The following is a 206,762-nucleotide window of genomic DNA, read 5'->3' as shown; positions in this document are numbered from 1 at the left end:
GAACTCCACACTAGTAGTTGCTCGTAACCATGATCTGCATGCCTTAAATCCGAAATGTCTGAGCTTGCTGCTGTGAGGAAGCACTGACACCACCCATTCAAATTCAGACGTAACAGTACTACAGTTGCGTTAAGGTCAATAGGGATTCACCGAGCGGTTTATTTTCAGCTCTTTGTGCAGTCGGCTATCAGGTGAAGTGATGGTGTTTGATCCCCTGAGGCTGGTCCTCAGTGTGTTTGCAGCCACCGGCGTCTCTGCATTGTCAGGTTGTTGGTTAATCTGGGACTGAAGGTTAAGGCGTGAATAGAGCTTAAAGGCTTACAGGAAACCCGAGTGCAGCCTCCTCATCCTGCCATCTCTATCTCTGTCTCTCTCTCTCTCTCTCTCTCTCTCTCTCTGCATCTTTCTTATTATTTACCTGCGCTCATGTTTATTCATTCATATATTATCTGAATGTTTTCTGGGTGCTGCTTGTAATGTTGGTTTCGGAGGAACTTAAAGGACCACAACAGTGATTTTGAATGTTTGGCCCGTTTACTACAAGATAACCCATTTTACATTGCGACAAGTCATCACACAGTCATCAATATTCATAACCCACAAAAATAATACTTGAAATTTGCTGTGTAAAGCCAGTGTCTCCCCGGTAACTATTTTCTTGCAGTCAAGTCATCAAAACACAACAGTGCTGCTGCTTTTATGAAAACTAATGTGGAGGGCTTTATTACAGTGATGGGAAAATGGTGTTAAGAAAGTTTGAAGTCTCTGAAAATTCATTTTCATATTGTAGTGGAATGAATGGAGACCAGTGGCTGGATGAAAGGTAGGGGAAATGATATTGGAGTTGTAAAATAGGACTTAAAAAATATGAATGGTGAAACCTTCAGAGTCACTGGTCTGGGCCTTTAAGCTTATTATTAGAGTTTGCTGTTTGTGACTCTCTGCATATTCTTAATTTATTTTGAGAATTCGATTGTGTGTGTATGCATTGTGTAAAGTGCTTTTATGTGGCATTGTTCAATATATGTGTGTGCATGTGTGTGTGTGTGTGTGTATGAATGTGAATGCAGCTGTCAATCACTAGTCTCTCCAGATGATTTACTTTATTAATACTGTAGCATCCTGATCACATGCAATCTCCATTATGAGAGAGAGAGTGCCTGTTTCTGTGTGCATATGTGTGTGTGTGTGTGTGTGTGTGTTTGCGTGCCTGCCTGCCCCAAGTCATTTAATGAGGTTGTTGGCTGTGCTCTGGCCAGGTGATCTCCTTTATTAGGGTTGTGTCGCTGAGTGCGTTTGCTGAAAGCAGGTTGTCAATGATTGGCACGCAGATGAAGAGACTCTCCCCTTCATCTCTCACCCTCTATCCATCATCTCTCCAGATCTCTCCCTCCATCATCCCTCCTCTCACTCCATCTCCAGTTTCTGACTGTAATCATCTCTCTCTCTCCGCTCTTTTCTTGCTCTGTCTCCTCCTCCTTCTCCTTACTCTTTTCCTCTTTGTCACATGCTTTCATCAATGACACTTCTCCTTTAATGCCTCTCTCTCTCTTTCCATTGCCCTCCTCCTTTTCCTCCGACTCCCTCTCCTGTTTCTTCAGCTCCTCCACCTCTCTAATCTGTGGTTCATTCATCAGCAGCTCTCTGCTTCTCGCTCCTTTTGTTCCTGTCTGTCTCTCTCTTGCTCTCCCTTGGTCTTTCCCTCTGTCTTTTTTGCTTGTCTGTGTCTCTTTCCTTCCTTACCTCTCCTCTTTCTCCTGCTCCTCCATCACTGTCATGCGTTCTCTATTCATTAGTAGTTCATTCAATCAGCAGACCACAGCCAGACAGCAGATGCATATCAGAGATATCAAATACATCTTTCTCTCTCTCTCTCTCTCTCTCTCTCTCTGTGTGTGTGTGTGTGTGTGTGTGTGTGTGTGTGTGTGTGTGTGTGTGTGTGTGGCTACTATTCATTATGTGTATATCTGATGAACAGTAAGAAACTTTTGAACTCCCCTCAGCTCGCCTCCTCTCCTTCTGCTCTTATCTCTGTCTGTAGTCAGATGATACCCACAACTTGTTTTTATTGGTGTGCAGTCTGCAGACACTTTACTGTTTTGTCATGGTTGGCGCCCCTTAGGATACGTGATACAGATTTCTGTTTAGACCACATCTGAAGTCATCACTGTGTCTTTCCAAAGCCAGTCTGTGGAAAGGAAACTTGTCAGTGAAACTGTTAGCTGTAATTGATAGAAGTGAAACAGCTCTTTCTTCTATATAGGCCAGTAAATTAAAGTAGTAATCCACAATTTTAATACATGTTCATCAAGCATTTTTTTACTCGAAGTAGTTTAAGTAGTTCTAAACTCTCAGTGTCTGGAGGCTCTTTCCTGAGAAAAATCCTCTTTATCCTCTGATGTGCTTTACGTTACTTTTTTGTATAAATAGAGGAATAACTGGGTAGCTAGCATGATCAGCGATAACCACCATGACAGCACAGACCAAAAAAAAAAAAAAAAAAAAAAAAAAAGAGCGCCCCTGACAGAAACTCTTAATTCATAATAATAATAATAATAAAATCAGAGTTTGGCAAATCTAGTTGAAGCAAGACTGCCACTGCTGCTTGAATCACTGGAACTGAACAATTTTTACTTGGTATTTCACATTGAGCATGGGGCACAGGCCACACTGCCTGATCACTTGCGCCACTAAACAACTTTTCTGCAGTTCGATCACCTCCCTGCAGGAAAGTAGAGCCCATTAGCAGTGCAGTTCATTTCCAAGCAAAGACAAAATAGCAGCAGTAACACTGTTCTTATCCAGTGTTTGTTTGGCTTTGCTCTGCTTTCATCACCCCCAGTTGGCTAACTAGTGAGCTTAACTACAAAACACAATAGCTAATGCGGTAATGTAGTTGTGGTAAATACTGCTAAATAGGCTGCAAATTCTGTCATCCACAACTGAACACAACTACAACTTAACTGTTGTGTGTCCAGTTGCCTCAAGCTCTACCTGGATTTTTACACATGCATGTTTCAACAATGGAGGGTCGGAAGGACTCAGGGATGTATATATATATATATATATATATATATATATATAAGATTAATACACAGCAAAAATGATCATTTTTTATTTTATTTGACAGTCACAGTCGAGAAAGAGACAGGCAAGGCAGGGGAGAGAGAGGGGATGACATGCAGCAAATGGCCTGAGGTTGGATTTGAACCCAGGAGGACGTTGCTGTCAGGAATCCACCTTAACAAGTGGTATGCACTTTACCAGGTGAGCTACCGGGGGATGACTGAGGGATATTCTTGAACACCCCTCATTGGCATCACAGCACCAGACACACTATTTGATTAACAACTGATCTCTGGGAAGTACACTGCACAAACACCACAGGCATGACTGCTCAACACCAAATATGTTGTCAAAATAAAAACTGAGGATTTCAGGGGCTTCCCAGTGGCTTAAAGCATATGCCATTAAGGCTAAGTCCTTCCTGTGGCCACCAGGGTTTGATGCTGGACCGGGGCCCCTTGCTGTATGTCACCTGTCTGTCTGGTCTCTTGCCATTGAGCCTGTCAAATAAAGCAGAAATATCAAAGAACCAATCTTTAAGAAATAAGGAAGGTTTATCTTTGCACTTTAAAGTTTAATATATGCACAACATGAAGTATAGTATAGGATAGTATTGACCCTGTAAGGGGAAAATGTTCATCCAGTGTAGCATATAAACAATATACAGAAAACAGAATCACATGAGACATCACATAAAACAAGAGGAACAAGTATTCAGTAACATAAAAGTAACATAAAACAACATCCAACAATATTGATTGAATCATTTTGTTGACATTAAAGGAAGGGCTCTAAAATAAACACTTGAATAGACTTCAAGTATTGCAAATAGTCCATATAGGGTGCCACAAATGGAGGATCCACCCATGCAAGAAATACATGCACTGATGATACCGTAAATTACTCATAAAATGACATTTTATTAGTATCATATGCTTTACCTTCAAATACACCGATTCCCACTTATTTCCAGTTATAAAGTGATAATACATATATGCCTATTTCACACACCTATTTACTTACAAGTCCAACACTGTGTGTATTTTAATGTTTTTATAAATAAATAGTACCTGTACATATTGAAATGTAAGTGGAGGCAAGGGAATTGAATAATAAATATGGGGTAAAAGAGAGACATTTTTGAATTGAGCTCTTAAACCTAAATAATGTTAAAAAATACACGAGCAAAAATAAACACATTTCATTCCTATTTCCCAGTGATTTTGACTGCATCTAGTGTCTATCATTTAGCAGAAGATGACACGTGTCATATTTCTTAGTGCTGTTTACCTGTTTTCCTTTATCTATGAATAGTGTCTGGCAGTTAACCCCTAACGCTAACCTATATGTATAATATATCAGGTAGGGAGCAGGCCAGGGCGGGGTTAACCCTGTGTGATATATTTAGAGCCGTCTGCGATGAATGTTTTATCCATGCTGTGTAGGCTGAACACAGGGCAGCCATTAAACATTCATATCTGCCACTGAGATGACCTCCTGGAATATCAGCCCATCATCAATGAATTAACATCAGCCCGGCATCAATGAATTAAAATCACCCATTCCTGTAATGTTGTTTTCATTTGATTATCATACAGAAGCTTAATTCTGCCAAAAAATTTAATCATATTTATCAATGATACAGATGTGACATATGCCATACAATGATCATTTTATTTATGGATTTGAATAACTAGTGCTTAGGGATGTCCAGAATCTGCTTTTTAGGAATTGTCACATTGCACTTACTAATTTAAACAGTATTTTAACAATGGGTTACATGGCCACTAGGATCAGGAAGCAATCTCATCTCAAGGTTAAGTGGAAACTTTCAAGCAAAAGAGTAAAAAAGGTCAGTTTTGAGTCATTAGATTTTGATGTGACAGTAGCAAGAAAGAGGATAATCGTGGGAAAGTTCAGTGTTTTCCTCTTCTGAGCGTTAAATCAGGTTTGGCTGTACTGACAGAGCACTGCGGGCCAGGTGATATAAGACTCTCAAAATGGAGTCATTTTTTAATGTCTACGTTTCCCATGTGTGTTGACTTGTGTGCATATTAATGCAACAAGTCAAGTTTGTATAAGGTGGTATATCTGCATGTTTATGAAAAACTGTCTATTTATGCATGACTGTAGATGTAGGAATGTGTGTATGTTGTCAAATGCATGTATGTGCAATCAAATAGAGTTGAAGTACATGCATATGTGCATCAATATGGGATAGACAGCCTCTTTACTGGCTGCGGGGATGGCTCTCAGCTCTGGCCTGTGCTGCTGCTGCTGCATTTTGGCTCTGCATGCCTTCGCCTCTCAGACACAGTTTAGCAACAGCTCAGCCAGCCTACATTATTCATACCGGAGTGAGCCTGCAGATAGGGTTACCCCAAGTCAGTATGGCTGATACATTAAGGTGCCCTTTGCAACTATAACTGGGGACACACACGCGCACACATGCGCACACACATACACTGAGGATATGACGAGGCCTCAGGTTGGGGTGAACAGAGGACGGATGAAGTCGCAGTAACCAGAGAGAGATGCAGAGGGTTGCAGCAGGACACAAAGGCAAGCTGACGTTGATGTGGGAGGATACAGCCAGAGACGCAATACACACACAAACACACAAACACTCACACACAGACATAGAGGAGAACATCCCTGAGGGCCAAGACTCACACTGGCACACACACACACACAAGCTCTCCTTGTGGGGGGAACGTCCTGCCAAAGTTTGTGTGGCAGCCAAGACGAGGATTCACTGCCGGACTCACAGGACGCAGCAACAATGGGAGACATACAAAGGACTACACAGATACCGTCACCGGGATAGTAGGGTCTTTTATTCACTCTGACCCTGGGAAGTTAGTTACAAACTTTTAAAGAGGAATAATATCGGGATTTTACTTGTATTTTTGCTATGCTGGATTATATATTTTTAAGGACTTCACTGCTGAACAAGTGAGTGAGCCAGATGCAACAAGTGGGTAACCCTGAAAGACAATACGACCAATGACAGTCAAAGTTTTTATATGCAACCTTTAAATTAATTAACCTAATTTTTTAAATGATTAACAGTAGACATTGCTCCAGCTTTTTTGCCACACAGCTATTTTGCTGAGACTTGAATAAGTACTGTAATGCGAGCAAGCACTGATGGCTGAGATTCCGACTCCATTACTAGATCGTGTTGTGGTGGACTGTGGTTTGGGTTTGTGTCAGTGTGCATTATACAACAACTGACTTGGGACAGAGTGTGTTTCAGTTTGTGTTTCTGGGGTGTCACAAGGACGGATCAGATGGAGAAAACAGGCATGAGAAAGGACAAACAAAAATAGAGGATAAGAGGATGTCGCTACTGTCTGGACTCTTGTTGAATGAGTTGATATCAACACCAACATTGATATTGACCCACTTTAGTCCACTTTGGGCACTGGTCCTTACTCATCTTGCTTTAGAATGGTTTCAGCTCTGAGACACCATGCCACCTAAGAAGGGTGATCCAAAACCAGCGGCCAAGAAAGGCAAGACAGAGGAGCCAAAGAAGGGAGGCAAAGATGACAAGAAAGGGGGGAAGAAAGAGGAGCCACCAGCTAAAGGGAAAGGCAAGGATGATGGGAAAAAGGGAAAGGCAAAGAAACCTGTCAGTGAGTCGGAAGAGGAAGAGGAAACGATGACTGAGGACTATGACGATGACACCATGGACACCGAGGAAGAGGTATTACCCAAGGGAAAAGGGAAAGCTGCCCTGAAAGGAGCTTCCAAAGCCATGGCTATTAAAGGTTTAGGTAAGGCTCCTCCTAAACGCTCCGAAGATGCAAAACCCCAGGCAGCGAAAGGAATGAATGCAGTAAACCTTAAAAAGATGAGTGACCTTAAAGGAGCTTCCAAAGCCCTCACAGGCCTCACAGGAAAGTCCTCTCCTTTTGGCACAGCCCCCGCTAAAAAACCACCAGAGAAAGCAAAACCCAAAAGAAATCTTAAAAGCACCTCCCGGCTATTCCTCCGTCTCTCCAAGAAAAAGAAACCAGCTGCAGGCACCAGTAAGTTGTTTGCTGGGTTTGGGGCTAAACCCAAATCTGATGACAAAAAGCCAGGCCTGTTTGGCCTGAGCCCACCAAAATTGAACAAGACACTAGACCTTTCCAGCATAGGAGGGAAGGGGAAAATGGCAACAGAGGCAAAAGGACTGGGAGGGAAGTTCAAAGGTATGTTAGGGAATAAGAAAGCAGGATTTAAGGGTAAAGGCAAGGTGTTAGGGAAGATAGCTGGGGCAGCCAACTGGCTCACAGGGAAATTCCTAACCTCTAGGGGTCAAGGTCGGCTGGGGGCAAGGGCTGGAAGACAGGGGCGAAAACAGCTGTCCTTTGCTAACAGGAACCCCAGGGGTGGACGTGGAGGGTATTACAATGATGCCTATGAGTACGATGATGAGGGGTATGAGTATGAGGAAGATCACTATAACCAGCGGAGGCCTAGGGGCTTCCATAGACGACCCACGGCCTATGACCCATACGACCCTTATGGAGAGGAAATGGATTACTATGACGAGGACGAATGGGAAGATGAATATGGTTACTATGATGATGAGGGTAACTTTTATTATGATGATGAGTTTTACTACGACGACAATGAAGCACATTACTACCCTCACAGTTACACTTATGATTATTATAGTGACGAGTATGATGATTTCTATGGCGATGAGGAGATGGAGTATTACTATGGCGATGACGGAATGTTGTACCCAATGGAAACAGAAGCATATGGTTACTATGGTAACAACATGGACTGGTTCTACGATCCGAATGAGACCGAGCTGTATGGAGATTACATCGACCACCAGATGGGTTTTAACTATGGGATGCCTGACCCATATGGCATGGTGTATGCTGGTTATAATGCTGAGTCAGGCCTGTATAATGACCCAGTGCTGGGATATACAGACTCTGCTGCGCTGTATAACCCCTATCAGCAGCTAGGGCTATATAATGACCCAATTCTGGGATATACAGACTCTGCTGCTATGTATAACCCCTATCAGCAGCCAGGTCTGTATAATGACCCTATGCTTGGATATACAGATCCTGATGCTATGTATAACCACTATCAGCAACCTCTCCCTATGGATGCTGGTCTTTATCCAGCTGAGACAGGACAGCTATATGGACAGGAGCAGCTGTCTTACCCTGTTGTTGACCCTTTTTTGGCAGACCAGTTCAAAGTTCCCAGGCCCCAGGTTAGGCTGTTTGGAAAAGAAAAATTAGAGGTAGAAACTCTCCCCCCTCCTCCATCTCCTTATTCTCGTCCTTCCTCACCTCTGCCCCCACCCCCTTCACCTACTCTTGCCCTCAATGATATTGACATGATGTCAGAAATACAATATGAACAGCCCCTCCCCTATTATTCTCCTGCACAACCGCAGTACCCCTATATCATGAATGAACAACAAACCCCCATTCTTCCTAGACCAGGCCCTTCTCCCACAGCAATGATCATTCAACAAGAGCATTTGCCTCAGCCTACTTACCATCCTATCTCTGTCTCCCCCAGCCAGTTCTCTCAGTCTCCTCTACTGCCACAGCCTTCCTTCCCAGCATACCAACAAGACCCTCAAATGTTTCAGATGGGTTATATGTCACCAGCAATCCCACCAATACAGCCACAGATGCCTCCACTGATGCCCTCACCGATGCATTCACCAATGGCATCACCAAGGCCAGTGAGACGAATGAGCCCTCACACTTCCCCACAGCTATCGCTGAGGCCAGGGTCCTCAGCAAGAGCAATGGCTCCCTTTCCCCCACCATACCACATGGACCTCCAGCCAGACCCCCACTTTTCTCCTCGCTTACCAAGGAGACGGTTTACATCCCGGTCGTCAGTGGCTGGCCAAAGGCCGCTCTCCCCACTTGGTAGGCGAAAACCACCTAGTCCTCTTGCTTCTCCACAGCTCTCCAGGAGAAGCATGTCAATCAGAGCCCCTTCTCTTCCCAGAGGGAGGAGAGGAATTGGAGTAGGTAGAGCCCCGTCAACTGTTCGCCCATGCTCCCCGCCATCTAGTCCTCCACCTTCTCCTCATGGGTCACTGAGGAAGAGAGTAAGTCCTCCTCTCTCCCCAAGACTTTCTTTCAGGCAGCAGCCCCCTCCAGGTGCAGTGCCAATGCCATCTACCAGACCTCGTTTATTTGGAGGTAGAAGACGAGCATCCAAAATGATGCAGTCAACCTCCCCTCTCCTGCCCTCCACACCAAGACGAAGCCCCTCTCTAGTTGACAGACCCCGGTCTCCCCATCAAACCTTTCGCCCTACCTCTCCCCACCGTCCTCCCTCTCCCCCCCCCTTCACGTAACCCTAGTCGTCCCCTTCTCTCCCGTTCTTCTACTCGTAGGTTCAGAGGTGGTGCTGGAGGTCGGAGTCATGTGCCCATGGGGGCTGTCAAACCCTCCCCAGCAAACCCTTACTTACAGAGACGCAGCAGACATGGACCCCCTATCACTCAAAATGTTGCTCCATTCAGGTCCTCTATTCACAGTGGCCCAGGGTCCCCTGCAGGTCAGATAGGAGGTATAGCTGGACCACCAGTGTTGGCCAGGACAGGGTCCCGGGCTGGGGGATTCAGAGAGCCTAAGCGATTTGGTAGCCCCCAGGGTGGTTTTCACAGACCTGTAGGTAGGGGGCAGCCACTGGTCCGTATGCCCAGGAGCCAGCCATCTCTTCCAAGTAGGCAGTCATTTAGAGCAACCCCCATGATGCCCCCTGTCTCTCCACAGCCATCTTTGAAACATAGTGGTCCCCTTTCTCCCCAACCATCAGTGCGCAGGTTCCAGAGTAGACCTCCATCTCCTCTACCATTGCAGCGTACATCACCTTTGCCCTCCCGTGTACCCTCTCCCATGCACCATCCCTCCCACCCACCTTCCCCCTTGCCCCTCAGGGCGATGAGTTTCCAGAGCCTGGGGCCAATGTCTGTTCAACCCCCAATGCCTCACTCTAATCTCCCTCCTGGTACTCTCACACCATCTCAGGGTATCAGTCAGTATGACTATGCAATGATGGAGCCAGGGCCATCCCCACTGCTGACAAATGCCTTACAAAACCCTCAGGTTAGAGGTGCTCCTTTTCCTCCTTCTCCCTTTCCTCCTTCCTCTCCCTATCCCCCTGCTGCTTTCCCCTCTCCCTTACAGAGGCCCCACTCCCCACAACATATAATTCACCCTCAAAACCTTCCTCCTCCTGCCCCATCATCACCTTACATGGGGAGTGCATTGCAGTTGAGTAGCAGTCCACTGCTTCAAAGAAGCCCCTCCCCCATAACTGGTGGGGTTGTGGTAATGCCAGCTGAAGGACAGATGGGCCAGCAGCTGGGCCCAGGTTCTAGTCCAGTTTTATCAAATGCTCTGATGCAGAACCCAAACTTGCGCAGCGCCTCTTACTCATCTCCACTACAGCGCAATGCTAACCTAAACACTCCTGTCCTCTCACCTGCTCAGGTAGCACCCCCTCCCGCCCCTTCTGTCCCTTCCTCCCCACAACTCTCCACCTCTATGCTCACCTCCCAACTACGTAATGCGTCCTTTGCCTCACCACTTCAGCGGCCTCGCTCTCCTGCCCCACCTATCTCTCCCACTCCTCCACCTACTAACCCTCAACAACAAGCAGGCACTCGAGGAACCTCCCCTCTCCTCTCTGGGGCACTGACATCCCAGATCCAGGGGGCAAGGTTCAGGCTTCCACAAGGTAATTTCATGATGTCTCAGAGTCCTGTTGAGCCTCCAGTTGCCACTGATGGTGGAGGTGGTGATGTTGGTGGGAGGCTTTCACCCTCCATGCTATCAAATGCCCTGCTGAACCCCAGTCTACGTCAGGCCACCTACCGACTACCTGATGGCTCACTGATCACCAGAACTGAACCTGCTGAGGCTTCACCAACTCCATCTCCCCTCTCCTCTTCACCTATGTTGTCCTCTGCCCTGCTCAATCCTAGCTTGAGACAGTCCACATATCGTTTGCCTGATGGCACACTGGTGACCAGGACGGAACCCACAACAGCACCCTCCCCCTCCTCGCCTATGCTTTCCTCTGCATTGCTAAACCCTAACGTACGTAAAGCTACATACAGGCTGCCAGATGGAACATTGGTTACAAGAAATGAGCCAGTATCTGAGCCTGTCACTTCTCCTATGCTTTTCTCTGCACTACATAATCCAAACATTCGAACAGCTTCTTATCGACTACCCGATGGTTCGATTGTAGTCCAGCAAGGAGCAGAAGAGCAGAGTGCTGAGGGCACAGAATCGTCACCTATGCTCTCTAGTGCCCTGCTGAGTGCTGACCTGCGTAGGACAAAATTCCAGCTCCCTGGCGCCTCCTCGTTAATGTCACGGAACCAAGCCCAAGCATCCTCCTCTGCATCCTCGTCTGGGCCTATGCTGTCAGGTGCTCTGCTAAACACCTCTGTACGTGGTGCCTCCTACAGACTCCCAAATACATCACTACTGAGGCAGCCTGGTTCTGCTGAGGCCTCTGAGCCACGCTCCCTTGACCTCTCCAATGCTCTTCGGAACCAGAGTCTCCGGTCCGCCACCTATCGCCTACCCGATGGAACTCTGGTGACCCGTCCTCAGCCTGCTGAAGAACCCCGCACCTTTGACCTCTCCAATGCCTTGTCAAAGAACCCAAATCTCCGTGGGGCCAAGTACCGCCTCCCAGATGGCAACATCATGACACGGCTTGGTGCCCCTAGCACCCCTGAACCCCGCTCGCTTGACCTTTCCAATGCTCTCAGGAACAAAAGTCTCAGATCCGCCACCTATCGCCTACCAGATGGAACTCTGGTGACCCGTGCTCAGCCTGCTGAAGAATCCCGCACCTTTGATCTCTCCAACGCCTTGTCAAAGAACCCAAATCTCCGTGGGGCCAAGTACCGTCTTCCTGATGGCAACATCATGACACGACTTGGTGCCCCTAGAACCCCTGAACCTCGTTCACTTGACCTCTCCAATGCCCTGAGGAACCCTAACCTCCGTGGGGCCTCTTTCCACCTACCCTCCTCATATGCTGTAGTGATGCCCCAGGTCCAGGGATCTGGACCAGGGCAGCACTGGGCACAGGGTGCTGGGGGAGAGGCCTTGGGAATGGCACAAGACATGGATGTATGGGGGGCGGAGCGGGTTCTACCTCACGGGACAGTGCAGAACCTCAGCAAGTGGTCCATGTATCGAGATGAGGACCTGCTGGACCCACAAGGCCTCATGGGACTGGAACAGCACGGGCAGGGGCAAGGGACGTGGATTCTCAGCAGAGAGGGGGAACCGCAGGGGCACTGGTATGATAAGGTAAAAGTCCTTAGCAGGTAATGCAGTAAGTGGCCACTATAACTATGTAGTACTGTGAAATGACATAATCTTGCATGTATATTCTAAGGAGGATGGAAACCTGGTAATCGAGGGGATGCTGGCTTGTAATAGTAGTCTGATAAGGTTTAGAAGTTTTTTAGAAGGACCAGAAAATACAACAACAACACACAGTTACTAGAATAAGGTAAATCGTGTTTCTTTGAGAGGAGGTAGAACTGAGTTCTGTTAAATGTGTATTCAAGATTAAGAAAATTCAAGAGAGAGAGAGAGAGAGTGTAAGTGTAAGTGTGTGAGTATGTGTTTCTGTCTGTCTGTCTGCCTTCAGTGGTGGACAGTGGTTGTTAATATCAATTTCAAAACCTTGTTGTTAAGGTCAGCTGAGATTGTTCCTAGGTCAAAATGCATTTAAAATGCATATTTGTGTGTGTGTGTGTGTGTGTGTGTGTGTGTGTGTGTTTACAGTATGTGTGCACACATTTTTAAACCACCACCTATTGGAGTATGATGTGTATTTCACAATATACTGTATGCATCATTTCCTCAGCCCAGAGTATGTGTGTATATTTTAGATGTACTCTATCCGAAGCCTGCCCACCATGGCTTACCGGGAGAAACGAGAAGAAGATGGAGTGGAAGATATGACACAGCTAGAGTAAGTGGCTGAAACACACACTTGCACAGTTTACATTTTAACTAACTATGCCAGACTATGTCAGAATGACTTTTAATGAGTGCAACAGTAAAATGACAGTAAGAGAGATTCAAAGTCAGGGCACTCCAAGAGCGAATCTCAGTTGTATATTAACAACAAGGTTTTGAAAGTGATATGAGCAACCACCGCCCATCACTGGAAGCAGGGACGAAAGGTTGTGAAATGAGAAACTTTGGGGATCTTAAAGACAAGGCCGCGTATTGTGAGAGTTGTAGGGCCACAGAAATGTACATTTTACGCTTTGCCTTGGCAGGGGGGAGTTTCATTAGTTGGTATGGTAAATGGCACAGACATGCAGATGATCATGGTGGTCAGCTAGCCTCACATGACAGTTGATTGTCAAGGATGAAACTGAGATCCATAGCATTTGTGGATGTGGCATGGTCAGTGGTGATAAGGGGTCTTGCATAGTTCTCTAACATCCTCACATACCTCTGTGTTCAGGGAGATGCATGAGGGGGCTGTCCTGCTGAACCTGAGGAAACGATTTGAGAGGGAGCTGATCTACGTAAGCATCTGAATAATGCTCACATCACATATGACCACTTTAGGATCATAATTATACCACTGACATTTTGTTGACTCTACCAATCTGTTCAATTACTCATTTGTTCAAATCCACAAATCAGGTCAATTAGTCAAATTTAAGTCTGTGTGTGTATCTATATGTTACAATCCTGACAGTCTCTTTCTCTCTCTGCCTCTCTCTTTCCCTTTCTGCCTTTCTTTCAGACATACATAGGTAGTATTTTGGTGTCTGTCAACCCTTATAAGATGTACAACATTTATGGGACAGACATGGTGCTGCAGTACAAGGGTCGAGCTCTGGGAGAGAACCCTCCGTAAGACATTTTCACTTGTGATCCAAAATGTCATCCACAAATCACTTGTCCTGAAAGACAGGGGCTTTTACATCAGACTAGATGATCAGAACAGGACAAATGCATTAACACGATTGATCTGTCTGTGTATGTCGATGCGTAATTCAGTATCATGTCTTATATTGACTTCCAGATTCCTATGGTGAAAGACAAATGATAAATAGGGTGGAAAACAAAAACAAAGAAAGAAATGCATGAATACTCAAGGAAAAGAAAGAAGAAGAATAGAAATTAATAGAGGGACTGAGCAAAGAATGGTTGTGGAAAGGAAGGAAGGAAGGATGGAAGGAGAGAGGGAATATTTAAAGTTTAAGGCCATTGCTTTTGCTCCATCTGATAGCCTGATGCAACTATTTTGTCCCCTGCAGGCATTTGTTTGCCATAGCAAACGCTGCCCACTCCAAAATGATGGATGCCAAACAAAACCAGGTCATAATAATCAGGTAAGAGTCAGACTCTCTTGTAATCCACTGGTCACAGTCATGAGGAGTCTCATTCACCATGACTGTCTCCACTCCATCGGTGGAGAAGAAGAAAATTTAAGTATCAGTGAAATGTGCTTTCAGCTTATGGCTGTTCAAGGAAGATGGAGGGCTGGAACTGGGTTTTGTCATTTCATACTTGAAAATGAAAGATGAAAACTGAAAAATGAAAATAACTCATCTTTATGTAAAATTACACTACTTGCTGTGTATCTAGCATTGAAAAAAGTCTGTGTAGGCGTCACATAGGAATCTAAACTTCACATCAAGTCTACACAATTGATCTCCTCTGGAGAATTAGAGGATGCACTTGTTCTTGTGCAATTTAGACTGACAAAATGCATGGATTTTTACCTTAAAAAGTTGCCTGGTGCAGGTTCAAGGTGTTCATTTCTGGCTAAAATTACATTTTATGTTAAGGATAATTCACAGTGAGACTGCTGCAGAGGCGAAGATAAACAAGCACCTAACTTTGGATTATCCCTTTTATTACATTGCTTTACCTTACAAAAATAAAATCCCTCCACGTGGGATTTACGTTTCAAAGCGTGACACTTCTAAGCATGACTGGCAAACAGCTAAGAGAGGTGCTCACAAGGTCTGCTGCCATTATCACCTGGATTGGAGGAAAGTATCTAGGAAAGTATCTATCTCCAGTTTTCCCTGTCTGCCATTGTTGTAGCCCAGGAGATTAATTAACGACAACTGTCATAATGACTTTTCGACACTGGCTGTCTCCAGTCAGCTATTGAACTGTTTTCTCTATATTTAGCTAGATTGCTAACATTAGTTTACAGCACACAGCTCCGTGAAGCACATTTAATTGGGAACAAGTTTGGTATTGAATCTGCTTGACAGCCAGAAATAACCAACCGCAGAATACCTTAATTGACCAATGAGAAACGAGAATTGGATGAATCCGTGAAATAATGTATATTATTCCCCTCAAAGGTTTTGTCACGAATCAGCGTTCATGTAGCATCTTGGAGCAAGTCGGTCCGTTTTCCGTCTCCAGGTGGAATAGTGTTTGTAAATTCATGAGTGTCTGTCTGTGGTTGGCCAACCAATCAGTTTCACCCGGACCATCCCTCACTCCTCTCCTGCTCCATCCGTCTGTCACAGGCACCTCGCTCCATGTCAAAACCGATCTCCTGGAGGAGTGCGCTCACACACACATACACACGCACGCACACACACACACACGCGCGCACACATGCACACACAAACACAAACACACAAACACCGCCAAGTATATGATCAAACATGCTCACTCATATTTACCCATGTACTTTCAACACCCATACACAGACATGCATTTTTAGAAACTCTGATATAAAACATGCACACACACGCGCACACACACACACACACACACACACACACATACACACACACACACACACACACACACACAAACACCTGCAACACTCTAGCCGTATTCGGAAGGAGACACCTGTAAGGAAAGCCCAGCCAGGTCTGGGCCAGCAGCAGATCATGTCTCAGTGTTGTGTGTGTCCGACCATATGTCAGTGTGTCTGTGCGTGCACCGTTGTGTATCATTTGTTTAACTGTGTTTGTGTGTGCGTGTTTATCTCAGTGTCTGTAAAAGTCTGTGTGTGTCTGTCTTTGTGTGTGGGCATGTGCATACGGGCATGCGCGTGCACATGCACGTGTACGTGTGTGTGTGTGTGTGTGTGTGTGTTTTGAAGGGTAACTGAGGGCTGGTGTACGGTGACTGATAATGGTCCGGTTTTTGGCTAACCAGACCATGAGTTGAAACCTTATGCTGGAATGTGGTCAAGGTGCCAGTATCCCTAAACACACACACACACACAAATGCACAACTGAACACCCACACCTCTGCCCCCCTTTGGCCAGCTTACATAATGGTGGTATTTAGAGTTAAGCTGTTGGCAGTGCTGAGGGGATCGCACAGTGCGTGTGTGTGTGTCTGCACTGTGTGTGTTAGTGTTTCACATGGTTTAGCAGAAAAGTGGAGTTGAGGCCTTGCCTAATGCAAGATTAGCCTGGTCTCACATGGTCACTTAGTCAATTAAGTCAATGACTCCACAAGCACCAAGCTAGGAGGGGAGAGGGATCAAATAATGGAAGCCCTAAGTGATTAATAAAACCGCTCTGTTGTGGAGCGCAAAGTGCTGATTCTTTTTACGCCTTGGCCTCTGACCAGTTTGACATCACAATAAGTTTGATCACTTACTACATGGATTTTAATACTTTCTGAATATGGCTTCCAAATTTCATAAAACAATCCCGCACTCAAACAATGCAATCATTAAAGCAAAATTGAACTTTGTTGGAGTGTTGGGTTGTATAGTTCCCTGGGTGTGATATGAGTCCACATGATGGTGAAATATCCTCTTTAGTTGATCTCTGCTCCCCTGGGCTACTAATCCACTATACTGTATGCCCATCTCTCCATTATTTATTTATATCTATCTATCTATCTATCTATCTATCTATCTATATCTATCTATATATATAGATATATATATACATTGAGACTGTCACAATGGACAGACCAGATTAATTTCCATTGAGCCACAAAACAGCTCCCAAAATAAAACTTTCAGCACATAACTAACTATGAACAAAGCAGATTTTGCCTCAAAAAAAAAAAAAAAAAAAAGAAGAAGAAGACCTGGTACCCCTTTTTTCATGTAAATACAATTATTTGTACTATTAGGTCTATGTGGAAGTTTCCACAGAGAAGCTAACGCCAAGATCTACTTCCCACTCCAATAAAAAAAAAAAAATGGTTTCATTTCCTCAAAAATGGGTATTGGGAATTATTGTTTGAGCAGAGAGCAACTAATGAGGATGTTTCACCACCATGTGGACTCAGATATCACCTGGGGAACTATACAACCGAGCACTCTACCAGAGTTCACTTTGGCTTTGGGGAAAAAAAGCAGCAGCGTAACAGTTAAAGGTATCTACTGTTTCAGAAACACTCCAGTAATTTCCCTCTGGTATCAACAAAGTACATCTCATCTCTCTCATCTCTAGTTAGTAAGAAGAGACTGTAGTCACTTTCCTTGTGGCATTAATACAGTGTAGTCACCTCACCACAACTCCATCTGTTTTGTCCTCGCCTCACCTGGTCGCGCCTCACCTCGCATCGTCTCATCTTGTCTTGTCTCGTCTCGTCTACAAGCTATAAGTGTCAGACCCAATTATTCACTTTCCTCCTGGGTTTAATAAAGTGTAACTCATCTCACCTCATGTCGCCTCATGTCACCTCACCTCACTTCACCTCACCTGGTCCGAGTAAGCTACAGTAGAAAGGTCATGTGAGATTGTCTGTGTGTGCCTTCTGTCCATAGAAGTAGCACTTCTTACCAAAAATAAATGAACAGAAAAGCACAGACTGCAGGCTACTGATTCTCACCATTTTCTTGCATGTTAAAGCATGCAAATGGAATGGCAGATTTTGTAACCCATCCCTTTAAATGAAGCGCAGTGCTGTGTTTAATATAAATATAAACCGTGTCATATTGGTGGGTTTAACTCAGTCCTGTGAGGGTGTGTTACTGTGTTTCAGTGGCGAGAGTGGATCTGGAAAAACAGAGGCCACCAAACTGGTCCTTCGCTACCTAGCAGCTTTACACCACAAACACAACGTTTCGCAACAGGTACACCCCCCCACACACACATACAGTACAGGCCAAAAGTTTGGACACACCTTCTCATTCAATGCGTTTTCTTTATTTTCATGACTATTTACATTGTAGATTCTAACTGAAGTAATCAAAACTATGAATGAACACATGTGGAGTTATGTACTTAACAAAAAAAGGTGAAATAACTGAAAACATGTTTTATATTCTAGTTTCTTCAAAATAGCCACCCTTTGCTCTGATTACTGCTTTGCACACTCTTGGCATTCTCTGGATGAGCTTCAAGAGGTAGTCATCTGAAATGGTTTTCACTTCACAGGTGTGCCTTATCAAGGTTAATTAGTGGAATTTCTTGCTTTATCAATGGGGTTGGGACCATCAGTTGTGTTGTGCAGAAGTCAGGTTACTACACAGCCGACAGCCCTATTGGACAACTGTTAAAATTCATATTATGGCAAGAACCAATCAGCTAACTAAAGAAAAACGAGTGGCCATCATTACTTTAAGAAATGAAGGTCAGTCAGTCTGGAAAATTGCAAAAACTTTAAATGTGTCCCCAAGTGGAGTCGCAAAAACCATCAAGCGCTACAACGAAACTGGCACACATGAGGACCGACCCAGGAAAGGAAGACCAAGAGTCACCTCTGCTTCTGAGGACAAGTTCATCCGAGTCACCAGCCTCAGAAATCGCAAGTTAACAGCAGCTCAGATCAGAGACCAGATAAATGCCACACAGAGTTCTAGCAGCAGACCCATCTCTAGAACAGCTGTTAAGAGGAGACTAATATGAATTTTAACAGTTGTCCAATAGGGCTGTCGGCTGTGTAGTAACCTGACTTCTGCACAACACAACTGATGGTCCCAACCCCATTGATAAAGCAAGAAATTCCACTAATTAACCCTGATAAGGCACACCTGTGAAGTGAAAACCATTTCAGGTGACTACCTCTTGAAGCTCATCGAGAGAATGCCAAGAGTGTGCAAAGCAGTAATCAGAGCAAAGGGTGGCTATTTTGAAGAAACTAGAATATAAAACATGTTTTCAGTTATTTCACCTTTTTTTGTTAAGTACATAACTCCACATGTGTTCATTCATAGTTTTGATTCCTTCAGTGAGAATCTACAATGTAAATAGTCATGAAAATAAAGAAAACGCATTGAATGAGAAGGTGTGTCCAAACTTTTGGCCTGTACTGTACACACACATGCACACACACATACACACACACACAGAAATTGTTATGGTCTGTTGTAGATCTTTTGACTTATGTGCTTGTGTCTCTGCGTCTCCGACGGCTCTCCCTGGGTGCAGATCGAGGTAGTGGGGCTTCATGCATGACTTGTGCTTCACGCTTTGCAGCTCATCTTCACTTATTGCCATGAGAATAGCTTGTTGCTGTGTCTTGCTGTGGTGTGTGACAGTATTAGAAATGATTTTTTTTGTCTTTTGTTGCCTTGTTAATAAACTCAGTTTGTCTGAATGGTCGTTAATTAGTCCAGACTCACTCCTTATGGACGGGTTTGGTATTTTTCAACACAGGCCATACTGAAATGTTGATCCCCATTATTTATAATTGCACATAGCACAACCTCACTTCTAGCTTCAGTAACAAGAAACTTTCTCGATGACTCAACATAATCCAACAAGGCACTTGTTTTCAGCCTCAGCAACCATTATAAATGTCCCCTATGAAAACAGGAAACCCATAGCACAGTCAAATACGTCTTGAAATGGTCTATCCAACAGAAAAGTTGCTTCCAAGCCATGGCATTGCCACCATTATGCTTTTAACTCTGCAAATGCTGTATTCCACTGAATTGAGACCACGTAATTTCCGTCTTGTAAATTACTTAACTACGACAACATGCCGTTCATGGTGTCAGGTCACGATCAGGATAAACAAATTCTGAAATGGAACTCCAAATATTCCTCCACAGGGAATATCCAAGGAAATCCATCCATTTTTCCTGAGTTGAGACCATGAACACAATGATGTTGCAGGTCTTAAATTTACAAGACAGAAATTCGAAGGTCCGAGTTCAAGTGCATACAACATTAGCTGAGTTAGCAGCAGGGGGACTGCCCATCGGACAGAAGGCCTATTTTTCTGAAACCCTAATGGTCCAAAAAATGTCTCGTTGGACTGAAAGCCCATTAGGCTGATGGCATGCTATCCTGAAAACAAAGGCTCATTATTCTGAAACTGCAATAGTCTGAAATATGGCCACTATGTAACTTGGTTAAATTTAGGCAGGGGTCTCCTCAGGTTAGGGTTCAGGTAAACAGGGGTGGATGAATTTCTTGACAGGGATGCAAAACTTGGCATAACGCCAGGAGCCACTGACCTCCATCATCTCCAGAGTGTGTATTTTAGGAGCAATGGGACTTCAGAGCAATGGGAATTTTGTTTTTGGGATAACGGGCCATCAGATTAATGGACTTTCAATTCAATGACACATTTTTTGTACTGTTGAGGTTTCGAAATAATTGGCCATTGGACCAATAGCATGGCACCTGGTATAAATGTATACAAGGCAATAGGTTATCATAAATGCTAAACAAAAGATCTATTAAAAGATGTATTTGATCATGCTATGAGTTTACCATTTTCAGAAAGGACATTTGTAATATTTTTTGAGACCAAACATTGGTTCCCTGTTTGACTGTGTTGACAGCTAGCAAGAAGATTTTTTTTCCCCAGTGTTTCCTCACATTATGTCCTGCCTCAACATCCTCTTTCAACAGGAAATACATCAAAGTATAGAAGCATAACACTGTCTAAAATGATGTTTCATTGTTACTTTATCACTGGCCCAGTGTTTTTCCATTGTGGTTTGATACTAACAGATAACAGGCGTTAAAATCATTTCTTGAATAATTAACAGTGTCACGCATTGTCATGGCTTTTGTTTGTGAGTCTGTGTGTGAGTTGTTTTGCTTTCTGCCAAATGTGTCATTGAGCTGATAGCAACTGAATGTTGTTTAACTCTCTGTCCGAACCCTCGGTAGATTCTCGAGGCAGCTCCTCTCCTGGAATCTTTTGGAAATGCCAAAACTGTACGGAATGATAATTCCAGCCGGTTCGGGAAATACATAGAGGTCTTTCTGGAGGAGTGAGTGTGAAATAAAAATACAGAAACACCCATTTTGGTTTCTGTTCTGATCTCACTCCATCTCCTCTTTAATCTTACTCTCTTCCTTTCTGTTCTCTCTGCCCGTCTGTCTCTCTATCTAGTGGTGAGATCAGTGGTGCCATAACCTCCCAGTATCTACTGGAGAAGTCCCGTATCGTCTTCCAGGTAATACGTAATGGTAACACGTGCAGACAACACTACCACGTTTTATGCACTACACTGTGGGCTAATTCTCCTTTTATGGATATTGTGTATGTGTGCATTTCTCTGGATGAAAGGGAATTCCCATTACACTTTATAAGTTCCTTGCAGCGCTAATTAGTGTAATCGCTTTAGAAAATGAATGAATGAACTTTTCTAAATTTTGCTTTGATACATATGTGTGGGTAGATTGGTACATATTTTCTATTTCTGCCTCTAGGCCAAAGATGAAAGGAACTACCATATCTTCTATGAGATGCTGGCAGGTCTTCCCTCTCCACAGAAACAGGCCTTCTATCTGCAAGAGGCTGAAACCTACTATTACCTCAACCAGGTAACATGAAGATCTGCGTGACACAAGATTAGAGATAGTGGGAGCTCAGTGTAGACGTCACCTGCAGCATCAGCTCCACCACCTCCTCCACTGCATCTGTCTTTAGGAGTGTGTGTGTGTGTCTGTGTCTCAGATGCAACTGGGGCAAACGACACACAGTGGTTGATAATTATGCAGCAAGTGCATCAGCTATGCCTTTGTTTTAAAGGAACAGTTCACCAAAATACAAAAAATATCCACTTGACCCTAGCACAATCTATCCAATCAAATCTAACCAAATAGTTTCTTTGTGGCTTTTGTGAACGCTCTGTCTGGCTATTTATTTGTGGGGGGCAAAGCATCAAAAGTTTACATGTAAAAAAAAAAAAGTCAACAGCCACAGTTTCTTCCATAAACAATGTTTTTTTTTTTTTTTTTTTTTTTTTTTTTATTGTTTTTTGGGGCCTGATTTCCTGCTGAAGAACACTATTAACCTATCTATCCACATCAAATTTGCTCACCTTAATTGGGGAGCTGATAGATACAGTTTGCTGCGGCTCTTCAGCAGGAATATTCTGGATGAAGGCTGTGCAGGCACGGTGGAATATGGTGGGTATCTGGGAATTTCACATGTACATTTTTGATGCTTAGAGGCCCATTGCATTGGGGTGAGGGGGAGACGGGGGGTCTCAGCAGACTGGATTCCTCACCAAATTACATAGAAGCTATCTAGAGGGATAGACTGCACTCGAGGTAAGTAGGAAAATATCATCTGCTCCTTTCAAATTTACCCAAACTGTGGGAAAGCAGAAGCCCAAGGCGAAAGTCTGATTAAAAATGAAGCTCGAACAGTAAGTTGTGGGACTGACTTTTCAGGCCTCTCGTGCTCAGACTGTATAACTCCTGTTAAAATGTAATTACACTTCACCTTTCTTGAGCTCTTGCTCTCTTTCCATGCAGGGAGGAGATTGTGGGATAACAGGAAAGAATGACTCGGAGGACTTCCTGCGTCTGCTGTCTGCCATGGAAATCCTCCACTTCACCTCTGACGACCAGCTGGCCATCTTTAGAGTTCTCTCTTCCATACTGCACCTGGGCAACGTCTACTTCCAGAGATATGAGGTAACGTTACCTTTGGCATCATTCTTTCTCATTTTATCTCGGAGTCACTGCCCTGAACTTTTAATCTTCTCCGTTTTTATAAATTTCTTGCCTTATGCTATTACATTATTATTATTACTACCAGCTCCTTAACTCACCCTCTCTGTCTTGTTGGGGGTCGGTGCTGCACAACAGGCCGATGGCCAGGAGGTGGCGTCAGTCGTGAGCGCTCAGGAGATCAGAGTGGTGGCTGAGCTGCTGCAGATCTCACCAGAGGGTCTACAGAAATCCGTCACTTACAAAGTCACAGTGAGTATCAAACTGTGTGTGTGTGTGTGTGTGTGTGTGTGTGTGTGTTTTTTTTTTTTTTTTTCCCGTGCAGGCATCCCTGCTTTATCTGTCTCATAATAATAAAGAAAGTAATTGAATTCCAATAGAAATAAAAGGTATTGATTGGCATGATTATCGGCAAGTTATTGCTCTTAATTGACCTGACAGGTGGAGGTTTTAGAGTGTTTTTAGAAGTCATATCATTACTTGAGTCGGTGATTATTAACTTATTTTCTCTCCAGCTAAATGTCTGTGCTGCTTCATCATTCACGCTCTGCACATTTAGCGCTGTGTGTGACCTCAAGTCACCTGAAAGGTATCAGACAGGTAATAGGGTCCAGAGCCAGGTCTCTCTCTTTTTCACTCTCTCTCTCTCTCTCTCTCTCTCTCTCTCTCTGTCTCTGTGTCACACACACACACACACACACACACACACACACGCACAAACGGTGATATTACCAGCCATTGTGTCACCCTCAGTGTCGTTTGCCCTAGCACAAAAGAGACACAGCAGTTGATCCCCACAGGGACTGAGTGAGAGACAGACGGGGAGAGGGAGGCCGAGATGCTCTCAGACAGGACGGCTGGTGCAGCTGTCTTTCTGTCTGCCTCTGGCTCTCTCTAGTGGACATTACAGGACTTTCACTAGCCATGCTGCCTGTTTCCCTGTGCCTCCGTTACACTCACTGTGGCTTTAGGTACAGTAATGCAGTTTGTGACAAACAGACAAATGATCCATTAAGTGAAGAGGATATGGACACCAAAATAATTCTTGTGTCTCTGGTAGATTATTTTACTGTGGTTCTCCATGCCAACTAGATAGCATACACAATGTGGAGTGCTTGAAGGTCCCTTGCATTTTAACAAAACTATAAACATGAGAACATGGAACAGCTCAAAAGCTAAATAGTTAGTGATATTAAATGATATGCAGATAAGTCTGCCATTTTAGGAGACTGAGCAACTGTACACAAACTGATACAAAATACTATAACTTAGTGATACAAATAAATAACTTCCAGGATCTTTTGTCTAACTTACAGAATCTTCTGTCTAAAATCTTGTCTCCATGGACAAAAGTGGTAGGCAATGGGAGACAGTTAGGAACTCCTTGCAGAGGATGAATATGTCGCTGCTCGTCTGAAATAGTTCCAAAAATAAACCCTACCTATATGTACATGTTCATATTATTGGTTCTGAATCAACAGGTCATATAATGAAAACTCTAACAAACTTGCTGATTTGTGATTTTAATGTCCCTGGAAGAAGAGATAATGTATCCCAATGGGACCTTCCTGGCTAAATAAAGAGTAAATAAATTGACTTCACTGATGACAACTGGATCACTCTCCTTAAAGCTTGGTGTATTTCTCTAACTCTGAGTTTTACAGTAGTCAAGTGACAGCAGGAGGAAATAGTCCCATGCATTAATATGATATTTTGCTAAAAGGTGAATTAGGAAATCTATGAAACCATGAAAACACAGCATTATGCCTCCTCTGGTTTAGTCTTCATGCCGTGAGTGTGTTTCAGATTTCAGATACTTGCTCCTGTATGTGTTCAGTGTGTCACTGTGCGCTAAACTATGTCTTATTGCTACCTCCTCATTCATTTATTATGATTTGAAAGACAAATCTCACATCTGGCCTCGCGTACAGTAAACCTACTGTGTGACATTTGATGAATCCACGCCCTGATTCTGTTTCTCTGCAGTAAACAATCCCAGGTTACATTATAATGTATCACGTTAACTGATCAAAGTGTAACTACATATGAGACACATCTAAGTCAGCTTTGCTAGTTGCTATCAATTAGTTGGGAGTATCATTTTCAGTACACCCTGTACCACATACACACACACATACGTACACAGAAACAGACACAAATGCAGACATGCTTACCCTCATACATAGCACTTACACATTTTCTAGTGAAATGTGTTATTGTGTGTAATTGTGCTTCTGGCATGGAGAGCGTCCTTTTACTTACATTCTGCTATAATGGATGGAGCAGCCTCTTATGAATGGGAACTGCTAGCACACTAGCCTCAGGAATGTGACCTTGTAGTGGGTGTTTTTCTTTAGGATTTCATTTTTTGGAATACTTCCAGCAGCTATGCATCGCCAAATGAGAGTCCTGTTTTTGTTGACCTCAGGGAAATAATTCATTAGACCAGTGTTCTCAGGATTTATGGGTTTAAGATTTTTGCTTGATGCAAGAGTGGTAATAGAAATTCATGTTGTTTGATTTTTTTTTTTTTTTTTTTTTTGGTCCCAATCCTTGTAGCCACCAGTTTCCTTTTGTCATGCAAACATCTATGTTTGCTTCCACCCTACAGTCACAGTGACAGCTATAGTCTTATCAGTGGCACTCTGTGAATTGTTAAGCTCTTAAAAAATCAGTGCTTAATAGTTCCCCAGCAGCATTGTCAATCACTAGTTATCTCCTTTATTCAACCAATAGATGTGGCACGCTCATCTCCAAAGACAGTGAACCAGCTGTTGCATTGTACTCCTTGGTTTCAGTTTTTCTCGGTGTTGTTTGACATTGCAGACTGCAACCTCCCTTGGATCAGCCATAGGACTTTATGCTCATTATGAACAGCATGCATCAGCCCTTGTCTTTTGCAAGTAGAGAGACCATCTCTCAAGCTCCAGGGAGCATCCACCCTGTCGAAGAGTCCTTGAGCAATACACAGGATCCCAACCAACTCCAGGGGCCTTTGCTCTCCAGCTGTGCTTGACCTTTGACCCCCTTGTGGATTTGGACAATATAGTAACGATTCCCAGGGTTCATTAGAGCATCACAACAACAACAAAAAAAACATGGCTGTGTCAGTCCTTTCAGTGGCAGGACATCCTGGTGGCCCAGAAATGGAAGGTATAGAGGACACATTGACATTGCTGCAGGTTCTAATCCAGCTTTCTTGCAATTTGTCATCCTCTTGTATATCCGAATTTCCATTATCACTCTTATCCACTGCACACCGGCTAGTAAAGCAAAGGCGCCCTAAAAATACTTTCCATGCAGTTACCTCTCCTCTTCTCATTCCATATCCATCTACTTTTTGTCCATGTATCCAGCTCTCTGATTATGTAATATCCTGTGTTGCATTCCGGTTGTAAGAAGAATATAAGGAGCAGATTCCAGTTGCCCTTAGGGTGATGCTTCTGTCAAGGAATGAGGGTGATGACAGAGACAGGGAGAGAGAGGGTGAGGAAGAGGGAGAGGGAGAGGGAGAGGGAGAGGGAGAGAGAGTGTGTGTGTGTGTGTGTGTGTGTGTGTGTGTTGGGGGGGGGATTAATTTAAAGTACATCTTACATTCTGTCACATACACACACACTCATATATACACTAAGTAAGGTCTCTCAGTATAATTGAATTTCTAATGAGAGGGGTGGCTCCTATGGTTCCTATGTAACAAGAGAGGAGTCAGCAGTCTCCAGTCATTTCCTCTTGCTGGATGAGGTGTGTGTGTGTGTGTGTGTGTGAGAGAGAGAGAGAGAGAGAGAGATGATCTAGTCTCAAGTCTCAAGTCTCAAAGCATCCTTTATCTGATCGGACCCCAAAACCCAGACGCTCCCATCAATGAATATAAAGGTAGAAGAAAGAGATGGAGGAGACAACTGGTTGATGTAATTGAGGGGAGAAAAGTGGGTGCTGGGTGAACTGCTAGTATTTGGTTTGCCATGTACAGTTTGGCTGAATCTTTTATGTCACGGTTCTATGTTTTTCACAAATTTTACAGCATTGGTGTTGATGCTCTTCTTATTGAGCTATACTGAGCTGCTTTAATTCCCTTAAAGGTTTAATTGGACGGTAACAGAATATGCGCTAATGGGCTTTGCCAATTCAAGTATCACACATACTGTACCTGAGCCGTAGTGTTGGCTTGCAATTTAAAAGGTCACACTGTCTCAAGGATACACAGGATGATACTGTAGCGGACATTAAAAAAAAAAAAATAAATAAATAACACATCGGTTTTTTGTGAGTGTGTGAAGCAATCTTTGTATAGCACTTTGAATGGTCGGCAGTGGTGGAAAAACTGCTGCAAATTGCTTCTAAAGTAGAAATACTGTTACTTTGTTGATATTTAGGGAGAAGTAGAAGTACTGCTTTTACTACTGTAAAAATCTACTGAAGTAAAAGTAGAAAGTGGCTCATTTCAAATGTACTTGGAGTAAAAGTTTCTGAGTTACTTTTTCAAAACAGTAACTGTGTCAGGTGTGATCTTTTCCATGCAGATATAAAGGGAGGAGAGAACAAGGTTCAAACTATATTTAAAGGTGGATTCTGCAAAATTGCCAGGGGTTGATTGAAAAGGCACATAATGTGATGGTTGAATCTACATGGCTCTCATCGTCAGGTTACCTCACTGATTTCATTCCCTTTTTTCCACACTTATCCCACATAAGTTTGCATCTTATACTGGAAATTTGGAAATGACAAAAAGTAGAATCAACAAAGTAGAAGCAGATTCGCCTTCTCGTCTTTGCTGATTGAGAGTTCATTTTGAAACGTTCCACAATCTGTCACTGATCATTTGTTCTCTGTATTGAATATGATTAAAAATGTAGTGGAGTAACAATACTCAAGCAAAAATGTACACAAAAAAGTTACAGGAGATGTGCTCCAGAAGTGCTATGTAAACATCACACAAAAAGTAAGGAAATTTGTGTTTGGTAGATTTTTTCTTTGTTGTAACAATGCTTCTTGGCAATAAATCTTACCGTTGGAAAGCCTGTTTATTTCCCTTTTAAATGGTGCCACATTTGTAAGGAACATGCAGCAGAGCTGAGTTTGTGGGTTGTGCCCATGAAAAATTTGCCAAATCTTCTCTGCCAATGCCAAACAGCTTATTCTGCCATTGACTCGTGTTTGGTGGATTGGATGATTGAAGTTTGAAACAAGACATATTGGCAATTTAACAATTTATTCATTTAACAAACAGGAGCCTCAGTAGCGTGTGGAAGAACCATACACAGCCACAGCAGCCTGGTTCATCCTCCTCATGCTGGTCACCAGCCTGCTCACACACTGCTGTGGGATGGCATCCCATTCTTCAACCAGCATTTGTCTCAAGTCAGCCAACGTGGTTGTGTTGGTCACTCTGGCACGAACAGCATGCCCAAGCTTCAATGGAGTTGAGGTCAGGACTGCTGGCAGGCCATTCCATCCTCTCCACTCCCAAATTCTGGAGGTCGTCTCTGATAAACCCCGCTCTGTAGGGCCGAGCGTTGTCATCTTGGAGGATAGAGTTCGGTCCCAGACTGTGGAGATATGGGATTGCCACTGGTTACAGAATCTCATCTTGATATCTCTCTGCATTGAGATTGCCCCCAATGATGACAAGCCTCGTTTTTCCAGAGAGGGAGATGCCGCCCCACAATCAGTGCTGCCAATCAGGCACCTGATTGGCAGCACCTGGGGGTACCAGAAGCTCAAAACAAGAGTCAATAGCAACAGCAAAATAAGCTGTTTGGCATTGGCAGAGAAGATTTGGCAAATTTTTCATGGGCGCAGCACACATACTCAGCTCTGCTGCTCATCCCACAAATGCATGTTCCTTACACATGTGCCACCATTTAAAAAGGAAACAAACAGGCTTTCCAACGGTGTAAGATTTATTGCCAAGAAGCATTGTTACAACAAAGAAATAATCTACCAAACACAAATTTCCTTACTTTTTGTGTGATGTTTAAATGCAGCTTGATTACCATTTAGCATTTTGAGGGGGAATTTGAACGATGAAGCTAGTTTAGTTAGTTCTACAGTTTGTTTCTAAGGCAGAATGTTGGAATGGAAGTTTTTGCTCAGTAGAAAAAGTCTTGTGTAAATGGCATAGTGAAAAGTGAAAAAAAAAAAAAAAAAATGCACATTAGTGTTGACTCCCATATCTTTTATTGTTGCCACAGGAGTCAAAAGCTATGGGAGCTAACTCTAGTGTGCACACTGTTCTTTTCACATTTTATGGACTATTATCCATCTTGCACACAGATTTAAGTTTTTGGGATGTGCAGCCTTTGCTTTTGTTATAAATGACATTGTGATCAATGCAAATGTTGCTTAGATGTTTAACGCCTCTCCTCCTCACAGGAAACGATGAGAGAGAAGATTTACACCCCTCTGACTGTGGAAAGTGCTGTTGATGCCAGGTGAGAGACAACTACAGTACCCAACATGCATTGCATATGAATTTTTTTTGTTTGTTTTCCCTCCAATTGCAATTAATTAATACCACTCTGAAAGGGATATGCCACAGAATCTGAACTATGTTATTCCTATTAGAATTTTTTTATGCATACATCAACATTCACCAGTAAACTACAACTAACTACGTAAATAATTTAAACCAGTCTGTGCTTGTTTTTGCCTGCTCTTGGACCATATTTCTAATCATATTATATCTATCTCATATGTAATTTCTCTCCAATTCTCTATTGTCCTTCCTATCCCACTCTCTCTTACTCCATTAATACACATAAAACTGCTACCCAGAGATGCTGTTGCCAAGATCCTGTACTCCCTGCTCTTCCACTGGTTAACAGAGAGGATCAACACCCGGGTTTACCCTCGCCAACACACCCTCTCCATCTCCATACTGGACATTTACGGATTTGAGGTAACGGGGTTAAGCAAATGTCATAACCTTTTGGAGCAGTGACTACAATTAGTTTTGACATGTTTATACTGTCTCTTCCACTCCTGTTACACACATTTATAACATAAGTTGTATGGAAATAGGAAATAGGAAATAGGAGATACTGTTACATGTGATCTTTTCCAGGCAATTCTAAAAGAGGAAGTTTCTCACTTTGGGTGGATCCCATAGTGAGACACTGAAATAATGCTATGAGTGAGAATTTGAGGTTTTTTTTTTGTTTTTTTTTAATATTGTAAATTACAAAAAAATAAATAAATAAATAAAATGCATAAACACAGTAAGGTGAGATTACTGTTTTCTTTCATTATTTCACTGTTATGTTGGTCGTGTTTCTGGTGCTTGTGGAGAGCCTACAACATTTGTGTTCTGTAATGGATGCCATATAACATGTAGCGAAGTACTATACTTAAATAAAAGCATACTTAAGTAAGAGTAAAATTACTGACCTTAAATAATTCATCAAGGATACAAAAAATTCTCAGCTACTATAACTATAACCATAACAGTAACTACTTCTTTTGTCTACTGCATAATGAAGAGGCACTAGAATAGATACCATTCAGTGATAAAATAAAAAATAAAGAATTGCCAATTTTTTTGTGTGTGTGTGTCTGTGTGTCTGTGTGTCTCTGTGTGTGTGTGTGTGTGTGTTCACGCGTGGGAAAAACAGGATCTGACCTTCAACAGCTTTGAGCAGCTTTGCATCAATTATGCAAACGAGTACCTGCAGTTCTTCTTCAACAGGATCATTTTCAAGGAAGAGCAGGTGAGTCGACGTCATGCCTGCGCACACACGCACATGCACACGCACGTGCAGGCACATGCACCTAGCACTGAGGCATTTCTAAACGTGCCACGCCACACCACACTAACGCAATATCACGTAGGCACATGTGAGTGCAACAGAAAACATGCACACACAGATGCACATGATGCTACACAAATATGTCATTATCTACACCAAACACAGAACAGAACTAAAATATAAAGCTACAGCAGCAGTGAGTGTGTTCTAATCTTCTGTAGTCTGTGTGTTACATTACACTGTGTTGTGTTTGATTCCCATACAGGAGGAGTACAGCAGGGAACAGATCCCCTGGCAGGACATCCCATTCAGTGACAACCAGCCCTGCATCGACCTCATCGCTGCTAAGCCTCATGGGATACTGAGGATCCTGGATGATCAGAGCTGCTTCCCTCAGGTGGGGAGTGGAGAGGGGAGACCTGTAAATGCACACACACACACACACACACACACACACACACACACACACATTACACACATATTACATTTCATAGTTGCAATGTGGACTGTGGTCTTTAAATTGTCCTTTTCACTTGTTGCTTTGTCGCCAGGCAACAGACCACACTTTCCTCCAGAAGTGTCACTATCACCATGGCAACAACCCACTGTATGAAAAGCCAAAGATGCCCCTCCCAGAATTCACCATCAAGCACTTTGCTGGCCGGGTCAACTACCAGGTACGGAGCTCCTGATTGGCTCGTCTCTACTCACAGAGCTTCTTAGCTATAATTTGGTGGAAAGTTCTTACCCATCATGGCATTGTCCAGATTTGATTTGCATAATGGATATCTTTGGCAGTGAACGACATCAAAGCTATGAAGCTGTGAATATACTAACTTAATGTTCTTGATCAGGCAACGACAATAATAGTAATAATGACAAAAAACAAATAAAAGACATTAAGTGAAATTTGCACCAATGTGCTACTTTCCACAGGCAGCTGGCTTTTGTCACAAAGGACGCAAAATCAAACTCATTACTTGAGGAAAAGGAATTTCTTGCTGCTTGATGGAAGGGTTTTCACTGACATGTGATGTTGCTGATGTTTTGAAATCTTCAGGTCCACAAGTTCCTGGATAAGAACTACGACCAGGTCCGACAGGATGTCCTGGATTTGTTCATTCAGAGCAAGAACAAGGTGAGAGGAGAGGATAACCCTTTACTAGAGCCTGGCCGATATTGGTTCATTGGGGGGAATACTGTCTCCCTTGTGAGCAAAGTGAAAAATAAAATAAATGAAATATGAAAAATGACAGCCTAGTTAGTGTTACTGATTTTTTTTTTTAAATTCCCAAATATCAGTATTGGTATTGTCCCCATAAATCCAGTATCAGCCAGGCTCTACACATTACCCTTGATGATAATTAAGCTCATTATAACCTAGCTCCATCTTGAACCTGCGTGTGTGTTTGTGTGAATCCAGATGGTGTCAAACCTCTTCCTGGTTCACACAGAGGTCATGGGTCAGCAGAGAGGAGGGCACATGAGGAAGAGCAGCACAGTCACCCGAAAATACCAAGCTCCCACCGTCAGCACCAAGTTTCAGCAGTCCTTACTAGAACTAGTGGAGAAGATGGGGAGGTGAGGAGAGACAGATGAGAGCCAAATTTTAAAAAAAAATACAATGTTTTTTTTTTCCATACTGACATATTCATCATCTGAGAATCACAACACAAAAACACCCATATAACTTAAAGTGATGGTTCAGGTTCTTGCTCATAGTGGTATTTACTGTTTCATATGAGTGTAATGCATCCACCAAGTTTGGTCCGTTAAAACCTTCCCTGTTGTGAGAACGGGAAATTCACTGGAAGTGTACTGCTTTAAAATGAATGAAGCTGATAGAAACTGGTAAACAGCATGATTTTGAGCAATGGCCTGCACAACAACCCACATTGTTTTGGTTTCACTTTCAGTGCTCATTCCTGCCTCCTGGCTTCCAAAATGGCAGAACTATTTTCTGCCATAGCACTGCCTACTGCCATAGCACTGCCTACTGTATCATCCTGTACGTTGAATATGACACTGCAGTGCCACGGCAGTCAGTGTTATGTCAGAATATAGTTTTGGAAACCAGAGGACTGAAAACAGTAATTAAAGTGAAACCAAAATAATCATCATAATGTTGTTGTACATCCCTCAAAAAAAATTTCAACTTTGTGTCACTGCTGAAAATCATGTTGTTTTCCGGTCTCTATCTGCTTGATTCATTTTGGTGAAGCGCTCATTCTTGCAATAGGGCAAGAGTTAATGGACCAGACTTGGTGGAGGTATTACACTGACATGGACCAGCAAGTACTACTATATGGGTAAGAATCCCAATTATGACTATAAGTGCTGGGCTGAAAAAATTGCAAGCAAATTCTTCTAAACTTTTGAGATGATGGATGATAGCGTTTTGAGAATAAACTCTTCAATTAGAGCTGTGAATTTATGAAATTTAAGAAAAGGAGGCAACAAATAAAAGGCAGAGGGTAGATGCCGACATTTTCACTCATTAATTTCTCTTCTTCTTTCAGGTGCAATCCCTTTTTTGTGCGTTGCATTAAGCCAAACAATAACAAGGTAACATCCTCTTTTTTCTAGATGACACTGATTCTATGTGTGCACTGTGTGTTCTCATTTTCATTTCTAGGTATTATTGACCATCAATGCTATTTGACTGTTCATGTGTGTGTAGGAACCAGGCGTGTTTGAAAATGACTTAGTTGGCAACCAGCTGTGTCACTCTGGTGTCTTGGAGACCATTAGGATCCGCAGAGAGGGATATCCTGTCAGACTGCCATTCTACGTCTTCCTATTCAGGTAACACACACACACACACACACACACACACACACACACACACACACACACACACGTCCACATGCATGTGTAGTGTAAGTGATCACCGGCCATTGGCAGACACTCGTCGTTCAACAGTTTCCTTTGGCCTGGCTCAAACTAGTCAAAGTCACCCGCATCACGTAACCACGAAGAAACACACCTCTTATCCAATCTGCCAAATGGAAAGTTTACTCAGACGGAGCTAAATCAGCCATGAAATTAAAGGTAACCTTTTTATACAAGTAAATGTTCCTGTTTGCTACACTTTTTTTGCAATTTGCCATAGCACAGTAGTGACTCAGCCGTTATGTAGCCCATGAAATCATTTAATTCTACCTTTCTAATCAATTTGGAAGATGTTTCCTGGGAGAAAAATCCTTTGTCGCACAGGAAGAGATGCATTTTACGTTTCTGGTTTGTTTGGAATAAGAAGAGGAAGTGAGTAGTTTGCATGAGCAGCGATATCAACCTTGGCTGAACAGAAAAAAAAAAAGCTCCACCAACAGAAACTCAAACTCCATCAGGACAAAATCCAAGGAGAAAGACATCACAGTCCTGCTCGCACTGTTTGATTGACAGGCGATCTCTGGGAAGTGCAGTGCAGAAACAGCACGGCGCTTAGCACCAAAGATGGCACTGAAAGAGATCTTTTGGCTCTTTAAGATATTCAAATTTTGATGTCAATAATCTTATCTAATTGCTCTTATTTTTAAATGTACATGTTTATGTGTGTGTGTGCCACCTCTGGGTGTGTTTTTTTTTTTTTTTTTTGCAGGTACAAGTCCCTGGTGGGGCTACAGCAGCTTCCACCTGCAAATGGAGAGAACTGTGTGTTGCTGCTCAGTAAACTGTGTCCTCTCAGACCAGGTGCCTGTCACGTCGGAGTCACCAAGGTGAGACTGTCCTCAGATTTCATCACACCCATCCTTTCCCAAATTAGTACACCAACAATACAGGCTGTAAATTGTCATGTCATTTTGGGCTGTGACAGTATGGATTGTCCTACTGTGGTGAAAAAGCAACATGTCCCTGTGGTTTGGTGGTTTACTGTCTTATGTAAAAAAAAAAAAAAAAAATACAGTCTTTTTATTATTGGACTTGGGCGTGTACAAACAACATAGGCTGAAGTGTGAACAAAGTTGTTTATTGCTGTAAAAATTAAAGGTCTTGCAACTTGTAAATGAACATGGACAAGTAATAAAGCAGTCTCAAATAAATTGTTCTTATTCTTCAAACAGCAAATGATATGCCTTCAGTAAAATTACACCTACAATCATAATAATTAGGTTTTAGCCTGATTTGGCTTTTCCAAAGTGTAACAAAAAAGTGAACAAAGGCAGGCTATTTTTTCTCCTACTGGAAAAGGGAAAAATATGAAGACACTAGCTGCATATTTCCCCTTCTCCAGTGCTTTAACAAATACACTTTGATGACAGTAATGAGCTCAGGCATCACATGACTGCAGTATTGTATATTGTGATATTGTGATATTGTGGTTATTGCCACAGCCCGAGTCTTGTGGTGATGAGTGAGGAAGACATGCTCGGTTGTACTTCCAGCCTTTGGAGGAGGTTTTTTATGTACCTTAAACTAGGCTGCATGTAACACAGATATTACAACATGTATTTAGTGCTTTTAATTGAAACCATTTACTCAAATGGACATGTATTTTACTGCTGAATTTGCTCATATACCATATTTTATCACACTTTCTCCCATGTGCATGTGCACTCACCTCCTGTATGTATATTTGTGTATGCGTGTGTGCGTGTGTGTGTGTGTGTGAACGGCAGCTGTTTCTGAAGGAGGACATCTACCAGTTGCTGGAGAGCAAACGGGAGCGATCCCGTGAACTCGCTGCCCTCACCCTGCAGCGCTACGCCCGCATGTTCTTCGTCAGGAAACGCTTCGTTGCTTTCCGCAACAAGATCATCGGGCTGCAGGCGCAGTGCCGAGGCTTCCTCACCAGGTAGCAGCCCCTTTCAGCACCTCGCTACAGCCAGGTCCTCTCCTTATAACCCTTTTTGTAACTGAAGAGTTTAGCTCCACACTGAGGACTCCAGCAGGTGAGAACTGTGACATCGGTTCTTACAGGATGTTTGATTGTCAAACATTAAAACAAATTATGGTATTTAAAAAAAAGGAAATGAAGAAGGAGCAAGGGCAGTCCTCCTTTAGTGATTTCAGTCTTTATTTAGAAAATGGGAAAGAAGCAGTGATATAGTGTACATGGAGGAGAGGGGGGGCATTTTCCCCTTCACTTCTGCAGCCTGTCCACTTTGTCCCCACACTTTATTCCACCTACAAATTGTTAATGTTCATCCAGTTACTAAATAGTCCACCCACTGTGAAGTTACAGAAATTTACAGAAATTTTGTAAAAAAAAATAACAAAAATAAGAAATAAGAAATCTCACAGGCACCTAGATGGCCTTAATGTATCATAGTTGACAACCCCATGTTCTGTCCTGTAGGAAGCGCTATGTGAAGATGAGAGAGAGCCTGGTCCGGTTCCGCTCTCTCGTCCACATGTACGTCAACCGCAAGAGATACATCAAGGTACATCAAAACTGTTCTAAGAGGGAGGACATTTCATAACCGATTCTATTTTAGATCAGAAAATGTGATATTTCTCACTCCAGGTGCTTTTGCTATTTCTGTGGATCGGGACTCATCTCAAGTTGAAAATGTTCGGTATGTGATTGCTGTGATCTGTTTGCAGTTCAGACTCGAAGGCCGGAGGAAAATTGAGGAGGAGAGAAGAAGGAGAGAGATGGTGAGACAAAAATGTTTGGATTTACAAGATTTCTCTTTTCATTCAGAGCTGGTAGACTCAAAGTAATGATGCGGTCCCGATGAGTGTTTTCTTCAGCTCTCAAAACACTCAAAAGACGAGGATTAATTCATTCAGGGTGAAGCAGGGACAGAGATGTTTTGGCAGAGGAGATGAGCATGTTGGCACTTAGTCATCATCATCTATGTCACAGTTTTCTTTCTTTTCATTTCTTTTTCTCCATTAAGTGCCCTAAGTAACCACAAAGCAGCTCCAGTGAGGCAGACAGGCATCAAGTCCCTTGCTTAAGGGCACTTTGGCAGTAGCTATTGACAGAGGGACAAGTGTTACTTATTCACTTTCTCTACCCGCATGTTTCCAGCATTCAAGCTGGTGACACAACAACTCCTTTTCTCTAACCCCTATGCGGCCACTGTTGTGCTTTGAGAGGAAACTATTAGAGAATGTCACTGACTTGCCTTTGTAGAAAAAAAAAAAAAGTAATGGCTTCCCACGGCCTTCTCTCCCATAGGAGCTGACCAAGAGGGAGGTGGTTAATGTCACACACCTGGTGATCCCTGCAGAGCTGGGGGCCTTGCTGCAGACAGCAGGAAGTGAGTGAAGAGACACAGAGAGAGAGAGTGTGTGTGTGTGTGTGTGTGTGTGTTTGTGTGTGAATGCCTGTCTCTCTGGCTACCTGTGAGTATTTACCATGTGCTGTGTTTGAACATACATATATCTTTACAGAACCAAATGGCTGAGAGTGGATCTAGGATTTTCATGGCTGTGCACAAGAGCATTACAAAACACCAATATACTAACTATCATTAAGTTTTTCATGTTTAGCATCAATTGAAGGAATCTATGCTGCTTTGCGGGTTGAGAAAATTATACAGTCTTTGGTGTTATGGAACCTTTTCAGGCCATCTTTGGATAAACATAGCTGATAACGAGGCAGTTTTTTCTAACTTTATTGGAGGTTGGTATTTTGGACATACAAGGTTTTTACCTGAGGGACAATACAATATAATGTTCATACTGGTTGACTCTTGTTGCCGCTGTTCTTCTCTCTGTCCAGTCGGCAGGGAGCTGCACTCAGACTGCTTGGCTCTGCTCCAGGCTCCTCATATCCGGGAGGAGGCTCAGCTCACGCTGCCTCTGGACATCAACAACTATCCTTTCTACCGCTACGTGCAGGTCTACTTCAGGGTAAGACATGCAGGAATTTATGTATTCCATACGCTACCATGTAAACCATAAAACCATAAAATGACCCCTGCGGCAGTCATGTGTGAGTCCTGCAGAGCATTATCCTCATAAAACTGCCAGTAAAATTCTTACATAAAGTAGGCCCATTTTTCCTACAACTTGCCCCTGTGCTACTTTAAGATTTATTCCTTAATGACCCTTTAAATCACTTATTTCCACCTAAAACTCTCTTCAAACATTACTTAACTCCTTAAACTGCTTTGTGCACTGCTGTTGGCATGACCTTAGCTCTCTTAAAGTATTGGTCCTAATATTGCTTTGCATTACTTTATATTCTCAGATACAGCCATGGTGGAGGATCCCCTCTGCTGCTGCTGTTAATTCCCCCTGAAGTGAATTTGTGTTGAAGGCCCTGTCGTATTTATGTGTCGATTTCTTTTGCATCAACAGGAACCAAAGTTTGGGCTGCTGATGGCCCCTCTGGAATCACCACTGACCCGCATAGATGAGGACCTGAAAGGGGAAGCTCTGGAGCTCTTCATCATGGTAGGACGTTGCTCAGTGTTTGGACTTCTTTTGTGGCCTCTCAGTTATTAGCCTGAAGATGCTTCTTCTCAGCGCTGTGCTTGAGTCTAAATTAACTTTTTGGCTTATCTGCCAATGGCGAGTAACCTGAGAAAATTTACTAACCAAAAATACTTATTACCAGCCTTAAAACTACATCATGCATTATTTACAAACTGTGATTTTGAGCTTCACATTTTTCTCAGGATCTCGGGGTCCTGTGCTTTTCAGACGACACCTCTCACAAGAATGACGACTTTTTTTTTCATGTTTATGTTTTCTTTTTAGTGACTTAACACCAGAAATGAGCTGCCACATGTCTAATAAAATGTAACACAGATGTGTCTTATACTGGAAATATAGACAGACACGGTGTAGAAAGCACCAAATAGTAGGAAGCAACTTAGATTAGATTGGCTGACATCATGGTAAGTAACAGACAATGAGGGTCCCATTAGTCTCAGGCACTGCACATAAAAAACCCAGCAATGTAAACCTGGCTCTACACTGTCTCTCCAAATTATTTACTGGCCACCTGGCTGGTAACCTTAGTTTATTTACTCGCCAAAGCTAAAATTTACCTGCTATATGCCTGCTGTGGACGAATTTTGTCACTTCATTGTGTTCATTCTTGTGTGCACATCATAAATCACACATTCTCTAATACATTTTGAAACAATTTGACACTATATATAATGACATTGCATACTGAGATGCAGTGCATATCATACTGTTGCACTTCTGTGCTGCTTTTCAGTAACTACCAAAAAATTCCATGTGAGAAAAGGGATATGTAATTTAATTCAGTACAATGCAATGCACAAAATTAAATTGCAACACATAGCCTGTTTAGCAGACTGCAAAATTTCTTATTTTAATACCTCTCCTTACTAGAGTCACAGGGGCACTATGGCTCTAAATCATACACACTTTATTGCTTGTAAAGTTGGTGATCTTGGTGTCGAACTGAGGTGTCATACTCACAGTTAGTTGCTCTGTACAAAAGCTTCAGCTAAATGTCTAAAATTTAAAAGTGGAATCATGCTATATGGTGGGGGTATTCAATTAAAATTTTTGGTGGTCCACTTACAAAGTTCTTCACCAGAAAAAGTCCAAGCCATCATATCTAACCCATGTGGCTTTAGTATTGAAGGTCTATCAGTGTATACAGTAAGTATGTGTATATAGGCTAACTATAGGATCAAATTTAAAATTACAAATTGATCGTAATTACATTTTTGACATTTTTCTTTTTCTTTTTCCTCCCCCATTTGCTTCTCTTTCTCACTGAATACAACCACAATCAGCAGGAAGTTTTCTAATTGGTGACGCCTGCTATATGGCTTCATATAACATAATTTGTTTTAACTTTCCCCCTCTCTTTCACATTTTGCTTTAGGTTTTGAAGTTCATGGGTGACCCTCACCTGAACGGGGCGCAGGAGAACCTGTTTGGGAACTACATCATCCAGAGGGGCCTGTTGTCCCCAGGGTTACGTGATGAGATCCTCGCCCAGGTTGTCAACCAGGTGTGGAGGAACGTAAACCCCACCAATGCTGAGCGAGGCTGGCTGCTGCTGCTGGGCTGTGTCTGCACCTTCGCCCCGTCCCACAAGATGGAGAAACACCTACTGAAGTGAGAAATGACTACACACACTTTGGTACACAAGCCACCATAGTAGAGATACACAATGCACAAACCTCCACACACATGGGTTGGGCATGGTTCAGAATGTGTGTAATGCCATTACGAGAATAAATAAAAAAAATAAAAAAAAAATCTCTTTTCTGAATTTTACATTAAAAAATGAAAGTATCATGATTACCACACACACATACACACAAATACTAAGGCACAATTGCTTTATTTCTGCAGCAGATGAGGCTTACTTTATTACACATTAAAATGAGGCCAATGTTACACGTAAAACCTTTTCATGCAACTTGTTTTTTTGGAGTTCCATCTAATGAAAATTGTAGACTGCATTTGTATCATCATTTGGAGTGTTCCATATGTGTTTGGTGACACAGCAAAATAAGAAATTTTGTTTACAACATTCAGCTAATTGCATGGAAGTTGCACTGTGTAATGTTGGCCAGAGTGAAAGGATGAATTAATTGTTTGATTAACTATTTATTGGTTAACTAATGAATACATGATTTGCCATCCTAATTTACATACATGTAATAATATAAAATCTGTCATTTGGGGCGTGCTTTTGTCCAGAGTGCCTTGCAGAAACCTTTTTAGCATAATTGGTCGCAGAGGGAATGGCTCACCCCTGTGGTGTTAGGGCCACCCATTGAGCTACTGAACCACCATGACATTTACCTGCTTTTTCCCCCCAAACTTGTCTTGCTCGCAGGGCTTGTTCAAACTTTTCCGCTTTTCTTCAAACTTTTTACATTAGTAAAAAGTCAAGTCACTGGGGAGCGGCTGTAAGGTGGACGCAAGGTCTTTTTTAGTGGAGCACTTTCAGATGTTGAGAACAGTTTGACTTTTCTGAGGATTCCTAATAGCATGGACTGCTTTTTTATGAGCCAACTTATCACAACAGAGAGGAAGTGGGTAGAAAGCAGGTACAGTATAAGGTAGCAAACAGTTTAAAAGAATAATGAGCAAATGGAGAAGCAGCAGTAGAAAAGTTGGTGATTGTTAGGCTGATTAGAAAAATCAGTAAGCATCATATTTGGGAGTTTATTATGGACACAATATGTTGTTAAGGGAGCACTGTTATCACAAACAAGCAGAACAAAGTGAATATGCCCTATTATCTTTCTCATCTACAGGTTTGTGTCTGACCACGCTCCTGCTGGCTGCCAGGCTCTGCTGCAACACAGACTCATCCAGGCCAATCAGAAGTCTCAGCTAGGTTCAGGCTCCTCCCCCGAGACTGCACGGACCTATCCGCTGTCTCTGCTGGAGTGGACAGCCAATAGGAAAAAGGCTAACATGGTTCTGCAGGTGCATTGTTTTGACGGTGAGCTGCTCTTGCCTATTTTGTAGGTGATGAAGTGAAGGAGAGGCCACTCATGTCACAGTAGTCAAGGTTTATGACCCAATATAAAAAAAAGAAATCTTTTCCAAGGTTGGTTTCATTTAAATTGCCATATTAATTATAATGGAGGAGTTTGTTTGTCATTTTAAAGTTTTAAGATTTGTGTGTGTGTGTGTGTGTGTGTGTGTGTGTGTGTGTGTGTGTTGGCTCGTTCACCTGTATATCTGTATATTCACCTGAATATCAGGTTACTAGTCTTTCTCACCTTCAAGTTAAATGTGTACACACCTCAGTGACACACAGTGGGAAGTGCATTGCATGACCGCTGGCATCACATTTATTCAGTGGGATTGATTACAGCCCGTGGTCATTGATTATTTATTGCCAGTCAGTATCGAGTCATGGAACATCAAGGCTCTGGGTCTCTCAGTAGAACGATTTATTATGGTATAGCTTTCAAAGATCTGCCGGAAACACAGGGAAACAGTTTGAGAATTTACTTGTCTCTCGTTTTTTCTGTTATTGTCTGTAGGAGCGTCATTCCTGTGTCCTGTCCATTCCTGGACCAGTGGAGAGGATTTAGCAGGAGACATCCTACGCCACAGGTACAAATATCATACAGTTGATGACATAATTTTTTCAGTGATATGAAACTGTAGTTCAGTGGTTAATCACCAGTTGTTTTTTTTTTGTTTTTTTGTTTTTTTTTACATTTTTAGACTTATCTGTTATGTCATATTAGGTTGCATCAGCAGATTTTTTTTTGCTGTAGACCAGCAAGAATCTTAAAAGTATTCATCAGATGGTGAAAATGCTTTTGTATACAGCATTAATGGGTTTTTGAACTGTGCGGTCCTGCAGGGGAGTGGCCGACTGGTGGAGGGGGAGTTCAGTTCTCATGAAGGAGCAGGCCCAGTGGGTGGAGTTAGCCGGGCACGACTATGTGATGGACCTGATCGCAGACCTTGAGCTGCCACTTGACTTCCCAAAGCAGAAGAGCTACTTCATCATCAGTGCTGCGGCTGAGGGTCCTGCAAGGGTTAGGGCTAATGCCAGCCTGTGAGTACAGAAAACACACATAAATACACACTCTCAGAACAAACACTGTGAGAGAATAAACTCTTCTCTTCTCTTCTCTTCTCTTCTCTCCTCTCGTCTCCTCTTCTCTCGTCTCCTCTCTCAGGACTTTGTTTGGCAGTGGTTTCGACTCAGATGAGGAGATTCCTCCATCCCGTCCTGTCAGCGGCAGGCCAGCCTACAGTCTGCCTGACTCTGATGGATACTACAGCCATGGTACACACTCAAACACACAATCACACATGAACACACAAGCCCTTGCACACACGTCAAGAAATGCATGCACACACATTCACATAAGAGTCAGGAAGAGTGTGTCACAAGTTCAAAGAGGGTCAAAATACCAACTTAGGAAGTGGGAATGTTTTCTTAAACTATGCAATACTACCATATTTACAATATCAGGATTGTAGCAAGTATATATGGTAGTACAGTAAACTAAAAATACCATATAGAGTGGTATATTCCAATTACTCCACTGCATTGTCATGTACAGCTGTACATTTTTCTTGGTCCAGTTAAATAATCACGTGGAAAAAAAAAAATGCACACAAACAGAAACACATGTGTTCATTCTATTCTTGTGGTGCTGGGAATTACATCTCCCCCACAAAAAAATTGTGATTACTGCTCACACAATTACTTTTGCATAATAAAATTAATGTATTAATTTTATTTTATTTAGGCATTTAAACTTCCTCATTTTACTGAGGACCCCCTTTAAGACCCTCAAGGATCCCTGGGGGTCCCCGGACCCACTTTGAAAACCACTGGGTTTTGTTGTTTTTTCTTTTTTTCTCCTCCAGTCACTAGGTGCTCTATCTATGTTACTGTCCTTTAATGTTTTATATGATTTTTGTTAGTGCAATAAACTGAACCTGAACCTACTCTATACTGTACGTCAGCAAGGTCAAGTAAGAGTTCAGATGTAAAACCAGTTGAGAACCATGACTGTACACAAAATCAAATATTTTTTTCAATTAATGAATCAAAGTTTGTAGTTGCATGTTAAGCGGCAGTTTAAAGCCAGTCTGCTGTCTGTGTCCAGTGGAGTCGGACGCTTTCAGTGACGGTCAGACTCAGAGAGGAATGGATCGCTACCTGGACAGCCTGTTTGACCCTGTACTGTCAGACAGCAGCGTGGTGAGTAGCACACACACACACACGCACACACACACACACACACAAATACACAGCTCCACTTCCTCTATCTTCTTCTCCCAGTTTCAGTAGTTCTGTTCACTTCATATTTAGCTTCAAAGCCTCTGTTTGAAATTATCCAGATACCTCTCCTCTCTCTAAATGCCCGCTCCACCTGATCTGCCGCCTCGATTGTGAATGGAAGCGAGCGTTGACGGATGGATGGAACATGTGATCCGGTGGGACTGGCCTTATATGAATGGAGCAGATGTGATCACCTGGTGGAGGGGTGATTAGGTTACTGAGCGACCTACCGTATTTGACTGTAGCAGCAGGCAGCTCTCTCTCTCTCTACGCCCTCTGCTTCACAATTTAACAAGCAAAAGAAAAGGCTCTCATGGAGGAGATCTAAAAGATACATCACCAGGGGAAAAAAATGAATATACTGATATCTGAGATTGGCATTTTAAAAACACTCTTCCCATTGCAGATTATTTGACCACTCAGGGTCACAGTTGTACTCCTTTTGATCCTTGTTGTTGTCAGCTGTGGTGTTTCTGCACTTCCCAGAGATCACCTGTCAGTCAAACAGGGTGGGCGGGCCTGTGAATTTTGTGCTGATGAAGTTTGAGTTTATGTATGTGGCGCTGTTTTCTTTGTTTCCCTGGTCATGCTCACTCCTCAGTCCTTCTCCTTCATGTGCAACAAATAATTTTTTGCCAGTGTTTTTTTTAACAGCCAATGTGAAAGCTTTCCTTTGATGTGGGTGAATCACTACTGTCGTATCAACTGCCAGCATAGAGTAGCAAAATATTTTTTGTATGCAAATTATTACTTTACTTTAAAGCCTTGACCAAGTGTGTATGAGTTTGTTAGGTCACACAGTGTATACTGGTAAGCATATGTATGTGTGTGTGTGCATGTGAGGTCAAAGGGTGTGTTTGTGTGGGTGTTTGAGCGTCTCTTCCAGTGTGTACGGTACACCCCAGGGAGTATTCAATTCCCACGGCACTACCGGCTCACCGAGGAGGTCTGAATCAGCCAATAGCATAACCTCCATCAGCCTCGTTCTTGTTATCCCTCTCTCTTTCTCTCTCCTGCTCCAGGTGTCTTTAACCCTGGTCGTCCCTCATCCTCTTCCACTCCACAAAAACACTCATACTCTCTCTCTCTCTCTCTCTCTCCCTCTCTGTCTGTTTTCCTCTCTCCCTCCTGCTGTCTGTTTACCAGGACATGGAGAAGGCAGGGACCTTGTCAGCGAGGATAAAGGGAGGAGGAGGTGTAGGCATTGCAGCAGGAGGCAAAGGAGAGGGGGACCAGAGTCACGCGGCCCCCACCCGGCCCTATCCACCAGGAATACACCCCGGAGGTGAAACACTTGTTGTCTGTTATGTCTCGATTGTGTCTGACATCTGTGTCTGGGGTTTGAGTGAGTGCAGGCGCGTGCATGTGCTCAGTTTGTGTTCGCTAATGTCTGCATTTGTGCAAAGATGGTCTCTAGGCGTTGGCCTGGGTCCGTAGCAGTTTCTTACCAGTTCTGTGTCTTTCTGGTGTGTTCAGCTGATGCTTTCCAACCATCCATCTGGCCCTCCCTTTCAGTTTTTTGCTCCATTTATCAATGCCAATCATTCTTTTGTCCTTCCATCCATCCATTCCTCTCTCCCGCTCCACCGGCATCAATAATTCAGCTTGTTCTAAGTGGGTCTTAAATACTCAGCATCAGACTCTGGCTGATGAATAGTTCTGCCCTCTTTCCCCCTCTAGAGCTGCCGTCAAATCCTGGAAACAAACACTTTGGGCCACAATTCTTCTAACTCAGATTCCTATATGACAACTTAACATTTTCTTAATCTCCAAGTACAGAAATAAAGGTGTAAACATTTCCAGTCTCTCTGTGAGTTGAAGAATAGGTCCACTTTTTTCAACACAGACATTATTGAAATCCCATCCTATATGAGGTATATGAAAAATGTGGTATAATAACTTATAGTTAACCTAAGTATATCATGTTTTCACTCTGTGAGATGTACACCACAGTTGGCAGCTAAAAACGGGGGGATTAAAATGTTTCTTAGCTCTGTGTTGTGTATTGCAATGTAATTACATGTGGTTACTATAATTACACGCTTAATTGTCTCCACATTGTTAACTGGCAAATTAAGGTGAGGAGTAAACTGGCTTAGTCACACCTGACAGGACAGAAGTGTGAAAGGTTCAGGTGTACAGTTCTCCAACCTCAATCTCTCGCTTAGAGCCTCTAATGAGCAGTCTGCCCTCATGGATAATGCATCGGCCATTCACAGAAACCCCGGATGACTCATTTACTCTGTACAAGTGTCTACGCTTATACTCTTTCTCTCTTTCTTTGTCTCTTTTTTTTCTGTTTACTGTTGTCTTTCAGTTTCTCCTTCCCTGTGTGTCTTTCTTTCGTTTATTCTCTTGTATCTCTCTCTGGCTGTTGCCAAGGTTTCACAATCACTTTTCACTGTCCGGACATTATGGAATTCAATATTTATCACCTCTCCATCACTCTTTTTTACCTTAATGTCTCTAATTACTCCTCTTTCTCTTTCTCTTTCTCTTTCTCTTTCTTGGTTTCCCTTCACTCTGTCTGGGAAATATGCAGGGAATGTTAGCAATCCTCTGAATGTCCAGGTGTCAAGTTTTATGTTTCTAAAATACCAATAATGTTAAACCCCGAACTGAATTCCACAAAAAGGAAAATATTATGAAATATTACCGTGTATCTAAGGCATTTGAGGGAGGGTATCATTGGCAAGGGTTGCGAAGAAGACGGTATGAGCCTTAATCCGCTGAGCCTCCAGGAAGACAATCAAATGTTATTTTGACACTGATTTTGCCATTTTTCTTTCTGGAGACCATGGATTCAAAGTTTATTTCTAAAGGGAGGTGCACATTAAAGCTATGCACCCTAACTAGGCCTTGCGTGGATGTTAAATATTTCTTAATCTGATCATTTTCATGCCGAGAACAAATTTGAAAACATAAGAAATATTCAGGTGGTAAGTCTTCTGAAACAGCATTCAGACCATCATCACTGGAAGCCAGATTAAATGAAATTCCTTTAGGTAGGTTAGCAGTTCCTTAAGATGGCAGTATACTTTGTAAGATGAAACGATGGTGCGCAGTACAATCCACGAGACCTGTAGCTCTTTTCATCCCACTGTGTGCCAGGAGCGGGGCGTTGCATTGTCACAAGTCACCTGTTGAAACACGACACCACAACAGAGAACAACAAACACCAGTGTACCGGCAGTATTTGACCTATCACCATGTTACGTTTAATATTAGATGAAAATGTGGAAAACAGGTTTCCCCAAAAAAAAGGCAAAAACTTGCAGCTGCGTGTATTTTTAATTTTAAATTTAGTTTAGTTCATTTTTTATAAGTGTCATGTATCACCAATGATGCCCAGCCTACATGAGCTTGAAAAACACGAATAAGTATAATCACAGCAAATATGAGGCCAAACTGTCCGATAAATAGTTGTTGCATAGTACAGAATGTAAACCCAAAGAGGACATAAGTAAAGGACATAGGAAAATAAACAAAATAAATTAAATATCAAGCAAAGGCATTTAAGCAAAGAGCTTGCCTTGTTTCCAGGCTTAACATATGTAAATAGCAGTCTTGAGAAGCTCATGTTGAGAAAGCAAATAACCTTGGATTTCTATATTGCACAGCTTCAAGCAAGGCAGCCCTCAGATCTTCATACAGTGGACAGTAGAACATAAAGTGGGATTTGTTCTCAACATCACTGAGATCATAAACCAAACATACTCTGTCTTCTTGCTTATGTTGTTAAACCTACCTGCTTCACTGGCCAGGGCTAAACCACATCAGAGCTGGGTTTGGTACCATATCTTAATATTCCTGTACATACCAAATTCAGCTGTATCCGCTACTTGTTGCTGCAATTTATCCAGCAGGTTTTGAGTAATTCATTTAATATTACACTTTTTATTATTCATATTTATGTACTGTAGATATGCCTCTATAAAAATTGCCCAAATATTTTTGCACCAGAAGGAATGGTATGTTGAAGCCTGTGCGTTTGCCATGTGCGTTTTTTGTGCAAGCCCATAAATTCTGTGAAAGCTTTGTAGTCCAAGGCTACAATAAAAACATTTTTTTTTTTGTACATTACAGTGGCTGCCCTCCCACTCAAGACAAAAGAAAAATTCACCTGTGGGGGGGTGGGGTTTGCTAAAGAAGACCAACAGAACCCAAACTGCTGTGTCTTGCACCTTGCAAGACTTCTTTCTGCCCTTAATTAATAAGTCTACACTCGAATGCAGAGCTCCAAGCCTTTACCAATCCTTACCACATTTGGTCAATCGTCTTATTCAGTGAAAGGGATACATTTGTGGAATGCCCTACCAACTGAAATAAAAAAAGAAACTGATATAAAAATATTTAATGATAAGGTTAAACTCTGGTTGAAATCCAACCAAATGTGCGAACACTAATTGGCATATTTTAAATTGGTGATGACACAGCTTTTATCACTGTAATTTGGTGTAATTGATCATTTTTAATCATATATTGTAGATATTGTATAGAAAGGCCCAACCAGGGACTCGGGTCGCAAACTAGCCTTGGCTATAAACCCCATATACAATGCAACGGTTTCATGTTTTATAACTTGATACATTGTTTTTTTGTATTGTCCCTGTCAAATAAAAATAAATAAATAAATAAAATAAACTGACCCGGTCCTGTTTACATATCTGTAAAAACCTTCACCCATAACCATCTGCACTTCACCCTGAACTTTTACCGTTTCAGTCCCTAACCCTGTTTCCTACCTGCTACTCCCCAAGCTGTGCCAGTGCTCCCCGTAGCAGGAGGAATGATGCCACCCATCCCCGCCATGCCAATCCCCTCCCACCACCATCACCACCAACAATACCAAGAACAGCAGCAGCAGCAGCAAGAACAGCAACAATACCACCAATACAATCGACCCCAGCAGCCCTATCATCAGCAGACCACAGCAGACCCTCCTGCCACACGTGTAGCACCAACCCCGACACCCACTCAGCGTCCACCCAGCTCTGCCCCCGCCGCTGACAGTGATGCGGATGTAGCTTCCCCTGTCAATGGGGTCCCCAGTCTGTCCCCTGCGGTGCCAGGGATGTCCTCTGTCCCTGGCGTGTCCGTGGTGCCAGGCCTCTCGGTGATGCCAGGTACAATGAATGCCGACGGGTTTGTCAGCATGTGTGGCCCTCAGTGTGCGGGCATGCTTGGGTCATACACTATATTGCCAAAAGTATTCGCTCGGCTGCCTTCGCACACATATGAACATGAGTGACATCCCATTCTTAAACCATAGGATTTAATATGATGTGGGCCCATCCTTTGCAGCTATAACAGCTTCAACTCTTCTAGGAAGGCTTTCCACAAGGTTTAGGAGTGTGTTTATGGGAATTTTTGACCATTCTTCCAGAAGTGCATTTGTGAGGTCAAACACTGATGTTGGACAAGAAGGCCTGGCTCGCAGTCTCCGCTCTAATTCATCCCAAAGGTGTTCTCTCGGGTTGAGGTCAGGACTCTGTGCAGGCCAGTCAAGTTCTTCCACACCAAACTCGCTTATCCATGTCTTTATGGACCTTGCTTTGTGCACTGGTGCGCAGTCATGTTGGAACAGGAAGGGGCCATCTCCAAACTGTTCCCACAAAGTTGGGAGCATGAAATTGTCCAAAATGTCTTTGTATGCTGAAGCATTAAGAGTTCCTTTCACTGGAACTAAGGGGCCGAGCCCAACGTCCGAAAAACAACCCCACACCATAATCCCCCCTCCACCAAACTTTACACTTGGCACAATGCAGTCAGACAAGTACCGTTCTCTTGGCAACCACCAAACCCAGACTCATCCATCAGATTGCCAGACGGAGAAGCGTGACTCGTCACTGCAGAGAACACGTGTCCACTGCTCTAGAGTCCAGTGGCGGTGTGCTTTACACCGCTGCATCCGATGCTTTGCATTGTGCTTGGTGATGTAAGGCTTGGATGCAGCTGCTCGGCCATGGAAACCCATTCCATGAAGCTCTCTACGCACTGCTCTTGAGCTAATCTGAAGATCACATGAAGTTTAAAGGTCTCAAGCTATTGACTCTGCAGAAAGTTGGCGTCCTCTGCGCACTATGCGTCTCAGCATCCGCTGACCCCGCTCTGTGATTTTATGTGGCCTACCACTCCGTGGCTGAGTTGCTGTCGTTCCCAATCGCTTCTACTTTGTTATAGTACCACTAACAGTTGATTGTGGAATATTTAGTAGCGAGGAAGTTTCACAACTGGACTTACTGCACAGGTGACATCCTATTACATTACTATTACAGCACCATGCTGGAATTCACTGAGCTCCTGAGAGCGACCCATTCTTTCACAAATGTTTGTAGAAGTAGTCTGCATGCCTAGGTGCTTGATTTTATACACCTGTGGTCATGGAAGTGATTGGAACACCTGAATTCAATGATTTGGATAGATGAGCGAATACTTTTGGCAATATAGTGTATGTAGGTCATGATAAGCCATGCTGAATCGATCGTCTTAACCCCTGACACTTTTATAAGCTGCAGTTCCGTGTGCTGTGAAGGTTTGCCACTCTGCGGTTTTGTGTTGCAGAGGAATCTGCGGGGCCTTTGCAGTGTTGGTGCTTTTGCCGTGTTTCTCCACTGCGAATGTGTCTATTAAATGACATCTGTGTTTACATGTGCTTGTGTGTCTCTAGGATCAGAGCAGGCAGTCCTGACTCAGCAGCAACAGGCCATCATCAACCAGCAAGCCATCATTCTGGTCTGTCCTCACAAGATGTACTATCAAATATTCTGTGAAACTTTCTACAAGTCATCATTGAGTTTTTATTTTGTTTACATTTTTTTTAGGCATTTCTGTTTTATTTCAAAGTGACAGTAGAGAGACGGGAAAGGGTGACATGCAGCATAGGCATTTGGCCGGAATCGTACCCAGTAGCAAGAGAGAGCTTTCTGATTGGCTGCTCAGCTTTAGCAAATCAGAGCGTGAGAAGAGAAATGTTAATGAGCAAAGTAAGCAAATGACACTGCCAAGAAGGCACACAGATTGTGCGCTGCTTGTTCTCAGCATCACTTCATCTGCCGATTCCAGCATTTTGTATAATTAAAAGCTACCCCGGGTGTCTATGATCGTGTGGCTTCTGCTTTGCATTTTTTAAAGACCACTGCTGCTCCTGGTATGGAGAATTATTTTCTCTCACACATGTACAGAATCTGTACTCATGTCAGCTGTCAGCTGTAGTTTATGCGGTGTGTTTCTGGATAGTTTTTAGCAGACAGCGTGTCTGCGGTCTGGTTGATGCTTGGTGTGAGACGTTGGCTTGGTGTGTCCCTAACCTCCCTCTGAAAAGCTCAGATACTACTGCTGCTTTTGTCTGAGAGCAGAGTTTGTCTGAACACACATCATGCAAATAAGTGAATAATATGAGGAATATACATCCAGGTATACTGTTTTAAGAATGTTGTTTTTGTGTGTGTGTGTGTGTGTGTGTGTGTGTGTGTGTGTGTCCCAGGCGCAGCAGATGACCATGCAGGCAATGGCTATTCAGCAGCAGATGCTGTCCTCTTTTCCTCCTGCCGCCCCGGCCCCTGTGTCCCCGCCCACACAGCACCACACACACTCCAGAGCGCCCAGCCCTGTGAGTACATACACACACACACACATGCCAGCATGCGCAAAAACAGCAATTGCAGCTGAATTCATACCAATGTATATCACTACTTCTCTCTGTTTTTTCAGATCAATGAGATCAGCCCTCCTCCTGTTCACCGAAAACAATCACAGCAAAAAACGAGTATGTTGCAAACTCTGACACACAAAAGCCAGTGCTTTCTTTCACCCATTTTGCCTTTATTTATTTATTTGTTTGTTTGTTTGTTTGTTTGTTTTACGCATGTATTTTCTCAGCAGATTAGGTAATGTATAATGAAAACATGCCATGAAACTGAGAACATGAGCGAGCCAGATTCAAACATGTGATTGTGCAGGTGCAGTACATGTTTTTGCAGTAACAGGAGGATGTAATTTAATATGATTGTACGTATAATTATTGTGGAGTTGGTGTCAACTCCAGCTGGATTTGACAGCATCAGTGACATCAGTAATCACAGTATACATATATAAAGATACAAATAAAAACAGGAGAAACCAGGATATGTTTCTAACTAGCTCCCATCCTCAAGATCACAACACCTGGCAAGGCAGACAGCTACACTGGCTTTACATGTTTTATGGGAATGTAAATGGAAATTTTTCAGTATCTTTAAGTGACAGTTTCAGTGTCAATTTCATTGGCAGTTGCTTGGAGTGGGAGCTTGTATGGACTTAAAAACACTGATCATGCAAGCCTTGACTGAATCTTTGACTGAAACTCAGGCACCAGCAAGTCACTCTAGTTCTTAACTAAGAAAAGCCACTAAATTATATTGAACTTCTTAAAATAAATGTGCTTGAAGTTAGATTCAATAAACTGGTACGTTCCAGGTCCAACACGAGCCCCCCCTCCTGAGGATGTGGTACGGTCCAGTGTGAACAACACAGAGCGCATGGAGCCCAGCCACGACATCAAAGACATCATCAAACAGCACCAGCCTCCACCAGCTCCCGCACCTCCTGCCACTCAGAGGTAACACACACAAACACACACATACACAAGAAGCTGTCGTTCACAGGCATTTACTGGCAACTTGAATCTGTCGCTTGACAGAGACTCAGTTGTATTCAAGATTCACTCATTGGTGAGTTGATTGAAGAACAATTTTCCTTTTTTTTAATGGTTTGATTTGAGTTTTGGAGGCACGATTCAAGTCAACAATTCAATTCTGTACTTTACACTAAAGGTTTATACCCATTTTCCTTCTGAAATATGAAAAAAAGTAAAAAGATATTATTGACAAAGTTGTAATCAACAGTTTTCTGGTAGATCACCACAACTTTTTAGGTCTTTTTTTCAAGAATTATGATTTGGTTCAAAGCATTTTATGTTACTTTAGGCCGAAGTCAGAGATATCCAGTCAATTTATTTCTTTTAGTAAACCGATACAGTTCAGTCAGCAGAATTTATTATCTATAATTGATGTATCTGTACATTGAATGAATCATTAAACTCCTTGTGTTCAGTCTTTCTCTGTTTGCTTTTGTGTACATGTGTGTGTGTTTGTGTGTGCGTGTCTGTGCAGGAAAGGAGAGGGAAGGGTATTTACAAAGAAGCCAGATCCTCATGATGAAGCTATGGAGATCCTTAAAGACCAGATGGCCAACCCGCCTTCACCGGTACACACACACACACACACACACACACACACACACACACACAAACACACCATGGACTAGTGTTAAAAGAAAGTGTGTTTTAGTAGTTTATGACACCTCTGCCTTTTGTCTGTGTTTTAGTAATAAATTAAATTAAATTAACTTGTTAACATGTCTGCCCTTCAAATCTGATTTCAATCACTGTTTTGATTTCGGACTCTCTTTTGCTTTCTCAGACTCAAAGGAAGCCTCCGTCCTCTCAGCTCAGAGAAGAAGGAGGAGTTAAGGTTGCCACGAGAAGAAAGATAACCTCCCAGATAAGCACCCCCCCTCCACCAGGTGAGTATTTTACATACCTGTCCCCAGGAAGGACTTCAATTTGTCTGTTTTTGTAGTTTCCTGCCTACTTATATCTGTGTGTTTACTAATTAATGTACATAAGGATGACATATTGAACTGTGTGAAAAGAGCAAAAAAAGAGCATTTTTTCAAAAATGTGTCAGAAACACAAAAAGGCATAAGTGACAAGACACTGTAACAGACATTTTTTATATTTAAGATGTTATTGATCTACCTTCGTTGAATGAACTGTGACCAGATAAAATGTATTTATCAATCAAAGAAGAGTTTGCGAGAGAGAGCAGATTACATATTGAATGTGAGGGTGTGTGTGTGTGTGTGTGTGTGTGTGTGTGTGTGTGTCCAGTCTCTAGAGAGTTGCCAATGGAGGAGGAGATCATTCAGACTCAGCTCCACAGCAGGACCAGTGAAGAACACTACACCTACACCAACGTGCCCTGGAAACTTTATCTGAGGAAAGAGGTGCCCCACGCACACACACACACACACACACACACTCGTCAATCATACTATAGTACTGATGTGTCTTTTTCTTTGTTTATATGGGAGCAAAAGTTTTGTCAAATTACATTATGAAAATTGCAGGCATTTTTTTCCCCCTAGCTCCTCTTCCACCAAATGACAGCACTGGAACTGTTTTAATGAAATAATTTAATATATACCAAAAGTCAAAATCATCTCAGAAAAAAAAAAAAAAATAGAGTCATATTCTACCAAGTATTCATTTGCTGGTGAGCATGTAAACACCTTACTGCATATATTTTTTGATGAATACTTACACTGTCCCTGCTCCTGTGTTTCCAGGTGTTCTACCCCCGAGAAACCTTTAACAGTCCACTGATTCTGGACCTGCTCTTCAAACAGGTTGCTGCACTTTTACACTATTTGCATGGGACAGTGCCCTCTCTCTGCTGTTTAATAAAATGTTAATAGTCATTTACAGCAGCACTGAATGATAATTCTTGATCAGCACTGTAGGGAGTGCATGTGTGTGAATGTGTATGTTTTCTTGCAGATTGTCCATGATACCTTCTCTGAGGCCTGTATCCGGATCACGCAGGAGGAGAGGCAGAAGATGAAAACTTTCTTCGGTATTAAAAACACTAACTAGAACACTACTTCTTCTACATCTTTAAAACACCACTGATTGGTTTGACCCTGTCAGGTTTAGCTCTGTGATCTGCTCTCTCTCTCTCTCCCTCTCTCCCTCTGACAGCGGAGAACAACGTGGAACAGTTTTCAGGAACACAGGATGAGAATGTGAAGAAGAAAGCGGTGGGCATGGCCAGAGACTCTTGGGAGATTTACTTCTCCCGCCTCTTTCCTGCCTCTGTGAGTCCGTGTCTGTTTCTTGACTTGCAGTATGAGTGGCGGGCGGGATATCCAGCAAAGTGCAGCACTTCCTGCACTGACATCATGACATGAGCGGAAGCTTGCAGTCAGGATTTTTCTTTCGTCCACTCGGAGCTTTGAGCTCGTTCTGCTATGAAGTGCATGTGCATCGTTCAGTTGGCTGAGTCTTGACAATGGTGTGTGTGACTATACTTATTTTCATGTGTCTATGGCTGTGTATGCATGTTTGTGTGTGTGTGTGTGTGTGTTCCAGGGCAGTGTGGGGACAGGGGTGCAGGTGCTGTCTGTTTCTCACAGAGGCATCAAGCTGCTGAAGATGGTGAGGAGCGGCACTACTGCTCCAGACTACTTCAGAGTGCTGAGGCCTTACAGGTACACACACACACACTTACACTTCTGTACCCTATAGACACATACAAATGCATCCACACTGCATGAGCCTGAAATAAAGCCCAAACTCAGCCCCTGTCACAAAGGTCCTGAGCTTATTCTGACAGTTGTTCATTTTTATCCTGACCTGAACCTAAAGTGGTGGACAAAGTACACAACCCCATTACATGACTCACAGCATAGATACTCCTGGGCAAATATTACTCCATTACAAGGGAAAAGTTGCTCAGATAAATATTTACTTGAGTTAAAGTAACACTTAAATATTTAAAAGTACATTTTCTATTTAAAATCAACACATTGCTGTATTGTTTTCGTGATGCATTTAAAGAACATCGTAACTCTGTGAAACCACCTACTGATGCACTGACTTGCTTGTAGAACCACTTTGCACCACAAAAGTGCTCACCGCCGCCATTTGCACTGTACCAGCAAAATGGAGCTGATGCATTTTACTTTGAAAGTGGATGTCTTGCTTACACTTTTTTCACAAAGCTTAATGACTTATTTCTGCTTTTACATCAAAGTATTGAGACTTGAGATACCAAGGCGATTACCAAAACAGCATTTTTTCCATCTTAGGATAATGCCAAATTCTGTCCTCCTCTTTCATCTTGTGATGCTGAAACTGTAATTCATGTATTTGTATCTTCCAGACTTGATCATTGCAGTGTCCTTTTCTCTGGTCTTCCTAGTTGTGCGACTAGAAGTCTTCCAGTTCCACCATATGGCAAATGGAGTGCATTTCTATAGCGCTTTTCTAGTCTGCCGACCACTCAAAGCACTTTACAGTGTTTGCCTCACATTCACACACACATTCACACACTGATGGCAGAGGCTGTCCTCCAAGGCACCAAGCTGCCTATTAGGAGCAATTAGTGGTTCAATGTTTTGCTCAAGGACACTTTGACACACTCTCCGGAGGAACTGGGGATCAAACCAGGAACCCTCCGGTTACCAGACGACCTCTCTACCTCCTGAGCCGTGCCGCCAATCACATTTTAGAAAAAAAAAAAAAAAAAAAAAAAAAAAAAAAAATTCAACAGCTGACTTCAAAGCTATGTTTAGTAAGTAACAAGTAATGTTCACCCATCATAGAAATGGAATGGAGTCAAAAGTATAATATTTGTCTTTGAAATGTAGTGGAGTAAAAGTCTTTTCCTAATACAGATACTCGAAAAATGTACTGAAGTACTCAACTAAATGTACTTGGTCACTGTCAATCACTGTGAATGTGTGTGTACACATATGTCGTGTCACAAGTAAATTACATAACAGAAACCAAAAATTGAATCAGTCAATTTAATCACCAAGCCCGCCATCTTTATCAGAGGTCAGGTCACATCACAGACCTCTGCTCCAAGCAAGATCATGTAACCACACACTCTCACACTCATCACAGTAGTGATGTCATTTTATTCAATCCATTTTTTTTTTTTTTTTTTGCTACATAGAGCAAGTGCCTTCCTCTTACTTTTCATTACTGCAGCTGTCTGTTCCAAATTCAAACATTTCTGCTCAACTGACTACGTGACAGTTTGATTGTAGAAGCACAAACTCTTGTCATGTAAATGAGAGGCCTAACAGGACACGCTGTCACTCTTTTTACCAAACAGCTTCACTGGGGTTGTGCTGTGTTTTCACACTTGGTTCGTTTCAGCCGCTCAAGTGAAAACTGCAATGTATTGGATAAAGAGAGCATGGACAGAGAGTGAGGGGTTGAGAGGAGAGGCTGATTACAAAGAGTTTCACTAAAGCGCTGTACAACACTGGTATAATAACTTTATAGATTTTTAGCCCCAGAAAAAGAAGGGAAAAAAATGACAGTTCAATGTACACGTGTGTGGACGTAACTCCGGCTGTTATCCTTTTCTATCTCTAACAACAGCTAGATATCAATATCAAAAATTTTTTTTTAAATGTTCCCGATTGCTTTAACTAGTGGTAAGTCAGCATTGCAGCCGAGCACTTTAGTTCATTCAAGAATAACATTTTTCAGCCACATTCACCTGCCATTTCAGATTGCTACTCTACAGCTGTTGAAATGCTGATTCTGCTCTCTCCTTCAAATCTTGCAGTTCAAAGGAAATGACAGCCAAGTGACCTTTTTTCAAGCATTCAGGCTAAATGGCCACTTGGAGCAATGTCAAGTGCCCAAGTGATTGGTTTGACATTAGACCTCTCCCTCTCTCTGTGCGTTCTTATGTCGACTTCCTGGTTTTGTTTGTCGCCTCCTGTGCAGCTACTCGGACATCCTGTTTGTGTCGATCCCGTCTAAGAACATGCTGGAGTTCAACCTGACCAACGAGAAGCTGATTCTGTTCTCGGCCAAGGCGCCGCAGGTCAAACACATGATCGACCACTTCCTCACAGAGCTCAAGAAGGTCAGAGGGCTATGTGCACGTGTGCATGTTATAGGTTTGCTTGAGGATGATTTTTTAAGAATGCATATTAAGGTTTTTATTGTTTTTTTGCATTTGATATGCACTCATGATTACAACAGTGGAGTATCCATGGCTCTTAAAAAGTCATATTCGCCACTAAGTATATAAAATCTACACAGCAGCAAAGAAAATGTACATTTTTAATCCTTGGTTTTCCTCAGCATTTCATCATCATAAAAAAAACAAAACAAAAAAAAAAACATATTAATTTAACTTAACAACCCCTTCAGACCCGCATTTTTTCTGCTGGGCAATTTTTTTTTTTTTAACTGATTCTGACTCCTCACCAACATAAAAACAAAGTGGGAAAAAAACACATTTTTGCTAACTCATGTTTTTAATAGCATTTTTTCATGTCCATTGCAATGGACATCAGACTTTGAAAAAATCCTGTAAATTAACCATATGATGTATGTTCAAAATTATTTAAAATATTATCACTTGTAACAGTTAAAATTATGCTGACAGAAAATTTGTTGGGCCATGATGAACATAAATTTATACTTTTGATTTAAAATGGGCACTTAGTCCTCCCTCTCTGCAGTCGCTCAGCCATGCTTGTCTTGTCCGAAGTCTGTCACTCTCTCATAGTGTGCTCAAAGACATAACATGATTATGATTGGATAATCAGGATCCAACCAGTAACCAGCATTACTGACATCATGCAATTACCCAGTATTTATTGGTTTAGAGACAGAAATATGTCATGTCCATTCCAATGGACGCAGGGTCTGAAGGGGTTAAAAAGTCAAATAAATTAACTTAACTTAATTTAACTAATTAAAATAAAATTAATTAAATTTTATTAATTTAAAAGATGTAAAATTTAGGGACTTGTAATGCATTGAATTGTTTGAAATATTATTATGTCCTTTAAAAAGGTTATCTCTTTCTCTCCTTCTCTCAAAACACAACACCAATACATCTCAGCCTATGTTAAACAAATGAAGGACCTATCAAAGACATGCATGCAAATGTCTGCTGGGTGTCTGGTAGTGTTTGCAGCCGGCAGGGTAAACATGTCTGCTCTCTGTCAGGACTCAGAGTACGTGGTGGCGGTGAGGAACTACATCACAGAGGACAGGACTCTGCTCAGCTTCCACAAGGGAGACATCATCAGACTGCAGCACATGGATGGGCTGGGGACCGGTGAGACACACACACACACACACACACACACTAGCATAGTAATATCCTAGTACTGTGACTCACTGTTGTTCTGTCAAAACTGTCTGTTTGTGTGTGGGAGCCATGTGCTGCATCGTTTACTTCTCTGTGTTTCTATGTGTGTGTGTGTGTGTGTGTGTGTGTGTGTGTGTGTGTGTGTGTGTGTTCAGGCAAATATTATGGCTGCATAGTGAGGAAGAAAGTCGTGCTTCTGGAAGAGATAAAGAGAGACACGCCTGAATTTGGTGGGTTTGGGGGCCCTGTCAGCCCCGTGTGGGTGTGAGTGTTGTTGTTTGGCGTTTTTTTTTTTTTTTTTTACCACTGCTTGGTTTGGTTTTGATTGGGTTTGCTGTGATAATACCCTTCTGTGTCACTCCGTCACTTGGTATAATTATGGCATAAAACTGGTATAATGATCCTCATAACCGAGAAAACTAAGACAATCTTAGCATCTTAGTGATCATAATGAAGCTGTAATCGGCAAATGTTGGCATTTTTACTCGATAAATGAGTAAAACAAATGATTATGAAAACATTTAATTGATACATTTACTCAATCAATTAAGCAACTAATTCAGCACCTCTGTCTGTCTTATTAAGAACACATTTGATTAACCTGAGCTGCCCACCCATTTTTCTTTCATATTTTTTCTTTTCTCCCTTTTTGTTAAAAAAAAAAAAAAAAAAAGTTAATCAAAAGTTAAACAGTTAATCATAGAACTGCCTATTGAATTGTGTGGTGTGTTAATGTGGTGTGTCAACATCACGTGCATCACCAGACTTGAAAACATCACATTTCAATGGAAAATACCAACATTGTTTCCTGGTGACTGGGCTGAATGTAGTGCATATCCTATATCATTGTGCCTACGTGGGTCATAAATTAGCAGGTGACTTGTTTACACCTTTGCTTAATGGAGCCAAAGCCTGAAGTGACCCAGGAGTTTTGCAGGTTTCAGAACACGGGTCTGAAATTTGGGTTAAACTGTTTACACTGAGCTCAAGTCCTGCATGGCAGTGGGATTTTAGCTCAGTGTAAAACAGATATGAGCTTCATTTTGTTTGCATGTCATGGATTTAGAAGGATTTCTGTTGCAGTGTGTCTTACGTTCTTATATTTGTGTGTAATACTTCATGTGTTTGTGTTTGTAATTGTATTGGTGTGTGTGTGTGTGTGCAGGCTGGAGGTTTGGGGCTGTGTATGGGAAGTCGGGAGTGTTTCCCAGTGATTACGTCCGTCCAGTGGCTGCTCCCGACTTCCTGCTCCTCCCTGCTGAGAGGGTGGAGCCTCGTGACAGACAAGGACGGGTTGCAGCCTCAGCTGCTGTTGCCGTAGCGATGGGCTCGACGGTGGCGGCCCACGAGCTTGACCGCTCCACAGAGGTACACAACAGGACGCTGCTAATTCATACTATTCCTGCATTCCTCGGGCCAAAAATGGATCGTGGGGCCTTAATTTCAGCTTCTGCACTATAACAGTAGCAAAACACCTTAATGATGCTGTATTCCAGGCTCAAAGCGAGGATAAATTTACACACTCTATGGTGAATGATACCCCGACATTATGGTATCAGCCACTGTTTATATGTGTTGGAAGGTTTTAGTTTACAGAAATAGAAATATTTTGTAGGTAGTTACATCTTTGGTATTTTTGTAAGTGGCAGGGGCTGGTGAGCTTTTTTTAATCTGTGTATTTTGTGTATGTGTGCATGTGTGTGTGTGTGTGTGTGTGTGTGTCAGGTGGTAAGTGAGATGTATGGGGACCAAGGGAGTGTGGAGCTGGAGGATGTGCCTCTGTACAGCAACCAGTACAGCATGGCTGAGTTTGCCAAGAAGTACTTCAGAGAGGCACAGAGGAACAGGAGGTCAAGTGCACACACACACACACACACACATACACACATACACACGCTACACATTGTGCTGCGCAGAGTACTCAAATAGATTTTCTAAAAAAAATAAAGGGTATGTTTTGCTAAGCTTCAACACTAACAACAAGCACATGATATTGTAATTATCTGGACATTACTTACATTGCATTACTTACTTCTATCACGCTGAGGTCACACAAAATCTCCTAGTTAAAGAATCTCCATGATATCTCCATGATAGGCCATCTTTCTTAGATGACAGTGTTTTGGGCCACTCAGGTCTTCCTCAGGTCAAAAATTGCACACACATCAGTGTTAATACCTATTAGTTATTACTACCGGGTGCTAGGGCTGAACTATTGATTGAAATATTAGCAAAAATGCAATATGGCCAAGTGCAGTATACCAATTGGAGGACCTGCAATTTTTTAATAAAGGTAAAATGCAATAAAACATTATTGTAAATAAAGTTGTATGGTGCTACCAAGATGCCCTGGCCTGCAAATTATATTTTCTAAATGTAAGATTTGTTTCACACAAATCACACCATCCTCATTCTAACAGCTTTTTCAGAGAAAATGAAAATTATGATGCAAAGATTATCATTCCTGGTAAAATTGGGAATTACATCGCTATCAAAATATCTGTAAAAGTAATCACAGATTATTATTATTTTTTTTAACCATATTGTTCAGGTACTAGGTGCTAGGTAACAGGTACTAAATCATATTTATTACACGCAAAACTATTACAGGATAATCATAATCACTGTTGTCCTAAATCATTGTAACTCCTCATTTTTATAACTTTAGTGTTTGAGAAGTGACAGCTGGCTTCATGTTGCTCCTTTCCTTTCTTTTTGCAGTGATCAGAAAGCTAAGAAGGGGAAGGAGGTGAGGGAGCCTCATGACATGGTCAAATTCTCCAAGGTAAAACAGCTCAAAATAGAGTAATATCAATATCTATGTCTGTGTATATATATGTCTGTATATGTAGCTATCATTTTCAGCTTTGCAAGTGTTTAGTTTTCCCTGACTCTGACTTTTTTTTCACATTTTAAGGACTAGAAATGTCGAAGAAACATTTCAGGTATTGATTCCCTGTTATGTGGCTATGTGTTTTTTTTTTTTCCCACCAGTCTCCAATCCAGGAGTCTCTGATTGATTTCTCCGACACTGGGTTGAACAGAGTGGCTACTGACATCTTCTTAGGTGAGATAAGAGCAGGGGAGGAGAGCAGGGATAGAGGGAGGGAGACAGGAGGAGAGAAATGAAGGCTGGCAGGCTGCAGGCCTTTCCATATCTGATCTTTATTTGGCTGTTGTAGCACAAAGTACAGGTCTGCTATTGGGATTTGTTGAGACAAATGTCACCCTCTATATTCATATTTAGCTGTCATACACTCTGTGGTCTTATGTCAAAAGGTCAACAAAAGGAAAAAAAATACAAGTTTTGTTGAAGTAAATCACAGTGTAAACAAGGCCACTAATGGGGTGACAGTGACAGCAGGGGTGCTTTGGGTTTGGATGAAGCCTTTAAATGAGCGAAGGATTGCAGGAAAAGAGTAAGGTAGAAAATAGAAAGACTTTTCGGAGAGTTAATTGTATCTGTGGTTTGTTGTCCAGCCATCATGAGGTTTATGGGAGACTTCCCACTGAAAGGTCTCACTGAACTGGACCTGGTCACCTCAATACTGAAGGTATTTACACACACACACACACACACACACAGCACACACAGCACACACACTCTCTTTGTCATGATAGGCAGGTATGGAAAGATGGTTACACAAACAAACAAATCATATGTAATACATTTTCATAAGGTGTAGAGTCCTACTTTCCAGCTGAATTTTCTACTAGACCATGCAGACTAGAGGAGTAATTTGATGGTTGAATCTCTGTGGTTCTCACGACTGGATGCAATGATGATGACTCCGATGAAGACTCAACTGACAAAAAACTTGGAAAAAGCTCTAAAATTTGATAGTTGAGTTTACATGGTCCTCATGGTCATCTGACTCACTGATAATTTACGTACTTAAGTTTTGTAAGTTTATAAAACCCTTACTTCAATCTACCCTCAGTTTCACATAGTGCACTTTTAACATAAAAGTTAAAATATTCTTAACCAGGTGTTGCTTTTCAGGCGGTTTTCACCTAAGCTTTATTTGAATTTTGTACACGTGTGTGTTTGTGTGCATGCATGAGTTTACCTCTGTGTATGTGCTTATAAATCTTCTAGTTGAGCGGTGATCATGGCCTGATGAAGGATGAAGCATATTGCCAGGTGATGAAGCAGGTCACTGCCAACACCAGCGCCAAACCGTAAGAATATTGTGCAATACACACTGTATGTTGAGAGTTTTGCATTCACCTGTTTTACAGTGTAATTTAGAAATAATTGCAGATTGGCATCAAAGTGTAACTACATATATACATAGCCTAGATAATATGTTAGGGAATTTTGAGTAAAGTGTTCCATAGCAGTCCATCGAGCTGTTTAAATTGTTGTTGTTGTTTGTGTGTGTGTGTGCTTGTGTGTGTTGTGTTGTATAGTGACAGTTGTCAGCGCGGCTGGAGGCTGCTGTACATTCTGACAGCTTTCCATCGCTGCTCTGAGGTTATGAAGCCCTTCCTGTTCAAGTTTCTACAGGATGCCTCTGCCAGCCCCGGACTGCAGTACCAAGGTATGCAAACATCTGTGTGGCCTTCCATCCGACCATGCATCCATATATACATCTATCTATGTATCCATCCAACATGCATGCATCCACCCATCAATCCATGTATCTATCCATCCATCTATCCATCCATGCCTCCATCCATCCATATATGCATCCATGCATCCATCCATCCATCCATGCATCTATCCATCCATCCATCCATGCATCTATCCATCCATGTATCTATCATCCATTTATCCATCATCCATCCATCCATCCATCCACCCATCCATCCATGCATCTGTCCGTCCATGCATCCATCCATCCATCATCCATCCATCCATCCATCCATTCATCCACCCATCCATCCATGTATCTATCATCCATCTATCCACCATGCAGTCATCCCATGTATCCATCCCTCATGCATAAATGCTTCCATCCATCCATCCATGCATAAATGCATCCATCTATACATCCATCCATCCACCAGTTGATTAGGTAGTTAGTGATCTAAGTGTTGACTGTCTGCTGGTATTTATCAACAGGAATTGCCAAGGCATGTGAGCAGAACCTGAGGAGGACGTTCCAGTATGGCGGACGTGTAGAGTACCCCAACAACATGGAACTCAAAGCAATGCTGGTCAGTTTCTCATTCAGCTAGACGGTGCTCCTCTCAGTTTTTCACTTGACCAGCCAGTGTTTTTCCAGTGTGTCCTTCATATAATCAATGTTTTTTCAGCCTCTTTTTCAGCCAGTCAGTGCTCTTGTAAGGTTCTCTTTCAGAGAATTCGTGTTCTTTGCTTCTGGTCTCTGTGGGCGCCGTGCATTTAAGGGCTGCCATTTGGGCGGGGGTGTAGATGTGTTCATTTAAATTGGGCCTCCTGCTCTGAATCAGTGGTGAAAACCAGCCAATAACACAAACAAAAAGCCACATGGCAGAGGACCATAACAACCAACAACATAATAACTGCTGGGTGATGAAATGACTTGTTAAAATGTAATTAAATTGTTTCTTTAAATGTGTTGTAAATGTAATGAAACATTTTAATGTAATCATTTTCAAGAAAATGTAATAGCATTGCATTATTTAATTGAATGGCGATTGTTACTTGAAAGATATTTTTAATTGATGATGTAATAAGAATGCTGACTAATAATGTAACAACTCAAATTACTAAATTCTTCTTATCCATAAAACTAATACATCAGCAGTTAAAACTATTATACACCATGGCCCTTATTAACTAATAATGACTGGATAGTGTTATGAAATAATATGATGTTATTACAGCTATTATATTATTATTATCACATTATTGCCACATTGTATCTGTCAGAAACTATGCTGCTCTCTACATGGAGAGACAATTTGCCAAGTAAATACTCTAAAATTAATGTAAGTGATCAAATGTATCAAAATACATTTTCAAAATCCGCTTTTCATTATCTCTTGAGTTGTTAAGGTACTTTTCTTTCCTAAAAAACCCACAATACTATGAGGATAGTTACATTTTATGTTATTTTTTATAGGGTTATTGAGGTGCAAAACCTGTAAAATAGAATGAATTCTCAGACTGAGTTAACAGTGCTCCTGTTCTTACTCCATCTGTCATGTTAAGATATGATTTTTTTTTCTTTTTTTGCTGCTGCTGCTGGCTGTTTATGTACTTGATTATAGCGCTACACTCCCTTGCTGATGTTAGTCCTCCATGTACCTTGGAGGCTACCAGGTGCCCCGTTTTCCATCTGTCTTCTGATGTCTGGCTGTAGGTCTCTCACTCTGACTGGCTGTTTGTGTGCAGGCTGGGCGGAGCTCCAAGAGACAGCTGTTCCTGCTGCCAGGTGGGATAGAGAGGCACCTGAAAATCAAGACCTGCTCTGTGAGTGGCACGTACTCACACACACACACACACACACACACTTACACACACATCCAGCGAACCTATATTATCCTAGGGGAAGATAGCATACATGCTCAGGAACAAGATGAGTAAATGTAGCGGCCAAATCCAACACACTGATTATTCACCAGAGTGCAGAAGATCTGGAACCAACCCAGCTGAAGAGATCTAGTGAATGCTGGAGGTAATCACTGAATGCCTCCAGTGAGACAGAAACACAGGAACAGTAGAATTTATGCAACAATAGTAGAAATAGTGAACATAATACCTTCACGCTGCTCTTTAGGAATGAAAAACAGAAGCTGTATGTGCAACTCAACATGATGATGGTAATGCCTGTTTGGTAACAGATATGTTTGTGTCTCAGGTGGCTCTGGATGCCATTGAAGAGCTTTGCTATGAGATGGGCTTGCACAGGCCGGAGGCCCTCGATGAATATGCCATCTTTGTGGTCACACACAGAGGTGAGAAGCAGCTGCCTTGTCACAGAGAAGATCTAAAACACTCTTGGAAATTTAAATGCTTCACAATTGTTTATAGCAAGTAGGATTATGAATGACTGGTAAACTTTCTGTGTCTTTGTATAGGTCAGAACGTGCGTCCTCTGAACAAGCGTGAGTACATCCTGGACATTGCTACAGAGGCGGAGCCTGTGGATGCCAACTACAGCCTGTGGTTCAGGAGAGTCATCTGGAGTATGGCTCTCAAGCTTGACAATGAACTCTACGTCACCATGCACTATAACCAGGTACCTCACACTGAGGCGTTTTCTGCAACCATCAGGCTTTCTCTCTCTGTCTCTGTCTTTCTCTCTCTTTCTCTCTCTCTCTCTGTCTCTCTCTCTGTGTCTCTCTCTCTCTGTCTCTCTGTCTCACTGTGTCTCTCTGCCACAGGTGTTGCCAGACTACCTGAAGGCCTTGCTGAGTGTGGTTCCTCAGGGTAAGCCCAGTGAACAGCATCTGCAGCAGGTCGCCAGGCTGGCCGCCCTACAGCACCGTGCCAAGGACACCTACCTGCCCACGCTGTAAACACGCACACCACACACACACACACACACACCATGCATATGCACATTTTTTGCACAAACTCTAGTAGTGTTACTGTTGAACTGAAAATGAATCACACTTAAACACACAAAAAACACATGTACGAGCTCTGTCTTAAAAAAAAAATTATGCCATCATAACACTAAACTACATTCTCAATTACACTGCGAGGGGGAACATATGGATTATGTTTGTTTGTAATGTGTTTGTTCCAAAACCTAAAGCCCAAAACCCTTTCTCTAATCCTAACCAAGTGCTTTAGGTAGCTACTGTGAGGAAAATGGCTAAAATGCCGTCCAACATGATATACAAGATGTGTTGGTCAGAAACTATTTGTGCTAAACAAAATGTAAATGTACTTTTACCCCTAAATGTAAATTAAGAATGCAATTTAGTTGTATGAGAATGTAATTTTTAGGAAGTAGGGTTACATGCATACAATGCAAGCTTACACATGCTCACACACACTGACTCATGTAGGAAGGTATTTGCACACACATGTTCAAACCCTCCAGCACATGCTTAGACAGTATATCAATGTTGCCTCTGAGTGTATATCTGCTGTTTTATGTGCGTGTCTGTGTGTGTTAACAGCCGCGAGGTACAGGAGTGTGTCCCCCCTCAGTTCTACAGCAAACAGGGTTCGCAGCATTGGCTGAACATGACAACTCAGCACATCCAGCAGGTCCAGCCCCTCAACCCACACCAGGCCCGCGCACAGTTCCTGGGTAAGTCCTCAGCTGCACTGTTTGTGTATGACAGCTACTGTTGTACATGTGTGTTATCAGAGGAGGCCCGCTTTATGCATCAGCCTCAGAGATGACAGATTCCCTTGTTTATTTCTTCACAAATGTAGGATAGTGAGTATATGGTAATGTGTCTCTCCAGCAACTGGTCGTATGACAGAGAGCATACGATTCCATATAACTTTCCAGAATTTTTTTGGATTCAAATTGACATATTTGAATTAAAGGTTATGGGATTTTGAAAAGGGTGTTTTCATAAATTGTTTGGACAAGTTATGGAATGTCATGGAATTGTGTCAGTTTCAAGGTAAAAAAATTAATAAGTAATATTCGCCAATTATATTTATCCTACAGTGTGTTCAGGTTATATTCACTTCCCCTGCAGAATAAAATAGAATAATAACTGTGACAAGAGCACAAGGAAAAATTGTCATCTTATGTTCATGTATGTTATAGAAATTCTATGTTTTAGTCATGGAAAGTCATGAAAAAATCAAGGATTTGGCATTTGATGTAGAATTGGAAACCTGCAACAATGCAGTGCTGTAAGATTTGAACTGGTCAGAAGGTTTTGCTGGAAAGATGTGTGCCAAGATACTCTGACTCGGTTGTCTAGAAAATTACAGATTATTTTTCTGAAACTGCTTGGAGATTACGACTGACCCTTCACATGTTTTTGCTCAGGTTTGGTCAGTGCCTTCCCCATGTTCGGCTCTTCATTCTTCTACATCCAGAGTTCCAGCTCCGCCTCCGTCCACGCCCCCTGCATCCTGGCTGTCAATCAGAACGGGCTTCACTTCCTCAACAAGGATACTCATGTATGTTGTTGAGTTGCTCTCTCTCTCTCTCACACACACACACACACACATCCACACTGTGACTGTAAGGGTTATGGTTCACTGGCTTAGAAAACTTTGGCAGGGGAAGTACATGAACAACACTGACTGCTTTAACAACTACTGTTGATGTGCCCTTGAGCAAGGCAATTAACACTCAAATGGTCCACTTAAGCTACATACAGTGGCCAACAATGGAAGACTGTGGTTTAACTCTGTCACTCCCAGTATGAATATGTTTAAGGTTACAAACAAACAAACAAACAAAATAGAGACAAACAAACAAACAATAAATACTGTAACTTCTTACGTTCTTTTCAACTAAAGCCTTTTGTCTCCATCTGCTGGTTACACTGTCCACCGTTCCTGTCTCACCATATTGTTTCAGGTTATAATTTTTTTTTTTTTTATAGCTCCTCATCACAAGCAAGTCTCAAAGGCTTGAGTGAGCCTGCCTAGATATAACTAGCAATGAATCATAGAACAGAGTGATGAAGCAAACACAGGGAGGCAAAACAAAGCACAACCCAAACAACAGCATGCTCTGGCAAGATTTAGCAAGCCTATCATAGCCCAGTTTACCCAATACCACCAACCTTAGCCCTTCAGTGCATGCAAGTAAAAAGCCCCTAGAAAACATTATAGAACAAGTGATATCAAGGCCAATTCAAATGGGGATTTACCATCACCATCCTTGGAAAAAACCTGATCACTGTTCCGAACCGGCTGGTTAAGTGGAGTGATCAGTTTGCACACATTTGTGGTATAAAACAGATTTTTTTCAAAGGTTTTGAATCACTGCAACCATGAGAGGTGTGTGTGCAAAAGATATTAGATATTAAGTTGATAGGCCCAGTAGTATGCGAGATTAGCTGCAGACAGGCACACACACGGACAGATACACATGACTGAACACATGATCTCCTCCAGGCCGCCACCTGGTGGAGATAACGAACGTTGCCAGGGCCAGTTCAAACGGGGATCTGCCGCTGGGACAGCTGAGTGGGCTATAGGTGCCATGACAAACAGTTAAATGGACAGAAACATGGATAATGAGCACAACATATGAAACAGATGAGGCAAGGCCAACATGATGCAGCAGCGAAATGAGGCAAAGGTCCACAGAAACAAGGGGAGCACCAGTGTCCGCTGCCAGGCAGAAACACTTCACCGGTGTCTGAGAAACAGGGAAGGAAGACAAATAACCACACACTGCTTGGATTTGACAGTTTCTAGAGAATTAGCCTTCCTAAACTCAACAGGGAGTGGGTTCCAGACAAGAGGAACTTGGCAGGGAAACGCTCTGCTGCCTGCTGATGTGTTTTTTGCTTAAAGTGACAGGGAGATAGTGTCCTCTGATTAGATGGTGTGATGGCAACAAAAAGGATGATGAGGTTGAATAAATATGATGATGCAAACCCATGTAGTAGTTGTGTATTTGTATGAATCTTTATGTGTTTTCCTTGTGTTTATATGTGTGTGTGTGTGTGTGTGTGTGTGTCTGAGATTAGGAGGCCATGGCACGTTTCCCTCTGAAGGAAGTCCAGTCGACTCGAACCCAGAGACCAACGTCAGGCTCCAGCTACCCCTATGTGGACATCATGATAGGAGACCTGCTCAACCAGCGCATCATACAGCTACAGCTGGAGCAGGTTTGTGTGTGTGTGTGTGTGTGTGTGTGTGTGTGTGTGTGTGTGTGTGTGTTTGCATGTGCGTATCAGGGAGAGACAGAAACAGAAATAACAAAAGGTATTGAGCTATTTGAGAGGGACAGAGAGAGAGATGCTTTAAGAATATATGTATGTAATTTGTCAGCGTGGATTTTGCTATTATGCTTTATCTTAGTTGCATCGTGTGTGTGTGTGTGTGTGTGTGTGTGTGTGTGTGTGTGTGTGTGTGTGTGTGTGTGTGTGTGTGTGTGTGTGTGCGTGTGTGTGTGTGCGTGTGTGCGTGTGTGCTTTCAGGGTCTGGAGCTGTGCCGAGTCATTGCCATGCACATGGAAAACCTGCTGTCAGTGAGAGAGAAGAGACTCACTTTGCCACCGAGTGAAATCACCCTGCTATAACACACAGACATACAGACACACACACACACACACACACACACACACACACACACTCAGCAAAATCCCTCTTTATGCCTCATAAATGTATTTGCATTGTATCTACCTCTACTTCAAAAACAGATTATTTTTGATACTGTATATATTTAAATGTAATGTTTCTATATAGGTGATGCACACATGGCATTGCTGATTTTGCTGTTGTGTAAATGGAAACAGTTTAAAATAGGCCTATGTACAGTTATAGACAGCAGACAGTTTGGGATTAAAATAGGACAGTATATGGTAGAGTTTACCTGCCTATCAGTCTAAATACCACAGGACACAACATGCACAGGGCTGCAGTTCTCAGAGTCACAGAATGAACTCATACATGTTTTTAGTCAGAGGCTTCCAGCCAGTAAATGCTTGTATGCCATGGTTGTTGACTTGTACTGCTTATTCACTTGCCAGTTTTTCTTAAACCATGAGTTCAGACCTATAATGAGTCAGGGTTCTCTTTATGATACCCCCCCAATACACACACACATACACACACACACACACACAAACACACTTCAGAGGAGCAGTATGATTTAATCAGCCACTGTCCCAGGGCAATAATGAATTTGAATACTTTTGGTCCTGCAGTAGATTGCTGCCAAATCATGTATCCCTAAAAAATATGTTTCCCTGGTGGCGCGCTCTAATTTCGACCTTGTGGTGTTGTTTTGTCACTGCACAAAGAAACTGTTCGTGGGGGAATGTGCTCACAAACTGACAAGCAAACTGATGTATAGCCTGACTTCCTGGTAGAATCAATAGATGCTTATGGCTTGAGATCATATGCACTCCCTTGTTAGGAGGCAGGTTACTCAGCACAGGCCTCTTTCATCCTTTGTCATCTCGTGAAAATGTTTTTAAACTTGTTCTAGTTTGAAAAGCCAACAACAGAGAAAACAGTAATTTAGATGATTTTCTTATTTTCCACCCCTGCCGTGAAATCAAGGGGAAGGCATGCCAAGGGAAAACACATTTGCGTGGGAAACAGTTTGGCACAGCATGGACTACTAGGCCACATCACTGAGTACTTTGCACTGACTTAAATGATGTTCAGACTGTAAAAAAAATGTATGTTGCTTGTAAATATTGTATTTGAATAACACTGTACAGTAAAAATATTATAAATACAAATAATAAACGTTTATATTAAAAATCCATTCACTTTTGTGAACTGATGACTGAACAAGTTCACTGGGTTGCCTCATTATAAATGCCGGTCTCTGTCATTGGCTGTCAAGCTTGTCATTTTTCCTGATAGCACCGGGACTCTGACTATGTTTAATGTGCATTCACGGTCATCCGAATAAACAAATACGCTGTAAGACATTTAACTGTCGCGGGGAAACTCCGCCCCTCTGGCGCGTTTTGCGGTGCAAATCGAGCATAGCATTCCACAGCGCTGGGATGTGTGGGCGTTTCTGAATAAATTGCTCGCAGATTTCTTCGACCTTATTGGACAGTGCAAGCGGGGTTCGTGTGAACGGGGAGGGGAGGGGGAGTTGTGGTCAAACCCACGACCCTAAACAGCACCCGGAGAGAGAGAGAGAGGGAGAGATAGAGGGAGAAATAGAGGGAGAGAGAGAAGAGCTGCAGCAGAAGCGTCGCAGCCTGCCAGCCCCGCTCTCCGCCTGCATGGGCTAGTCGGTTAGCTAGCTTTAGCATCGTCCGAGCCGCCGCGCCGCTTCCCCCCTTCTCCTGCCGCTGAGGAATTCACGGTCCCCCGGCTCTGCTGCGTTGTTTGCTCCGTGCCTGCCCTCCCCTGTTTCCCCCCTCTGCCCGGCTTCAAGATGATGAAGTTCAGGTTCCGTCGGCAGGGCACCGACCCGCAGAGAGAGAAGATAAAACAGGAGCTGTTCGCCTTCAACAAGGTAAAGTAACGGGACGGTTGCTGCTGTTGGGCGCGGGGGTTCCTCCTCTCTTCTCCTCCTCTGCTTCTCCGCTGCTCCCCAGAACTAAACCCAGCCACTTTAGAAAACATATATTAACCTCTCTGTCCTGGTTGCCACCTACAAACCTAGAATAATAAATCTTGAAGCTGAAGGGTTGCTTTGAATGACTGTGCAGGACGAGCGGATGCCGTCTGGCGGCTAATTGTTTTAATTGTTTTCACGGCGTGTTGATTGGTTTCCATCCAGAACGCCGGGCCTGTGCGTTCAAACTAAACAATAGCAAGAGCCGGCAAAACTTAACTCCAGCCTCAGCACTGATGTAATGTAGCATCAGCAACTGATTATAGGAGTGACAGGGATTACCAGGCTAGAGATTACCAAGATTACTTCATGTGTTGTTGCAGCGGTTCATGTGAACACTGTGACCTATATTGCATGTATTGATCAGAAAGGCACTCATGTCGTGATTCAGCTGCAGAAGTACAGTTTCCACTTTTATTTCTCCCCCATGGGTTTAGACTTGGTGCATACAGCGTTGTTTGCCTGTGCACATACTTATTACTGACTCGCAGAGGTCTCGAGGTGCTGAGAGCTCCTCTCTTGGTTTCTGCGATTGAGGGTCTGTGGTATGAAAGCATTACTATTGAGTGTCAGGTTTCATGCCTCTCAACTTTGGCTCCACATCAACATGGAAACAAACCAAAACATGTAAATTGTATAGCTTTCCATGCACAGCTCCCCAAGTTAGCATTCGCAGGCACTCTCTCTCTCCCGCTGGCCCGTGCTTGGATCTATTTAGGAGTTCCTGGCATGAACAAATTTGAGATCCACTTTCAGTAAGCTGCATGTTGTCACCTTGACCACACTGTTGCTAAACTGGTGGGCGAACTAAAAGTAGGTTGCAGCACCCATTTGTCAGGAATAAGAAGGAATGTATTGATGGTTGTGCGTATCAAATATCAGGTGATCTGCAGCTGAGATGATATGGTGGTATAAGTTCAGGTACACTGCAAAGCAAACCCAGTCAAGAACCTCTGACCTTGAACTCTTATCACGAGGCTGCAGTTTGCTTATACTGTCACCCAAACAAGCAGAGGGTCTTTGAGAGCTGGACACCAACTTTTTTTGGAGGGATGCACCATGTTTTTGCAGCCAGTTCAATATCTGATGTCTTCCCACTCGCAACAGCTGATATCTGTATGCATTATTGTAAGAATTGCATTACAGAGGTTTTCAGACAGGCTTGCTTGAAAGATTTTTTAAAGAACCACCCTAGTTTTTTTTTTTTTTTTTTTACTCTGCCACTAACTTTACAGTTGTATGAACAGATCACACAAGTGCCACTTTCACAATTAGGCACATTTTGAAAGCAAAAAATAATATTAGACCAATACCGATATTGCCTTTAAGCGGATATCAGCTGGTATGACAACCTGCTGAACTGATACTTGGGCCAAACGTGAAACCAAAAAAAGTCCAATTTCAACAAAAGTGGGTGGCATGACACAATATAATCCCAGTTGACATGATTATTGGAAATGAAATGCATAAAACATATCATAGGCCTCATATATGATAAAGGTTTATACAGTATATTCATTTATTTTGAAGTTGGCCTTTGGACTTCAGCCTGCCCTGCTGTACAGAGAGGGGACACAACAACTGGGGGTGTGTGTAGGTGGTCACACACAGACATCACTGTGTGTTCAGGCGGGCCAAATGTAGCATGTCCAAAGTCCGTAAAGTGTCCATTGCACTGTGACAGGGGCAAACACACACACACACACACATGCACACAGCCGCGTGGCCATTTCAACTTTGGCACCAGCTGCCACAACTGTCAAAGAGGTGGTCCTCCAACAGGAGTGTGTGTGTTTCTTTTGATGTTACTTTCTTTGTCTTTATGTGTGTGTGAGCAAGAGAGAGAAACCAGACAAATGCTTTAGGGCCAAAAAAAAATGTTAAGGTTATGTTTTACATCTTACCAAGGTCCCAGTGTGAGGCTAAATGTCTCATTCCTAGATTTTTTTTTTTTTTTTTGGTCACAGGCCTCAGTTGGGGGTTCCTGGCCACAAAAGTTTAAGACCCCCCTGACCTCTTTAAAGTAGGTTTGGGTATCTCTCTGCTCTCATTTCTCGTCTTTTCCCCCTGTAGGTTTAAATGCTTTCCCAGCTGTCTCTCCCTTTCTCCTAACATGGGCAGGATGAAAGCTGTGAATTTATGTTTATCCCATTTAACAAGGCCGGCACAGTGCTGCAATAAAGCAATGCTGCTTCCCTCACTGCTTTTTAAGAACTTTCCTCTTACTTTATTAAGGGTGTCCTCCCTTTTAGACGCCTCACTGACTATACAGTCTGATATGCAGGCATGTAGACACACACACACAGAAAGGAGGATGCATTTAAAGGGAAGGTAGATAGGGAAATATATCTTAATCTCTTTTTTTATATCGCTAATGTTCCTTTCTCTCTCGTCTATTTCTGTCTTTTTCAGACTGTGGAGCATGGATTCCCCCATCAGCCCAGTGCCTTGGCCTTTGACCCCAAGCTGCAGCTCATGGCCATCGGCACAAAGTCAGGAGCCATCAAAATGTATCCTTATCGTATATTATCATTACCTCTCTCTCTGGCTATCTTTTTCTATTTGACGAGCTTCACTTTGCTTGGTTCTGTGAAGCCCGAGTGCAGCTTCTGACTCTAGCCGCAGGGCAGGAAAACATTTTTTTTTTTTTGTCCGTTGGTTGCAAAGCTTTAGAAAAGCCTCTGAACAGTAGCTGGTGGATTAGACAAACTCTGTGTTTGTCTTCCTGTGTTGTCTGTTTGCATCTTTGAAGTGCAGCTCTTTATCTCAGCATCAGCTCTGCAGTGCAGTTATAGCGCTGTCTTCCTCTTTAGGTCTGTACTAAACAGAAGTCAGTGCTTTCTTCTGTAATTGTTTTCTACCTGTGATGCTTACTTTGATTGTATGTCCATGTTGTGATCCTAGTTGTACAGCATGCTGTAGCACAAGGATTACAGTCTTTTATTGTGATTTGAAAAGCACCATTTCCACATATTTCCAGTGGGCCCATTATTAACATTTTCAATTTGAGCTGAGTTCTAATTTGTAATGCTCTCTAAATGTGACATTATCTTGAGCAGCAAGAAAATGTCAGTTTTAGTTTTAGTGTTGTAATGCCTCCCCAGTGCTTTACCCATGATGAGGAAATACTGATCAGATCTATCTGCAGCAGAGCTGTTTATATAACGTCGGTTCAGTAGGACAGTGCAGTGCAGTGCTGTGTGTGTGTGTGTGTGTGTGTGTGTGTGTGTGTGTGTGTGTGTGTGTGTGTGTGTGTGTGCTGTCGTGCTCCACTCTACTGTCTGCCTCTCTGGGAAGTTGCGCTGTCTGCACCACAAAACTTTAAGAACCCCTCCAGTCAGAGGACAGAGCTGGCATTCCTGTTCAGATTGACCTCCTTGAATGGCACTTACAGATGACATTTGATATTGGCTGGATTCTTTTGTCCTTAGTGCCCCACACTACCATGATAAGTTTGTGCATTTTTAGCTTGCTCACAGCAGGAACCTAACCTCCAACCATGCCAGTAGTGCCACAGTTTATCCATTGAGCAACACAGGATGAGCTGGAATGTCTAGTAGAGCTGTAATGGAAATGAGTTTTGGTTTGGCGCATGAGTTGCATTACTATGGCAAAGCCATAATTTGGCTCAGTGCTTTAGTGGCAGTTGTGTCAAAAATTCCACCTTTTTTGAATCTTGTTTACTGTCTACTGGCACAGCTCTTATTTCCCTGGATATGATATTTTAATGATCTCTGTGGGGAAATTCGTTTTCTCGCCAACCTCTCCACGGTTCGACATTAACTTTTTGAGGCACCTGTCCTTTGGACAAGTAAATTTACCTGTATCTTGTACAGGCACAGAAGTCACTTGTTCCTGCTCTGCAGGTGTGTGTGTGTGTGTCTTGGTGTCTGGTCAATCAAAATATTCTGAGCTGAACGTTGGTTGATAGGACTGTGACGATAACTGGTTGAGCTCGTTACCATCATCACCACATTTTTTATGGGCCATAAGTCAGTTTGAGATGTGCGAACATTTTTCAAGGGTCAAAATTTGTATCTCCGGAATGGAAGGTAGCGTCACGGGGTGAAGACCAGCATGTTCAGAGACCCCCAAAACCCCCAGACAGACCTTGGTTCCACATCGCTAGGAGGTTTGATTCTGGAGATATGGGCCAGTTGAGCCCCCATTCACAGTGGGTCGGCGCATAATGTGAAAACACAGTATTTAAAAAAAAAAAAAAAAATTTGTTAATGACTTTTAACTTGTCCAACTTGGGGCAACTAAATTTGTCCTTCAAATCTCCACTCAACAAGCCCTAATGTCAAGCCATGCTCTCCACAGAGAGGTCAGAGGTCAGCTACAGTCTGCATCACTCGAGCTGAAAGAGATGGAGTGTTTTGCCCAAGGACATTTTGGCAGGGTGGAAAAGTTTGGATTTGGATCAGCCTCACAAATTGAAAGGTTTTGTTTGATGTGCTTATTGGACACATTAAGTGGTATTAACAGAGTTTGTCTGTACTTTAATTTGTGAATGTGCAGTGGTGTGCATGCAAGAGGATTTATACACATCGATACTTGGCAAATTTGGTTGTGTCAGTGTTTGAGTGTGTCTCTGTGTTGTTATTTGGTCTGCATATGTATTCTATTTGTGTGCGTGAAGAAGGGCTGACTGTGTGTAATGTCGATGCAACTGGAGAATCAGCTCTTTGAGTTGCAGCTTTCAGAGTGAGAGAGAGGCTGGTAGTACCAGGCACTTGCTCCACAGAGGGAGGGAGGGAGAGAGAGAGATGCATGGAGGGAGAATTGGAGGGGGGGGCAGAGATTTACACAGGCGCTGAAGACCAGGGAGCCTGAAAAAGATGGAGGAGGATGGAAAGAACTGGATAGCAAACATTTGGAGAAGAGTGACAGCTAAACTCACAGTGTGACTGATGGTAGAAAACTAAAATCATGGTACTTTTAAACAGGGTTCTGTACTGGCCTTTAAATGTCTGGAATATCACAGAATTTACGAGGTGTAGTCCAGATAGGGGAAGCCAGGGATTTTGGCAAAATAACTGTGGAACCCAGGGAAGATCAGGGAATTTAGCAAATGGGTCATTTGACAGAAAAACACCAGAAAGTATTTAAAAGAAATGCTTGACACATTTATTGCATTAGATGGTGGTTTTCAGCTGTTTTTCTCCACAGCGGGACGGAGTGTAGTAGAAACCAGACAATTTACCCTTTTTAGAAAAACAAAACAAAACGGTATCAACCCAGGAAGGAAGAACATTTTAGGTCACTGAATCTCTGTGGAAAGTCACAGAATGGTCACGGCATTTTACGCGGTGGGAACCCTGTTAGACATCTGGACAGTAACACAATACTTGTGTTGACACCTTTGCCAGCTAGATCCCTATTTTTTTCCCTCAAAATGGATGTAATGGGTATGCACAGAGTGTTGAACTCATCCATTACACAACATGAATTACATGAATTTAGTGTCCATGATCCCTAATAATCCTGGATGCAGACTCAGTTTTGACCTCGAGGTGCCTGCCTACAGTGCATACCTGCTCATCACAAACACACACACACACACACACACACACACACACACACACACACACATATATATATATTTCCAGCCTGTGGTGCCAGATGTGTGGTTCTTCCACCAGAAATGAGACCACTCACATAGACTGAAGCCTGGCCAGGGTGCTGGTGGTGTGTTTAGGGGCAGCAGCAGTTCAGGAGTTGAGAGAGAGAGCGTGTTGACGAGAAAGTTTGGTAGAGTGCTGTAGAGTGGAGTTTATCGACCCCCATTACAAAGAGAGTGGAAAAATAGCAAAATCCATCGTACTTTTGTGTAAACTTCTGTTCTCTCTTGGCATGATTTCTTCTCCGCTGGCTGACATGCTTTTTCTTTTGCCTCTTGCCCGAGCTTCTCGCTTGTTCACTCCTTTTTCTCTCTCTCTCTCTCTCTCTCTTTTTCTTTCTCCCTCTCTCTCTCTGTTTATGAAGACAGAGTCATATTACGCCCAGAGTTTCTGCTTCAACCACAGACTGGGGCTCAGCAAGGGGAAGGGGACAATGTGGTGTGGAGTTTTGTGTGTGTGTGTATGTTGAGGGAGGGAGCATGGGTGGGGGCGGCGGGGTGATCCGGGGGAGTCAGTCTCCTGTCGTGGAATGCATGTTGCGCTGCCCTGGGTTAACCCTCCGTGTGTGTGTGTGCGTGCGTGTGCGTGCGTGCGTGTGTGCATTTTGGGTGAGTAAGAGCTTTGTTGCTGAGTCTAGTCTTAATAAAGGCAGCTTTTGAATTGGTTTCCAAGGCAACCAGCGCAGTGGCTTGGGATGAGAGCTGCTTGCAGACTGGAGGGGTTTAAAAGTCTGCAGCACGGCATGTCTGCCATTGGCTTTTTGAAACTAAAACTAAAGTTGTATTGAAGTCTGCGTGAAAAGTTCAGAAAGTGACGCTACATACCTGCTGACACACACACTGTCTGAGATCAGCATGACACACACACATAAATTGCATATAGCCCTTGTTTGTTGAACCTTTTTAAGACGTTTTGGGATGCAACTTTGGGATACCGAAACTTTGCAGTGGTAAAGCTATGGTATCGTCCATTCAGCAGGCAGGGGACGAGCTAATATTGACACACACACACGGTGGTGCTTTGATGTGTGTGTGTGTTTGTTCTCCAGCTGTCAGCTCCCAGCTCTCCCTCTGTCTGTCTGACATCCTGTTGGTCACACACCACAATATGTGGTCACCCTGCCCTGTGTTGTGTCATCAGATCCTATCTCTCAATATGTTACAAATACAGAAGCCCATTGGAGCGACAACTGTAAATTGCCGTCATTTCATGCAGACTGCTACGTGAACAATAACACCATTCACCGGCCAAATGCCAGAAAATGTTGACTGTGTCTATCAGTTGTTGCTCAAGGCTTCTATTCTGGTCCTGAGAGGTTGGCCAATTTTGGACTTACTGTGGCCAGTAAAGAAAAGACTGCTTAGGTAATCCAGTTGACTCATTGTCATAGGACTCAGTTTTCCAGTTTTGGTTAAAATTCATTTTTTTTGGAAATGTCTACTTACACAGAATTGCAAGAATTGGCTGTAAGACGCAAGTAAGAGAAAGATTGCATCATGATTGACTCATGACAATATGGACATGTGAATTGTGAATGAATAGTCAGTGACTGAGGGTGTTATTTGGATTTATTGTTACTGATGGCAGTTATGCAATCAGTAACAGTCTTTTATGAGGCCCTGTGATTAAGAGTCATTTAATAAATGAGTTGAACTTGAGCGTATGTTGTACTGCTAATACTGAGCGACAATAATGATATTGTTAGGTTATTGTGTGTGTGTGTGCTTGGGTGAGTGAGGGGAGTGTGGCACCCTGGCATGTAACCATCAATCAGTTGGAAATCCTTTTTCTATTCTGAACATCCAGTTGGTTGATAAAACAGTGAAGTTGACAGGTGAATTTGAGATATGCTTGTGGCATGAAATCTGAGTTTTATGAAAGATCGAAAGAAAAAACATGCCAAGCAACAGAGAATATGACTAACTTAGAAGATACAGAAGAAGAAACACTGATTTATAATTTTTTTTTTTTTTTTTTTTTTTTGCAGAGTTGGAAAAGCACCAGATAGTCGACTTATTGAACCAATTATGCAGTGTTGCTAACCACGCCAACTCTTAAATCACAGCACAGTTGCCAAGAAAAATGTGGATGGTGGTTTGTGACCTGATTTTTTTTTTTTTTTTTTTTTTTTCCAAAATACTGTAGGTCTTTTATTTTGTATATTTTTGTATTTTTGTTTTTTAGTATTCTCTGCTACAGGAATGCACTTCAGTTTTGCCTGACAAAAAACAAAAACTCACATTGCGGTCATGTCCTTAGTTCTTTATAAGGTCACATAGTGACTTCAAAAGTTGACTTGGACAGCTGTGTTTACTTAATGTGTTGAAGAAATCAAATGAATCTTGCACTGTTGTTCCACCCATAAAGTTGACATTTTTTTTCTGTGGTTTGTGGTGAGGGCAATTGATAGGTATTTTATTATGAATGTCTCTAGCACTGAATTTTTTTTTTTTTTTTTTTAATCCCTGTTGGTTCTTTATTTCCCTCCCTTGTTGCCACCGTTTTCAGCTACTGGGTCATCCTGGTGCCATGACTGAGTTTAGATGCTCAGTGTCAGAGTTTGTATTGCAGTTTCTCAGTCAGTCTGATGAAAGCCAGCTGAGGATACAGACTCTGATTCACCCTCTAACACTCCTCTCCTCACCCTTGTTCTACCCTTCGTAGCTCTCTGTCCCTCCTCTCTCTCTCCTCTCCCCCACATACTTCCTCCTCACTGCTCTCACTCTTATTCTCTCGCTTACACACACTCTCTCTCTGTCCCTCCTTACAAGGGATGTAACGACACCAGAGTTTAGCCAGTTGATACCGATGAAATTCCAGGATTCTTGACACCTGCCTCAATATCATGGCAAAAACAGAAACCCAACTCAGCACACACTTGTGCAAACACTTTAGGAACATTTACAAGTGAACAAACTTTCTGTTTCTAAAATTTTAACATTAAGGCTATGTTAGAGTAACAATAATTAGCCCGTTGCCTTCAAGTAGAAAACAAAGCAGCCCACTAAAATGCATTGGATCATTTTGATTTAAATGTTTTCAAGAAGGAATGTGTAGTCATTTGATTAACTGTCACTGAGAGTTTGATGGATTAATGTTAATGACTGATTTAATTAATGCTTGATTTCTAATATAGATGTAGATGATTCCCTTAATTTCACTTATTTATTTCATGTATTTTTCAGCAACATGTGTTGTTGCATGAATTCATTATAGGCTTACAGTAAGCATCACAGTTTTGCACTTTGTCTGCCTCTCATTCTCAAAATGTTTTAGGACTAGAGACTTCGTTATCAATAAATTGTTTTGCATATGTGTTTGTCTTACTGGTCCATACGCCATACTTCAAATGCTAAAAAAAAATATATATATATAGTTTGATCAAGGAAAAAACTACATTTGGTATTAATGTTCATGAGCAAAATTAAATGCATTTAAAAAAAAAAAAAAAAGATTACTTGATTAACTGATGGTTAATGTTACCAAATGACTGATTAATGAAGCTTCCAAACTGTGCAATGATACTTAAATGTATTAAAACTTGGACTCTACATTAGCCGTGTCAAGTTGTGTTGACAGTGACAATAAAAAAATCTAGCACTGATATTGTTTACAAAATGTTGGTATTGACTCGGTATCTGTCAATTCTTGTAACAGCCCTACTCCTTACCTACATTTTGTCTTTTATTCTCTTAGCCATTGGCTCTTTCTCCCTCTTTCTCTGCCTCTCTGTCTCCTCACTATCAGTTATTCCTCATTAATATTCCAGGGGAAGCTCAGGACCTTTAAATTCCCCTCACTCTTCCTCTCTCTCTCTCTCTCTCCTCACTCACCCCTCTTCAGCCTCTTGTCTCGCTCAGCACTTGGTCTGTGCCAGCTTCCTCCTCAGGCACCTCACCCCCCCAGCCCATGGATCAACACACACACACACACACACACACACACACACACACACACTAGCCCACTCGTCAACAAGTTGTAGGGATCTGTCTGTCACAGTGAAGAGTGTGTGGTCTTAATGAGCTGGGCAGAGAGGATGAGGAACAAAACAGAAGTAGGCGAGTGGTGGCAGAGCAGATTTTTAGGATTGAAAGAGTACAAAAAAATGCAATTAAATGTTTACTCCTCAAGGCAAATCAAAGTAGTTCCCAAAAGAAAATACAAAAAAAAAAAAATCCCATACTTGAACGCTGACTGAGTAGCGGTGAGGTAACAAAAATTTGGGAAGTAGGTCGTGAGAAACAGAGGCGTGAACAAGGGAGAGATGAAGAGGAATCAAGTGAAAACTGTTTTTGTGCTAGCTGTGCATGCTTGATGGCAACTTGATGTAATAAAATCAAATCTTCAGGATGAGCTCGGGACTGTAACTACCAGTGTTGCTGCTGGGAGCCAGGCCTGCTACAGTAACACTGCATTCTCAGCAAATTCCACTTAGAAAGAAGAGGTCCAACAAGTGACAATCAAAACCTTCACCAAAGTCTAATGTAAAATTACAATCAATCAGTACACTTCACTTAAATCGATCCTTTCAAGCTGCTGTACATAGATAGAAATGAGAAATGAGGAGTAAGTGACAGAAATGAATAAGAAATAGAAAGTAAAATTGAATAAATTATGGTTATAAAAGTGGCACCTATGTAAATAAGCCATGCTAATAAGGGACTTCTTGTAGTTTATTTCAAAAATGCCCACAAAAGTAGATAAACTATCTTTCCAGAAAACAGCATGAGACACGTTTTTTACTAGGAAGCCCAACACAAGCAAGCGTAGAGGATGAGTGTTACCTTAGATATAGGCTATTAAAACCACAGGAAATTCAGTCATGGGAAATTCAGCAAGGACCTAATGAAAATCCTGCAGCCCCTTGAGCAATGCCCAAACTTAAGGATGCTTAGAGCAGAGTTGGAGGAAGAATGAAGACAGCAAGACAGGACCAAAAAAAACAATGTCTGCTTTGATTGAATACCAGCTTTTGCAGTGTTTTGTTGTTGGTTTGAGAGTCAAGTACGCCTGCTTCTCCAAGTCTGGCTCCATCACGGTGCAGACCGACCGAGTAGGGACGAGAGGGGGAGTGTGGGAGGGATTGCGGGACTGGCTGAGGGGGTGGATGCAAATGGGAGCGGATTGTTTCTCTAGTGGGTGGGTGGAGTTGTTTGGCTTGTCTTGTCATTGACTGCCATTTGCCAGACTTCTGAAATGTTTGTGTGTGTTTGTTTGTATACGTGTGTGTGTGTGTGTGTGTGTGTATGTGTCGGGGGAGGAAAACTAGCTAGAGAAAGTGCCCGGAGATGATGACTCAAAAAGTTCAAAGTACTTCAGCTTGTGTTCCCTGATGCTTGATAGTCAAACTTTTACTCTTCTTCTTTTGTTATTGTTTTTTTTTTTTTTTTTTTAACTTCCCATTTTCTTTGGCCTAGATTGTCTCACTCTCTTTGTGGTTGCGATTGTCGCTTTCATCCGAACTTCAGTCTAGCTATCCGTCCTTCCTGTCCATCCCTATCTTCTGTCATTTGTGTATGTGTGTTGGTGGGTGTGCTGACTGTTTAGTGTGTGTGTGTGTGTGTGTGTGTGTGTGTCTTGGTCGGCGTGCTGACTGGTGTGTGTGTGGAGGACAATGCCGTCTGTTTGTCTGTATTCAGACCGTGAAATCGCTTTATCCTCGCTAACGCTCACTCTCCGCATCGCCGGGCAATCACACTGGTGTGTGTGTGTGGGTGTGAGTGTGTGTGTGTGTGTGTGTGTGAGGAAGAGACAGTGATTCAGTGGTTATGAGTTACTGTAGGCCCCCATTGTGTGCGTTTTAGGGTCCTCTGGTGAGCAAAGCAGCAAATCTTTGCACGTTAAATACAGTGCAGTTTGATGAACGGTTTCCTTGGACAGATCCGCGTTGTGTCATTCAACAGGTTGTTCAAGGATTTAAGTCTCGTGGGGGGGCGTTGGGGTGTCGGGCTAATCCATGTCTCCTGTCTCCGGTTCCTCTGGCCAAGTAGCCCCTTGTTTATGGACCTTTCATGATTTAGGGATAACCTGGAATATTTATTTCCAAACTGTATCAAATACACTGCAGAAGATTTCCATCTTAAATGATTTAGTGTCATTCGCTCCTAAAAATAGTGTTTTTCCAGTGTTTTTCCAATACAGCTTCAGCAGTTTTTCTGGTAACACATAAATATGTTGGAGCAAGGCAGATCTGCACAAGAAAATTCTGGTAACAAGTTGATTAGCATTTGAAACGGCTGGGATTATCTCATCTCACTTGCAGATTTTTTTTTCACTTGATTTAAGAAAATGAAGACTGAATTTGAGACTAAATTACTCGTGGGGGTGGAGATTTTTTTTTTTTTTTTGCAGTGTCCACCCTTTTCATCCACAGCCTTGTTTCCGTCCCCGTGGGTTTGCTGAGTTTGATTGACTGCCTCTCTCGCTGATGTTATGAGATAGCCTATTGAGTTTCTGTGGTTCGTTTTCTCATTGATGTTTAAATCTATATTTCCAAACTGTACTGAGGAAGCTTGTTTATTTACTGCTTTGAGTCATTGTTTCTGTGGCTTTGCAGAGTATTGACTGGCGGCCCTCAGTCTCTGTTTTGATGGTTTTATGTCCTTGAGCCTCTCTGTGGCTGTAGTGAGTGTTTTAGTGTTTAAGCTGTGGAAGAGGGAAGTCTCTGATGTTCTTGCTGAGGCATCCTGGGAATTTGTGGCTGTTCACTTTAATCTCTGACATATCTTTCTTTTTATCTCTCTTTTATATAGGCTATGATATAAGGCGTGTGATTTATGGCATGTTTGCATACGTGTGTTATAAATGGGCATAATTAATCAGTCCCTCAGCTTGTTAGAGATGTGATTACGACACAAAAGTAGGGAAATGGAAAACTCCCAGTAGAAATGAAGAGTAGTGTTATATCTAAAAAAAAAACCAACAACAACAAAAAAATGGAAAAACACAGCCTGGGGTAATGAGCGCAGACATTCAACAAACATTCATCTCCTTGACTTTTTTGATTATTGCCCTGTGCTGGAGTTGAGGTAGTTTTTGTTGCTCATGTCAGCCTTTCCATTACTGTTACATGAGTGTGTCAAAATGATTTGGGTACATGCAGGTAAGTGGATTGATGTTTCGGTCAGAGAAACCTGGAGTGATCCCTTAATGGTTGGAAACTAGAACAGAACTTTCAAAAATGAAAATAATTTGTAAACGGCAATAGTAAGCCAAGCAGGTCCACCTGTGGTTTGACGCATTACCTCGGGAGCTAAGATTTTCTTTGGGAACTATTTCCTGCCAAAGATCACAAGCAATCTGTCCAAATTTATCCCCAGAGAGTATGAATTTGAAGCAGATAGATGACAGTTTGAGTGCTACAAACAAATCCATTCAGCTCCCTTGTACTGGGTTGGCTGGAGACGGGGTCGATCTTGGCAAACTGGAAACCAAATCACTCAGAAACTATCTGGATGGATAGATCGCACAGCTAAAAAATATCTTGTTTAGTTCTTTGGGTGAGCGCTTCCTTTAAGATTGCATTGTTAACTGATGCTTCAGTGAAGGTCTATGCAGACTAGAGGCAAATTGACAAGGCTGTGTGTGTGTGTGTGTGTAAGTCTGGGTGGGTTTTTTTTTTGGTTTGTTTTAAACACATTAACCAGGGATGTTAATGTGTGTTCTTATTTAAAGTAACAGTCTCCAGGAATAGTCACAGGGTGAGCGGGGGTGACACACATTTACACATTTGTGTCAGCCCATTATCACTGAAGCTTTGTACTGTTGCCCGCTGAACAGCTCCCCACGGGTTTAGTGCTTAACTCAAGAGGATACACACACACACACAGTCACAGTCACACACTCACACACACATGCATATTGAGACTATAGCAAGAGGGACTCCATGTACAGCTGTCCCCCGTGAGGAAGTGATGATATCACCACCAGGGAATTCCTCCACCAGCTGTCATTCTTGACATCACCATGATCCGAAAGTGTGTGTGTAGGTGATTGGTGGGCCAGCTACTGTATGGTTACATTTTGTTTTCTCTCAGCATCTATTTAAATGAGGGAACTCCTTACTCCATCTTTCCTGTGTTTTTTCTGTTGCTCCGATCACAGCCTGGCTTGAAAAATTAGATCTTGACAGCCTGCCAAATCTATTCATTTGGGGTTGTGTGGAACTGAAGGCTGAGATGGCAGTGGCCTGTTCCCTGTCAGATGCAACATACTTTGTTGACGCCTGCCAATTGTAAGGGTTGTTAGGTTTTGGGGTTAGTGGATCGAAATGGTTACAGGGTGTCCACGTGTCCTTGTAAAAAAAAAAAAAGCTTGAACTAGCTATTGGAGATCCTTTTTTTTTCACCATGAACAGTACTAGTAGGACAGTATGTACTGTAGTAGTACATCTTCTTCCTTCTACGAATCCATTTCACAAAAGAACCACTGGACTTAATGTCCCTTTTCAATAAATTTGCTGCTGCTCTGTCTCTTACACTGCCTGTTTTTACTTACACAGATCTTTCATTAGCTGTGCTCAGTTGCTGATGGGCTGTTTTTGTCTTCTGTCTTTGGTTTTCAAATTGGTCTTGAATTCAATTACAGATAGCAGTAGAAAGGTCTTCAGATTTCACAGATTTGTGTTTTTGAATCCTGGGGACACTGTGTACTGCACCCAGCACCCAATAGCGCCCATGTACTCCTTTATTCTCACTGTGGTTTGAATTAGAAAATCTGGGCTCTTGATTACAACATGTTTCCTCTCAGGTTGAGAGAGATGGAGATAAAAGTCTTAAACAGTTTTAATAGTTTAACAGTTTAAACAGTCTAATAGTGCTGCATCTCTTCTTGTTAGCCCGCTTAAGTGAGACAGGGAATAGAGACAGACGGAGAAATAGACAACAGAGGCTGTATATATTTATGAAGATGTTAGTTAAGACAGAAGGAGAAAGCAGACGCATAGGGTGGGAGGAAGGAGAAGAAACCATATCTGTCTTTTGTGATGAATAAGTTGTGGGGTAAGGAAAAGGCCGAAACACACACAGACCACTGCTGTCCATCTGTTCCTCTGTCCCTCTTGCATTTCTGTAACGCAGCTGTAGAGCTCTGATTTTTTTTTCCCCCTTCTATGCATCACACTTACTTTCTCTCCTTCTCAGTTTCCTTACTCTTCTTTCTAGCACAGCTGTAGACCTTTTTCCCCCTGCTATTTCTCAGTTTCTCTCCATTCTTCTGTTTCCCTCTGCTCTTTCCAACAGCTGTGGAGCTGTTCCTCCTCACACTTTGTCTCCCTTACTCTCTTGCATACTTGCAGTTCTCAAATCCTTCCAACACAACTACGCAACACCTTTTCCTTGTGATTTTGCGCTCTCACATTACTACGTGGTTTACATCTTAAGTTACAAGGAAGGAGGAGAACCCTCCAAAATCAAAGGTGTTTTTTGTGTTTTCCTCTCGCTGTCTGATTCTCGTTTGTTCACTCCTGTTTGGCTCTCTTTGTCTCCACTCCTCCCCTCATTTATCTTGAGGTGCTTTGGCAGTTCATGACCCATGACTAAATGTGCCTCTCTAATACACTCATTTAAAAACACACACCTCCACCTCCTCCTGTCTAAGGAATGTGTTACTGCAGTGAATAAAACCTGGGGACAGGAAGTGACAACACTTAGGAATTCCAGTATAATGCACTGCTGGGCCTCTGGGGAATTGATGTGGGGAGGGATTTAAGGAGGGAGAAGGAAACAGGGAAGGGATGAAGGAGGGAGAGGGAGGAGAAGCCTGGATGGAGGTAGAGAGGAAGGAGATCAGGAGGGAGTGCTGGTATATTTCTCTGCTGAGCCTCCTGGGAGTCAGAGCAGGGCCAGGAGGAGGCACTGGGAAAGGGTAAAGACAGAAAGTAGAGAGGGAGATGATGGGAGTTCAAGAGCTGAGAAAGGAGAGGATGGAGGAATATCTGTATGACAGCTTCCCTGAACCTCCTGTGGGGTACGAAGGATGGGTTGAAGCAGGATGAGAAAGAGAAGAGCGGAGTAGGAAAGATGGGAGGGAGGGACAGAGAAGTGGCAAAAATAAGTGGAAACAGTTTCCTGGGTATTGACAAGGGGATTGAGAGGAGAAAGTATAAAGAAAGGAGAAAGGCAAATTTAGGAATTTAGGGAAGGGGATGTAAGTAAGGGTTGGAAAGATTGGGAATAACACCTCCCATTGGGCATGATGGGGAAGTGGATGTAAAGAGAGAGGAAGAGAGAGAGGGAATATAAAAATTCTTTAGACTTACGGCTGGGCGATAATTTTACTGTCTGTCAGTAGAATCATATTGTGATGATGCGGTGACTCTGGGATATTGTAATAGTAGCTGTGTAAAAAACAAAACAAACAAAAAACCCTACTAAAGTTGAGTATTGCAGTAATTTTTTGCAATACTGTAATATTGTTTCCGCATTTTCTGACATCTACATTTTAGTCCAGTGTGTTAAGTGCACAAGAATTGGATTTTTTAAATTCAATTGTGTTAAGCCAGTCTGTCATTGAATTTATCATATTGTATATGTGCAATTTATTAGTCTAAAGTAGTGATAACATTGGTAAACTTTATTGAAAAACTGATTTAGAAAAATCATGCATCATCATTTTAAGGAATAACGAGTTTTGTGTGACATTGCACCTAATGTTGTCATTCATTTCAGTGGCATGAATATTAATTTGTCTACTTTGCATGCTTTTCTATCCATAGGTATGTTGATATTGGGGAAAAAAATCCTTGGCCGAAAAAAAAAAAAGAGAGATTAATTTGAGTGGATGTAGGAATACAGAAATGAGTATGGATGAGGAGAATTAGCTCTGTACACACCGTCACGAACAAACATGAGAACTCCCCAGATTTCCTCTTATCATTATACATTTTTAATCCACATGCCTACAGGCTTATGTAAGCTGCGCGCTAAAGTGTGGCAGCAGAGCTCACAAATGTGTGTGTGTGTGTGTGTGTGTGTGTGTGTGTGTGTGTGTGTGTGCACTGATTCTCACTTTAGCCTAATTTAGCCTAGTTGTTATGTACATGGCGTCACAGTTCTTGAGTGAAGCCTGTATTTTTTTTTTTTTTTTAACAGCTCTGCTTCATTTACAGGGCTAATAAAAGGAGGATTCTGTAAAGATTACTGCTGATTATATGTACATGCACAGACACACACAGTGGGTTTTGCGTTAGTGCGTCATCTGGTGTTTGTAATTGCTGTGAGCTTGCCTTTAGTGTACTAATTTCTCCTCTACTATTACACTAAACTAAAACCAGGAGACACAATCTCCTGTTTTTATGACTCTGAGAATAGGCAGTTTGACCGCCCTTGTAGTCTCTCCCCCCGACTCCCTCACACAGTCTAATTCCCCATGTTTTCTCTTGGAAGACTAAGTTCTGAAGGATAAAAAGAAATGTCTTAAAATATTCCTTTCAGCCTGCCAGGGTGTTTTTGTTGCTTTCTGCTTTCTGGTTGATGCTGATGATGTTGATGCTGTGGGCAAGCTGAGGCTCACAGCATCATCATTGTTGTCTCTGAGGCCCAGTTGCTGTACTACATGCGTGCAGTGTTCTTTATGGGTCTGTGCTATCTACAGAATGTGTGGAGATGCCCGTTCAAGCTGCCTGTAATTCAAATGTGTGTGTGTGTGCATTTGTATTGTCTTTGATTGCCCCCCTTTGAGCCACTGACCTCGCATATATGCAGTCCGTCATTTCCTAGGCATTTATCCAAAGCATCTCACAGTGGCATGAATGTGTACATTTTTAGCATGGGTAACCCCAGTATCAATTGAACCCCCCTAATTTTGGCATTATTGGTTTGGCAACTAGGAAAGATCCCTGGAGAGAACAAGAGAGTGATTTTTTTTTTTAGGAGAAATGTGTAAATTATCCTAATAGGTTGTGTGTGTGTGTGTGTGTGTGTGTGTGCGTGCGTGCATTCTTGATAGCGAGAGTACTTCTTTCCATAGAGCCAGGGCATGACTCAGCAAGATGGCAAGAAGAGTGAGGAGTACGTGTTTGAAATGCAGCAGAAAACCAGAGAACAACCTCCTGCAGTCAGCAAAGAGAGCATGACAGATCTGTGTGCTTGCTAAAAATGGTGAATTGCACCCCAGATTATTGACCATGGCTACATGCGTTACTCACAGGTTTTCAGCACATTTGTCATTGCAATCTGTTTGAATATGCCGAAGAGCTCCACATGAAACTCTATCTGTTCAAAATCTCACGGCTAGTGACACAGCTGCAAGTATTTTCTTCCTGTATAGAGGAAGCGAGGCCCACTTTCTCCATTTTAAGATTGCATTGCAGACTGGAATCGAGACCCTGCTGTGTTTGTTTGTGTCTGCCCTGCGGCTGCCTGACACACGTACCGCTCTGGTAGATTAAATTTTTCAGGGGATTTGGCGTATTTGCCGGCTGTGATGATTTTTAAAAGGCCTGAAGGATTGTGCCGGCACAGAACACCAGAATGCGAATGGCGCAGACCCAAACATTGCACTGTATGTTAGTGTTTTGTGTTGCGTTTTCCTCAACCAGCTCTTTCCAGCTATGGCGCCCCCGGTGTGGAGTTCACAGGACTGCACAAAGACACCACTGCTGTCACACAGATGCACTTCCTGCCTGGACAGGTAAGGGCCACGCAAGTAATCACTGTCTTGGATATTCTTGGATATTCTATACACTCAATACTTTGAGTTGAGGTTAGATGACGCTGTTGATGTGTGATGTCGTGTCCACCTCGCTCTGTGATAGGGCCGTCTACTGTCGCTGCTGGATGACAACACGATTCACCTGTGGGAGCTGGTGGCCGGGCCCCCCAGAGAAGTGGGAGGGGTTAAGAGAGAGGGCATGGTGTGCCTGCAGGAAGTCTGCAGCTACAGCCTCCCAGGGAGACCGGGCATTGAGAGTTGCAGGTACATTAAGGGCCTGTTTGCTCTTCTTTCACTCCATCTGTTTATTCCTGTGTTTTTCTATCAGTTTGTATGTTTTTCTCAATCTGCAGGTTAGCTGCACTCACTTTCTCTCTGTTTATCCTTGTTATCTGTATGGGACATCATGCTTAAACTATCTCCTGGAGAATGTCAATGAGAGCTGCACTCTTATTTTCTCTGTTGCAGTGTGCCTCTGTATTAAGCATCCATTGGAGCTTCAAACACTGCAGTTTTGCTGCTGATTATTGCAAACATGTGGTTGCAGCTTTTCCAGTTTAATTGCTCTTAAAGAATAACATGCTGATGCATTTTTTTATCTGTCTGTCTGTCTATCTATCTATCTATATAATGCATGACGTACTATACATAATCACATAATCACAATCTATTTTTTCCCCACAAAGTACAACTTGATCTGTGCCAGGGACACATTGCAGCACCAGACGTCGTTGTTTAAAAAGCTGCTCTCAAACGCCGCTTCCGTTATGAGGAATTAAAATGTGTAGCCCCTTGGCATTGCTGTAGTAAATACTATGATCTTGTTTTTTTTTTTTTTTTTTTTTTTTTTTTTTAAGTTAATTTGCATTACCTATTAGTAGGGCTGGATGATATGGACAAAATCAAATATCACAATAATTCGGACTGAATACCTTTATTGATATTCAGACTATAATTAAGGGATGACGTTCAGTGTTTTCACAAAATATCTGCACAGTGAGATTTCTTTTTGACGAAAAAATCATCCGTGATGTGGGTATGATATCATCCCTGTCCTCCTCTCTTCCCCAGTGCCACTCGGGTGACAGTCCTCCTCCTGCTGAGGTCATGTGAGCTGCTCTGCGTCGGGACTGAGGGAGGGGGCGTATACTTCCTGGATTTGCCACGCCTTTCCCTGAAGGACGGCCAGACGCTGCTCCAGGACCAGGTCACGCAGAGGTGAGGGAGCGGTGAACGGGGAGTGGGACCTGAGCTGGTGTATCTGTTTGTGTGTATGGCAAAACCATGAGTTGATTAATTGATTAGTTGATTAGGAGAAAATTAATAATGTATAATTTTGATAATCAGTTGTTTCTGTCAGACTAGGAAGCACATGTAATCACTTACGCCTCTGCTAATGTGCTATGAATGTTTATCATTATTTTTTACACTTATAGACTAAGGGGTTAATTGATTACAGCCCGAATGGTTATAGCCTGAATGTGATTAGATCAAATATCATTAGGTTCTATTGATAGAATCAGGCCAGTGGATCATTGTAGAGATCTGCTGTGTACATAATGAAATATTCAGCACTTGAGCTTAGTGAGCAAACCTGCTTGGGAGTGTATTTTGATTCACTCTCTAAGCCGCTTGTTTGCGATTCGTTCAGGTCCAAGCCTGTGCGCTGTGAGATTGGCGAAGCTACGGCATGAAAGAGTCCTCCTCTCTTCTTCCAGCTCAACATCTCACTTGCTGACTTCTCTCTTACTCTTTCTCTCTCTTCTCCATCTCCCAGTCACAGTATGGGTCCTTTTGAACATTAAACACTCCTGTTTCCTCCACTCATACCTCCAGCTGGGCATGTCGGTAACTCTCACACACGCAGAGACAAATATCCCCCCTGACCCTAGCAGCAGTAGTCTGGTCAGGCTTGTGTAGCTCAGGGACCATGAGAACGCTCAGATCTTCCAGACTCTGTTTTGCGAAGTGAGGAAAGAGTGAGAGAGATCCTATAAAACCAGAGGAAAATATTCACTGTTCCAAGTCAAATCAGACTGAGTAATACATGTTTTTTGAGTTGTTGGGGGTGAGGACCTCAGTTATATATGCAGTTACATGTGTCTTTTGTTTGAAATGTGTTTGTCCAAAACTACAGTTTGCAGAAAAAAAATAATTTGTCTGGATGACCTCGGTGCATTAGACATAATGGACATTCAACAACATATAGTGCCATGAACACATGCTGCTACACAAGGTCCTGGGACAATGAAACCTTATATTTTAATGCCAGCAGGACAACCAAGGACAGTAGACAATGAACTATACATATTTTTTAGAAAGGCATCCTACCACTATGTACATTCATGCAGTGTGGTGTGCAGTAATCCGCTGCTTTGTGTGAGTGTAGCAACATACCATGGGATCTACTTTTCATGGAAATGCATGAAATAATTTGTGAGCATCATGGAGCGTGGACACAATGTTTTGTTATTGTATAGACCAGAAAACCACACAAATCACTAAAATTTTCTCTCATGAAAGTGCATGCTTGAGTTGAATCTAAACCAAAAGATCAACTGCATTTACGTGTTGATCCATCGTAAACAAAATCTGTAGTGTGGTTTCCAGTGCAACTACAGCAAAACTAGTAACTTTTGATTAGTAACTAATTAATAATAACTTATAACTAACTGCTAATTGCCCACTTGACATCCGTTGCACTCCTGGTTGGCCTTGAAGGGGCTTCCCTCTCTCTGTGATCATTCCCAAGATTTTTTTTTTTTTCCATTTTCCCCTTTTTTTTAGTTTCTTGGATTTTCTGGGGAGGTTTTTCTTGCTTGCTGTAAGGGTTCAAGTCAGGGGTTGTTGTTTTGATTTCTATAAACTGTGGGCCTGCGAGACTGTGATCAACAGCTCTAAATTAACTTAATCTGGAGTTTCCACCTTTCTGAGGAATTATATTTAATTGTTAGATGATTGAACGTACGTAATTGCCCACGTCTGTATTTTTGTCCACGGTACTGCCTTTCTTGCTGAAATCTACTGTTAAGCACACTGGTAAACACTGGAAGCTGTGTTCCCGTTGTGTTTCCTCTCTCTTCTGCTGTGTGAGTGTCTGACTGGTCAAACCCCTCATTAACTGGGCTTGTTTAGGGAAGTGGGTGGAATTGAGGCCTAACAAGGGCCCTGATAAGGCTCTGTGTGTTTGTGTTTGTGTGTGTGTGTGTGTGTGTGTGTATGTGTGTAAAGAAGTGGAGATTTTGGACAGTGAGGCTTTGTGCCGGCTGCCAAAACGCGGTGTTCCGGTCGGGGAAGCGTTTTAGCCGAATCTCCAATACACACACACACACACACACACACACACACACACACACATTACCGGGGCTCTGCAGCAGGATGCCGGATTCCCTAAAAATACCCGTGGACAGAGAGACAGAGACAATGGAATACTTTGTTGGGAATGTTTCTGCCTCTGTGCATCCGGAGAGGATCTTCCTCAGTGAACCCTACCAAAGCAGTTAGGCTAGATGTGTGTGTGTGTGTGTGTGTGTGTGTGTGTGTGTGTGTGTGTTTGAGCCAAGCAGACGATCTCTTTTGGGTTGGTTCTGCTTCATCTGCAGCCAAGTGCCCAGAGAGCTGCCACTGCTCTCCAGTCCCTTGTCCTCCTGTCTCTCTTCTTCTCCTTTCAGTCCATCTGTCCTCCTCCACCTTTGTGCTCCTGCGCTGCCTCCTTTCTTCTCCTTCTTTCCCTTGGTTTCCCTGTCTCTCTCTCCTGCTGTAGGGAATCCTCTGACATCTCGAGGGTGTGTCCTGCTCCACATTCCACCGCTGCCTCGGAGGAATGTCTATTTCCGACGGTCCACTAGCGCAGCTCCTGCTTGTTGTTGTTGTTGTTAGAGGAGCAGCCAGTGCCAAACACAAAAACTCAAATAGTTTTCGACTTCGTACAGATTGTTTGCGCTCTGTTGAATCATTAGGCCTGTGTGGTTGAACTTTGTAATTTGAGCTTTGTAATTCACCTGCACTCTCGACCTCCTGTTTTTCACTTGCCAGCTGTATTCTCAGTATCCATAGATCTGTCCTTCGTTCTTGGCATCACCTCAGTCTTTCATGATGTGTAAAGCCATATCTGGAGGTCAATTCTTTCATGTCCAACCAAAACAGAAAAAAAAAACCAAAGTAATAGTAAATATATCATCCCCCATGAATAATGCAGCCCCACCTCACTGCTGCTCAGTAACAAATTCAGAATATCACCTTGTTTTGACTGTAATTGTCTGCCCTCCTTTGGGTCAAATGGGGTAATTTTGTGAATGCTGGAAAGCAGGAGTGAGATGCTTCATTTCAACATGTTTCATCAAAATGCGATCAGCGGTGTTGGAGAAATTGTGCGACGGATGAATGCACAAAGGAGGGAGTGAATGACTGGCCCAGTGACCCAGTGAGATTAGATTTGATCATCTAGTTTTTCAATCCTCTGAAGACTACAGGTGCGGGATCATGGATAATGTTGTTTTTTTGTTTCAGCCTGCCAGAGGATTACAGATGTGGAAAATCTCTGGGGCCGGTGGAATCTCTTCAGGAACACCCCCAGCAGCCAGGGAAGATTCTGATTGGCTACAGCCGAGGACTGGTGGTCCTATGGGATTTGAGCACGCGACATGCCAACCACCTCTTCCTGGGCAAACAGGTACCTGATTTACCACCAGAGTTTATTGTTGATGGATTAACCTTTTTCCTGGCAAGTCTTGATTGTGAAACCCTCATGCTCTAAAAATGACCTCATAACTTTGTTAGATGGATTGTTTTGCTGCCTTAGACTCCACAGGATTTTTGGAAAAATAGCCAGACAGGAAATGGAGAAATTATATGGAAGGTTTTGTGCTTTATACTTATAATATCTTATTCTTTTAATCTTCTTCCTACAATGTTGAAATAATAAGGCACAGAGTACAATGACAAGCATGTACATACCAATGCAAGGCATCAAACAGTGTTGGCCACCCTCCTCCAAGCAGCTGGCTGCTCAGACAGGCCTTGCACTCTAATTTGGTGCATCAGCCGTACTGATTTATCTCCAAATGCTTTCGGGAGGAAATGCATTCAAACATATAGTGGAGGACGGCACACAGACCTGTCTTTTACTTCTTTTTCTTCCATTTGCAAACAGATGCCCAGCGTTTTGGGCTCATGGCTTCATCAGGGGCAAGACAGAAGATATCTCCAAAACAATTTATATATCTCTGTGGAAGACATTTCTGGATCATTACAATAATTACATTTTCACATCACTTATGTAGTACAGAATTTAAATTGTTTGGGGTTGAGGTGCGGCTTTTAGTTGGAGGTAATACATTAACATTGTTCCCTGTACTCCAAAAATGTAATTGTACTTTAGAGCCACTTCTGAGAAATCAAGCTCCCATGGGTTATGACGACTCATGTACTGAAAAGTAAACCTCAGATTCTGCAGTCATGTGATTTGGTCTAGTCTTTGTGTTTGTCTGTGTGTGTGTTTATGTTTTTGTGTATATCTGTGCACATCTATGAAGTAGATGAAGCAGCTACAATGCTATTTTATCCTTAAATGTCTTCATACTGTGTTGAATCTCTGCAATGTTATTGTGTGTTTTGACCCCCTGCAGCAGCTGGAGAGTCTGGTGTGGGAACGTTCTGGAAACTCGTTTGTTAGTTCCCATAGTGATGGGGGCTACTCTGTGTGGGCTGTTGCCAGCGGCAACCCCTACACTCACCAACCAGTGTCTTCCAGTATCCCATATGGTGAGATACACACACACACACAGTGATGTTACTCAGCTAATGTGTGTCTGGTGGTTGTGTGTTCTAAGGCGTTAAAAGGCAGATCTTCATGGAGGTCTGATACTCACTCATGCCTCTGGGCTGGTGGTGTCAGGGCTGAGAGTCGGCAGACTGATTTCACTCCTCAGTAAAATCACACATTAAAATTTAACTGATAAGTTCCTCCCATGGTTCAAAGGTGTCCTTATCATTGAAATAATCTGATTTAGTGTTTGGCTGGAATGAAAACCTGCATGCTCTTGGCCCTCCATGGCACATATGGTTTGACATTGTTGTAAAACAGTGGATCAAAAAAGTGCTTCTTTAGGAATTGACTCTCACAAGGAGGCATTTTCAACTAATTTAGGAGGAGAAATACCTCTGTTCCTCTCAGTGGTCTCAGTATTTATCTCCTCTCTGCTTCTCTCTGCTCCCCTCTGCCTGTTTCATGTCTTGCCTCTGTCTCCTTCATAGATTGGTCTCATGTGTTCCTGATGCTTCATCTGTTTAGACCTCAGGGCCTTTTTGGAAGTCTAAAACGTTCAGAGTCTGATCAATCATCTGTTATTGTTTTGTGACTGAGCACTTCCTGGTTGTCTGTCACAGGTCCATTCCCCTGTAAGGCCATCAACAAGATCCTGTGGAGGACAGCACAGTCAGGGTGAGGGGTTAGCTGCTATTTTGTTTTGTACACTATTTTTCCAGTTTGAGTGCATCCAGTCCCTGCTCCCCACTGGGTGACTTTGACCACAGTGCCAGTAAATTGTTACTCGGAAATTCCTCTTGAAGAAAGTGTGCCTCTACTTTGTTTTTGTATAGTTATGTTGAAATCACAGCACAAAGAAATCATCTCTCCTGCTGTCCTTCTGTCTCTCCAGTTCTCCAGTGCTGTTGTACAGTGGAGGGATGCCGAGGGCCAGCTACGGTGACCGCCATTGTCTGACCATCCAGCAAGACAAAGAGCACGTCACCCTCGACTTCACATCCAGAGTCATCGACTTTTTCACTGTCCACAGTGTAGAGCTAGAGAAAGGTGAGGAGCCGCCCAACATGGAAGATGTAAACGATGTTGTAAGTGCTAAGAGGTTAAAAACACTGATTACTGCCTGGGGAGGCCTGGGTGGCAAGAGTGAATGAGAAATGCTTTCCTGTCACTGATCAGCTGCCATAATAGAAACAGTTCAGCCAACATTCAAATAAAGATATTTCCTTATTTAACCCGAGTGCAGTCAATATAGAGAGTTTCTGTGTGATTTGGCAAGATTTCCAGTGTGCCATGATCTTTCCTATCTCACGTCAAGTATGAATTAGTGGCTTGTAGATATTAGTTTCCCAGTATCCATAGTTCCCAAAAAAGGTTTTCTCTGAGGATGTGGGATTACGATGGGGGTATCTGTGTCATTGTTTTTGGAAAGAGCTTCTGTTAAGTTTTTCACATGTACATTTTTGACAGTTTGAGCTCCACAAAAGAACGCCCCTCTGGCCCCATTGTACTGGGATGACAAGGAAGATTGTGGCAGCCTGGAAACCTCACCAAATCACACACAAACTGTTTGGGTGGATAAGCATTTTGGGTGAACAGTTCCTTTGAAATGCCTAGAGCATAGTAGTTGTACGACAGGAGTTGGGTATTTATTTTATTTTAGTTTTTTGCATATCCTAAAATCAATGAGTATCTAATTGCTATAGGGCAAATATGGATAAAAGCGCCTTCCAAATGACTTAAGCTTCATTATGTATAGATTCTTGATGGGGTTTTCTTTGTTGTTTAGAAATTCATTTGTATTGAGTTTTTTTGTAAGTACTGTAGGGTCAAATGGTATTGAATAAAATAAAGTGCTGTCACAGAAAATACCTGGAGGAAATCTCAATATATGAATGTCTGCCTCCTCTCCCTTCAGACCTCTGTCCTGTCTCTCCTTCTTGTAGAGTTCGACGACCCGTCGGCCTTGGTGGTCCTATTAGAGGAGGAGCTGGTTGTTATTGACCTGCAGACTCCCGGGTGGCCCTCTCTGCCCACGCCCTACCTGGCTCCTCTCCACTCCTCGGCCATCACCTGCTCCTGCCACGTGTCCAATGTTCCCCCCAAACTCTGGGAGAGGCTGGTCAACGCTGGAAAAGCCCAGCAAGGCCAGCAGCACACGCACAGGGTGAGAGGCACAGCTGAATCAGTGAATCAGCTGCCAGATTCATATTAAACCCATTTTCAGACTCACACATGGTTAGAGGAACATTTTGGTGTGAAGAAAAAAAAGATTGCACAGATTTACATTGGGGATCATAATTTCATTTTCACTGGAGTACTGTTGTGTCTGAGGACAGACCTTCACAGAACAACAGGAATATTCAGAGAATCAATTCATTGCTGCCAACAGTGCAACTGAATCACAGGGTATTGTAATGGTATGGGTATGTAATCAGCTCAACCCGAATGGAGCTTTAACTGTAGTATCATCGGTAACCAGACCAGGTTATGCATGCATGTTCCTGTAGCCACTGACAAACACACACAAGCACACACACAGATAGAAATAGATTACTGTGTCTTCTTTGGCTTCCTATCAAATCACCATCGAGTGCACTTGTCAAAGTTCAGCTGTTGTGGAGCTGACAGGCTTCAGTCTGGAGCTATCCACAAGCCAAGAAGCATTTTTTTCTGTTTTTTTAAAGCTTGAAGCAATGTAAATGGAGTAAAGACAGCTAAATTGTGGGGAAGGTTTGGTGGATCCTTGTGGGTCAATAATTTGAATCAGTTTAGATTGTGTACCTGCTGGCTACTTGTAGATAAACTTTATACTATGTGAGTTCAGAGACTGGAAGCTAGTCAGCTATGAGGAGGCTTGACAGGAGCTTGACCATCAGTCTACTGGTAGGGTGTTAACTTTAAGAGCAGGTGTTGGCAGTTAAAGGCTTTGCAGGGGCTTTGTAGCATAGATCAGCTGTTTGATCAGGGGCAGATTGGACTAACACACTCACACACACACAGCTGGTACAATCATATATCATAGCTGTTTGTCTACGTGAGGCCAAGCCAGAAAAGTTGGCACCACAACAGAGCAAACAGACTAGAAGAGCTGTGAACTGTGGAGGCCAGAATCTGTGTGGATGTTTGTTGGTGTGTGTGTGTCAAAGCTAGTGAGCTTTGAGCTGTGGTCATGACAAAGGGAAGAGAGGCAGGAAACTCTGCTGTCAAGTGTAATGCTACATTTTTCTCTCAAAGTGTTGCTAAGTGATGGAGTCTTAACTTTTCTCCAACCTGACTTCTTTGTCTTTTTAGAGCTGGCCCATATGTGGAGGGAAAAACATGGCCCCTCTACCCAAACAACAGGAGCTGCTATTGACGGGGTACACACACACACACACACACACACACACACACTCAGGCTAGGCTCACACTACAGCTGAAACTGTTCAAGGTCTGTTATCTTCAATCACGTGGCTCAAGTTTGATGTTTTGTAATCAGTGTGATCAGCAAAAAGCTGCATGCAGTCTTTTTTTCTTTCAATTCTGATCAATACCACATGCATGTGTGGTACAAATTCAGAAGCAGAGGTAAGCAGACTACATGCAACTTATATTTGAGCACTGACGTCAGAGTCTGTCAGCATTTCAGTGACAAGGAAAACTTGCACTGTTCACTTGAGACTGTTGTCATAATTTTGCTGCCCACATCAGTTGGGCCGAGGCAGCCTTTGCAGAGAGGACACAAGGCACGACAGCAGAAAGCAAAACAGACAACTTCACTGAGTTTTAAATGAACTGAGGCAAGAATGCCAGAGCCACATACCATAACTCTGAAACCAGCTGGAAGAATGTAGGTGTAAAAAAGGATGTGATATATTTTGTTAGTGTTCCTCAGCACATGCAACTCTGACATCAGTGTCAGTTCATATTAGTATCATATAGGGCTGGGCAATATGTCGATATATGTCGATATTAAGATATGAAACTACATATCCTTTATATTTTGGGTATTGTGGTGATAGTGTGTTGTTGTTTTCTGCTTTTAAAGGCGGTCTTACACAGCCTTTCCACAATTTTCTGAACTGTTAGACTGCTGTAATACTAACTTTATTTATATAGCACCTTTCCAAACCAAGGTTACAAGGTGCTTGTAACAAGGTTGGTTACAAGGTTGGTTACAAGGTGCTGTAGTTGTTATGTTACTTGCCTCCACCTGCTTGGTCATTACATCCATATTACTAATGATTGTTTATCAGAAATGATTTGTGTATAAATATTCTTATGAAAGCATCAATAGTCACCCCTGCAATATCATCACAATATCTATCAAGATATTTGGTCAAAGATATTCATTATTTTTGTCCATGTCATCCAACTGTAGTATTGAATATTCATTAAGTTTGAGAATGCATATGAAATGTCATCCAAAAACAAACCAGTACATGAGCAGCAATTTGGAATGTAACATCTAGCAAGGCCCTATGATATGATCACAGCCATAATCACACATGCATACACAAATGCATACAGTAGATACATGGACATACTAACATGCATGCACGCATAGTTGATTGATTTTTACTGGAATCCTTTTGAATTATGGGTTTGTTAATTGCTAATTGAAATTAGATGCTATGTAGATTAGATTCTATGTTGTTTTTTCTTCTGTGTACAGACATGAGGATGGTACAGTGCGTTTCTGGGATGCATCAGGCGTCGCTCTTACTCCAATATACAAGCTCAGTACAGCCAGCGTCTTCCACACCGACTGCGACCCTAGCGACGACCCCCAGGACCCTAGCAACGACCCCGACGCTCAGCAGGAGGAGGAGTGGCCTCCCTTCAGGAAGGTGAGAGCTGAGAAAGAGGAAGAAGAGAGAGTTAAATCTTTCCTCCTCTCAGCACCAGGTCCGCAATCTCATTTTACAGGCAGCGGGAATGAAAACAATCTGTTTAACACACACGCACACACAGTCAGCCGGTCCTGTAACTCTACATCTGTGGCCTGATTTTCCCATCTGATTGTTTTCATGTGTTTGGTGTTTCAGACAGACCCACCCCATTGTTCCCTTTTATAAAAACTCGACTCTTAACAAACCACAGTCTGATTCAGTTTTAATGGCTGCTGTTATGCTCAGAATTGGACACTGAAACAAACTGATTCAGCACTGGGAGGCAGAACTTGGTGTCAAGGGGGTAAATCTGGGCCGGCAGCCTTCGCTGGATGTTGGCAGGAAGTGGAGATGGGTCATGAAGCAATTCACAAGATGAATATTTAAATAAACTGGCTCAGCGGTCGGAATAGTTTCTCAATGTTTGGGGCACACGTCCAAGCTAAGCATAAAGCATTTGGGATCTCCTTTCTAGATGACAGGGATTACAGTGACTTCAAATAAGTTGACTGATGAAATATAGCTGTCTTTTTTTTTTTTTTTTTTTTTTTTTTTTTTTTTTTAAATATAATAATTTCAAATATCGCAGAATTGCACATTTGACAAAAGCTACCAAAATATCATATTTGATTTTGTCCATATTGCATAGCCCTACTAGAATCATCATACTGATGTGATTGTATGCATCAAAGGGTAAAATCAAGCATTTATGAAGTACTTTAGAGAAGATTTCCAAATATTGAGAGATATATTGGGTATCGTTATATAATCTAAAAATATGGTTATATTATTTATAGACCTTATTGCCTGGCTAACCAATGCTGTGTGTGTTTTTATTAATTACTTTATTTTTTGCCTCTAAATTCTAGTTCATTTGAAATGAGGGCGCCTCTTTCATTTTTTCCTCCTTTTTATGTCTTCATGGCAGCGACAGCTGTAGCTGGAGGCGATAACCCAGGAATGCTTTGACATCCACTTGGACTTTAAGGTTGAACTGATTACATTTTGGCGGTCAAAGGTCAAGGGCACTGTGATCTCACAAAACATGTCTTTGCCCATAACTCAACAATTCATCCACTAGTTATGACAAAGTTTTACACAAATGGCTAATAGGATAACATGATGAAGTGATGACATTTTATATCCAAAAGGTCAAAGGTCAGCTTCACTGTACAGCATGACGGTCTGCAGAAACACTTTTCTGCAGACGCAGTATTTCTAATTTCTTTTTTTTTTCTTTTTTTTTTTTTTGGCTGTCACTAAGATGAGTTTAGAAAGTTGAAATGTACAAGTCACCTGAATGGTTTATAGTCTGTAGTACATTATATATGAGGAAACTGATAGAATAAGTGGGAAAGAAAGTATAGAATATCATGGTTTTTAGTGATGAGTTTTACAGTGGTAAGCACAGGAAAGTAGGCTTTACTGTGTCCACACGCGTATACGCACACACACACACACACACACACACACACACACACACACACACACACACACACACGCACACACACACACACACCTATTAGGACTGCTTTCCCATTCCTTTTACGATCCTCCTTTATCTTTTTCTCTCCCGCTCTCCCCTCCACCTTTCCTCCTGTAACCAGGGATAACAGAGCTGCATGTTCAGGAATGTGCCCCTCATATGGGATGAAAAGCCTTTCCCTTTTTCCTCTGTAATGAAAACCAGACCCCTTAGCCCTCTCTCTCTCTCTCTCTCTCTCTCTCTCTCTCTCTCTCTCTCCCTCTCTCTCTCTCTCTCTCTCTCTCTCTCTCTCTCTCTCTCTCTCTCTCTCTCTCTCTCTCTCTCTCTCTCTCTCACCCTCTCTATGTGTGTCTGAGTGACCTACCTCTGTTACTTCTTGTTTTGCCAAGACACAACTTCCATACGAGAGGGATTCTACTGGAATTCCTACTTTGTGTGTGTGTGTGTGTGTGTGTGTGTGTGTGTGTGTGTGTGTGTGTGTGTGTGAGTGTGTGTGTGTGTGAGAGATATTAATGTCCATGTTCTCCTGTGTATGTATGAAGGAAGGGGCGGATTGTCCAGGCATTAAGAGGAGAATGTTAGGAGAGTTTTTGAAAACAGAGAGGCCACTGCAGGAGCCAGAAGAGGAGGAAGAAGGCATTTTGACATTCATATGACCCGGCCAGAATGTGTAGAAGGTGTCTTGAAGGATGTGCCATCTTATCGGACTGCTGTGGTTGATGTTATTTCACCATGTCTAAATGAAGAAACCTGTGTACTGTTTGATTGTTGTTCTTCCTGTTAATATATATGTGTGTGTGTGTGTGTGTGTAGGTGGGCTGTTTTGACCCGTACAGTGATGACCCCAGGCTGGGCATCCAGAAGATCAGCCTGTGTAAATACAGCAACAAGCTGGTGGTGGCTGGAACTGCTGGACAGGTAAAGCTGGACATGGACAAGTGTGCACTGTATTCTCTCTGCACCAACTAAACAGAGCCTAACTCCCCTGTAATTCCTGCCTCTCTCTCTCTCTCTCTCTCTCTCTCTCTCTCTCTCTCTCTCTCTCTCTCTCTCTCTCTCTCTCTCTCTCTCTCTCTCTCTCTCTCTCTCTCTCTCTCTCTCTCTCTCCCTTCTCTCCAGGTGATTGTTCTGGGTCTGAGTGACGAGCGTTCGGACCACCTGGTGGACGTGTCAGTGGTCGACCTGCTGCAGGACCGGGAGGGCTTCACTTGGAAGGGTCACGACAGGCTGGAGCCACGCCTTAAACCCGCCCCCTTCCCCCCAGGATTCCAGCCGTTGGTGCTTGTCCAGTGCCTGCCTCCAGCCTCTGTCACCGCGGTAACGCTGCACGCCGAGTGGAATCTGATCGCCTTCGGGACGAGTCATGGCTTTGGGCTGTTTGACTACCACAGACGCAATGCCGTGCTGGCCAGGTGAGGACACACACACACACACACACACACAACAAATGTTATTCTGTGTTTTAGAAGAATACCACCTAATTGAAATACAGACCTCTCTTAAGAAGTGACAAATCAATTGAACAGCTCATCGACCAAACTTTTGCACATCCATAATATTGATAACTGAGCTATGTACCAAAAAGCAACATACCACCCCTCTTTCCTTCCCCGTAGGTGTACCCTGCACCCTAATGACTCCCTGGCGATGGAGGGTCCTCTATCCAGAGTCAAGTCCCTGAAGAAGTCCCTACGACAGAGCTTCAGACGCATCCGCAAGAGCAGGGTGTCGGGGAAAAAACGCGCCATCAGCACACCTACTAGCAAGGTAACTTTGTCTCTCCGCCTCTGATATTCTCTAGCAGAAGGAAGAAAACATACAGGAACTGTTTTCCACATGTTGCGTGCAGGTCCAGGAGGCTAACGCTGCCTTAGCGGAGCAGGAGGAAGTGGCACCGGTACAGCGGAGGATTGAACCGCGGTCAGCGGACGATTCGCTGTCTGGAGTGGTCCGATGTCTGTGTTTCGCCGACACCTTCCTACGAGACGGTCCGTTTATTTATTTGTTTGAAATTTGGATTAAACCTGGAGAACTTTATTTTCAATCATTTAAAAAAAAAATAGTTTTAGGAAGGTTTAATTCCTGAATTTAATTCTGAATTCCGTTTTTTTTTTTTTTTTTTTAAACTTAAGTAACTAGTTCTTCACCAGACACAGTATATATTTTCCATTGTTTTCCCATTATTGTTGTCTTGTGACATTTAAATGGGTCATGGAAATTCCACATTTTAATCAACAGCCATGGGGAAATCTGTGAATTTTCCATCTGACATAGAGTGAGAACCCTGAATAAAATGTATATTATTCCAGTTTTCAGTCCGTGAATTACCTGACTGAAGAGTATCTACTGTATTTCTCTTCAGGTACGCACCACGGCCCCACATTATGGGCGGGCACCAACTCGGGCAGCGTGTATGCTTACGCTCTGGAGGTGCCTGGCGTGGGCTTGGGGCGTGTGTGTGAGCGGAGCGGGGCAGGTGAGGGCAGTGCGTGTGCAGAGGCGGTACTGGGTAAAGAGATCCAGCTGATGCACCGGGCGCCCGTGGTGTCCATCTGCGTGTTGGATGGCCGGGGGAAACCCCTGCCCGACCCGTACGAAGCCTCCCGGGACCTCGCCACTGCACCAGACATGACCAACGCTCACTCTGTGCTCATCGCCTCGGAGGAACAGCTGAAGGTAGAAAATGAAAAAGAAACCGCAATAATGCATTCTCACACTCACAGATATACATTTATTTTTCTAACTAATGTTTGACTGATGGATTGATTTTGTTAATTTAGCAGGGACATTTGCGCATTTATCAGCACTCAAATGGTGAAAGCACTGGAATGTGATGTTTTTTTTTTTTTATTAGTTTTATGTTTGTTTCAGTTGAGAGCCAAGTTTCAAAGACAGAAAAATATCTATTGTATTAAAGGACATGTGGCACTGTAAAAGCCACTAGAGCATGGCACTAACACTGTTTTGGTTAAAATAAAAATAAAAATGAAAACAAAATAGCTTCTGGCAGTGTGCAGTGCATGTGCCTCACATTTTCCAATTACCCATGGTTAACTAGCTGCTGATAGTGTGTGGGGGGGGGTCCACATCGATTTTTCCAGTGCATGTACAATGGAAAATAGCACAAGATTTTTTTTTTTTTTTTTTCAGCTATCTTAAAACATCAATAATAAGCACCAAGTTTTGGAGTCAGTCCCTCAGAATTAAAGAGCTGCCAGTTTTCATCAGCTTTCAACCATCATACAATCATTTATAATCACAGAGTGTTTTGAGCAGAAGTGCAGCTCACATCTTTCAGCTTGGGGAAAAAAATGACCACACTACAGTCACAGCTATCACTCTCTCTACTCTGTGCTGTGGGAGTTGTTGAAAGCCATTCTGGGAAATGTAGGAAAACACTAATTGAAGGAAACATAGATGAGTCAGGTTGAGGGAAAGTGGATACACTTAAAAAAAAAAAAAAAAAAACAGCACTTACCAGCACTTAAAAATCACTCTATGTAGGGCTAAGCAATATGGCCAAAAAATAAAATCCAGATTTTTTTTTTCTCACTTAATGATTACATCAAGATTTTTCTTGTTTTTCACCAACTTCCACTACCTGATGGCAGTCTTTGCAGACACTATCATGTGATCGGTGATTCAGACATTCATTTCTGGGCATGCATGTTCTGTATCTGTTATGTAGATGAATTAATCTGTTTCAATTCAGACATTTATTCATTAAAAGCATAAATTTGAATTAATCAATTTATTCATTTATTACCCAGCCATAACTTTATATATAGAATTTCCTACTTAGGCTTCCGATGCTAAAAATGTTTGTCCTTCTCTGTAAGTTGCAGCAAAGTTGTAAGATGGGGATTTAATATTTCACGAGCATTAAGGTTTTGAATCTTGCTTATTTATTTACTTAATGTTTATTTATAGTGACAGATTCATGGACATTGAACATTATCGATCCCTCTGCTCTCCCTCCAGGTGTTCTCTCTCCCCAAGGTGAGCGCTAAGACCAAGTTCAAGCTGACGGCCCACGAAGGCTGCCGGGTGAGGAAGGTGGCCATGGTGGTCTTCAGCTCCACCGCCCAGGAAGACTACAGCGAGCACACACTGGTGTGTCTCACCAACCTGGGAGACATGCACCTCTTCAGCATACCGGGCCTGCGACCACAGGTGGGGCTGGGGAGGAAGACTGTGTGTGTTTTGTGCTTTTGCGAGGAAGAGATGCACAGTCCTGACTTATGTACTTGGAAAATATGTGAATGTATAGTGTGTATGTCTGTGTTTCAGCTGTCTTTACACTGAATTTGTTGATTGCTGTGCATGATTTGCATCTTTAAATAAACTGATCATTGTGTTGTATTATCAGATATTGCTCTGAGGTTTGACATCTCTTTTGTGTGTCCTCAGGTGCGCTATGACTGCATCCGGAAAGAAGACATCAGCGGCATTGCATCCTGTGTCTTCACAAAGAATGGACAAGGTGAGGAGAAAAAGTCACACGAGGCCACAAACACAGGACTGCGTCTCTCAAATTGAAGGCCTACTCACTCTAATTGAATCAGTCAATATCTCTCACTCATTCACACACCTCATGTCAACAGGACACAGCATTTTGCTGCTATCTTGCATCTACAGTTCAATATATTTATGATTATAGACCTTTGTCATGGACTTTTGTGATTAAAATCAGGGTGAAAAAAAATCAGGAGTGAACAAGTTCTTTTGACAATATTATTTTTATTGCAAGAGGATGTCAGGGAGGGACAGAACACAGCAAGAGACTGTTCAAAAGTAGGCAGCTTGAACCTTAACAAATGAAGGCTGTTGCGTACTCGATGTAGCTGGTGAAGTAATCCACTGTCAAATATTTTGTACATAAGCTTCAGCTGTCACAAATTTCAGATTCTTAAAAATGATTGAATTCCAGTTGGGATGTTATCATGAAGGTTTTTATGGTGCCAAAAGTCCAAAATGGTTCACTTTGGAAGTTGTGAAATTGTGGAAGGTTTTATATGATGAAATCGTGTGTGTGTGTGTGTGTGTGTGTGTAGAGTTACATCTAACTTTTGTGTGTTTTTTCCCATTCAGGGTTCTACCTGATCTCTCCTTCAGAGTATGAGAGGTTCTCCCTGTCTGCTAAGGTCCTCACTGAGCCACTCTGCTCGATTCACCTGGACCGACCGCTGGAGCCCACACCTGCCAGGTAACACACACACGCACAGTAAGCAAGTAGAGTGTTTAGATATACAGTTTCTGTTGGTTTTTCATAGGCAATTTAAGTTTTGTACTTGTGCCCAATCATGTTCCTGTTGTCCCTACTACATGCCTACTATTTCATCTTTGGTAACCACCAACTTGAGGTACTAAGCTCCATGTGAAACTAAAGAAACATGCTCTCACTTTATTTGTTACTGTTAGTGCTTTGTTATTACTCCCACTGCTGCTGAAAGTAAATGATGTGTGCCAATGTGTCTCCTCAGTGATGGTCCAGCAGCACAACCCCAGGCCAATGGAACCCACAAGAACCAGACGAGTCAGGCTGAGGGTGGGTCTGGATACACACATGCACACACACACACACACACACACACACACGCACACGTCTGCTTTGTTATTTTTCTCATTTTCTTTTTGCCCCCGCGTCTGTCTTTTCTCTCCTCCCCCTTGCTTTTCTTCTCTTCTTGTTATTTCTCTTGATCACTCTCTCCTCTCCCCCTCTTTCTCTGAACCTCTTAAACCCTCAGCAGGCCTTGTAGGGGTTCCCCTTTGGTCTCCATGGTAACCATTCAGAATGCCCCAGTTGCTGCTCCTGCCCACAGCTCCTTTCCTTAGCAGGAAATGACGGTTGCCGTGGAGACCAGAGTAGGGTTTGTTTACGTCCTGGTGGGCCTGTCACCTTGCAGTCCCTCCAAACAACTGGCCACGTTGGCAGCAAAGAAACGTAACATATTTTCTTTTAACGCTTTTTTTTTGGGGTTTTTAGCTCACAACAATCTTTTATGTGCTAATTCAGACATCAAAATGAATCTTTACAAGATACAAAAAATAGATGGACTCACAAAGGCTTGGCAAGTGTTTTCCCTTTTCTCTTTGATGGCGAAGGTCTTTAGGGTGCCTCCTCCACTTGACAAATGCTTTTGATTTAAAGTGGCGCCTCTGCCACAAGTTGTTAGGTTTGCAAAAAGAAGAATTCATGACCTAACAGAGAGGAGCTGACCTTTTTGGAAAGGGTGTTCTTATAAATGTTGTTTTCACCCTCAGTGGAGTTCAGTTTAGGAATTGCTTTGGACTGTTGAAGTGAAAATACAGTGATAGTGCCACTTCTTTTTTTTTTCTTTTTCTTTTTCTTTTCTTTTTTTTTTCTTTTTTTTTTTTTTTTTTGTTTGATTTGTTTTTACCTTGCATAAGACATTTATGTGATTCAAAACTGATTCTGAGAAACTGAGGCAAGTTATTATTGTACAAACTACTTGCCAGAAGTGTTTGGGGGTATAATTTGAGACCATGTGAATCATTCCATCACCTCAGCAAAGGCTAGCCCTCACTTCTGCACCTTGAACGTTGAATCTCTGCCCCTCTCCCTCCCAGGACAAACAGAGGAGCCCCCGAGCACCCTGTCCTCCCCCCTCCTGGACACCCCGCTGGACTCACCCCTCAGCTGTGCTGACCTCACCCTCGACTCCACCGGAGAGCTCACCGTGGAAGACGTCAGGGATTTCCTAACGTAAGACATACACCACGAATATTTCTCTTGCATCCCATTCAAATTTTGGTGAGCACAGGCAAGAGTTTATCAACGGACAGATATTTCTGGGGGCAACAGGAGAGGATCTATAATTTAGTTTCTCGCACATACACACAGTGCAGTGGAGTGAAAGTACACTTAAACACAAATCAACACAGTGTGCATAGATTTACAGCATTATTTTTAACCGTATTCCCAAGCAAGTACTTACTCTGTAACTGTTTGTGTGCAGCACTGTGGACGAGGCAGAGAATAACCTGAAGAACATCAAAGAGGAGGAAGGACGCTCCACTGGTATCCTCATCAACTGAACAGGTGAGAGAAACACACATGCACACACACACACACAAACAGATATACAAGACTGGGAACATGTAAAAGCACAATTACTCATTCATATATTTTAATGCACACACATTCCTCCATATTCACATACACTATGCAAGTAGATGCATATGAAAAGCAACACATTTTTCTGGACACACACTTACACACAGACATTCCTCCTCACAGCACACTCACACACACACTCACAGCAGCCGGGCGTACAAGACTAGGTACGCATTCAGACACGCCCTCGCACACACAGACACCTGTTTCTAATGGAGCCGGTCCAGAGTGTGCAAACTTCAAAGCGTGGTTCTGTCTGAGCGCCGCATTCCAATAACAAGCCCTCCTCCTCTCCGTCTTCCAAAACTTCCCCCTCCCGTGGCTCGTCCTCCTACCCTCTGTCTTTGGGAGACTACTGAAGCAGAAATGATTTTCCATCAAGGGAGACACACTTAAGTGTTTTTCACACTATATGTTTCTTAGCCTCAGGTTATTCTCAGGATTAATTTAGCTCCTTTACTCACGGCGCCTCTTTACCCAGGGTTGATCTCTAGAATTGTGTTAGCAAGGGGCCAGCCATAGAAATGTATGGGGCTAACCTTTTAACAACAGCAACAGAGAAAAATAGAGCAGTAACACACAGGAGGATGGAAAATGAGCCTAGGTGCACATGTTTTCAGAAGGTACTCGTGTGCTGGGAACCAGTTTCCTTCAAAATAGTGTACATATAAGACATGTCTGGGGGGGGAAAGATGAAGAACTAGGTCCTTGGTTACAGAAATTTGGCGAAGGAAACAGTTAATCATGCTTTAAGGGAATTATGAGCACAGTTGGAACACATACTTGAATCAATTTTGAGATTGCTTGGCTGAAACTGCCCACTGTGTGATAAGGTTCAAGGATAAAGCTACCATTAAATGCAGTGTCATAGGGGAGCTAAGAGTTATGACATGATGTATGATGACTATATAGAGGAATCTTATATGCTCAGTTAAAATAGCCTACACTGCACTCATAGGAGTCATAAATTGTCCGATGCTGCACACAAGTATCTCCCTCCTACTTGCTGCTGTTTCTCTTTCAACCATCTCGCACTCTCTTCTTCCCCCTGGTGGCGCTGTTTGAAAATACAGGTACTATATTAGAAATGATATGCACTTGCCAGAGTTATGTTTATGAAAGTATTTCCAATATTTCATCATGTGGACTGTTTATTATGTAATGTGTGTCAGCTGTGGCTGTTTGCCAGTAGAAGGAAGACGTTTTTAATATTACGGCATGAAGCTTAAATGGATCATAGCATCTATTTACAGCAGTTTGGTACTCACATGACATGGCTTTCAGAAGACTGGGTGTCAGGGTGAGATTCAGTTTCTCAAATATGGGGGTTGGGCTGAAAAAACCTGAAGGGAAAAAAAACATCTGAAAGGACCAGTTTTTAGATATTATGAAACCTATTAGAAGCTGGTTAACACCAAACATTCGTGTCAAAACTTAAAGCATTTGGGGGCGTTTCAGGCTATTTAACCCACCACTTGCTGACAAACCATGGAGCAGGGGGCGGCTTCTTCTCCTCTGCCTGTGAAAAGCAGGTTCCTGTTGCCTTGTTCACCTGTTCACATCCTACTCACCACTCAGGTCTGAGTCAGCACACTGGCTAAGGTTTCAGTATTTTGTAGAGCTTATAATTCTCAATCTGAACCCTATCGGGCTCAGATGATGTAATTATTCCAACAGGTACGATAGAGTCAGGCTCTGTGCTGCAATTGCAGGCGGGGTCATGCACTTCCACAGTTTGGGTCTATGTGAGTCATTTAAGAAGTGGAATAAATGCAATGATGACAAGTGAAAGCTAGATGCGGGAGGCTTTAGGAGATACTTGTTCTCTCCATTTGTCAGAAAAAACATGATACATGGTTTGATATCCCTATTTTTTTGTAACTTTGGGTTTTTTTTCCTAGTTTTTGGTGAGCAGGAATTTTGTGAAAAAAGAAATAAAAGCCAATCCTGTATATAGGCTGGGTACTTTTGATGATTGAAAAAAAAAAAAGAGAAAACCTTGGCTAATAATCAAAGTTTTATGGATTGCTAGTTATCCACTGTCATTGAACAAAAGTTGTGGTTACATTTGTCTTTTCAGTGCAACTTTTGTGATCGGGCATGCCAGATGGAAACTCATTATATGTAATGTGCAGTTTGCACCCACATGCTGTCCACACCTCATTGAGATCTGATCTCCATGCCAGGTAGGCCACTTCAGCATGCGGTCTGGCTGATGGCGTCCCAATGCGAGCAACATCCGATCTCCGAGCTTACAGGCTTGACAGTTGATGCATCCTGGTATGACCAGATGACAAAAGTCACATTGGAAAGACATGTGTAACCACGGTCACAGTGTCTGTCAAAGATTTAGAGTAGAGGATTCAACAATCTAGTATGGACACATGGTTGATGTTGACCCACGGACCAGTCTCTCAAAAAAAATCAGCACATTCCTTTAAGAGGTTTTGGTTTAAAAGCTGAGCTTTGTCCGTGTCTGTGAAACAAGCTCAGCATGTCTTAATGTGATGTGGTGTTTGTGATGGTGGTTGCTTATATTTTGTCCTTGTGATTGTTTGAAGTATTACAGGGAGGGGTTGAAGTGGTCTGGAGCAACATAACTGGATTGAATAACAGTTCCAAACTACAGATGAACAGAGACCAACATTTGGACGGATCAGCGGTGGAGTGGCCCCCTCCCTCCTCGAACTCTCCCAGTCACCCACCACCCCACTGTAGAGAAGCCCAGCCAGCACTCTTTTCCCATCATCCTCAGCTCTTTCCCATCAATCTGGCACAAACTGGGAGGAAAGCTCTTATGTGGGCAAAGGATAAAAACAGGAAAACTCTTTTTGGGGCACCTCTCACAGGAAGGACGATATCCCTACGTAACTTTGGACACATGGCATCACCTAACGGATTGAGACGCAGAGACACAGCAGTGACCACAAATGCCCAGCACAGCCTAGTTCTGGATGGACTGGTAGCTGATGACTCATTCCCGTTTTCAAGATCGGAGGCTAAAGTTTTCATCGCCCTTCTCGGCGGTCTGCATCGTCGGACCTCCTGCACCTTTGCCCCGGTGGCACTTCTCAGTTACTGGGTGCTCCTCAGCCAATCGAGGCAGTCAGGGTCAATGCCTCAGCCTATTAGGAAAGGGCTGCTTCTTTCTGATAAGGCGAATTAATGGTCATGTTTCTGTAGTTGTATTTTTTTATTAACAGAAGTGTTGTGCCATGTTGGAATCGTTTTGGGGTGCGTTTGAGGTCTCCCCACAGTTGGAACTGGAATCGGTGCTCAATTGCTAAATGCCCTTGTTAATAGCTGTGCATGCCAGTGGAAATACTGGATCGTGACGCACACCACACCACAGCCCTCTGAACCACCCCCGTTCATGAACTGAGAATCTCTAACAAAGACTGAAAGGGAACATTGTAGCGTTCAAGAGAGCAAGACTCTTTTTTTCGCAAAATGAAGTATTTTGAATATCTGAGTATCGGAGGTTGTAGCATTCCTCTTCTTCCTAGCCCAGGTGCCAGTGAGGGCAGTTGATTTGCCTTACCTAGTGTCCGGTGTGGGTGGGGTCTGGTGCCTTCGCAGCCACCCTGTTGTTCCTAAAGGGCCAAATCCTGTGCACTCATTTGCTTGGTGATAGAAGTCAAAGACGCCTAGAATTAGCACTGTTGAGGACTGAAGGACAATATGTTGTTGTCACGCACAAGCATACCATCTCCAAGGTTACCCAGCCATGTGTCTACTGGTGTTGTATCACATGAAGGAACAAACCAAGCACTGCAGAAATGAAGGTATTTTGTATCGAGAAGACTGATGCTCAGTTAAGATGTTTTGTATGGCTTTGGGGAAAGAAAAGGTATTTTATAATTCAGAGATATAATGGGCAGGGAAAGAAGAAATAGGGGTCAAGTTTTACGTTCTCTGTCTGGGCCAGACTGCTTTCAGAGGGAGGGAGCTGGGCTGTGAAGAGGGAGGGGAAGGAGGTGCATCTGTACGTCTCTTGGGGATTTGGATCAGACTTGGGTTGAATAATATTTCTGACATCTTTTGAAATACCTTTGGGCTTTGATCTGAGGCTTACCTTTAGTGCCAAATGGTTTGGCTGAGATCACAAGCACATTGCTGCTTGTGTTAAAATCAATTTGAAGATGTTTTAGTTAATTCTGTGTGCCAGGCAAAGTCAGTCAAGGCCAAATTAGCCCAGGTTTAAATTAATGTGATCTAATTTATATGAAAGTGAGGAGGTCAAAGGATTGGACAATGATATCGCTGGAGTATGACATGGAGGCTTCTTGGGACATCAGCACCTACTCTTTGGTTACTCGTCTTGGTGAGGTTTAAGGTCAATGTGACTGTGATCTGACAGATTAATATATCACAGCGATAACCTGCAGAAAGAGAGTTCTTCATGATTGGTGTTAGTGAGTCTTAATTAGGTTTCTGGTCATGTCCAGCACTGGTTGGGCAAAAAATCAGATGATGTGCATTTGCCTGTCTGGTTCTGTTCCAGTAGTGTAAAACAAAAGGAAGTAGTTGAGGGTAAAGGATGTAGTTGAAGTAGAGGTTGTTTTCAGATCATGTCAGGTCCTCCCTCCTCTGTTAAGTCCATTGACATCTCATGCAGGAATCTGTTTGCAGGAGGGAGACTCAGGGAAAAGTGGCAAGGGAAGCAAAGTCAGTCTGAGAAGGAAACGTAGTAAAATGTGCACTGAAATACACTCAGATGACATCGATGGGTTTCTGTGAAGCAGTGCATTCTGGGTAACTTTGGCTAGATATAAAGGAAAAGCTTGGATCCCCAGTATTTTAACCCCCTTTTTTTAAGTTTTACTGTGTATAAAAAAACAAAAAACAAAAACAAGATATATATCTATATATAGGTTTACAGCCTTGAAGAGACAGGTTTATTACACCGAGCTGACAATGGAATAGAACGTTAGAACCTTCTAGAACTTGTCCTAGCCTAGAAACCGCGCAGTATTCCATGCTTATTGATCACCTCATGTAAAAAAAATAAATAAATAAATAAGGGACCTCACTACTAACTTATGTAGCTCAGCCGATAGGAGTTGTGATGATAATGCCTTTTTATATGTTTTTGGTAGCTTTTTGGTTGGTGGGGGGTGGGAGGGGGTCTTGTTGACACACAAAAAATTAACCCTTTCATGCTACAGCTGGCACGATTTACCATATGGCTCCACCAACATGTTGAATTTGTTTCTACTCGGTCATTCATTTTGTGTGTAGGATTTTAATTGGGTCATTTAGCATTTGGCTGATGGAGAATTGTGAATGTTAATAAAGTATTTACTCTCTCAACAGGGCTCGTCTGCTGTGTAGTTTGTTTGGACATGATGAAACGGCAGAGTAGAGACCAACTGAACTAGTAAAGTAGTTCATGCAAGAAGGGGAGAACAATCAAATGAAGCTGCAGTCAGGCAAAACTTAGAGACCCGAGCGGCGGTGAAGCTCATGTGCATCCCCCCGATCTGTAGCCATGGTGACTGGCATGTCAATCATGGGGTGAAATGGAGAAGCACGATAACAGCAAATCACATAACATCCTCCCTTTATGTGAAGTGACTAGGCATTTGTAGCCAATATAGACCTACACATGATGTGTTTTCTCATGTTTCAATTTTTTTTTAAGCCAACTTCGGTCTAAAGCTTTGAGTCGATGAATAAAATAAACTTAAACATGCTATATAAATTCACAATTGGAAGCCGCTCCAAACTAAATTTATGGCCTAACATTTGAATTATCACATGGTCAGAGGCATAATGGAGAAAAAACAAAACAAAGGATCATAGTGACGTGAAACTTTATTTTTCATATAAAATACATAAATAAAGCATCTGCAGGTGGCATCAGGAGCATGTGCACATAATCACCCACACGCACATACATACATAACTCAGCCAAACAAACACACCAACAGGCATACAATTCACCCAACAAAATACAGTATATAGAAACAATATGATGGTGGCTGCAGCTGTTTGTAAATATATCATTGGTATCTATCATAGCTATTTCTATAATCAGGTTCTTGGACCAATCTTTGCAGAATATACGGGTCATATGATCATGAGAAGCGCTGCAGCAGTTATGTGCTCCTAAAGTTCACCCTGGTGATACAGATCTACGATCAGTTTGACCTTTCATAACTCGTCTGTTAACCATTAGTTGTAAAAACAAAACTGCTCTGATCAGCGGAACCACAGGTCGCTTTACAGTTATCAAGATATGTCTCTAATATGATGCAGAAGATCTCCCATTAGGATTGTATTCGCATTGTCAAAAACACACCGAAAAAAAAAAAAAGTTATGAAAGCCTTTGTTAACAAGGCTACAGAAAATCAAGAAAAAAATGATTTGACAATTCGAATCCAGCCTGTGACAGACAGAAAAAAACAGTATTGTTACTATCATTTGATTCTCCCGTACTCTGCTGATTGCACACTGAAACAGCTCTGTCCCAAAGGTAAAACAAGGCTCTGTCCCACAGCTGCAAGCCTGGCATCCCGTCCTCCTCCCCTCAGATCAGGACCGCTGACCCCCGGCTGCCTGGTGTCAGCTGTTTCATCTGGCTGCAGTGCAACCCATCTGATCGTACCACAAGGACTCATTCACACAGGAAAGGCAAATCTGATATTTAACACTGTGATCATAACATGTTCCCCAAAACTAGCCAGTAATAAAATTCCCCTTTTTTTCCTGCGTAAATCCAGCTTGATATGCCTCTTAGGAAGCCTGACTCACATTCGAGAGGAAGTGAGAAGGGTGACCAATCAGACTGTGGGACGGGGGGAAAACCCCTTTTCAATGAAGGCGCCTGGGGTAAACACACACACTCACTCACACCCACACCAAGTACACTCCTCATGATGGAAGAAAAGACAAACAAAAATATAGACAAACATTCCTCAGAAAAAAAAAAAAAAAACAATGATAGTGCTGCTTCCTGTTCAGTCCCTCAGTGTCCACAAATGAATGATTAAAAAAATGAGAGTAACTGCCTCAGAGCCAACTTCACATGACTTGAGCAAAATGGCACTACAAAGTTGGGAGGAGTGCCCCCCATAGCGTTGAGCACTGGACCCTCGTCCTCTGAGACCTACACCATGCAGGGCAACGCCGTCCTCGCACATGCCGCAAGAAACCGGCGAGACGGACCGATATGTTAGCGGGGGACAGACACGTCTCCGTCCAGCTCTTTTATAAAACATCTGTACACCTTAGACCTATCTCAAAACATAAATCTCTTCTTTCATTCTGTTATTGTATTCAGGCCTGCTGCTAAAAAGCTTGTAGAAAAAATGTGCCGTTCTGCTTTCTGTCCCTCAGAGAGGAAGCAGAGGGACGGTCAACAGCCTCTTGCTCATTGGCACAGCTACACTATCTAAGAGACTAAAACTGTAATCAGAAAATTAAAGGAATTCCACCATGGCTGATGCTTACATCGTTGCTTTGCTAACAGGAAATCTCTTCACATTGTTTTTCTGTTATGTTTAGAGTTTTGGGAGGTGAGTTGTCCGTATTAAGGAGACATCAGCCTGGAAAAACATGCTACCTCTTTACAAGTAGACGACTGTGCAAGAGGCTGTTGAGCAGAAATGCTGAGCAGGACAGCGGAGGGGCTTTAGGTAAAGCTGTGCTAGGCAAAGACATCATTTTATTACTGGTAGAAAACTACATGGCAGCGAAACGTCTGTATGTCTGCGTGTGCATGTGGCTGAATGAGTGTGTGTCTATGAGGGGGGAGTTTTGAAGGCTCCCCAGGCGTGGAAGCAGCGTGTGAAGCAGTGGGGCTCGTTTCCCTTCCGGACCAGTCGCAGCTTCCTGGGATGTTCGGCGTCTTTAGAGCGCATGTGCTGGATGTAAACCTGCAGAGAAAATGTATGGGATTTGACTATGGGCACCCGTCAAATAAAATGCATGGACAGAGAAGCACATGTGCACGTAGAAATGCATGCACACACACACACACACACACACACACACTAGTGCTTACCTGGCAAGCTTTCAGGCTAAGCTTGATTTCCACCTGGCTGGTCTGGGTGCCGACCCACATGTAAACCTGAGAGAACAAAGAAGCAAGGAAAAGAAAGTTGTAGCGAGTGAGCATGACTGAAGAGTTTTACACTGCACTTTCTGAAACCATACAGTTCAACTCCTTTACAGAGGGTCACATCAGCTCAGTATGAAATGTTTTGTTAGATTTTATTTGGACTACTGTAAAAATGCTTTAAATAAATTCTCATTATCACCTCTTTGCCATTGTCCAGCAGCATGATGTCATCATCAGCCAAGTCATCCTGGCAAAAGTCTGAGCATTTCTCTGACACAGAGAAATAACCTTTCTCATTGGAACACCTGAGGGAGAAGAGAGGGAGGGAGAGAGAAAGAGATGATAGAGAGGGAAGAAGTGAAAGAGTTATAGAAATGGGAGAGATATTCATAATTTTCTCATAACCTCTAACTGGGTAACACTCTCCTAGTGGAGCAGTGCAACACAGAAAGATGGTCACCGAGTATTGGAAAAGAGACTCAAGGGGACATCCATTGACGTGATTCAAATGTATAGCAATATGGTTGCTTGATTATGGCAAAAATTATAATCACTGTTACTTTGGTCAGTATTGAGATCAAGATTACTTAACACAAATACTCACTGACTTTGGAAGCATCACACATTTGTTGAACTTTTTTTTAAGTCCCCATGAAATGACCTCACATGACTTCTACTTCCAGCGTATCTTAAATAGTGACATCATCCTGCACTAGTGGGTGTACATTACATTTTCAACCAATGAAACTAACTGATATCCTATTGGTTGCACTTGTGAATGATCCTTCCCTGCATTATGTTCTGCCCAGAATTCCTGTTTCAACAGGAACTACATAAAATCAGGAAAATAAGAGTCAATTTCATTGACTTTTTCTCTAATAAACACTGACAGTGGATTTCCTTGAACTGTAAATATAAACATGCCACAGCCTGGCTGAGAATGAGTTTGGCCTTTTAGCGCTGGATGTACAACACAAGACAAAACAAGCACATTGCTGCAAAATGTGGCACAATAACCGTTTTATTCCGTCTCTCTTGTTTTCATAATCGTCGGAAAGCAAAATAATTGAAATAAAGATCTATTAATTGCCCAGCCCCAACAGCAGCCATCTTTAAATGTTGAGAGTCCTATTCAAATTATTCTCAACATTTGGATGAGCCATATGAAACTCACCTGAAGAGTCGAGCGTATTTCATGTAATCTGCATCTTCATCATATGGCTTCTGACAACCAATCCCCACCCAGAAGAAGTTCTCTGGCTCCTCCCCCTCGTTAATCACCTGGGAGTGAGAGATGTTAAAGGTGCTTACAGACTGCAATACTCATTTAAAAAAAAAGACAAACATGATACTGATATTTAGTCATTGTTAGCGCTCTCCATGCACATTTCCCAGAGGGAAGTGGACAGACACTTCCACAGATAATAAGCTGCTTTAAGGGCCTCGACTGTCCCTTCTATACTGCAAATATAATTCTTACCAGCCTGTTAGGTTTTAGGGAAAATAACTCACAAAAAATATGGAAAGTGTATGATTATTTAAAGTAAATTAATATAAATTAGCCTAGGAAATTCTGTACCACTTTACAGTAAGACTTTCCCTATAAAGGCTTTATGAATGGTTTATAATTAGGTTGTAAACACTTTATAAATCATTAATGAACAAGTCATAACACTTTTCATATATTGATGCAAATAGTGAAGAAGAAAAGCATAGAAAGTGTTTCCAATCTAATTAATACCCTATATTATATCACTCATAACCCATTTATAAGGGTAGTCTTACTGTAGTGGTATCAGACTTTCCAACACTCCCACATAGGTACACATACTGGCCCATATGCACAGGCAGCCTTACCTGTTTGCTGTAGGTGTCGTCGAACATGCTGTTCATTATGTCCTCTGCCAGTTTGGCTTCATCAGGGTCGGCGGCTCTTCCCACCCAAGTGTAAACGATGCCCTGGTTGTCTGTGCTCTCAAATGGTACCTGCAGCAAACACACACAGAAGCCGGTGTCTTTTTGAATAGGAAAAATGAAAAATAACCTTTGACAAATGATACAGACAAGTCTGTGTAGGAAAAAAATGTATTTTGCACTTGGCTACCAATATTAAATAAACTCCACCTTGAGTATGAAGCAGAACTCGGAGTTGAGATTGCTGGAGTCTGTTCCAATCTGGATGGTCCTGAAAGAGAGTGATGAGATTTCACATGTTAAGGAAAGAGGCATGGAGACCTTTATGGAGGACAGAATCTCTCTCTCTCTCTCTCTTTCTTGTGGTAATATGTGGGGTGTGTTTACCTTGTGCAAAGAGCACTGCCATTGGTGCGTATGTGGTAGAGGGAGGGCTGGGCCGAGTCCGTCTTCTGTTTCCTCTTCCCTTTGTGGATGATGAACTTCCTCTTGAAATGGGACAGGAACTTGAGGTTCTCCTGCTGCTGGGTCATACGCACGACCTGTGCACATACAGGCTAGAGTTACACTTGTCATTTCAGCGCAATGGGTTTTCAGCGCCACATATGGAAATGGTCAGGCTCATGTTGCGATTAGAGCTCGATACAGTCTGGATTCAATCCAAGCACAATGTACATACACAGAATTTACAGTGAGAGCGAGGACAAAAAAAGATACAAATGCAGATAATCGCCACAGGGGAGACATAACAGCCATTTTCAGGCCAAGTGTGGAGATACTGCAATATGATCTCACTGAATCTAATTTACAGAGTTGTTTAACTGGGCAGATATTTAATGCTACCCCCAACCACTATGCTACTAATGAAAACTTTTTAATATTTATGTAAGATGAAAGGTAACACGTGGCCTACCCACAGGCATGTATCTGCCACATCTCAGCAAACAGCTCTCTTATTGTTACATCAACCAACTCAAAAGAGCATTTCATAAAAGTCCAAATGTCTTCGATACAAAAAGTCGGCCACTGCATCTTAATTCAGGCTTTCATGAACATACGTTTTATATCCTGAGGTAAATCGAAATATCTTGCTTCAAAGGAGCAGGAGCTAGCTTTTTATTGATATGTGCATATCCCTATAGCTTAAGTTAATTATGTAATTTATGTACATTTAGTTTGAGTGTGTGTATAAATAGAAGAAAACCAACATTTAGGACTATCATCGATCATAGACTTCTGTAGCCAACTCAGAAGGAGGAAGAAGAGGAAGAAGTCTAAGTGTTGTGCTTTGTTTTTGTTTTTTTGGATAGGTACTGAGCACTGCAATATGACAATAACACAAGACACATTCTCTTTAAAATACACAGGGAAAATATTGCAACTGACTCCGAGCTGACTGGAAACTGTGATTCCGGCACAGCCCCACTAACATTTCCTCTATAATTTGTTTGATTTTCAGTGTGTGTGCTTACAGATCTGTCACCCTACCTCCAGTTTTCCAGGGAACAAGCTCTCAAACTTCTTCTGAAGGGAGAAGGTGAAGGTGAGCCAGCCCATGTTGGACGCCTGCCTGCCCTGCCAGAAGTACACCACACACTGGAAGTCCTCCTCAGGCTGTTTGTCCTCCTCCTCCTCCTCCTCTCCTCCCTCACCCCCCCCTTGACCCTTCTTCTTCTCGTCCCCCTCATACTCCACTGGCACCCAGTATCTAAGGCCACATGGTTAGAGATTATAAGACATTAGAATAAAATAATAGCTTCTTTTAACAAATAGGACACAAATAAGGTAGATGTCACTTCAACACACAAACACACACCCCTACCTGCACAGGAAGACGTAGCAGTCCTGCGTGTAGAAGTGTCCAAACTCTTCCTCTGGCAGACGAGCAAACTTCTTGCCTTCCAACACAAATCCCTCCATTCCATCCAGGTCCTCGTTCCACTCTTCCATCATCTGTTCAGCCTACAGAGGAAATGTCATAATTCAGTGATGGGTGATTGTTTTCATTCTAGTTAAATTACATTGACATTATCTACACTGGAATTAACTATACAAGCAGAGGCTAATAGAAGGCCTATTTTTATGTTTCCCCTTCACTGGAACAAGGATTCATGTGGTAAGGTAAAGCCTTGTGTGTGTGTCTGTGTGTGCGTCTGTGTGTGTGTGTTACCTCAGTGAGGGGCATGGGTGGCTGCCTGGGAAGGAAGAGAGCTGTGAGGTCAGCTTTCATCTGGCCCTTCTGCTCTGCATCCTTCTTCACCTAGGAGAGAAAACGCATTTAACAACACACTTTCTGCACTCTTCAGGAACAAGCAGCCATGCCAGTATGCCATGCTTATCCAAGCATGCTTATTAATATTTCACTGCCTGTCCAGACAGACACACCGTTCACTGACCTTGCCCTGCAGATTGTCGTTCTGTTGTACAGTCTCAGCTGCTCTGGTGTAGTCGACCTTCAACACATCATCCCAGTTCTTAAACTTAGACTTAAACACCTGACAAGAGGAAGAGGAGAGGAAGAGGAGGGAATGGAGGGGTAGAGAGGAGAAGAGTTTTTGATAACGTGGACTGTTTTATAAAACTTTACAGTGACCTTCCAACAGCTTTAATCTTTGCTAGCTCATTGGGTGTGCTTCACAAAATCAAAAGAAAACAGGATAAGAGATAATCCAAACACACAAAGATATTAAACATGTTACAAAATGCAGCTAAAACGCATAGAGCTTACTGTTCAAGTTAATCTTATTGATTTTTTAAAATTGTTTCGGCTGTCCAAACAATTTCAGAAAGGTTGCTCCACAGTATACCTGCTTGCTAGCATAAATAGCCTAGGTGTGTTTGCATAGGTGCAGCATCAAGGGTGGTGTGTGTGTGTGTGTGTGTGTGTGTGTGTGTGTGTGTGTGTGTGTGTGTGTGTGTGTGTGTGTGTGTTTTTTTTTTCTGTCTGGATGCTGTGTTACCTGGCACTCGGTGCCCTCCAGGTTGCGGGTTACACAGGCATGTTTGGGCCGGTGCAACATGGAGCAGATCTCTTGGCCAAGTTTCAAGGCAGCGGCTCGGACCAGACGGGGAGATTTCCTCCCGATCCAGATGAAAACATCGGACCAGCAGTCCAGGATGTAAACACACTTAGTGTCCAGCAGAGACTGCAGCTGGAGAGAGGAACAGAAAGAAGGAAAACAGAAGGATGAGAAGGGGGGAGGGAGGCATAAAGAAACAGAAGATGTGAGGGAAAAAGGAGGCAGCGACAGAGGAAGGAAGGGCGGGAAATAGGAAGAAAAGAAGCATCAGAGGAGCGGGAGAGGAGGACAGGAGGAGGGAAAGAGGGAGTAGGCAAGGTCAAAGTCAACAAAAACTGAACTTGATAAACGTCAGAGAGATAGAACTTATGGCAGAGCTGTTACACTGAATTGCATTAGACTGTGCAGGTGTACCTAATAAAGTGGCCACTGAGTGTATTTAAAGCACTTTGGACAAAAATAATAATCCAAATAGTACAGGTTTTTTTTTGCACTGCACTGTTTGGCATTTGAAACGGCATTTTGTGGCCTTATTTCAAAACCATACCATGCTGCCTCCTAGTGGTTATCTTGCAGACCTACCAGTCTAAGCTCTGGCATGGTGTCCAGTTTGACCTTGCAGTCTTTGTGTTCCACTGACAGCTTGTAGTTAATCTGAGGCAGCTCCAGGTAGCCCAGACCCAGGCCCACCTACACACAAACAAAAAAGAAATACAACAGAGATGACAATTCAAATTTAACAGCTTCCCTGTCAGTGACCTTTGACCGTTTCAGTTTGACAGTGCACAGGTTTGGCACACATGACTTTCTCCTTGCCACATCAAGTAATACAAAGTGGGTGTCACACCAGCCTAGTTCATAAACTGTTTGCTTCATGATTGTGTGCCCCATTTGCACCCTGATGAAAACTAAGAGGTCATTTTTTTTTGTTTTGTTTTGTTTTGAATATATAAACTTACCAAGTCTGAATAAACACTTTTTACATATTTAATTCCTGCCCAATGCAAGAGTGCCTGAAATTAATCTCCTTCCTTGTTGATGATCTCAAACCGTTTTTCTTCAAGAGCACCTGCCTCTTTTTCCTTGAACTGTGCATGGCAAAGAACAGTCAACAAGCGCACCACTACCTCTTCTCACACATTGTTCACAGAACTGTTGTTGGCCTGTGGTCTTGTGCCTATGACCAAATCACAGCCATGCTGATATATAGTTTAACTGTACTCCCTTAGTATGGGGTAGCAGTAATGTGAGAAACCTTTACCTTGTATAGTTTGGGTCTGACAGGAGTGAAGTCATCTGGTACGTGCTTCTTGATCTCTTCTGGTTGTCCTCCCAGCGCCTCCCAGAAGCCTGGAGGCTCCTGGCTCTGTACCAGAGTAGTGATCTCTGCCTTCCCCTTACGCTCATTCTTATTAATCTTTTCTGCAAATAACCTGAGAGACAAGAACAATACACACACAAAGAGGTTTGAATTTCTGAACTGATGATCTGGAATCATTCCTTAACCTGAACCTTAACTCCAGGCCATCCAGAGCTAAGTGTTAAATAACCCCATGAAAGCCAATATGTTGACTGAGAACAACAAAAAGTGTGTACAACTGAGGGAAATCCAAATAAAATCCTCTTACTATGTAATCCTCAGGTCTGTGGCTTCTATATAACAATTCTAAGTTAAAGTCATTTGTCACGGAGTCACTTAGTCCTACTGAATGAGTTGCAGTATGAATAACATAGGAAGAATGTATGACTGGCAGTGGCTGCAAGGGGGGGGGGGGTCATAATAGTGTGACGTGTTTATGGTCTTACCTGGCCTTGGTGGTGCCGCTGAGTGTAGCGCTAGCTCCTCTCCAGACAAAAATTTCCAGCCCCGTGTCCAACAAGAAGACAAAACTACCACAGAAGGAAAAACAAGATGTTAGCTGCACAGCAATCATTGTCACAATAAAGAAGGAAGCATACACGTTAGAAAACATAAATTAAAAGAAGCTGCAAAGACAATTCATTAGATGGAAAAGTTTATTCCTATGAGAGTCAGTGTTCAAAGATGTGGCAGAATATGAATGTGACTGTTTATTGTGCAGTTTTTGTTCTGAAGGGTTCGTATGTGTGTGTGTGTGTGTGTGTGTCTGTGTGTTTCTTACCGTGGGTCAAGGGAGGAGGCTTTCAGAGGTACAGACTCCAGCCTGATGTTTTTCTTGCCATAAACTCTGTACAACCTGGAAAAAAACATAACATACAAGGGTTAAAATCAGACGAGAAAACTCAGACAAATCTTTAAGTTGAGCAGGCCCTTTTCAAAATAAAATGCAAACAGCCTTTTATAGGTGTTACAATAATAACAGAAAATAAAAGTCACTCCTAACTTGCATTAACAAGTTTACAATGACTAAAGAAGGCAAATACAAAAACAGGAAAAGTTCACAGCTTACCTGACAGAGTAGTTTGTGTCTTCTACAGTGTAGAAACCACTTGCTGTTCCTCCCTCAATGTAGGAGATCTCATTGTCAAATACCTAGAGCACAGACAAATAAAGCAAAGAAAAACTGTCAGTTGCAAAAGCGTGTAGTATTTCAGAAACGGGAAAATATCCTCAGCAGTTTTTCTTTTACTTGATTTTAAAGAATTCTGAATCTCTAGATTACTGCAGTATTTGCGTGAATGTGTGTGTTAGTTTCAGCGTACAGCAGTGAACTCCTCGCTCTCATCTCCCATCTCCTCCCGTATTGTCCTGCACTCGGCTCCCAGAAAGTTCCTGAGGTTGACAGCGTGGATGGCAGAGCCTGCCTTCTTGTCCAGTGTGGCATCCTGGCCGATCCAGTAGTAGATGTGCCAGTTCAACGCTCCGTTATCATCTAGGTAGGTCTACAAAGGGAGAGAGGATGATGACATGAAGAAAGAGGAATACGGGAAGAATGGTGAAGTAGAGGGAGGCACAAACAAAACAAAATCTCTCTGAAATGGGTCAAAAAAAAAAATCGGATGCTACAATACTAGATTACAGAAGACTAATTCAGTGGTCTCACAGGGCCTTTGTGTTACCTTGAGGATGATGTAGCAGTCAGCCTCATAGAACTTGCCATGGAAAGCTTCTTCCACCTGCATGGGAACAAAGTTCTCTATCTGCCACACCGTCACACCTGGAACCTGTAGGGAGAAGTGGTAAAGACAGTAATGTGTATATTTGAACAAGGAAGTTTATTTTCACACTTTCATAACACATTAAGTTGACTAAGAGCAGATCTGGGTTAGTAGAAGAAAGGTAACATACTGTGCATTTAATCACACACACCCAGGAGCTGCTCAGTGCTGCCATAATCTTGTATTGCTGAACAGGGAGCTGCTACTGAAACTATTTAGGGTTGGTGCCTTGCTCAGGGGCACCTTAATGGTTATTGTTGAGGGAGCAGCTAAACGTTCTGGTTACAGCTACTTTAATCTTAAGACTAAAGGATAACTAGACTAAAATATCAACAACGCAGCTGAACCCACTTAATCTTCTGAGCCTTCTGGAGGGCTTCTGAGTCTACTTCAATGACATATGGGATGTGTGTTGAGCAGTTCACTTGGCCACCTAAATAACATTCCTGCTCTCAACAACTCCCTTTTCCTCTCATCAAACATACACATGTACCCATGGTAACACACACATACCTGCCCCACGTCCTCCATGAAAAACTCAGAGTAATCCAGATGAGGCTTCTCCAAACTCTTGTCCCATCGCCGTGTTTTTAGATCCCCATATTTCAGGTCGCCGTTCTCCTGCAAAAATCACCAGAAGTTTAATAAAAATGCAAAAACAGAATATTCTATCCTCTACTTCCCTGACTCTTCCTCCTCAAGATGGTTTGACTGGGGGTTGTCAAGCACCACTGCATGGTAAAATCTTTGAAAATATTCAAAGTCCTAAGACCAGTGAAATCATGTGACAGAGGATGATCAACAGTCAAAGTTTGCTGGACATTTTTGTGAACCACTAAAAATGCCTCAGTAGTAGTGAAACAGTAATACTAACTGTGAGAAAGCTGGCTGGCCTATATTCCTCACAGTTGGTGAATTTTGATACTTTCATTTCAGATAATGCTGTGTCATGGCCATTTACTCTGATTCTTTTGCGCTGTGATTCTGCTCTAATGAATTTGGATGATATTCCTGCTCTGACTGTGTAAACCATGGATGTATTCATGGAAACGAAAAGAAAAAAATGATATAATGTAACACAACAGCCAAATTCTAACAGATGAGTGACATCATTTACATGTATTTTTAGCATGGGGGTGCGAGTAGAAAGTAATTAACCCACCTTAACGTTGATATTGCCATGTTCTTTGGCATATATGGTTAAATCATTATCATTTTCTCTGTCCTTACCTCCAAGTGCTTCTTCTCTTGCGCAACGTCGCTCATGCCCTTCAGCACCTGCTTTGCTTGGTCGTCCTGAGCAGAGTCCTTCCTCCTTCTCAACCTCATCTTTCTCGCCAGGGGGTCGCGGGGGCTTGCTCCTTGAAATGTGTACAAAGTCATTTTAACACATTTGTCAACATTAGGATTCAGAGTTCAGTCTCCAGAAAACATGTAAACACACGCACTCGCTTTATGATAAAAATAAAGTAACAGGCTAAACACATTTCTGTAAATGGTGTTGTCCATATGCATAAACACACAAACACACGAACACATGAACACACGCACGCGCACTCACACACGCACACACACACGCACCTCCTCCAGCAGCAGCTACAGTAGCGGGTGAGGCCCCGGCCAGCCGCAGCTGGTTCTGCAGGGAGAAGTCAATGTTGTACCATTCTGCTGTCCTGTCAACTGGCTTAGGAGGCATCACCAGGTTGGGGTTTTCACGCAGATCCAGAATCTGCAAAGAGGTATAGTGGAGGGAAGCCGTTTGTATGTGTGTGCACAGCAGGCAAGTGAGAACCAAGTCTAAAACTTGACACTTTATGCAATAAAGTGCTGTCTGGTGGATCATATATTTTTCCAACTGAACAGAGGAACCCAACAAACAAAGTCCAGTCACATTAAATTTCCAGGTTGTTTTCTTTCTATACAAGAGAGAAAGACAGTATCCATGATTGTCTATTGAATTGAATTGTATTATTAGATTCAGGCTACAAAAAGGCACTGCTCTGGCGTTATTTTGTTTTCAAATACTGGCAGCCGATTGGTCTATGGGCTCTGAAGTATCCATTTTGGATGGTCCTGGACATATTTATTGCTGATTATATACATAACTTTGTAACATCAGAAAAGGCTATTGCAGTTGAAGCACATTGGTTTAATATAATAAGTGTTTTTTTTTTTTTTTTTCTGACTGTGCCAAGAATATCTGAATTGTTTTGATTTCTTTGGCTCTCTCTGATTCATGCTCCTTGGTGGAGCTGCCAAGTTGTCAAAGAGTTTTAACCTACTGGCTTTACTTTACACAGGACAAATACAGGAATACAGGTTACTTTGATCGTCCTTTTCTGCAGCTTTGCATTTTTACACAGTGATCAAACCCAAACCAGCTCCACCATTATCCCAGCATAAAATTTCTGTAAGGATAGTTTGAGTCTAGTACTGTGAATGACCTTTGTGAGTAAGTTAAGTGCTGTACCTCTAAGTCTGTCAAGAAGTGGATTGCCTCGGGCAGCGTCACCAGACGGTTCTTATTCAGCACCAGCTTCTTCAGCTTACCACACCTAAATAATAACACAAACCACACATTTACATAGACTTATACTTACCAGTGATAAAATGTGCCATATAAAGGGAGTCAGTCAATGCCAATATCAATTAACAGATCTAAGATGTGGCTATGTGAAATGTACAAACTCTGACTAGTGCTTTACATGGGCACTGTCATGTAGGGGCACACATTAAATGAGGGCAACTGCAATCATACAAAAATGTCCCAGTGTATAGCCTGCGCCATGCTATGTGTACAACCAAGGCTACCATAAAAAACACTGACATACTGCAGACAGCCAGTACAACATTTACTTCCACAAATAAAGAACTACTTATAGCACTAAGACCTGTCATTAGTCAAATGTCAGTGTTGCTGACAGTACACTGGTTGTTTCCTCTTAAGCCTGGGCCACATGGGCCACCAAACAGTTTACTCAGAAAAAAAGCAAGTATAAGCAATGTTTAACATCTAGTAAGCATTATTGACTAATGCTGACATTTCAAAGTAGTTTAAAGCTCTTCCGTGAGCTCTCATGTCAAGACGCACAACCCCCACTACTTGTTTTGCCATCGAACATTTACTAAGACACCAAAACAGCAGATAATGCACCTTTTCCTCAGAAAGACAAATATTACATGGCTCATAGAAATAGTGAAATGACAGACCACCAATCTAACAATGCAGGAGAATTGGCAGGCAATCAATATGAGTAAACCTAATCTGTGTGTGTGTGTGTGTGTGTGTGTGTGTTTTAAGTCTACCTGCAGAGCCCCTCGGGGATGAGCTCCAGGTTGTTGTTGGCAGCCATGAACTCGGTGAGGCTGGCCAGCTTGCCCACTCCTGTTGGAATCCCATCAAAGTCCAGCTTGTTGGAGTTCACATACAGCTTCTTCAGTTTGGACAGCTTACAGATTGCAGACTGCATTGAAACACAATAACAGATATTTTTCAGATTGCACAAATTTTACTGGAATGTGCATGAAAACAGCCAATTGGGCAACAATCAAGTAATATGGCTATACATCTCATCAGACTGTAAATCGCTCTTTTAACCAACCTTGCAATAGCTCTCAAACAGAGCAATACATTTTTCATTTTTAGTCATTTAGGTGATGCACATATCCAAACCAAGAAGTGATTCAGTATTTTACTAAGTGACATTTCAACAAAGGACATGATTACTAAGTATGCATCGATTTAGTGGTGGAATATCAGTAACGGCGCATATTGGCCCTGTTGACTGCCACTGGCCTAACAGCCAATAAGATGATCACCGATGGCAGTGGCTGATATTTATCCATCCATTTCCTCCACGGCTTGAGACTAATGGTGTCCCGTTGACGAAAAACTGTGTTTCTGATGGACACTTTCAAGACAAAAGGGGATTTTTGGGGACTTTATTACCATTATTATTATGCCTTCCACTTAGAAAATGAAAAACTAGATCGAATGCACATCTATAGCGACTAAAACAAGTGTGCTCCACTGCCAGGCGCCAACTACAACTGTGCATCTCTTCTCTTGCTGTTACTGCTAGTAATCACTGGCTGACCCCTTAGTTGCCTGAGCCTTAAGATCCGAGAAAAATATGTTTATTCTGAAATGATCTCGCAGTACTGATCATTTCCCCCATGAAGCAAGAAAAACACACTGTGCTATTTAGAAAGTAAATGGAGGCACTGTCGCAAATGAAAGTGACACACGAACCAACTTCAGGGAATTACGTTTCACGTCCAAGTCTGCCAACAAGTCAGGACTGAACAAGGACGAGGAGTGACATCCGAATCTGAGTTGGAACAGGGTCACAATTTCCCATGACCTTGGTCTCACTGAGCTGCTGTCAGCTCCTTGGTATCATTAGAGGTTGCATCAAGTTACATTATTATGCATTCAAGCTCTATTCAGTAAAAATGAGTATTGGTTAAAGATAAATGTGTTTAAATTTAGCAAAACTTTTGAGTGAGTTATTTTTTAGAACAAGAAAAGAAAGAAAGAAGGTTATATTAAAGATTGTTTCATAAATTTGTTTGACTGAATTTGTGCTCATTCAGAGAAAGTATAATGAAGGCCTAAATCTATTCAGTTTAAAATAACAACTTGGCCGATAACAATATTTTTAAAAAATCGGTATCGGCCCAGTATTTCACAATCAGTGCATCCCTAATAACCACTTCTACACATACAGAGACTGCTGTGGACACTGAACACGTATTTTTGCCTATGTGACCTTTTCTCTAAACACTAGACCAGCCTGTAAATGACCGATGATTTCCTAAAAGAGTCGGAAGATCATAAGTAGGCAAGTTAAGCAAGTTCAAAAAAGATCAACAGGAGAAAGACAACCATGCAGACTGAAATGCAGCCATACGACTCCAAGAGAAGACGGAGCAGGAAGCAAGCATCATTCCCACTGGACACTGACCTCTACAGTGCAACGCTTTTTAATCTTTTTTTTAATATTGTGAGCAGGAAAAAGGCATATTATTTTTAAGAGTACTAAGATTGAACATTATTTTAATATTGAAAGGCCTCAATGCAAGAAATATCCCTCAGGGAATTTTCCTCAGGATTAATAAAGTATACATCTATCTATCTATCTATCTATCTATCTGCTGAACACAGGTAGTTAGAATGAAGGTGCATTGTGGAGACAGGTGTGTGATGTATCTTCCTTACAGGCAGCGAGGTGAGCTGGTTGCGGCTGAGGTTGAGAGTCTCCAGCTGGGTCCACTGGTCGATACAGAGGGAGAGCTCTGAGATCTGGTTACTGCTCAGGTTGAGTCTCTTCAAACTGCCCAGTGAATAGAGGCACTCTGGTACCCGAGTCAGATCATTACATGACAGGTCCACATCTGGGACAGACACAAGGAAGAGAGGGTGACACTGTCAGTGACAGGGACTGCCAGTGACACAAACGCACACTGAGTATGTCACTGGCAGTCCCAGTCTAGAATCTGAGTCAGGGATAGTGAGAGGCAGAGACCGAGGATACATGTAGGTGTACGTGTTTGTGTAACTCTGTATGAGCCAAGAAGTACATGCAGGGTGGAAAATGTGTCAGGTCACTACACAAGTGGTCTGGGAGGGATAAGATGATGCATATAGACAATGAGTGTGAGTGGGTGTGTGGTACCTGCTAAATGTGTCAGTCCCTCAAGGCTGGTGGGCATGTTGCTCTGGGTCCTCTGGGTGTTCCTCAGATGGAGAGTCTGTAGTGCCACCATGGCTGGCAGCTGGCTGCTCAGACACAAACACCCAGACACAGTGGGCTGACAGTTAGAGCAGCATTTAAAAACAAGAGTATAATGTTGTTTCATGACTGACATTTTAATGCATATATTAATATGTATGTATTACACAGAGTGCATAGTAACATACATGGCTGGAGAAAGTAAGACTTCACTGACTCCTGACTCTTGATTCCTGTTACAACTGCAGTTCTGTGGTGGCACATTATTGTAATCCAAATGAATGAAGAGAAGAATTGAAACACGTAGTAAAAAATTAAATATTTATTTTGAATCCATTAGGAAACAGTGCATGGAGGGCATCTGACAGCAATTCAGTCAATTCTGACATCAGCACGCATGCTTTTTCCTACATGCACTAATGGAGCTGAAATCAATATTTTAGTTTTTGCAAGATGTTTCCATTCTTCTCTTCATTTTTATGGAACTAAATATTGCTAGTCTGGAAGCTCCTTACCCACTGTTTCTGATCCGGGCACATTAATGTTGTAATTAAGAGAGCCACTAAAAATAAGGTAATGACGGCATCGATTTAGGCACTACAGTTTGAAAATCAAAGAGATGCAGGAACTCTGGCATGTGTCTGTACCGCAGTTGGGCGTGCATCAGTGGGTTGTTGTTGAGTATGAGTGTCTGCAGGTGGACCAGACGTCTCATCTGTGGCGGCAGGCTGTCCAGCTTGTTGTCGCTCAGGTCCAGATACAGCAGGTCTGTCAGGTTGATGAACAGCTGGTTGGGGATGGAGTCGATGCCGTTGTGGCTCAGATTCAGCACCAGCATGTTCCTGCTGTTCTCTAAGTCCCTGGGGATCTCCGTCAGCTGGTTGTAACTCAGATCCTGATGGGAAAAAGGAAATGATTTTTTGATGTGCAAACCCAATTTCTTTATCAAGACAAAGGGTTCAAATCAAATGAAATAAGAGGGATCAAAAGAAAGTTAGAGCAAGTGCAGAAACAAGTATCAGCACTGAAAAAAAGTGGGCTACACATAGGGATTCATGTTAAATAGTCTGAATCATTTCCACATCCCACACAATAGCCAAATTTACAGCATGTCCTTGCACTAAGAGTTAACAAAAAAAGAATGGAATAGGTCCAAGCCCCTGCTGTACATCTCTGAAATGGAGCAACCCTATCTTATAAAACTGGATTAAGGACTGAGCCTGTAATTGACACCTGGGAAACAGCCTGCGGAGCCAACATAGTTCCGACCTGACCTTGCTTTATCAAGCATGGCTTGGCAGGAGAATAATGGCACAGCCAACTTCAAAACTTGCTTACTGTCCTACGCATATTTCACTGTGCCCTGCCCCACCCTCTGGTGAAATAAAGATACTAGTGTGGAGAAAAGCAATTACAGCAGTGAGTCACTCCAGTGGAAATATCGCTGTGGAAAGAGGAAGGGGTCAGGAAAGGCCTGATAGAGCTGTAGAGAGTAAAGGCAATGGACCATGAGAGCTTAAGGAAAGGGTGTTGCTGAATAAGAAGTCATCAAGTCAAAAGGTGTGGTGAGGAGAGAAAGGAAGACTCAGGGACAGAGTTGGTGAGTGATTATGCGTTAAATCTTATTTGTGTACCAGCACAGAGAGGTCATCGAGCTGAAAGATGTCATCCGGGACACCAGAGTTTTTCAGGTTGTTGGCTCTGGCCACCACTGCCTGCAGACAAAATGAAACATGTTTGTGACGTCATTATATCTTAGTGTAAATTGGAGATTCATATGAAAAAATCTATAACACTGCACAAACACAAAACAAAGTAAAAGGGTCACTGTGAAAACTGAAATCGATTAAATTAAGAAATTACGGACTATGTTGTGGTTAGATGCTGGAATACAGTGTGTAAGAACATATCCAAGTATATGTTTTTGCATGTGTGTTAGTTACCCGTAAGTTTGGTAAGCTGGACAGTTCTCCATGTAAAGTAGTCAGGCTGTTGTGACTGACTGAAAGATGCTCCTGAAGAAGGAAGAAAAGCACAGAGGGCTTTCAAATACAAATACACAGGACAATGACTACATACACAAATAACACATTGTATCTAAAACCACAGTGACACATGTGTGCCTGACAAGGTGGACTGATCTCTGTTGTGAAATGCACCGCTTACACTAATACCATGTTATATAATAACAGTATTATCTCACTGCAAACAGGATAAAATGCAGGGCAGATGTTCAGGTAAACACAGTCTGGACACTGTGACAGTGATAACAGATTAATCTTATTTACTGACACTATGTAAGATCAAGCACTTTAGCACAGAGATCATCTTATAACTGAGGCCTGCTGATCATAGATTTAGGAGGTTTAGATTGAGTAATCCTGTCAGAGATATTCAGGATTAAAGCATAGGTGTGGGTATGTTGTCAGTATGGTGGGGCTGTACTGTTGGTGTGATGTCCTCCATGGCCCAAACTTCTAAATTAATCAACACTTGTATGTTTCTTAGTAATCAAAGAGAGCAATACTGACGTCAGCAGTGAGGCAATACAGGATAAATCTGAATTGATAACATAGTAGACCATGAGGAATTATAGTACTGTTACTGATAATACCAGTATTATCACCAATACCACCACTAATACTAAGGATATTGTTAATAATTGTACTACCAAAGATTTCTTTAACTAATAGTAACAATGTCAAAAAATTCCATTGTCTTACATCTATCTTACCCATGCTGTTCACAGTTTATCAGAGAGTTTAATTTATGCTTTTTAGGACCTTTTAAGACATATTTCAGTACAATTTAAGCCTTTTTTTTTTTTTTAATCATCTTTTTCTTAGTAAAATAAGCATTTCAAATATAAAGATCCAGTTGAGAGGTCAGTTTTGGTAAGAATACAGTAGGCTATTAACTACCATAGATTTCATTTGTACTATTGCCTGCTTCAATGAGTAGGGTAATGGTTTTCTCTGGAAGTCTTCAATCCTTGATACTGATAGGTTCAGCTAAAAACATAAAATACTTAGAAATAAAACTTGAGCCCATATGCACGGAAAAGATTTTGAAAAATCTGAAATATTTTGCCCCCAAGTTGAAAATCCTAATCAAGTCAGAGTCAGAGACAGCTCATAATCCTTAAACTGAGAGACTTTCTGCATACAGGTACACCTGACTCCTTATGTTGAAGTTCTCATGGCTGTTTGCACAAATCACATGTAGAGTAATGGCATCAGGTCAATCTAGTTAAATTCTGAAGTATTGGCTACAGGTCTTTTTAAATCAGTCCTAATCCATTTATACATATATTTAATTCCGCAGCTCTACTTGTGTAATCTGACATACAAAGCATTTGCTGTAAACAAGTGTCACCCACCACTTGCAAAACTGTTTGAAAGCAGCTGGGAAGCAGTCATGTCTGTGGTTGGGAAGTACATTAAACTGAAGAGAGAAACAGTCAAAGAGCTAATTGTGGGTTCCTGTTTGCAAGGCAAGTATTTCGAGGGCTGGCAGCAGATGAGCTAATTACTGTACTATTAATTTAATTGGGTACTCGAAGAGACACCATTCGAAGGAATACAAGGACTCACAAATAGTAGCTCACAAGAAGTCTGTGCCCAGGCAGCAAACATTAGAGGATGTGCTCCACACAAGATAAATTACAGCATTACAACAAAAAGGGTAAAGAAAAAAAATCTTTAAAAAAAAAAAACAAAACAAAAAAAAACAAGGAGTATACTGAAATTAAATTGATTATACTGGATGAGGAACCATTTTTGGAGGCAAAAACTGAACTTTGGCCATGTAAAGAGCATTTCACATCCTGCACTCTGCCACTCTAAAACATGGTACGTGAAACCTTAGTTTACCTGTAAGATGTGACTGCCATTAGTTTCATGGCAGTCATTTGTAGCTTTGACATCTGCAGCATGTCACTGCTGAGTTTAACTGCACAGTGGACTAACATATGCTTTACTATGTGCAGTGTTGGAATCTAACACTAAAATGAGTAAACTGGATCAGAAAATCCCAAGTTATATGTCCGGACAAATAGGTAAGTAATCCTTTGAGGAGAGGCTTGATGTATACTGGCTCTCATCTTTTCTCAAAGCGCTTGTGAGGGCTGTTAAGTATTTTCTGGTTAAAGCCCAAAGCAGCTAGTGAACATCAATATTCACTGTTGATCCCAACATTACTGATTTGCCAACTGTATTATAAGAATAAATTAGGACCAACAATTGGTAGTCACCACCCAAAAAGCCTTGTAGAGTAGTAGTAAAATAGGAGTTCATCTGGTGGATGGTGTTTATTTCCTCCCATGCATGTTCCACCAAAAAATTCATATTCTTCAAACAACTGAATTTCTTTCTGAGATTTTATTATTTTGATCTGAAACTGCATATGTGTAATCATATGAAAGCTTTTCCTCCCTTTTTTTTCGTTCCTAGGGGTAAAACCTTCCAAGCCCTCAAAACTACCTATCCATATTCACAATTACTCCAAACTTGTGCAGATTTTGATCTGTTATTTCATTTATTCAATCTAAATTGATTATATACACTGGAGCATCTCTACAACTGTGGCGAATTAAAGTCCCCATGCAAAGGTTATAGTCCCAGCTAATAATTAGCGACTAGGTCAGAGAGTCTCACCAGTTTCTGCAGAGAGGCCAGCTCCTCTGGGAGGTAACAGAGTCCTGTCCTGTTCAGCTTCAGCCATCGCAGGCTGCTCATAGACTTGACATGTTCTGGAAAATAACCACCCTGTAAAGAGAAGAAAGTGTGAACAAGGATCTAAAAAGAGGCCGTGCTATGTATACCCTAACATTTTATCAATACATCACTGTAAAATTAGCTGTCAAGATGTAGCAACATCTACCAGCAACAGTAACATCAATGATAATCAAATAATCTGTGAGGAAGGTCGTAAGGGTATGGCAGCTGAGCCCAAATGAGTTTTGACATTCAGCACCCTTTATTGTCCAGGTGACATGGCATACAGAACAGGGTTGCATGATATGGACAAAATGTCATACCTGGGTGTTTGCCAAATATCTCGGTAGTGATATGATATGATATGACTATGGTTTCACATTTATTTAAAAGTGTAAGTGTTGCAACAGTGAAAATTGAGCATTCTTCAAAAAGCAGCATTAGAAAATGCAGTTATTTTATTGATCAGAACAGACCAATCTCTGTCTTAGGGCCAACCTTACCCCTAAATTTGATTTTGTCCATATCATTGCCGTTTGAGTTATTACTAACTGACATGTTCATATCTAGATAATGATATGATAACAATACATCATTCAGCCCTAATACAGAACACTGTTATTTTCTAAAATAATTCGAGCCTGAAGTACGGACATGATCTAAACAGGTTACTTATAAAACTCTGAGAGCAAAGCCAGGGCTGTGTCCTTCAACTTTGAAACCTCTTTGTTCTGAAGTGTCAACAAAATCCGACAAGAAGCCGAATGGGTATGTTAAACTAATATCTAACAAAGTAACCTATTTCCAACTCGTGTGTGTGTGTGTGTGTGTGTGTGTGTGTGTGTGTGTGTGTGTAACTGCAAGATTAGAGATGAAGTCATCACCCTCTTTTGACCTCACTGGCATTGTCAATGGGTGTGACAGCACAAATCTGGCAAAGTGTAGTAAGTTCGTTTTTAGCTTTTTTGTAAAGGCGATGGAGCCAGATGTGATGTTTTGCCCTTACAATGTCCTGGACTTGCCAAACCTGCCAATAAGCAGAAACAATTTGCCTGCAATGTTAGCTGCTAAGGTTGTATACCTAACCAGTCTGCAGAGGTTTTAAGCTTAGAAAGTGTTTAGCAAATTAAATAATGCAAATCTACACTGACTAAAATGTGTTTTGACTCCACAGGCAAATGAGCACATTAGCTCCTCACTCTGATTGTACAGCTTTCATACCGACAAGGCAGCTAAGCACAAAACACACAGTCAGTTCTGTCAGTCCAGACAAATGGCAGATCATGCCAGCTGTCACTGCTCCCAGTCCGACTGCTTTTCCTGTCTTACAAACTAAGCTTGCTATGTGGGTCAAAATAAAAAAAAAAAAAAAAAATGACGACATTAGCTGGCTACTGCCACCAAAACTACCTTGTTGAGTTTTTGACCACGACTCAAGAGGTTTAACCCAACTTAATTCTGTCTAAACTTTACTAAAACTGTCTGAATACATACACGGAGCTTATACTGTGTACCAAACATGATAGCCAAAGTTAACGTTAGCCAACAATAAAGTGAAATTAGCTAAACTGCCGTAAAACTAACAGTTAAGTCCAATTTATTCTAAACTCTAAAAAAGAGCCAGCTGTAAGCTAAGCAAATTAGCATTCCTGGCTAATTCCGCAAAACAGACCTATGCTAGTACTGTGGTTAACACCGGACAGGACGCTGGTAGTCAAGACATGACTGACTCTACTTTGGCCATGTCATACATTATGACAACTGGCTAACGCCCAATGCTGGTAAGCTAAACTCGTAAGCTAATGTTTTAGCGAGCTCAGCCGTTAGCTTACAATAGCGTCGCTGTGCTGCCTGTGCCGCTTAATGGGCTGAGCTTCGGCTAGCTAGCTGAGCGTAATGTCAGCAACATAATTATCCATAATAAATCCACAAATAATGCCTAAAAACCTTACTTTGAAGTCGTTTCCACTGAGGTCTACCCCCCTTATAAAGGGGAGAACTCCGGTGGCAGCCATTTCTCGTTCAGGATCTCAGCCGCTCAACCCTCACCAGTCTATTTTGGTCTGGAAGTGGAAGGAAGGGCTGTCTGCAGGCTGTGAAAAACACCAAGGAGTAGACAATCGCGTCACCCATGAGTCTACTGCTCATGCGCAATGCCAACAGTGAGACGCCAGTTACTCACTGCGCTTGCGTAAAACCCTCCGGGGCTGATTGACTACAACGTTGTTGTCCGCTCCTTTATTTTTACTCCGAGGCCGCCGCTGGTGGCTGCGCAAAGCAGTGCACTCCCCGCTGACAGCCCCAAACTGACGGGGACCGCACATCCAGGCTATTGCACTTAACTACAGTGAAACTAAAAATTGAAACTTAAAATTTTAGTTAATGTAAATAAAATAAAGCGGAAAATTAAAACTAATGCTATACAAAACTAACTAAAATAAAATAAAAATGTACAGAGAATGTCTTTAGTCAGTTGGGTAAAATTTATCACCACAACAAAGCATGAGGAGGCGATGGTGCATAATGTTTATTGAGACTGGGACGTCATGACTGTATAAGTAAAAGTATAAGTCATTGTGTTTGTATTGTAATACCTATTCTGAACTTCTTCAGTCTTGCCCTTGACCCCTCCATGCCCACCTCCATATTACAAAAATAATAATAATAATAATAAAAAAGCTAAAACTAATACTGAAACTAATTTAAAATAAAGTGAAACGAAATATGTTTAAACTAAACATAAACAATAAACACTCAGCTAAAACGAGCAAAGCCACTCTGGAAACTACTGAATCTAAACTTTACTGAGAACAGAACTGAAAATTAAATAAAAACAAATAAAAACAAATGAAAAATACAAAGCTATAGTAACTCTGCCTCACATGCTTAGTCGGAGAGCAGCAGCAAAGTCCTGACACTCAGTGATACCCAAGACAGTCTGCAGAGACTGTTAAAAAAGAAACAAACTATAATGTAGCCTACACAATTATACTAATCCAAACTCTCCACATCAAACACGGGGAAATCTCTGCCCAAACCTGACGATAATCTGAAAGAATGGACTAGTTTGATGAAGTATTTACTCGAAAAACTGAAGTGCCTTTGAGGTTGAGGTTCATTTGTGAATAGCTCTGACTAACGCCTGAAAGATAAGATTCGTGTGTCACGACGTTATTTGTGTAAAAAGACTGAGCTGCTGACTAGCTCTATGGTGGTGACACACACACACACACACACACACACACACACACACACACACACACACACACACACACACAGCCTACACGCAAGCCGGTGTCACAATCAGCTGCTACAAGAGCAAGTCGTGTCAAGCAACTTAGCGATTACTCGAATAAAACGGAAGTGATGTCATTCCCTTCAAAATAAAAGCGTAGCGCGATCGCTCTCTGAGGTGTTGTTGTTGTTTTTTTATTTTGAAAGTTGTGGCCGGAAATCGTCTGGTTTATTTTTGTTCTTGCTGATTTGACACTGGTACCACAGAGGGGACCTCTCTCAGCTGTGCCGTTAGCAAGCATAGCTCGCCTGCTAACAGACAAGAAGAAGGAAGAAAAAAAAATCAAGCAAGCGGTGTTTCGGGGGATTTGACAAAAAATGGATAAGAATGCCACGAGGTACAGTGTACAGCTTTATATTTACGACCTGTCAAGAGGAATGGCTCGCAGCCTCAGTCCCATCATGTTAGGTGAGTGACAGATGGAAAATCTCATCCACCATGGGGACATTTCAGTGACAGTGACCAGCACCGGCTGATGATGCTCCCTGCAGTGTCTCATAACGCAGCTTTACTTGTATGACCGTGCAGTACAGGCCCGCTGATCTCACCTGCTATGATTTGGACATGATCCAGTTAAATTCTCTGCTTATGAAGTAGAAAAAATTATAATTGACGTGCATGTTAATTGTGAGGTGCACCGAAATGATGATATGTGAACGGTGTTGACATCCATATACTTAATATAAACTGTCAAAAGCCTCCACTTGTTAGAGCATGTTACGTAAGGCAGAGCACTAGTTAAACTTTCGTCTATTTTGTCTTCGGAACAAATTGTTCAGTGGTGGTGCTGTATTCCTGCTTGCACATGTCTCCAAGATGGAAACAATCGCCACCCTTCTCATTTCTGCTTTTCTTTTTGTTGCAGGAAAGCAGCTGGATGGCATCTGGTATGAATTCATTCTGTTTTGTTTGCTTTGTCAAGTCCAAGGCCCGGGACTTAAATGACAGGTTTACTCACAGTCTACTGGGTCATCAAAACAATTCACACTTCACATTTGGTTTATGCATTTATCCAAGAGATGAGATTTTTATATGCCACAAGCAAAGATCTATTCAGGAGAAAACATACTGCTCCTCATATGATTTGCAGGTCCATCAGAAATAGGCCAGTGACCCATTTCTGTTCCCTAAAGAAGAGGTTAAAAAATCAGGGCTTATGGAAAAAAACAGTCTAAACCACCGCTAGAAACAGCTGCTGGACCTTGAATTTCTGGGCCCATTTTGTTGTTTGTTGGTGGATTTTTCTTGTACCCATGGTGAATGTGTCACATGAGTCCTCAGTGATGTCATGTCTAGATATTTTAACAGCCACAGTGGAGTTTTGTAACAGTTTTTTCAGCTATCTAGAAGAGCTCATTCTTTCTAGATTCCCCAGTTTGCACTGACACCCAACTGTGCCACAGGGGAAAATCCACTGTAAAAGAGGAGGACATACCAGTTTCTCCACTAACAGTAGCCTAAAAATGCCATAAGCCTATACAGCTCTCAAAACATGTAGCTTTTTAGGATGAGTGCTGTAAGTTGTGTACCCTTGTGAAATGATATTTATAGTCTGCAACACCTACAACTTGTCATTGAGAATAATGCAACACTTACAACATTAAATAAAAAAGCTGATTGGCTGCCTTTGATTTAGTCATTGAACTTAGCATACTGGTATGTGGGCAGAAGACAGGTCACGAATCCAGCCCACCCACTGGTGCATCAAGGTAAATGTTTGAAGCATACCTACATAGAGTTGTCGATAGAATTTGTTGTTTGGCAGAAATTATGTATCCAAGGTATTAATATCACTGAGGATACTTAGTCTAAATGACTGTGGTGAAATCAAACAGCAGAGCCAAATATATTATAACAGCAAGTGGAACATTGCCCCTGTGTTGGCAAAATGGTTTTTCCCAGCCCCAGGTCTCTGGCAACAGGCTCTCATTCACTGTTACAGCAGCAGAATGAGAACGGTTAGGTTAAGAAACTGTGATGAAACAGCTCATTATATTACATAGTAGCTCATGATAGTGCTAAATGATTTGTCGATTGATCAACTAAAAATGTATTAATTGTTCAGTCTTTTTTTTGTGTGTGTCTGTCTTTTATCAAGTAAAAATACCAAACATTTGCAGGTGAAGTTCACAAATGCAAAGCTTGGCTTGCATTTCTCTATTTCATATCATTATAAAATGAACATTTTGCATTGTTTTGGGCTGCTGGTCACATTAAGTAAGTCATTTTAAGATGTTTTGTCATTATTTTTAGCATTTTATTAATGAAATGATTACTTAGGTAATTATAAAAACAACTAGTAGTTTCATCAGTCAGTTAAACAAATAGATTATTCAAATACATCAGTCAACATTGAAAATAATCGTTACGTGTAGCTTTAGCTCATTACAACAGCTTAGAATGTAGATAACATGTAATTGCAGACCACAATAAGTGAATATTTTTAAATATCAAATAAAGGAAATGTGAGGACATGGCACTCATATACATGTATACAAATGATTGGGGGTAATGTGAACTACTCATAGACATTAATAAACAGTCTATGACTAAAAATTAGACTAGAAATGTCTAAAGAGCTCCTGATCACAGTGACACAGTATAATTACAGCCACAACATGGGATAATTCAGGATGGAAACATTTATACAGTAACCTGCCATGACAGCTAAATTGCTCCTTAGTTGTTCAGTGAGATGTGAGACTCTCACTGCTTGAAAAACTGCCTTGCTCTTAGTACACTGTCACTGTTGCTCTCTGTAGCTCCACTAAACCAGCAGCTGGATACAACAAGTACAACTGATGTCTCAGTGCTGTTGAAAGTAATCCTGGAAAATGTAGGAAATCATTAACTCAAGTAGAAGTCGATTAGGGAGGTTCATAGGGGTGGGGAAAACAACTGATTCACTTCAGTATCGCCATTCTTTTTCTTTTCTTTTTTAAATTGATTTTTTTTTATTCCTGAATCGATATAATTGCTATAAATCCTAATATCGAATCACAAAACTTAAGAGCTTAAATACTTAAATACTTGATGTGTGTTGTTTTTGAAAATATAACTCATGATAGACAGTCTTCAGAAGTTCATGATTCAACTTTTCCCTTGGTTTAGTCTCAAAAAAACAAAAAAAACAAAACAATAAAAAACACAATAAATTGTAGTTCTGAATTGCAATACATATATTGTAAGTATTGTGATAGTATTGAATCAGGAGATAAGTATGTTCCAGCCCTAGAAGTTCAGGGCAAACAGGCACACTGAAACCAAAGTTACAACACTGTATGTCAAAAGTTTAGTTCAAAATGACATATTTGTGATATTTAACAGTATTAGAGGGTGTTTTTTTCTGTCTTCAGTATTATCTATACTAGTATTTACTAAAGGCTCACAATTTATGTTAAAGGCAGTCATCACTGTTGGCTTAATTGTGCATACAGTTGGAGCCAGGTTGTGGCTTCCTAGCCTATAAAAAGGTGTTGAGTTGTAACTGGGCAGTACAGACTAGTTGTGTGGCCTGTTGTTTATGCCTGTGATATCTGTGTTCTCCTTCCAGGCACACGGCCATAGTTGTGTACGGAGATGAGTTCTTCTTCGGAGGGGTGGGGATCTCCAGCTGTTCACCGGTAAGACTGTAACAGGGGATTCGACTCCTGTTTCACGTATTTCTTCAAATGAGCTCACGAAGAAAATGTAGGCCAAGCACCTCTCACTGCTGCACAAATAAAGCAGGCAAGGGATTTTCAAACTTTTTGGTGCTAAGGCTATGGCCCACTTCCGTTAGACATAAATCCCAAGGTGTACAAAGTTTCTAGACAAGTGTACTACATAAAGCCTGGAAACCCGGAGGTAGAGAGAGCCACTAATACCTGAAAATTTGCTGGTTTGATTCCTGGGACTCAGTGGAGTTTTCCTAATACTGAGCCTGACTGAGTTAGGCACTTAATCCCAGGTACTGCACAGGAGATGTCTGACTACTCTTCTAAAATACTGTACATATGAGTAGAGGGCCAGGGACAAGTATATTTAAGAAACATGTGGTATAAATTGACTTATCACTTAATCTTAATCTTCACCCTCTAGAAAGATAGGTCATTCCAGAAGTTATTTTGTGCTAAAATGCTAAAATGTTGTAATTTACATTTTGGCTGTACCCACTTTCTCTCAACCCGCCTAGTTACTCCTAATTCAGTTGGTAATTCTCCACATCAGAATCAACAATAATGTCCAAGTGTGCACACAAGGAATTAGACTCTTGTTTACAGTAGCCTCTAGTACTTACATATGCCACACAAAATAATAGGCAGAAAGACAAAATAAATAACTAAATAAATAATAAAAAAAAATAGAATACTGGAAGGATGGAAGGAAGTATATGTACAACAAGTTATGTCACAACTACACAAAGCATTATGGCTGAATAATTTAGGACCAAAGTTTTTCCAGCTGAGAAAAAGTGCTCAAAATGTTATATGTTTTGTTGCTGTGTTGCATTACTGACTACTGAGGCCACTTTGGTGTAAAAGAAATTGCTATCTCTTGGTCTTCTACGATGGATTAGTCCCTGAATGATCGTTGAACTTTGGGCTTAAAGATGAGTCTAGAAACAAGCCCTGCTCTTCTTAGGTGCCGGCACCAAAACCATATGTTTAGTGTTATGTTTTAGATATCTAAAAAAAGCTATCAAACTCCATTGCAGTGTGTGATGAAAATATGATGTGACATGATGTCTACATTTGGCTTGTTGTTAATGAAAATTTTAAAAAACGCCACAAAGTAGAGAAAAAAGTTCAGCAACGCACAGTGTGACTGTGCTAGCAGCTCTTTTTCAGCCGTCACAACCTGTTTTAGAGTGCATTTTTCCTTTAATTATTTAACTGCAATGCACAGTCATAAGTTGCATAACCTAGTTGATAAACAGCACAGGACTTGTTGGTGATTTTAGAGCAGGCTACACAGAAAACTACAGATCAGGATGCACTTAATAACCTGAGATCCTACTGCTTGTTTGTTGTGTCACTGTCTTGATCAGAGTTTTTAGACCCAGGCTGCTTTTTTCACTGCACTGCACTGTGTTGTTGTGCTTGGAGGTCCCACATTGTCTGTCAGCTATTGAGAAAACAGAAGGAGATGCCGCTCCCCTGGAGGGTAGCTGAGCCTCCGTGGCAGGGAGGGTAGCAGTTGCAAGAGCAGTTGCACTTTTGGAACTCTTTATTCTCCTTGGCTTCAGATCAATAAATAAACTTAAAATACTGGACTACTGGAATTCCGTTGATCTTTGGACTTAATGATTTTTTTTTTCATGTGTAACAGGATTGTTTCCCATCTCCTGTATAGCTAATGGACCATTTAAAGATGACTGCTAATTTCAGTAATCCTCGCATAATGATTTGGCACTGAAAGATCTTTTTGCAGTGTTAGATGGGTTTTAATGCAAGTGTTTATTTTGCTGTATGTGTGTGTGTGTGTGTGTGTGTCAGGGTGGGACAATGCTCGGCCCTCCAGACACAGTAGTGGAGCTAGGAGAGACCGAGGTGTCAGAAGAGATCTTCATGGATTACCTCTCTTCCTTGGGAGAAAGCACATACAGGTCGTATTGTATTTGTGTATTTGACTTTTGTCCCTAAAAAATTGTTTTTGATGTAAACAGTTATGGTTATATGTTGTTGTGTTTTCTGATGCATGAACATTCCTCCTCTCTTCCTTCGTCCAGAGGTGACAGGTATCGGCTGTTTGAGCACAACTGCAACACCTTCACCAACGAGGTAGCTCAGTTCCTCACCGGCAGGCCCATCCCCTCCTACATCACCGACCTCCCGTCTGAGGTTCTCTCCACGTGAGTCTCTCTCTCTTATTTGCCAGTCTGCCCCGGCTTTTAAGTGAGTGCACATGAAGTCAAGGTCCAAAATTACTATCCACCAAACACCAGATTGTGGTAAATCTTGTCTTTAATGCATAAATCAAAAGAGTCACCTTCCACATTAACTGGCATATATACCGTAATGCCATATATACATTATGTATGGTTAACTAGACTAAGAGTTAATATTTAGAAGTGAAATATGCTAACTTAAGTGCGTGCTTATGTGCGTCTATATAGCTATGCTTCAAAATTCTTGCAATTATGTATTCAGTTGCACTTCATAATGAATCACAAACATCCACCTAGTAAGTTTTAAATTCACAACAGTAGCTGATCTTATACAGAAAATAGCTTTGAAAACAGGTTTGGTGACATATTATCCTAGATATGTATTGTATATTTAATATTTTGGTGGGTAAAAATTATTCTTAGCTACATTTTTTAAAATTTGACCAGCCTTTGGAAGGTGAGCCAAGAGGTTAATTTCAGACACTGGATGTTTTTTACTGTGCACTGTGTCAGCTGCAGCGTTGCTCCATAGTTCAGAGGAACTGTTGTGAAACATCATTTTGCACACAAAGAATTTGTGTTTGGCCACCAGTCATTTGAGAGACACAAGTTTTTTTTGCCACAGTGTGCTCATTCAGTCTGATTTTGCTACACTTCTAAGAAAATAAGAAGAAACAGTCACGGTAGTAATAATACAGGAACCAGGGGATGCATAATGGACACCAATAGATTTATTTCACAGCAGCCATTCTAACATGAATAGCAGGGTAAGCACAGTTAATTACGAATCACATTAATTAAGGTTTCATTCCATTTAGGTCTAATGCTATGTTGCTGTGATGGACCTTCATGTTTGCAGTTTTTTTTTAAAATCCTGTTGCATTTATGTGCTTCAGAACTTGGAAGCAGAAATGCTGATGTCAGTAGTTTGTTAAGCTAATAGAGACTAGCTTTAGCCAACAAGTATGGTTTTTTCCACTGGTTCACAACAACAACACAGCTGAATGAACAGTGTTTAGGAACTATATGTATCAAAGATGACTTTGTGTTTCAAATTTTTAGATGTGGCTCGCTGAGATACAGTATTAGGCCATCAGATCAAATTTATTATCGCTCAACTCTGTGCTTTGGGCAGCCATTTTGAAACGTCATAATTGGGCCAGTTCATGAACTTTGATTTATCTGACTTGAGTAGACCACTTGGCAGGACGCTCATGTGTACTTGCTGGGAAACTGAAATAAACAATAAACCTGACATCACATTAACAGCGTATATCAGAGCCATGGTCCTGGTGTTGTTCATGCTGGTTCACTGGAAAGACTACTGGAAGGGAATTTAATGAATGTGAGTAGTTACACCTGTGTTTACCCTGCTATTTCATGTCTGCTGTGAGAGCCTTAAAGTCAGCATACAACCTTCATGGATTAATCCAGCTACCAGTTAAAAGTACTTATGTTTCATAAGCTGCCGTCAGAAGTTCCCTAAACATGACAGCTGCGTTAAATTAAGTGCCTCTGGAGACTGCCTCTCACACGCATGGTAGCTTAAAGTATTGTATTATGAGCAGTTGTGTTTTCCTCGGACATTTTTCCCAGTTAAGAAGTCTCTAAATTAGCATGTACCTATTGTGACTCAAATGCACCGTTTAATCCAATTTAAATGGAATTCTTTGAAGTGAAAGTACAGCTCTGTTTGGTGTGGTGGCCTGTCTTGCCTTTTAAGTTGTTGTAGTAGAGACACTGGCATAGTGATTGGAGTAAAGCCTCTCTTACACCAAAATGGAGAGACACAGTGAAACTAACTGAAACTAGCTTATTGATGAAAATATACAAGAACCAAAAACATATCAAGATTGTGAGGTGAGTCAGTCAGTGCTGTCAGTAGTGTCATCAGGTGTATAATAACCTGGCCAAAGCCAACCAAACAGAATCATGGTGCATGGAGGGATGGAGAACCGATTACCGACCTATTTAAGACCTGGGGACAGCCAGGTCTTAAATAATCCGGAGAGACTGTCTATGTGCTCCTAGTTGTACTGATGAACTCTCCACTACCTAGAACCTGCAAGGAAACACAAAAACACAGACAAAGAGAAAACACACAGGCCCTACTAGAGCTAGGAGGACTGACACATCACTAAAAACATAGTCTGAAAACCCCCTGTGGACACACATACATAAATATGTTGGGCATAGACACGCATACGTACACATGCAGCCACATTTGAATAAAGCTTAGATTTACGGAGCTAACCCTAAAATGTCAGCAATAATTTTATCATGCTTTTTATTCCTTTCCCTCCCTTTAGGCCATTTGGACAGATACTCCGACCCATCCTTGACTCCATCCACATTGCCCCTCCTGGGGGCAACGTCATCAACGGGGCAAGAAACAACTGAATTAGGTGCATACGAAATCACAGAGCATTCTCAAGGTCACTTCCATTGTAGTCAGTCAGTCAGAGGGAGTCTCAAACTGCTTTTTATTTCTTTCTCTCTCTATGCTGTAACAAAATTGCACACTTACATTGAAGCTGACAGCAATGTTGAAGGATAAAACTTAGATGAATGACCAGATGCCTTCCAAACCTAATGTCAGCAAGGTGGGAGGTTAATGTCAGCCACATGCTGGCTAAGATGTGCGTCTACTCAAACAGCCTCTTTGACAGGTAACCAACCAACGTTTGGAGATTCTCTCCTATTTTTGAAGTCTAGCTGGTTGGGAAATACTGAAAAAGGCTGTTAAAACCCTTGATTGTACCAGCATTTTTTTCCAGTGGGCAAAACAGCTGATTTCTTACACTGAGTGCTGGCTTTGAATGCTATTGGCTCATGACAGTTCAGTTCCATCTTATTATCAAGTGGGAAGCTGGATCAATCAAATTTCAGTAATGCCATATCAGGTTTCACAAGATGGCAGGGATGTATTATCTAATGTAGTTATCTTTTATGGTAAACAAGTCTCCATGGTGTGAGAACTGCCTGCTGCTGACTACAGTGGGATTAACCTTGGTGTCCACTCTAGCACAGATACTTTTTAAAGGAACAGTTCATGCAAATTTCTTCATACATACAGTACACACACACATCTATCCAGCTATCTCCCTTTGTAGATAGATAGATAGCAAAACTGAACTGTTCCTTTAATTCATGTATTGATTTTCAATGGATGCGGGTTAATGAAGAAATAAGAGGAGGAAGGTTGAATCTCAGCGGGTCTATTAATGTCAGTCCCATTTTTGCTTTTGTACTTGTATGCTTTTATTATACTTTTTGTTATTTGGTAGCTGGTATATTACCCAACACCAGCAATGCTGTAGTACCTGGAATGTTTTTATTATTTGACTGAAGTCCAAATCTTCTGTGGTTACCTACTGACCTTACATTACTTTCCCTAAGTCCTTGATATGACATGCAGTTGCCATGCACTGATACCTAACAGCATAGATTAGAGGGGGTATGAAGTCATAATGTCTTCCCTAAAGTATATCTTCACATATAACAGGGCAGTATCAGTTGATGGTAAATTCAGTTATTTCCACATATAAGTAAATACTGCATATCATTTGTTACTCAAACGTCTTTCTGATGTAACTGAATTCAAAGTCGGCTGAAGCTCAGCCCTGTTATATAGCAGATCAGTCAATGATGTAGATGTTTTACTTAACGTAGATGTTTTTCTTTGCAATAGTGATGGAGTTCATATGGGAAAACTGCGACCCACAATTAGCAACGCACCCCTCCCCTGAACCATGGTTGATTAGATATGGCTATTGCCAATATGTCATGTGCCTGAAAAAATTATATGAGGTTTGCTTGAGAACATGCAATTATATCGTTGAAATGTCAGGATAGGGATATTATGGATTCTCCCCAACCACTGTTACGTCTGCCGCCCCACATCTTGACTGTGAGCATGAAAACTCAAACACTCAAATCTGCTGTTCACACTCTTGACCCCTAGAGGAAGAACTCGACTGATTTTGGTGACCACAAATGTTTCTTCTAGCCCACTATCAATTTGTGCATGCAGTAATGTTATAATGTTATAATTCACTAATATTAACAAACAGCAAAATATGGTATGGAAGTGGTTTACTTTACATTGTGGCATAGATTAGGAGGATTGAATGCTGTCATTACTGGGGGCGACCATAATACAAGTTCCCAATGTGTGGTCAAACCATTGAAGGGTCAAAGTAACAAGATGCCATTCAGGTCATTATGGGGTTTTACCCTGTTGTCATTCAGCAACAGCACATGTCTCGTTGGAAAATGTTACTCATTTGAATCTTGCACTTGAAAGACTGCAGATTGTGGTTCTTGATCTTTCCAGGGGTTGGGTATGTTTTTATAAATACATTTTCCATTGGTCTGCCATTCATATAATTCAAAATAAGAGCACATTCACAGATTTTTAACTGTAAAACTGACACAGTGGTATCATTTAACTCCCATGGGTATGGGAACGCTGCCTTGTGTACTCTCTCAACCTAACAGTGACGTTTGAGTCCTTTAACAGCCACCAGAGTGTATTTGGTATACAATGCATCTCTGTGCCTTCACTTCCCTCTGCTTGGCCACAGTCACGCTGTTTGTGTTTGGCATGTTAAGCATGCAGCATAGACAGCGTCTGCCAGTGCAGTTTGCATTAAGAATCCTTAGCACAGCACGTATTAGGTGAAGGACATTAGAGGTAGCAAGGATCCTTCAGCTCCACAACATTCATGTAGTAAAACAAGTCAAATATTAAAGTATAGATCAATGAGTGACTGAAATCATGAGTCAGTAATACACACTATACAATATACCCCATATAATTCTTATCTATAAATATATAGCAGTAGCAAAATCACAGGATAAACAACATCATAGAACGTTAATGTCACCAACAAATTGTAGTTCTGCATTTAGTGGACTATTGGCATCTCTGGATAGAGTAACGCTTTGTCCAGCCTCTACTCTCTTTACAATTACAATGCCTCTGATTGTCCATGTGCGCCAACAGATGTACTACACATAGGTATATAATTTGTAAAGGATAGTGTAGAAACTGTCACTAATTATCGCAGGTCCCTTTCAGGGTGATACAAAACCAGACTGTATATTTTCCCTCTTATTACACAGCTATGAAAGAAAGCAATAATGTAACACAAAATATTAAAGGATCATACCAGTGATTTTGAATGTCTGGCCAATGTACTGCAAGTTACCATTATTTTACATTGCGACAACCCATTTTTCAAATCATGCGGGGGTGCAAAAGATTTCACAACATATTTTCATAATCTCTCAGTTTTGGAATTAGAATTTTGTCCTGCCCCTGCAGCTAACAAAGTCGTCACTATTCATAAACCACAGAGCTGATAACTGGCATTTCCCTAGGGACTATTTTCCAATAGTGGGACCATATCATTCCGCCCATTTTCAAGTCATCAAAACACAGCAGTGCTGCTGCTTCAAAACTAACGTGGGCGACTTTTTTACAGTGATGAATACTGGTTTGAAAAATGTTGAAAAATGAAGTCTCTGTTAGTTCATTTTCATATCATAGTGGAATGAATGGAAACCAGTGTTCAAAAATATGACTGCTTTCTTTGGTAAAAGCAGACATATGAAATATATATATTTTGTAAACATGCAAAATCACTGGTATCCTCCTTTTAATTTTGAAAGGATTTTTGCTCAAACAAATAGTTCATAGATGCTTTTGATGTTGACAACAACTAATGTTAGACCTAGAAGGCTTTGGGCATAAAAAAAATTCAATTAGCCCACCACACTTGTTGCTTCCTTCTGGCTTTCTTCTCTTTTCTAGAGATAATTCAGCTTCCAGCAACTAATTTAAACGTTTCATGTTTCCCTAAAAAATTAAGTCATGTCCACACTATCTCAGCTCCAGCAGGTATTGGTGCTAGCTAGCTTGATGAATGGTAGTAAATAGAGCGGACCTTCTTTGTGGACTGATATATCACAGTGACCGTCCAGAACAACAGTCAGTTATTCATTATGCTGATCATGATCCAGGAATATGGGACCACAGAATGCTGCGACTGACCAATCAGAACTGAATTTTTCACAGTGCCGTGTACAAGACAAAATAATGCATTTGCAGATCATGTTTTAGACAATTCTAAGTAATGTGTGGTACATTTGTACATATGAACACACTTTCTGGCAGTAGGTGAGCCTCTGTTGTTTTCCTGTCTAAACAAGGAGTGGAGGATGGAATAAATAGCACAGAAATATAAGAAATTTTAAAGGGTAATCAGGCTGATATTAATTTCAGTGTGGCTCTTGCAAAAGAAGACATTTTCCAAATAATTACCTTAAAATTTGTCGTTATTTTGTCTCCTTTTAGGAGAACAACTTAATGTTAAGTTTAGAAGGAGTTCCCCTATAAGCTTTATGTTTCTTTGGGCCTTTGCCTGTATTTGTCATGCTCACTATTTATTACTAACAGCCTTCTGCTAAGCAACTAAATGACAAGTTACCTGACCACTGAAATGTATTATTGTAGAAGTTAACCCTTTTTTTTTTGCCCTAATGTAACGTTATTGTCTGTTCTTTAAATCCAATTGCTGGCTGCTACCTGTAATGTGAGATTGCAACAGATATTTATGAATATTATATTATTCTCTGTTTAAGTTATTTCACTATGTTATGTTTATGCGTATCATTTTTATTGTTTGTGTAATTGTTTTTTTGTAATTCTATCTACACATAAAGCCATTGACTGCAAATTTTTTACCATTTTGGATGTCATTTGACTGTTTCAGAGAGCCTGTGGTTACTGTCCCGTAGTTTAATGTGACAATCTGAAGTCGTACACAAGCAAGAAATCTGCTAATGTTTCCACAAAGATCACAAATCACACTGCTTGAATATGACACAAATCATGGACCAAAAATACACGTACACTCACACACACACACACACACACACACACACACCAATAAATACTCAGTCTTGAAGAGTTTTCAAGATGATTGAGATGTGTGAGATGCATAGTGCTGGCTGTGGTTGGTGAACTGGAGAAAGCAAGGGGTGGGGGGTGTAGTGTAGCTTCACTGCAATTCTCCAGGCATCCACCAAGAGGCACCGTCGTTCTTTCTAAGTTAGTGGTGCCTGTTGTGCATGTAGAGGGGGTTCAGCAATGGTTTTTGTCCAGTAGTTTGATCAATTACTGTCAAAATGCTACTGATCCCTCAAACGCTCCTTCTGACTCCTCTCAATTGCCAGTAACAGACAGCTGATGTAGTGGGCAGCTCTCAGCTATGAATTACTATATCAATCCTCAAGGAGGAGTGGATGAGAGGGAAACTCTTGCCGTGAAAATTAAAAGGGTTAGTACACATGTGTCAAACTGGTACCATGGAGCATGGAGGGCTGAGAGCCTGCAGATTAGTCCCTTCTCTTTGCCTGGAGGTGAGGTGATCAGTGATCACCTGGTGGAGTTTTTGGTTGGAATCAAAACCTGCAGCCTCTTGGCCCTGCATGGCACCAGTTTGACACCTCTGGATTAAAAGATCAAAGATATGCACTGACAACCTTTTGAGGCAATGTACAGTAAGTGGAAAATAAAGCTTCAGTCATCAGACTTTGGAATGGGCAAAAAAAGACCAAATCAGTGAAATATGATGGTAATGGTACGATGATGCTTGACATTTTACTAATTTGCATTGCTTTTAAATGATACCAGTGTATTATGACCTTAGAGTGTCGAGAATGTGTTTACCTATGGCTTCTAGGCCCAAGTGAGTCTAAGTAGAATTAAATCAATTAAATTAAATATCAGAAGCCTCAGGTCATTAACTGAATTAATCTTTTGCCCTTTGGTTCATGGCACCTGACCTTTTAAACCAAGTTCATCTTCTGGACTGGTTTGAAGCAGCTTGGAATATTCCACAGAGATCATAACAATGATTTAGTTTCATCATTCAGTCATTTATAGTTTATCACAAAAAATACCTGATCATTTGGTCAACCAGATGTCCCAGTAGGGCTGGAATGTTTGGTATTTTAATTGATAAATGACAAACATTAGTCTATTATCAAAATTACAATTGATACATTTTGATTAACTGACTAATCAACTTATAGTTTCACCAGTCAGTTGTCAAAATTAATCTTTTTTTTTTTTTGCTCTGTGATCTCAATCATTTTGTTAGAGCATGTATCACTTTTCCACATGGTGGACACGTCAGTCTGGAGCGGAGCTGTTCATTTGCAAACAGATGTTGAGCAGACTTGGTCAGTGGCCTTTAGCTCAGCACTCCTCCTGAGAGAGAGTGGATAATGAATGCACACAGGCCCAGACCTATCCTTGCTCACTGCGGGTAAGAAGCTGAATCAGCTCGGTTAGTACCAGAATTATGAGCGCCTGTGTGATGTTTGACGCACGTTAACCTTCCATCCAACCTCAAGGGTAATGTAGAGCCGGGCCAAAGTCGTTAGCATGGCACTACCTCTGTGACAAAACCCCGGTGAGTCACGCTGGCTCTCCTGCTGTGGTGACAAATCCTTCCATGATGACACATAAGGGCAACCTGGCTTTCCATATAAAGGCCCTGCTCTAAACGGGTACAAACTGAGCTATGCAGAGCTGAAAATCCTAAATAAGTAATATACACGCAACATTATTGTGTTTTATTGTATTGGATGCTCATGTGTGTACTGTATTTTTAATGAGTCAAATAAAATCAATCAATCAATCAATCAAACATCACATGCAAAAAAAAAAAAAAAAAAAAAAAAAAAAACATGGCCCCATCACAAAACCATGCAGCATAAAAATAAAACAAAAAAGCAAAAGCAGGTAAAAAGTAAAATGCTGTCAGTGCAAATGCCAGCATGCAGTATTTCACTAGTTTCTATACTGCACAGATCATAAGTTAATGAGAATATCTGGGCTCATAAAGGTGGGTCACATAGTCACTGGGGATGTTTATTGAGAGTCTGGATGGCTCACTGGAAAAGGCTCTGCTACACTGAAATCCAACAGAATCTTCAGTCATGTCATGACAAACACCTGTGTTTACCTGCTAGTTCAAGATGGCTGCTGTGAACAAGGTCTACTTCAAGTGTGTTGGCTCCACTCAGGGATGTAGTGGAGTGAACAACACTGAACATACTTTACCCATCATTTGATATGCAAAAGAGGATTTACTCAGATTTTAGTCTGGTTGTTTAAGGAGTGGAGGATTAAGCCTCCACCTATAGGATGCTTTTACTTTATTGGGGTACTGATACTCCATGGCATAGATGGGTGGATAACAAAAAAATATCTATAGGCAGGTGGGAGTAAAAGCAACAGCCCCTGTCTCTGGGGTGTAACTGCCTCCAAACATCTGTCAAATTGAAATTCCCTATGAAAGAAATTGTTCATTTATCTGCCTTGGTGAGAGAAGTTGCTGTTTCAAATGATCTATGGAGAACTGTGTCTAGACAAAAACTGAAATCCCCTCCGATTAGAAGCACAGCAGACGCCTGTGCTGTATGGAGGAAAATATTTGAAATAAATGCAGGATCATCAAAGTTAGGAGCAGAGATGTTCACCAGTGACCAGCACTCAGAGGACATATTCTGCTGGGCAAATACAAACCTGCCCCTGGGGTCAAATGTCTTCTTGGGCACTAGAAAGAGGAAACTTCTGTTTCTAAGGATTGCAGCTCTTGCTTTGGTATTAAAGGAAGATGCAAACACTGGACCAACCCACTCTCTCTGGAGTTTCTTATGTTCACTATCTGAGAGGTGTGTTTCCTGGAAGTCCTCAATATCTGTGTCAAGTTTCTTTAAGTGTGTGTACACCCTCTTCCTTTTGGTTGGCCTATTCAGGCCCTTGGTATTTACCATTATAAACTGAACAGGGTTCATCATAGATCATATTATATTCATGCTATCCATTCATGCTTCTCTGTCACATCACAAATCTAGGATGTACTGTTGCACAGTGTGGTGACTTTGATATCTCTCAAAATGAAAAATTACCCAAATAAAAACTGTACAAGCACAAGCACACACTGAACACATACCAACATTTTGCCCCAAACTTGCCTCTGTAAGGTCCCATATTGACCATATTGAGTACTCTATTAGATTAAAAAAAAAAAAAAAAAAAAAAAAGTGTTCACTTTTAATTGGATATTCATTTTAAAATGAGGAAGTGAAAAAACAACTGATATGTGCATGAAATTTAGAGTTGTTGTAATTCACTGAACAATAAAAGCCGTGCTTGCTTTTCTATCTTTTGCATGGCGAGTAAAAATAAAAGTTTGCTGTTTTACAGTTGAAAAACATTGTATCTTAGCAACAAGGACCAGTGGGCTCAGCTAAGCTCAGGAAAGCTGTACTGCCACCCTGCGGATTCAGGGGGAACTGCCACATTCAAAAGAGGGATTGAAATCGTTTTTTCTGTCCTGTCTTAGATCAGCAAAATTAATTTGCTGATTTAGCAGTCGTACTAGGTGGTTACATAACAAGGACTCAAGTACTTGCTCCCATCCGTAATGAAGAATATCTGATCAAGTCATCACCGACCAATAAGTGCTTTACCTCTGGATAACTTCAGTGATGTGGCTGCCTCCTGTGGCTCTTCACTGTTGAACACAGAGTGTGAGCCAGAGAGGACAGCCAGGGCACAGCTGAAATCTCATTGTTCACTCAGAGGAGGTTGGAGGACAACTCTGTCCTCAACGGACAGCATCCCCTCCTGAAAGTTAAGGTGACACTGCGCAGCCTTCAATGTGATAAGGTTTAACATGTCACATGAAAACATGTAAATACATGGCATTCAATAGTGACAGACATGAGGTCCCACCTTAAAGCTGCTAGAGACATCACTAATCAATGTCCAGCAGCTGCTGCAAGGCTCGCTTTAACACCTGACATCCGGAAAACTTCCACTTTAGGAAGATTATCATGTTCATACTACAGAATCTCTGCAACTCAATGGACCATCCAGAGGCAAACAAAGTCTGATTTACAAGCCTTCATGCTAATCTCATATTCCAAAAAACAAAAGCCATCTCTGATTCAGTGTAAAAAATGAAGCTCCGTGCTTTTACAGCAAAACTCAGTCAAATGTTGTGTGTGATTACTGTCAATATTTGTAAAAGTGACTGCTGTCTCAGGCAAGTGCCATGTTTGTTATCAAAATTTCATATTGATTTCAGATTAATTTTTCCTATGACATTTGATTTATTGATACTGGGTAGATGATTTTGCTGCTATTTTGCCAAGAAAAGCAACATAAAGCATCCACAGTTTGCCTGCATGTGGCTGTTGGTTGGGGCAGTTTTCCATTCTCATTGTAAGGCTTTATGCACGGCATTACGATTCATTTTGCTGCTAATACGGAGCTGCACACATCTTTTTTGTAATTTGAATGATGTTGTGCCTGCTCTATGCTCAATGTTGTACTAAACTATTATGCTATTATGTTGCTACACACACTAGTTTCTTTATTTGGATTGTGTAGTATGTCATGATGATGTGATATTGTTTTATAAAGAAAGCTTTCATATTGGCATTTTATCTGTTTAGTTTTCAGATACATTTTCAACACATACAAAAATATAACTCACAATGACCAGACATGCCAGTTTGTTTGATTTCCATCACTGGCTCATATGAAAACTTACTACTGTCAACTTGAATCTGCTTGATCAATGTGGGCACTGTGCATTGAAAACAATCTTGTCTGCTCACTTGTTTCTTCCTGTATGGAGCGGAAATGATCGTCTCTGCTGCAGCTCTTCAGCCTGAACGAAGGGAGCCACATGCTGCAAAACAACTGAACCTGTGGGACTCAAACACTGGAAAGCCCAAACTCTTGAGTCTGTTCATTTGTTTTGCCTTGACGAGTCGGGAATGAGAGGCTGAAAGCTCAAGTGAGGTGAGGAAAAATGTGTCCAAGTGAGCTGCTGCAGCCCTACGACGAGGCTCACAAAACACCCCCTCCTGTCCAGCTGTTGTGCTGCTCCAAGTCTCACCTGTCGTGTGTTTGTGTTTCACCTGGAGCCGCTTCACTGAGCTCACCTGCTGCCCGTGGCTCAGCACACATAACTTTAGCAAGAGACACACCAGTGACAAGCTGCTCCAAATGACACACACACATGCTACACTTTTCTCCTGTGATGTTCCTCCTTTACCAAACTGATGGCATTATCAACTAAATGTTGCCAGACAGCAAAATCTCTCCACATTTCATGAGCAAACCGTTTTTTTCCGTTTACTTACTAGTTATGGAAGGTGTGTTTTCTCCAGCCTTCAACTGACACACACACACACACAAAAATTTACATGACAAAAGTGGGCGAAATTAATGTACAGTTGCAAAATAATGAGTTACCTTATTGAAGTCAAAGTCAGTGAGCTCTTCCAAAAAAGTGGGCTGAAAAGAGCAGTCGACTATCACCATGTCCCATTCCTCTCATCATGTGTGGAAGTCAACTGTTGACGTTCTGGAGGGAAAAGATGTCAGCTCCTCGTCTGTCTGCCTCCAACAAACACTACAACACATCAGTGCAGAAAGAACGCAAAACAGGGTTTTACTTTGAGTCCTGAAAGTGTTACAGGTGATGTAAAACTCTCACAGGCTCCTCAACGCACACACACTCAAACCCAACCGATCCACGATGGCAACCCAGAGAAAGGCAGGAAATGCCAAACACAAAGCCCAAACTGGGCCTCCCGAGCACTGGAGCCCCCGGCCCATGTTCATTGGGAGAGCCCATCTGAAACCTAAGGGGAACAAACACCCTGAGGGACACGCAGCCACAAGGACGCCTGCCAACAAGCAGACGTCCCCGGCTCAGACCGCCCAGCCCGGTCCTACATCCCAAAACAACACTCAGCAGGACAATCCTTGGAAGAAGAGTCAGGCTGCAGAGACAAACATCAGTCAGCAGGACAAGAGCGAGGCTGCACTGGAAACCCGTGCTCAGTAGGACAATTTCTGCACTAACGCTTAGCCCGGTCCTACCACCAAGCCTGATGAATCAATGGGCCATGTTGTCTTGCTCATTGATTCAAATGGCAAATTCCTCCAGGAGACTTGGCTTTTTCCCACTCACAAGGTGGAGAAGCTGTGATGTCCCAACATAAGCTCAGCCTGGGACATGCTGTCTGATCCCAGCCTTGGCTCACTGAGCCACATCATCATTCACACAGGCGCAGATGACTTGGTAATGTTACAGGAGGAAGTGGTCATGTTTTTCTCAACTCTCATGTCCAAGGCTCATCGAAAATTCCCTGCCTCTAGGATAGTGGTGTCCACTCTGTTACCAAGAACTGATGTGGACCCACAGCTCATTGAGAGGGTAAATCTGGGCATCATGGCAAACTGCCAAATGTACATGTGGTCATTCACCCCTCTCTGACAGCAGAGCACCTCTTTGACAACGTGCACCTTCACAGGAACGCTGTGCCAGTGTTTGTAAAAGTTCTCAAAGACGTCGCACTGGATAGAGGAACTGTGAAGGAGGAGATTGTTCTGGAAGAAAAGCAGAGCCAGGCTGCAGAGAAAAACACCTCTCAGCAGGACAATTCCTTGGAAGAAGAGTCAGGCTGCAGAGACAAACATTGCTCAGCAGGACAAGAGCGAGGCTGCAGTGGAGAGAGCTCTGGATCTTGCAGATCAGCAGGCCGCCAAGATAAAGGCTTGTGAGGCAGAGATGGAGGCACTTCATCAGGTAGTGAGTGAGCTCAAAGAAGCAATCCTCATGCAGAAGGCCACGGACACCAGTGATGAAGCCGCATCCAACGAAACCATCTCCGACCTGCAGCTTCAGATCATGGAGAAGGACCTGGGTGAGAGACGCGCTGTCCTCAAAGTCAAAGAGTTGAAGGACGCCCTGGAACAGGAGAGATGCGAGGTCCGGATCATTCAGGACAAGCTCCAGGCTGACCAGCAAGTCCAGATGGACAGTGAGATGAGCCAGCTGCAGACCCATCTTGTCCAGATCCAGGAGGAGAAGACCTCCCTCCTCAAGGCCACAGATGACCTTCAGCAGGCAATGGACAAAAAACAACAAGAGTGGGCAGAGAAAGAAGCCATAATGTTGGAGAAGATCACCGAGCTGAAGAAGAAGAAAAGTCCCAGTGCAGCTAAAAGCTTCTGGAGTCGGCTGACCCGACCCTTTAGAGCCCGCTTCATCTCCCATGACCATGACAAGGAGGAAAAGAAGAAGAACAAGAAGAAGGACGAGTCCAGCAACTAATGGACTCCAAATTCTTCTCATTCTTCTATAGCAGACCCTGAGCACACCAACATCTGGGCTCACACACACACACACACATGCACACCACTACATCAACTGCCAACCCCACCATCCCCAACACATCACTCTTCCCTAACCTTTTCCCTACTCAATAAAACAAACAAACATACAATACTGCCTATTAAATATGTACAATTAGAAGCTCCACCACATTCAACTGTGTGTGTGAAGTGAACTATAAGTAACTATGTGGTTCAATTTAAATGCTCCTACTTTGTCTCATCTCAAAGTCCCGTTTTAATGACCATAGAATGATAGGGTTGTAGTTTACATTTTGGTCTAAAAACTGTATTCATCTTTTGAAAAAGTGGTGTAGACATACACTGCAGATGAGCTCCATCTATCTTTTATTCTTTGCAATTCCTTCTTGTCACCAATAGAGGTCAATAGAGGTCACCAATTACTGAGTGCATCTTCCATTTTACAGTAGCTTGCATCTATTGACAAAGGAAGTTTTTCACCTATGTCGAACTGTTCCCATATTACTCTAATTCATAAAAAAGTTACCTTTGAAATGCCGCAGCCACTGTCCAATATCATTAGCAAATCTATATAATAAAATATTGGCTAAAATTCTTGCAACAACATTGAGCCAGCTGAAATCACACTGACCAAACTGGCAGAGAGAGAATAAGAACTGATAACATTAAAGGCATAAAAATTGGAAGTCCGACATAAAAAATATTATATTGTGATGCCATAATCCTCTACTTAACGGATGTGCACTCTTCACTTAAGCACATCAAGCAGATCATATCAAGTATGGGCTACTTTCAGGATATAAAGTAAACTGGGGAAAATGTGAGTTACTGCCTTTAAATACACACTATAGCATCACATGTGTACATGTGGCGAGGGCTATGGGGGCGAGTTTAGGAAAAAGGACCAACAATGCCACCTGGGGAATCTCGCCCAGGAATTAAACTTGAATGTTTGATGTTATGACTGATGAGGCACACAGGCTCCTTTCTGAAAGGAGGACAGAGGCGTGATTCCAGAATAAAAGCTTTTATTAGCATAAATTCAAGGAAATGCAGGGACTGGAACTGCTGAGGAAAAGAAAGGAAGGGATTAATCAAAATAACCAAAAACCAGTATAAGGGATAAAATTATTACTTTATTATAGTTACACTAAAAAAAGAAAAAAAGAGGCTTTAATATCAAAACTATCCTTGTCTAAAATGAATAAAACCAGTCCAACCCAAAACAGAAGTAAGAGCCGAGGCCACCAGTGGAGAGACAGACTACGCTGGGGAGTGCTACCACAAATCCACCCTCGCATGTGTCACGGCAATCCTAACAGCAAATTAATGGTCCAAACCATTAGTGTCCCGGTGCTCTAACTCACAAAAACATAACTGCAGGGACCTCACCAAGGGTGCCTAGCTTTCCCACCTGATGGCACTCCACTCTGAAAGGAAAAAAAAGGACTAATACAAAAGTACACAAGATAACTAATCCCAGTTGGTGTAACAGAGGTATGTCAAATATAACTAAATAAAAAATGGCAAAAAAAAAAAAAAAAACAGAAGTAAAACAAAAACATTGTAAAAACAAAACAGAGGCAAAACTGGGGCACAACAGCTAATGCAAAACAGCAGTTGGTGAACCCATAAAAGAAAAACTGAAATTAGCAAGGGCCACTGTGCTATACACTCTAAAAAGACTTAAAACGGCAGCCATACTCACCACCTTTTGGGTACTATGATGATCAACAAGGGGGAGCAGGACAGATAAAACAAACAAGTTCATTCATTAAGTAAAAAACCTACTGGTCGATATCACTGGCCACAAGGTTTAGCCAACATACCTTGAAGGGGTTCACTTGAAACAAACTCAGCACACCTAAAAGGAACCACAGGAGCAATAATAATAGTCTGAATATTTGAAGTCTGCTGTCATTAAGTCAGTCAAGCTTTTGCTGCCTACCTCTGGACTGGATCGATTCATAAGTTTGTTCATGAATTTTTAGCTGATATGGAGTTGGTGACTTTTATTTTTCACAGCACAAGAATTAGCACAGCATTAGGCATAGCGTTATGAGCTTCAACATATGAACTGCTTTGATAAAGAGGAATTTAAAAAGGAACAAAAACAACATGTCGACAGTTGGAAAGTGCCAGAGAAAACGGAACCAGTGTGACTCAGTGGTTCAGAAGTTGCACAGACAAACCAAATGGATTGTGGGATGGGGACTGTGGGAGGAGCTGACTGTACAGTTAATATGGGAAGGCCGTGTTTTGCCTCTTGCGTTATGTCATATAATAGCATCCTCAGAATGAAGTGTGAAGTGTTTATATCCATGTCTATATGCGTGGGCATGAGACAGAGAGAGATGCAGTGAGAGTCAGAGGAAAGAGGTGTGCTTTTAACAGTTTGAGTGTTTAAAAGCTGCATTTACATGAGCTCTTCACGAGGTCTTGTCAGGAGAACTACAGTATGTCCCTGTGGCTCGATGTTTCATTTAGCACTGATATTCATAATGAAGTGATTCATGTGGAACGCTGGCATGCCACACTGCCAGATTGACTGAGGAATAATTAATGTGTGGCACATATCCTAAGTCAGATGTTCATGTGCAGACTCACAGTAACAGTCCGCAGTCACTGGATGAGTGTCAGCTTATTATTTTTGGGCAACTGTGAGAGTCTGCACGTCACATGGTGCTGCACAAGTGTCATGGCTTTCCTGCATTTTGGTCTGACTCCAGTGAACTAATTTGGTGTGTTCGCAAAACTTGACATACACTGCAACAATTTCTACCTGGTATGGTCTTGATTCTGGAATATTTTACAATGTCTGGTCTCAGTGTTTTCCGGCCTCACAGTTTTATGCAAATTTTGACTTTGTGTATAAGAAAATCTGAATTGAATTTTGAAAAAACTGATGAAGGTGAGGTGGATTTTGAAAAATTTTTTTTTAGTCATATATATATATATATATATATATATATATATATATATTTACATTTTATTTCATTTTGTAACTTTATTTTATTTATTTTAGTTAAGCATCACACAGCCTTTCTTAGGCGCCCAACTCGATAAACAGAGAGAAAATGCAGTTAAGGCTAATGGAAACTAATTGAAGAATAAGGACACAGCATGGACTTTTGGTTTGTGCCTCAAGTCCATTTAATGGCAACAAACATGGAGGTGGATGAGAGTACAAGTTATGTGTGGATTACGTAATTGCTGTACATATTTTTCAAAATAATTTCTATAATGTTGTTGAGGGAAACATGTGTTGACACTGGCATTTTAAAATATGCACAAAATTTGAGTAGAAACATAGAAACCTAACCTGGATGTTTTAATCTCAAACAAGTATTTGGGCAACCTGATCTTAAATCAAACTGTCTCGAAGCCACAAAATAAAAACTAGACACTAAATGACACTAAAAAATGACTTGGTAAAAATTCTATTTGCTCACAATCGCAGATTTATTTTCTTGCCAAGTCAGGACGGTTCTTTCCACATTTAATAAAGTGCAGTCTCACAGGAGTCTGGCAAAATGTTGTAAGCCACACCAATGAGACTTCAGTTTAATGATTATGCTTGTCCAGTCATGCTTGTTCGGACATGGTTTAATCTCTGCTGTAGGTGTCAGTTTGAATGACTGTCAATTTGTTGCAGCAGCCTTTAGCATGTAGGACTGCATCCTTTACCTCACCTCTGTCTCCTCCCATCACCTTTTGCTGTATCTCCCCTTCTTCCTCTGCTTAAAGCTTTTTTCCACCGTTGTCTACTTCCTTGCCACCTTTTCCACCCTGAATCCCTTCTCATTTATTTCCCCTTTCAGTTTCTCATACATCTCCGTGTCCATATCCCTCAGTCATCATTCCTTGCCATTATTTTCACAACCTTTCTTCTCCTTCCTCATGCCTTCCTCCTCCTTCATCTCTCGCTGCCTCCCCATTTTCCCCGCAGCTCATCTTGTAAGAATTTTTTTTTTTTCATTTTTCTCCTCTCATCTTTACCTTCTCTACCACCATTCTCTCATTCACTCAGACCTGTTTCTCCATCCAGCTTCCTCTTTCAATCTCCCATCCCCGATTTGCTCCTTTTTGGAATCCTAAATCGCCCTGGGAATTTTTGCTTGGCTGCACCTTGGCTCCTCCTTGCTCCACTCCTCTCCGCTCTCCGCGACTCCTCTCATCCCTCTCCGCCCTCTCCCCACCAACTTTCCTGACCTTGTTCCTTAACCCCTGTCATTCTCTATCATCCGTCTTGCTTTCTAGTTGTAATGGGCTTAGGCTCTGCGGCGATGACAGACTCTCTTTCAGTCTTTAAGATAACTTTTTAATCCTCGGCACACACACGCAGAGATGCACCCATGCAAAGGAGAGGTGCAGGCACGGCCTGGGTTTCTGTCAGTCCCGGGGTTTTTCCTGTGTGTAACACGCTCAAACATGCATGCAAGCACACACACACAGTCACAACAATAATTTGTGAGCTGTGCGTGGCTTCTAATTTGTATTCATGTCACGCATCAACAGATTATGCTTCGGTGTTGGATTAGTGCTTTAATGAGAGAACATTACACAGTGCAGAGGCAATCTTCATCCCAAAGGTTAGAACTTTGACATTCTTACCACACCAAAAAAAAAACCAAAAAAAAAACATGCCTGCTCATGATCTCCCTCACAGCCCCAACGTTAAATTATTTGCTTTGCCTCCTGATCGCCTGTTAATGTTTTATAACCCCTATCACACTCACACAATGAGTAACACATGACATTGTGTTGCAGAAGAAAGCACGATAACAAAGGTGTGGAAATCCTTGCCTCTCCTTATTCTCTCTGATTTTTGTGTCTGTCTCATCCACCCACCTTCTCCTCCTTTCCTCCACATCCCATCCTCTTTTTTTCCCTTTTTTTCCCACCAACTTGTCAGCTCCCTGCACCCGGGGGACAGGCAACCAGCTGTCCAGGTCACTGTTTTGGAATCACTTGGGTGAACAGTTGCTGTGCGTTTCTTGTCCACGTCAAGCCAAGGCCAGGTTAACAGCCATGTCCTTGCATACATACATAGATGCATAAATACACAGAGAGATGTGACCTTCTGGTGCGTCACTCACCATATGCAGCCATTTCCTGGAATGCCCTTGGGTTGTCCCATCTGGACCATATGTGCCAGCATGCTCGTGTGTGTGTGTGTGTGTGTGTGTGAGCGATTGTGTGTGAGCGAGTGCGAATGTGAGCATGTAGGCTGCAGTATTTCCAACATGAAGTGACCTTGGCTTGTTGATCATCATAAGGCCACTTAACAGTTAATTTTTTTCCCCACAACTATACACAACACCCGCATGCAGGCATACACGGTCGCACACACCAAGTCTAGCGCTATTTGCTATTTATCATTGAATTTTTCTTCTTTTGAGAACCCCCTCCATATTTACACATGCATGCTGTCATAGTTAAATCGATCCCTCTCTCCACCATATAGACACTGTAATAGTGGAATCAGTGCTACCAACCCATTTAGTCCCTCATTAGGAGAGGGATGAACTCGCAGAACTGTGGTGTCTCAGTCTGCAGGGATGTGATCTGGTCTCTGTGGATCTATAAAATGGAGACAGAGGGAGGGAGACATAGACAGAACGAGGATAGAGGGGGGGAAAAGAGGAAAACAGGTTGAGAGAGAAAAAGAAAGAAGGTAGGTATGTTTAGATGGGACAGAGAAAAAGAAGCAATCACGATGCACAAGGAGAGAGACAAGAGAATGAGAGGAAAAGGGAGTGAAAGAGGTGAGAGAGGAAACGAGACAGCAGGAGGAGGAGGAGGGGAGAGAAAGTGGGTAGAGACCTCCAAAAATCCCTAATGGCCCCAGAACTGGGTTTCTAGTCAAAAGGGCAACACTAATTACCTGAGACCTGAGGGTTCAGAGAGAAACAGGTGAGATGAGGACATAGAGAAAGACAAGACAGTGAGGGTGGAGAAAGGGAAGGAGAGTAAGAAAGAAATATACAAAGAGAGAGAGACAGCAAGATGGAGACATTGGGATTGAAACCATCAACTGAGCGTCCATATCTCCATATCTCTCCATAACTCTCCATATGTATGGCACACGCCATACATATGTCATGCTAACAGGATTTCCTCCAGCCTCCTGTGAGAGATTTGCGTCAGTATCTGTGCAGGCCAGGGTCTGGACTTCTCAAGGTCATTGTGTTACACTTGCATTTTTCACTGAAAGCATTCGGTAGCGAATGATTCTTGGGCATGACTTGGGATTCTGTGCCTCATTCAAGGACATTCTGACACGACTATGGATGGACAGATGGGTTAGCTGTGGCTGTAATTTTTTTGGCCACAGAACAGGTCTTCCTAACCACTGAGCCCCCTCCCACTATTTACCATCTGCACAAGCTGCGTCAAGTAACACATGTGGGAAAGAACTCCTAGATGCCAAATGAGGACAGTTGTGTTTGAATAATAAAGGCCGGCTTGCAGACTATGATTTACTAAAATTAGAACAAGCCTGGCAGTTCCAAATTCCTCAATGGCAGCAGCACCATTACATTTTTTTTTTTTTTTTTTTTTTTTTACAGTAAACATATTTGTACATTACTGAGGATGTCCACTTGATGGCATCAGCTGAGAACATTATTATGGCAAATCACAGTTGATATTCTGCCTATAGATAACAGTATGCAGTTGTTATGGTGGTTATTTCAATGGGGATGATTTTGTATACAACCTTCTGCAGAGCATAATATATATGGATTTTGTATGCAGTATTTTTTTTTTAAATAAAGACTTCTGTCAGACATCATCAGAGGCATGCAAAACAGCAATGGCATCAACACAACCACAAAGCCTCTGGCCAACATGTACTATATGAACTAAAGTTGGGGATTGACCACCGCTGACTGGGTCATCTAGGTGAGGTTGTCCGATGCAAAAAACAGTGATGAAAACATTGCCTTTTGAAAAAAAAAATTGAATCCTTTTTTGAATCATTTTGAACCCTACATTCTCAGAGGAAAAGTACAACCAGAGACCTTTTTGTAATGGGAGACAGGACACCCTGTCACTTTACAATAAGAAATATTTAGGGCTCTATTTTATCGATCTGAGCACACAGTCTGAGGAGCATGGCGCAAGTGCATTTAGGGCATGTCCAAGTCCACTTTTGCTGTTTTAACAGTGGAAAAAAGGGTTGTTTTTGTTGGTCAATCACAATCACTTTCGACTGCCCAAAGAGAGCAATACGCCAACAATGCACCTGACCACACCTCATTTTAACACCAGCATGCCCATAGGTTCTCAGATGGACAGAAGTTTAGTTGCTATTTTACACAACTTGGGCACCAGACAGGAAAATGACAGCTGCATTGGTTGGAAACTTGCAAACACACTTGTGTCGCCCTTGGTGCTGCTTTGCGCCAGGTGTAAGATAGGGCCCTAAAAATGCACGGTCAACACGAACACACTACCAGCCAATCACACGTTCAGCTTTTGTGCAGCAGCTCAAAGATAACAACACCGCCAGCCCAGACAAGCCCAAGCAAGAAAACTGTTTGCCTACTTGACACCGGCAGGACAGGAAAAAAAATAATTTACACGTTTTTAAAAGCATATCTGTGGCTCAACTGGGTGCCCAAAATGACTATTTATAGTTACCACGGCAACGGCAGGGGCTGGTGCAAAACAACCCTTGGTGAGTGGAAATGATCGTTTTTGTTTCAGCACAATTTTACCATTGTATGTTATGCACATATTGTCAGTGCCCCTCAATATGAAAAGCAAACAATATTATATACACCTAAATGTTTGACATAGACATCTCCCCACTCAAATGCGCCATTGTTGACCCTGATCTCACTGCTCAGGACATTTCAAATATTGGTACAACACTGAATCTTCTGTCATTTCTAGGGCTGCACCTGTTCCTGTGCTTGTACATGTTCTATTTTTTATACTGTATATGTGATCACAGAAAAGAGTCTCTATTGCTTGTTTCCTTCATCCTGGAGCTGAGGTAAAGTAGTAATGTTTTAAAACTATATGCTCGTTGACAGCAACTATTTGAAGTGGCTTTCTGAAGCAATTGTAGAATTAGCGGCTGCCAACAAGTCTCAGCAAATCGAAAATTTAGAAAATTATATTGATTTATCTGTTGATGTCCATTACATAATATTAGTCCTGCAACATGTGGTATAAAATCTTGCGTAGTAATACCGATTAAGTGAAGGCATCACAATGATCTCCTCATTTGGAAGATAGGACTGACATTTTAAAAGCAGTAATACTCATCCAGTTGGCATGATGTCTTGATGGAAAACAGTTCTGGCTTCTTTTTAGCTCCAGTTTGATGGAGTATCTTATTCTTTACTATGCTGTGTTATTTTATGTAACCTTTTCAGAGAGCGCAGTAGGCAAAGTAAAGGAAGCCAAGAGCACCAAGCAGCCTGATTCACTTTCATACTGCTGCACGTTCCTTCACTGGCTTCATTAGAACTGGGGGGCAATGAAAGGGTACAGCTCATTTATCCCCATTAAACTAAAATTTTGACATGTACCTCAGTTTTTAGAGGAAAATTAAACAACCCCTTTGTTAAATTTGACTCAAGCACTGACAGCAGGTGTATACAGAGTGCTCTTTCATTGTTGAAAAATAGGAAATGTGTGACATAGCTGAAAATGTGAGTTGAACTCCTTCCTCTGGTTGAATTAGGTGACAGAACTGCTCCTGCTGCAAGGCCGCTTCATAAAAGTAGCTCCATCAGTAGTGTGACTGACATGTTTTGAGGTTTTTTGCCTGGAAGAGAAAGCTGTCGTCTTTGCATTCATGGAACCTGTAACCATGAGTGTCACTACGATTTTTACAACACCTGACAAGATGTGACACCGGGCCCCCCCTGCCTCAGCAGAGGTAATGTGGTGCAGATTCATTTACAAAGTTTTCTCTGAGGCAGGCATGGCTAACATTATTTAGATGAATATTGAAGTCACCAAAAATTAAAGAAATATCTCTACAAAAAAGCCCAAACACTTTGTGTCATTTACTCACTATGAATATCACAGACCCGTCAGTTAGTGAGCCAGTCAGTGAGCAAGTATCAGTTTAGCCAATGAGTGAATAGTGCTCCTGGCCAGTGAACATCCTGGAGGTGGGTCTTCACTTAAGTGAGTGTGGAGGTAGTTTATTAAAGGACCATATCAGTGATTTTGAATATTTGGTCCATTTACCCACATTTTACACTGCCACAGCCACCTTATGAACATAATGTTTAATCTATATGAGATAACATGCAAAACAATCCCTCTCCTCTCAATTATCCCTTATAACCCAGTTGAAGTGTGTGTTGGTGTGTGTATTTGTCTGGGGTTTCTTGTTTTGCTAAGCTCGGGATCCTTTTGGGCATCAGCCTTTGGGTATTGGGTGGGGTGAAATGCCAAGCGGACAAAGCTCGCTCTACAATGAGAGTGAATCTGGGGTTGGTTTTCATCAGCTGAGCTCTGAAGGAGAGGATGAGGATGAAGAACGATCTGCTGTTGGCCTGTTTTCTGTGGGACAGGTAGGTGCCGACAGGCCTGATATTTTTCTTTGACAGCAACAGCGTTCATTCCCTCGCCATCCTAGGAAACAAAAACTCGCTGCTGGTGGTTATCTTAACCATGGAGGTTAAGTCTTTAAGTTGGCTACTAACGCTGTGCTCAGCCTTCTGTCTGTTTTCTGGCTGGTCAGTCTTTGTCCCTGCCCACTGAGGACATTCGCAACCAATGGGATTATTTCACTGACCAGAGTAGCTCTGCCTAGCACTGGGCGATATAGACAAAATCAAATATAACAATATTTTTGACCAAATACCACAATATCAACACTGTGACGATGTTGTGGAAGAGACTGTTGGTGCTTTCACAAAAGGTTTACACAAGGGAGTTTTTAGTCATTAGTAGTATGGATCTACTGACCAAACAGGTAGAGGCGAAGAAACTAGAACAGTCTTATAAGTTCAGAAAACTGCTTCCCTTTATTGCTTTTAAAACTAGGAAATGATAACACATATGCTGTATCATGATATAACAATATCCAAAATGTCAGACCATATCTAGTCTCTTATCATAATACTGATATAATATCAATATCTTGCTCAGCCCTAGCTCTGCCTCACAGAAATGCTTGTATAACTAAATCTCTTCTCATTTAGCACAGTTACACATCGCCTGTTTAAGGGGCCCCTGAAAGCCCTTCTGCACTCACCAACTCTGACTACAACACTTAAAAAAAAAAATCAGCAGCTTAAACATCACATCACACTAAGCGATGAGAGCGAACTACAAAATGGAAAACAACTGGGACAGAGAGAGAGAGAGAAAGCAATCATGAGAAAAAAAGAGAATGAGACACAGAGACGGGTGGATGAGAGAGGCAAGCTGAAGAGGCAAAGAGTCAGTTGGAGTTAGTTTTTCCACTCGTCAGCAGTAAAGTTGTATTTGCACCGTTTACTCTCCTGTTCTACCAAAGCTGCTCTGCTAGAACAGAGGAAAAAAAACAGATACTCTCTCATGCGCGTCCAGGCCACAATGCAGCTTCAGTGACGTGCTGCGTATGAGCCCATCGCTGCAGGCATGAATGGGACAAAAACAAACAACACAAACAACGAATAAGAACATGTTACACATTTTCATTGCCTGCCTGACTATATTGTAGTTTTACCCTACTGCACTTGAAACTCTGAGAATTGGTCCACTGTGTGTGTGTGTGTGTGTGTGTGTGTGTGTGTGTGTGTGGTAATGACAGAGTTTTTGTTCTGAGAAAGCAAACACAAGAAAAAGGACAAAGTATCTTTGTGATGAAGACAGCAACTTTTTGAGCCTTCAGCTGTGGTGAGGGTTGACGGTCACAGAGTAGACACACACACACACACACACACACACACACACAGGAACTGGAGGGTCGTGTTAAGGCCAAAGGTAATCATTTGCATGGGCAGGTGGGTAGTGGAGCAGCGCGGAGCCTGTCCTTAGGAGAGACGAGGGCGTGACACACAGCAGCAGCCTGACAGACGCTGCTACACCGAGGGCAGCAGAGCCCTGCTGTACCTGAACTCAAGGTGAGTGACAGGACAGTCAGCGCTTTGCATTTACATCATATTCAGCAAAGATTAAAAGCAGCAGTTGTCTGCCCTGATGAACAAATAGATGGCAAGAGTTATAGCTTGTTTTGTCTTTCATCTTCTCCCCTCCAGTCCCCCTCCAGTCATTTATTAAATCCCTAAAAATAATCTGTGTTCATATATATTAGGTTAGTCAGTGGTAGTATGGGATGTTTTTTCATGGAAAAAACATCCTTTACTACCTGCTTAAATGTAACTCTAAACCTTGCCCTCATTAAAAATGTGTAGGTCTATGAATACATGTATGAAAAGACCCACCCACCCCCTTGCCTGCTCGCACACAACAGCTTGTAACCAGAGCTCTGTTCACAGAACAAGGAAGTCCTGTCATGTGACACTCATGAAAATTGTGCCGTATTTCATAACCTAACCATGAAAAAAAAGTTCAGCGAATCTCTTATGGCCCTTTTCCATTAGTATCTACTTGGCTCGACTCGGCTCGACTCTACTCGCCTCGACACGGTTTAGGTGGTTTTCCATTACAGTTGAGTAGCACCTCGCCGTGGGTGGAGTCGCCGGCGCACCGTCCAGCTCCCTCTGGATTCTTTGGGCCGCCACCAAGCTCAGAAAAGTCTCCACGTCTTTATTTGACCGCGGTAGTGCTGTGCTTGCCATTTTCCGACTTTAGACAACTTCACTGACAATCAATGTGCACGGCCGCTGTTGCGTTTTTTTTTTTTTTTATTTTAAATGTCGGGCTTTGTTTTCGTGCAGCAGTCGCTCTCGTCACTCCCTGTCCAATCAGTTGCCTGCACGGCGTTAACGTCACATTTTCAACTTGACTCAGCTCGACTCAGCTCGCTTGGAACCCCGGCTGAGTAGGTGCTAAAATGGGACCTGCTAGCAGGTACTACGACCTAATGGAAAAGCTCTTAAACCAAGTAGAGTCGAGCCGAGTCGAGCTGAGTCGAGCTGAGTAGGTACTAGTGGAAAAGGGGCATTAGTTAACCTGATACTGAGCATGTAAAGCAGCCATTTTGAGCTGGTCTTGTTGTTTTTGGGAAACAAAACACGACCAGCAGTCTAGCACTCCAGCACCAGCACTACAACGATGGGATTGGCTGCTGGATGTGTGATGTACTAAATCTAGCTGTCCTGGGGTGCGTCTGAATCTCAGATTTTAGGGAAGCGCACAGACGCCTCCACCTTCAGAGGAGGATTGTGAAAACACCACTGTAGTGACAAACTTTGCACTGACACAAGTCAGTATAATCAATGTCAGACATTTTAGGGGACAAAAACATGAGAAAAACACATTTTTGAGTGGAAGGGGACTTTAAAATAGGCTCTCAGGCTGAAACAGTTATAGCCTGCGGTACAGAACCTCCTTTTGCCCTGGCCATCAAAAGCTGTGTTCGGTGAAAACCAAGAAGACACATCACCTGGCTGTGATCAATGGGTTTGGGGTTTGATGGAAACATGACCTTAAAAAGAGGGAGGAGATGAGCAAGAGCACAAGAAAAATGATGAAAAAAAGATGTGACACATGGGAACAGTGACAGAGGATGACTTCCACAAGATGTAGAGATAGGTAGACAGACAGGGAAAGTAAGTATAGTGAGAGGAAAAAGTAAGGAAAGAAGAAGTTGAGGACATACAGAGATTGACAGATACGATAAAGGAATGTCTCTAGACAATAAGAGATACAGAGGAAGAAAAAATCAGAAGTGAGAAAGAGAGAGAGGAAAGTTTGAGCAGAGGAGGTATAGGAAACAGTGAAGAGATGATTCTGTGATAATTTTACAAAAAATCTTGTCATATTAAAACAACCTGTGAGAGCAATTCTCCTCTTTGCATAATCTATGTCCTTTTGGGTGCCACTTTCCATTAACATAAATTGGTGGCATTTTACGCTAAAAAAGTATAGTTCCATAGTGCAAAAGTTACACAAGTTTTCAACAGGAGTCTCAACTGATGCCAAAAATAGTTTGTTTCTCAGCGAGCCACAGTAAGCCACATGATCTTTTTATCTCGGCTTGCTTTTAGGAAGTGTTTCAGAAAGACTTCCAGCAAAGATAAATGAGTGACGAACTCTGAATGAATTCAGATTTGGCACAGTGGGGGGTGGGTGGGAATCACACACCTGATTTTTTTTCCCCGCTCAAAAAAGTATAAATTTCAACACCGCAAAGTTATGTAACGTCTCAAGTGACAACGGCAATGCCAAAAATATTTTGTTGCACAGCCAGGCAAATTTCCGTATCGCAATCTACTACCATATCTTTTCTTTTTTTTCTGAATTAGAAACTCCAGCATACCCTCTAACAAAGAGAAGCCGGTGAAATCAAATAGCTCCTAATGGTGACAAAATCTAAGCAAGATCGCTGACTTCGTTATTTAGTTGTTCGTAGGAGGGAAAGTCAGCGTCTGACTCCACAGAGAGTTTAGTTGTGGGCTCGGAAGCAAACAAGAAGCCAGACAAGGATAGCTGAGCTCCGTGCTGTGGAGTTGACTTTACTGATGAGTTAAAACGAGTAGCCCTGGGCAGCGATGTGACAGCACAGCGAGCAAAAGATATGGAGGCACAGAGAAGAAAGACAGAGAGAGTTGAGGCGAGAGAGCGAGAGAGGGAGGAACGCGACACAGAGTCAGATAGGGGAAGAGAGAGAGAGAGAGCGAGGAAGAGACGCAGAAACAGAGCTGGAGGGATAGATAGATAAACAGAAAGATAGACAAATGTGGTCAGACTGCGATGAGAATAGACATCAGTGCACGTGTGCCGTGCACATTGTCGCTTTTTCTCTTGGTTTGTCACTGAACGCCGCTAAAAAAGTAACTGACTGTGAACTACTTTTTTTTTTTTTTTTTGTATTTCACTCTGTTTTGCTAACTTTATATGTGTTCTGGCATCTCAGCCCCACTGTAAATAATATGGATTGCTCCTCAATGATCCCTGAGATTTAAATAAAGGTTTGATGATGATGATGACGGGCATATTCAAATCGACGTGTTCTGTGCAAGAATGTGTGCGTTCAAACTGAACATATCTAATAAGGTGAGTAGCATTCATAATGTATATCTACATACCAAGATCCTTTTTTATGACCATATTTTTATGTATATATAAAAGTGGACATCATTTATATATGCGCTTATATGGCCGTCTGCCTGCCAATGTGACTGAGCACGTTTTTGCACATCTTGTCACAATTTCACAAATTGCTCTGTCATGGTTTCATAGTGCTATAATTTATTAGAAATTTACGTTTAAGTCATCATTTCTTATCATTTAAATATTTGGTTTCGAATTTATAGATAGAGTAAAACACTGAGTCAGGTTTGATTTATCATTAATAGAGATTGGGTTTAGGTTTTTTCTAAACAGGATTGTATGAAGTCCCAGGGTCCATCAAGTCCAATTTTTGTATTTTGTGAGTTATGACACAGTCATATTTCCTGCGTATTTTTTTCTCATTTTCTTCTTTGTCTCTACTGCTGCTTCTATGTTTCTTCTCCTGCTACTACTTCTGCACGACCTCCTGCTGTTGTAATCCACCTTATTTCTTACTCTCACTCACACATTGCAACTTAAACTGTCAGTTATACTTATATAACTCCAATTTGCTCTATTCTTATTTATATTCCATTTCTCTTTGCTGTATCCCTCTGCTATTTACCGCTGCAATGTCCCAGTTTCCGAGTGGAGATCGTTAAAGATTAATCATATCTTGTCTCATGATGGAGCAATAGAGAGAGAAACACAGAAAGTTAGAGGAAGGGAATTGGACAGCAGAGAGAACGAGCACTGAGCTGAAGTGTCTCACTTTGTATTCTGCTGCTGTCAAGTGTTGTTGTTTTAATTGGAGCCAAACTCAGCTCAACACAGCAGTCAGAGCCTCTCAACCTGACCCCAAAACAATAGAGGAACGCATACACAGCCATGCACAAACAGGCAGAAAGAGATAGAGAGAGGGTGACACACACACACACACACACACACACACAGATAGAAACAGAGAGAAAGGCAGAGAAGAAAGACAAAAATGCAATGAGAGTGACGGAGAGAGCTACACAACTGAAAGTGACTGGGGCTGAGTGAGATAAAAACTTCAAGAAAAAAGAGAATGAGTGAAAATCAGAGCGGATAAGAGAAGCGAGCTAGAGGAAGAGGCTCAGTCACTTTTCATTGCCCCCCTGCTGAAAAATTATGTACCAGCAACATCAGCTCTTAGGATATTTTGTAATTTATCCTGTTGAGGCTAAAATCAATGGGAAGAACCGTCTTTCCTCAATTCTCCATTTTAGACTTAGACTTGCAATTCTGTGTCACTTTACTGTTTATTATTGTCCAAACCTAAAGTTACAAGTTCACTCTCAAGTAACCATCTGGCATTATGAACTAGTTGTTCAAGTTAACAACAAATTATGCACAAGCGCAGTGCAACAGTAAGAGCTGCACAACATTTTGAATGACAGCATTTTTTGTTACTTCTTTATTTATTGATATAGCACTTTCCAAGGCACACTTACAAAGCACTTACAAAGAGTATATATAAAAAAAAAAAAAACAACATCAGCAAAGAAGCACTAAGAAAGAAATGTAAACACAACAGAAGAACTGGAAGTGTAAAAAAAAAAAACACGATAAAAAAAACTTTACATAAAATAAAAGGTCTTTAAACAAACCTGTCTCCTATAAATTACATTCCCATGCAACTAAACTTTTAGGGGGAACATATTTTGTCATGTATTGCGTTTGTTTCTGGTGTATCACAAATACGTTTCTAAACAATATATCTTGTGCATCATGGCATTTGGCATTTGAGGCTGTTGCGCTACTTTAGCCACCAAAAGTATTTGGTTAAGGTTGGGAAAGATTAGGTTTAGGTATAAAAACTTGGTTGTGGTAATGCACTCCAGTAGTGAGCTCCAGTCACCTGTGGAGGCAACCGGAGTTCAAGTCCAGTGCACAGCAACAATGATGTTCATTTGTTGCAAACATTACATATGTTACATTTTTATGTCTAAGTCTAATCTTTCCCTGACCTTAACCAAGTACTTTTGGTGGCTAAAGTAATGCAAAGTAATAAAGTAATGTTGGTTAGAAACGTATTTGAGAAACAGTTCCGCCATCCGCCAGCCCACCTGCCCCCAACATGGATGTAAGACTAAAGGTTGAACGCCCATGTGATACATTACAAACAAATGTAATCCGCGACAAAATACGCTCCCTACAAAATGTAATTGAGAGAGCAGTTTAGTTGTACGAGAACGTAATTTTTAGGAGACAGGGTCCTCTCTGTTAAATTAAGAAGTGATTTAACAGACGATACAGATTTGGCCTGAGTGAGCTCTTGCCTAATGACCTCTGGCCTGTTCCAGACCCATTCATGTGTTAATGCCAGCAGTAAAATTTGAAAATCAAGTCTCAAAACTCTCACCCCGGTGTTCAATAAAAATACCATCTGTGAAATCTAGTCATGAACTTTAATTGTTTCATTCTCCATGCACTAACTGTTATGGTAGTTAGAATGATATGGTGGTTTTAATTTCAGAAATGACTGGACAATTGGCCCAGTGTTATTCTTCTGATGATCTTTGGTGTCATACCGAACCTGCAAGGGACAGTTAGATTCGGTTTCCTCGGCTGAATGAAAGTTGTTGGTTGATCAGGACAAAGAGAGGAATATCGGGTAAAACCCCATGGTTTTAGGCTACCTGGTGTTGTCAGCTGTTACAAATGTTTTGCTAAATTACAAGTTACCAGTTGATTTATGTTGTTTTGATACTGGGTAACTGTCTGTAACCATTTCGGCTATCCTTTGCCAAGGGAGTTGCTGTGGTGATACATTTTAAGTAATTTGCTCCCAGTGGTGCTGTGAGTCTCTGAAAGGACTTGTGTGGTATAAAGGAAGATTCAAATCTGTTTTTTTTTTTTTTTTTTAACATGTGTAACAGGTTTCACCGTTGCCACAAATAAAAACTGAAAATTACTTTCTTCACCTCTGTCAACTAAAACTTCATACTCGTAACATATGAATAATAGTTAAATGTGAACACAGCAATTCAGTATGCTTTAGACAAACTTCTCCCCAATTATGTTGTCAAAAGTTTATCAATTTATGTTGCAGTGAAAGATCCTGGACTTTCATTTTTCCAACTGTCACAATGTGAGATGTTTTATTGCGAGGACAAATGTTTGGTAGTCTGGTTAGACGGTAAATTTGGCAAGATGGTACAGCTGTGTTTACACCAGTTTTTCTCTTTTTTTTTCCTGCCTGATCTGTCAGAGACATTGGAGACAGAAATATGAGTCATTACAGTCTGTAAACCCAGAAATACTGAGATTCACTCAACAGCAGAGGATTCTGGCTTGAAATCACAGCAAAAAGGGGATGGGATTCATTTAGTCTCTAAAACAATATTGATCACATGCCTGAATGCATTGACAATATTGGTTCTTATGCAACAATCATTCCAAAAAGACAGTTGAACTGAATCGATTTGAGCTGAACTGAATTGAAACAAATTGCTTGTTCTGGCATGGGGAGGAGAGACAGGCAAACCGACGGAAAAGCTCGATGTGCGAAATCAGTCCAGCTTCTCACAAGTGCCAGTTGCACTGCCAAGTGTGAGTGATTAAAAGAGAAGACCTGCATGGAGAGCCAGAACAGTGTTGGTCTCTTAAATTTAATCTGATGGTACTGTTAAATAAAAAAGACCGCTTTGGATATCGGAAAATGTAAGAGAAAACACACATACACACACACACACACACACACACACACACACACACACACACACACACATGCAGTAACCCGGTAACCATTTTTCCATTGAAAAGATGTCTAAAAAATGAGGTTCACTGTTGAAAAGACTTCTAAAACAAGTTCAAAAGACTATCTGTAGATGCTGATTGACTGTTCACATTTAGGCCATTTTTCACTAGGATTTGCAGTAGTATGCAGTAGTATATTTTTCAGTTGTTTGTATACACATTGACCATTCGACATTCAATATGTGGAGAAAACAAATAAAAAATGGAACACCATATGGGTTATTGTTCAGAGCTGCAGATTTTATCATGGATTCGACTCACTTGAGTGATGGAATAAAACCAGCGGTCTCTTTAGTCATGCTTTTTACACTACGGCTACAACTGCTATTTACTGATCACATTTCAGGTCATTTGTTGTCATATGTATCATGTATATCACAAGACCAAAGACAGTGTGGATAAGGATGTGTCTCTTGCAAACACGTATTTGAATAGAAAAGTCGTGGTACCACCTTTCTTGTGCAATCTCAGTGTGTGAAAGTATTATCAGCTGGTTTGTTTTTCTTTATTTTGCTATGTAAGTGAATGGAGAAATAGAAATAGCATGAGATGAGCAGCCCAGGGGAGCACAGAGAAGCTAATGAGGATATTTCACCACCATGTGGACTCATATAACACCGAGGTAACTATACAACCCAACACTCTAATAAAGTTCAGTTTTGCTTTCCTTATTCCACAGGTCCACTGCAAGCAACTGCAGGCAGACCTTGACATTACTGAGTGTCCTTATGGCTTGTGGGCGAAAAAAAAAAAAAAAAAAAAAAGTATATATATCATTTTGTATACCTGGTACCATCACCCCATATCTCTTGCTGTAATGAATCACTGTGGAAGATGGGGTAGTTGTTCTGGAGTGAGAGCATAAAAGCTTGTACAGGTGAACAGTGTTAATTGTGTGGAAACATTGCAGCTCCCACACAGTGATGGGGCACTGTAGTGTGGTGTGTTCATAAAGTTAAATGTGCGAAGGAGACACTGAGGGGGTAGTGATGGACAATAACAGGACTCAGCTACAACCAATGACTGTAACTGCTCACTTTAAAGTACATGTTCAGTATTTTTTCAGCCCAGGCCATTTTAAAATGCTGACAGCCATTGTTTATCTGTACACAGCTCGACCTCATTGTTCGCTCTGGTGACGAGAAACTGAGCAACCGCTTTGTTGCAGCTTATTGTCAGCCTTCACCACAGTCCAACAGGGCAGTTGTTTTTAGCTCCACAAAAACCATGGCCTTTGTGAAAATGGTAGCCTCACACGGTCATCTGTCTTTATTTGATTTTTGTTTTTATTTATTTATTTATTATTTTTTTGACAGCTATTGCTCACCACAATGATTGGAACTACTTTTTACAATGATCACAGTGCATCACAATTCATTCATGTGTGTGTGTGTGTGTGTGTGAACAATTTCAAGACATATTTCACTGTTAGTGTCACATTTTCAAAATTTATAATGGTTGCCCTTATGGACTGTGTGGCTATTGGTTAGCGTGAAGCTGCAGCAAAAAGTTTCTCATCGTACAGCTGGCAGTGAGGCTGTGCTGCAGCTTGTATGGTTAAAAATAATGGGAAACAACATTTAGTGTGGTCTGGGTGAAAAACACCAAATCTATCCCTTAAGGGAGTGATCCACTAATGCTGTGTATGTGTTGCTTGGAGACCACAGTGAAGGTTTGATGCAGTAGATAGGGAGATACATTTGATCTTTAAAATTAAGGGCAGGTGAATCAGGAATCCTTACTGAATATCTGTGTTTTGGATGCTGACAGTGTGACTGCTAAAGATGGGAGCAGCGTCTCCCAATCTAGTAGATTCGTTTGATCTTTTCATCAAGCGTACCGGCTCATGTATGAGATTAGCTCTGAGTCGTTTGCAGTAACAATGGTAAAAAGCATAGCACAACGCTAATAACTAACCAGCAAGCTGTCTCCCAAATGAGCAGATGGCAGCATAAAATTAACATCAAAGTAAATCAAATTAATTTTGCAAATGTGCCTCTAGCTTAAATAACTTAAACCTAAGGGGAAAATCGTGAAACTTGGTGAATTTTAGAAAATGTACCTTGTTGAATCTGTGCAAACTTTTCCGCTGCCAACCCTGTTTGTGTGGAACATGCATGTATGAGTTTGACCTATTTTTGGGTAAAATTAGTAAAGGTTGTCTCATCTTTTGCTTATTCATCATAAAGCGCAAATTGGGTAGATTCACATGCCATGGGAACTAACCCAGTGCAAACTAATAGCGCACCTAAAAGTCCCCAACTTCAAATATACTTTTGAGTTAATTGAGATTTTCCAAACAAGGATTTTTATTAAGCAATGAAATACTTTCAGCAGCAGAAGATCTAGTATGCATATATGAACTGAAAAACTGTACGGCCATAAAAAATAAACTGCTGATGTGTTACAGGACGTCAGTCAGAGGGTTACTGTGCTTCACTTATGAAGCCACTGATAAACTGCTGATTTGTTTTTCTCCTGACATGGATCATAGTCTATAGATGAGCAATTTTCCCATAATGGTTCAAAAATCCCCAACTTATTCATCAAATTATTGTTTGTTACTTTGACAGTGAATTAACATCTGTCTAGCTATTGAAACCTATCATTGTAAACAGTATGAGTGGGAATCACCTGGGACCCCGCAATACAATATTATCATGATACTTTGGCTACAATTTGATAAAATCATGATACAGGGACTTTTTATACATTATATATTGTATTTCAATGTATTATGATTATGAAAAACTGTAATAATTACAACAATAATGATGCTGTATCATTTTCTCCCCCCAGTATTCTCCTGCAAGGACCTAGTATATTTTAGCAACAGATGTGGGCTTGCCTGCCCTACAGCACTGCTAAGAAACAAGTGTTGAGTGATAAAATACTCACCTGAAGCTGACTGGCTCAAACAGAGGCACTGGTAGCCTCAAGCAATGAGGGCAGGTTTGTGACCACATCATTCCTCGTTCAAATCCCCAGGCATGGAAAAATGAATGAATGGGACACTCCAATTTCTCAGCAATTATGGTTCTATTTTCAGCAAGTATGGCACTTAACTCCCTGCACAATGGCAGTAAGACACTGTGGCACTAATCAGCTAGCCTTGCACAGCCATACTCTGATTTTGATTCCATTTTTCGTGAAGCAGCCTGGGTGCTGTTGGGTTCAAACCATTTGGAAAAGGGGCAGAAGCAACAAGTATTGAGAAAAATATGCAGCAGGTAATTGGATCAACTGTCTGTCTCTCTGTGACCCAACACAGTATACAGTGGACACAGATTTAATACCTCTACATAAGCCCACTGGCCATAATAAGCCTCAGCTACCTGGATGTGGACAAGCAAATTTTCAGGTTTCAGAAAGAGCAGGAGACATGCATTTAGGTCACAAATAAAAATGTATTATTTAAAATAGTATGATTGTTGCAGTGGATGACCTGAGGAAGGAAGGAAGGAGGGAAGGAAGGAAGGAATAACCATAAGTTTAAGCCAAAAATCTAAAACACTTAAAGAGCTAAAACACCAACTGACTACACCATTACATAGGACACACCCATGAGAAAATATAAACTACGCAGTAAATAAGTAGGCTGGGTACTTACTGCAGGGAGATTCTATCACCGACCCCAACAAAAACCACGTGTGTGTGCACACTATCATCTTTACTACACTGCAACTTGCACTGCATGGAAAAAAAGACAAATCTACAAAATGATTAAGGTGACCACCGCCCAAACCCTAACCCTAACCCATGATGCAATAAAAAGAGGGTAGAGTATACCATGAATCAGAGGCGTCGTAGTGGGGGGAAAAGTGGGACTGATTACCCAGGGCCACAATGGGGGAGGGGGGCCTCAAAAGACCTGAAATAAAAAGGTTTCTTTTCATGGGGCCCAAAATCCCTGGCGGCGCCCCTGCCATGAATACTCCATGCAGGTCTTCCCACTGCCTAAGAGAAAGAGGCAAAACCACATCAAGCGATGCAAAAAATCAGTTGGTTCAGGTTCACAAAGGTTTAAAAGACATTCCACAATGTAATAATGATCAATATAAAAGTCAGACTTTAACGCCATAATATTAAACAAAGGGCAGCTTGCAACAATTTGCAACAAGTTCAACTAAAAACCCAGACAGCATTGGTAAATCTGCTCCGACAAAGCAGCAGTCTGGCATTAAATCTGCAAAAGGGACACATGGCAAATGACAGTTACACCAGCTGGCAAAATTACCTCAGAGGGGATAACCCTCCTACATTACCATACCAGTTTAGGTCACCTTTCTCAATAGGGGGCCCTGTTTAAAAGTGTCACCAATAAAGATGACTGTCTCTGCACTGTGTCTCAAACAGAGGAGAGGCAAAAGCTGAACCTTTTCCTCTTCAGCATGGGGCTACAGGGCATACATCAGTCTGGACCAAATTGGGACACAGCCGAACCACAACTCTGCACAAACACGTCCTACACATCTAACAGGCTTCAGACAAAGCGGCACTAATTGCTCATACCTGTGCTTATGAAGGTAGGAAGCTCTCTCTAACCCTACCTTAGGCTGGCTGTATTTTCAAACCCCAACCAGGACCCTAAAGTGATGGACGACAATTATTTCAGCACTTAGTACACCTACTGAGTGCACCTTTCAATACCATGGACAGCGCCTCAGCAAATGAACATTTTTATCATTCCCCAAAATCCACCAAAACATAAATTAGTTTATCTGAAAACTGTATAACAGTAAACCCAAAACACAAGGATAGCATTGGTGTAATATAACATATGCACTGTCAGATACTTTTTTAAAGCAAACTCAAGGGGCTCTATTTTCGCAGACCAGGCGAGGCGGAGGCGCAGCGCAGCTGCGCTGCGCCAACTGGGAGTGGCCAAGTGGATTTTGCTATTTTGGCACGCCGTGCGCCTTGACGCAACTACTGCGCCGTTCCTCCCACCGGCGCAAGGGAGGAGAGAAAGCGTGGAGTGGGTTTGACACAGCCGATTCACTTTAAACCAATCAAATGAGCCCCTGTCCTCGCCTTTAAAATGCGCTGCGCGAAGGCGTATTAGAATTACACATTTGACATGGAGGAAGAAACCAGCAGACGTCCGAACTTCTCCCAGGAGGAAACTGATGTGTTGGTCCGGGAGGTACAAGCTCGCAGTACCAGAATATATGGAACTGCGAGCAGAGCTCCCCGGGCCGATGATGCAAAGGCAGCCTGGGAGGAGGTAGCCTCAGTTGTAAATTCATGTTGCCCGGACACACTGAGAACCGTAGCCCAGTGCAAAAAACGGTTCAATGATGTAAGAAGAAGGGCTAAACATAAGCTCTCCGAGCACAGGAGGCAGACGGGGGCAACAGGGGGTGGCCCCTCCACCAGCGTGCCCCTAACCTTGGCGGAGGACATTGCGTCCTCCACGCTGTCCTCCGTCAGCATTGTGGGTTTTGGAGGAATTGAAGTTGGGACAGGTAAAACAAACCTATTTCCCTACCAACAAAGATATTTGGTGACATGTTTAAACCCGCTGCAACAAATGAATTGTGTGCACAGATCACAAATACCACGCGCCACGAGGATGAACTCAGAACCACCTGTGCGTAAAGCTGTGCCAAGCTCCGTGGCCTGGCCTCAACGTGTGCCTGTAAAGTGAACTTGTCTTTCCCAATTGAATTGTGGTCATTTTGGCGTGTAAATCACAAATCAAGGATGTGAAAACGTTTGATAGACTTTAATTGCACACGAAAACAATAGTCACCTTATGTGAACTAAAAAAATGTAAACTCAACTCTACAAGTACAAATGTGTAAGAAAAGTTTTTATTTCGTGAAATTAACATCATTTTCCCAGCTCCACGTGCCACACAGCAGCAGCAGGAGGAGGAGGAACAGGAGGAGGAGGAGGAGGAGGAGGAGGAGGGTGAGCCAGCCGCGCCAGCCGCACCAGCCGCACCAGCCGCACAATCAGGGACACGGCCTGCTGCGCAGCAGCCGCGCACCCGAATCAGACGGGCCCGGGTCCAGTCCAGGGACCAGCCCTTCCTGGACATCCAGGCGGAGGGGTTTGAGATGCTGGAGAGGGAGCTGGGCTCTCTAACCTCCCGGGTGCAGGGGTTAGAGGCCCAGCTCCAAGCAGTGGACGACCGCCTCCGGCGCGTGGGTGACCGGCTGCTCCCGCTGGCATCGATTGATGTTCATCTGCGTCGGCTGGCGGATGCAGCCGAACGCCTGCTGCCCCGGGATACGGCCTCGGTGCCTTCACGGTCCCCCCGATTAAGGCCACGCATCCGGGGAGGAATGCGGAGGAGTGGAGGAAGAGGCAGAGAGGGGGGGCGGTAAATGTTTGTGTGTGATTTGTATATGTAGGCCCTGTGGCCATTTATCACATTTAAATAATAAACTGAAATCAAACTTAAGAGTGTATTGTCCATTCAAGATTGTCATGTTTTGAACGGTTTATTTTATAAAGGCAAACAAACAGGGAACAAAAAATCCTGCTCTGCCTCTCTCGCTCTGGTTTAAAAAAAAAAAAAATCTAAAATCATCAAATACTCAGTGTTCCTACAGGATGTTCGGGGAAAAACTCACATTTAAGGACAGAGCTGTGCAGCCAGGCGGTCCCTCCTCTCCCGTGCGCCTTGATGCTCTTCCTGCTGGTTCGGCACATGCAACTCGGCCTCTCTCTGTCTTAAGTCCTGTAATGTCTCCTCTGTGAGGTCAAAGTGGCATCCATGGCGTGAGGCTATGTTGTGTAAAACGCAACATGCCACAAAGAATGCACTGACTTTCTGGGGGCTGTATGTTAATGTACCACCTGAACGGTCCACACATCTGAAACGCATTTTTATTTGTCCAAAAGTGCGTTCAATGACTGACCGAGCGCCACTGAAAACACTGTTAAAAACATGTTGCCTTCTTGTTGTGGGTGTAATGTATGGCGTAATCAGCCACGTTTTCAGCTGATAGCCGTTGTCACCTAGCAGCCACCCATCCAGAGGGGGGTCCCCCTGAAAGACTGTAGGGATGACAGAATTCGCCAGGATGAACGAGTCATGAGCGGACCCAGGAAAATTAGCATACACATGTGTCACCAGGCAATTGGAGTCACAAATCACCTGGATATTAATGGAGTGTACTCCCTTACGGTTCACATAAGTGATGGCGTGGGTATCTGGGGCGCGCAACTGTACATGTGTACAGTCGATTGCTCCCAGTACCCCAGGGAATCCACTTTTCAACAAGAAACCTCGCTTCGTTTCCAGCTGGCTCTCAGGTGTGGATGGAAAAATTATGTGCTCATTTGCATGTCGGACTAGACAAGACGTCACTGCATGTATAGCCAAACTGACAGTGCTTTGACTGATCCCCGACACCAAGGCCACGGTGTGCTGGAAAGACCCGGTGGCGAAGAAGGTCAGAGCTACTGTCACCTTTACAGCAACAGGAAGAGCACAGGTGCCACGGGGCTGCGCATCAGAGGCCACAATGCGCATCACCACATGGACCACCTCGCGGGATAGATGTAATTTGTTCCTGTGTAACGACAAAGAATACGAAATAGAGTAAAGTGACAATTAAATTGGACACGGCGGTATTCCAGTCATTATTCGTGTGGCCCACCTGCATTCCAGCTCTGTCATGCCCAAATAGGATGTCCTTTGACGGTACACCCTCTCTGTATACGTCCTCCTCCTCCCTCTTCTCCTCCTCGCAATAATGTACTCCATCTTTGTAGATCAAGTTAAGCAAAACGTTTTTATGGGAAATCATATGAAGCACATGAACCCTTAGGCCACCAAACATAACTTACAATTTGCTGCCAACCTTTCTGTCCTGCGCGCCCGCGCTCTCTTTTTCTCTCTATTTTCTCTTGTATTTCTCGATGTTTTTTTTTTTTCGTTTGACTTTTCTAAGATGGCAGATGCTGAATATATACCCTTCCTAATTGATGCTGTGGCTGTTTGTGGTTGGCTGAGAGGGATTTGAAGTCAATAGTTTGCGGCTGTGTTAATCACATCAGGTTGGGTTTGCATTACGCATGCCAAACGGTGCCAGTCTCCTTTGATCTAACATCAGTTGTGTCGGGACAGTCGATATGGGGATACATTTATGTGCTGATTGAGATTATAGCATTGAATTGTGTTTTTTTTAGGGTATTTATTGCATTGTTACTGTGCCTGACAATCTGTGAGGTTTTGGAGACGTGTGCGCACTGCCCGCCTGCCAGCCAAAATTCCACTGCGCCGGCCCCGCTGCGCCTTGCGCCGAAAGTAGACGTGGTTTCAGGAGGCGAGCTTTTGGCGCACCTCGGCGAAGCCTTTTGGCACGAAAATGTCACTGCGCCAGGTTGAATCTGTCGGCACCTCCCCCTGCTGCGCCGCCACTCCCATCTCGGCGAACCTCGGTCTGGGAAAATAAGAAACGGTGCGCCCCACGGGTTGCGCTGGTCGAAAATAGCTTTGCGCAGGGTGCGCCTCACTGCGCCACCCTGCGCTGCGCCGGGAAAATAGAGCCCAAGGTATTTGTCAGTTTGCACAAGCGGAGTCTGCTGGCTAAATGTGACTGTGACACATTCTCTGCCAGCTAATCCGTGTTGAACATGACATCACTGAGGGTCATAGCGTCAAAAGTAGAGATCAGATTGCTTCAACCCTTGCACGATTAGATTCAGCTGAAAATACTGAACATTTTAGTGTTTTACAGATATTTGTGAGGACTCGGGACACCCAGTTTTAAGCCGGGACAATCGTGGAGAAACTGGGATGTCTGGTCACTGTACCCTACCTACAATGGGTGGTGTACCCGGCCCTCACACATCATTAACTGACTTTTGAAATCACCAACAAACCATATGAAGTAGCATGGCAGCGCCACAGCTAAGCAAGCAGCAACAACAGTGATGATGAAAGGGTTGTTTTTTTTTTTTTTTTTTTTTTTTAGAAAATCTACACTTACAGGACCATACCAGTGATTTTTAATATTTGGCTCATTTTGTACAATTTAGCTACATTTCACATTGCAACAAACCATTTTGCAAATCTACAACAACTAAAGATTTTTTCAGCTATGAATTTTTGGTTTCATTGGTTTTGAATTTGGTTTCTGAGGCTAACAAAGTCTTTGCCATTGATAAACCACTAAACTGATAATTTGCTGCATGTGTAAAGTAAACTTTCCCCCAAGGAACTATTCCTAGCAGAGTTTCAATCGACCCAATGTCAGGCCATCAAAACACAACAGTGCTGCTGCTTTTAGGAAAACTAATGTGGAGGACTTTATTACAGTGATGGAATACTGGTGTGAAGAAAGTTTGAAGTCTCTGAAAGTTCATTTTCATATCGTAGTGGAAAGAATGGAAACCAATGGCTGGATAAAAGGTTGAAAAAATGATATCAGAGATCTAAAATACTGCTTGCTCTGGGAAAAGATTAGCAGAAACATGTACACGTTGTAAATATAGGGCTAAGCATGCAGAATCACTGGTATGGTCCTTTAAAAGGCACTTTGTCACATACTGTCAAAAATAGCTATTGTTTCCATTTTCAAATTCGGTGCAGGGCTGCTTTGTGCAGCCGTCATCACCTAAACCACACCTGCAGTTCCTCAAAGGACGCTGATGAGTCCGGCTGTTGGATGGTTCCCGATGATACTCTGGTTAGAGCATGTCCAGGTGGTCACAGGAGTGAAACAAAAGTAAGATCAGAAGAGAAAAGTGAAATCAAATATGCATGTGCACACTCATTGACTCAGTGACACTGTGTACTATGCAATGCACCGGCCCCTGGCTGAGTTAATGATTAGGACAAAAGTACTTTATTCCTGCAGGATTAATTGTAAGAGCACAGAAACGTGCATGCACACACGCACACACGCACACACACACACACACACACACACAAAGGTTCAACCCCCAGTCATTACGGATGTGTCCAATCACCATGAATTTCCTTAAGTTTAATTAATTTTGTGCAGTAGGTCTGGGCTCTGTCCATCCATCAGGTTTTATGCGCTGTCTATACCGCCCACCTCTCCATCTCCCATCATCCCCTCTGTAAAGTAGACATATTGATTGGGGCTCGTTGTCGTTTTATGAAGTGGTCAGGAGTGCTTTGGTTTATTTTTTTTCCTTTTTCTGTCCTCCATCCATTGTCATATGAGCACTGAAAGCGAGTGAAAAGTTACCTGTCACTTTGGTGATCAAAATGGACGTCCCATGACAGAAATGGCTCAGTTTGGCTCTGACTGGCAGTGGCTGGTTTTTGACCAGAGGAGTCGTTTGTCAAGCATTTCAGAGCCAAACTACAAGTTACTTGGATCAGTTTTTCCTTTCAAGTGATGATAAATGAGCCAAGCAAAACGTGTGTGCTATAGGTGATCTTGGAATAGTGGATATTTTTTATTTATTTTTTATTTTTTTAAATTTCCCTTGTTTTATATTGCCTTTCATGACAAAAGGGCAGAGAATTAGCAGCACAATCCAGTAGATTTCCCCTCAGATTAGAGGAGGAGGGATGGAGAGTGAAAGGTAGATAGATAGATGTGGGAAGAGAGTGTTCATCCTCAGGAGGCCTGCAGTTTAATTGCGTTTATGAAGCAGTGGATGGAGCAGATTGATGGCGGACATCCATCTAATAGTACCCTGGTCTCTGCAGAACTCTGTCTTCCTCTCATTCAACATCTTTCATCTGCTCTTTTCCCCTTTTCAGCCTTTATTTTTCTTTTCTTCATCTCACTTGCCCTGTCCTCCTACTTTCTCTCTGTCCCCCTACCTCCTTCAGACTTTTTTCTTTTTTCCTTCCCCATATTTGCCTCCCTCTCTCCTCCTCTATCTTTGTCAACACTCACTGATGCTCTTTAATGCTGCATGGCCTGATGCATTACCTTCATCCCTATCTTTTCAATTAGTTTTTCTGTCTCTCTTTTCCCGTTGCATTTATTTATATCTCTCCCTTATCTCTATCCTCTCCTCCTCATTTCCCACCTTTGGGCTTTATATCCCTTTCTCTCCATTATCATTTTTACCTCTGCATGGACAGGTTGCACTGTGCAGTTGTGTCGACGTCCACTGTAAAGCCGGGCCATAAGAGCAGACAGCCATGATGTAGCTGGAATCATGAGCAGCAGTCTAACTATGGCGCCTGCGTATGGTCAGCAGCTTGACCTGTGTCCGCCAGCATCCATCCATCAACCTTTCCTTCCCTCTTTCTCTCTTTTGTTTCACATCCCCTCCGTTGCCTGACCAAGCACACACACACTCAGAAGCTTGAATGCAGATAAAACATTGAAGTGGTCACTTAAATATGCAAATACAGGTGCATGTAATGTATGCACAAACACATGTGCATTCATGGTGGAAGTGCACATACCTAGAGGCATTTTTGCACACATATACACACCTACACCCATACACACCTATACACAGACAACTACACACACACACACACACACACACACACACACACACACACATGCACACGTGCCTTAAACCTATTTTGCCAGCCTGTTATGTTCCCAACTGTGTGTTGACAGCTGGTTGCAGACAGAGAGCCAAGCAGATTGATGGAGCTGTCGTTGGCCAGGCCTGCAGAGTTGCATGCATATGTGTGTGTGTGTGTGTGTGTGTGTGTGTGTGTGTGTGTGTGTGTGTGTGTGTGTGAAAGAGAGAGACAGAGTGAGAGATAGAGAGGAAAAAAGGCAGCGTGTTTTGGAGATTGCACAAAGGCTAGAGAGCGAGAAAGAAATAGATAGGTGTCTGTGGGACGCTCAGTGATATGAGATAGGGAGAATGCTATGCTAATGACTGCATATTGTATGAATAAAATTTGTGTCTGGTGAGGCGGGTGTGTACGTGTGTGTGACCACATGCGCATGGATTGGTGTTGCCGTTCTCAGCAGTCTCTGCCTGACTGGTGTCAGTCAGTGCCATACTGTTACTCCTACATCTCACATTCCCATCCTCCTTTTTAACCATTATTTAACCACACGAGTAGTTTTGTTCTTGATTAGGCTTACCTCTATTTATAAATAAAAATAAATCTGCAAACTCTCAGGCTACCACCACCCTCTTTTTAAGGCGTATTTGTATGAGCAGTACTGGATATGTTAGGGCTGTGTTTTGCTGTTTTGTGTTTCCCTGTTCCCCTTCCCTCTTGTGGGTGTGTCTGTTTCCCTTGTTTGTTAGGTGGAGTGCAGTGGGAGGTCCTATCTACACCTGCAGTATCCACACCTGTCCCTGATACGTAATCAAGCCACCCACTGCAGATAAAAGCCAGCTCACTCCACCACTCCTTGCCAGATCGTCCGTTAAACTTGGTGTTTCCTAGGACTTCTCGCTCATTAACCTGCCTGCTGACCCTAAGCTCGATTCCTGCTCTGCCTTCCCTGTTCGCCTGCCTTCCTGGACCCTCCTACCTCCTCTGTGCTCCGAGCTCCTGGACCCTCCTGCCTCCTCTGTGCTCCAAGCTCCTGGACCCTCCTGCCTCCTTGTGCTCCAAGCTCCTGACCCCCTGCTTGCCAGCCAACCCTCCAGCTGTTCACCCTGGTTGTCTGTCAGCGCCTGACTCCCTCCTCCATATTGGGCTCATCACTGTCCACTGAACTCTAAGTGTAACTGTTATAACTTGACTTTACAATTAAAACTGTTTTCGAGTCTGCATTTTGGGGTCTGGCCTTTTGTGTCCCCAACAGGATACATTGTTTGCTGATATTTAGCAGCCACCATTTCAGAAACATAGCTCTAACTTCAGAAACAACTATTTTGTAAGTGAAGATCTTGAGATGACTTGCACCTACAATGCAATTTACTTTCACGTAAGGACTCATTTGTGGACTTTTTTTTTTTTTTTTTTTGGTAACAAATCTTTTTTAGTTCTTCTTTATTAGACACTACACAGACAGCAAAAACGTGATTCTTTAGTCATTGGCCATTAGAACTGAATGGATATTAGACTGTAAGGTCAGCTCAAGAGCAGCACCACTGTAGCTGGTGGGAATTTTGGCCTGGATTCATAAAAGTCCGCAGCGATGACATAGCACCACACTAAATCTCTGGAGTGGTAATCTGAGCTCATTTATGAAGTTAAATAATTAGCACAATGATCCTCTTCTGTTATAGGCGAGTTTATTTGTGTAGCACATTTTCCTACACTAAATTACAAAAGTAAAATAGATGGAGGCATAAACACCCACCGCATTAGTAAGTGTGCTTCCATAAAAAAAAAAAAAACACATTTAACTAGTTAATTATGTGTTTTTCATTGGAGAATGTTTTTGGCAATCATCACAGCAGTCATCTTCCTCCTCATTTACTCCACAGCACAGTCACAGTATTTTCCATTGAAGCAGATCAAAGTTTGTTTTGTATCAACACTCTAAGTGAGCATTTAGGCATATTTACTATCTAAGCATTGAATTTATTGATTACCTGCACCTGTGTCTAAAATGATTTGTGCATATTGTAGAAAAGGCGATCCATTGCTCACCAGCACTTGCAAATGAGCAAAAATGGCTTGTAGTGTATTATTATATGACAAAAAGGCCCAATTTTATGAATGAGGACAAGTGCCACCGTGTCACAATCTATCCATATTGCTACTGAACCTAGCAGTGAGCTGCATTGTATGAATCGAGCACTCTGTGTTGTGCTTCTGAAGGGCTCAGCTGAAGGGCTATTCAGCAGGGCTGGACCCCGGGCTCTCTGGATAACAAATGGCCTCTGGGTTCAGGACGTCACCCTGCTGCCTGCATAAAGACAAAGACGCCTATGCAGCACAGGTTGTGTGCCACAATTAAACTCAGCCCTCTGAGTCACAATAGGACTGACACCTCAGCTCCCCTCAGTTTCATTTCCTACTTCACACTCCTGAGGCATTAGGACCTGCAGCATTAGCTGGATTACATTCACTATCAGACTCCTCTCTCTGGCTGTCGATCTCTCTCCTTCAGCGTCAGACTCACCGCTGTACCTTCGCCTTCCCTGCCGCCTCCAGTCTAGTGCTCGCTCTCTCTCTCTCTCTCACAGCTCATGTTCCATTCTGTTAGTTCTGCAGCGACTGCGTGCCTTTCTCTCTCTCTCTCTCTCTCTCTCTCTCTCTCTCTCTTCCTCCCTGTGCAGTTGGAAATGTCATCTCCCCTTTTCTCTCAGATTCCTTTTGTCCTTCCTTTCTTCTCCACGTATTATCTTGCACCTTCTTATTCTTGCGATCATTCTTTTTTTGGCAATATTCCATCAGAAGGAGGATACTTCCTCCCTTTCTCCACCACCCCCTCTCCCGCCCCATTCTTCCTCCTCTGGCGTTTTGGTGGTTTTTCTTATTCATTCAGTCCTCTGTCGTGTCATTATCAACTGAAATGAGTGGCTTTGTGCGGCCACTGCTGTCTTATCTGGTCTTGTCAGGTGTCGGTTAAAGTCCATTCATCAGTAGGATGCACAAAGGTGCGCTGGTAAAATGCCAGCTCTGCCTCCATACTGGACTGGGAGGAATATTTTTTAGGGATGGACGCACTGTATGGCACTAAATCTCTCTTGATTCCTTCATTCTCGCTCTCACGTTCGCTCTGTCCTCATCTGTTTGTCTATGTGCATCAAGAGTGGAAGAAATGAAATGCATTTACTCCAGTTGCAGTATCTGGATAACTGCAGAAGAATCAGTATGAAAGTCATGAAGGAAGACAATAACATGCAGATTTTTGCAAAAAACAAGATTCACTATCATGACATACTGACTGCAAAAACTGGAGTCCCAAATTTGTGTGTGTGTGTGTGTGTGTGTGTGTGTGTGTGTGTGTGTGTCTGTGCGTGTGTTTGTAGAGTTACATTCTTTCAAACATTTCATTTCCATATAGTATCTAGAGAGTAAATGTTAGACCAGGTTTCAAGTTTTGTACTGTAATTGGTCTTCAGTGCCATCCAGAGAGAGGTTACAGGACAGGAGAAGAAATACCAGGCTGCTGCATGCAGGAGGAGATACTACAGCATGCAACTGAAAACAGTACCATCATGAGACATTTAGGGGCCCCAGGCGGGGGAAAAAAAAAAAAAAAAAATGTGGGGCTCCTGCATTTTACCATGAACAGATGAAGAAGCTGAATCGTTTTGGTTCACCCTCTCAATAAAATTTCAGTTTCGTTCTTTTTATGTTAAATTTTTGGGCAATTTTTGATAATATTCTTGGTGTTTTTTTTAACTATATAATTTTTATTTAGAAAAAAACTTCATAGTTAGTTGTAGTTTTTTTTCTCTTTTTTTTCTTTTCTTGTATTCGTTTTTTTTATTTTTAACTGTTGTTTTGGTATTTTTACTTTATTTATTCATTATTGTTGTTGTTGTTTCACCCTTTCCCCTTGTTTTTGAAAGAAGTCAAGAGAATTTTCTCAGGGTTAACTGAAAAACAAAAGAAAACAAAGAAAGTTTGTTTGGTTGACAGGGCTCTGTAGGGTCCCTGACACTCTCAGATCTGCCTGGTGGTTCCAGTGGTATTGCTCGAAAACCAGGAAATTGTGGAAACAACTGAAAAAAAAAAAAAAGCTTGTAGGACATTCATGTAAAGAAGTATCGCTATCAGTGATCAATTTAAGTTGTATTAATCTTGAAACTCAAAATAATTATGGTTGTGCAAGATTTTAAAATTTGCTCATGGTTGATTTTCCTGGATTTTGAACCTGTGAGTATTATCGAGTCATCACAAACATGAAATGATATGATTAACTGTTCATATATTAAAGTAACCCCTCCAGTAACAGGCTATATGGTGGATATACCATACTTCTAGCCAGCTGTTACTTTTGTCCCACTCCAGTTTTTCTTTTGAAACGCTCGGCAGGAGCAAAAGTAATGCAGCAAACGTTCTATTCTCAGTCTAATTATCCGACTCATTTATCCTATAAATAAAATTACAGTTGTTAATGGTGCTTGACATACACAAGTTGCTTGTGATAATGGCTTCTCTATCTCTGTCAAAGTCGGAGCAAATGTGATAAAAGCAAGAAGTGTTACTTTCATCCTGATTTTCCCCTCCCCTCATGCGTATTTGTAATTTTTTGAGTATTTTTAGAACTGAGCAATTTGGCTTTTACTTTTGAGTATGCCTCCAATTAAATGTTGTACATTTTTAATAGCATCTACGACAGACTATAGATTTAGTAAACTCTCAATGGCCGCCACATCAAAAACTGGCCAGTTAAAAGTGGCATCTGCTTCAAACCTGTGTAGTTATGGAAGTAACACTAAAATAATTACCTGCTAGTTAATGTATTATTAAATTTAAGCAATATTATGCTCAAATTCAAATGGTAGTTTAGCACAAACGTTAGCTATCCTGCTGTTACTTTGCTGAACTAACAAACCAACTAACTAATTAAGGATACTGAATAAAACATTGTAGTGTTCTTTTTCATAAATTCCAACGTAGTTTAGTGGTGATAGTACTGAATAATTGTCTCTATAGTCTGTATTAGAAGGTCACTGAAAGATTTGCCTTTGTTGTTAGAATGCAGAGTCTGTGGTTAGAATGCATTAGTATTAGCTGGACGGCTGAATAAGTAATGTTCATGTAATATTCCAGTCTCCTCTGACCTGAATGAGAACATTTATATACTCGTGCGGAGCCCCAGGAGGCCCGCCCGAGAGAGAGAGAGAGAGAGAGAGAGAGGGAGAGAGAGAGAGAGAGAGAGAGAGAGAGAGAGAGAGAGAGAGTGAGTTTGTATAGACATAGTTTGTGGCATTTGGGTCTTTGCTCTCTGTGATGGATTTCGTCCAAACCCCAGAGACTGGCAAATGAACTATGACATCTATGACAGCTGGAGCTACCCACTGCCCCTTACACACACACACACACACACACACACACACACACACACTGCATATGACATGTGTTTTAAAGACTAGGCCTAATTCAAAATCCATTCACTGAAGTTGTAAGACCCTAAATGATATTTGCTGGGTGGAAAAAGCCAAGCAATAGCCAGATCCTTGCCTTCTGGTTTAGATTACGGTTGTCCACAAAAAAATATTGCATCCTTTGGCTCTTTCAGGAAATACTGTGGCCTCCAATGTTTTGAGAAGTGTATTGGGCTCAGGACTAGATAAAGGGCCCTATCCTATGTGGCTTTTAAAGGGAATGGGAAATGGCACTCTTCTTTGATTATTGCATTTTACACCCAAAACACACCCATGATGAATTAAAACTTTACGTGCAACCCTGTTGAAACATGTGCATGGTGCAATGACCCTTTATTCCACTGTTAAAATACCAAAAAGTGGACTTAGACATACCCTAATTGCACTTGCACCATGCTCTTCTGACCAAGTGCTGATAAAATAGAACCCAAAGGGTGACTTGGTGGAATGTAGACCGTCTGAATTAAAGTCCTGTTACAACTGGCATTATTATGCACATTTATGTCAATAAAGATGTGAACAGCTAACATTTCAGTGCCTCCTTCATCTCTGCTGAAGGTTTCAAAGTCTTGACTCTGATGAAGATGCAAGCAGCATTGAAATGTCAGTCAAATGCACCATCATTGAAATAAAAATCCATAAAAGATTGTGCTGCTCGAGGGATCATCTATTTCAAGGTAAAGATTGTATAGAGCCCTTAGTCATGGTAATAGTCACAAAGGGCTTTATAGGCCTGCACTTTTTGAAAACAAAATGACCCCCCCTGACCTGAAACCTCATAACTTCCAAGAAGAAACTGCTAGAAAATAGCCAAAATTGCCAATAGAGACAAAATGGAAGGAATCACAAAGGGGAAGCCCGCCCCCTTCCATCCAGGAGTGCAATGGGCGCCAAATGGACAATTAGCAGCTGAAATTAAAACAGAACTAATCAAAACCACAATAAGGGAGACATTACAAAAAGAATAAATAAAATCAAACTAAACAAGCAGGCAAAGTGTGAATTACAGAAGGAGCAGTTTGAGCAGAGCAGAGGGCCTCAGCGTAGGCAGATAACAGCTGCTTCCCCTGCACCTCCATTCAGTGCCGTCTTGCTCCTGAGATGCAGCGGTCTGCTTGATAACAAGTGGTTGACACATGGTGATACCATTTAATACTGTCATTAATATGCATCTTGTATCTGGAGTGCATCTAAGTATGAGTAGGGGAGAGTGGGGTAAGTTGTGCCAATTTTTACTTAAAGTGCCTTTAAAGCAAGGGGATTACAGTAATGCCTCCAACTAAAATATGCACATATAGTTTAGGATGTTGTGCATCCCTGGGAACAATCACTTTGGATCTTATATAAACTGTTTGAGAAATATAGCTTTCGAAAAAAAAGTGGTTTTGTGGCACAACTTGCCCCTGGTGTGGGGTAAATTGTGCCATTAGAGAGAATACACTGGGGTAAATTGTGCCATTGATAATTGAAGTAAAACAGATCATTTTAATCTCACAAATGATAATGCTATATAAAAGCAAAGCAAATTCAATACACAATTATTTATTTAACATTTATTTATTATTTTAACAAGATCACAGGCCACTTTTCTATAACAAGGCCTAGCGCCACGTGAGCACATACCCAGAACAAAATAAAAATTCCAAAATGAGCACCTGCAAATCATCTTCATCTGAATCTGAATAGTTTTAGTGATCAAAGATAAGAAAACAATGTACAATAACAATAAAATACAATAAAGTAATATATAGTATATAATCACAAGTTGTTTTGTTTTTGAAAAAAATGCATCCTCCAGCTGTTTTGAGCTAACATCATGCTAACTCCATAGACTCATGGTGTAGCTTACTAAAGTACTAAAACCTGTGTGAACTGTTTTCAAAGTTTTCTATAATTGTTCAAACACAGCAATCAAAAAACCTTGATCAAAGAAATTTTACTTTGGAGGGCAAAAAAAAAATGTTTTTTGAACTGAAATGTGCTTACCTCTCAAGCCATGTGTCTCCCTTCTTTGCAGGATGAGTGAAATGGATGCCTCTTCAAAAATATGTGGTCACATGGCCAACTTCTTCTATGGTTTTCTAGATAACAGGGGTGGCACTATTTGCCCCTTGGCACAAATTACCCCACTCTCCCCTACGCCAGATTACAGTTACTGCAGGCATAAAAGTCTTGAGAGTTGCATTGTTTTATTTCCAACATTTCCAAACAAAAGAGGAAGTTGTCTCAGATAGCACACAGGCAGCTGAGGAAACAGCAATACTTGCAGCTGCTATTATTACCATTAATTGTGTTTGTCAGATCAGATTGGCCACAGACACCAGATCATACTTCCTCCAATTTAGGAACATCCTGAATATCCATTGATTAGCTAGTCATTTCATTACTCCTTGCAAGTTTTAAGTTTCTATCAGAGTTTGCTTGCTGTGATGTTGCATGCATGTCCCATTTGCATCTGTGCATCTGTGCCATATGTGAACTGCACATGCAGTGAATTTACAGCGACACGGATAATGTGGCCAAATCCCCGATCACCTCCGGAGGTGATTTGGATGTTTAGATCTGCAATATCACTTGGATTATAGATGTGGCTTTCATGCATTTCAGCTCTATCCAAATACAATTCAGACATTCAGTGAAGGGTCAAAAAGGGACAGGGGTTGTGGTAACGTAGCCTAGAAACACCTGCATCACCACTTTAACTAATCACTGCTGTAGCTGTAAATATACCATATGTTCAGTGTATTAACTGATTCTTATTAACTTGAATGGTATTTGCACCAGTCTGACAACACTTAGTAAATAAATGCCATTAGTTGATATCATAAATATATGACTTAAGCTTGACTCACAGAAAGCTGGATAACACTTTTTCACAAGTAAAAGAAAGTACAGCAAGTTTATGTGGGTTTACCCTCCACTATATCTGCCAATCCACACTATATGAGCGTGTTGTGGGTGAAAACACTCAGATATACTGAGAATTTGTCTTCTGAGCCTCTGGGAGGAACAGCAGGGGAGGACACGTTATCACAAGGAATAAGATTGTGATGTTGTCAGTGTTAAAGAATCACAAGTGTATTTCTGTCCTTTCTTTCTATATATGTCAAATCCTCAGTGCTCTCCCAGTGGGATATATCCTGTATCCCCCCTGGCTGGGTTGTCAGCTGTGTGCGTGTGTGTGCGTGTGTGTGAGAGAGAGAGGAACAGGGAGGTGTTCACACGTGTGTTTGCATGTGTGTTTGTTGTCTGCATTGTTCTGCACTGTGCTGCTATGTGTCTGTTCATGTGTGAACATCTGTGTTCACTTTATTCACATCATTTACACATTACTTACTTTTTGCGCATTAGATATGCTTGTTTTGTTCTATTTCTTTCGGCCTTGTGCATAAAGGACAGCATTAGCCATTCAAATGTTTGTGTGCGCACATGGCTGACATAAGGACACCTGCAAAAGAGTGTTTTTAGAGGTCAACTTGATGTCTTTCTTACATGCACTCATTTCAGATCTCGCTTCTTGAGCCCTTTCTCTCTCTGCCACTAAATAGCGCACACACTCATCTCTGTTCTGTAATATTTCTGCAAATCTACCCAGCCATCTAAATAACAGTGTATCTTCATTCCAGGGTAGATGGAAAATATCATTAACAATGTCAAAACCAATTTCTGATTAATTTAAAAGACATTTAATGTATGCCATGGGTACAGGGAGCGAGTGAGACTGCTATTTCATTTTAACTATCTGGCTCTCCACAATCTTAAATGGATTAGACTATTGACCCAGTCGTCAGGACATGGCTGTGTGCATCGACATGCAGCTGGCTATAGTATATCAATTATACAGACCGCCATGTTTAGCTGTTCCCTTACACTACAGTGGAGTAACAACATTTGCTCCTGCATGTTTACTATTCTTGATGCTGTGCCTTGTAAATGACTCAATGCAACAGATACTGTGCACTTAAAGAGTACACGCTGCCGACTGTGTCGTGTTACGTAATTTGTGTTCTATTCTGTGCACACAACATCCATTGCACGTCTGTCTGTCCTGAGGAGGGATCCCTCCTGTGCTGCTCTCCTGAGGTTTCTTCCTAGTTTTTCTCCCTGTTAATGGGTTTTTTTTTTTAGGGATTTGTTCCTCATCCAATGTAAGGGTCTAAGGACAGAGGATGTTGTATTGCTGTAAAGCCCCTTGAGGCAAATTTGTAATTTGTGATATTGGGCTATGCAGATAAAAATTGACTTGACTTGGCCTGTGCATGAATGTGTATTTCTATGCACGAGCGTATATGAACTCCATTTAAGCCAAACTGTTATCTTGGAAATGGATGTATTCACCTTAGTTTTTAGTGGAAACACGGTCTTCCAGTCAGGCTTTTCCGGTTGGCTTGTTAACTCACTTTTCACTGCAGCAGCTAACACAGCAACTGACCGATCTCTGTAAGCGCTCCCACAACATTGTCAAAGAAACTATTCAAGCTAGTTAGCAGGGAAGCAATTAAACAGAAGTGCGGCAAAAAAAAGAAAAAAAAAAAAAAAAAAAGAAAAAAAAAGAGGTTCGACCATCTGTTTACTTCTTTCAAAATAAGGTGGATAGGACTTCGGAATTAAACTTGTCCAATTGATTTTTATGGAAAAATGTAATTAAATTAGGTGGGTTGGACTTCCATGCTGAGAGTTTTGCATGTTTTCAGTTGACCTCATACACCAAACATTCACTGCCAGCTCAAAATCCACAGAAAACACATTCCATCAGATCCTCTTCAGATGCCTTTTTGGGAGACCCAGACTGCATATGACAGAAAGAGAGGCGCAGGCAGAGGGGGAATAAGAGAGAGAAAGAAAACGAGAAGAGAAAAAATCAACATGATCATGGTCATTACATTCCCTAACACGATAGAGAGCTGATAGTGGTTTGTTTCATAACCAGTCAACCTAGAGGCGTATTTTGCAGGTAATCAGGCTCGGGAAATCCCTAAACTGGGCCAAATTAAAGCTTGAAGCAGATCTTGGTGTTGTAACTGTGACAGCTTGTTGGCTAGTGTCAGCATGTGTTGTCATGGTTCATTTCACAGCAAACTCTTGAAGGGATATTCCGCCCTCAGATACTCTTACACTGATATATTTATCAATCTGTAATGCTCAAAGCATTTCTGGAGTTGTTTCAAGATAAAATGTTGTAGTTTACAATTATGTATCAACCCTCTCTCCCTTGATATCACATAGCCACACCTCTGAATCAAGCTGTCAGACGTCTGGAGGAATAGGCAAGTTATTTCGACATAAATAGCAGGTAAATACAGGTGTTACTAATGAATGAAGACTCTCTTCCATTTAGGTCTAAACAGAACCTGGATTCTCTGATTGGGCATCCTGGTTCATAAGTTCTGCTAAACTTAAACGGATGGCAAGCCTAATTAATGTCATAACACCTGTGTTTGCCTTGCTGTTTCATGTCAAAATGGCTGCTATGAAAAAAGGTCCATTCAAGCAGAAGAGCAATTAGTCCACTTGCCCTATTGCACTATGACGGACGATGGCGTTGATGCTCACCTGCATTTTGTCCCAGTGAGGCTACCTTTGGAGCAGAAATTGATCTGTTTGCCTCTTCTGCGATGGATTTCTCCCTGTGTGATTGCTGCACATCAAAGCAAGGAGGAGGGTGGGGCTACTGATACTATCTGCAAATCATGAACCAGTGGCTCAATAATAATGGATGGATGTCTTCAAAACAGCGTGTTAGATTCTAGGGGCAAATGGAGCCCCAGAAAATGTCACCTAAATTATTCTCTTACTTTTTCTCCATTCAAACATCACAGCAATCACCATATAAAGCTATCAAAAATGAAGAAAATCCGCCCTCCAAAATGTGTTTTTCTTATGTTTATGTCCTCTAAAATGTCTGACAATGACAGCCTGGAGAGGTGTTTTCACAAACATGTACTGAAGATGGAGGTGTCTGTGCCGTACCCCAGACCAGCTAGATTTGGTATGTCACAATTTTCATGAGTGTCAGGGGAAGGGGAGTTCCTGGTTCTGTGAACAGAGCTCTAGTTACAATCCGGTTGGAAGGTTTGGTGGGCACTGTTTGCATAGTCATATATCTGCATTTTTTTTTTTTTTTTTTTTTAATGAGGGCAAGGCTTAGAGTTATATTTAAGCAGTTTTGAGGTAGTAAGGGATGTTTTTCATGGAAAAATACATTTGTAATATTGATGAACAAACATTATTTTTAGGGGCTTTTTAGGGGCTTAATAAATGGCTGGAGGTGCATGTTACAGGGCTTTTGGGTGGATTTTTCCTTTAATGGGGAAACGTGGATTGGATCTTGGACTGCCACCAACTCTCTCACCTAATGTGTCTTATGAATAGAGATAACCAACACTTAAACAACTGCATACTGTATTTCTTGGAAGATTTATTGAAGCAGAACACATGGGCCAACGTCATATGAGTGCTTATAGACATGTCAGTCAATCAGTCAGTCAAAACTTTATTTATATAGCATTTTATACACAAGGAAACTGTTCATATCCCCTCTTCCTTAAAAAAAGGAGATTTTTTTCCTTAGTAACAGAGTGTGACGTCAGATTGCCCAGTCTGCCTTTACGTCTATAAAAAGCCCTTATATAAGCTGAGTAGTCAACAAATTTCACAGCAGACAAGTGGTACAGCATACATATATACACGAGTAGTACACAGCAATCCAAGGCAGCCTACTGCTGCCCATTAAAAGTATCATGAAATAACACATGATTTTTTGCAGATGGAAAAGCTGCACAAGAATCACAGAATCTTTCTTTCATCCCTCAGCTAATGTGTCACCAAAGCACTTGGATACAATGCATTTTTTTTTCAACATTGAATACATGAGTGCATGTATACCATACAGTGTAACTCAAAAAAAAAAAAAATAAATAAATAAAAAAAATAAAAAAAATCACAAGCTTCAAATACATGACGCCCTCTGCTCGGGAGGAAGGGTGGGGTGAGGGGAATGGGGAGGTGTGGCGCGTTAAGTCTAAAATCTGGAAGCACTTTTATCTTTCCATTGGTCAAATTATCTTTTTTTTTTTTCAATTTTATTTTATTTTTAACAGGACCTCAATCCTTGAAAACACAGTACAAAAACAAAACAAACAAACCAACAGAAAACGAACCAACAAACAACAGAACCATACACCATAGTCAATATATTGCTAGGGATCAAGGAACCCAAGTATGTCTACCAGGTTGCATTCAGATCACCTGTCGTAGAATACTTGCATTGTTTCTTTTTAAGAGGAAGTTTTTATAAACAACAGTCAGTTAGCTCTGTGTTGAGCGCGCAGCGCCATAGACTGTCTCTAATCAGTAGAGATTGAGTATATGCACTCTAATCTGATGGCCCAAAACAGCCTCGAACATTCTCACAGTTTTGGATGCACAATCATCAGTTAGGTGTACTCAGTTTCTTCTGATTAAGGGGTTTTGGTCCTGTTTTGTACCTCAAAGTAGTGGACATAGTTTGGAAGATATTATTAGTATTATACCTCTGTGGATCCTGTGTCTTGTTTCCTCTGTGTGCATGTATGTCTGAACATGTGTGTTGAAGTATTTACATTTCCCACTATAGAGGCAAATACTTTGGCCTATGAGAGGCTTAGTTTATTAAGCTTTATCAACCGTCAGACTTTTAATCCAGGATATCCTTTGTCTGGAGGAAGTCACAGCAGGCCATCCAGCAGTGGAAAAAAAAAGAAGATCCAACCACAGGGAAATTAGCAGGTGTCACTGTTAGCAACAGATCAGCATTATTGTTCCTTGTGAACCTGGCACCTCCATTGTGGAATCTCCCTCAGCACAAGCGGTGATTCCAGTGTCTCTCCGGCAGTCACAAGGCTTGTTTAAGCTTTGTCAGCCAATCGAGGTGCCCGGCTAAGTTTGAGGAAAACAAAAGTTGTCAGCTTTGCCTTTGCTGGTAGCCTGTCCTTAGGCTCTGTTTGTCCTGGAGGGCTTACCGAAGGCTCTACTCCTTAATTGTAATTTCCTGCAGCCAGTGTTGCTATGGCGTCAAAACCCCAGCGCTGCTTGATTAGTTTTGCCCAGTTAGCACTAGCATTATAAGCCTCAAGGTCTTCCTTCCTCCCGTCAGTGTTGGAGAAGTTTGAGGGGGCGCCATTCCTACAGGGCCCAGCAATAACAACGAGATAAAGTAGAAAATGTGTGTTCCTATGTGGCCACACATGCTGGAATTGTGTTATTAATTAAGATCCCATATTCACTTCTCTGTTCAATGGCAGTCACAGAATGCTTTTGACAGCTGGTTGTTCGAGTAGAGCAGAGAGATAGTACCCAGAATTTCATTTTTTTAAGAGGACTCAGACAAATCAGAATGAAAAACAACTGCTGCCTTATCAGCTCAGTCCATGCAACCCATTTTCTCTTTTCGCTCTCATCTCCTTCATCTCCTCCCAAGCTCTACTGCGGAATCCCTCCCTTTGCGCTGCCTTCCCTTTTTGTTGTAACACCCACGCCCAAATTAACCCCCACCCCTAAAACTCAGAGAACTCCAAAGGGCTCCAGACAGAGAAATAGAGAAAGAGAGGATGAGGATGGTTGGGTGCTTATTGCTTTACTGACGCATATTGCTTGTTTACTCGCTGTCATTCCTCATTTGTTCTCAACCACTAATGCATCCCGAGTGATTAAGGACAGACCCCACAGAATATTTTGGTAGGGCTTTCAGAGGCCAGAGAGCTTTTCACATTTCATATCAAGTGACCCACTAAAAGTGTGGCGCGCAAAAATAGAAGTCAGAGAGGCAGGGAAGTCATGGAGGAGAACATGCAACATGGTACATTAGATTCCGTGCGTCACTGGCTGGAGCGTAAGCACAGATGTGCTTGGTGCATATTCATACCGTGCATATCCCATTGATGCTTTTCTATTCATGATCCCTATTCTCTGCTGATCCACTATTACAAAAGCATGTCAGCAGCTCTGAGCAGCTCGTGCAGAGCTCGCCTAACAGGTTTTCCACATCCAGGAGAGGTGAAGTGCACAAGCCAGCGCAGCAATACAAACAAGCATGAAAGCACTAATTTATTCCCTCTCGTTAAAGTTTTACTCTGTGTCTGTCTTCAGTTGACTGTGTACATTCACCACTCCATAGAATTGAGATGCAAATTGGGAAATTGGGCTGACTGATTCTCCTGCTTGAAAAGAAAAGAAAAAAGCATGATTTCCAATAATGGCATTTAAGTTGCATAAATTCCACTTGTTTTGTTTTTAGGATAGCAGATTAGCACCTGCAAATCTCCAAATGTGAATAATATATTGCAAAGCATCTGGTTAAGCATCTGGCCCTAGTGTGTGTGTGTGTGTGTGTGTATGTGTGTGCGCACATGCTTCTTGTGTAAAATGTGCATGCTAAGTTTGTGTGTGCATGAGCGCTTGTCTCTGTGAGAGTATATTGAGGAGTAAATGTGGAGTCTGCAATACTGTGGCTGGCTCTGTCATTAATTATAGCCCCCCTCACACACACATACACCCACCCACATGCACACAGAGGACCCAGCGAGACTATCATGGCTCATAACAGCTTGGGGCGATGGGCACGAAGCACCAGACATGGGTGAGAGACCGCCAGTGGCTGTCCCACCATTGCTCAACCCTCCTTGGACATGGAGGCGCCCAGGGAGGTCGGGGGGTCTGCTGGCAGTAGCAGACAGCCTAGGAGGCTGGTAGGGAGGAGCAGGGAGGAGGGAGAAGCAGAGAAAGTGGGAGATAGTGCTAAATAGTGTGTGGAGTGCAGTAGTGGAGTGACTCTGGTAAATGCCGCTGTTTGATTCGTTTCCACCACCTGTCTGATGTACTGTGGCATGTGCTGGGCATATGCACTGCGGCATAGCTGGTGTCCTTATGATAACAAATGAAGGTGAATTCAATCAGTCAGCCAGACTGGCTGTTGGAGAGCAATGTACGGTGAACTGGGACGGGAAAATGTGTGGTGTGGAGTTAAATGGAATTGGAGTTAGGCTCCAAACAGATTTTGGAAGGTCAATAGGAGTACTGATATTTAAAACATGAAGTCATGATAGACAGTACTTTGTGCTAATGTTCAATACACAGTAAAAAATAAATCTGATCATATTGTAAGGGGTGTTGTCTGTGTGGAAACCTATTATAACACATCATATTAGTAGATTCAAAGCAGAAGTTAAGGCCACAGCCAAACTGATGTGTCACTTTACTGACTAGCTGAAATTTGACAGCAAGTCCGTCTGTCTGTCCATTTGATTTGGACATAGTGTCGAAATCGAAATGCACCAACATGGATGACAACAGGAGAAAACTTTTAGCCATTGGCTAAACGTCTCCATCATTTCCACAAAGTTCATCCTCTCTGTACTTTTCTGTCCATCAAAATTGACACAAATCCAACGAAGACGGACGCGCCATCATCACTTGGACACTTGTCATTGAAAAACAATTACAAACAGGCATGGACAAACAGAAACTAAGGACCAGTGTAGCCACATCCTAACACTCTCACTCTCTTACTGTTTAGGTGCTTGCAGTCCTCCATCCATCCATTTTTTAGTGTTTCATTTAAAGGGAGTGAAATGAATTGCATTCCACCAAAAAAAAAGGTATTTCATTCTGTGTTAACACTATAGCCATAAACACATGCATCAAACAGCAATGCTGCCATTATTAGACATAATCATACTGGGTAAAAATGTCCCTGTCTCACTGCATTCTGTTCCTACTTTAAAGGATAACACTGTCCAAATTCAGACACGGCCCCATTTTCCCATATTTCCCAGCCATAACAATTTGGAGGTGAACAAAGTGTAATCAAACACACTCCACTGCAGATCTGCCAGTGATCTCTCGTTTGCCTGCTCTTTAGACCATAATCAAAGACCCTCGCCCCGGGGGGGGGGTGTCATTGGCTGACAACATGTAAAGGAGTTTTTGCATAGGAGTTAAGATCACCTAACCTTAATTCTTCTTCAATGAAAGGCAAGCAGAGGAGCAACGTGGGGCAAGTGCTGCGGGCGGGACTTGTACATTTGATACACACAGCAGACATTTTTAGGGTGCATACTTTTTGTGTTGCTTTTGTGTTGAAGTGTCATGGTGGTTGTTGCATCTCGTGGACTTGCAGGTGGACTTGCAGGTCCACTGATGTAATTTATCCCTTCACATGGGGCGTGATGAGTACAACAGGGAGGCAGCACGGAGTTATGTGGGATCACCGTCGCCCATGTAAAAAGCTTCTCATGCCTCAGGGTGTGATGAGGCAGATCACAGGCTCTTTCGTTTGAATTGCAGTCTACAGAGGAGATGCCTCTGTATGCTGAACAAACAGATTTTTGAGAAAATGGTTTGTGACATGACAATTTGACCTTGTTGCCACTCGTGCCCAACATGTTCCCTATAATCTGGTAATTTCAGAGCGAGCCATGATTAGTGCGTTTAAGAAGATGTTCTCTTGCGAGAGAGTGCAGCTGAGTCTGCATGCACTGCAGTTAGGAACCGCCCCCGCTCAGACTGCAGAGAAATTTGAGAGATGGCTTCATGACTTCAGGACTGATATGATTGGCTTAAACCGGCGCAAGTGGTCCAGCCACCTGTTACACGAAAACGCACAAGTCTCCTGTCTCCTACCAACAGAAAACCTGTTACAATGTATTCATATAGTGCAAGTGTTAGATGCTGACAACACCTGTTGACTGATGGAGGGATGTGTACTCTGGAAAGTGCACTTCTTATGCAAATGGAAACTGAAACTAAACTCAAAGGTAACACAAGGCAGCTGTTTTCATTACAGACACTCAGTAACAAGCAATCCAAATTTCAAATGAACATCTTTTTGGTAAAATTGCTTTGACACTTGCCCCATACGCATACATTGGTGACTATAGAATCGGTAAACTGCAGGTTGTTTGCACTCTAAAATTAAGCGTTTGATTACAATTTTGCTCACAACTGATTTGCTATGGTCAGAAAATATGGGAAAATGGGGGTAAGGTTGAATTTCAGGAGGTCTTTGATGGACAAACCAGGCCAAAGCTCCACTACACTCTAAGATAAAAAAAAAAAAAAAATCAATGTTTCATTACTCAACCTATTACTTTTTTCAAACTAATAGGTCTGTAACATCTATGCAGTAACCAGGATGCAGTGGGATATCCCACGCCCCAGCCTCAGCCACCATAGTTTTGCCACAGTTAATTTAGCAGCACCTGAACCAGCATCCAGCATTGGCCTGACATTTCTCTGACACAAACACGATCACATTTCTGAAAAGCGGTGTGGGGCAGAAGGGAGGAGAGAGCAGCGACTTTGTAATGACCTTTGTGGATACCTGGACTGTTTTGCCCTTTCCAAGGCATCGTGACACATTGCTGGCCTTCTGTAAAGGTAAACAACCACTGCAACACAACGCAGGGCTAAGAGACAGTAACAAGAATTAGCAGCTCAACAAACCACTACAGATACCAACAGGGGAGCTTCTTCATTTCCTCTGAAGACCAGTCTGTGTGTGTGTGTGGAGAGAGAAGAGAGTGTGTGTGTGACTGTGTTTGTATGTCAGTAGGAGGTTGGGCCAGTGGGCTTTGATGCTGCCGGGGACTCTCTGTAGGTGTTGACGAGTATATTTGGTGTGTGTGTGTGTGGTCTGGATCCCTCTCATGTTTTTGCCTCTGGAATGAGATGAATAAACAGCCCCGCCCTCATCCGATTTTCTGGTATGGATTGCCAGGCTGATATCTCACTCTGTGCCGGGCTAGAGGGTGATGGGAGCTGACAACACAACACTCGTGCCTGCTGATGAGAAACCAAAGTCTTAGGGCAAACGCTCCCCCACCAGCATCTCTGACAGCCTCTGAAACACTGGGCAGAGTATGTCTGGGTGCACGTGGGGCACCATGTGTCTGTATGCGGGGTGGGAATGCACTGTGTGTG

General features: G+C 42.1%; 4 protein-coding genes across 4 annotated transcripts; 3 read left to right on the top strand and 1 right to left on the bottom strand.

The window, feature by feature from the left end:
- Positions 1 to 11,768: 11,768 nt before the first annotated feature.
- On the top strand, positions 11,769 to 70,616 carry myo15aa (myosin XVAa). Its single transcript, XM_030058359.1, has 65 exons — positions 11,769 to 12,398; positions 12,989 to 13,071; positions 13,576 to 13,639; positions 13,864 to 13,973; positions 14,381 to 14,455; positions 18,057 to 18,147; positions 19,445 to 19,450; positions 21,143 to 21,246; positions 21,369 to 21,432; positions 21,689 to 21,802; positions 22,742 to 22,903; positions 23,078 to 23,191; positions 29,312 to 29,370; positions 29,714 to 29,837; positions 30,550 to 30,645; positions 30,950 to 31,081; positions 31,236 to 31,361; positions 31,745 to 31,822; positions 32,108 to 32,265; positions 33,204 to 33,249; positions 33,365 to 33,489; positions 34,286 to 34,403; positions 35,304 to 35,479; positions 35,984 to 36,068; positions 36,232 to 36,285; positions 36,815 to 36,896; positions 37,361 to 37,491; positions 37,942 to 38,037; positions 39,455 to 39,690; positions 40,845 to 41,035; positions 41,586 to 41,658; positions 41,915 to 42,112; positions 42,237 to 42,346; positions 43,179 to 43,273; positions 44,501 to 44,639; positions 50,025 to 50,089; positions 50,841 to 51,020; positions 51,113 to 51,122; positions 51,812 to 51,953; positions 52,507 to 52,600; positions 52,816 to 52,918; positions 53,286 to 53,401; positions 53,744 to 53,803; positions 53,955 to 54,030; positions 54,156 to 54,271; positions 54,546 to 54,664; positions 56,925 to 57,066; positions 58,164 to 58,275; positions 58,464 to 58,538; positions 59,474 to 59,676; positions 60,034 to 60,158; positions 61,030 to 61,093; positions 61,303 to 61,375; positions 61,789 to 61,862; positions 62,408 to 62,490; positions 62,722 to 62,852; positions 63,377 to 63,471; positions 64,634 to 64,711; positions 65,100 to 65,196; positions 65,320 to 65,480; positions 65,626 to 65,756; positions 66,373 to 66,506; positions 67,209 to 67,342; positions 68,872 to 69,012; positions 69,325 to 70,616. The coding sequence occupies exons 1-65, from the start codon at positions 11,784 to 11,786 to the stop codon at positions 69,424 to 69,426; spliced, it is 7,566 nt and encodes a 2,521-aa protein (XP_029914219.1). The 5' UTR covers positions 11,769 to 11,783; the 3' UTR covers positions 69,427 to 70,616.
- A 351-nt stretch (positions 70,617 to 70,967) lies between these two features.
- Positions 70,968 to 114,287, top strand: llgl1 (LLGL scribble cell polarity complex component 1). The gene is made up of 24 exons (XM_030058361.1): positions 70,968 to 71,333; positions 73,848 to 73,945; positions 89,608 to 89,689; positions 89,814 to 89,974; positions 90,782 to 90,928; positions 94,220 to 94,382; positions 95,338 to 95,473; positions 96,098 to 96,152; positions 96,370 to 96,524; positions 97,421 to 97,641; positions 98,769 to 98,836; positions 100,132 to 100,306; positions 102,648 to 102,752; positions 102,954 to 103,246; positions 103,451 to 103,601; positions 103,684 to 103,822; positions 104,197 to 104,510; positions 105,816 to 106,007; positions 106,245 to 106,317; positions 106,926 to 107,040; positions 107,318 to 107,382; positions 108,426 to 108,561; positions 108,815 to 108,897; positions 111,534 to 114,287. The coding sequence occupies exons 1-23, from the start codon at positions 71,253 to 71,255 to the stop codon at positions 108,891 to 108,893; spliced, it is 3,204 nt and encodes a 1,067-aa protein (XP_029914221.1). The 5' UTR covers positions 70,968 to 71,252; the 3' UTR covers positions 108,894 to 108,897; positions 111,534 to 114,287.
- Positions 114,288 to 114,771: 484 nt separating this feature from the next.
- On the bottom strand, positions 114,772 to 137,647 carry flii (FLII actin remodeling protein). Its single transcript, XM_030058360.1, has 31 exons — positions 137,513 to 137,647; positions 135,501 to 135,611; positions 132,789 to 132,860; positions 132,480 to 132,560; positions 131,493 to 131,740; positions 130,789 to 130,892; positions 130,332 to 130,507; positions 128,417 to 128,574; positions 127,581 to 127,665; positions 126,692 to 126,839; positions 126,341 to 126,471; positions 125,624 to 125,731; positions 125,012 to 125,116; positions 124,655 to 124,834; positions 124,402 to 124,484; positions 124,114 to 124,188; positions 123,779 to 123,862; positions 123,234 to 123,405; positions 122,555 to 122,662; positions 121,913 to 122,104; positions 121,349 to 121,447; positions 121,123 to 121,212; positions 120,775 to 120,914; positions 120,441 to 120,660; positions 119,340 to 119,494; positions 119,163 to 119,223; positions 118,896 to 119,024; positions 118,213 to 118,319; positions 117,238 to 117,343; positions 116,982 to 117,047; positions 114,772 to 116,853 (listed from the first exon to the last, which is right to left on the bottom strand). Exons 1-31 carry the CDS (start codon positions 137,573 to 137,575, stop codon positions 116,719 to 116,721), a joined length of 3,792 nt encoding a protein of 1,263 aa, XP_029914220.1. The 5' UTR covers positions 137,576 to 137,647; the 3' UTR covers positions 114,772 to 116,718.
- A 1,368-nt stretch (positions 137,648 to 139,015) lies between these two features.
- Positions 139,016 to 151,471, top strand: desi1a (desumoylating isopeptidase 1a). Its single transcript, XM_030058704.1, has 6 exons — positions 139,016 to 139,263; positions 139,721 to 139,742; positions 142,409 to 142,478; positions 144,333 to 144,442; positions 144,566 to 144,688; positions 147,034 to 151,471. The coding sequence occupies exons 1-6, from the start codon at positions 139,173 to 139,175 to the stop codon at positions 147,122 to 147,124; spliced, it is 507 nt and encodes a 168-aa protein (XP_029914564.1). The 5' UTR covers positions 139,016 to 139,172; the 3' UTR covers positions 147,125 to 151,471.
- The last annotated feature ends 55,291 nt before the right edge of the window (positions 151,472 to 206,762 follow it).

The sequence above is a fragment of the Myripristis murdjan genome, chromosome 8 (assembly GCF_902150065.1).
Source record: "Myripristis murdjan chromosome 8, fMyrMur1.1, whole genome shotgun sequence".
In the NCBI taxonomy this organism is placed as follows: Eukaryota; Metazoa; Chordata; class Actinopteri; order Holocentriformes; family Holocentridae; genus Myripristis; species Myripristis murdjan.
The sequence above is the reverse complement of the archived record's forward strand: the minus strand, read 5'-3'. Positions and strand labels throughout refer to the sequence as shown.

What these genes read in the sequence shown, in the direction of transcription:
- desi1a (XM_030058704.1), top strand. Translation starts at nt 139,173, where the DNA reads ATGGATAAGAATGCCACGAGGTACAGTGTACAGCTTTATATTTACGAC. An exon ending in AAGCAGCTGGATGGCATCTG is followed by an intron (nt 139,743 to 142,408) that starts GTATGAATTCAT and finishes TTCTCCTTCCAG; the next exon opens with GCACACGGCCATAGTTGTGT. An exon ending in TTGGGAGAAAGCACATACAG is followed by an intron (nt 144,443 to 144,565) that starts GTCGTATTGTAT and finishes TCCTTCGTCCAG; the next exon opens with AGGTGACAGGTATCGGCTGT.
- flii (XM_030058360.1), bottom strand. Translation starts at nt 137,575, where the DNA reads ATGGCTGCCACCGGAGTTCTCCCCTTTATAAGGGGGGTAGACCTCAGT. An exon ending in TCAGTGGAAACGACTTCAAA is followed by an intron (nt 135,612 to 137,512) that starts GTAAGGTTTTTA and finishes TTCTCTTTACAG; the next exon opens with GGTGGTTATTTTCCAGAACA. An exon ending in TTAGCCTGAAAGCTTGCCAG is followed by an intron (nt 116,854 to 116,981) that starts GTAAGCACTAGT and finishes TTTTCTCTGCAG; the next exon opens with GTTTACATCCAGCACATGCG.
- llgl1 (XM_030058361.1), top strand. Translation starts at nt 71,253, where the DNA reads ATGATGAAGTTCAGGTTCCGTCGGCAGGGCACCGACCCGCAGAGAGAG. An exon ending in AGCTGTTCGCCTTCAACAAG is followed by an intron (nt 71,334 to 73,847) that starts GTAAAGTAACGG and finishes TGTCTTTTTCAG; the next exon opens with ACTGTGGAGCATGGATTCCC. An exon ending in TGCACTTCCTGCCTGGACAG is followed by an intron (nt 89,690 to 89,813) that starts GTAAGGGCCACG and finishes GCTCTGTGATAG; the next exon opens with GGCCGTCTACTGTCGCTGCT.
- myo15aa (XM_030058359.1), top strand. Translation starts at nt 11,784, where the DNA reads ATGACACGGCTTGGTGCCCCTAGCACCCCTGAACCCCGCTCGCTTGAC. An exon ending in GTTAGGGCTAATGCCAGCCT is followed by an intron (nt 42,113 to 42,236) that starts GTGAGTACAGAA and finishes CTCCTCTCTCAG; the next exon opens with GACTTTGTTTGGCAGTGGTT. An exon ending in ACCAGGAATACACCCCGGAG is followed by an intron (nt 44,640 to 50,024) that starts GTGAAACACTTG and finishes GTGTGTCTCTAG; the next exon opens with GATCAGAGCAGGCAGTCCTG.